At 32.0% G+C, this 288,358-nt stretch overlaps 2 protein-coding genes across 16 annotated transcripts; one reads left to right on the top strand and one right to left on the bottom strand.

Annotated features, from left to right (window-relative positions):
• Nucleotides 1-77,369: 77,369 nt before the first annotated feature.
• Nucleotides 77,370-244,132, bottom strand: LOC127734058 (protein unc-13 homolog B-like). 15 transcript variants are annotated; one of them, XM_052243657.1, is made up of 40 exons: nucleotides 243,956-244,128; nucleotides 226,148-226,177; nucleotides 211,902-212,001; nucleotides 203,631-203,748; nucleotides 201,644-201,767; nucleotides 197,483-197,565; nucleotides 181,401-181,449; nucleotides 176,421-177,000; nucleotides 169,198-169,269; nucleotides 159,376-159,541; nucleotides 136,588-136,664; nucleotides 135,664-135,754; nucleotides 130,138-130,215; nucleotides 127,394-127,613; nucleotides 126,808-126,837; nucleotides 125,489-125,609; nucleotides 124,951-125,057; nucleotides 123,025-123,166; nucleotides 122,049-122,090; nucleotides 121,609-121,736; nucleotides 117,459-117,574; nucleotides 116,719-116,781; nucleotides 116,080-116,177; nucleotides 114,584-114,734; nucleotides 114,232-114,300; nucleotides 113,906-113,995; nucleotides 109,161-109,426; nucleotides 105,015-105,100; nucleotides 104,457-104,583; nucleotides 103,853-103,949; nucleotides 103,475-103,618; nucleotides 101,946-102,023; nucleotides 100,941-101,018; nucleotides 91,988-92,238; nucleotides 91,574-91,628; nucleotides 89,470-89,541; nucleotides 87,566-87,667; nucleotides 83,918-84,239; nucleotides 83,101-83,260; nucleotides 77,370-82,403 (listed from the first exon to the last, which is right to left on the bottom strand). In XM_052243657.1, exons 1-40 carry the CDS (start codon nucleotides 244,104-244,106, stop codon nucleotides 82,115-82,117), a joined length of 5,223 nt encoding a protein of 1,740 aa, XP_052099617.1. In that variant the 5' UTR covers nucleotides 244,107-244,128; the 3' UTR covers nucleotides 77,370-82,114. The 15 variants fall into 15 exon arrangements, 13 of the variants coding, with proteins under 13 accessions (XP_052099617.1, XP_052099616.1, XP_052099618.1 ...); XM_052243656.1 differs by lacking the exon at nucleotides 121,609-121,736 and adding an exon at nucleotides 121,360-121,487; XM_052243658.1 differs by lacking the exon at nucleotides 124,951-125,057 and adding an exon at nucleotides 123,947-124,053.
• A 25,152-nt stretch (nucleotides 244,133-269,284) lies between these two features.
• On the top strand, nucleotides 269,285-270,776 carry LOC127734057 (uncharacterized). Its single transcript, XM_052243654.1, has one exon. It carries the CDS (start codon nucleotides 269,512-269,514, stop codon nucleotides 270,658-270,660), a length of 1,149 nt encoding a protein of 382 aa, XP_052099614.1. The 5' UTR covers nucleotides 269,285-269,511; the 3' UTR covers nucleotides 270,661-270,776.
• The last annotated feature ends 17,582 nt before the right edge of the window (nucleotides 270,777-288,358 follow it).

Below are 288,358 nucleotides of genomic sequence, written 5' to 3'. Positions count from 1 at the left end.
GGGATCACCGATTATTTTTTGCTGCATAAATCATTCAAGTGTATGTGGAATATCTAAAACCTTTAAAACATTAGACTTCGATGCACAATGCAGTCAAAGTTTTCGCCCCCCCCCCTTATTTCAACTACATTCAACTGTTTATATTTCACTAACAACATTTGGTGATCTTTTTAATCTTATATTAACAAGTAGCTAGTTTCATTGGAAGTAACAAATAATTTTAAAAGAAAATTTGTAGGATAGAGTTTTGTTCAATTATAATTTGAGATAAAACTATCTGATCTTTTTTTGCGATAATGTATTCTATTACATATGTACACACCGACCAATTCTATCAGCTAAATCTTGGAAAGTAGTATGCATACGCTCATTTATAGCAGGGTTTAAGAACATTTGTTATTCGACCTGTTAGTCAAATGCGTTTTGTTAAAATATACTTTTTCACTTTTTTGGTCTTTTGGAAAATGTTGTTTGTGCTGTACTTAGATCCCTCTGACAAGAAATTTGTTTTGCATGCACACGTATAAACATTGCGGTTTTTATCCAACGCAATCATAGGCTTGAACGTTGTTTTCAATTTAGACTTGTTTATATTTTTTCGTTTGGTCTTGTATTATATTTGCCTTCGGGTTTATATGATCCGTTCATCCTATTTTGACTCCTCAAAATTCAAGAGTCTATCCTAAATTGAGGTAAATTATATGGCCTTCCAAATACCGTTTCGAATCCTAACATCACTGAAGAGACATTAATTGTCGAAATCCGGATATGTTGTACAAAAAATCTTTGCAACTTTGTTTGCGGTAGACCATCTTTGCCGCAAATTTATTGTTTTCTGTTTGGTATTAAATTTATAGTTAAGATCCATTTATTACACCTTGTGATCCGTTTATTTGGCAATCGCCAATGGCAGTCAGCAGGGTTTAAGAACATTTGTTGTTCGACCTGTTAGTGAAATGCGTTTTGTTAAAATATACTTTTTCACTTTTTTGGTCTTTTGGAAAATGTTGTTTGTGCTGTATTTAGATCCCTCTAACAAGAAATTTGTTTTGCATGCACACGTATAAAAATTGCGGTTTTTATCCAACGCAATCATAGGTTTGAACGTTGTTTTCAATTTAGACTTGTTTATGTATATATATATATATATATATATATATATACAAGTCTAAATTGAAATCAACGCAATCATAGGTTTGAACGTTGTTTTCAATTTAGACTTGTTTATATATATATACAAGTCTAAATTGAAATCAACGTTCAAACCTATGATTGCGTTGGATAATTTTTGTTAATATTCAGATAGAGCTATCTATACTGTAGTTGCATGCATAATTTCACAAAAATACGTGAGATCGCCTATTTACGTATCTGTTACTTACAGGAAGCAACCAAGACTTTGAACATACTACAAAACACCAACTGGTATCGTGTCACAGTTGACAGTAAATGTATTTCCTAGAATGTTTTTGATCCATAACCAGTTTAATTTATTATTGGTTATATCAATATCGCGGCAATACTACGAGCCCGGCCTTCCTATCGGTATATCGAATGATGTCCGTAACGAGTGTCTAGACTTTGCTGAATATTTATACCATGATCTATTTTTTCATTAAACATAGTTGGTTTGGTTTGCTTTTTCTCTTTTTCTGTGTTGTTCAACATTTTGATATAAATTATAAATATATATCCTGTATGTACTAGTATAAAAGAAGCAAATTTAAAAATACACATCAATCATTCAAAGTAAATTTATTTTTAGATCTAGAACACAACAGAAATGAATTTCTTATTGGTTTGCTTGTTGCTTGGTAAGTTCTATGAAGACACTATTTCGTAAATGACGTAGGTTAGACCTATTAGAAAGATTATATTGAGCATTGTTAAAGATTGTTTCAAGTTACGAGTTATAGATGATGCCGTCAACTTCAACGAAATTATATCAAGTACTGATTCTTAACTCGAAGATTATATTTGAATTTTAAACTTTTCTTCCATTCGGACATAATAAAAGTATCGCTCAGTATAGAAATAAGGAGATGTGGTATGGTTGACGGTGAGAAAATTATCTATCCGAGTCCAACATTCTTGGTTGTAAGCAATTAAAAGTCACCAAACGGCATCCAAGAAAGGACAAAACCAATACCGTATAGTAGGCTGTAAAAGACACCAAGATGATAGAATATTAATTGGTTTAAACGAGAAAACCAACGGCTTGATTTGTTTACAAAAGACACCACTGAATTATATGTCTTACTTGGGACAGGCACATACAGGATGTGGAGGGATTAATATAACAAAAGGAGATGTGGTATGGTTGCCAAGGAGACAAATATCAACCAGAGTTCAAATGAAGTTAATGTAAACAATTATAAGAAACCGAAAAACCCATACCGCATAGTCGTCTATAAAAGACTCCGACATAAAATATGTGAAACAATTCAAACGAGAAACCTAACGACCTAATTTATAACAAAACAATTTACGAAAAACACAAATGACAGACATGAACGAACGACAACCACTAAACTAAAGGCTCCTGACTTGGAACAGGCTCATAAAGAATGTGGCGTGATAAAACATGTTTGTGAGCACTCAACCCTCCCCTAAACTGGGACAGTGGTGTAACAGCACAACATAAGAACAAACTGTAAAAGCAATTGCAATTGCCTTCACTCAAAAGATCGGTACGAGAAAAAAAGTACAAAAAGATACCGAACTCCAAGGTAAATTAAAAAAAGGGGTGATGGGTGATGTCCAAAAAAAATGACAAAATCAAACGTTATCAAACAAGAGTGCACACGCTGAAATGTCTCGCCTTCTTTACTAACCATTGATTTTATGTTGATAGTCCTAGATTCAAAGCTTTACTACAAGTTACACATAAACTTAACATGATCCAAGAAAATGAGGTCAAGGTCAGATAAACCAAACGAGAAATACATACACACCTTACAATCATTCAATAAACCAAACATAGTTGACCTATTGCTTATTGTTTCTAAGAAACAGTCTTAAACAAGAAAACTTAACATTGACCAATGAACCATAAAAATGAGATCAAGGTCAGATGAATCATGCCAGACAGACATGTACACCTTACAATCAATTTAGGCATTAAATATAGTTGACCTATTGCTTATAGTATCTAAGAAACAAACTTAACCATGAAAACTTAACATTGACCAATGAACCATGAAAATGAGGTCAAGGTCAGATGATACCTGCCAGACAGACATATACACCTAACAATCCTTCCATTTATCAAATATAGTTTATCTATTGCTTATAGTTGAAGAAAAACAGACCAAAACACAAAAACTTAACACTGAGAAATGAACCGTGAAAATGAGGTCAAGGTCAAATAAAACATGTGAGACTGACATGTACATCATAAAATATTTCCATACACCATTTATCGTTGACCTATTGCATATAGTATTAGAAAAAAAGACCAAGACTCAAAAACTTCAAGGTCAAGGTCAGATGACACCTACCAGTTGGACATGTACACCTTACAATCATTCCATATACCAAATATAGTAGAAACTACTGCTTATAGTATCTGATATATGGACTTGACCACGAAAACTTAACCTTGTCCACTGATCCATGAAATGAGGTCGAGGTCAAATGAAATTTATCTGACGGGCATGAGGACCTTGCAAGGTACGCACATACTAAATATAGTTATCCTATTACTCATAATAAGAAAGAAATTAACATTACAAAAAATGTTGACTTTTTTTTTCAAGAAGTCACTGAACCATGAAAATGAGGTCAAGGACAATGGACATATGACAGACGGAAACTTCGTAACATAAGGCATCCATATACAAAGTATGAAGCATCCAGGTCTTCTAGCTTCTAAAATATAAAGCTTTTAAGAAGTTAGCTAACGCCGCCGCCGGATCACTATCCCTATGTCGAGCTTTCTGCGACAAAAGTCGCAGGCTCGACAAAAACCAAAACGAGTGAAAAAAAACTGTGACTTGGTACACGTTTGTGTGCTTTCCACTTGGGACATGCACATACATAATGCGGAGGGATTAAACATGTGGGTGCGCGATCAACCCCCACACTAAATCTTGGACAGTGGTGTAACAGCACAACATAAGAGCAAACTAAAAAATCATTGGAAAAAGTTTGACTAATTAGATCGACACAAAGCACAAATACAACTATTTAAATAGTTCACAGATAATTACAACTAATAAATAAATCATGCTTCCAAGACTTAAATATCAATACGTATTCATCCAATGGATTTAGTGTTAAGACGTGATTAACATTATGAGAAAAACATTACCTTTTGCAATGCCAAATGTAATTATCAACAGGACGTAAAACCTTAAACATGTTTCTGGCCTTTGTTAGTCTTGTATGTTTTTAAATTTTAGTTCATTTATATGTTTTTGAGTTTAGGGTGACGTCCATTTTTCACTGAACTAGTACACAATTTTATTTAGGGGCCAGCTGAGGATCACCTTCTGGTGCGGGATTTTCTCGCTGCGTTGAAGACCCATTGGTGGCCTTCGGCTGTTGTGTGCTCTTTGGTCGGGTTGTTGTCTCTTTGACATATTCCCCATTTCCATTCTCAATTTTATTTGTAAGCACTCAAGTCTCCCCTAACCTGGGGCAGTGGTCTAACAGCACAACAAAGAACAAAGCTAAAACAATCAGTTGGAAATAGCTTGAATAGTCAGATTAATGCATAAACAACTTACAGGCAGGTTTATTAGTAAATGAAGGTTACTTTACAATCATTATTTAACATTGACAATTCTGAAGACCTCCGCATGTAGTTTAATTAACATCTTATCAAATATCCATGGCTTAAAAGATAAGCACGATTCTCATGTAATTCATTCAGAAAGTAAATTTTTGTTTAAATGTGGAATGATTTAGTGAAAAAGCAAAGAGACTTCTTTACACACTTGTTGCTTCTAAAAAACTAAAGGTAGGTGCAATATTTGTGGCAATCGAGTTATACTTTTGTGAAACATACTTTTAAGATTCCAGATAGATACCTTTTTAGAGGGTACAGAACATCTAAGGAAGTTACCGCTTTAAAAATCAGCTGAACGTTTTAATCACAAACTATTAGTAAAGAGAAATCAAGCTTCTCAATGACAAAAATTTGTGTTTGTCAAACTGCTAAAAATCCAATGAAATATTTCCTGTAAATTGTGTGGTTCAAGATTCTTGAAATTTTTATATTTTTTTCAAAAGGTCAAACTAAATGTTTGTCAAAATGTTGGGTACCCCTTAAGCAAAAATATAGTAAAAAAAAAAACACCACACACACATGCATTTGAATAATATTATATTGAACAACGTGTATTTTAAGTCTTGATTGTTTTTTTCAAAATAGGATTTGCCGCAGAATTTTCCTTACTCTTTTACTAAACTACTGACAGAATTTCATGTGTAAAAACCATCAATTTACCTGCAAGCGTAAAGATAAAAAAGAAGAAAATCAATGCTGACATAAGTTTTTATTTTCAATCTGCAATATAATCAAATCTACTGGAAAAAAACCAGGCATGATTCCTAAGTGACAAGGAGATACAAAATGGGTAAAAGTTCTGTAAACAGAGCATAGTTTCTAGTACAGGAAATTTGATTCAACTTTTGTCAAAGTATGTATTTTATCATTCTCTATCTTGAAAATTTAATTGGAGATTAATCAAATCTGCTGAGAATGGTTTATCTAATAAAAGTTTGTATTTCACAGGAATATCGTCTATTCTCGGTGAAAGATGTGTTGTTTACAAAAACGGTGAGACAATACCAAGTCTTCCGAAAGGGGCTTTTTATGACAGAACTTGTCATAGTGTTTGGGGATCTGGAAAACAGTACTGTGTTGAATGGAATTGCCCCAAAACACACTGTTCTTATCCAATAGTTCCAGAGACTGGTTGTCCTTTTTGTAAAGGTAAGTTCAGGGTGGAACAGAAATATAAGATATGAGATATGCTGTAATAATCAAGTTTACAATACCAAATACTGTCTAAAGGGGAAATTAAAAAAAACAGTTGAAAGACACAAGTTTTCACAATTTTGATATTTCCATACCTGAGCGGGACATCTTCATGCTTCGTTGCAGACTTGTGTTTATAGCAAGATTTTGTTTGCAAATATCTTAGGTGTTAATAGATTATGTAACTGTTATCAAACTAAGGTTAGAACACCCTTACGCAAGTAACTTTAGAGTGTTTTTGCTTGTTTGTAAAGCCCGTTTTAGTGTTTATAGATATAAGAAGATGTGGTATGAGTGCCAATGAGACAACTCTACATCCAAGTCAAAATTTACAAAACGTAAACCATTATAGGTCAAAGTACGGTCTTCAACACTGAGCCTTGGCTCACACCGAACAGCAAGCTTTAAAGGGCTCCAAAAATTACTAGTTTAAAACCATTCAAACGGTAAAACCAACGGTCTAATCTATATAAAAAACAAGAAACGAGAAACACTTATGAACCACATCAACAAACGACAACTACTGAACATCAGATTCCTGACTTAGGACAGGTGCAAACAATTGCAGCGGGTTTGCTTATAAAAGTTTTACACGTTTGGTTTGCAAAATTTGGTCTTGATATATATATAAAGAATATGTGGTATAATTGCCAATGAGACAACCCTCCACAATAGACCAAATGACACAGAAATTAACAACTATAGGTCACCGTAAGGCCTTCAACAATGAGCAAAGCCCATACCGCATAGACAGCTATAAAAGGCCCCGAAATAACAAATGTAAAACAATTCAAACGAGAAAACTAACGGCCTAATTTATGTACAAAATAATGAACGAAAAACAAATATGAAATACAGCAACAAACGACAACCACTGAATTACAGGTTTCTGACTTGGGACAGGCACATACAGAATGTGGCGGGGTTACACTAGTTTGAAGGCACCAACCCCGCCCCCCTAACCTGGGACAGTGGTGTAACAGAACAACATAAGAACAAACTATAAAAATCAGTTGAAAAAGGCTTAACTCAACAGATGGGTACAAATAGAAATACATCCAACAAAAACACAAAGTGGACGTGGACGGGTACTTGTACATCACAACAACAAAAAGACACTTAGCACAGATCTGTAAGTACTCGCAGTTACTGACAGCTAGTTCAAAGCCAATAACAACTTATAAAACAAATCATGCATCTAAGACTAAATTATCAATCAGTACACATCCAACATCCAATGGATTTAGTGTAAAGAGGTCATAAACAGTCAGAGGAAAACATGACCTTGTGCAATGCCAAACACAGGTATCGACAGATTGTAGAGCCATGAATGTGCATATGTATATAACAATAATATTTAGTTTGATTTTAATTTACTGATAACAAAATCAATATTAATACCAATAAAAACAATATTCAAAGATCTAATCACAGTGTTGAATTGGTAACCTTTTCGAATAAGTTTATTTAAAGGATCGATAAGTTTACCGGGATCGTTTCTAAATTTCCGAGCTCGGAAAACAACATCTCCGTAAAAATGAGGATGTGCTATCCCGTTTGAAATAAGTTTTCTACAGGTACAACCAAATCTTTATATCTATGGAAGAATTTAGTAAAGATTTTAAGTAATTTGTGGTAACGAAATCCCTGACTTAATAATTTACCAGTAATACATAGATTACGTTCATTAAAATCCAAAACTGCACAACAGACACGGTCATAGCGAACGAGTTGTGATATATAAACACCGTAAGATGGTGCCAAAGGAACATCACCATCCAAAAAAGGAAAATTATTAATAGGGAACGAAAAATCGTCCCTTTTGTCGTAAATTTTAGTCTAGAGTTTCCCGTGTAAAACTGAAATATTTAAATCTAGGAAAGGACAGTTATTACCGTTTATATTTGATTTATTTAAAGTAAGTTCCTTTGGGTAAATTGCGGCAGTATATTTAGAAAATTCTTGATTATTTAACGAAAAAATATCATCAAGATAACGGTATGTGTTGTTGAATTTATCAATTAAATGCAATTTAGACGGGTCTTTACTGAGTTTGGTCATAAACTGTGATTCATAACAGTAGAAGAACAAGTCTGCTATTAAAGGGGCGCAATTGGTGCCCATATGAATACCTACAACCTGTCGATAAACTTTATTGCCGAAACGTACATAAATATTATCAAGGAGAAAATTAACAGCTTCAATCATCTCATCACACCTCCAGTATGTATATCTAGCATATTTACCTTTCTCATTAGAGAATAAGGCTTTTAATGAGTTGCAGCAAATATATTTGCATTCAAATTTACCAAACGACCATTTGATTAAATAAGAACACTTGAGCATACCTGATGAAGGTTATTCCAGAAATACGTTTTGCACATTGAACTCAGTATCGTTGGTTTTTTATATATGTATAAAAGATGAATGGGCCATTATTTCTTGAATTTATTCCACTCTAATGTCACTATCACTATTATAAAAGATGAAGGGTAGGGCCGCTGTCAAATATTATAAAAAGATGCAGTGTCACTCTCTCCTGAATTTATTTACCAAAAAGCCACTATCAAAAAGTCTTTGAAACTAAAACATCACAGTATCGCAGCCTCAAATATATATTTTTTTATTTCATATAATTGGTATGGCGAATTATGGTAGATTTTCATTCTTAACAAACCTAAATTTTATTCACTCGGTTGCCATTCGATCTAAAATTTTACAAATATGGCTTTGAAAAAACCCCAATAAATCCATAGTTTTTGGTGGTTTTTACTTACGTTCGAAGTCTCTGTCGGTGGACTACTAGTCACGGGGGTATCATCAGCTCAGTAGTCAGTGCTTCGGTACGGATATGATTTATAACGTACTTAAAAAAAATCCCTTCAGATTGGATAAGAAATTATAAAAAAAACAAGGTTTCAACTCCCTCAAGCATAGTTTACCTTAGATGAATTTCAGTATTTTTTAGGCTCCATTTGGTCATAAAGCTCCTAACGTTTCTACATATTTATTCATCATTGGATTTCATTTGTTTAGGTTTGAGCGTTCCAGATGGAAGTAAATACAGAAGAGCACGAAATTTTTCCTGTGTTACTTTCATTTACTAGCACTGGGTCGATGTCTCTGCTGGTGGACTATAAGTCGTAGAAAGTATCATCACCTTAGAAGTCAGCGCTTCGGTGCGGACATGATTTATAACATTTTTTCTCGAAAATTCCTAATTGATAAAATAAGAAATTACAAAGAAACTAAAGTATCAATTTCCCAAGCCAAAGTGGACCTAAGATGAATTTGGCTATTCTTTTTAGTCCCCTTTTGATCATATAATTCCTAATGTTTCTACGTATTTAAACATCCCTGGCTTTCAAATATTTAGGTTAGAGCGTTTCTGATAAAGATAAATCCAGAAAAGCACTTTGGAGACACGAAATTTATCAAGTGTTACTTTCATTTGCTAGCACTAGCTCAATACCTCTGCTAATGGACTGTTAGATCTGAGGGTATCATCAGCTCAGTAGTCAGTGTTTCGGTACGGACATGATTTATAAACTTTCTTTTTTTTATTTTCCCGGTGATTAATTAAGAAAGTATCAAGAAAACAAGCCCCTACCAATGTTATCCCTGGCTTTTAATGCTTAGATTTGAGCGTTCCTGATGAAGGTAAATCAAGAAAAGAGCTTCGGATGCACGAAACTGATAAAGTGTTATTTTCATTAGACAGATTAGGCAAGTGTAGTTGATACTCCATAAGAAACATAAAGAATTATTTTGTTTCAGGTACATGCATCAGTGACGGTAAAGTTTACAGAGAAGGCGAATCATTCCCCTGCGCTGATGGATGTAATACATGTACATGCAACAGTACCACACTTGCTATGTGCTATAAGCTAAATCCACCAAAAGAATGCAAAGGCTATGACGAAGAAAAACGTAACACTTTGAGGAAAATACTTGGACAATAAATTAGTCCTTTTCATCATTTGTATTGATTTCATTTCATTTAAATGTAGCTGATATTTTTTCATTTACGATATATATCCCCGTTGCATGAACACTTGGTATTGTTTTTTGTTTTATTTTTTGTCTAAGATTCAGACATAACGTGAAATTTGAGTTATTGGTCATATAAAGTGTGTTGGGGAGTGGGTTTGCTAGACCAACAATCGTGTGCCGTAAAATGTCGGCGTACTATAAGTAAATATAATACTAATATCTTGTATCTATTCTCAAATGGTAACACTTTTAGTCTATGTTCACCATTGATACAAATACCATTTAACTTTCAAGCATCTTCGTACAACAGAATATATCATACACACACTCTCAGTTAAGCTACTTGGAGGGTGGTTGGTAAAGCAAACACAATATATAACGTACAGCCATTAACACGGTACTGTAAAACATGGCTTAATTTTCAACACGAAACTAGATGTGCAGGGTTTTCAAAGGATCCAGGTGCTATCGTGGTAAATTTCAATGTACCTGATGAAAAACTTTCACAAATAGATTTGTAAAATACACGCACTTTAGCCTGTGATGTATGTTTACACAGTTTTGGCTGCTGGATCCTAGTTATTGTCACATTAACCTAGTATGTCTGTTTGGGTTGCTCATCCAATTTTGTCAATATCACGGAACTATAAGCAACTGTTATACACATGGAGGCATAGCTACTTTTAAACCCAGGTTTAACCCACCATTTTCTTTGTAAAATGCATGTATCAAATAAACTCATCATATATACCGGGATTAAAATTTTGTACATCAGGAATATGATAGTTGTTTTCCATTCGTTCCATTGTTTGATAAAGTATAACGTTTTATTTTGTTAATTTTTGTTATACATTTGTAATTTTATTTTTTCCCTTAAATTGTATGAAAACGATAATACATGTGGTAGTGTTTATTTTAACTTGTTTCACTCAAACAAACGACCATCTTCTATTGAGGCTTGTTTAGGGGGGTATCAATATCCCATATCCCATTAAGTTTTTGTCCCAATATCCCATATCCCTATAATGTTTACTCCTAATATCCCAATAAATATTTTTTACAAATATCCCGTATCCCTAAAACTATTTTGAAATATCCCAAAAAATCATTAATTCATTCCCAAACCCATTTTTGTATACTACATTCGTAAATACAAGTTGTATGTGTTGTAGTAAGGATGTGGGTTTTTTCACAGAGAAAAGTTAATCATTCAGAATTAACCAGAGACCTTTAAATTTTAATCTACATGTCTCTGGAATAACCAATATATAATTAAGTGTTTGTAACGTCAGTGAATAAATAAAAACTTACTGTAGAGATAAGCATGTTATTTAACAGTAATTATCACTAAATCAGTAAAACATGAAGTCAGTGTCAGGTCGAGATTTTGGCTCCGGGTGCGGGATTTTCTCGCTGCGTTGAGGACCCGTTGGTGGCCTTCGGCTGTTATCTGCTCTTTGGTCGAGTTGTTGTCTCTTTGACATATTCCCCATTTCCATTCTCAATTTTATTCCTCTTTCCTCTCGTGGGAAAACGGGCATCATTGGTTGCAGATTCCTCCTCTAAATCCATCTCCACCTCTTCTTGTAATGTGACATCATTCATATCTGATCCTATACACACTTTTGTCATGCATGCATAATAGGAATCTTCAGAAATTACTATTACATCGTCTTCAGCTTGAAAGTCATCTAATAGTGAAATTTCGATAACACTCTGTACTATAAATGTTTCTGATGTTTCTGTAGTACACTCAACAAAATCAAGAGGGTGGATTTTGTCGTGAGCAAACCACATTCCCGAAACAAATTTTGCATCATGGGGCATTTTATACCAATCTGATGTGATGGCAATGTAAAAAGGACTAGATGGTAGACCTTTAAATATCACGTTTTAAAAACACATACTGTTGATCCCTTGCTATAAATTACATTTCTGGTTTCCTGGATATCAACTGTAGCACCTACAGTTTCTTGTACATCCACTTTTAATTTTGAAAAATCTAGCTCATGAACATCTGTAGGTTTCCTTAAATAACAATTCAAAGGAAGAGTCCCTGGGTGGTCTTTGGTGCTCATGTTTCTTACCGTTAACTGTAACTGTGTTGAATGGGATTGCCCCAAAACAGACTGTTCGGATCCAATTGTTCCAGAGACTGGTTGTCCTTTTTGAAATGGTAAGTACAGGATGGAACAGAAATATTAGACACGGGAAATGCTGTCATTATCTAGTTAATTGTACCAAATTACCCTGTCTAAAAGGAAAACTAAAAATAGCATTTAGATGAAATACACAAGTTTTCATAATTGCAATATTTCCATACCTGTGTGTGACATTTTTATGCTTCGTAACAGACTTCAGTTTATAGCAACTTTTTGTTTGCAAATGTCTTAGGTGTTCATATATTATGTTACTGCACTTAAGCTATGGCTACAACTCACTCAAGAAAAAAATGGTTGTGGAGTGCTTTTGCTCGTTTGTAAAGGCCTTTGAAGTTTTTATGCTGATAAAAGTTTGACATATTTGGTTTTGTAAATTTTTAGTCTCGAGCATACCTGATGAACATTATTCCAATAATACGTTTTGTACATTAAAATCAGTATCGTCAGTTTTTTTTATAAAAAAATATATAGAGTTAAAATCTCCTGAATTTATTCCGTTCCAAGGCCACTATCAAACATAATATGAGATGTTTGGTCGCTATCAAGTATCATAAAAGACGAAGGGTTACTATCTCCTGAATTTATTTTACTGCATAGCCACTATCAAAAAGTATTTCAAATTAAAATATCATAATATCACAGCCTCAAATATAAGACGTTTAGTTTCTTACGTTGTTATGAAGTACTTCATATCTTAATCATTATGGTCAAATTGAAAATGCCTTAATTGATTAAATGTGCAATTTTGATAGATTTTGTATGCAAATTTTGAGAATTGAAAAAAAGGACATTCCTAACAAAACCTAAGTGGTAAACTTTATACTTGGAATAAAAGCTACACATGTTCTTTCATTTGGGTGCCATTTGATAAAAAAAATAATTACAGACATGGATATGAAATTGTTAGATTTGCATTAAATTAAAAGTTTATTTTTACTATGTAAAAAAGCCGCAGGTATGTCCTAAATAGTTATTTGGTTAAAACATTCTATACCAGTTGTTGGCATGACACGGGTTATATTCTTCTCATATATTTTATGATGGTATAATACTGAACCTCTAACAGGAGGGATTGTGCCTGATATTCATATGATGAAGACATAATCTTTCAATCAGTTTAATTGAGGTCTGGAGCTGGCATGTCAGTAACTGCTAGTAGTCTGTTGTTATTTATGTATTATTGTCATTTTGTTTATTTGCTTTTGTTTCCTATTCTGACATCGGACTCGGACTTCTCTTAAACTGAGTTTTACTGTGCGTACTGTTGTACGTTTGTTTTTTCTACATTGGCTAGAGGTATAGAGGGAGGGTTGAGATCTCAAAAAACATGTTTAACCCCGCCGCATTTTTGCGCCTGTTCAAAGTCAGGAGCCTCTGGCCTTTGTTAGTCTTGTATCATTTTTATTTTTAGTTTCTTGTGTATAATTTGGAGTTTAGTATGACGTCCATTACCACTGAACTAGTATACATATTTGTTTAGGGGCCAGCTGAAGGACGCCTCCGGGTGCGGGAGTTTCTCGCTGCATTGAAAACCCATTGATGGCCTTCGGCTGTTGTCTGCTCTATGGTCGGGTTGTTGTCTCTTTGACACATTCCCCATTTCCATTCTCAATTTTATAATAATATGAGTTTGTTAGATTTAACAATTTGAGTATAACTGATGTCGATACTGCTGATGTTGGACTGTTTGTCCCCGAAGGGTATCATCAGCTCAATTACAAGAGCTCTGGTATGGATATGATTTATAACACACTTTAAAAAACATCCGTGTTGATTAGAAGAGAAATTATCAACTGAAGTTTCAACTCCCTCAAGCAAAAAATAAGTTAAGTTGATCTTAGATGTCTTTAGATATTCTTGTTATACCCCTTTTGGTCATTAAGCTCTACCTAATTTTTCTACGTATTTACTCAACCCTCGATTTCAAATGTTTAGGTTTTGAAACCTGTTTCTAATGCAGTTAAATCCGGAACGAAATTTATAAAGTGTTCCTTTCATATACTAGCATAAGGTCCTTTTGATCATATAGCTCCTAACAATTCTACATATCTATACATCCTAGCTTTCAATTGTGAAGGTTTGAGCTTTCCGGATTACGGCATATCCTGACTTTCAATTGTGAAGGGATTAGCGTTCCTGATGGGGGTATATCTAGAGAAGTGCATCAGACGCCCCAAATTTATTGAGTGTTAATTTCATCTACTAGCATTGGGTTGATACCTCTGCTTATGAACTGTAAGTTCCAGGGGGTATCATCAGCTCAGTAGTCAGTGCTTTAGAAGAGAGGGACAAAAGATACCAGAGGGACAGTCAAACTCATAGATCGAAAACAAACCGACAACGTTATGGCCAAAAATAAAAAGACAAACAGACAAATAATAGTACAGATGACACAACATAGAAAACTAAAGACTAAGCAACATGAACCCCACCAAAAACTGGGGGTGATCTCAGGTGCTCCGGAAGGGTAAGCAGATCCTGCTCCACATGTTGCTTATGTTATTACAAATCCGGTAAATAGTCTAACTCGGTAAGTCACATTCGTGAAAAGGGAAGGGTATTGTAGTTACGACATAAGGAACATATCCGATATCATCTGTGAAACGGTTATTCCATAACGGTCAACCAACTCGTGATGGCGTCCACCGACCGTGCGAGGGCTGTATAGCCAGTCAGGGTCGTTAAAAACTCCCATCATCAGATGGCGTCCGTAAATTTACGAAGGGATGATTTCAACTTCACCATTTGGAACTCTTGGCTTAATAGCTTCCTTGTGATCAGCAATCCTCTATCAAGGAAATCATGATAGGAAACACAAGCCCGGGAATATCGTATTAATTGGGAGATATATACTCCGTATGCAGGCGCAGCTGGAATGTTGCTACATAGAAATGGAAAGTTCACAATTGGGAAGCTGAAATCATTTCTTTTGTCGTAAAGTTTTGTTTTCAACCGACCCTCATTGTCAATTTCTAGATGTAAGTCAAGATATGAGGCATGTATCTGTAGTATCCTTTATCTCTAGTTCGATTGGATAGATTCGTTCAACATACTCACCAAATTTTGTATTATTTAGTGAGAGAACATCATCTATATAGCGGAACGTAGAGTTAAAGGATATTGCTAACTTCTTATCTTTCTTCCTAAGAAGTTCCTGTATGAAGTCAGCCTCATAATAATAAAGAAACAAGTCGGCAAGAAGAGGGGCACAATTTGTTCCCATTGGAATTCCGACAGTCTGTTGAAAAACACGTCTTCCAAACGTAACAAATATGTTGTCAATCAAGAAATCAAGCATCTTGATAATGTCAGTTTCAGAGAATTTTTTGTTTGAATCAGAGTGATTCTTTACAAAGTAGGATTTATCCCTCCCCAAGACAAGATACTTGTATCTACGTTCGCCATTCTTTTAAATGAAACAAAGTAATACCAACCCTTTCAGTTTGTCTTTTTTGTTTGGACATGATTTATTACAGAACTTTTTTTTCGAAAATTCCCGTTGATAAAATAAGAAATTATAAAAGAATCAAGGTTTCAACTCATTCAGGCATAGTAGCCCCCGATAAATTAAGCTATTCTGTTTAAGCTCCTTTTAATCATATTACTCCTTATGTTTCTACGTATTTATACATGCCTGGCTTTCAAATGTTTAGGTTTGAACGTTTCTGATAGAGATAAATCAGGAAAAGCGTTTCGGAGGCACGGAATTTATCAAGAGTTACTTTTATTTACTAGCACTTGGTCGAGGGTAGCATAAGCTCAGTAGTCAGTGTTTCGGTACGGACGTGAATTAAACCATACTTTTTCGTCGAAAATATCCCGTTGATTAATTATAAATATTCAAGAATACAAGACCCTAACATTGTTATCCCGGGCTTTCGAATGCTTAGTTAGGTTTGAGCGTTCTTAATGAAGGTAAAACCAGAAAAGAGCTTACTTAGGATGCCCGTAACTGATAAAGTGTTTCTTTCATTAAACATAGTATGCCAGTGTAGTTAAGTTGTTACTTAATAAAAAAAATATTTTGTTTCAGGTACATGTGTTAGTGGCGGTAAAGTTTTCAGAGAAGGCGAAATATTCACATGGGCAGATGGTTGTAATTCCTGTTTATGCTACATTACCACACTTATGAAGTGCTTTATGCGAGCGCCACCAGAAGTATGCAAAGGTTATTAAGAAGAAAAACGTAACACTTAGAGAATACATTTCTCTCTAATCCTTTTATCATCTGTATTGATATCATTTCATTTAAATGTATTTTGCAGCTATGTTTTCAATTACGGTATACATCACCGTTGCTTAAAAATATGATTGGTTTTTAGTTTTTTATTTTGTCAAAAAGAAGCTAAACATACCAAAAGGGACATTCAAACTCATAAGTCAAAAATAAACTGACAACGCCATGGCAAAAAACGAAATGTCCAAAAGAAAACAACAAAATACAACATAGAAAACGTAAGACTGAGCAACACGAACCCAATTAAAAACCGGGGATGATCTCAGGTGCTCCAGAAAGATAAACAGATCCTACTCCACATGTGGCACCCGTCGTGTTGCTCATGTAAGTACAAACCCGGTGATAAGTTTAATTCGATAGGTCATATTCGGGAAAGGGGGACGGGATTGTGATTACAACGATTGGAACACATTCGTCGTCATCTGTTTCAGATATTCCATAACGGTCAACCAACTCGTGATGGCGTCCGTAAAATTTTCGAAGGGATGATTTCAACTTCACCACATGGAACTCTTGGTTTAATAGCTTCCTTGTCAAAGAGATATATATAACGTGTAATTGGACTTGTTGGTAATTTATAGTGTGTGGGGGATATAATCTTGTGCCGTAAAATATCTCTGTACTTTAAGTAAACATATTACTAATATCTACTATACTGGATTGGCAATCATTTTAGGCTATTTTCCCCCCTGATACAAATACCTTCAACTTTCAAGCGTCTTTACCCAGCAGAATTTAATATACAAAACTCTTCGTAATACTACGCGGAGATTGGGTGTCATGATGAACAAGAGACGGAGGGTCTGCAAATTGAAAAAAAAAATGTCAATGTATATGCGATCAGTTAGAGTACATTTTGTGTGCCCGAAACTTAAAATCCAGTATTTTGAATGGTTGAATTATGAGTCTGAGTACGATAATCGTTCTCGGATGACCACAAGGCCGGATTCACTACCCCATAGTGCAGCTTCTCAGTGAAAAGAATGTCCTCCATAGCTGGATTGATCCAAACTCAAAAGTCGCAAATTAAAACGAAGGTAATTCAAAAATACTGTATATGTCAGGAAAGAATTGTTAGTTAAAATGAAAGAGTGCATCAGAGGTTCGTATACCAAGGCTAAGACCCAATGTAGCAGAGCATACGGGGTTGTTCTGCAGAGATGTAATACAACTTCTATTGACTGAGGGCGGATCTTAAGAGTTTTGATGAGTTTAAGACGCAACTAACTACATGGTAAAATATCTATTTCAGCAAGTTTTTTTTTATATCTGACATTAATGTACCTTTAGATAAAAAATGTTAGACTGAAAAAAGCCGAATCAACCTGTTAAGCAAGATGCCCAAAACACAATAGTTTGTGATTTTGGTACATCATAGTCTCAAAAGTTTATCTTTTTCATGAAGCCTCGAGACGGCATCGTCTATCAAATGACACCTCAAAATCTTGCTTGCATGTCAAAGTTTTACTACGTGGATGATCTAAATAATTTCCTTATTAAACTCATTAAAAACTGTTTTCTGACGGACCTTTATTCCATTAAGTCGTCATATTGTCGGCTAGCACGATATTCGTGTTGTTTTTCCATACGTATCCCAAAACGAGAAACATATAAAATAACAGCAGCTGTCTCCTTACTGTTCGTTCTGTATAGCCGATAAAACAAGAGCCAAATTTGCAAAAATGAAATTTTCAGCGCCTCCAAGTAAAGATGCGTTAGTTAGTAAAGACGTTAATTCTTTAAGTCCAATTAAAGTCAACTTTATCGTACACCTTGTGACCAAATTACCTGCCAGTTTTTTTTTTTTTATATAAATATAGTTTATTTGAAAAGTGTTCATTAAAATTGTTTTTATAAAAAAAACAAAAAAGTTAATAAGATCCCAAAATGCTAAAATTAAATGAAGTGGCAACGAATTTACTGGATGCAAGAGTAAATGAAACCATAAAATGTTTTCATGTACAAACCTCTCTTCGGTTTGCTTGGTAGTTAAATTTTGAAATGTTCCGAGTCGTCTGAATTTATCTATACGGAACGATTTCTTTTTTCTCTTCAACTTCAATGAATTCATTAAAGATGAATTGGGATAGCGCAAAATCAGTTTTAACGTAAAAAAAACTCTCATTTATTTTTGACATTGAGATGGTAAATGAAAACATTTTGTCACGTGATTAATCCTTTGGTCTTCCCGAACATCACTTTACTCAAATGAGCACGAAAATAAATAGAAACATTTGATTTCCAAAATAACGTGGATCCAAAAATTCAAAACGGGACCAAATTGGATCGTTTGGAGGTTGGTTCAAACACATTTTTCTATTTTTTTAACATTCATAAATTCTTTATTGCACTCCTCGCTGTTTTAACAAAATACTTAATGTACAGCATTCCATCAAGTATCCCTGTTACATTTATTACTGAATATCCAGGATAAATATTCAATAAAACGTATTTAAATTTTATACATAGATCATATAAAAGAAATAAATGTTACACAATGTCGTGAGATTTACGGAAAATAATTGTTTGTTCTACCGCTATCGATTCTTTGAATAATATTATCTGTTTCGATCTATTGAATGAGAGACAGCGTGGTTTACTGTTTCTGATACTTTTAGGTACTTTATACCTTTTAATTTATTTGAATACAATTTTTTTGGAAATGCCGGATATTGATAAAAAAATGGTAAATAAACTCATCATAGATACCAGGATTAAATTTTGTGTTTACGCCAGACGCGCGCTTCGTCTACAAAAAAGTTAAAAAGGCCAAATAAAGTACGAAGTTGAAGAGCATTCAGGACCAAAATTTCTAAAAGTTTTGCCAAATACAGCTAAGGTAATCTATTCCTGAGGTAGAAAAACCTTAGTAAGTTATATTTGATAATGTTTGTCGTGAAACTTAATTTAACCCAAACTTAATTACCCGTACCCTTTATATTTGTAAACATTACAATTATACTTATATTCATTTTCCTATAATTTAACAACAAAAAGAAATTAATAAACATATAAATGTTAATAACATTGTACAAAAACTGTGTTATCATCAATAAACATGTACATCGAAATATAGTATCTAAATTTTTGTCTATTATACCCCCCTTTTTTCTTGACCAAACTAATTTTATGCTTCACTAACATACATACATAACTTACATACTTACATGCATGCATACACATACACGAATACAATTACATACATACACACATACATATGCATACATTCATACATACAATTTCATAAATACACACATATACATATACAGATACATGCATCCACATACATGTGCACACATACATACATATACATACAAGTACATATACACTTACTAATACACTTATAACATTGACAACAGATACACAAATATTAGCACATTAATACATTAATTCTGCTTTTCAAGAGTTGATTTTCCAAAAAATTATTTTATTTCATTTCAAGATCACTTTTGTTAACATTCTGTTTATTTCCATATTTGCATACAAATATTAGCACATTGATACATTAATTCTGCTTTTCAAGAGGTGATTTTCCCAAAAATTATTTTATTTCATTTCAAGATCACCTTTGTTAACATTCTGTTTATTTCCATATTTCATTGATTTCCAAAAGGTTGTGTTATATGAACATGTGATGAAAACATTATTGTAGTTATCTTGTTCATTACAATATGAACAAAGGCTGTTTTCAGAAATTTTCCATTGAAACAACAGCTCCTTATTTGGTAAGATAAAGTGCATTAATTTTCACCTGAACATTTTAATTTTATTATCTTTAAGATATTCATCAGTGAATTTTATAGAGTCTTTAAATTCACTATTAGTATTTCCCGTGTATAATACCCTTTCCCATTTCAAAAATCAAATAGGTGTTTCTATTTTTATCCGACTTTGCACTATCTCATAAATGTTTTTATTATTAATGCCAAGTATGTCATCATTATCTCGAAGTATAACTTTTTCTCGGTTAATATTAACTATAGTTTTGAATAATCTCTTATTTCAAGCTTCTCCATCTCAAACCCATTTTTCTATGATTCAATATGGATTCAAAATTAAATTGGTGGAACTATATAGTAAATACGGATATATCTATAAAATAGACACAGAATGGAAACTTTTATCTTTATCATAAATAAACGTAGGTGAAAAATATGACAAAATAGGTGATATTTGGGTACCCTCACGTTAAAAGAATAGGGCATACTTCAGATCTACATATAATGGTCATTTTAAAAGTACATGTTTTCATCTTCTAACATATTGCAACTCCTCTGACATCATTTGATAGAAACCTCTATTAATTGCTAGGTAAGTTTGCCATCATGTGTTGTTACCAGCCCGTCTTAGTTACCTTTTGTTCTGTACTTCAAACAGTCGACTGTTGTCTGCTCTTTGGTCGGGTTGTTGTCTCTTTGACATATTCCCCATTTCCATTCCCAATTTTAATATCAAAACCAAATTCTCGTAGAGTATGAATCACTTAATGTTACCCTCTATATTAATCATACATTGTGTTTTTAATTAAAAAATCGACTGTATATGCATAACTTGTTGCATTGCATACAGTCTAGTCTTCATGATTTTACACACCGATTCCCTGGAAAATTTGGACATATTTTGGGGCTTCGAAAGTGACAAAAAAAACTTCGAATCGTACATGTGAGTAGGATTTTCATCTCTAGAGCAGGCTCACCTTAAATCTGTTAAATCGTGATCGAATTATGACAAGGAATAGATATATTTGCACGTTCTATGTCAACCATTACAAGATAATTATCAGGTTTAGCTAGCTATAAAATCAGGTTTAACCCACCATTTTCTTCGAAAAATGTCCTTACCAAGTCAGGAATATGACAGTTGTTTTTCACTCGTTCCGTTGGTTGATAACAATTGATTATGTCGGTTTTTATGGACTTCCCCTTTTCAAGAATTGAAAAAACCTCCAAATTTGACAAAAATTGCAGTTTTTAGCAACCTTTAGAGATTTATTAGTTGCTCCTACTTCTAGAAATAACCATATATATGTTTTAGACTCTCAAAGTTCATAGCTGTAATACAATCTTCCTTGAATTTAAGTAAAGTTGCAAAAAAATGTTTGATTGAGACTTTATAGAATACAGGTAACTCAAAATCTTTTTAATATATTAACTAACTTAACAATCCAGGTTCTTTTTGTTTATAAGTTTGGTTTTCGTTGAACCAACATCGTTACATCATAGTCATCAATGATAAATCCAGAGTTTTGTTTATTGGTGTTTATTTTCGTTGAAGTTTAGCTGAGTAAATTCAAGTCAGATTGCAGAAAATGAAATCAAAGATGATGAACTACTTTACATCCCATGAAAAACTCCACTGAAAGCAATCTTCTATCATATATCTACTCAATCTCAGTCAAAAGTTTCTTCAATCTACATTTTTGTCCTCCAAAGTAAACACAGATGACAGGCATGTTGCCTAATTCAATTTATTCTAAAACTAATTTAACAAATTAACAGTGCTCATGTAAGTACAAATCCGGTGATAAGTCTATTTCGGTAGGTCACTTTCGGGGGAAAAGGGACGGGATTATAGTTACATCAATTGGAACATATCCGTCGTTATCTGTGAAACATATATTACATAACGTTCAACTTAACCGTGATGGCGTCCGTAAAATTTACGAAGGGGTGATTTCAACCTCACTCCTAGGAACTCTTGGTTTAATAGCTTGCTTGTGCGCAGCTACCCTCTATCAAGGAAAGCATGATAGGAAATACAAGCTCTGGAATATCGTATCAACTAGGAGATATGTACTCCGTATGTAGGCGTTGCTGGAATGTTGCTACATAAAAATGGAAAGTTCACAATTGTGAAGCTGAAATCATCTCTTTTATTTGTCGTAAAGTTTTGTTTTCCACCGACACTCATTGTCAATTTCTAGATGTAAGTCAAGATATGAGCCAGACTTAACTGTATCTGGGATAGAAGCGTTCAACATAGTCACAAAATCTTGAACTATTTAGTGAGAGAACATCATCTATATAGCGAAACGTGAAGTTAAAGGATGCTGTTAACTTCTTTTCTTTCTTCCTAAGAAGCTCCGATATGAAGTCAGCCTCATATGAATAAACGAAAATGTCGACAAGAGGAGCAAAGTTCTTGTATATACGTTGGCCATTCTTTTGTTTTATAAAACAAAGCAGGACCATCTTTTTCAATTAGTCTTTTAGTTTTGAATGGGGAATACTTGTGTATAAATTTAGTAACTATTATATATGAAACTAAGGTTCATTCAGGCAAGTTGACCTAAGATGGATTTGGCTATTATTTTCAGGTCCCCTTTGGTCATATAGCTCTTCATGTGTTTCTTTTCTTGTAATCATTTGATTTAAAATGTGTGGCCTTGAGCGTTGCTGATTGCGGAAAATCCAGAAAAGCATCTTGGACGCATACAATTTATATATACATTTATTAATGTTATTTTCATTAAGTTTATCGATGTTTAGTTAACATAAAAAGCTAACCTTGTTGATGCAAGAAAAAAGGCAGAAGATACCAATGATACATTTGAAAAGTCGAAGAAAACTGACAACGCCATGTAAAAAATACGAGAGAAGTCGAAAAGACAAAGTCTACAAAACAAAACATAGAAAACTAAAGACTAGCAAAATGAACCCCAGCAAAACCGGGGGAGATCTCAGGATGTTCCGGAAGGGTAAGCATATCCTGCTCTACTTGTGTCAACCGTCATGTCAATTATGGAATAGTACAACTTCGGCGATAAGTCCCATTCCGTGATGTCACAATCAAGTAAAAATCGAGATGATTTAGTATTTACAACCGTTTAGTTATCATAAAGGTATTGTTTACCGATGTTCGTTTCTGTACCTTATGCGATTAAGGATCTGTCGAAGATGAGAAACATTTCCTACTATACTGTCAAGCTTACAATAAGTTAAGACACTTGCTATTTGAATCAGTGAACATTGACAGTAATTCTATTAACGATAGAACATTTGCCTATTTGATGACAAACCGCCAAATATCTAATTTTTTTTTTCAGTAAAAGGAAGGAACTTTTTTACAAGTAACAATTCACATTTGCTTATTGAAAATATGAACAGTAAGAGCAAAGTGACTTATAGGTCCAAAAGGCCGGGTGTAAATTAAAATCATTATTGTATTATGGAAGAAGAAGATTTATTTATTATAGTGCAACCTGAATAAACAAATGAATACATGTTTTAAAATACAAAATATTCAGCCAGCCAAATAGGCTTAGCTACACTTTCTAATAATAATAGTTTTTTCTGAATCATGAAAATGATTTTTGAAATCAAAATTTAAGTTTGTTACTAAAGTGAAGAAAAAAGTAATCGCATTTACGAACAGATAGATTTGGTAGTTTATAACACTATGTTGATTGATTTTTCAAAATTTAACAGTCAATAATAAATTTTGCCACAGTTCTTTGCATGACAAATATGTAGTTGTTCCAGCAGATAAAGCCTCCAATAATATAAAAAAATAATTGGAATGTCTCACAAAAGAGTTTGGAATAAACAGCAAAACTGGTAATCCTACATATTCTTTAACATCATTTAATAAGGATGTAATTTTACAAAATCACAAATCTGTCCTTCTTTCTTTTGGTATTAACATCAAAGAAAACGAAGAAAATCTACCGTCATTATACTGGATACCAAAACTTCACAAAACTCCTTATAAAGAACGATACATAGCCGGATCATCAAGAGGTTCAACTAAACATCTTTCTAAAGTGCTGACTACTATTCTTTCTACAGTAAAAGATGGCCTTCAAAATTATTGTGATGAGATATATTCAAACAGTGGTGTTTATCAGATGTGGAATTTTAAAAACCCTCAAGATCTAATGCTAAATCTTAGATCACAATCTCTGCAATTTTGCAGCAACATTAAAACTTTTGATTATTTTACGCTTTACACTACTATTCCCCATGCTCAATTAAAAGATCGACTTCACCATCTCATTAAACAGAGCTTTTTCTATAACAATGGGAATCGTAGATATAAATATTGTTTTGGGTTATAATAATTCTTATTTTGTGAAGAACCACACTGATTCTACCAGAAAATATACTGAAGATGATATTATCAAAATGCTGGACTTTTTGATAGACAATATATTTGTTGAGTTTGGAGGATTGATATTTCAACAGACAGTCGGTATTCCCATGGGTACTAATTGTGCACCCCTACTGGCCGATTTGTTTTTGTACTTGTATGAAGCAGAATTCATTCAAAACCTTCTAAATGACAAAAAGAAAAAGCAACATGAATTCATTAATTTTACTTTCAGATATATTGATGATGTCCTATCACTGAATAACCCATATTTCAGCCAGTACTTACATCTCATATATCCCAGTAAACTTGAAATTAAGGATACTACTGATTCTAGAAGGACTGCTTCATACCTTGATCTTTTCCTCAATATTGACACAGATGAACGACTTCACACTAAAATCTATGACAAACGGGACGATTTCAACTTCCCAATTATCAATTTCCCATTTCTCAGCAGTAACATACCCTCTGCCCAATCGTATGGTGTTTACATATCTCAGTTGATATGTTATGCTCGTGTATGTTCACACTATACGGACTTCATATACAGGAGTGTGCTCCTTACGCACAAACTGCCAACAGAGTTATGAGGAGGAAAGATTAAAAATGACACTCCGTAAATTTTATGGACACCATCACGAATTGGTTGATCTATACGATGTGTCTGTGTCTAATCTAACTAACGACATTTTTACCACGTCTTAGATTGTGATTTACCATGTACGTCGTCTGGTCTTCTATGTACCGAACGTGACATCACGAATATGACTGTTTTGCTGAGTGTAAATTCGCATTGCTATTAGACGTGACTCGGTATTTGTACATCCAACATTCATGTATTTAGTTATGATGTTTCATTTGTAATTATTGTTGGATGTTGTTTTATGTCTTATCGTTTGTGGTTTTAATTCTATTTTTATTTTCTATATGTATGTAAAAGTAAAGATATTAATCACCTAGTTCATTTATATGATTTTAGTTTAAAGCAACTATATGCACAGGATTTATTTGTCTTTACACAGTTTGATTTAGAAGAAAAACCGACATGGTTATAAAATACAAATAATTACACCATTACTTACACAATTCTATATTAATATTCTTGTAAAGGTAAGAAAATTCATCAAATAACACCATTACAAACTTAATCCCAATTTTATATTCTATTTTTAGAAATTTACCTATGATGACGTCACTTTTTGTGGCGTTGATACATTCGTGTGACGCACAGTTCATTATTCTATTGTGCTGTATTTGTGTTCTGTCGTTAATTAATTTTAGGTCTTCGTTGTTATTTTGTGGTTTACATGTTGAAATGTACTATTATATTATTTTAGTATTTCTCTGTCCTGAATGTTCTTGCATTTATTTGTACTGTATTCCTGTCACGTAATATGTCATCTTAGCGGTGTTTTTACCATGCCATATAAGCGGGAGGTTTGGCTAGCCATAAAACCAGGTTCAACTCACCATTTTTTCTTAAAATGTCCTGTACCTAGTCAGGAATATGGCAGTTGTAATCACATAGTCCGTTTCTTTGTATGTTGGCATTTGTTTTTGTGGCAGTTCATGACATATATAACTAATGACATTTTTACCACGTCTTAGATTGTGGTTTAACATCTATGTCGTCTGTCTTCTAAGTACCGAACGTGACCTATTTCCGAATATGACTGTTTTGCCGAGTGTGAACTTGCATTGCTATACAACGTGTCTCGGTACTTATACATCCAACATTCCTGTCTTTATTTATTGTGTTTGTGTTGTGGTTTCGGTTTGATATTGAGTTATGGCTTATCGTTTCTGGTTTGAAATCTGTATTTTCGGTACATTTCACATATGTCTTATTTGTCAGTATAGTCGAGTTAATTTCCATTTTCCATGGATAAAGTATTGTGTTAGTCCAAATAATTATGACGTCGTCACAGCATTTATTAGCCTTACAATACCGTCATAGTCATGATAATTTTTTGGACTAGTATTGCGAAAATAATTGTATGAATTTCAAAATTATATTATCGTTGCAAAAATACGTCACTGTTTGTGATGTCCTGTGCTGTTGTTAATGGAAGATGTTCCTTATTATTCTGCGGTTTACATGTTGTAACGACTATTATAATATTTATTTGTGCGTTTATCTGTGCTCAGTGTTCTTGCGTTTGTTTGTGCTGTATTTCTGTCATGTAGTGTTGTCATTTTAGCGATATTTTTTAACATTGCCATATAAGCGGGAGGTTTGGCTATCCATTTAACCAGGTTCAACCCACCAGTTTTTCTTAAAATGTCCTGTACCAAGTCAGGAATATGGCAGTTGTTATCAAATAGTTCGTTTCTATGTATGTTGGCGTTTATTATTGTTGCACTTCAGTGTTTCTGTTGTTCCGTTGTTTTCCTCTTATAGTTGATGTGTTTTCCTCGGTTTTAGTTTGTAACCAAGATTTGTTTTCTCTCAATCGATTTATGACTTTTGAACAGCGGTAAACTACTATTGCCTTAATTTATTCAGTGTTTCTGTTGTTCCGTTTTGTTTCCTCTTATAGTTGATGTGTTTCCCTCAGTTTTGGTTTGTGACACGGATTTGTTTCAGTTAAATCGATTTATGACTATTGAACAGCGGTATACTACTATTGCCTTTATTTATCCTAAGTACTATTTAGTACTATTTAGGAGTTCCTGTAATTTATCCATTGATTGAAGGTTAGGGAATTCATAGTCATGTAAAGTTTGAAGCTTTCGAAGGAGTTCGTTATAATTGTTGTTATATACTGAACAATTAATCATGAAGTAGAGCTCATGTTTGAAACAGATTCTTCAAATAAAAATTTAAGTTTGTAATTTCTTTTTTGCTCGGTGTTAGTTTGTAAAAAGTTTATTGGTCCACCAGTGATATCATACGTTGCATCTGCTGTCCCGATTAGATCTTCAAAACTAATGTATGTAATGACTGAAAACTTTCCTTTTCTTTCCAAACGCTTGGCGGTCATATGCCTTCTCTATTTCATAAAAAAGAATGGCAAATCTTCCTTTCCTAGAATGCGACTTCTCATCCAACTTCTACAATAGAACGAATTAAGGCTAGAGGTTGTTTATTGATGCTCAAATCTCGTAAATCGATTAGGAGGAAACACATCAAGGTAACAAACAAAAACCGAGGGAACTCCAAATGCAATGACATCGTGTGCGTAGAAAGGGTAAGCGTTTTCTACTATCCATGCATAGCCCGCTGTGCGATTTCACACTCAGTCAAAATATTCCAATCGGAAATAGAACATAAGAAACACGACGGGTGTTATACGTTCTGCTTACACTTTCTAAGCATATGAGATCGCTCTCGGTGTTTGTGTTGCTCAGTCTTTAATTTTCGATAAAATGTTTTGTAGACTGTTTTTTGGTCTTTTCGTCGTTTTTCGTTATTTGCCATGACGTTGTCAGTTTCTCTGCAACCTACGAGTTTGATATTGTCTGCCAATTATTTTGGTTCTTTTCAATTTGAATATCTTTAAATTATTTTCAAGCTCACTTATTTCCGTTTTAGCATCATCGTGTGGAAAAGGAATTCCCATTGTGTAATTAATGGTACCCCCTTTTCCCTTTCGAATGATTCAAGAAATTCGTTGTCAGATTTGTTTAATGTGATATAGTAGTATTATACTTTGCAAAAATGTAGTACATTTTGTGATATGTCTAAATATATAACAAAAATAATAGGTCAACGAGACTGCTTTCAAACTACAGGTTGTGAAAAAATGACACATTCTCTGTGAATTATACACAGACAAAGCATCATTTGGTGAATAGAAAGTAAATTAAACAATAAAAATTTTGAAACAAAATATGAGAAGATAGCTCTTATAAAATGCTTTAAGCAGAAGAAAAAAATTGTGTCACCGTAATTTTTGCCTGACATAACATGAAATAGTAAAATTTCATCTAGATTCCTTTATAAATGATACAATTTCTGAGTTACCTATTCGAATGCGCTTAGTTAACTAGAGGCTCTAAAAAGCATGGGTCGCTCACCTAGGTCAATGTACATCTTTAACAATGGACACTCTCCAACATTGTGGACTAGAATAGAATAGATGAAAACAATATCTTTTTTGCTAATCTTGTATTGCATTTTTTCTGTTTATAGTTTCTCTGTATCTTCTTTAGTTTTATGTCTAAAACACAATTTTTTTTAAAATCGTCATTGAAGAGCAGTCATTCTGATAAAGTATCTACTAATGATTTTGGCAAAATTTTAGTTACTTTTAGATGTTGTCTTGCTGATCATCTTTGCTATTTAAAGTATCATCTTTCTTAAGTTTCAAGATAACAGACAAAAAAGCAAAAAAAATATCGTCATTAAATTGCAAGCACTCAAAAAGAAGTCGACTGACGATTTCGGCATTGTTGACTTATCTGAAGATCTTGTCTTGACTCCCATACTCCCTTCAACAGATTTTGTTCCCTTTATCATATCTAAATCCTTCTATAATGTCTTTTAGTTTTTCAGTTGTATCGTAATCCGCGGCAATAGAAAATATATAAGCCTGTTAAGTTTACTGTAATGCATGACTTAGATTTCAAAACGAGCCCAGGTGTGCGGATTTTGCAAATGACCCAGGCGCTGGTGGCATATTTAAACCTACGTTCTCATAAAAATATTTTCAAATTAATTGGAAAATAAAAACGTATTAATGTTTGTCACAAACAATTAACAAAATCAACGAAAAACAATTTTAAAATAAGAATGAATGCACGAAAATTCTGAGATTTCAGTTCTAATTATTGTTTTAAAATGGAGTCAATAAACAGTTTGGGAGAAATATTCTAAATATTATATGTATACCAAGATTATCTACCATGAAAGTCCTGCAATTTTGACAATATAAATGCCACTTTAATTATAAAGGATCAGATTTAGTATTTAGTTTTGCTAGATAATTTAAAAACAATGAAAAACATACCATGTTCCGGAGTTCTGCTCTTACTTCTATATTTGATGCTAGGTTTTTTTTTATGCTTATCAAAATTAACAAAACTTTAATTTAACCTTTTCAAATGAAATTTTATTTATAATTAAATTTGATCAAAGTTTTTATTTTTTCGCTCCTCTTTAATGTTTAGCTCTGTTTTGTGTTAAATAGTTATCCATACTGGAAATTTGTGTATTGTAAGTCAACACTGGCTGTACAACCTTATCGAACATAATTTGCCTGAGAGGGAAGATTTCCCAAATGAAGCCTTTTTGTGTTTGACTGAAAACATAATAAATGTTCTTTGCTTTTTTAGTAGATATTCTTAACTTTAATTAAGAATACCATTACTTTTTACAATAGTTCATAGAAATTGTTATTTAGATACATTTTGTATTTTATGGTTATTGATAAGAAATGGAACAACACCATCAGCACTCCTTCCCTATTATAAAATGGTATTATATTGATTCATACTTAAAATAACTTGGCAGTTTTCCAAAAACCAAAACATTTATTTATACTATTTTGTAGTCAAAATATGAAAACAACACTTTAAAAATTCCATGCGTCCGAATCGCTTTTTCTGGATTCACCATCATTAGGAACGCTTAAACCCAAATACTGGAAAGACAGGGATGTGTAAATACGTATAAATGTTAAAAGCTATATAGATATAAGAAGATGTGGTATGACCAAAAAAAGACATAAAAGCATATATAGCCACATTTATCTAAAGTCAACTTTTCCTGTTTGAGCTAGAACTTTTATGTCTTAATATTTTCCTAATTTATCAACCAGTAATTTCAAGTACCGATGGACTGAATACTGAGCTTGTGACTTACAGTTCACCAGCTGTGGTATCGACCTAATGCAAGAAAATGAATTTAACTTTTTTGATAAATTTCGTGCATCCGGTTCGCTTTATGGGATTTACCTCTTACAGGAACGTTTAAACCTAAACAGTTGAAATTCAATGATGTATATGAGATTAAAGATACTACGAAAAACGTGGTTATTTCAACTTTTGAATTTTCATTTCTCAGCAGTAACACACCCTATGCTCTATAGGTCGGTGTTTACATACTTTAATTGATACGATACTATACAAACTTCATTAGAAGGGTAAGCTCCTAATGCCTAAAATTTATTCCACAAATATTTTTTAGAAGAACGACTGAAATCGAACTCAAATAAGTTTTACGCCCACCATAACGAAATGGTTGACCTATAAGATATACGTGTATCTCAACTCATAAACGATATGTTTTAGAAGTCTTCGATCTTTAGAGACCAGAATATTTGTCTTTTTTTTATTTTACCGATTTCGTTCTCTTCCCACTTGTGACATTTTGACTAAGGATTCGCATGGCGGATGATGCATGCAAACTAGGACACCAATAACTCGTCGACGCACCCGGTATCGCCCCTTTTGGAGTTCCTTAGATTGCATCAGTTTTTGTTTGCCACCTTTATTTTTCCTTTAGGTCGATTTATTAGATTTGATTTTTGGTTAACTACTGTTGCCTGTAAGTCACAATTGCGAAATTATTCTTGGATGTTCGGTAAAGTGTCCAGTTGATGAAACTGAACCCATTGAATGCTTTTCTTTTTTTATTGAAGTACAAGACACTTTCGCATGAAATTCTACAAGATATCATTATTAAAAACAAGACATGCAAGATGTCGTCATATGATGAACTACGTTTCCGTTAAACAGTGCATTAACATATACGTTCACTTTCTCCTAAGTAAGTAGCAGAATGTCAGTCAATGTTGATGAAATGAAAACAAAAAATGATCGTACAGTAGTTTCGTTGTCTTTAACTTGAATTAACGTAGATGGTAATATATGTTAATGAGACACGAATTACCGAAGGATACAAAAATCCAAACGACACTTAAAAGATTTCTAGTTTAGGTATTCTGCAACAAATACAATTACTTAATTTGAGCTGAGTTTGCCCGCACAGTTAGATCTACATAGTTTAACTTTGACCTATAATTTCCATCTGCCTTTCAGGTTGTCAATGACAGATATTTACAATGGCTTTGAACCTTTACATATAAGGTTATTACATTAACACATCATCAAATATCCCAAAGAGAAATCATCATTCGTTAAAATACTCGCAAAATCAGGTTATTTATGTATGTAAAAAAGTTAAAGTTGGTTAATTTCTGTCATTTCCCTCGAGCTTATATTTGTTCAGTTGAAATTTTTATACCTGAGTTCCTTTTACTCTGAATTATGTGACTGATGCATATATCAGAATTTAAACTGCAATTGGTTTATTTGAGTAGTCCCAATGCGTTGATTGTATATTTTAATGTGGAATTGCCATGTCAGTACACTGTTTTTGTGAATGTAAAGGGTCAGCAGATTTGTTTTCTTTTATCCACAACGTGTACGTACTTTCCTGTTTCTTGTGTGAGCATTATATTTGACCGTGGTATTTTTCCGTACATTTCCAATGTCAAAACGCCTATGTTATTACGTCAATGTAAGATTCGATTGATTATTGACGTCCGGCGTAACTCATACGGCAACTTGAAATTGGTCTACAGACATTATTTCTTTCCATGTAAGAACATTTGTCTTTCCCTTGCCATAGTATATGTTGTCAAACTACATTTATATTTTCCCTTTTCTAACCACTGGTTTTGTTTATTACGTAATATGGTCATTTTTTTTATTGTTACACAATTTTATTTTGAACTTGATAAATTGCCATTCATTTAGTCATCGTATATTTCTTAAAAATTAGTTATATTGTCAATTTATTTTGGAATATATTTTAAAATATTGTTTTTACTAACTTAGTTATGTAAATTACAAAATTTATTATAAGAAGATTTACTTATAAGATTAATTATTTTAATTACACCAATGCCGGGGTGCAGGATACTTGACGGAGTGTACCGTCGGGGATTAAAACTAAAATATTTTGATACCGTCAAATACGTCCCGATTATGTATGTTGGTTCTATGTGGAAATTTGCTGGATCAATTTGCTTTTGTTATATCACTAAATGTACCCTTAATGAATGTAATCCATTATCGACATGGCCACAAGATTTATAAGATGGTTTGCTTATCCTCCGGAGCTTATATGGTGCTAAAACAGTAGATTTAGTGTTTTCAGATTAATATTTTCTTTTTTGCGAGGTATTTTCCAGTTGATTAGGATTTTATAGCTCTTTTACTGCAATTTAACAACGAATTTTCTTTAACTCTGCTGTTCGGAAATTTTGCTTTCGTTTGGATTGTAACAATATTTTATACTTTTTAAAAGTTATTTCACCTTAATGACGAAATTCTTGGATGGATTATACAAAACCCATTAAAAATGTATAATTGTTGTGCAATTTTTGTTCGATGTCAATATCGGACCCAATGATGGCGTTAAGGGGATACTCTCCCCCTTCCTGATAAAAAAAAATCAATGTTTGCATAAAATTGTCAAAAAAAGTGTTTCGCTTCGCTACACTTGGCGGTATTTTCACAATTTCTGACAATAATGTTCTGTTGTTTTTTTTTACCCTGCACACGCCATTGATTGTCAAACTAAAAACGAGGGAAACACATCAATTTATCTATCAATATTTATAATATAATATAATTTTAGGTTAAACTATTATCACCAGATATATGTATTCAATATATTTTACTCCATGTTTTTAACATTTTATGTTATTTGTGGATTCAGTGTTATATGTTTTACAATCCTATCATATTCATATTTCGTTGTTATCAAATAGTCCTTTTTTATGTTTGTTGGCGTTTGTTTTTGTTGCAGTTCAGTGTTTCTGTTGTTCCGTTGTTTTCCTCTTATAGTTGATGTGTTTCCCTCGTTTTTAGTTTGTAACCCGGATTTGTTTTTTTCTTAATCGATTCATGACTTTTGAAAAGCGGTATAATACTGTTGCCTTTATTCATATTCATATTTTACTTGACGATTGACGGCAAATGGTTTTGCTCTGGATATTCAGAATCAGACTATAGCTTTGAACGCTATGTTTGGCTATAAGTACTGAATATTTAAATCACGACATAAGTATTTAAATTGGTACAAAAGAAAGTGAATGCAATACTATATTAATATTTAAATAATATATTCAAATGACATGAGCTGTGCATGAACACAAAGCGCGTCAATAATAACCATATATAATACTACTAAACACTTTCTGAAGTTAGTCACTGGTCAATATACATCAGGAAGGGCGGATGATGAGAGCTACTGGTACTTGTAGGAATATTCATTCTTTATTCATGTTAAAATGGTTCACTTAAAGCAAAGATAAATTAGCATTTTCAAATATAGTATTCACTTTGGCTCGAAAGCCGCATTTTTGGTATATTAGTAAGTTTCAGAGTATAGCTCCGTTGCATGCGAATTTCATTTTTGCATATTGTTCATATTTATCGGAACAAATTGTAAATTTGGTTTACAATTTTGTATTTACATTTACTTAGTAACGTTTATATTTGGACGACATATCTATATGCAGAAAATGGCCCACAATTAACACCACTCTTATTTAGTCTTTGTAGTTTGGTGACTATATCTTTACCTAGTTGGCGATAGATTTGGTGTCCCATTTTTCCTGCGACACTATTATTGATTAAAGCAAAACCACCAACTAATGAAGTAGAAATGAAAACAAAAACTGATTTTATGTTTTGCAGATATTTATTTGGAAATGCATGCTTGCATCGAGTTGCATTCATCGTAGTACTCAAGAAAAGTTTTCAAAGTGTCATCAATATTACAACCTTTCTCACAATACATGAATTCTTTTAAATTGACGTTTTCGATCTTATTGTTATAACTTCTGAATTATTGAAAATGTAGACACTTTAAGCTATGAGCGGAGGTAACTAATTTCTTTTATATACAGTGTATTGTAAATTTATCTATCGTGCTATGCCGCAATTGAATGAGTGCAATGATCAAGTTCTTGCTCTTCATTTTGATTAAAAGTAACAATCAATTAATCGATCAATCAAACCTTCTGAACAAGTATATATCCGATATAACACAGGAATTATACACAACTTGAAAGTAAAACAAGCGCGATTTCCTATCCATTGATTGATAATTTTGGAAATAGCATGATGCAAACTTCATCTTTGTTAAGCAGGAAAAAGTAAAATAACAAAAATACTGAACTCCAAGAAAAATGCAAAACGGAAAATCTCTTATCAAATGGCAAAATCAAAAGCTCAAACACATCAAACAAATGGACAAAAAAACTGTTATATTCCTGACTTGTTACAGGGATTTCCTTATGTAGAAAATGGTGGATTAAACCTGGTTTTATAGCTAGCTAAACCTCTCACTTGTATGACAGTCGCATAGAATCCCTTATCCTTACACGCTACATTAACCGACACGTTATGGAAAATGACTTTTCAAATAGGTTTATATATACTTCGTTTTACTAAATAACCTTTTCTCCAGTTTTTGCATGAAAAAGTATCATTAAATGCAATCTTTCTCTAGTTATAAAAATAAGAAGATGTTGTATGATTGCCAATGAAACAACTCTCCACCAGAGACCAACAAACGTATCAGTTAATAACTATAGGTCACATAAAGCCTTCAATAATGAGCAAAACCTATACCGCTTAGTCAGCTATAAAAGGCCCCGACATGAGAAATGCATTGAACCATTCAAACGAGAAAACTAAAGGCCTTTACTTACAAAACAATGAACGAAAATCAAATATGATATACAGCAATAAACGACAACCACTGAATCAATTTCTTTTTTTTTGTAAGTTTGTCTCATTACCGCAACTTGATTGCGTTACTTCTCAATATCTGCATAATTTTTTACTCCATGAGGATAAAACTAGATTTTCCATCGTTAAAAGGTATATTCTAACACTGTTTTGATATTGATGAATTGATATACAGCGACATTATTTTATATCAGATATTTCCCTGCATGAGAGAAATAGAAAAAAGGAACTTTTTGATATATATTTTTAATTTTTTTTTTATCTTATTTAACATCTTGATGTTTTCGTAAGCTTTGGTATTGTAGTCTCCAAAGGTAGAGACAAAAGAGAGGCAAAATGCTCAAAAGGGATATTCAAACTGAAAAATCGAAAACAAGCTGACTGGCAAAAAACGAAAAACGACGAAAAGACAAACAACAGTACACAAAACTCCACATTGAAACTAAAGACTGAGCAATACATCAAGACGATATCTAACTATATTATAGCAAGTCTGAACGACTTATTTGTGAGAGCTGATGTCTCCTCTAATAAAAGCTCTTCAACTACAGGATGGTGCAAGTCGTGTGGTAACAGACGATGTCTGACTTGCCAACAAATACTGAACACTCAAACATTTACTTGCTACTCCACTGGGTCCTTATACACTATAAATTGCATTGTAACTTGCAAAACCCAGAATGTTGTATACCTTCTTCAGTGTCGATGTGGCATGCAGTATGTTGGCGAGACAGAACAGCCATTCCACAAATGCATGAATGGCCATTGAAGTGACTACACCTGCAAGCCCGACCTCTCGTAAGTCCTCATTTGAGATCACCTGGGCACGCCCAAGCTGATCTCAAAAACCTTACCATCACTATCATAAACCACAACAAGAGTTGGTCAAGGGCCGACAAAATTGCTCGGGAAAGTTTTTTGATAAGGAAGTTAAGGACATTTTCCCCAGAGGGCATTAATGAAAAAACATAGAATGAGTCCCTACCATAATTTGTTTCCAGTAACTCAGGCTTCAGGACAGGACTCTTACAGTTTTAAGGAATTTATTCATCCTTCCAAACATCAATATTGAAAAAATCTACCAGCGTATTGATTCGGGATAATTTTATAAATGTTCTAAAATTTCCTTTTAACAAAAAAAATAATTTGATGTAATCAAACAACGTGTGACAGATTTCTGGAATGGGTATTGAAATTCATTAACTCAACTAACTGTCTTTCATATTACTATTATCTTTCAGATACAACTCGATTCATCTTTTGTTTCGGATATTCTTTGATAGAAAATTTTACAAAAAATCAAAATTGCTAAAACAAATTATTACTTCATCGCAGCCCTACAAGCTGCTGCAACAGATTGTATGAGTTATGACTTTTGAAATTATCTAAAAGTTATTTGGCACATTATCAGTCATCAAACTCCCTGGAGAGTAACATGAACTATAAAAGTCTTTGTTATACGTAAAGCTCAAAAAAAAAAACATTCAACAGAAACAATTTTGAGAACGTAAGTATTTTCTGTATGTCTGGTATATACATTTTATGTTATTGACTAAATAGAACAAGCGATTAGGGACGCATTCAAAACAACTGAATGGGATCTTTATACTTGTATCTAAATTTCTTTACCTTTCAAATAACTGTTGTCAGGACAGTGAGTCATATTTTACGGTAGGTATATTTCCTAAAGTATTTCCTCCGAATCAACAACGGGTTTCAGTGTAAAGCAGAATATGATAACCCTCATCCGACTTTTCTTATATATCCATTAAGAAAGAGAGCACGCATCCACACAGAAACATTATGATGACTACTATAACTATTATAGTGTTATTTGTCAATCAACCATTCAATTTGTTTTCAGATTTAAATTAAAGCTGAAATAACAGAAATGAAGATCCTATTGGTTTGCTTTTTTTTCCTTGGTAAGTTTAATGATAATACTATTTGCGTTAAAATCGTAAATGAAACAGCTCATTTTAAGAAGATGTCAATTTTTATGATTATTTCGACCTATATGATATAAATAATGTTGTCAACATAATAACCTCAAGTACTGATATACTTAATGGTTATAATAAGATTTTGAAACTGATCGTTTATTTGAGGATATCATCAGTTCAGAAGTCAGTGCTTCGGTACTTACATGATTCATAACATTACATTTATAAAATTCCCCGATGATAAATTAAGAAAGTATAAATAAACTAAAGTTGACCTTAGATAAATTTGGTTATTCGTTTTATGTCCCTTTTGTTCATACACCTCTTAACTTTTCTACGCTTTTATACATCATGGCTTTCAAGTGTTTAGGTTTGAGCGTTCCTGATGCAGGTAAATCCAGAAAAGTGCTTTGGAGGACGTTATTTATTAAGATTAATTTTCAGAAAAAGAGGACAAAAGTAACAGAATATTTACATCCCCGAAAGTCAATGTAAGATCTTAACTGTTGGAAATAAAACAAAACAATAAAGTTAAAGACAGGATTTTTTTCCATCAACCATCATAATTCTAAGGTAGAGAAGCTTTCACCACGGCAGTATTACCGTTAATGAACTAAGGGAAAGTCAATATTGACGGGAGAAATTTTACTTTTTTTGAAGTGATAGAACTATATAAACAATATTAGATTTCCACTTTCATTTAAATAATTTGTTACTGACGTAATAATCCAATTGAATCATGAACAGTTTAAAAAGGATAATCTTTAGTTACTGTTATAAATGATCGATGGTAATCCTTAGATACTGTTATAACTGATCGATCTTAATCCTTAGTTATTGTTATAACTGATCGATCGTAATCTTTAGTTACTGTTATAAATAAACTCATCATAGATACCAGGATTGAAATTTTGTATTTGCACCAGACGCGCGTTTCGTCTACAAAAGATTCATCAGTGACGCTCGAATCAAAAAAAGTTAAAAAGGCCAAATAAAGTATGAAGTTGAAGAGCACTGAGGACCAAAAATTCCTAAAAGTTTTGCCAAATACAGCTAAGGTAATCTATTCTTGAGGCAAAATAACTGATCGATTTTAATCCTTAGTTACTGAAATAACTGTTCGATCTTAATCCTTAGTTACTGTTATAATTGGTCGATCTTAATCCTTAGTTACTGTTATAACTGATCAATCTTAATCCTTAGTTACTGGTATAACTGATCAATCTTAATCCTTAGTTACTTGTATAACTGATCAATCTTAATCCTTAGTTGCTGTTATAACTGATCAATCTTAATCCTTATTTACCGGTATAACTGATCGATCTTAACCCATATCAGAACAAAAGACAATACTTTCACAATGTACAACTACATAAACAATTTACTGGCTATGGAAAACGGGCAAAAGAAAGAAGCTTAATCACCAAAACACAAATGAAAAAAGTTCGAATTCTGCTTTTTCTTTGATAGCATAGCACATTCCGGAATTTACAAGCAGGATGTCGTGTTAAAGAAAAAACATAATTAGGAATGTACACTACAATAACTACTAGTACTAAGACAGAGCTTAAATCTAAGTATCGCAATTATTATTTAACTTTCAAACAATTTAACAGTAAGAGCTTGAGATCAAACAATTTCCTGAGATTAGTTGTTTTAAAATAAAAGTTTGTACTTCACAGGATTATCATCTATTCTGGGTGACAAATGTGTTGTGTACAAAGAAGATGAGGCAGTACCAAGTCTTCCTACTGGTGCTAGATATGGCAGAACGTGTCGTAATATTATTGGTAAAACAGAGAAGTACTGTGCTGAATGGGATTGCCCCAAAACAGACTGTTCTGCTCCAATTGTTCCAGAAACTGGTTGTCCTTTTTGTAATGGTGGGTAGAGAGAGAAATATAATTGTTAAACAAATTATCTATATGTTTGGTTTATGCTTTTATAATAAAGTTTACAATACCAAAATACGGTTTGAACGAGACGGAAAAGAGCATTTCCACTTGTATAGAAAAGCAAGTTTTTTTTAACAATTTTAACATTTGCATACTTGCATATGACATTTGTTTTAAATTCTTTGTTGTTATAGTTTATTAAAGTCATTAGTTTTTCATTGTCCCTTTAATATCTATCTTTCACCTCTTTTATTTATTTTTGTTGGTGTTGCTAACTCATGAAACACTTAATGTACAAAAACAAAGTACTCCCTCTACTTGATGGAATGTTTCGGAAGGCCCTTTGTTTTTATGGTCTTTAAAGTTTAACATTGTTGGTTTTCAAAACTTTGATATTGAACGTAATGGAAGGTTATTCCTGAAGCTTGTCATTTGGGCATTAAAATCGGTATCAAACATTTTTGCTTTGATTTTTGTTTTTATAAAAGAGGTAGGGCCAATTTATCCTGAATTTAGTTCTCTCCAGGACCACTATAAAACGTCTTTAAAATTGAAATTCACAGGAAACACTGCCCCAATTGAGTAATTTTAGTTTTCAACTTTTTGTGGCGTATTTCAGGACATATAATTATAATGTTCAAATGAAGAATGTATGAATTGTTTTCGTATTCAATTTTGATATATTTTGGCAAAGTTTGAGTATTTATCCATGAGTAAAAATAAAAATGCTATTTCTGAAGTAAAAGCAATGTACATGTAATTTTCTTTCGTTAAATAATCATTAACTCATATAGAAGTAACGGTTGTGTTTTTCGATACAAGATTTTACAAAAATAAATTGGTTTCAAAAACAAAAATTTGCAATAAGGCCAAAGATGTGTTTTTCTTTATTTTTGCCTCCGAATGTTGGTCAGTTCATTATGACCTGATGAAAGAAAATACCTGCAGAAAAATTATTTCAATTATGCTTTAAAAAAAGAATTTGAATTTTAAGGGGCATAACTAAAGTCATTTGTACGTCTTAAATAGTGATTTGGTTCAAAAGTTAATAAAAATTAAAAAAAAACTCATGCATATAGTGTGTTGCATATAATAATTTGACAAGATGATTTTGATGGTAAAATGACAGCAAAATGGACGCATATGTAGCCTGTTTACTATGGGTGTAAATTATAAATTCTCTTGTGTGGTTTTTTCTGGCTGTGGGGTTTTGGAAATTTTACTTGATGCAAAACAAATGAAAAAAAATAGCCTTATATTTCGAAAGTGTCTTCACAAGAATGGTTAGCGCACAATAACATTAATTCATTTCATGGTTAGATATATAAAATTTTCGAAAAAGTCGTAACGTATATTAAGTCGAACCTTGATAGCATTTTGCATTAGCAGATGTAATTTATAGAGAACGTTTCTAGTTTCTAATTCAGTAGTGTAAGAAATGGTGTTCTTGCATAATAATTAGCGTGTTTTCTTCCTTGGCACTTAGCGCATTGGGATCTTATGAAAATCATTTCATGATCATGCAGTTTGATACATAAAGCAAAATATTAGATTCTGCTTTCTTGTCTCAATAAGCTCAAAATAGATAACCAGGCTAAAAATCGGTACGCATGACGCGCGTTTTGTCTACAAAAAACTCATCAGAGACACTCGAATAAAAAAAGGTTAAAAGGCCATTTAAATAAGTACAAATGGTTTACTTTTATAAATTTTGACTTGGATGGAGAGTTGTCTCATTGGCACTCATACCACATCTTCTTATATCTACAAAGTTGAAGAGCAATATTTCAGAAAATTGTTTTTTATCCAAAGCACAAAATACGTTCTTGTGGTTTGCTTTACCATTGAAAATCAAGCTAATAAGTACCGCGTCTAGAACCGAGAAGAAACTCAGATGCTTCGCAAAAGAAGGCATATCAACTTCCACTAATGGAACAAAAGAACGGATATGGGTTAGTCTACATAAGAAAATCTCATTATTACAGGGAAATAACAAAATATCACAGAATCAGTTTGTATAACTGTTCTCAGATCTCTTATTGTTCCCATTTTGGTAGGATTTGAGAACATGATTTGTAGCTAACAAAATTTAGAATGGAAAAGGGGAATGTGTCAAATGACAACAACCCAACCAAAGAGCAGATACCATATAAGATCATATAAGAATCAATTTTGAAATTTACAATTTGATTATATCTGATTAGGATAGTTGGACACATTTTACCGCCAGTGTTCTTCCATTGTTACTACATGAGACAAACATAGTTATGTATTACTTTTTGTTTCAGGTACATGTGTCTATAGCGGTAGAGTGTTCAGAAAAGACGAATATTTCACATGCGACGATGGATGTAATAGCTGTGCGTGCAACTTTAACACAGGTGTGTATTGCGCAACTAATGACCCACCAGAAGTATGCAAAGACTATGTGAAATAAAAATGAAACACTTTGAGATCTTTGTTGTGCTTTTATCGATATTACTAAAGCTTTTGATACAGTTTGGAGAAATAACCTGTGGCAAAAATTACTATTAAATGATACAAATGGTAAAATGTATAGTGTAATTTTTTACATGTATAGTGGGATTAAATCTTCTATTTTATTTAATGGTGAAACTACCGAATACTTTCCATGTAATATTGTTGTTTTAGACAGGGAGAAAACTTATCTTCTTTTCTTTTTTTCTTTGTATCTGAATGACTTGGAAGAAGTTTTTCATAGAAACACAGTGACAAATGAAATAAAGATCAAATTGATATTTACTTGAAACTTCATGCAGATGATACTGTTTTGTTTTCTGAAACTGCACAAGATCTTCAACAGCAACTAAAAATACTTGATGAATACTGAAGGTTATCAACGAAAACAAAAATTGTTATTTTTAGTAATGGTAGATTGTCAAACAATCTAAATGTTACACTTGATGGTAATGATTTAGAAATTGTCAAGTATATATATTATTTTTTCCCAAAACGGGTTGTTTCACAAGTGCTAAAAATCAACTCATTAGTAAAGCCATCAAAGCTATGTATGAAGTTCGAAAAAGGGTCGTTTTCATAACCTGACAGTTAAATATCAATACGATCTTTTTGATAAAATCGTTAGATCAATGTTGCTACACGGCTGTGAAATTTGGGGATTTAGTATTATTGATGCAATAGAAAGAGTAGAAGAGCTTTTCTTAAACCTTGCTACCTAAAATGTTTTGAAATTTGGTATATTATTTTTTTTTTTTTAAATATTAGGTATTGAAAAATTTGTGTAAATTAATGAAAATTATCAATAGAGAAGTATGTTTTCCAGGTTAATCAGCAATCTCTCATCTTTTTTATGCTCGTTTTGTACAAACTTGTCATAAGCAAATCTGTATGTTATTATATTTAAAAATATCTTTCTTTGTACAATTACACATGTAACTTGGTTTTAAAAGAAATAAAGAATCTTGAGAAATTAACTCGAAGAATAAATATCTCATTAATCCTGTGCATTTTTTATTCAAATGTAGCAGTATTTATTATTGTGTACATGAAACTGTAATTGTTGGTCATATTAAGCATATTAAGTGTATTGGTGATGAGGGGGTGGAAGGAAAAAAAAGGGGGGGGGGGGGGTAACTGGCGCCTTACAAGATTGAAATGCACCTAATTCTCATTTTAGTGCATTCAAATTTTATGACGACAAACTCGACCTCGACTTAACGACTTAACGAGGTTAACCATCACGAATTGGTTGATCCATACGATGAGTCGTTGTGTCTTAACTAACTAAGGACATGTTTTCCACGTCTTAGATTATGGTTTACCATTGACTTTGTCTGTTCTTTTAAGTACCGAACGTGACCTATTCCCGAATATGACTGTTATACTGAGTGTTAATTCACATTGCTATAAGACGTGTTTGGGTATTTGTTTATCAAGCGTTCATGTATTTAGTTACGAAGTTTTATTTGTAAATCTGATCGGATATTGTTTTGTGTCTTATCGTTTGTAGTTGTGATTCTATCTTTTCTTTTCTATTCGTATGTAAAAGTAAAGATAATTAATCACCCAGTTCATTTGTATGATTTTAGTTTAAAGCAACTATGTGCACAGGATTTATTTGTTTTACACAGTTTGATTTTGGAGAAAGGCCGACAAAGTTAGTTTACTAACACAATTCTATATCAATATTCTTGTAATTGTTATAAAATACATCAAATAACATAATTAGAAACCTAATCTTGATTTATATCCAATTTTTAGAAACTTACCTGTGACGTTACTTTTTGTGGCGTTGATCCATTCGTGTTACAGACACACACTTCGTAATTCTTTTAAGCTGTGTTTGTGTACTGTTCTAAATTATTTTAGTTATTCGTTGTTATTCTGTAGTTAACATGTCGAAATGTACTATTATATTATTTATTTATGTACTTCTCTGTCTTTGGTTTTTTTGCATTTATTTGTACTCTGTTCCCGTCATGTAATGTTGTCATTTTAGCGGTATATTCAACATTGCCATAAAGCGCAGAAGTTTGGCTAGCCACAAAACCAGGTTCAACCCACCATTTTTTCTTAAAATGTCCTGTACCAAGTCAGGAATATGGCAGTTGTTATTTAATAGTTCGTTTCTGTGAATGTTGCATAGTTGTTTGTTTTTTGTTGCACTTCTGTATTCTGTTATTTCGGGGTTTTTTTCCTCTTATAGTTGGTGAGTTTCCCTCGGTTTTAGTCTGTAACCCGGATTTGTTTTCTCTCAATCGATTTATGACTTTTGAACAGCGGTATACTGCTGTTTCCTTTATTATTCGACTGTAAGTTCCTTTGAATAAATTTCGGCAGTAAATTTAAAAAAAAATATAGTCTCTTTATATCAAAGACGTTGATAACAAAATCAGACTAGATGAAAATTTTATTAATTTTATATAGAACCGGATTTTGAAAACTGAAACTGCTTGAACATGGAACAATCCTGCTCTTCTTTCTTTGAAAACTTTCGAGACTTTCAAAGTTTTATTTGATGTCGAAAAAACAGACTACATAAACCCAAATTCCAGTTAGCTTTTCAAATCGGCTTAATCTCAGTATACATTTGCACATAGAAAGGTCATGCAAACAACACAATTTAACATATAACTTTGCATGGTCAGATAATATAGATGTCAAGTTAAACTTTAAAGAATATCTTAAAGCTTAGGGCAGGGATTCGTCTGTCCCATTCTTTTCATAATTTGTATAAATGACTCTGCATCACCACAAATAATGAACCATAGCCTCGGCTTTTTTTAAAATATTGAGTTGCTTTATTCATCTGATTAAATCATATTTGACGAGGGATTTCACGAATCAACCAAAGAATTTAAAAAGGAAAAGTCCGGTACATTTAACACTCATAAGGAGATTTCATTCGGTACACGACCATGAAAGACGGAATAAAGTGAGCTTGAAAAAAAAATTAAAAAAATCTTCAAATTGAATAGAATAGGCTTATTAATGCCAAGGAAGTGAAACAGAACAGAAAACTTTACAAACACTTAATACACAGCAGATAACTTCACTACAACGTTCTTATATCACACGTGAGTACATAAAATTTTAATAAACTAACACCGGTCAAACTACATTACAAATTTTGGCCATGAACAGTTCAACAGTTTCATACCTATACTCTGGAAGGCGAGGTTGTGTTTCGTGTTGGGAAGAAGACAACCTTGGATAAAAATAATATTGACTAATGAGGTTACGCAAACATAATAATTATGCTGTAACTTGTTATACAAAAGCGTTTAAATTAAAAAATGGTTACCTCAATTATACAGCTGACATTTTCCGTTTAGCATCCAGAAATAAATGGTATTCCGTTTTATTGTCATTCCAATAAGGAACTTATCGCTATACTTCGTCCGAATCCCAGCGAGTGGTAAAATTAGGCAGCAGTAGTTTATCGATGTTAAATCTTATAGGTCAATTAAAAAGATACTAATCTTGATTTTGATATGATCTACTTGTAATATGGTAAGCGACATAAAATTAGAACAGTAAGAGAACAGTTATAAATACTGATTCTGTGATATTTTGTTTATTCCCTGTAATAATGAGATTTTCTTTTGTAGACTAACCCATATCCGTTATTTTGTTCCATTACTGGAAGTTGATATGGCTTCTCTTGCGGATCATCTGAGTTTGCTCTCGGTTTTAGGCGCGAATCTTGCTGATAAATCTCTATTTTTGTGCAGTGTTTTGTGGACTGCTGCTTATCTACTCATCTCTTTTCTTTTGGCTATGATATTGTCTTCAATCAATGATTTTTGATCGCTTGGTATATTTTCTCTATTTTATATAATTAGCAAACAATCATCGGAAATTTTATGATAATCCGCGAATATACTTATTAGGTTGATTTTCAATGGTAGATCAAACCACTAGAACGTATTTTTTGGTCTTTTAAACCTTTTAGGTTTGAGCGTTTCTGATGAATCCTTTGTAGACGAAACGCGCGTCTGGTGTACCAAACGTGTAGCCTGGTATCTGTGTTTAGTTTATTGATTCTTAAGAAAACAGAATCTAATATTTTGTTTTATTTATCAAACTGCATGATCATAAAATAATTTTCCAAAGATCCCAATGGGTCAAGTTCCGAGGAGGAAAACAGACTAATTATTATTCCAGAATACCATTTGTTACACTACCGAACTAAAAACTAGAATCTTTCATTATAAGTCACATCTGCTAGTGCAAAATGCTATCAAGATCAGACTAAATATACGTAACAACTGTTTTGAAACTTTTATAGATCTAACCATGAAATGAATAAATGTTATTGTGCGCTAAACATTTTTGTGAAGATACTTTCCATTCATAATTCTTTTTAAATTTTGAACCAAATCACTATTTGAGACGTACAAATGACTTAAGTTATTATACCCCTTAACATTCAAATTTCTTTTTTTTTAAAGTATAATTGAAATGACTTTTCTGTAGGTGTTTTCTTTCATCAGGTCATAGGTCATCATATCAAACGGACCGACAATCGGAGGTAAAACAAAGAAAACACAATTCTTTGGCCTTATTAATTTTTGTAAAATCTAGTATCGGAAGACACACCAGTTTCTTATATATGAGTTAATTATTAAATGAAAGAAAATACATGTACATTGCATTTACTTCAGAAATACAATTTTGTTTTTTTGTTTTGCATGTCCTTTTATTCATAGATAAATACTCAAACTTTGCCAAAATATATCGAAATTGAATATTAAAGCAATTTATGCTTTCTTCATTTGAACATTATAATAATATGTTGTGAAATACGCCATAACATGGTAAGAACTAAAAAATACACATTTGTGGGGCTGTGTTTCCTGTGAATTTCAGTTTTCAATACATTTTATAGTGGTCCTGGAGAGAATTTTAATGTCCAAATAACAAACTTCAGGAAGAATCTTCCTTTACGTCCAATATAAAAAGTTTTCAAAACCAACAATGTTAAACTTTAAAGACCATAAAAACAAAGGGTCTTAAGAAACATTCCTCCAAGTAGAGGGGGTTCTTAATTTTAGTACATTTAGTTTGTTCATGAATTTAAAAACAAATGTTATATGCAAGTATGTAAATGTTAAAATTGTTTAAAAAAAAACTTGCTTTTCTATAGACGTGTAAGTGCGCTTTTCAGTATCCTTCAAACAACACCGTATTGTAAACTTTATTATAAAAGCATACACCAGGCATATACATACTTTGTCTAACAATTATATTTCACTCTCTACCTACCCTTACCAAATGGACAACCAGTTTCTGGAACAATTGGATCAGGACGATCTGTTTTTTGGCAATCCTATTCAAAACAGTAATTATTTCAGTCTCTAATGACTAGTAGTTTTTGTACATTCGTAATTACTTTTACTTTTACATGACATCCTGCTGTTACTTAGTTTCGGAAAGTACTACAAAAAAAGCAACAACAAAAAACGAACTCCAAGGAACATTTAAAACGGGAATTCCCTTTACAAATGGCAAAATCAAAAGCTCAAACATATCAAACGAATGGACTATGCTATTAAAGAATAAAGCAGAATTCGAACGTTTTTCATTTGTTTTGGTGATTAAGCTGCTTTTCTTTTGCCGGTTTTCCATAGCCAGTAAATTGTTTATGTAGTTGTACATTATAAAAGTGTTGTATCTTGTTCAAATAAGGATTTAGATCGATTAGTTATAATGATAACTAAAGATTATCAGTTTTTTAAACTGTTCATGATTCAATCGGATTATTAGATCAGTAACAAATTATTTTAATGCATGTGGAAATGTAATGTTGTTGATATCTAATTTGGGTTAGTTCTGTCCACTTCAAAAAAGTAAAATTTCTCCGCCAAAAATTGACTTTCCCTTGGTTCATTAACGGTAATACTGCCGTGGTGAAAGCTTCTCTATCTTATGAAAATTGATGGAAAAAATCTTCTCTTCACCTTGATTGTGTTTTTTTAATTTCCAACAGTTAAGATCTTACAATGACTTTCGGGGATGTAAATATTCTGTTACTTGTGTCCTCTTTTTCCGAAAATTAGTCTTAATAAAATTACGTCCTCCAAAGCACTTTTCTGGATTTACCTGCATCAGGAACGCTCAAACATTAACACTTGAAAGCCCCGGATGTATAAATATGTAGAAAAGTTAAGAGGTGTATGAACAAAAGTGACATAGAAAGAAGAACCAAATTTATCTAAGGTCAACATTAGTTTCTTTATACTTTTTTCATTTATCATCGGGGAATTTTATAAATGTAATGTTATGAATCATGTCAGTCCAGAAGCACTGACTACTGAACTGATGATATCCTCAAATAAACGATCAGTTTCAAAATCTTATTATAACCAGTAAGTATATCAGTACTTGAGGTTATTATGTTGACAACATTATTTATATCATATAGGTCGAAACAATCATAAAAAATTGACATCTTCTTAAAATGAGCTGTTTCATTTACGATTTTAACGCAAATAGTATTATCATTAAACTTACCAAGGAAAAAAAAGCAAACCAATAGGATCATCATTTCTGTTATTTCAGCTTTAATTTAAATCTGAAAACAAAATTGAATGGTTAATTGACAAATAACACTACAATAGTTATAGTAGTCATCATAATGTTTCTGTGTGGATACTTGCTCCTTTTCTAAATGGATATATAAGAACAGTCGGATGAGGGTTATCATATTCTGCTTCACACTGAAACCCGTTGTTTGACTCAGAGGAAACACAATAGGAAATATATCTACCGTAAAATATGACTCACTGTCCTGACAACAGATATTTGAAAGGTAAAGAAATTTAGATACAAGTACAGAGATCCCATTCAGTTGCTTTGAATATGTCCCTAATCGCTTGTTCTATTTAGTAAATAACAGAAAATGTACACACCAGACATACAGAAAATACTCACGTTCTGAGAATTGTATCTGTGGAATGTTTTTTTGTGGAGAGTTACATGTATTGTAGACTTTTATAGTACATGTTACTCTCCAGGGCGTCTGGTGACTGTTAATATGTTTATTACTTGCAGTCAATTTAAAAAGTCCCAATTCATATATCTGTTGCAGCAGCTTATAGGCCTGCGATGAAGTAATCATTTTTACTGGCAGTTTTGAATGTTTGTAAAAGTTTACACCAAAGATTATCACGAAGAAAACATGAATCGAGTTGTATCTGAAAATCAGTAGTAATATGAAAGATATTTAGTTGAGTCAAATGTCTTAATGAAAATAAATATTTAGGGGAAATTGGCTCTATTTCTTTCATGAACAAAACGTATACAGAGACGACTTTATTCAAAACTAATGAAAATTTGCTCACTTTATTGAAAATCTATACTTTCTTTGCTATTCAATGTGTTCGGCTATTTTACAATCCAAAATGGCGGAAGACTCCTATACCACCTTATATAAGATTTTGTTCCCTTTGCCGCATCTAAATCCTTCTATAATGTCTTTTAGTTTCTTAATTATATCGTAATCCGCGGCAATAAAAAATATATAATCCTGTTAAGATGACTGTAATTTATGACTTTTTATAAAAATCAACGAAAAAACTATTTCCAAATAAGAACGAATACAGGAAACTTCTGTGATTTCAGGTTTAACTATTGTTTTTAAACGGAGTTGATAAATATTTTGAAAAAATATTCTAAATATAATATATATACCAATATTATCTACCATGAAAGTCCGGCATTTTTGACAATATCAATGCCTCTTTAATTATGAAGGATCTGGATTTTAGTATTTAGTTTTGCTAAATAAGTTAAAAACAATGAAAAACATAAAATGTTCCGGAAGTATTCTTCTTAGTTCTGCTCTTACTTCTATATTTGATGCTGGTTTTTTATGCTTATCAAAATCTACAAAACATTAATGTAACCTTTTCAAATGAAGTTTTATTTATAATAGATAATGATCAAATTTTTATTTCTTCGCCTCCTCTTAATTTTTAGCTGTGTATTGTGATGAATAGTAAACACAACATAGAAAACAAAAGACTGAGCAACACGAACCTCATCAAAAACGAGGGTGATCTCAGGTGCTTCGGAAGGGTAAGCAGATCCTGCTCCACATGTGGCACCCGTCAGACATAAGAATATCATTACATTTAACGATAGTTCATAGAGATTGATATTAAGATACATTTTTTATTAGATGGTTTTTTATAAGAAATGGAACAACATCATTAGCACGCCTTTCCTATTATAATTTGGTATAATATTTATTCATACTTAGAACAAGACAGTTCGTCACCAGCTCGGAAACATTTGGCTCCAAGTTTAATAGACAGTTTGGCACCGTAGGAGACATATTTAATAGACATGATTAATAGACAGTTTGGGAACGCAGGAGACAGGAGACATTTCGGGACCAAGACAAATCAGTACCTCGTTTTCCTACCTTATTCTGTTGCTTTATAATAAATACCATACCTTAACTTTTTTTAACAAAAATATTTTTTAAATAAAAATGAAGAAATTATTTACCATAAAATTCCCAAATCATATTTGATAATATATAGAAGAAAAAACAATACTTGCTATACGGTGACCTATAGTTATTAATTTCTGTGTCATTTGGTCTCTTGCAGAGAGTTGTCTCATTGGCTATCATACCTCATCTTCTTTTTTTATTGATTGAATTTGAATAAACTTTTTTCAACTTAAAAAACCAGGATACAAATCCAATGAGTGGAAATTGACAGGCCTATCAGACGGTGCCTCATGTGTAGAGTCTGATGAGACTTTGGCATTGACGAAAACTAGAACCTAAGTCCTGTGACATGACTAGATTCAGTTGTTCTCGACTCATATTTTTAAAAGGTATTTCAAAAGATATAAATCAAATTCTGTTCTATTGTTTTAATTCACTTTGTTCCTTGAATCAACTTAAAATGCAAAAAACGTTATTATTAAGATTTTTGATGGACAAGTTACAATTTCATTCGGACAAGTAAGTTTTGGTATGTACTTGTCCTACTGGACAAGTTGGAAAAAAAGTTATTGTAGAGGCCTGAAATCCCCCTTTTTTAATGAATAAAAACTCACATTTTGAAAATGTTTATTATAAAATTCCTAAAAATCTAAAAGGGAGCTCACGTCAGTAGATATAATCAATTCACCAGAGTTTCATGCAAATTGGTGAGTTAGTGAACAACATGCTTTAAACAGACAGATCAGGGCAGACAGACGGACAAAGGCGTACCATAATATTTCTCATGAACAGGCGTATGAAAACTGCAGGGTACCATTCCAGGCCAACACCCTCTGAAGGAAACACTATAAGGGAGCTTCCTTTCCATTTTTATGGGGGAAAAGGGGGGGGGGGGGGGCTAGGATGAAAAATTTTGTCCTGCAATTTTTTTTTAGTTCGAGATGTAATCTGTCCTGCCTTTTTATTTTTCACTCTTTTTTGTCCTGCCTTTTTTTCTATTAGTTTATCCACTTGTTTTTACATAAATTGTCATCCTGCCTTTTTTTTTAATAGTCTCATCCTGCCTTTTTTTCAAATTTCATCCTAGACCCCCCCCCCTAAAAATCAAATGGTAGCTCCCTAAGTTAGCAGACAAATTATTTTATTTTTACATTGACAAACCTGTATAACCTTGAAGCAGTATTAAGTTCATGTATTATCCCACATATTATAACATGTACATTGAACTAAAACAAATTGTGGTCATTGTCAAAATTATAATTTACAGTTTACTTTTCCAATGCCTTTAATTTAAGATTAGGGCATTTTTGGAATAGAGTTTTGTAGTCGGAGATTACTCTAACCTCCAACGACTGTTTTGCGACACCAGCTAGGGCAGTGGGACTTCAGCTGGTCCCATATCAGATAGATGATAATTGCCCGTCCAAAGTGGATGTGCTGCTTCGTTGCTTCTGGAGTCGACTGGATCCATATAAATCAAGCCTCAATTTATTCATTTTTCTCTTCATTTAAGTAAGTTTGATCAACCTGCCACCCGTTATCTTCTCATATTTGGACAGTTTTCACATTGACCCATCCAGTGGCGGATCCAGAAATTTTCATAAGAGGGGACCCACTGACTGCCTAAGAGGGGGCCTGCTCCAGTCATGCTTCAGTGATTCCCTATATAATCCACCAAATTTATCCCACAAAAGGGGGGCCTGGGCCCCCTGGCCCCCCCTGGCCCCCCCTAAATCCGCCTCTGCCATCAATACTGACATTTTAGAGGGTATGAATGCCCTTTACCGTCAGGCGTCTAACGGTCATTTTCGGCTACCGTTAGCGTCAAATATGTTAACATTTTACCGTGATTTGTCAACATATCCTTATCATGATTCATCAGAGGTCTCAAATAATAATCGTTACCGTTATTTTTGGCAAAAAATTAACGTGATTCGTCAAAATCTGTCAGTTTTTTTATCGTCTTGAAGAAAGTCTTAATTTTATCGTCATGCACCAAAAATTACCGTTAACGTCATTTGGCAAGATTTTTTACCTTTAATCGTCATGAAGGTGTACCCCCATTACCACCCTCATTTTAACTTTCACTTTATAAGAATGTCACATGACCAACATTATGGGAACTGATTTATGCAATTGACCCTTATTCAATAGGAAAACAATCCATATAAATCAAGCCTCAATTAGTTCATTTTTCTCTTCATTTAAGTAAGTTTAATCGACCTGCCACCCGCTATTTTCTCACACTTGGACAGTTTTCACATTGACACATCAATACTGGTATTTTTACTTTAACTTAAAAAGATTGTGGCATCAGGGGTGAAACTTAACTTTGTAAGGCCAGTAGCCAGCTGGGTTACTAGACTTTAAAATCAGTTAGCCCAGACAAAAAGTTAGTAGCCCAATTTATTTCACTATGAGTATCACTGGTGAAGCCCGCATGCGGGCTGAACTTGCTAGGGGGGTTTGGGGGCATGCCCCCCCCCCCCCCCCCCCCAAGAAAATTTTGAAATTTTAGACTCAAAACCCTGCATTCTGAGCATACCTGGAGGTTATTTAGATGCTTGGGAAAATGTAAATTTTGTCTTATTTTTGTTGTTGACGTCAATCAAATTTAATAAAAAAAAAAATCTTTTACAAAATGGGAATCTTCATACCCTGTGTACCAGTTTTTTTTTTAATATCTTTTTAAGACAACTAAAGAATTCTCTGTCCTTAAATACATGTAGATGATCGATGAAATATTTAATTTTATTTCTTTAATAATCTAATTTATTAAATATCTTGATCGATTTATTTTGTGTAATTACGTACATTTGTAAACAAATGACCCCCATTTTTTCTCAAAAGACTTGTACACGTATTTCAAAAGCATTGTCATAAAATTGATATCTCCTCTGATTTTCTCTTTTTTGTAAACTGTTCGGTAAGTAGGAAACTAAAATCATTTTGAACTAATGTTATTTATTTGTGGTCGACAATATTCTTTTTGACCTTCATTCTCTGGACACCACGTGGGCTTTGAAAAGGGAACTACAAAAGGTACTGTTTTCCAGATTCTTATATATAATATAACATTATATATTATACGTTCTTTTATTTGACTGATATTATTTCATAACATGCTATTGTCATCTTCTCTGAATTTCTTCGCTTTCTTGAAGCCAAAACCGAACAGGGTATTTGATCGCTTCATATTGTAAATGACCATCGGAACGTCTCTCTTGTTATTCTTGCAAACATACAATACTTTCCGGACTTTAAATAGACGACCAATCAGTGACCTGAATTAACGTGAACTATATTTAGTCAAAGGTAAACTCTGATTTTACATCCTTGTTTATCGCAACCGCGACTTTGCGACAATACGACTCTCTACACTTGCCTGTATACATTTTAAAAAGATTTTTTTTCTTTTTGAATTTATATTTTTTGTCAGTGAAGTAGCCGGCACTTGGAGCAACGGTAAACAGCGGATTTCCGTCTGTCGGGTACTTTGTTTTCAATTCGCCACCTGGGCTACCACAACTGAATAAAAAGATCGCCCAGGTCAATTTCTGGTCGCCATGGGCGACCGTTAAGTTTTTTCCCTGGACATGACCAACAGAAAAAGTAACTTTCAATGCATTATGAGAGCTGATTTATGAAAATGACCCTTATTCAATAGGAAAACATAATCTAACACCTCGTTCATTTAGGATGCAAATAAGCTGAATGGCTGAGTGTGTTCAATTTGAAAATAAAAGAGTTAAAATGCAGGAATCGCAAAAACAGATGTTGGACATCAGAGTAATCTCGGCCTATGAGTATGAGTTTTAGGCAATTAGTAGGGGGGAGGGTTCAAGGGAAGCAAATGCTCTTTAAATTATGCATGTTTCAAAAATTGGGGAAAAATTACACAGAGCGTTGAGTCATTTTTTTCAGACTTAATTTAAATAATGACTAATGTAGACTTACCTTCTAATTCTATAAAAAAAAATCACAACTACTGAACAGGAACAATCATGGTACTTTTTAGTCTATGAAACTACACTATGACATCTGATCTTCAAAACCTACAAACAGACACAGAAATATCATCAAATAGTGAAATATAAGATTGATTGCACCTTGTATGGATAGTTCCGACACGTGTTACATGGGGAGCCCGTTTGTTTACAAATAATAATGTCACGTGATCACGCACTGACCGTCACAAATTTTTATCCTCCGCCAGTATTCGTATTACACAATATTACTGAACTTGCACAATTCACAAATGCATAACCTATTTATCTTGCGGACATGCAATGGGAATGTGCACGGTTATCAAAAACTACAAAAATATTGCATGTACAGTTAATGAAGAAGTTATTTCATCAAATAGATATTTAGATAAGATTTTCACTCATGACACAAATCGACTGGGTGTCATCGCCATCGGGGATAATTGATAAATGGGATTAAATTGACCGCCAAGAAGGTGCAGAGAACCACCTCTGGAGAACCTTAACATTAATAAGTAATACTCACCAAAATTTCTCTATAATTAACGCTATTTTCTGTTGGAAAATTTCAGAAAGATGCTGATAAACTTATTTGGTGACACAGATTATATTCTTGTTTTGGCGCGAAATATATTCTTACTCTTAATGCTTGACGTAACAAAATTTGTATATAATTATATTTTACTAAAGCTCAGCGTAAATATGCAGAAGCATGACAATACATTAATGATAAAATGTGTAAATATTTCTGTAAAAGAATATAATTTTACTTTCCCAGTATACTTCACTTAGAATTACATTTGAGCGCAAGAAAGTCTCCTTGTGAATAGGCCCGGGGTCGAAGTTCAACATATCAACGGAAATTTTTGCGTGTGCTTGCGTTGCTTTACATCGAGGCTACAGCTTTTCAACCAATCGGGGAATGTTTACCTAGGGCATACATCTATTTTTACTGCAGGTTTTGACATGTTTAAATCGGGATTATAGAAAAATGGAATGTTGTTGGTAAATACAAAACAGAAAATGATGAACACTTTTAGCAAAAGATAAATTGGATGGGGGGTCTGTGAATTCACATTATTTGTACAACTCTCCTTACTCTTGGGAAGCGTGTGCTTTACATCGAGGCTTGCGTTGCTTTACATCGAGGCTTACATTGACGCCATAGTAGTTCAACCAATCGGGGAATGTTTATTTGGGGCATACATCTATTTTTACTGCAGGTTTTGGCATATTTTAATCGAAATTAGAGAAAAATGGAATGATGTAAGGAGATATAAAACAGAAAATGATAAATATTTTTAGCAAAAGATGAATTGGATCGGGGTTCTGTGTATTCACATTATTTGTACAACTCTCCTTACTGATGGCAAAAAATGGAATTTCCGTGACCTAAATGGTTCGCGAAAATTAATATTTTTATATATATATAGTAATTAGTCGGCAGTTTTTCCGAAAATCATAACATTTATTAATACTATTTTGTAGTAAAAAAAAACCAACATTTTATAAAGTTCATGCGTCCGAGGCGCATTTCTGGATTTACCATCACTAGGAAAGCTTAAGCCCAAATACTGGAAAGAAAGGGATGTGTAAATACGTATAAATGTTAGGAGCTATATGACCAAATAAAGGACGCGAAAAGCATATATAGCTACATTCATCTAGATCAATTTTTCCTGATGGAGCTGGAACCTTAGTGTCTGAATAATTTCCTAATTTATCAACCGGTAATTTCAAAATAGTGTGTAAAAATCATGTCAGTACCGATGGAACGAATACTGAGTTGGTGACTTACAGTTCACCAGGTGTCGTATCGACCCAGTGCGAGTAAATGAATAAATATTTTTTTTATAAATTTGGTTCGTCCGAATCGTTGTTTGAGATTTACCTCCATCAGGAACGTTCACACCAAATCAATTGAAATTCAATGATGAATAAACACGTGGGAGCTTTACGAGCTATGATTTCCTGTCACTCAAAAAAAAAACACATTTCAGTGAGTCGTTTCATCTTGTATTCCAAGTGAACTTGATATTAAAGATACTACCGAAACCAGAAAGTCTGCTTTATATCTTTATCTTTATTTAGATATTGACACAGATGGACGATTTCAAACTGGAACCTACGACAAACGTGATGATTTCAACTTTCAAATGTCGACTTCCCATTTCTCAGTAGTAACACAACCTATGCTCCATTGTTTGGTGGTTACATACATTAATGTATACGTTACGCTCGTGCATGTTCATACTATACAAACTTCATTAATTTAGAAGGATATACTCCAAACGCAAAAACTGATCCCGCAGATTTATGTAGAAGAACAACTTAAAATTTCTATCAAAACTTGTGATTTTTCAACCTTGTATACGACCATTCCTCATGTAAAGTTGAAAAACCGTCTAAAAGAAATAATCCACAATGCTTTTCAACATAAAAATGGTAGCATACGCTATAGATTTATTACTTTGGGATACCATAAGGCATATTTTGTTATTAGTGAACAAAAGGGTAAAACATGCTACACAGAGGAAAAAGTGATCAGTATGCTGGAGTTTCTTATTGACAACATATTTGTTGAATTTGGAGGTAGACTTTTTCAACAAACTGTTGGTATTCCTATGGGAACGAACTATGCGCCTCTCCTAGCCGACCTCTTCTTATTTTCATATGAATCGGAGTTCCTTCAGACACTTGTCCAAAACAAGAAGATTAAAGAAGCCAGGTTATTTAATTTCACTTTCAGATATATTGATGGTGTTCTTTCCATTAACAATCCGAACTTTTCTGATTGGGTTCCATTAATGTATCCCCCAGAACTAGAAATTAAAGAAACTACAGACATGGTTTCCTCCGCTAATTTTTAGACTTATAACTCGAATTAGACATACACATTCATCTCAGTACCAGAATCTATGACAAACGAGACGATTTTAATTTTGAAATTATCAATTTCCCCCACTTTAGTAGCAATATACCAACTTCACCTGCATATGGGATATACATTTCCATACTTATTCTGTATTGAAGAGCTTGCAGCACCTACTCAGACTTTGTAAAACGTCACCAGTGTCTGAGCAGAAAGTTAATGAACCAGGGGTATGTAAAAGAACGGTTCGTCCTTTTTCTAAAAAAGGTTCATCGGAAGGTACCAAGACCTTGTTGATAAATATTCCGTATCAACTTCACAAATAATACACGATGGTCTTGGAGTATAGATTCTGCGTACTGACGTTGTTTATCATCTTAATAACTGATAGTATTCTTTTACTTTTCTTTATTAATATTACTTTTACTGTTAATTCTGTTTTTTGTGATATCTATTTGACGTGACTCTGTACTTATGTATTCCGTCATACTTGAACGACAAATTATTTTATTTTATTAATATTACTTTTACTGTTAAGTCTGTTTTTTGTGATATCCATTTGACGTGACTCTGTACTTATGTATCCCGTCATACTTTGAACGACAAAATTATTATTATTTTTTTTTTTCTATGATAATTGATTTATTGGTCTAAAGCTGTTACAATAACCTTATTGCTACAGCTTTCACAAACAAGGTACCCTGATATATTAATATCTTTAAGAACAGGGTGTCTTAAAGATAAGTTTTACTTTATAATTGTTAGCTAATTACAAATACAAATATATTATAATATAAACTTATATAATTGCAAATCATTTAAATTTGCATTTACGTATATTTTATTCCGGATTTGACCTTTACTTTTCCATCCTTTTACAATCTACCTGACACATATTTTACTCGTTTACAAAATTATTTTATATCTACCTGTGTGACGTCTACGCCAGTACTTAAAACCTTCCATCCTTTATGGGTGGATTTTAATTTGATTTTTGGTGTTTTAACGCCACTTTTAATCACCGCTTTTGGGCTATTTCGTGGCGGCCAGTTTTTATTGGTGGAGGAAGCCGGAGCGCCCGGAGAAAACCACCGACCTTCGATAGGAAAACTGACAATCCTAGTCAATTAAGATTGGAGTCGAGTGCACCCACACGAGCGGGGTTCGAACTCACAACCTCAGTGTTGACTGGCTAGTGATTACAGTAGTAACTACTTAGACCACTCGGCCACCGAGGCCCCTTGGGTGGATTTTACATAGATAAATAAAATCGTATAATAAAAAAGCAAAATGAGGATGTTAAACTTGATGTATGCCTTTTTGTGCTTCTTTGTTACATTTGTTTGTTTTTTATAGTGATTAAGATGATAACACGATGTTGACTGCTGTACCCCTATTTTTGACATTTTTACCTATTGTGTCTGTTTGTTTTGTTCACGTATCGTTGTCAATATAATAGAATTTGATGCGACTGTCATACAAGTGAGAGGTTTAGCTAGCTATAAAACCAGGTTCAATCCACCTTTTTCTACATAAGAAAATGCCTGTAGAATCTACCAAGTCAGGAATATGACAGTTGTTATCCACTCGTTTGATGTGTTTTAGCTTTTGATTTTGCCATTTGATTAGGGACTTTCCTTTTAGAATTTTCCTCGGAGTTCAGTATTTTGGTGATTTTACTTTTTAAATCGAACTGAAATACGTTTCAAGGTCACCATCACGAAATGGTTGACCTATACGATATATGTGTGTCTCAACTTACAAACGACATGTTTAATTACCGATTGCGTTCTCTTCCCAATTGTGACATGTTGACTGTCGATTCGCATGGCGGATGATGCATACATAGAAGGAAACGATTAACCCGTCGACGCACCCAAAATCGCTCCTTTTTCAGTTCATGAGATTCGTCATCAAATATCCCAAAGAGAAATGCTTAATACAAACATTTAGCAAAATAACGCTGGTGTACACGAGTTCAACATAATTAAAAACTAAGAAGTTCTTTTACATCCTCGGATTTTGTCTCAGACCCTGTCGACACACTCTTTCTCGGTCTTTTAAGAGTGCATGCAATCTTACAGTTTGTATCTTCTTAATTGATTAATGAGATTTGAACATCGATAAACTACTGTTGTCTGAATTTACTACAAGATGGAAGTCGCGCAAAGCCTCGCGATAAGTCAATATTTTGTGTCATACAATAAATAAAGGCAACAGTAGTATACCGCTGTTCGAAACTCATAAATCGATAGAGATAAAAACAAATCCGGGTTACAAACTAAAACTGAGGGAAACGCATCAAATATAAGAGGAGAACAACGACACAACAAAAACACAACATTAAAATGTAACACACACAGAAACGAACTATAATATAACAATGGCCATTTTCCTGACTTGGTACAGGTCATTTTAAGAAAAAAATGGTGGGTTGAACCTGGTTTTGTGGCATGCCAAACCTCCCGCTTAAAATCGAATACCACATATCTCTGGCTGCTAAACGGAAAATGACAGTTGCATAGTTAAGGTAACCATTGTGTTATCTAAACGCTTCTGCATAATCAGTTACTGCATAATTATAATGTTTACATAACCCCATTACTCAATAATATTTTTATTCTAGGTTTTCTTCTTCCTAACAAGAAACACAACCTCGTCTTCAAGAGTAAAAACTTGAAATTGTTAAGCAGGTACATGCTAAAAATTTGAAATGCAGTTTGATTGGCGCTAGTTTGTAAAAAGTGTATGGACTCACGTGTGATGTTAGAACGTGCTGTTGAGGTCATCTGTAAATACTATTGGATTTTCAAAGCCTATTATGTAATGCCCGTAAATTTTCCTTTCCTTTTTCAGTTCATTTGGTTTTGGCGTAAATATGTCCTTTTTCAATTTGAAGATCTTTTAATTGTTTTTTTCAAGCTCACTTATTGCTGTCTAATCATCGTCAGACTGAATTCCCATTATGAGTGTTAATTGTACCGAACTTTTCCTCTCTGACCTCTTCGAGTTATTCATGAAATTCCTCGTCAAATTCGTTTAAATCAAATAAATACAGCAATTGAATCTATAAAAGCCTTGGCTACAGTTCATTATATTGGGTGATGCAGCGTCTTCAGACCTATATTATTCAGGTCATTTATAAAAATTTGGAAAAGAATTCGACTAATGAAGCCTTTGCCCTAATATTTAAGATTTATTTTGCATGCTTTTTCCCTAAAATATGACTGAAACTATGCTTTTTAACTTTTATTTGACATCTAAATTGTCTTACCATGCATTATATGTTAAAAATTATGTTGTTTTCATGACTTTTGTATATGTGTGTATGTATATTGATATTTAGTGGATTTGAAAAGCTCTGTTTGAATTCCTCGAAATTGTTCAAAGAGAAGAACAGGATTGATCCGTTTGAAAGCAGTTTAAGTTTCCAAAATCCAGTTCTATATAAAATTAACTAAATTTTCGTCTTCTTCGTTTTTTGAACAACGTCTTTCATTTAAAAAGACTCTTTTGTTTTGTTGTTTTCTCTATGTTGAGAGTTTGAATACTGTAAATTGAGAAATGATTGCGAGGTTTTTCTTAATACGACTAATACGACTGGGTGAGTATCGCATTAATAAGAACTCACGTTCAGGTATCCAATACATATATCTGTATGAAGCTTTTCTTGAAATCGAAATAATTAATCTCCCATTGTTGTTCAGTCTTGACAAATCGCATTAATAAATGCACGCTATGATTTCTGAATGTATAGTAGTTAACTTGCATAAGTGTTTTTAATCTCCACAATTTATACGAAATATATCAAAATACTAGTAACCGTATGTTACCGATTTCACTGCGAACGAATGACCTTTATCAAGTATGCTCGCGAGTACACTTTTGCCAGTAAAACCAAAAACAAAAGACGTTTGTGAGCATAATAAGCAAAAGAACCTAAAAAAATCATATTTGCACCAACTTAAGTTAAAAACAATTGCATAATTCAAAAATATGAAATGAAAAGTCTAAATGTATTATTAAACTTATTCCAAACTGGCTCTTGGCGGAGAGTACCATAAAGGACTAAAAGTAATTAAATAGTTCGTCTTTATTTTTAAATAATCTAAAGTAGAACATTTAAACATATTTTAAAACAAGTGCATTCTTCGTACCTTTCCATTAATGAGATAACATACTAACGTTTAAGTACTCATAAACTTTAAAACGCAGACATATTTATGTGCCTTTCTTGAAGTCTGGAATCTTGTCAGTGTGAGCCTTTAGTTATAGAACTTTGTGTTTTTCGAAGTGAAGAACTTGCTATTTATGTGAGATCTAGGTAGTATTTCTCAACTTTATTCTCAACTTATCTAAAATCGTGGCAATTCAAATGTTGACATTTGATATACACATTTGTCTCTCGTTGAACATCGTATGTTGACCGGTAGATGTCTTTCGACTTCATGTTTTATGTGGCCTTCTAACATTTTTTTCTGGCTTCATAAATGAGTCTTTTGTTGACAAAATTCGCGTCTGGCATACAGAATTACAAGTCTGGTTTCTTTGGTGAGTTTTTTTAAAAGATTTTTGAGTTATTCAATTGTTGTCTCATTGGCTTTTCTCGTCATCTTCTTAATTTGTATTCACAACTGATTGCTAGTTCCGGTAATACACTAAGCATATTCATGAAATGAAATGGATACAAGCCTTCAAATAATTGCTGAAAAATTCTAAAAAGAAATAGTTAAATTGTGCTGCTTATATAATAATAAGAAGATATTGTATGATTGCCAATGAGACCACGCTCCACCAGAGTTCAAATGAAGTAGAAGTTACACAACTTTCCCATTATATGTTCCGACACAGTATTTAAGTGTAATCTCAAGCCATAAGTCTGTAGTCCAGTGGTTGTCATTTTTTGCTCTCTGTCATACTAGTAATTGTTTTAGTTTAATGCACTTTTTAACTAAGTCATGAAAATACCTTTAGTTGTCCTTTCTGAGTTGTTTCAATTGCTGCCACTGATAGACCGTCTACATTTTATCATACTGTTTGGAGTATTGTCATCATTGGAGGCCGTAGAGTGGCATGTAGTTTTTCTTTATATGTTGAATATTTGTCTCCTTTACAATCATGCAACACCTACTTATTTTTATATTACGACCATTTTACCCTGAATTTGTTTTACTAAGAGGGTCAAAATTGGAAATCGAAAATTTGGTTAACATAATGAAACTCGGATAATCGAAATGTTATTCTACGCTTTACCATGCTGTTTGCAGTTTTCATACACTATATAGATATAGGAAGATGTGGTATGAGTGCCAATGAGACAACTCTCCATCCAAGTAACAATTTATAAAAGTAAACCATTATAGGTCAAGGTACGGCCTTCAACACGGAGCATTGGCTCACACCGAACAGCAAGCTATAAAGGGCCCCAAAAAATTACTAGTGTACAACCATTCAAACGGGAAAACCAACGGTCTAATCTATATAAAAACGAGAAACGAGAAAAACGTATGAACTACATAAACAGACGACAACTACTGTACATCAGATTCCTGACTTAGGACAGGTGCAAACATTTGCAGCGGGATTAAACGTTTTAATGGTACCAAACCTTCTCCCTTTTCTGAAACAATAGTATAACATCACAACATAGAAAGACACACTATAAAATATCAATTGGAAGTCTTAACTCAATCAAAAAACGTAAATTAACACACAATGAACGAATAAACTTGATCTGTGATACCTGAATGCAAATACATAGCCAATAAAAATTATAAGGGATAAATAATTAAGGTCAAAAGTAAATAAACAGGTTTAAACAAAGTTAAAGTATGCTACCACTGTGAAATGTTAAACAATTTTTAGAAAATCATCACTTTTGGAAAAAAAACCTGCGTCATATTATACACAGGTAAATGAAAATACTTTTGTTGTTAAGTATACTTCTTCTTCTGTGTGTATAAAATCTTCCGTTTAGGAATACCAAGAAATTTCTTTAATATCAATAAAACGAATCTAACACTTGGTACATATGGGGTGAATATCAACAATAAAACTATGCAATTAGTGCTAGATAACACTTCCTGTACAGGTGCAAGAACAGTATTTAAGGAGAAATGAAATAATTTTGATGTTCATAGTACGAAGAAGTGAAAATTTGTAGTAATTCCAAATAATCAAAGCTGGTATATACACAAGATCCATGTTAACATTAAATAACAAAAAAGCATTACAAATAGTATCAACAGGTCATATTAACAAGAAAGTACGATTTGTGAGTACTCGCAGTTACTGACAGCTAATTAAAAGCCAAAACAATTAATAATAAAAAATCATGCATCAGAGACTGAAATCAACTAAAACACATCCCAGGGATCTAGTATTTTAACGTCATGAACAGTCAAAGAAGACATGACTTGTGCAATGCCAAAAAAAATGTATCGACAGGTAGTAGGATAGTTAGGAGTGACTTTTTTTTAGATTAAAATGAACGTGTGTGTGTCTCTATACATCCCGTTTGAAAAGAAAATACAAATTTAGTTATGTTTTAATTTGCTAATGACAAAATCGATATTAGTGCCAATGTAAACTATATTCAGAGATCTAATTACGACATTGGTACGATAACCCTTACTAATAAGTTTGTTTAAAGGTTCGATGAGTTTACGAGAATCACATAGTAATTTGCGCGCTTTAAGTACAATATTACCATAAAATTTAGGATGTGAAATACCATTGTTAATAAGTTTTCTACATGTACAGCCAAATTTACTAATCAAATCTTTGTATCTATGAAAGAATTTAGTAAAAGTTTTTTAAGTAATTTATGGTAACGAAATCCCTGACTTAATAATCTACTAGTGATGCATTGATTACGTTCGTTAAAATCTATGACATCACTACACACACGGGCATACCGAACGAGTTGGCATATATAAACACCGTATGATGCAGCCAAAGGCACATCGCCGTCTAAAAAAGTAAAATTAACAATAGGGAATGAAAAATCGTCTCTTTTGTCGTAAATTTTAGTATGGAGTTTCCCTTCATAAATGAAATGTCTTACTCTAGAAAAGGACAACTGCTGCTGTTTATGTTAGATTTAGTTAGAGTAAGTTCTTTTGGGTAAATTTCGGTAGTATTTTTTAGAGAACTCTGGGTTATTTAACGAAAAAATATCATCCAGATAACGGTAGGTATTGTTGAATGTATCACCCAAATGTAACAATGACGTGTCTTTACTGAGTTTGGTCATAAACTGAGATTCATAGCAATACGGGAATAAATCTGATATTAAAAGGGCGCAGTTAGTGCCCATAGGAATACCTACTACCTGACGATACACTTTATCGTCGAGAGACCATTTTATTAAATATGAAAACTTTTTCTTTATTAGATTGTTTGGAAGTGTAGTGTAGAGAGTAGAAAAATCATAACTGTCAACAGAATTAAAAGGACCATCAAAAGCATGTATTTTATCTAAAACCTCTAAAGAATTTTTAACACTCCAAAAATAATTAATACTATTATTTTCATAAGCTTTATTACAAAAGTTAATAACCAGTTATTTGATAGTAGTAAGGGAGGTAGTAAGAAGCACTGATAGATTAGTAGTAGTATTGTTGACGTTTTGCAGGTCCTGAAGCAAATACAAAGTATATGTAACTAAAAAGAAATATACATAGGCTTAGCCCTGATCGGATTTTATTATGGTTTGGAATATTCCGCATAAATAAATATTTTGGATTGAATTCTCATTTTGGTAATATTAGTTATATTGCGATTTATAGTCTTCTTTGGGCATTTTTTACTGCATGTTTGAAAAAATTCAATCTGTCATATGAAATTGAATTTCGAAATCATAAATTCGGTAATTGTACTAAAACTCCGTACTTGATCTTATACAGTTTTGGATGGCCGGTTTTGAGCCATTTTGGTTATTTTTCTACTTTTGTTCACGAGCGTTACTACAGAAACACGTGTTGTGTACAAGAAATTAGAATCACACGTGTTTGTTTTATTAAACATTGAAGGATTTTTTGATATGACCCCGGTGTGAAATTAAGTAGGATAAATTATTCATAGCTTAATTAATTATAGTATTCAAACATTCCACATGTTGAAATTTTTATTGGTTATCATTCTGATGAATAATAACAGAAAGTAATTTACAAGAAAATATGGACATTATATTTGAGCTTTGTTATATAAGGACAGTTATTACATGGCTTAGTTAGTAATTATCAATGTATATTAATAAGGTTCTGTTCTATTATATTATAAGACTATTAAATAAGTTGAAATGGTTACCCTGCTGAAGTCTCAGCTGTAGTCAAATACCTTCACTTCCAAGAAATGTTATTTCTTTTATTCTGATATTGAAAAAAATGAATGATACGGTTGTTTGAATTTGTTCTTATCAATTTCAACGAACGATCCTTATGCAGGTCTTTTTCTCCCATTTTTTGCAGAATAGAAAGTTTTATGTTGTTGGTAGATTTTTATAGTCTTTTAGTAATTAATTTACAATTTAACTAGATTAGGGCGATTAAAAACCTGACATGTGGTATCCATTTTATATATAGCTTAAAACCATATGTTAACATTTAGATGTCTTTTGGGTTTTTTTGTGTCGTTTGGTTGCTGTCTCAGAGATTAAACACCAAATAAAAAGTTACAAACATGTTGTTATCTTTTTATAGACAACATAGTTAAACTTATTGATATTTCAACATATAGTCGGTATTCAAACTGTATTTTATTGTGCACCCCCGAACCAGTAAACCATGATCTCGTATTCAGATAAGGCAGTGTTTATGCAGATCTATTAAAAAATCAGGAAGATAAACATCCGATCATTTCAATTGATTTCACTATCTGTAATTGTTATTTAGGTGTCTACTTATATCCGTATATCTAGTTAAAGTTCTCCTTCAAATACCTTTTTTTTTTCTCTAGAAATTGACACTGTAACAAGACTCAAAATTAAGATTTATGAGGAGGAATGAAGGAAGTGATCAGTTAATAGAGTTCGTAATTACATGGCCATTATACCGTTTCTTGGCTGAAAGAGTGAGATTAGACTCTCATAGATCCACCACGTCCACTATCGATTATCCTTAACTTTAGGTGATATATGAGGGTCTGATTAGGTTTACAGAATAGAGAATAATGGGTAAAATGTGCAGAATAAATGGCAAAAAAAAATAAGGAAATAGAGAAAAATAGGGCACAAAAAATGAGGTTTGATAATAATGGGGTGTTATAATAGAAAGAATACTGAATAATGGGCAAAACATGTAAAGAATAAAGAAAAATGACCTAAAAAATAAAGAATACAGAAATGAAGGACCCCCCATCCAGACTCTCATATATCTGGGAATGCTTACCCTGTCGATGCACCTGGTCTTTTTCAGTTCGTTTAGAATTGATGTAATTCCGACTGTAGCAAGTACTATATATGTGTCAGTTTGAATCGGTTTGTTATAACTGAAATAGATTGCTATTCAACACCATACAAACTTTATACACAATGGTGATATGCAAAGAAATGATTTAATGTATGAACGTTTCCCTTGGTCTCTAATCAGTTTTAACCTGTTTTGGACGTTGAAACAAGATTTCCACAAAAAAATATTAAAAAAATAAAATTTTCCTTTCCTTTATGATTTATCTTTTCTAATTTGGTTTGCTATGCATATATTTGTAGTGCATCGTGTTTGTAGTAACATCTTTGAAAATAAGTGAAATTATTTCAAGGTATTTTTCTATCATCAATTAATCAAAATTCCAACTTAATTGTATCGAATAAAGAACTTATAGTGAATAGCGAAAAATATTATTTCTAGTAACAAGTTTCAAAATACAGATATATTTACTGGATAGTTTTTAGAAAATATGATTCCATTTGTATGAGTTTGATAAAAATGCGGCGTTTCACATAGTTTTATGGTAATGCCGTCAACAAAACAATCAATACGACGAGGAGCCCTTTGGTTCTTGTTTTTTTTTATGCTTGACAAAATTAACGTGTTGACAAGGGTTTAATACTGATGCTCTTATGCTCTTGCTATTCAATTGTTGCAGCCTGCATAATTTAAAATAAGGATGAATTCATCAATTAACATATTTTTTTCTATTTAGATTTGTTGCAACGTGGTTTTTTTCTCCACTATTTGTAAAATAGCTATTTGAAATTTGTTACTTCGATTGATGATAACAAGTCAGTAGGCATGATTTATTATCAAATGATAAGGACTTTGATCTTTATTTCATCGAAGGTTACCGTAATAATATGGAAATTGCTGTGCTCGAAAAACCTTGTGGTTTCAAAATAATTTTAACCAATTAAGTGAATGAATTAAACAAATAATAGACTTTTCCACAATTATCACACACATAGTTAGTAAAGCTTAGACCTTTTTAAGGACTCTTGGAATTCGAATGGTTAAACAGCCCACTCTGGCTGAGGTTTTCATCTAAAAAAAGGTCATTCACTTTTATAAAGTTACACTTTTGAGTCTAGTCGAGTACGGAAGTGATCACAAAATGTGATATTTCTGCATCCTGCAAATTCTAAATAAAACACAATAACATTTCCGCGTTGAAGTAACTTAAAATAATGTCAACGAACTTTTGTTGTTTACTCTCATCCGTATTTGTTTCCTGTTATAATGGAATATAAAACTGTCCTTCATGGGTCTTTCACCCCTCACGGCTCCTACGCCATGCCAATGCAGTAGATTATGCTTATAACATGAATCTTTGTTTAAAAAGCGTCTTTACGTTTGTTGTTGTTCAATGAACTTTATCTTTAACCTATTTACCACTTGAATAACACATTTTCTTAATTTTAGATATGCTGAGCATGTTACGTTTGATCATTACGAGGTTTGACACAAAAATGTTCAAAGGTGGCATTGTACTCTACTCTTACTAAAATATGTGGCCCTTAAACCACCTTCGGCTATTTGTTCAGACCTTACACAGATTTTTATGTGTAAATAATTTGATAGAACGGATTGATTTCTCTCGAATTGCATCAACAACATGTATAATTCATAAGTGACACTACACTTCCACCAGATAATATAATATGAGTGAAAGTGCTAGCATACCAACAGCTGGTACTTAGCACCAATCATATATATATCCGTCAATACTTTAGAGAAAGACACCACGGTGTCCAAAATGTAGAATCGTAGTAATGAAATTGTTTTTGTTTTCTTGTGTGTGGTTGTTGCAGCTTGGATTTTTCAGTAATGTTTTAGCTATTCAACTCGTGCTTGTAAACTTATTGTATGATGAGTGTATCACATTATACGTTACACTAATAGGCCTCTCGTATGTACCCACTGTCTAGATAATATTTACACCCCTACCTAAAAGTATGATTATGAACAAAAGAATTTACTCACATTTAACAATGTGCTTGAAAGGCCAAAAAATAAAATTTGGTGTTTATTTTCAATGTTGAGACTTTTGATCCAATAGACCTATTATATATTTGTATATAAAGGTACAAAAATGTATATATAGGGAAAAAATCAGATACAAGTGCGTGGGATATTAGAAATCAAAATCTACACTTATACTGATATGCTTTTCTTTACATATTTCATGTCTTTAAATTCAAAATTATGTTTTCGTAATTTTTCCTATATAATTAATATTTGGGACAAAGGTTAAATGTAATTATCCTTGTTGTTCATGAATGTTTCCTGTTAAGGTTACAAAAAAAAACCCCGACATTCCGTGTTCGACGAATTATTTTAAGCTAACGTTCAATGAACTTTAGTTTATAAGTTTATAAAGATTCCGAAACTGAAACTTTACTTCGGCTTGTATGTGAATTTGTTTTTATTCTTGATGCCATTTTTTTGTGGTTTGAACATAGTTGTATATCCGTGGATATTTGATTTCGTGGTTTTGCCAAAGTCTACACACAATCCAATATAAAATGTATATTTGGTTGAACATTAAAATTTGTGGTTTACCTACAGCCACGAATTCCACGAAAATTGGTATTCCACGAATAATAATGAACCCACAGTATATAGGGTTAGAAAATCACAAAATTGCCCCCCCCCCCTTCCTAAATATTTTTTGTTTAAATCAGTACTATGGAAATATTTTGCCATTTCTTTATACCGTTGTCTGTCTTGCTATAGAAAATAGTCGTTGTCTATCTTGCTGTAGAAAATGCTGTAGACTGCATGGATGAAGTGAATTTTTCAAAATCAATCTGAATACACTTTCACTATACGACCGTGACTTGAAAAGTGGATAAGTACCTAAATCGTATAAATAGAGAGAGAGAGAGAGAGAGAGAGAGAGAGAGAGAGAGAGAGAGAGAGAGAGAGAGAGAGAGAGAGAGAGAGAGGGGGTTGTAGAGAGGAAGGGAGGTCGTCCCCTTTGTGATATAGTTTGATATAACTTCCTGCTCTCTTATATCCTAAGCCCTAGGACGACAATGCTGACTTTTAATTTTCTATATAAGTCCAGATGGATATATTTCTCTGCATTTCTAGACAATTGGGATTATTTACAGAGAATATACCTCCTTAATATGTACCATTTAGATCAATTAACTACTATAAAGCTTTATTTTGAGATTTACAAATTATTCAAATACAAAATATATCCGGTATGTAACAAGAAAATAAAAATAACTTTTGAAACATTTTCATTGTTACTTCTATATAATGATAAAACTGCTCCTTGATCTCCTAGAATGTCTAGAATATCTCACTACATTCAGTTCTCTTCTAAATTTCTGACTCATGATAAGATACAGCCAAAAGTTAAAGAAACATCCAAACGAAACAATAAGATATAAGTACTGGAGGGCGTATGCTGTAAAGTGCTTTACGATCCGAAGCTCGAGGCAAATGGAAACTAACACACTTGGAAATTCTGACAGGATAAAAATCACGGTAACATAGATTATAATGAATGTCGAGCGACGGTTTCTACGTCTGACCATCTTACTGTCTGTCCACAGAGTTTTTCTCAGACAAGTCAGTTTGGTTGTGATGTATAACATTGTCATAATTTGTATCACTATAGAAATAAATAAAAGTCCTGATCTAAAATAATGCGAAAAATCGAAGAATATTCTTACCGTTAACGGGTCTATAATTAATACTTTACAACATTCACCATTAGAAGTTGGATTAAAAGTAAAGAAAAACGCGTAAGGCATTTCTAAGCCCAAACAAAATGTCAAGACAATAATAGTTACAATAACGGCACATTTCTTGTTTAAGTTGGACTTACTGAACACAGGAAATAACATAACAAGTGTTTTCTGTATTCCCAGTAATGTTGTTATCACAATAGCGGTGGAGTGAAATCCAGAACTCAAGATATTCCTCGCCCAATATGCTAAGGCGCAAAATGGATATTTCTCAAACGATGCAGATATCATGCTATATTCACTAAAAGCTGTTCCGTTGTAATATTTAAAGATCGCCCCAATATGTTCGGGCACAAACCAGAAAAAGACGGAAAGTGTGTCACTTAGAGCTAATACGGATAACAATATAGAAACCGGTGACAGTAGATGCCGCCGAAGAAATATCCGGATAATGATAATATTTTGGATTACCAACACATAAGCTAACCCTGCTCCAACATGTGGTAACCATGCCGATCTAGAAAACATGAACGGTAAAATGTTGTCTTCAAAATGACATATACTATAATTCTCTGTGAATAAAGTTTCATTTTGACTGTTTCTTAAATCTGTCACATTCATAGTGATTTTATTGTTTTTTCCAAAATAAATCTTGCTGTTATCCAAGTACCATGATAAATCTTTCTGTTATTACACCAACTCAATAATGAACTAGAAAGACATACAATGGTCATTAATGAAAACGTCAAAGTTATTCAAAGTCCTGTCAATACTTAGTATCCAATGAAGTTCTAACTGTTAATCTGTGTCAAATTATTGATATTCATACAATCACCATATATATTACTAATTGTAAAATATAATGACCGTTCATGTCTCTTAACACTGATTATATATTACAAGGAAATCCCCTATTGAGATTTAATACATAGGACATTAGAAGTCAGCTGCAGTTCACGTGTATACATGTAGTTAAATAAATGACCTTTAAGTCATAGCTTTCGTTTAGACGTAAGCTAGCTTCTATTTTAAAAGAAAAAAATGCTCATTTATTTTTTTCTTCAAATTGCTTGCAGTGACTTTTGATTTAAATTCGTTTTATAATAATAATATAAAAAAAAACAACAACAAACCTTACATATTCAACAAGTTTAACTTTTCCTAAAAGGTAATGAGTACTTTACAGTATCATGAATCAACGCCAGCTTTTGTTTTGATTTTGATTTTGCGATAGTTTTCATTTATTTTTAGCAGAATTTTTTTAATTTTTTTAACATTCTGATACTTATATTTGTTTCAGTTTCATTATTATTAGTAATATGATACAAAATACGACCAAAAAGAGGTTATAAACGGATCTCAATCACTAGGCTGACACGCGATACCGTTAGTTCTGACTGATTAATTTATGATTACTCTCTCTGATGAATAATATATGTTATGTATGTCAGGTACTCTTAAATTGTTCTCGAGCCTCACTGCATTATCACATAAGGAACACAGCAGAGTAACCCATAAATTGATGTTTTAAATTTACCATGATCCGAGGGTTACACATACAATTTCGACGTTATATACTTAGGCGTTGATTGTTTTGTTTTGTTTTGTTTTGTTGTTATTGTTTCTCTTTAAATTTCCGTTATATACCCATACTTTCTAAATTGTATAATGTGATCGTTTACCAAATTATTTTTAACAAAAAAATATCTAATAATTACGTATCACTTAGAATCGAGTAAACGCATCACTGAACATAGCAATCATCTTTGTGTATTATACATGTTATACGTAATGACTGATGCTATAATATTAACTACCTACACATTATGCATTAACATTAATTTGAGTAAAACGAATATTACGTGTTATATAAATTAAAGCAAAGAAAATACGTAATAATCAATGTAACTATCAGTGCTTATCAAACAATATCATGTGATCATATAGCAACACATTCATCGATCGGGTTTCGAATACCCATACTATCAGACCATCCGTATACAATTTCTTCTCCTCTTTCTAACGTGTTCTCAATTTTATAATTAATTAACCACACCAATAAGCAACCAACAGTGATACGAAGCATTAAATTACACGTATTATGATATTTTAATACTTGATACAGCAAACTTAACTAGCAATTTACAAGCATTAACAACCAACTGTACCAACAACGACCAACCAACTGTACCAATCGTCAACAACCAACTGTACCAAACATCAACAATCAATGGAATCAATCATCAAGAACCATGTGTACCAGCCATCATTAAACAACTGTACTAACCGTCAACAACCAACTGTACCAACCATCAACAATCAATTGTATCAATCATCAAAAACAAAGTGTACCAGCCATCATTAAACAACTGTACTAACCGTCAACAACCAACTGTACCAACCATCAACAATCAATTGTATCAATCACCAAGAACCAAGTGTACCAGCCATTATTAAACAACTGTACTAACCGTCAACAACCAACTGTACCAACCATCAACAATCAGTTGTATCAATCATCAAAAACAAAGTGTACCAGCCATCATTAAACAACTGTACTAACCGTCAACAACCAACTGTACCAACCATCAACAATCAATTGTATCAATCACCAAGAACCAAGTGTACCAGCCATTATAAAACAACTGTACTAACCGTCAACAACCAATAGTACCAACCATCAACAATCAATTGTATCAATCATCAAAAACAAAGTGTACCAGCCATCATTAAACAACTGTACTAACCGTCAACAACCAACTGTACCAACCATCAACAATCAATTGTATCAATCACCAAGAACCAAGTGTACCAGCCATTATAAAACAACTGTACTAACCGTCAACAACCAATAGTACCAACCATCAACAATCAATTGTATCAATCATCAAAAACAAAGTGTACCAGCCATCATTAAACAACTGTACTAACCGTCAACAACCAACTGTACTAACCGTCAACAACCAACTGTACCAACCATCAACAATCAATTGTATCAATCACCAAGAACCAAGTGTACCAGCCATTATTAAACAATTGTACTAACCGTCAACAACCAATTGTGCCAACCATCAACAATCAATTATCAAAAACAAAGTGTACCAGCCATCATTAAACAACTGTACTAACCGTCAACAACCAACTGTAACAACTATCAACAATCAATTGTTTCAATCATCAAGAACAAAGAGTACCAGCCATCAATAACCAACTGTACTAAACATCAACCAACCTAACAAACCATCAACAACCAGCTGTATCAACCATCAACAATCAACTGTACCGACCATCAACAACCAACACAACAACCATAATCAACCAATTTTATCAGCCATCAATACGCAACTTTATAAACCATCAACAACAACTGCTCCAGCCATCAATAACCAGCTGTACCAACCATCATCAATTAAGTGTACCAGTCATCAATAACCAACTACAATAACCATCAAAAACTAACTGTACAAACCACTAACAACCAACTGTACCAAATATCAACAACCAACTTTACAAACCATCAAAAATCAACTGTGCCAACCATGAAGAACCAACTGTACCAAACAAACTATATAAACCGTCAATAACCAACTGTACAAACCATCAACAATCAACTTTAACAGCTATTAATAATCAACTGTGTCAACCATCAACAACCAACTTCAACAACCATAAACAACCAATTTTACAAATCATCAACAAACAAATGTGTCAATCATCAACAAAAAATTGTGTCAAACATCCAACCTCGTATTAACCATCAACAATCAACTGTACCAACCATCAACAATTATCTGAACTATTCATCAACCATCAACTGTGTCAACCACCAACAATTTACTTAACCAACCATCAACAAACAACTGTTGTACCAACCAACAACCAACTGTAAGAACTATCAACAATCAACCGTACCAACCATCAACAATCAACCGTACCAACCATCAACAACCAACTTTCCGGGTGCGGGAATTTCTCGCTGCATTGAAGACCTGTTGGTGACCTTCTGCTGTTGTCTGTTCTATGGTCGGGTTGTTGTCTCTTTGACACATTCCCCATTTTCATTCTCAATTTTATTACTATCCATCAACAACCCAGTGTATCAACAATCAACAACATACTATACCAACCATAAAAAAACAAATGAACCAACCATCAAAATCATCTGTGTCAATCATCAACAGCAGACGATATCAATAACAAACAAGTTAACATACAAAATAGACTAACAGCAAATACGTACAAGGAAACAGCAAATAATCTTTATGACAATAGCCACAGAATAAATCTTTTCTTGGGTACCCAAAGGAACAAAGAAATAAGATTACAGAAATTAGCTATATAAGCTATAAACAGACAATGTATTTAGGAGTATGATCAATGATCCTTCAAAATCATAAGTGGTAACATTTAACTAACAGCTATCAGTACAATTAATAGTAGAATACACATTTGACCCTTTCATCCTTCCTTTTAAGTCGTGTATGTTACTAACACTAGTTACTACTAGCTAAGGTACTGATAGCTGTTGGTTGAATGTTGAACTTATGAATTTAAAGGATCTGTGATCATACTCTTAAATAAATTGTCTGTTTAATAGCTTGTGTGCTTATGTGGATCACATCTATCTAACTTAACTTGAAAATATACCACAGACAAAATAAAGTCAGCTTCATACCTTGATAGACATCTAGAAATTGGTAAACAGAGGGTCGGATGAGAACTTAACATTACGACAAAAGAGATGATTTCAGTTCTCTTAGTATGAACTTTCCATTCCAATGTAGCAAAATTCCTTGGTAGAGGATTGCAGTTTACCAGGAATCTATTTTAAAAATCAAGAGTTCTAAATCGTTGAAGTCATCCATTTTGGAAGTTTTTTGGATGGCATCATGATTTGGTTGGTAATTTTGAGTAAGATGTGTAACGGATGACAACAGATATGTTCCACTTTTCAAAGCTATAATCTTGTCGTCACTTCCTCCACATTGACATCACAGAAAGCTTAACTTGCAATGAACAATCCACCAGGTGCCATCAGTGGAGCAGAAATAGGGTTTGCTCAACCTTTGGGAACACTGGAATTCTTCCCAGTTTTTTATTACAAGGAGTTCATGTTGCTTTAATTTTCAGTCTTGTATTTTTTTCTTTTTTAATTTTCCGTTTTTGTCTACCAGTAAGTCTTGTCCTTGGAATTGTGTTTTCATTTCTAACTTTAACAATCAGAAAAGCTTAAGGTCTAGAGAAGTTATATGACCAATTTGGTGATATCTTAGGCTTAGATGTGAAGTAGGAATTGTGACTTCCAAGGCACCGGAGTTTCCCCCAAATGATTGACATGGTCTGAGTTGCTCTATCTTTTGTTTCTATGTAGTGTTTTGTGAACTGTTGTTGGTTTTTCCGCTGTTTCTTTTTGGCCATAGTATCTTCTCCTTCTTTAACATAAGTTACATTGTACAATGTAGTAAAATATTTGAATGTCATTATCAATACTTACATTATTTTATTTTTAATAGTTTAATACATTACTTAATAACATGTATTGCATCGGTTATTAACAGCTTTGGTCCTACATCCTCTTGATACTTAATAGTAATATATTATGGCATAATACTGCTTAGGATGTCATTGGATTAAATCCATTGCAGGTGTACTGATTGAAATTTATTCTTGAAAGACATACCAGTAGTATATATATTAGTTGAAAATGGGCTTTGATATACATTTCCCAACTTATTCGGTATTCAAGAGCTTGCAGCTCCTACTAGGCTTTGTAAAACGTCACGTGTCTGAGCAGAAAGTTGATGAACCAGGGGTATGTCAAAGAACGTCTCGTTCTTTTTCTAAAAAAGTTCATCGGAAGGTACCAAGACCTTGTTGATAAATATTCCGTATCAACTTCACAAATAATATATGATGGTCTTGAAGTATAGATTCTGCGTACTGACGCTGTTTATCGTCTTAATAACGTGTTAAAGTATTCTTTTATTTGTCTTTATTAATATTACTTTTACTGTTTAGTCTGTTTTTGGTGATATACATTTGAGGTGGCTCTGTACTCATGCATCCCGTCATTGTGTTGTTTGTATTATTTTTCATTTTTACTTGTGTACTTTGTATGTGTGACTTTTTATGTTTCTTTGATACATATGACGTGTCTCTGTACTTTAAACATCCTGCCATTGTGTTACTGTTCTATTATAATTTTTGCATACTTTGAACGAAAAATTATTTCAAATCTCTACCTGTGTGGTGTTTACATTCTGACGTCAAACACATGATTCTACGCCAGAGTTAATGTTAAAATCACGATTCGGTCCCTGCTTCTTTGTTAAATATTTGTTTGTTTTTGTTGTGATTAAGATTGTGACACGGTGTTGACTGCTGTACCCTTATTTTGACGTTTTTACCTATTGTGTCTGTTTGTTTTATTCAGGCATCGTTGTCAATATACTGGAATTTGATGCGACTGTCATACAAGTGAGAAGTTTAGCTAGCTATAAAACCAGGTTCAATCCACCATTTTCTACATAAGGAAATGCCTGTACCAAGTCAGGAATATGACAGTTGTTGTCCATTCGTTTGATGTGTTTGTGCTTTTGATTTTGCCATTTGATTAGGAACTTTCCGTTTTGAATTTTCCTCGGAGTTCAGTATTTTTGTGATTTAACTTTTTGAACTAGCTACCAGTAATTGCAAGTATTCTTATATCAGTACTTGTTGTGCTTAGTACTGATCTGATAATTTAAACCATTTTCAAATAATTTTTAGTTTTGAACTATTGCAGTACTAATACATCACTGTTATAGATTAGGGGGTGAGTTAATCACTATAAAACATGTCTTTCAGAACAAAGCCTTAAGCCTGTGGTCCAGAGTTTGTTGTTGCCATAATTGATTTTCTTTTAGCTTAAATCAATTCTGTTTTGATTTTTTTCACATTTTGTTTCCTAGTGACCTTTTAAAGCTTACTATATGATAAGTTTTTTGTTGATTGTTAAAAGCAGTACAGTGACCTGTAGTTGATTACATCCTTGTCATTTGGTCATTGGTCAATCACACCACATCTTCATATCTTTATACTTAAAAATATAAACTAAGTTAAAGAAAGGCTGAAGATAACAAAGAGATATTTAAACTCATTAGTCAAAAACGCCATGACAAAAAACAAAAAACGATCAAAAGACAAACTCGAAAACACCATGACAAAAAACAAAAAATGACCAAAAGACAAACAACAGTCTACAAAACACATCATAGAAAACTAAAGACTGAGCAACACAAGTAAACTTGCCTTTGTTTAACTATTCCAAGCAAGTTATTCTGATTCTTGTAATAATATTCAGTTCACAATATGGGTCATGTTAATGATATCAAATTTGCAGGGAAAATATATACACAAAAGACTTGAATAAAAGATTATGAATATTTATTGTTTTATAATATACATAACAAAAGAAGATAAAAAATTTAACAATTGGATTTCATGCTACCACAACCATTAATCCGGGAATTCTCAATGAGATTAATCTCTCTCTACAGAATTTTCTTGTCAACAAAATCTGACAAAATAGAAAAAAATATCTATGTATAACAGAAAAAAACACATATATGTATATAATTAACTAAAACAAAAAAAATATTTCCACAACTGAACATAAATTTTGACTTGTTACACTACCTCTGTTAGTAAGTTATACTAAAAATATTGTGTCTAAATAAATTTATCTTCAATAAATATGCAATATCACACCATCCAACCAACATGAGTTTTCAAGTCAAAACTAACATCACATGATCAACTGACATTGTTTGTTCACTGTTCACATGATTACCAATATGATTTTACAGTTGTTGTTTACCCCTAATGTAACAGATCATCTGGTTGTATAGTTCATGTCTATTACAATACATCAATGAATTTTACTGTCAAAAAGTGACCCGTTTTAAAGTAGTAGGTTTGATAAGGCCCCAATATGGCTCCTAGTACAAACATTTCAAATAAGGATTTAATGACCATTATCGTAATGAAGCTAAAACAATGACTAGATAGGATACAGATCCCTTTGATGAAAATTTACAAATCTGCATTCTTTTCATGACATCACAAACAAAACAAATTTTTATTTTCCTCAAAGTTCAATCTAATCAAGTCAATTTCCTTTGGTTTTTATGATCAGAAACATACAGCAAATGTCAACAAAAAGTATCTTTAGACATTATGCTTGTTATAACTAATTACATATCTGACTGGAGAATTTCTTTTGCCCAACCCTGCACTCTGTTTCCTAGACCGACATGTGGTTGATATCCAGATGATTTTGTCAATTGTCACAAAAGTCAAGTATATTTAGACTGCATTGTCAACTTTTATGAGAAAAGTTTGAAAAAAAATATTTCTATTTTATTTTCTTTCATGTATATTTATCGACTTGAAACACTTTTTATTTGAATACAATGGACTTAATATTCAGTCCCTTACCAAACTTATTCCTAATAAAGGTCAGATTTGAATCTATGGAAAAAGCTATTGTTGAAATATTGTTTTGATCATGACTAGTTTTTGATACTATCAAACTGTATTTGCACTGATTTTAAGATATGTACCAAAAATCGATTTAAAGTTCAAAATAGTAGGATAGCAGGTTACAATTAAAAAGTAAAATTTATTAAGCAATTGTTTATGTCAATATGATTTCTTACCTCTCTATATATAACAAGACATGTTGACCATATTTGTCAATGTTTTCTAATGAAAATGAATCAGTTATGTTGTACAGTGTGATTATACATCACCAGGACACATAAACAATCTATTTTATGGATATTTTATAACTAAGGCAGTTATTCCCTCTAAAAGCATTCTAATAGAATTTTTACAAATACTTTTATTTGAATTAAATGGTGAAAAAACCTCTGTTCAACTAACAAAATAGGTTAAACTATACAAATTAAAATGCCAGACAGTCTGAGCCAAGGTTTATCTATATGTGTATCTGTAATCAAGATGGAGTCCTGTTGATGTATTAATTATGCATATTAACTTATACTCTATAAATAAATATATAAATCTACATTATTAACTTTGGCCACTGATGATACTTATATTGCAGTTTAATAATAAGTTAATTCAATAAACAAAATAAATGTATATCTTTATTCTAATAAATATAAACCTTTACAGAATTGTATTTTAAAGAAAAAAAGGGGGGAACATTTGAATAATTAATATTTTAGGAAAGTATGCAGCTTATGTTTTTGACACAAAATATGTTTCAAAACCTCAATGGTGCTACACTGGACTATTTTTTCTGCCTCTAAAACATCAATTATTATTATGAACTATTTCCATGTAATTTTTACATTGTTCTGCCAATTACTTCAAAAGGTTTGATTTTAATCAGTTTTAATATTTGTAAATAAGCAGTCTTCACAAAAACATAAACTGCATACAGTTTTTTGGAGCAAATTCAAATTAATTCAAAGCATTCTAGGTTTCGAAAATATATAGCTTTGAAAAGTTTGTCATTGTACTTTTAATGGAGAGTTAAAAGAAATTGGTATAGTTATTACCTCAGGCATTGATATTTATCCAGCAATAGATCTATAGAAACTAAGATATTTTGATTGTAAAACAACTATATATTGCACGTTTATGACACGGTTACCCTTTCACTATATAAATAATGTATGTAATCCTTTGTTTAGTATAAATTTGATGTACTACGGGTAAATTATCAACTATATTACTCTAAAACTGTTCAGAGATCAGCTTGTAAAACAAATACAGTAAAACATCTGAACAACTTGAATATACAATCTTTTGTGTGCTTACAAACTTCATAAAATTGAATAATATTTGTAAGTTTGACAAATCATCCATTACATTACAATTATATCCCGAATACTAAACAAAGAATTCATATTTCATAATCTATGGGAATAAAATATAACAAAAAAAGCAACATAAGTATATTTATGGATTTCAGAAATTGATTAAAGCCGCAATATACATGATTCTTTAATTTTACAGAATATGATTACATTAAACAGATTAATAACTTATTTCATTAGACAATTATTCATAAAAATACTTTTAAATTGTGATTCTGTAATGATTTGTCAATAACCTTTTTTGGACCTCATAACAGTACAGAGTAAATGATGTACTAAGACAACCTAGTTTTTAGTCCCAAATTTACATCTTTAAGCAAGCAAAAAATAAACAAAATAAAAAATATGTTCTTTTCTAAATAGTGTGCTTGCAATAAGCCAATTAAAATTTCTAGTTGAATGTTAATTGCATAATAATGATAATTTGGAAATCAGATTCATCTACATGTGAACTGTTTTCATTGTAATCTCTGCACATTCTAAGTACTGTAAATTGAAACCCCGTAAGTTTATATGTAAAAAACAGCTGTAAACTCAGAAATAAATTAATAGGAATGTACATCTATAGTGGAATTTGATTTTCTATGGAATCTATATTACAGAAATCAACATCAGTATATATACAACATAACTTTACAAATAAATAATAGTAACAACCTTTTTATAGAAAGACTTAGAGACATACCCGCTCGTACAACTAAATGCTTTAATGAAGATATTTTTCAACCTATGGTTTTCAAATAAATGTAATAAGAAATCAACAAAATTTTGATTTATAATCATTTTTTTTTCTCACTATATAGAAACATTTTCATATCACAGTTTAAAAATCCCCAGTTAGTTCAAAATTATTATTTTTTTAATTTTCTTTTACATAGTCCATGACAGACAAATATAATTAACTCATTGTAGCAGTGTTGCCTTGGACAATATTTAGTTCAATGATGATTTGTAAATAAATATACCACATGAAAACTAAGTATATGTAAGGTTCTTTTTGTTTAAAATAAAAGATAGATGTTTCATCATATTTTCAAACAAAATACAGCATTGTTGGATTTCTTAACAATTCTTTTTTTTAACTTTAAAAATAAGAATGGCAATCCATATCTTTTTCAAATTTAATTTAGAAAAAAAATTTGGAAAAAAAAGTAATTTTTTCTTCTAAATCAGAATGGAAAAAAAAATAACCACTAGTGTATCAAAATATTTCACTTTGATAAGGTAAATTTATTTAAATAACTGATTTGGTTACAAAATAATTTGCAAAATATTAACATAATTAATTTACTTGTAAATGCAATAATAAACTAATCTAGTCGCAAAACTTTCTTGTTAATTCTATGATTAAATAACTTATATAAATGATTTACTAGAATAAACTAAATCATAAACAGAGAGATAACAATTTTACATTTTCTTGTAAACATAAGACTTTCCTTAGAAATATAGTTGAATTGTTAATTCTGTGCTTACTGACAACAAAAAGCAATTTTACATAATTCTTCCCGTAACTATAATGATAATTGAAGTGTAAATGGCAACTTAAAATTACTTACTTTTGAACTTTATAAATAGAAATTGAACACTTTTCATTTGTTACAGCAAAGAAAACTTACTTAACTAAACAGTTTTGAGGGGATACTTCATCTAATGAGGGACATTTTAGCTGACAAAATAATAGGATGAAAAATCAAACAAAAATTAAAGCTTGAGGAACCAATATCACATTTGACATTGCACTACAACTTGTTTAAAACCTAGAAACTTAACAGTAGAAATGTATAAAAAATTCTATACATATATATATATTACACAACTTTGAAAGTTTTGAGCATTTTACAAAATTGTGTGAAAGCATTTGCAAAGACGCATGTTAAAAATAAACTTGAATGAAAACAAGAAGTAATATTATATAAGTTCTATCTTTTTAGTTTGATGTATAAACTTTATTATATCTAAGAATGAATGAAAGTTTGATTGTAAATAATGATTTCTGAAAACTGGAAGCAGATTTTAACATGGACCATGTTCTTCACAAATGCTTAACACAACTAGAATTACACAACTGGATCCACTTTCTGGTACCCTCTCACAACATCACCTGTCTTCACTAACTCCTGTACTGATATTTTAACCTCCAGCAAGCACTTTTATAAACAACCTCAGCTGAACCAGTATACTTTCTAAGTAGTGTTCAAACTATTACCAGTCTGGGACCAGAATAGGATCTATATATAGACATGATGTATGACTTGGATCATCACTTAGATACCTCCTCTGCATGCCTTACTTCCGATTTTAATTTCACAAATTCTTTGGCAACTTCATCATTCGTTCTCTGAGATAAAATACGCAAAATAGTCCATCCTGTCTCGTCTAAATGAATTCTGGGACATAAGGAGCACCAACAAGCACAGCTTCCTTGTTCTATAATGTTTTTTAACTGCATGACTGCTACACCAATGAGTCGATCTTCTCGTGCAAAACAATAGTCTTTAACACAAATATGGAGTTCATATGCATCTGGTTCGTCTTCATTTCCAAGGATGCTGGAAAATATTTCAAATGTATTCTTAATAATAAATATGAAAGAATCTTACATATAGATATCAAAATCTGGTAAAAGAGTTAAATATCATTATCCAATAATGCATGAATTTGTCCTTATTACTCTTACATTTGATTTGATTTTAAAATGTATCAAAACGATTCGTTATGTAATAATTTAAGTGACTTATAAATCCCAATATATAGGAAACTATATACTGACAAATAATAGTGTGTAGAGTTGGCTTTGGAATATAAAGTAAGGAAATTGTTTATTATAGTGATGTGTGTAAATCATCAGAAATACATTTATATACACAATATAATCTGACAAAACAAAAGTACACCCATAGACCAATAAGTCACCTTTTACTTTCAATTCATTTAAATGTTTTCATATATCATGTTAATATCAATTTAAATTCCAGAGAAAGATAATCATAATTTAAGAATGAGAGTTGGTAAAAGTTCAGATCTGGTTCTTCTAAAGTATTTGAAAATGTAAAAAAAAATGTGAACTAAAGTAAACTGTTTGTTTTCTACAGAAGTGTTGCTGCTAAATATTTAGCTACTTTCTTTGGATGGTTTCCTGTATTTGTTCTTATCATTTGTAATGCTGTCTTTTTTTTTTGGGGAACCATTTTGAAATGAAAATTCTAAATATATAGATTCTGCCATATCACCCAGTTGTGTACTTACAATTGAAATGTTTCATTAAACTTTGGTGACCAGTTGTTGCTTTTTGATTTTGTGGAATGTTTTCTACGTTTGTCACTCAAGTGAGGACCTATAATGATGACCTCAACAAAAGGTCGAAACATTGATGATGTCTGCCATTTAAGGTCATTGGCTGCCACAACTGTAAAAGACAAAGCAATAATAATTGGTACATTTTTTCATAGATAATTGCATCTAATTAACCATACTTCTATCTTAACTGATACTGGTTTAATTTTTTCTCATCTAATTGTAACATTATGTTTCTTATTTCTAGAGTAGGTAACAACATAAAAACTTTAATAAACACTATAGACAAACCAAGATTTAGTTTTAAATTTAATTGTTACTTTATGTTTCGTGGGTCTAAACAGGTGCCACATGTAGAGCACCATCTGCTACCCTTCTGCAGCATCTGAGATCAACCCTGGTTTTTTGGTGGGGTTCATGTTGCTCAGCCATTATTTTCTATGTTCTGTTTTGTAGACTGTTGATGGTCTTTTGGTCAATTTTCGTTTTTTGCCATGGCATTGTAAGTTTTGTTTTCGACTTATGACTTTGACTATCCCTACAGTATCTTCCACATCTCCTTTTTCCAAAATCACACACACCTTTGACTGTAACTTTATGTTCCCCAGTTCCAGGGTGAGTTACCTACCTTTGACTGTAACTTTATGTTCCCCAGTTCCAGGGTGAGTTACCTACCTTTGACTGTAACTTTATGTTCCCCAGTTCCAGGTTGAGTTACCTACCTTTGACTGTAACTTTATGTTCCCCAGTTCAAGGGTGAGTTACCTACCTTTGACTGTAACTTTATGTTCCCCAGTTCCAGGGTGAGTAATGAGATCTACTTGGATTGACACTTCACCAACAGGATCCCTATTGCCGAGTTCGTCCTGTGATGTTTGTGTACTGACAAATGTTTTTATCAAAGTATCGGTAGTTTGAGTATATAATGACAGAGCATATCTGAGTGACTGTAATTCAGGTGACTTGTCCAGGAACGTCTTCTTTAGACCCTGTCCTCCAGCATGGAAGAATTGCTTGATTGTATCCAAGGCCATGTCCAACACGGCACATTGTTTAGGACTTAAATTCTTCTCTGCCTCTTTTGACATATCCTACATTATATAGAACATTCACATTGTAAAAAATAATAAAAGTCACATTAAATGAATTTCTAATTTAAAGACAACCAGACAAGCAAAAATATTTATTCACATTAAATGAAATTCAAATTTAGACAATCAGAAAAGCAAAAATATTTGTTCAAATTAAATTCAATTCAAATTTAAAGACAACCAGAAAAGCAAAAATACCTTTACACATTAAATGTAATTCAAATTTAAAGACAACCAGATAATCTTTAACTGTTTCAAAACAAATAAATCGGCTTTGATTCATCTCAATTAGTTTCTTTAAGTCACTGTAGTATTTAAACCAGCCATGTAGAATTATTTAAATCATTCAAATTTTAAAACTTCCTTTAAACTTATGTAATATATCTTTAGTGTCAACTCAAAGTTCTCATTTCCCAGCATTCTTAAAACATTGACAGATTTGTCTGAAAATTTCAGGGCAGATAGATCTTGACCTGATAATCAGTTTTACTCTTGTCAGATTTACTCTAAATGCTTTGGTTTCAGAGATATAAGCCAAAATCTACATTTTACCCCTATGTAAACCTTTTAAAAATGCTTATTATCTATTTTTTTTTACATACATTTAAAATATAAATTATCTGAACAGAGCTACAGCTTTGACTTTTTTTTGCATATTTTCCATAATATTATTTTATTTATCTAATTAAATCTACAGCTTTTCACTTGAGAAACAATTTTGCTGTAAACATCATTATTTAATCAGAACATGCACTACAGAAGCATTTCAAGCTGTCATGCATAATTTTAAAAATAACCATAGCATGCAAAAATCATTTCTTAATGTACATGTACATATGGCAGTGAAAAAAAAGTAGAAAGTTGAAAGTCCTACTAGAAACTATAAGACAATCTAGTCAAAGAAACACATGGACATTCCCTTTTAAAGTAGTTTTATAATAACTCTTGAAGAGATTTACCAAATGGGAATCAGCAATGTGATAATGCAAATGAAGTCTGGAAGGCATAAGGATTGGCAATACCTGAGTGAACATTTTATATGGACTAATGAGTAAGCACTTTTTACACACAATAATTTAAATTCAACTTCTAATCTAATCAAAAATAAATTCCAACCTACTCTTTGTAAAGTACATGATTTGCTAAAGGAAACCCTAAAAGTGATTCTGATAAAAAAATAAAAAATAAATAGTAGGTGTACAATAGCATTATGGTGAAGAGCGTGAGAAAGTTTGATTATCATCAGGGGTTTAGGAGAAGCTGATACAAATGCCTACTATAGTGTGCAGATATGACGACTTCAAGGTCATCTCTACGTCAATCAAATTAAAACCTATCTCGCATTGCTTCTATTTTCAGAAACCATTCAGTTTTAAATTAGATTGTCCCTACGTAAGCCCAAAATATTATTTCGAAGAAGAAATCAAATAGGAAAGTGCAAAAGTAAGATTCTTTGAAAGTTTCACAAAGTTCTGTAACTAACTGTTCAGCAGCGTTACAAAATTCAAAAAAGTTAACTGTATGAGTGGTCAGTTACATTTTGAAGGTAAAAGAAAAGGTATGAAAAGTTCACTTTGGCCTCTTCCATTGGAAAATCAAAAAGTATTAAAATTCTATCCAATAATAATGATCTGAGATATTCACAAGGCATTACTATGTAATATATTAGTATCTATATTCTTGAATTGGATTTAGGGTTTCAAACTTCTTACAATTTATACTGCAAAAACTTCCAAATTAGCCTCATTTTGAGATCTTGTCATTCTAATCTAGAACGGAGCCAAAATCAGGTTGTCAGATGAACCATGCCAGATGGACATGTACACCATAAACCAAATAAAGTTGGCTTATTGCAATAGTACCTGTGAAGGGGACCTAACCATGAAAACTTAAAGTTGATAAATGTTCCATGAAAAGGAGGTCAAGTTCAGATGAAGCCTGCCATATGGTGATGTACACCTTGCAATCATTCCATATACCTACTAGAATACTGTGAGCAGATCACACAAATTAATACTACCACTCCATATAACCACTTGAAAAGAATTATCATTATATATGGAACATAAAAGTCCATATTTTTGTTTGAGAAATCAGAAATAATTCTGATCAAAGAGTAAAATAGAATGTGCACAAGGGCATTATGTCATGTAGAATCTGCAAAAGTTAAGATTGAAATCCATCAACTGGTTTAGGAGGAGTTGTAGATGGGGTATGAAATTGAAAAGTCCATGTTTTTGTATGGGAAACTCCAGAAATCATTCTGATCAAAGAAAAATAGAAGCACAAGTACATATGTAATAAAGATTTTGTGAAAGTTTTGTTATAATTCATTTTTTAGTTAAGAAGAAATTGGTCTTTATTTTTAGGTAAACAGCCTAATAATTCTGGGTCTGTATGGTGATAACATAAGAGTATACAGGTTTAATGTGCATTGTCACATACTTCTCCCATGAAAAAAAAAATCATTTTTAAATAAAAAAAAAAAAATGTAAAAAATTCGCACAGGTTTAACCAACGATTAGAATTTCTGTATTATTAATATTTTGTCATAATGACTCACTATGCCTTAACAGTGACCTACTTTATAAAAATACACGTCTGATTTCAGCTGATCTAAGGCGATCATCAAAGTACACATGCAAGCAGATTCATATGATATTAAATCTTGAAGTACTAGATATGAACTATAATTCTAATCTAACTTTATGTGTCATGAAAAAAAGAAGTATTCAAACATTAAATATATGTATTGGTGACTTTTTTTTTTACCGGAGGAAACATTATGTTAAGACATATAGATATGAATCAAGAAAGCACTTGGATGGTAAAACAAAGGAATCTCTGACATTGTCCATTCTTTATATCAGTTAGACAAACTAACAATGGTTTGTTTCTATATATGTGTAAAAGTTTAGAAATCAGGTTATGGATAATTAAAATGTATAATCTGGGCATTTTTCAGGCCATTTCATTTTGCCATTATTAAAGATAATACACAATTTCAAATGATGAACTTCCCATTTAAGGATCTTATGTGTTTTTATGTTGTGCAGTGGTATGGTATTATATTGTACTATAAAAGTAATATTATTTGTGAAAAACATAAATGTTATGTTTTTTATATATATATTGAAATATTTTCTTCTACAAGTGTGAAAACTACAATTACATGGTGCACATTTTTTCGATTCTGTTTAATCTTAAAAAAATAAATAAAAAAATAACTGACTGTAATCAACTTAAAAACAAAATAAATTCATAAAACAAATGACAATTACATGAAATCAAAGGGAGACAACAATTGATACAACACAAGGTTTCACCTGGATCATAGGCACATTCATGGGCATTTGGCTGACATGGTTTAGGAAAAGGCGAGAGACATCTTCAATCTTAGCCTGTGCTGTCCCAGGCAAGGGTATAAGCTGAAAGAGCATAGCCATAATTCATACCTCAGTCCATTTCCAACATATCATGACAAATACACAAGTTATATAAAATAAAATATATTTCGACATGCTTTGGTCTTCTCCCATGATAAAAAATTTGTCATAGAGAGAGTTGTTTCATTCATTCTGTTGTAGAAAATGTATTCATGCAAGAAATTTCAATCTTATATACATTTTTAAGAACAATTCTCCATAAATCAAAAAGCAGGTGAAAGGTCAAGGTAAAAGGGATACACAAACTGTCTAAAGACTACAACCAACATTTGGTAAAATAACTGAAAAATAAAAAAATCCATAAAAATGACAATATTGTATCTCAGCCATCATAGTGATAAAAGCTAACAACGTAAACAAGAAAGGTGGCTCCTTGACTTACACCACCAAAGATAAAGCGTCTAGGTTTATCAAAACCACCTTTGGCTGTTAATGTTAAGTACTGAAATGGTACAGGTATAAATATATCATTAAACTATATTGTAAAGAAAAGAGGTGGCATTCTGGCTCCCTGGTTACCAACTGTCTAGGTTCATCAAAAGAACTTTAGTTATTAATCATAATTTTTGAAATAATACAAATACACATAAATCAAAATTTTAATTTGTCGGGAAGCTGTTCAGTACATACAGGACGGAATCTGCAAATATCACTATGCTTTTTGGACTGAAAAATTTTCATCCATATATAAAAAAATATTATGATATAGTCCTTTAGAGAAAAACCAGTCACCATTTATATGAATATAAGCAAAGATATATAAATAAATGCTGAAAACCATATCCAGTCATATGTAACATGTCTTAAATCTGTCATTCTAAAATACAGTTTAATTCATTGCTGTACTAAAGTGTGGTTAAATGTACAATAATACTTAAGTTAAATTTCCAATTAGTAAAATAAAATATTTCTATATGTCATTGTAAAGTAACTATTAAGGATGTTAGCATATATATTTCCACTATAGCACACTGTTTCATTAGTACATTAAAATAACAGATTTTTGTCCTGGTTATATATTCTATAAAGCATGGTTTTAAACAACCTTCAAAACAGAGGCTTCCTCCTTCATCAGTCTTTTATTTTAATCATAACTATGTCTTATATAAAAGATTTTTATGAGCCGTATTTTAGAAATAACTATCATTACATGTAAGAAGGCTGACTTAGTAAACCGAAGATGTTTGACAAGGGAGGAGCTCTATTTTGGAGATTTTAAACTTTACAATCGTGTCAATACCCTAAGATCTTTGTCTTTGTTGTCGTCTTTAGTCTTCAAAAATACATAACATATAATTTCACAGTACTCAAAATAAACTGCAATGTCATATATGCTACTGCAATGTAAAATTAACACTAAATTGATATACTTATCAGGCATTTTAAATACTTTATAAGAAACAGTGTGTCATTGACATTATAATAAGTACCATTGGATAAAAAGTGGACAGCACTACCATAACAATTTAAATTCAAATAGACCAATAGATAAATAGCTCTTATTTGATATGAGCTCCTAACAGCTGGAACACATGAAGTTCATCTTCTATTATTCAAATCATTACCTAGCTGTTGAAAATCAGTATCCTGATTCTTCCAGAAGACAATGCAGCAAACTGCTTGATGAGGAACAGCAATAAAAAAAAATTCAATTCTACTTGAGTCTTGCAATATTGTTTCAAGTACAATACCCCATATTTTATAGTAATTCAAATCCCATCTTCAACTATAATTCAATGTTAAATCATTAAAACATCACTGTAAACATAAAATATGTTAATTACCTGTCTTGGATCAGAGAGGGGAGGAAGCACAACTATTTTCTCCATTGTATACACTACTATTCTCCATAGCTCCTGAAAGTTGAAAATTTAAACTATCAATGAAATACAATATGTTTTAATTATGTCATATATCTTTAATATATAGAGTTCTTAATGGCGCATGATGTAGGCATATCAATTACAAGAATGTGTCCATAGTACATGAATGCCCCACTCGCACTATCATTTTCTATGTTCAGTGGACCCTGAAATTGGGGTCAAAACTCTAATTTGGCATTAAAATTAGAAAGATCATATCATAGGGAACATGTGTACTAAGTTTCAAGTTGATTGGACTTCAACTTCATCAAAAACTACCTTGACCAAAAACTTTAACCTGAAGCAGCACTGACAGTCGGACGGACAAACGAACGCACAGACCAAAAAACATAATGCCCATAAATGGGGCATAAAAATATAAATTTCTGAAATACTAATGAAAATTGGCCTATTGGGTTAAGTTGATCTCATACACAGATCTGATAAAGACTTGATATGAAGCAGCAATCTAGTTTTGAATATAATAGGATAATATATAGAAGTTGTATTTGTAACACTTCTTAACAGTAAACTTATATACAAAGGGAGTTAACAGTTGTTGTTCTAAATTGACTATCATGCATTTCTTTTTTCTGTATGCTCATTCAATCATCTCCAATAAAAAGCTTCATATATGGTTTGCAGCATATTTTAATATATTTTGCCGCACTTAATTGTTATATATTGTAATAAATGGAGAATGTGTCCATGCCCCTGCTTGCATATAACATCATAATGTAATTAACAAGGGTAACACTAAATGCCCCTTTCACTGCGGCAGGGGCATAAACATTTTATTTTCCTTCCCACAAACTAAAGCCAATAAGGAAGTAACTTTTTCACCCTTTTAAGAAAAATATGCATTGGCTGATTCCATTTTTTTTATTTAAGCAAAACTTTTATTATTTGTTTTGATATATATAATTTAATATACAGTTGAATGGATCATATAGTTTTAAGCTTTGATGAGCAATCTTTTCAAAATATTCTTTTCTTATGTACCTAAGTAAACTAATGACACTACAACTAATCTTTTTAATGTTTCCTATATAATTTTCCTCAACATTTTGCACCAATAATATCCTTAAACGTAGCTTATTAACCATCTTAGTGTTCCCATAACCCACATTTCCTTACTAAATGACACTTAGTCTATGACCTGTTGTGCGACCTAACAAAAGATAATGGTCAGGAATTTGGGCAAGTTTATTATCTTCTGTTATTTTCCCCTAGCAGTAGTTGACGTCTCTTCATAATGAAATGTATAAAGCAGTAATTTCCCCCTGTATAAATCATTGATGGCAATTAACAATTTAATTAACAAATAAACAATAAACTAGGATATTCTAAGTATGCAGTAATTTCTGCCTGTATGGTAATTAAACATTTAACATTTTACAGTATATTGTAAATAAGATTACAATAATATATATAACCTGGGGGTACCCAAATTGCACCTATTTTGACAGTTTTTTCACCAACATTTATTTTTGATCCAGACAAAAGTTTCCATTCTGTGTTTATTTTGTAGATATATCCTTATTTACTATAGAGTCCAACCAATTGAACCATATTGAATCATAGAAAAATGGGTTTGAACCGACCTCCAAACGACCCATGATTCTGTAATGAGGAGTACCCAAATTCCATCCATGCTTAAATTCACATCTGTAAAAATCGAATAACTGATGTTTTGTCTTATTTCTACAAATATTTAGAATAATTTGACAATAGCCCATGCTTACTATTCATTTTTTAAGAAATTGATGCCTGTAACATATTTTAATTGCTTATTTTTTTGTTGATGTTGCAGGGCGACGTTTCAGTAGATTTTACTTTTTGGAGCAAATACTTCATCTGTTGATATTTACTGTGATCATTTTGTGTATACCTAAATATATTTAGCTATTAAAGTTGAAAGGCGTGCATAATGTCAGATAATAAAAATAAAAAATTGTTAATTCTCTAATAAAACTTGAAATTCAGCCTAAATTGTTGATGGTTACAGTCCCCTTTAATACTATACCTTGAGTAATCTTTTCAGCACAGTCTTTTCACACACTCTGGCAAACAGTTGTAAGCTGAAGCAAACATTGTAGTGATAAGTAAAACTTTCATTCCAAATAATCCAATAGAAAATAGTTAGTATCTTGCAAAATCAAAATAAATTAGTTCTAGAAATTTATGATGCAGTTTCAAACTGAAAAAAAAATCCATGGTTAGTAGTTTTCTATGTTAGTCTTTTTTAATTATTTTCTCACGCAGAGTATAGCAAGGCTGACACAAAAGCAAGTTCATGATATCTTTACCTAGCTACTTTTAAAACACTATCCATCACAAATACATGCCATCCATTAAGGATTGTAGAACTGACTGGGATATTTTTAAATATTTAAATGACTGTATGAATTACACAGCCCTTTTCCTCTGTAAAACCTACCTGCTATCTAAAACATCCATTAAGGGTCGTAGCACCGTGTAACTTTCTTGTTGAATGTTATTTCTCTGACTGGGTTGAGCAAGGGAGACCTGTCCAGCACCCTTTACTTTGGCCAATAAAGCACCAAGTTCCTGCATGCTCTGTTGAATTTGTGATTCCAAACTTTTGGCGAAGGTTGTTGCTAAATTATCTAACACAGTATTAAGTTTCTGCTGAAGTTCATTTAAAATCTGTGCTGCTGATTCATCTAACTGTGAACAGAAAACAGAGAAAATCGTTATTTTAAATTGCTCCATAACTGGGAAACTATTTGAACTCCTGCTCAATTTCAGCATTCTAGATGCAAAAGCCTGCTAATCAAAACTGTTAATGAAGCTGTTCTTTTGAGTATGAAAGTAACTGAAGTTTCAGCAAATGGACCACAATCCAGTATTTGAGGTTAAGGTAATACCCTCTAACTTAACACCTGGACTTAAAACAATTAACCTATAAGTTAGCATAATTTTTTCAGTGCAGATTATGGGTGTTCCCCATTTTCATGACATTGCTGGGTCCACCATTAATCAAAGTGCTGGATAGCACCTGTGGAAAGTTTGCAACGGTAGATGTGTAATATTTCAAATAGGTTGTAAATGTGTAGATTGGGTGTTTAACTTTTTTTCTGACTTTAAAAAAAAATTACTTAATACAAGAAATAATTGTAACATGATGCTGTTACGAAGTCTTCCAAACAAAACTCCCATAATTAGTCATTCCCAGGAAGCGGGTGGGAGTGACCCCAGGGGATTCGCCTTTAATTTCATTTGATTTGTTTTATTGTCCCATACAAGAATATATATGGTTTCGAGGTGGGGATCTTGACCGTTTAAAAGTTCTCAAAACAGGATGGGGTGGGGGTGACACCCAGGGACTCCCCCTATATTTCATTTGATATGTTTTATTGTCCCATACAAGAATATATATGGTTTAGGGGTGGGGATCTCGACCATTTACAAGTTTTCAAAAAGAAGGGGGGTGGGGTAACCCTTGTGGACTTCCTCTATATTTCATTTGATTTGTTTTATTGTCCCATACAAGAATATATATGGTTTATGGGTGGTGATCTCAATTGTTTACAAGTTCTTAAACAGGAAGGGGGTGGGAGTGACCCCAGGGGACTCTCCTTTTATTTCATTTGATTGTTTTATTGTCCCGTATAAGAATATATATGGTTTCTGGGTGGGGATCTTTACCGTTTACAAGTTCTCAAAACAGGATGGGGTGGGGGTGACACCCAGGGACTCCCCCTATATTTCATTTGACTTGTTTTATTGTCCCATACAAGAATATATATGGTTTAGGGGTGGGGATCTCAAATGTTTACAAGTTTTCAAAAAGAAGTGGGGTGGGGTGACCCCCTGTGGACTTCCTCTATATTTCATTTGATTTGTTTTATTGTCCCATACAATAATATATATGATATGTAGAGACAACAACATCTGGGTTACCGCAAGGTGATAGTTTTATTGAGTCGACATGTTTCGCCGCTAATGCGGCGTCATCAGGACAATATTACAGAGTTTACATGTTCATAAAGTGTATATAATGCGGTTGTATTAATTATGACGTACATGAATAAAAATGAAAGTGAAAATGTAAAAATAGTGTTCATAATGTAGCAAGAATAAAAGTTAAAAATAGAAATAAAAACAAATGTTTATCTTGACTGGTATGTTCCGTAGTCACTGTGAATGAGGTTTATATTGTTTGTACTATGGTATCCTGTAGTAAAACTGTAGTTCACATTGTATGGTTTTGATGATAAATCACGGTATTTTTCCAGTCCGACGTAATCTGAGTATTTCTTTAACAGGGCGGATGTTTCTTCTAAATCCTTCTCCTTCGTTGGCGGTGCGGTGAAGGGGGTGTCTTGTTCATCATCGTCTGATGATAGGTAGAGGTCGTGTACTAAAAAGCTGGAAGGGTGGGTGGTCTTCTTCTGTTGTTTTTCTGTCATTCTTCTCGTGGCTTCATCCCCAACGATTAAGTTGAATTTGGGGGTCCTGGTGCGGGCTTCTGGTGGTGGTGTCCATTTTTTAACTTTTTCTGCCATTTCGCGTGGGGTTTTCTGTTGTACGATTAAATCGTCTGCATATTCCATTTCATGTTTTAATTTGAGATGCCGTACAGCTATGTCCTTTCTTAGAAATTTTGATTGGCACCATCGGCAGCGGTATTCCGTTATAGTGGCTCCGTGATAAATGTTGTAGTGTCTTCGCATCGATTGTAATGTCTTGAATTTTTTGCTGCATTTTGTGCACAATATTGTGATGGGGTCTGTTGGTCTATTCCTCGGCGTAATTTTGGTATTTGCCATTTGGTTAGACCCTGAGATTTAATCCCCAGGGCGTCTGCGTGTTCATGTATTGGATGAATGCTTCTTCAGTCCTGAGACGTGTATTGATGTTAGCGACGGTTGTGCAGATACCGGCGACTGTTACGTCGTCGATACTGTGGTTTGCGGTTGCGAAGTGCTTCGAGACGGGTTTATACTGGTTATTGTTGCGGATGTCTTGTTTGTGGCCATAAAATCTTTCAATAAGGGTGTTTCCTGTTTGTCCGATGTACTGTTTTTCACATCTGCGGCATTGGATAATATAAATTACATTGGATGAGTTGCAGTTGATTGATTCTCTGATCTGATATTGAATTTTATTGGAGTGGCTGGTGATGTTGCGGGTGGTTAACATCAATCGGCAAATGTGGCAATTTCTTTTACAAGGGCCACTTCCGGGGTCCCTTGTACAGCGTTTTAAGTCACTTCTTACTAGTAGTTGGCGTAAATTGGGGGTTCTCCGAGGTGTGAGGATCATTTTGGCTTGGCTAATCCTGTAAGTTTCTGGAGATCGTTCTAGGATGTCTTTCCGTTGGTTTATGATTTGTTGGATATGCGGGTTGTGCGGGTTGTGGCAAGTGGTGAAGGTTATGGTTTTCTCCGATGTTTTTTCTTTAACAATGAGTAAATTTCGTCGATCCTTCTGTCTGGCGGTTTTTATAGCTTGGTTAAGGAGGTTAATAGGGTATCCCCTTTTTCGGAAATTATTTTTCATGATTTCAGCGTGTTGTTCAAAGTCTCTCAAGGTACTGCAAATTCGTCTGATGCGGATGGCTTGGCTGTATGGAATGCTTCGTTTTTGGCTTTGCGGGTGGCAAGAGTTGTAATGTAGGTATAGGTGTGCGTCTGTGGGTTTGGTATATAGACTGGTTCTGAGGTTGCCCTGGTTATCTTTTCTAATAATGGTGTCTAGAAAATGAATTTCCGTGTCACTGATTTCAAAGGTGAATTTGATTGTCTTATGGTACGAATTCAGGCTAATTTTGAAGGCATCAAGGGCCTCGCAAGAGTGTGGCCAAATCATGAATATATCGTCAATATAACGTAACCATACTAGCGGCTTGTGCGGTTGTGATTCTAGGAATTTCTGTTCGAGGTTGTCCATAAAAATGATGGCGTATTCTGGGGCCATTTTTGTTCCCATACTGGTACCGTTGGTCTGTAGATAGAACTCGTTGTTGAATTCAAAGCAATTTTTGGTGAGTATGAAATGAATAAATCGAAGAATGATCCAGGTTGGTATTTCCTTTTCCGCTCGGGTCTCGAGCTTTTCTTTGGTGGCAAGTATTCCTTCTCTATGCGGTATGGACGTATACAAAGATTTCACATCGGCGGTCACTAATATACTATTTTGTGGGATTGGGGTTATTTTATTTATTTCATTCAGGAATTGTGTGGTATCTTTCAGATATGATTTCACGTTCTGTGCTAGCGGTTTTAAAATATTGTCTACTACTTCTGACATATTTGCGGTGGGTGCGTTTACTGCAGAGACTATGGGTCTTCCGGGATTCCCTGGTTTATGTATCTTTGGAAGTAGGTAAAAGATTGGGGTTCTCCAATTCTTTGGGATAATGTATTTGGCTAAGTTGGTGCTAATTTTATTATGTATAGAGTTAACAAAATTTGTGATTTCTTTTGTGATCTTTGGGTTCAAATCTTCATTTAATATAGTGTAAGTATCGCGGTCTTCTAATTGTCTGTGGGCCTCTTGTATATATTCGTGTAGGTTTAAAATAACTACGGCTCCTCCTTTGTCTGCGGGTTTGATAATGATGTTCGGGTTTTCTCGTAGTTCTGTAATGGCGGTTCTTTCTTCTCGGCTGATGTTGTGGTATCGTCGTTTTGGTGTGCTGAGATCGTTAACTATTTCCTCGGTTATAACATTTAAATAGGTGTCTAGTTGTTTATTTTGGCTGGCTTTTGGTACCCAACCTGATGGAGGTTTGTACGGGTCAACTGGTGTTGTTGCGGATCTTTCTTCTCCTTGAAAATGATGTTTAAGGCGTATCGTGCGGTTGAATAGTAGCGTGTCGCGAATTAGGCTGATCTTATGTTGCGGTGCTGGGATGGGACTAAATCCGAGACCTTTGGCTAGAAGGGTAAGTTGCGGTTCTGTGAGTTTGTGGTTCGATAAGTTAACGACGGCGTTGTGGGGTATATTGGCTATGTTCTGTAGTTTCTTGTATCTATTCCGTTTAATGAACTTGCGGTTTCTGTGGGGCATTTTTCTACTTTCTAACAGGGGTTTTCATATCGTTATCTACTGAGACTCTTGTTTTCTGCATAAGTTGTTGGATGTGGTCCATTTCTTCTTCTGAGGTTAGTTCAGTGAGGTTGGTTTCCGTTTCCATAATGTGTTCTTTGATTGTATTGCATCTTTCAGCCCAATATTCCGTTAAAAGGTTAACTAAATCTTGACCAAATTTAATTTGTGCTCCTTCCCATTTAATGAGAAAGCGGGGGTTGGTATCTGGGACCTGCGGTTTAATGTTGCACCGTAAAGTTTTCGGTACAGTGTCTTTTTCCTTACATCTGGTGAGGTATTGTAGGTGGTTCTGGCTGCGGATGAATTTAATGTTCAATTTCCGTAAGGTTCTAAAGTGGGCTAAGTTTTTTTCTTGGATGGTTATCGTAGTAGGAGCGGGTGCGGTTGCGGGTGCGGTTGTATTATCCTCCATATCTTCGTCGCGGGTTTTCCTTTTCTTCGAGGTATGGGCGGTTTCTTCAGTGAGGTTGGTGGTAGAATGGAACTGGTCGGTAGACATGAGGCTAACGGTTGTAACTACAACGCAGGACGGCTAAGGTGGATCGTGTGCGGATGCAGGGGTTCACAGAAAAATAAATAATTTGTGACGAGTGAACCAACACCTTCTAACGGAAAAGCTGGTAGAGTAACCAAGATGGATACCGAAGTATGCTGCGGTTGTCTTAAAACCTCATGGAAATATAATATGTAGAGACAACAACATCTGGGTTACCGCAAGGTGATAGTTTTATTGAGTCGACATGTTTCGCCGCTAATGCGGCGTCATCAGGACAATATTACAGAGTTTACATGTTCATAAAGTGTATATAATGCGGTTGTTTTAATTATGACGTACATGAATAAAAATGAAAGTGAAAATGTAAAAATAGTGTTCATAATGTAGCAAGAATAAAAGTTAAAAATAGAAATAAAAACAAATGTTTATCTTGACTGGTATGTTCCGTAGTCACTGTGAATGAGGTTTATATTGTTTGTACTATGGTATCCTGTAGTAAAACTGTAGTTCACATTGTATGGTTTTGATGATAAATCACGGTATTTTTCCAGTCCGACGTAATCTGAGTATTTCTTTAACAGGGCGGATGTTTCTTCTAAATCCTTCTACTTCGTTGGCGGTGCGGTGAAGGGGGTGTCTTGTTCATCATCGTCTGATGATAGGTAGAGGTCGTGTACTAAAAAGCTGGAAGGGTGGGTGGTCTTCTTCTGTTGTTTTTCTGTCATTCTTCTCGTGGCTTCATCCCCAACGATTAAGTTGAATTTGGGGGTCCTGGTGCGGGCTTCTGGTGGTGGTGTCCATTTTTTAACTTTTTCTGCCATTATTAGAAAAGATAACCAGGGCAACCTCAGAACCAGTCTATATACCAAACCCACAGACGCACACCTATACCTACATTACAACTCTTGCCACCCGCAAAGCCAAAAACGAAGCATTCCATACAGCCAAGCCATCCGCATCAGACGAATTTGCAGTACCTTGAGAGACTTTGAACAACACGCTGAAATCATGAAAAATAATTTCCGAAAAAGGGGATACCCTATTAACCTCCTTAACCAAGCTATAAAAACCGCCAGACAGAAGGATCGACGAAATTTACTCATTGTTAAAGAAAAAACATCGGAGAAAACCATAACCTTCACCACTTGCCACAACCCGCACAACCCGCATATCCAACAAATCATAAACCAACGGAAAGACATCCTAGAACGATCTCCAGAAACTTACAGGATTAGCCAAGCCAAAATGATCCTCACACCTCGGAGAACCCCCAATTTACGCCAACTACTAGTAAGAAGTGACTTAAAACGCTGTACAAGGGACCCCGGAAGTGGCCCTTGTAAAAGAAATTGCCACATTTGCCGATTGATGTTAACCACCCGCAACATCACCAGCCACTCCAATAAAATTCAATATCAGATCAGAGAATCAATCAACTGCAACTCATCCAATGTAATTTATATTATCCAATGCCGCAGATGTGAAAAACAGTACATCGGACAAACAGGAAACACCCTTATTGAAAGATTTTATGGCCACAAACAAGACATCCGCAACAATAACCAGTATAAACCCGTCTCGAAGCACTTCGCAACCGCAAACCACAGTATCGACGACGTAACAGTCGCCGGTATCTGCACAACCGTCGCTAACATCAATACACGTCTCAGGACTGAAGAAGCATTCATCCAATACATGAACACGCAGACGCCCTGGGGATTAAATCTCAGGGTCTAACCAAATGGCAAATACCAAAATTACGCCGAGGAATAGACCAACAGACCCCATCACAATATTGTGCACAAAATGCAGCAAAAAATTCAAGACATTACAATCGATGCGAAGACACTACAACATTTATCACGGAGCCACTATAACGGAATACCGCTGCCGATGGTGCCAATCAAAATTTCTAAGAAAGGACATAGCTGTACGGCATCTCAAATTAAAACATGAAATGGAATATGCAGACGATTTAATCGTACAACAGAAAACCCCACGCGAAATGGCAGAAAAAGTTAAAAAATGGACACCACCACCAGAAGCCCGCACCAGGACCCCCAAATTCAACTTAATCGTTGGGGATGAAGCCACGAGAAGAATGACAGAAAAACAACAGAAGAAGACCACCCACCCTTCCAGCTTTTTAGTACACGACCTCTACCTATCATCAGACGATGATGAACAAGACACCCCCTTCACCGCACCGCCAACGAAGGAGAAGGATTTAGAAGAAACATCCGCCCTGTTAAAGAAATACTCAGATTACGTCGGACTGGAAAAATACCGTGATTTATCATCAAAACCATACAATGTGAACTACAGTTTTACTACAGGATACCATAGTACAAACAATATAAACCTCATTCACAGTGACTACGGAACATACCAGTCAAGATAAACATTTGTTTTTATTTCTATTTTTAACTTTTATTCTTGCTACATTATGAACACTATTTTTACATTTTCACTTTCATTTTTATTCATGTACGTCATAATTAATACAACCGCATTATATACACTTTATGAACATGTAAACTCTGTAATATTGTCCTGATGACGCCGCATTAGCGGCGAAACATGTCGACTCAATAAAACTATCACCTTGCGGTAACCCAGATGTTGTTGTCTCTACATATTATATTTCCATGAGGTTTTAAGACAACCGCAGCATACTTCGGTATCCATCTTGGTTACTCTACCAGCTTTTCCGTTAGAAGGTGTTGGTTCACTCGTCACAAATAATATATATGGTTTAGGGGTGGGGATCTCAACCGTTTACTAGTTATCAAACAGAAGGGGTAGGGACTGATCCAGAGGGACTCCCGCTATATTTCATTTGATTTGTTTTATGATCCTGTGATCATTACTGAAAACCGTGTGTGTCTATCACTTACTGTTTTCACGTTATAGTCATTTGAAAATTTTAAAAAATAAATCCCATAGGGTTCTATAGTAAATCCCTCCCTTCTGTTGGCCCCTCAAAATACCACTCAAGAAGAAAAATGATAAGAACTGAGCAAAACAATAAGTCTCCAAACTTTGTTTGGGAGACTTAATAGCAAGTAGTATAATTACGAATTTTGTTATAGTCCGATTTTCTGATGTCGATTATGTAATAGGCCGAGTTTATTATAGTCTGAGTTTGTTGTGGGCCGAGATGAGATACCGGGATACTTTCAATACACTCGGGCTTTTACGTCTTTAATTAACATTATAAAAATAGTAGTAAGCGTTGAAAAATGTTCATTCATGAAATATTTTAAACACAGTATTTATTTTCTCTTCAACCGGAGGACGGGAGGAAACCCCTAAAACCGGGATTATAGTTCTCCCGTTGATATGGATCTCATGCATGTCTGGGGAATACCGATAAAAGCATAACATAGAAACTGCTGTCTCGTGTAGATGTGTATTGATTTTACTTTACGCGCAGCGAAGATCCGCGAAGTAGTGTTTGTGATAGCCATTTTCAAAATGAAGTTGAATTATTTGAATTATCGATGAACATTCAGTACATTTTAATTCAAACTGTAAGCTTATCAAAATAGAAGTAACTCAAAATTTCTAGAGCATCTTCCTAGAATTAGTTGTCAAACACCAGTACTACATTATCTAGGAGTAGAACACACATCCTAAAGTAAGATAGTCTGTCACTTCCGGTTTGAGGCCAATGCCTTAGGAAAGTTTTTGCTATAACAAGCTATAGCAAACTTTCCAAAAATGATAACAATGTCCAAATAATCAAAACTTTTCAAACTTAAATATATCAGTACGAGTTTGAGCAGGTAAATGATCAGTAAAGAATTCTTACCTTTTCTCCTCCCATAGATTCAAACACTTTTTCTAACTGTACCCTCAACTGTTGAATATTGTTCATTAAAGTACAAGCCTGAAATAAATTGTACATACAATATTTAATAATTGTTTACTATACATTCAATCATTTTCACTTGATTATACAGCAAATAAATATTTGTCTGAATCTAATAAAACTTTACACCTATACATTTCTATGTCATTTGGTTTCTTGTGAAGAGTTATCTCATTGACAATCATACCACATCTTCTTATTTTCATATACACCTAAACTCAAAATATCATGTACAATAATTTTGACCCTTCAGTTTCAAAATGTTTTATAAAAGGTTATATCAGGTTATACAAAATTTCTCAATCATCAAGTTCACCTTGTTCCAAAAATGTCCTTTACAACCAACATAATCATTAATCAGTTGAATAAAGTAAAAGGGCTTAAATGTAGGTCATAATATAAACCATAAGATCCATTTAAATATCTCAATGTGGTATATTATAGCTGACAGATCCATTTAAATATCTCAATGTGGTATATTATAGCTGACATATCCATTGAAATATCTCAATGTGGGATATCATAGCTGACAGATCCATTTAAATATCTCAATGTGGTATATTATAGCTGACAGATCCATTTAAATATCTCAATGTGGTATATTATAGCTGACAGATCCATTGAAATATCTCAATGTGGGATATTATAGCTGACAGATCCATTAAAATATCTCAATGTGGGATGTTATAGCTGACAGATCCATTGAAATATCTCAATGTAGGTCATTAGATAAACAGTAAGATATATTAAAGTATCTCCTTACAAGTTTGTGGGTTAAAATGCACTGGAGAAATAAACTGAGATGTTTCATTTAACTCAAGCCCATCCATAAGATTGTATGTATAATAGAACTAGTCTTGTATGTTAAACTCTACCCAAGTAACTGTAGGGAGAAATGTAGGTCAGAGTGACCTAATCCTAGTATAGTCTAAAATCCAAACTTACTTCTTTCTGTCTGTGTGTATACTTGTCAAAATCTCTACTAACGATGTCTGCATAGGCTAGGAGTACTTTATTTACAGTCTGAAAAATATATCATATCAAAATTATTATATTCCATTCAAAACAATCTGTCTAGAGATATCTCTCATTCAGTATATACCTATATGAAGTTATTTTCTTTCAAACAACAGGTCAGTCTTTTGAAGAAACAACCCAGACGATACAGAGTTTCAATGAAATGTGCTTCATGAAATAATGACCTGTGTAAGGTCATCATTTTCCCTGATCAAAATGCAAACAGCAGATAACTAAATCATTTAATACATTTGGTAATTATCATGTGTTGTTGCCAATTGGGATTTTACTTACAATTTTCCATCTTTAATAGGTTTCAGGCAGAAACAATCCTTTCCTTTGTATATTAGACTGAAATACCTTATAATATTTTATCCTGATTCTCAATTATGAAAGAAATAAAAGAAGAATGTGTCTGAGGACTTGAATGCCCATGCTCAAGCTTTGCAGCAAAAATGGGACGGATGGACGGAAAGACGGACGGTCAAGGGTAACACTAAATGCTCCCGCCACCTACAGCGGGGACATAAAATTGTATTGCCAAACAAAAGAAATAAAACAATCATTCTGCATAGTTTGTTAAAAATTGTTGGCAAAAAATCTGCTTTTCCACGGTGAAAATGAAATGGAACAAGAAAAAAACAACAAAGCATCCCTTTTTATAAAGTTAAAACAATAAATTACTTAAAATAGTGACTTGTATTTTTCATACACCATAACGATTCATTTGTTCCATGCTTTGTGCAAATAGTCATATTTAATTGTAACTGGACTGTGATTTTTAAAAAAGTTTATATCTAGATTAATTAGTCAGTTTTATTTCACATTATAAATGAGCTGCAGCAAGGCGTCAGTAAAATAGAATATAATCATGCAAATCTTTGCAGAAAATGATATTTTTAAACAGTATATAAGTCAGATAATGCTTATTTTAAGGTTTTTCTTGTTGTATAACACACCTTGAGGTGTCAGGATTGCCCAAAGAAAGACCTCCCTATGGCTGGTCTTTCATTTGATCAATTCTGTCACTCTTGGGAGTATTATACAACAAGAAAAACCTTAAAATATACATTATCAATAACTTCAGAATTATAACTTTTATAACTTATTGCTTGTTTTTTTAACTGAATAAAACAATCAAAAGTCAAACTGGATTATTCTAAAAGAATGTCTGAAAGCCAATATTGAATGCATTTTAAGGAAAAAATTAAAAGTTGCGTAAAAAGAAAAGAAATGTCCTTTAAATTCAACATTCGTTTTTGAGTTTCAATGAAATATTCCATGGTTAAAATGACAAATTTTGTTGACTGAAAACTTATGGAAATGCATGTAATACCTAATGGACAGAGACAAAGTACTGGTTGTTGGGAAGTATAGCCTAAAGGTGACTTGCCTTTAAAAACAAAGAATGACAACTGAACATTTTTTTCCATTTCCAATCTTGACTAATTACTTACATTGGCAAATCTCTGCATGTAAATTTTAACAATATCTGGATCAGGACATTCTAATTTTTTGATGACATCTGAACACTGATTCAACTGTGTGAATACATCTACAACTGACGAGGAAAATAATGCATGCTCTGCACTCTTCTGGAACTGTAATAGAAATATCCAAAAAACATTCAATAATATAGTTACAATAAATCAGTAAATATACAAACAAAAAGTGAATCTAACATAAATAACAATTTAGTGTTCAGCAGACCTCAAAAGTGGATATTTGAAAATGTAAACTTTAAATTGACGTTAGCAAGTTTTAAAATACATAACAGTTATTCCTTATCAAACGTAAATGCTAAACCTTGTCTGTTAAATTGAGAGCATACATACATCATCTTTCTTGTCTCTATCATAAGCACCATGTAAATATTCCATGGAGACATCGTCATTTTCATTTAACCACTGTAGCACAAATGGAACAAACCACCTAAAAATGAAATATTTATTTCACTTAACAGAGATAATGTCTATAGGCAAACATTTATTTCATAGTCATGGTAACATATTTTTATTCAGGGTTAGGGTTAGGGTTAGGGTTCAAATTTCGAATGTTTCAAGGCATACAATTTATGAAAGATGCATACCTGTTAACTGACCCGAATTTTGAGGGTTTGACCCGTGAATTAACCAGATCATCTGAGAATAATCCAGGATTTCATAATCAGACCTGAAGGATATTCAGGGATTTCCACAGTAAACAGAAGCAAATCAGTGACATATTTATCATACACCTGCTTTTACAGGGTGTGGTCATGGGAAAACGGTACAGGGATGTTTGATCATGGGTTTATCCTTCAAAATAGGGTCAATCAATAACATGTATCATACAACATTTTTGAATATGCAGGGTCTGTTCTGTTATAAACGCCTGCCATTGACTTTGGATTGAAGTGGACGTGGTCATAGAAATACAAAATCTGGTAGCTATACTCACTTAGGATATTCAGGGATATCTCCTTTAAACTGAGGCACATCATTAACATATTTATTATACAACTGTTTAACTTGGAAGTGGAGATTCATGTATTCTGAACTTTTACATGTTCTTTCTTTTTCATGAACTGAAATACAAAATTAAAATACAAATAACTGCAAACCTACATATTTTCAATGATAGTTTTGGGAAAGGCAATGTTATTCTTAAATTTAGTGTATACATAAATGTAGCCTCTAGTTATTCATAGCATAATTGTCAATGTAAGCCTTTCCATTCATTTTCAAATACATGTAAAAGAATGGATTTGTTAGATATGAGAAATACAAATCCTTTTACAAATTCACTATCACGAATATAGTTGATAGGTAGTATTTAAATTTAGTTTGGGCCGTTATATAGGAATAAACCTATAATTTCTGTCAGGTGCTCGATTAGGAAGTAAAACAAACCATACAGTATCTTAAATAAGGAAAAATATGTCTGGGAAAGCTGGGAAAATTGCCAATTGGTTGGAATTACAAAGTATCATACAATTTTCTATCTATAATAACTTACCTTGTAATGCATAGCATGCATCTTGTGCAAATAAAGTCCACATGTTAGAGGCACTGACTTGTCCAACATTTAGTTCTGATGGAAATCTATAATAACACAAATTATCATATAATTTAGTTATTTAAATTCTTGTAGTTTCAATAATTCATTCTTTCAGGATCCCAAACAGAATGAAAAAGTTGTGGACTATAACTGTTTACATCTTTGGAAAAAATAAGAAAGTATGCATTACTTGAATATGTCCGGAATGCATCATATCAGTAACAAGAGAATAAAATGTCACATACAAAAATAGGATTGTAGGAAAGTATACTACTGTAAAAATGTTAACTAAAAGGGATTGTTAAGTTAATGTTAGAACTAAATACATGTATGGGTAATTATAATATTCATGAGGGAAAACTAAACGAAACAAAACTTAAAATGCTACAAACAGAGCAAAATAAATATTACCAAAGAAAAGATTCAAAATAAAAGTAAATAACACAATATATAACCAAAAAGATAAATAAACAAACAATATAATACATAAAACAAACATGCAATAAAAAGAAGTAAAATCACAATTTATTAAACCAAAAACTAAAAAAAAAAATATTTGAAAACTAAAAAGAATGTTTGAGGGAAAAGAAATAAACAGGGAGAGGATTGGTGTTTTGTTGGATAATAAAAAACAATTGTTACTGATTTCTGAAGGACACATTTCTAGAATAATTTTCACCAAGGTGAGAAGTTTAGACACCTTCAATAAACTGTTGACACTGAGATATGTCTCAACTTTATATTTTTCTTTATAGTTTTATGCAAATGTTGAGAAATTAAAAGGGCAATACTTTAACATGTAAACAATGCAGAGCGTTTGAAGTCAACGAACCATGACTTAAGGTGCAGGTCAAAATAACCTCCCTGGAAACAGTAAATACCAATACAACTGTACACCAAATGCCATTCACTTGTCAAAAGTGGTTCCCTTTCAACTGACATAAACACAAATTATTACATTTAAACTAAGCAAAAGTTTGGAAATCCATTAACTATTACTGAGGGGAGGGGCCAAATAATTTCAATTTCAATGAGATGAGATGTGTCAATACTTATCCAACTGCATACCAAATATCATTTAACTACCACTATTGGTAACTTTTAAACTGACCTAATCACTAACTTCATTTTTAATGCCCGTGGAAAAACCACACCTAAATCTCACTTTTTTCAACTATCTTAGATCTACTTTTTGCCTTAGATAATTGCAACCCTTTGTTTTACTGCAATTTCAGAATTTATATAAACAAAGTGCATCATTTACTTAAAGCCAGGAAAAAAGCAAGGAATACTGTACAAGTTGTTCAACTTAGGGACTGATGAATTAAGTTAATAAACTGTTATCACAGAGATATGTCTCGTTTTTTGGTTATTTCGATAATGCAAATGTTGAAATTAAAATAGCAACACTTTTACATGTAAAGTTTTGCAAATATTCAAAGTCAATGAATCATGACTGAAAGTACATGGTTAAACAATCTCCATGGAAATGAGATGTGCCAATGCTAATACAACTGCATACCAAATACCATTGACTTATCATAAGTAGTTCCCTTTAAACAAACCTAAACACAAACTAATACATGTAAACTAAGCAAAATTTCAAATTCAATAAACCATAACTGAGGGGACGGGGTCAGATAATCTCCATTGTAATGAGATGTACCAATGCTAATACAACTGCATACCAAATATCATTGACCTACCACTAGTGGTTCCCCATAAACCGACCTAATCACAAACTAATACATGAAAACTAAGCAAAAGTTTCAAAGTCAATAGACCATGACTGAGGGGCCAAATAATCGCCATGGAAATGAGATATGCCAATGTTTATACAACTGCATACCAATTATCATTAACTTACCACTAGTGGTTCCCCATTAACTGACCTAATCACAAACTAATACATGAAAACTAAGCAAAAATTTCAAGTCAATAGACCATAACTGATGGGGCGGGGCCAAATAATCTCCATGGTAATGAGATGTGCCAATACTAATACAACTGCATACAAATATCTTTAATTTACCACTAGTGGTTCATCATAAACTAGACCTAATCACAAACTAATACATTGTTGACGCCACTGCCGCCGACAGCATACCTATGTCTCGCTTTTTGACTCCGTCAAGCGAGACAAAAACTTATTTATCATCATTGACATCAATATCATTATCCTAAGCATTTGAGCTTACAGAGGACAAAACAAGTAAATGAAACAAATTTCTCTTTTACTGTATACTGTAAATTCAGAAATTATTGCAAGGTTTTTATTATTGCAAATAATCTGACTGGGTGAGTATCAAAATAATACGAACTTGCATTTTGATATCCTATACATATAACTGTATACAGATTTTCCTGAAATCGCAATAATCAATTTCACATATTTGCCCTTTCTACAAAAATTGTAATAATAAATTCACACAATAATTTATGAACCTACAGTATAATCTTTTAACTTCATATGCTAACATATAATCTTTGAGAGCTATTACAGCACTATAACGTGGTAATTCACCGTTTCAGAATCTAAATGACTATGGGGATTTCATTTTGGTACCCGAAACGAAAATAACTTCACATCATTGGTTGAATATTTGTTGAATATCCATTGTTTAGGACGTTTTTAACAAATCACAATGTTGAGGTGTATGTTTTTGAAAATATAACTAAAATGAATTAGATTCTGAGATGGCGATTTAATCATAAGTTTGTCTTATTATTGGAAGTCATCACAGCTGTATAATCTGTACTATAAGTTTACATTATGAGTACAATATAATGTGGACAACAGCTGAATGAACATAGACTTACGGCCCTCCAGCCTTGATCAAATCGCCTTCAAGTTTTGGATCTATGATGACCTGCCTATTAATCAAACCATCATCATGATCATATGTTTTCATGTTTTTACAAATTTATCAAAATTTGATATATTTTGTTCTATTGAGACCGACATCATCATAAAACAGTAGTAAAATTAATTGACAAAGTCTCAGGAATCTTATTTTCTATTATTAGTTCTTCACAGTCCTACTAAACAAATGCCAATCCCAACCCCCTTTTGATACAGTCCTGCTAAACAAATGCCCATCCCAACCCCCTTTTGATACAGTCCTGCTAAACAAATGCCAATCCCAACCCCCTTTTGATACAGTCCTGCTAAACAAATGCCAATCCCAACCCCCTTTTGATACAGTCCTGCTAAACAAATGCCAATCCCAACCCCCTTTTGATACAGTCCTGCTAAACAAATGCCAATCCCAACCCCCTTTTGATACAGTCCTGCTAAACAAATGCCAATCCCAACCCCCTTTTGATAGGTATCAATAAAACTTTGAACCATACTAAGTTAGTCACTGAAAATGAACAAAACAATCTTTCATGAACATCATATTCATTACTGCAATAGTTGATACTAGAAAACTAGAGGAACTGTTAGCAAAGCTCACAAAATGATAACCTTGCCCTTATATAAACCAGTTGAAGTCGATGATTTCCTTAGGAATAATTAAAGAATAATTGAGATAAAAAAATAGTAAAGATTCTGAGAAACTGATAAATTGTAAAATTGTTCTTGTCCTGAATGAAATATCTGGTATTAGACATTGAAAAACTAACAATCGATAGAAAGATGTCCTTGTTCATTTAAGATCAGTCATTCTAACTGCCAGTCAGGATAAAAATAAAAATAAAACCAATTATCAACATAAATCTGCCACATCTGATTAAAAACATGAGGGGCGGAAGGAGGGGGTGTAGTCCTGAGTTCCTGAAATAAATTAAGCATTCATTCCCAGATCCCGAATATTAATCATTAATTTCCGAGTCCCGATATGGGTAAATCCCAAATTTGCGATAAAATAAAGGCCCTATCCTGAATCCCCCCCCCCAATAATGCAAAATTATATCTTTCCTGTACATATTGAAGCACAATATCAACAGCAAATATCAAGATAAGACTTTAAAGAATTCAATGTGTTTTCTTTCGACATTTATAAAGATATAGCTTTAATTAGCAGTAACATTCTTGTTTCTTGGACTAATACAGCGAATTACTGATTTAAGACATTTTCTATGGTTATAACAGTGACTTACTGATTTAAGACAGGTGTGTAACATTTTCTATCTTCCTCTATCACAGACACAATTAAAGCAATTAATTTCCTCCAGAATTCTAAACTATGAGCACTGGGACCTTCTTGGTCTATATTTACACTTTCTGAGGGATTCCCCTCTTGAAATTCTCGCTGATACAATTCATAACAATTGTCAAATAAGAACTGGTATGTTGACTTTATACATGCTATAACACAGTCTTTAACTACAGTACTGGCCCGTGGAGGACTTGGTAATTCTTGAACCTGGAAAAATTAATTTAATAAACTGTTTTTAATATTTGATATCAATCCTCTCTGAAAAAAAAAAAATATATCTTTATTATTCTACCACATGCAAAATAAATAAATGATTAAAATAAAGTGCAAATGAAATTACACAAAGTGTGGAATTCAAACTAAAATTGTATAGGTCTAAAACAGGGTTAATGCAAAAAAAAAAAAAAAATCACAATTTCACTTTGACCTTTTTTCGTCAGGTTACACTGCCATACCAATAAATTTCTTTGAAAAGCTTTCAGACTTATGTTTTACTTAATTTGAATTTACTGGATACAAATAACAACAGAAGACATATATTAAAAATAATGTGAATGATTAGAAAACATGCAAAAAACACGAGCTTGAAATAAAATCTTGGTATGTGACATCTGAATATGAGATACTTTTGTTTGTATTTACATATGGTCAGAAAAGTTGAAAAACCAATTTCAATTTTTAGGTTTGTAATTTTGTATCTAATTTTTTTACCAGTAATTTTTATAATAGAATGTATGGTAAATATTGGAAAATATTATAAGGTTAAAAGAAAAAGAGAGAATGTAAGAAAGCTAGGGCACTTTAAATGTATTATTTTTTTAGAAAGACATTATTGTGCAGAAAACTGACTTGACTGTGATTTGTTATAAGCTATTAAAGATGATGGAAGATATGTTGAAAATAGTTATTTTGATTCAAGGATATCAAATTCCATGGTAAAAAGTATATTAATAAAACATTGCTTCTTTTTTCCTGAAGTAACAGAAAAGGTGAATATTTTCAAATCTAACAAAAGTCATTCTTAACAACATCATGTACACCTCTCTGCAGGGTTAAAGTTTACATGTGTATTTGCAGCTACCTGTTGTAGGATTTACAAGTATCAACCTAAATTTGATAATCATCAAGTAAATATCTACCAAACCATTCTATTCAAAAGCTTCAGAGAACAGACTGTTTTTATTATTTTAATTCTGATAGAATGTAAACAATCGAATCTGGTGATTTTCTTTGTGCAATAACTTAGTTTAGTTTAACATTAAACGGACAGACTAAAAGAATTGACAATATTACTATCAAGAATTGAAGTCATGAAAAAATAAAATTTGAAAACAAAGCAGAAAAGCTGCAGTCAACATCTCAACTTAAAAAAAAATCTTATAAATAAAATAATATGTCTGTAAATCAATGGCAGAACAGATGAGGTGAGAACAATAGAAAAGTCACTCTTCTTTGAAAAATTTGAAAAATGCCTGTGACGATGAAAGTTATTTCTATGCATTAATCGTACATCTTAAAGACATTATTTGTTTAACTGTGTAATTAGAAATATACATGCAAATATACTATGTTTTATGTTCCTTATTTATCAATATAATTGAATTAGAAGCTTGTGAAAAAGAAATTTAGAAAATGTTAATCTTTGCTGCATATTGATAAAAAAAATTAGAAAAATCAGGAACATACAAATTCTAAAGCGCTTGCTGGTAGCAATTTTCCAAGTTTTCCATAAAGTCCTTAGCTTGTAACAATTTCCAAACAAAAATCCTATTTTTCACATCTGAGTTTTGTGAGTAAAACGGTCTGCTCTTGTCACATGAACTTGCAATACAGGAATATTGTCTTTTCTTAATTATAACAATTTGAAAGTTGTGCCTGTGCAGGTTAAAAAATTAAAGATAAATATTTTTACAAAGTGGGTTATACATTAAAAGATTCTTACTATTTTTTGTACAATTTTAAGAAAGTGTCGTCTGAATTTCTGTTCATGTATTTGAGGTCTTCTCTATCTATTCACATTCTATATTTACATCGGGATAAGGTCTGTGTGAATTTGCTTAGTAACTTAATTTCAAAAGTGTTAATCTTTATTGCATATCAATCGATTCCTTTGGAATTTTTCCCTGAACTTCTATAGCTACATACATATACAGATAATCAGCATGTTCCAGAGAGGTATACAGCCATTTAAAAAAAAATAATTGAAGTTGGTACTCCAGGAACTTATTGGCATAGCAACATTTTAACCAACATAACTCATAACTGTTGTACTCGTCGTTTGCTATTTTTGGAGGGAAATGATAACATTATATGGAAATTTTGTTTTTTATTACTACAATTTACCAGAACATTTTCTTGTGAATTTATAATTAATAGTATCCAGGCTCCTTATTTAAACGGAACAAAGGTTGAAAGATCAAGTTTTCAGTGTTTACAGGGGAGGTAATATTTTGGCACTAGATTTCCCACTGCGAATAAAACAATATAATCTTTAAAGACCAGCTGTCACAACCATAACCACAACTATATAAAACCATTCAATTCTCAGTAAAAGATACAGTAGAGAGTGTATATGCTAAGAAATAAGACTGTATATGCCAACACTGTATATGCAAACACTGTATATGCTAAGAAAATTGATGCTGTATGTTAAGTTTGTGGGGAAAGCAATACATTCTTTCTACATTGTTTAAAACATCCAACAAAGACAAACACACAAAATTCCTCAAAGTTTTGACAATTGAACCCACTAAGTTTGAATACAAAGTAAAGTGAAGATCCATGTACATATAAAGCAGACTGTATATGTTAGTAAAGTGTCTATTTAGTCCTACTAATAACTTACAGTAGTGTTAACCTGTACATAGATATAGTCTTATAATCAATATTCTCATATATAATATATATACACAGAGGCTGTGGCCAGAGATATGATAGTCTTACATGTTATACAACTTAATACAACTCAATTACATGTAATATTTACCCAGGGTAGTGTACATGGGAAGTCTTATAAATACAACTTTTGATTACATTCTCACAAATAAAGTATAATCAGAGGCTGTTGCATGCGAGATGATTTTGTCTTACAAGTAAAATATCTTTAAATCACTATTTCACATTTAATATTTACACCAAAAAAAAAATAACTGAAAATTTAGCAAGATCAGACACCCTTATATCAGAATTAGCTTTTCCTGGGTATAATTTACTTAATATTAATTTGCAATCTTAAAAATACATATAAAAGTTCTTTCAGTTCATGCAGCAAAACATTGATACATGTTTGTTTATGTCTTGGCTTACCGTATAGCGGGTTATTTTCGCAGATATAAAATTTCGCGATTAAGGGGCAACAAAGTATACGAAAAATTTTGGCGTTTTTTTTTTTGGTGGATTCTTAAATCCCCATTAAATATTTTGGTGGATACTGAAATTGTTGCAGTTAAAAGATTGTAAAACTTGACAAACAAGTGTCTATTGTTATGGTAAAACGATTTGTTTTTACCTGAATGACGTCTTATTTATTGATTATATTTTGATACAGTTAATAAATAGAATACCGATGACTTAAATATTTGTTACATGTATTCAAACGTCTTGTAAATTTTACGGTTGATTAGTTACGAAATTAACCAGACTTTTGATGTACTTACTAATTAGATTACAAAATTATCATGAGTAAATATTTTGACACTAATAAATAAGGGTAATTATCTGATAAGAGTACCTTACACTCTTATTCTAATTGACACTTATTAATAAGGGTATACACACCTAAGAGTCATTTTATAAAATACATGTATGTACAATGCCCTTTGGCATTTATGTTGTTAAAACTAACATATACTGCTATTTACTTGCCGACCTAAAAAAATATATTGTTCACAAAACGCTTTAGCTATTAGAAAGTACCCAACGTATGGATAAATTTTTCGCGGAATTTATTTTCTCGATTTTCGTTTATCCGCCAAAATAAGCAAAATAAACACCCCGCAAAAATAACCCGCTATACGGTATATGGTATGTGTTTTTGAAAAAAATGTTTTGTCTTTCCTAGTCTTCAACAAATCTCTGAAAAAGCTTGAAAAAATGTCCTAACCCTTTGTCTTATGCACCCAATCCTTCATTTAATTTACTCAAACACAAATTCCTACAGTTGAAACATGAAATGCTATTACAAGATGCAATCCAATGTCCTATCACCAATTGCAGCAGTCATATTTACATCATACATGTAATATCACATAATCTATACTGAAGTTCCAATGTAGGAATTATTCATTGTTCAACAAACCCTCAGTTGGTATTTTTATCAAACAAGCCTTTATAAATTCTGTTATTCAAATATTACATGAAAACATCAAAGACAAGCTGCATTGTTGACATCAGAATATTTCTACAAACTTTTGGTAGCATTTAAATAAAATCATATTTTCTTAAGTATTTGGATAAACTTTAAACTTTAAAAAGTTGATTGGCACTGGAAAGTACAAAATAACATTACATTACAAATTAATGTGACCTTTTATATAAAACTAAATCAAATCAAACCACGAAGTTTTATTTGAGTACAAAATATTCATAAGATAAGAATTGATATACGAATAATCAGTTAACCTTTTCCAAAATCACTCCATGTTTTTTTAGAAAATGTTAATGATTGCTCAGGTGTTATATCCTTACCTTCATTCTAAAGAAGGTTATACTAGTGAGCAAATCTACAGTAGATTTTAAATCTTGTAGTCTAGCCTGATCTGACGCTGGGAAATTGTTCTGAAAAATATTAGTATAAAATCTCAAATCTACATTTACTTTTAATTCTTTTCATCTATTCTGATCTCATGGTTAAAAACTTTAAAAATATAAATGAAAACATTTTATTACATTTAAATTCTAGTTTTCTTCAGTTCTGTATTTTATTTATCAAATCATCAATTTTAGGAAAACCAAGTGTGAACATAAATCTGCTTTGACAGCAATTAAACTAATATTTCCTGAATGTAACTCACCCTGTACATAGATAAATCTATCCTGAGAGAATTGTGCAACTGGTCCAACAACTTCACAAACTTTTCTTTCTGTAAAAATGGAAAATGAAAGAAAGATTTAAAATTAAATAAATAGTATTTGCATTTTAACTTTCCTACCATTTTATTTTCACAATAGGTGTTTTGTTTTCAATTTCTAATTTCTCTTGATACAAAATTAACTTCTATGGGGAAAAAGTTTTAATTGTGTATCTTAAAGATGACCTACTGTCAGAAAAAATGATTTAAAAACCATAAATGTTTGATATTATCTTCAGAGGTAAAAAGTGTTAAGACATTATATTTTTTGTTTTACAATGCATGTTTTCCCTACCCCAAAGTTTGAAGCAGCAAATCTGTCACTTGCTGACACAGCAGTAGAGGCTGTAGTGTGTGCATAGAAGGCGTTGATATTGGCAAGTAATGTACTCATAACAGCAGGCACGCCAGGACACATGTACTTTGTGGAAAGACAGGAAAAATGGCTGAAATATATAAAAGGATATACATTTAACAGAAGGCATGCCAATAAACATGTGCTTCCTTGAAAGACAGGAAAAATGCCTGAAATATATAAAAGGATGTACTGGTAACAGCAGGCATGCCATGCCACATGTGGCTACATATGGAAAGACAGGAAAAATGGCTGAAGAATGAAATAGAATGTACACCAGAGATATATAAGAATACATTCTTTTTAGTGCAGACAGGAAAAACGGCTGAAAAAATTCCTTATTTCAAAGTTCAATATATGGATTCTCACACATACATTATTAACAGTTTCCATACACTTTGTTTACCTTTAAAAGGCTTGTATAGTCCGCGGTTTTATTCTCCAAAATTGACCCTGACAGCAGGGGTGCGGACTATAGAGTACAATAAGCAAGAAATAAGAGAGAAAATTTCAATTTCGCGATGTGGTTTGTTTACGATCCGCCATGTTTGTTATTGACATTGTAGAGGGCGCTCTTATCATTTTTCAAACCAATAATTTTACCCAATCCATATTAATAAGTTATTTTTATTCAATATCAAATTAATACTGATAAATTTAAAAATTAAATGCTTCATTACAAAATTCTCGTTTCTTTTCAATGCATTGCTAAATATAAACTGGTATCTACTTGAATGAAATCTTACAAAACAGTAAAAAAAGACAACCGTAAACCAGCTTACGATGTGTAAACTACAAAACTTAATCGGTTATTATTCGTTCCGTTTTGGTGTTTCCTATTGACAAATATGTTTTGTATTAGATTAAGACCCTTCAAATATTAATGTGATAGATATATTAAACACTGTTTTACATAAGGAGGGAACTGTTTTACATAAGGAGGGAACTGTTTTACTTTCAAAGTCGTATTATAGTGATATCTATTATGTACGGATTTCGACTCTCACCGGGTTTTTTCATCTTTTACACATGCTTTTCTAACTTCCGGTTTAAACATACACAAGTTTCTAAATTGTTTTTTGTGTGATTTAGACTTATTTTAACCAGCGTGAAGTGTTTTAGAACCATTTACAAGCAGTTTCAGCTTCTGTTTGGTGATGGAAAATAGGTTTTTCCAAGAAAATACCGCAAACGACCACACACGATTTAAAATTACCGGAGTTTCATTAAACCTTTTCTAACAGTTACAAAAAGTTTTTTTACCTGAAATTTCGTGGGGAGAAGGGGGTGCAGACTATGTACCAGTGCGAACTATACAAGCCCGATTACGGTAAATAAGAAAAGTGCAGATATAAATCTATTTTGGTAATTAGATCTTACAATTTGTACCTTACATCATAATCTTAATACTTATAGATAGGATTAAATCTACTCACGTCATTGCTTGGTATATAGATTCTATTCCATATCTCATTGCAAATTCATCTACAATTTCTTGTGCTGGTTCATCAAAGTAAACCTTCCAAGCTTCATCCTACAATTTAATAACATTCTAATAAGACACATTATATGATGATAATGATGGGAGACTGTTTAAAGTCCTGTGGCATTTGAATAAGAACCCTGCTTTGTACTAGACTGAAGTAGTAAGAATTTTATTGTGCGAGTCCACAAGGTAACAGTCTGCAGAAAGTTATGTTTTCCTATCTGAACCCATTCAGATCTGAACTGAATACTTTTTGCTCCTACTTCTTAGTGCTGCTTGCTTAGCAGAGAAGCAGCAATTACCAATTGGTTTGGGGAAAGAAACCATAATCTCTCCCATTCAAGACAAGAACCTTACCAGGAGACCATCTAAGTGATTCTTACAAAAGAAATATGTACAGTTTATAATTCATAGTGGAAATTTAAGAAAGCTCCAGTAGGCCGATTTAACTTTTTAATTTCTTAATATTAGTGTTTTTAACAGACATTTTTTAAATTGCTACAATATAAAAGACATTTGTTAGTATTCTAAATTCTAAATAATGATATTTTATGCCTTGCAGATCAGATCCATGTAGATATATACTGACCCCCTTGGCATCTGGAAGTTTGACCACACCTCCTGACTGCTCACAAAGATAATGGAACAGATTCTGGAATAAAAAAATACATTAAATATAACTTACTGCTCACATTTGAATGTAGATACATTTTTCTTTAAACTAAATATTTCAAAGAGGAACAAAAATTTATAGGTTGTTAAAATTTTTTTTTTGTTGTTGATCATACAGATAACCTAAATAACTTTTCTACAAAGATAATTCATTTTAGTTTCTATTCTTTTTCTTGAACTCTTTTCAGTGTTTAAATTAAATTTCTGAAAGGCAATCACCTATCGAACTGATGTCAACTCTTACAAGTGCAATTTTCCTACCTACCCTGTATAAACTCTAACCTTATAAAGGTCATAGGTCAAGGTCAGACGACAAGGATTGGCTAACACTTCTCAAAATGAACAACCATAATATAAATTGTACCATCCTTAGTGAAAGTGGAGGTAAGGTATTGAGTTTTTATTTTCAAATTAATAATACCACAACCACAAAAGTAAAACATATGTCATGTCTTCAACAATTCACAGACGAAATAAAAAAGACTGCTGACAGTATGAAGACAAGAGATGTTTTGTTGTTGAGTTGCTGTCACATTGAAGTTGACCCACAACTTTCTTTAACTTTGTCTGGTAGAGAGCACACCTTCCTCCTTAAATATCTACAATACTGTGCACACAAATAGTTTCTACACCAAGTGTACACATGTGTCAGCTTACCTCATGAAGACATGTATACTGTACATGGTAGGGAGCAACTTTCTCCTCTCCTTTAATTTCTACACTAATGTGTAAACGTATAGCACCAGAGACAGCTGATTTGTCAGTTCTTTTTTCTGTAATGTCAAATTTGGTTACAGAAAAAAATATTACATGGCACATCATACTTGTAAACACATCTGAAGATATATTTTTTTTTCACATCAAAATGCAAACATTTCTACAATTTTCAAGAATTTAAAATTTTTGTATGTTTTTGTATATACAGATATATTCAGATAGTTTTCAATAATAATATATACAACTTACACTCTGTTAAAACATAAGATATTTAAACAGCATGAACAGTGCACCTTACTTGTATATCATTGGCTTAGAGATGTTGGTTTTCTATCCAGTTTAAACCAACAATGGATACATCACACCAATCTGATAATGTAGTTTTTCAATAAGATAATATCTTATGCACTGCATGGTATTGAAGTTTTGTTTGATTTTTAATAAAACCACAGCTCTTGTTTAAGGTTTCAAAAAGGATATGGTCTATTACCTCATGAAAAAATCCCTTAATACACTCCACAGGACAACATCAAAAGAACAAGACTTTTATTGCAGTTTTTCATCTCACAAGTTATGGTGAGGACTTTTACACAAGAGTCAAAAACCTGCACCAAGTTTGATATGGCCACTTTTATTTCTATTTCAATATATTTTTATTCTCTCAAAGAAAATTTCAATTGAAAATGATTTTAACAACTTGCTTTGCTAAATTGAATGAATGTGGGCAAAATTTGATGAATATTGTGAATTTATAAACTGCAGGTTAAAAGAATGGTTTCTTCTGAAGAAAATTCTTTCCTTTGTTCTTTTTTAAATAGTTCCTATTTAAATTCAGAAATTAAAATTCAATTCATTATACATATTACTATGATCTGAACAAGAATGTGTCCATAGTACACGGATGCCCCACTCCCACTATCATTTTCTATGTTCAGTGGACCGTGAAATTGGGGTCAAAACTCTAATTTGGCATTAAAATTAGAAAGATCATATCATAGGGAACATGTGTACTAAGTTTCAAGTTGATTGGACTTCAACTTCATCAAAAACTACCTTGACCAAAAACTTTAACCTGAAGCCGGACAGACGGACGAACAGACAAAAAAACATAATGCCCCTCTACTATCGTAGGTAGGACATAAAAATATGTTATATAGAGCATCAATAAAATAATTTTCATACATTTATATGACAACAATTTCTGAAAATAAGTTGAATTAATACATATCATGTAGTATGATTTGTTGGCCATTTAGTAAAACATCCATTTTAAAGTTTTCTAATAAAATAAATGATTAAATCAGTAATCAATCAGGAATCTATCTTTAAATAAAATCATGCTAATAAGGCAATACCAAATAAATTGTATGTTTCTCAAACCTCTTTATAAAGTTAGAATTCTAATAAAAAATTATCAAAGTTGCTAAAACTTTTTACAGTTTAAGAGTAAAAAGTACAGCTTAAATAAGAAGTCAAATATGAAAATCAGTTTAGAAATAATTAATTTTATCCAAAATATTTGTTTCATCTTATGAATGAACATAAATAGAAATCACATAACCATTTTTTTAATTTTGAGTAACAAACAATTTATTTCATTCTGCCTATGTTTGTAAGTCTATAAATAGAATAGAAACTAACGATTATTATCAAAGCTGAAACAAAAAATTGACAAAGTTGAATAGATCAGATGTATGATAAATTTTGTGACCGACAGTCATCACAATGCATTTACATGCAAATTAAAAAAAGAAAGATCTATTGAAATAATATTTATTTACTTTGTTAACTAAACGTGATACAAATTCTACGACAAAATAATGTGACATTTAATCAGTTATATATGTGACATGCATACTTCTGTCATTTGACTTCAATCATACATTTCATTTAACTTTCTTTTTATAAACAGTAATCAAAGCTGGTACGAGGACCTTCTAAATTCTTACAAGTCGGTATGCTTCTGAAAACCAAATTTTTTGTTGTACTAGTCTCAAATCTTCCATTTATTTAAAGGTATCCTGACTTTTAATATCATTTCTTATCAGGAATGCTTTTCATCCTGTCAGTAGTTCAACAGAAATTGTATTAATGTACCACTTATGAAAACCCCTTATTGTTAGTATAAAGGGAAGTATACACAAGTCATGCTTTGTTAGATAAAATATACTAGTTTCAAACAGGTGAGTTCAGGTATGAGAGCACACTTTATACAGTCAGGACAATAATTTAAAGGCACCATATCTCATATAACTTTTTTCAGAATCTCAATTTATATATTTTGTTTTTCTTAAAAGCACTAATGAATTATTCATAACATATTTATATCTTACTCCTTTGCTCTGACATTTAAAATCTACAAAACAATTGTCAAACTATACTTTTGTTCAGACTTTAAGAGAAGGGTAATAAAATGCTTCGCTGAGTGCAGCCTGATACGACCGCAGAGGTCGAACCCTGAACAGTTGGGGCAAATTTGGACACAATATTCAAGCTTGATACTGTCTGAATTTGGATTGTGATCAAATTTTTGACATAATATAGGTTTCTGACACAAAAATAAATGTGGTCAAAGATCTTACAAATCTATTGCGCAATACTGTGCAATTGAAGATTTCTTCTTGAAACTTTTCAAAAATTCGAAATTTGAAAAATTTTGAAAAAAAAAATATGAATCCTTCAAAAAAATTGTAAACAAAAAATCCCCCCCCCCCCCCCCCCCAACTTATTGAAACCCCCCTTGGAGCAATAACCCCAAAACTCAATCACAGTCTTTCCTTTGTAGTATGGAACCTTGTACATGTAGTATAATTTCAGAGAGATCCATACACTTAAACACAAGTTATCGTCTAGAAACTAGAAAAATGCTTCTTTTTGGCCCTTTTTTGGCCCCTTATTCCTACATGTTTGGGACAATTAACCCCAAACTCAATCCCAGCCTTCCCTTTGTTATATGGAACCTTGTGGTACAATGTCTGAGTGATCCATACACTTACACACAAGTTATTGTCCGGAAACTAGAAAAATGCTTGTTTTTGGCCCCTTTTTGGCCCTTCATTCCTAAACTGTTTGCCCAATAACCCTTAAAATACATCCCAACCTTCTACTTGTAGTATTTAACATTGTGGTACAATTTCAGAGCAATTGAAATACTTATACACAAGTTATTGTCCTGAAATTAGATAAATGCTTGTTTTGGGCCCCTAATTCCTAAACGGTTGGGACCATCATCCCTAAAATCACTCCCAACCTTCCTTTTGTGGTATTGAACCTTCTAAAAAAATTTCATAGAGATCTATTCACTTAAACAAAAGTTATTATCCGGAAGCAAATGTATCTTTGGATGACGAAGACATCATACCATTATACGATCCCAAAAAATTTTTTGCGGTCGTATAAAAACCTCACATATATATTTGATATTCTAAATACTTGTTTTCACTTTGAATTTCTGTTTTCAAATTGAATAGGTAGACTTTTCGCCAAAGGTTTCTGTTCTAGAGATTTTTTACAATTGAAATCCTTTCTTTATCACTTAAAAAAGTATTGAGAATTTAGAATTTGAAACCTTAAATCTTTGTTTTTTATATATATAAAATAATTTCTGAGATGAAGGGCACAATAGAATCACAAAATGCACAACCAATTAAATAAATTAGAGAGTCACAGCAACATATAAGTTGGTATTATTTTGAAAATAACAAGTTAATGAAAAAGTATTAAAGTATGCATATAAACATATACATGAATTGAATATAGATATAGATTCTGGGAAAAAAAGAAAAAAACTGCAGAATTTGACAGACGACACACGCTTGAGCATTGTGCAGGGCTGACTGACCTAAATTATACCATACATCCATTTCCCCACTCAAAGTAGTCACGTCAATTATTGTTTGACCCAAAAAATCATCCGATTCTCTCGTAAATTTTTGTCTCAGCTTTGATTTGATGTCATCGTCCTCATCCCTGGAAAGATATAAAAATATGTTCAATCTTAACACAGAGGCTTGCCTCCCTTTACATTTTACCCATGATACTATTTCTCATTATAAACTGTCATAATTTACCAACTTCTAGTCAAACTCACCCAAATTATACCAAACATCCATTTCACCGCTCAATGTACGAACTTCTATTATTGTTTGACCAAGAAAATCATCTGATTCTCTGGTCAATTTCTGACGTAACTTGGATTTCAAATCATTATCTTCATCCCTATAATTTATAATATTGTAGTCTTGTCAATATGAATGTAAAATATCTATCAATGTCTAAACTTGTTTTCTGTTGTTAGTTTTTAAAGTAAGTCCATTGTTTAAATACTTCAAGTTTTGAAAGTCAATCTACTGTCTTGTAAGACTAGAATGTATAGTCCAGTGTTAATTATATCCTAAAAAACTTATTCTGTTTTTAGTTTTTTTTTCATCTCTTTTTTTTCAATAATTAAAATAAAGTTCTAAACATCATTACTTTCATGTCAGGCAAACAAAAACTTTATAAAATAAACTACACTGTCTCTATACATACCAAACTCTAACTTTTATTCTGTCTGAGGAATTATGGCACTCACTGGAAAGAACAAATAACAAGAAAATTTAGTATTTTAAGAATTACCTGACCATGACAGGTGTTTGTTTATTATTAGTATAGATTAATGTAAGGATCTATTAATAAATACTGTTTCCTCCTCCCCTCTTAAGCTCTATAAGTAGTCATTCTGCCTTCTGTTACAAAAATTCACATGGAACAGTCTTGTATCAATAAAATACTCTTACAATATTACTGCATAATTCAAAATTCTGAATTTCTATGTTAATCTATAGACTGACATAGCAATGTTTTATTAATGCTATTTCTTAATATCACTAAAAATGTATACCTGTTTTACCCGAAGGGTGTCACCAGCCTAGTAGAAGGCACCACTTTTGTACTGACATGGAATAATATTGATGTGGTCATTCTCTATAAATTTACTCTTCATAAAATTTCAAAATCATTTGAATCACAAAGATTTTTCTACCAACAGACATATTGGCCGTGGCCTGATTTGGCACAACTTTTTGATTTTCAATGCTCTTCTATTTTATATTTGATTTGGTTATTCAACTCTTCTGATTGGAGGACTTCTGATGAGTCTTGTGTAGATGAAACGCTTGTATAGCATACAAAGTTATAAGCTTGGTATCTTTATAATGAGTTTGTTGGGTCAATGCCACTGGTTGTGCATGTTTATTCCCCAAGGGTATCACCTGCCTTATACTCAGCATGTTTGTACAGACATAAAATACCATAGATACAGTCATTTACTGTTTATATAAAAATATCTCTACCCTGGGCATAGATAGCCTTGCCAGATTTGGTTTTTCAACTATTTTTAATCAAGCACCACTAACGAGTTTCATGTCTAGTATCTTTGATGGATTTCTGATTATTTTAAAAAAAAAAAAAATTCTTGAGTAACGGCTTACAAAAGAAAACTTAAATAAAACTCAAATATACATACAAATAAAATTTTTCATTCCAGATCGGGTTCAGGTCCTGTGGTACTGTTTTCGTACGTTTCTTCACTTTGCCAACTTGAACTGTGACATAGGGATCACTTGTACCTGTTTTATCTTTACCAATCAGACCTTGGGCACATTTTACTGAAATAAATAGGAATAGGAAATTCAAATGAAAGTATATTAAATTTATGTTTATTACAAATCCAGAAATTTTTAACTTGTTATTATTTCTTTAATTTTACAGCAGACATCCTATAATTTATTGACCATTTTGCATTACCTCATCTAACTATGAGTAACATACAATTAATATTACCAGAGAAAACAAAACCTGAATATCATAAAAAATATATTAATAACAAACTTCTAATAACAATGAGTAAAGCAATTAAAATTTCATATTTCACTGAAAATAAAGTAAACGAGTTCAAATACATGCAAAAAGAATAAACAAAATCAAATACTATTTTATAAATATTTAAATATCTGAATAAAGAACATACAACTGTACTTTTTTGCACATATTTGTGTTTTGTATAAATATCACTTTATTGATATGATTTTTTATTATATTCAAATCTGTTTCCAAACCTAACCATGATCTCAGGATAACCATATTAGATGAAGAAAAGCACCTGCCATTTAAATAAACTAATTTTTAAAGCCATTATTTTAAGAATAAAGCAAAAAGCTGTTTAGTAAATATTTAAACACAGACTGAAAGTTATGGATGAAAAATATCTTTTTTTTCACTTTAAAAAGTAAAATCTCTGATAATTAAAAAAAAAAAAAAAAAAGTCAAAATAAATAGTTCTCAATCATTGAAAATGTCAAAATACTGTGAAAACTTTCAGTCAGTAACAACTATTTGTAATATCTGCCAAAAGCCAAGCCACCAAACCACAACCACCACAAATCTACCTGTAATGGCCACTTTGGCCGACCATTTTGATGTGCCATCTAACACACATTGTTTTGCTAGTTTTATATGTTCCTTGAATATTTTAGTATCAACATTATAATATTCTCTGAAACAAAGAGCCCAGACAGCATATTAATGACACAACAATAGTACAACACAATACTAAATGTTACTTGTAAATAAGTCCATATAGAATTATCTAGCTGATATTCATTCTATATGACCTTAGATATACAGGCATGCAAAAATAACTATGCTATTTGTTAAAGATATATTAGTATTTTTCTAACATTTAATCATGTTCTACCAAATTTTAGCATTTCAACTTATTATTGATTCTAAATATCAGCTGCATGTCAACTAAATAATTCTGATCTTTTTTTAAAACACCAGTTCTTCAGTTAACTCATTTCTAGACATGTCCTTAATCCTTACTAGGCCCAGTAATAAATTCACCAAAAGATAAATCTTCCCCTGATATTTCTTTCAGACAGTTTTCTCTCTCAAATGATATGATGTGAGCAGTCAAATATTTAAAAATATTAAATATTTGTAACAAATAGGTAAGAAATACATCTCTCATGGTTATGATTGCATGCCATAGGTAGAAATCAGATGTATACACCAAAAGTTTATTATAAATCCTAGACTTTGAATTATATTGTTCATGCACAATGACTACCTATCATTTCTACAACCAAAATTATTCAAATTCAATGTCTTAATAGCATCTAAATAAAGAAACAGTCATTAAAATAGGACAACTTTTTTGGAACACAAATCGATTTTCTTTTTTTCTTTTTAAAAATGTTTTACAAAAAATTAACTCCAAAATAAGTGACAGGTTGTTTATATTAAACCTTTGGAGTACACATTGTATTAGGTACATATTAGTTATATACACCAGTTATTAGTATTGCTACAGAGTTACACATCAAGTCGTGCTACACATTTACAAACCAATCATTTTAGTCGTGCAATACAGTGTCGTGCACAGACTTACCCGTGATGGCAATTTTTGCAGACCATTTTGAAGTTCCATCAAGTACACTTTGTTTTACTGCCTTCATGTGACCTGTATGGGATTTTTTGTCAACTCCAAAAACTTGCCTATTGAAAGTGGGCACAATATCAATGTCCATAAATACACAATAAAAAACATGAGCATTTCTCTGTATATGGGTCTAGAATACACTTTTATTCCCCGATAAGACTTTGTTATGATATAATGACTATCATGTACAAGGAATAATTTTTTTAAACAGTCCTTTACCTATTCATTTCATAAAACTATCACTTAACCAATTATCAAAATATAATGCTACAATTCTCTCAAAAAATCTTGTTTTACATGTTTAATAAAAAAAAAAAAAACACCAGAAAACAACAATTGAAATTGTAATCAAGAAAAGACTTGTATAAATTTGTATATGAGTACTATGCATTGAACCAGTGATTTCCTCACAATGCTATTTTAGAGTTGATTTTTTAACATGATCTAAATTGTAATAACATACTATAACTAAGTTAGTATTACATACCTAATTAATTCAAATATTTCCGGTTTAACTCTCTCCCGTATTTTCATACGATCTTTCATTGCACTAATTATGTTTTGTGTTTTATCTTCAGCACCATGTTTAGAACTTTTCTCAGCAGCTCCTGTAAAAATAATTGTCCAAGCTAATATTATATTTGAAAAAATGACAAATCGATAAAATATACACACTGCGTCATGCAAATCCTCGGAAAAATGTTGTATATTCAATCATTTACACTTCTTATATACAAAACATCTTTGGATGACTTCTTTAAAAATAAATCTTCCATATTTTTATAACTAGTTTAAAATGGTCTTTAAAGCGGCTCCAGTAAAATTTGTACATTTTGAAATCTCAACTCGATAACATCAAAAATGATTAAATTTCTTTAGTTAAAAGTATATTTTGTGAATTAGACACTACAAAATCAATTGCAAATAAAACATTTGAAGTCTTTATCATTGTAACTATAAATTACTGAACTATGGGAACATTCTGCTGAACTGATCAGAGAGGTACATACAACAAGACCTTACATAGTTTCTCCATAAAATGAAATATATTTTATTCCACTGAGGGGGTGTTTGACAGTCTTTCACTTTCTAAGGTGTTAGATAAATCAAAAGTCATTATAAATACAATTATCCTGTTAACAACTGACGAAGTCGTATATCATTTTGGTAAAATCATAAACTTTGAAAATTTTCTTTTATCAGCAATCGGTAATGACCTTTATTAATGAGATTATTGTAAGTTCTACCTTGTTTCAGACACGGAAAGTGTACAAATGTCTAATTATAATAGAATAATATATATCACATCCTATCAGAAACAGGAAGATCAATAATTAAACATTGATCAAATTCAAATACCGCCATTAAAGTACTAAAAAGGTTCTACATTAAAAATACAGGAAGTATTTGAAATTCCAAAAGCAAATGAAAAGCTGTTCTTTTCAAAGTACAAACACTTCCACATAGAAACTACAGCAAATAATTTAAAGTTGTAAAAACCAATGAAAAGATTTATTTCTAATTTCCTAGTTAGAAAGCATATATTTTTATTCGTATAGATAACAACCAACTTTTCTCTCATGATTTTTTTATACCAGAAAAAAAAGTGACAACTATATTCCTTTCAAGAGAAAACTTATGTAAGTTAAATTTTAGTGTAAGTTAGTTAAAGAAGAGCTTGCTAATTGGTAGATAATATTGTTTGTTAGTAAAATCATTCAGAAGACTTATTATTTGGCAGAAAAAAAGTTTTTACCAGAGATGCAAGATATTAGCTGGATTGCACTAAAGGGAAGGACTAGTTACCTATAACTTCCAAATTTTCGTCTATGGGTTCTATGTCAACATAAAAATAAAACACTGGATATAAAACCAGTATTTCTCTGCATTGGATCCACTTGTTATCACTTTGTTACTGTTTTACACTTAAATTCATTCTTATTTCAATTCACAAATTTTATCATATTTGATTTGGTCTTTCAATTTTTTAATTTGAGTGTCACTGATGATTCTTGTATAGACAAAATGCAAATTTGGCATACACAATTATTAGTGTGGTATCTTTGAAGAGCTTTGTTTTGTCTCCTGTCACCATGACCAACTTCAATTCCAAACTAAATTTAAGTTCAACTTTATAAAATTAGGAAATGTGGTATGATTGCCAATGAGATAACTATCCATTATAAAGAAAATGAACAGTAATAAATTTATTAATTTTCATATTTGAACTACCAAATAACATATTACAAACTATGGAAATATTTACATTTCATTGTTTAAATTTTGTTTTCCCTATTGTAAGTATACAGTATTAAATATGAATGTGTTTTCTGGTTATATTCAGACGTTGAGGACTACTCTGTGCTTGTTGGGGCTGCTATTTTATACTTACTCTGTAAACAGTCAGCATTTAATAAATCTTTACATTTCTCATGACATTTGACCCCACATTCTGTACACCTGACCCCCTGTCGTACCATTCCCCACAGTAACCCCTCACATTCGAAACAGTAGGTTGGAGAGGTTGCTGTCCACACTACAAAGTGATGAGGTGTTGTACTAGAGATTGGGTAGATTAAGGCTTGTAATGTCTTCTTGTATACATGCATTTTCTGAAATGAGAAAGATGTGATATCCCACATAATTCATAGCATAAATTGTAGTCTGTTACCATAAAATAGTTTGCAATTTACAAAGTATTGGATTTAGTGCAACTTCATTTCATAGCCAAAGTGTTGTTTAAAGATAAGCATGATGTTCTGGTCAAAGTAAAAAATTTGCTATACAATGAATGGAAGCCTAACTGAATGAAATTCAAATATTTCATCCAAAAATATTAATTGCATTCTAAATCTTAAGTGTAATATTCTATTCAGGATAAATTTCTCAATATCAGTATCACACACATTTATAGTGTATTGAAAAAGAAAATTTTCCATTAAATATGACAAACTTCAAAATTCTAATAAATATCAAATTTTAAAATACAAATTAATAACTAATTACTAAATCAATGCACAATGTGCTCACTGTCAATGATTATCTGAGCAATTCCCAAAAGAAGAAGTAAAACAAATTTACAAGCATACTTTATGAGGTCATTAATATTATTTACAGAAAGGGAACAAAAAAATCAAATATCAGAGCCAAAACCATGCTCAAATTCTGCAGGATTATTATAAGAAAAAATAATTTCAAATACAATTTTATGGGAAATAGAAATTTCAACTTCAAATATGTCATAAATTTTCAGATGAAAAATTCCTAATTACAAAGTTCTGCAATGCTTCAATTCGTATGCAGTTATTACAAAATATAATGATGCATCATTGCAATTAAATCATATTTCATAAAGTCAAATAAACTTCATTAATATAAAATAGTCATCATTTTCCCATTAAAATTTCTATGACACTGATACAACAATTAGCGTCAACCTTAATAAATTGTCCATGTTTAAAGTCACTGCATGGAAATTACTAAAAAAAATTCATTATCTTGTCAAACTTCCTAATAAATGTAAATTTTTAAAAAAATTCTGGGCATAAATAGAAAATACTATTTAAAAAGATTTGATACATGGAATGTACTTTTCTCCTGGTTAAATATGATTTTCACATTTTATACATAAAAATTCCCCTGTACATGAGACAGTATCCCATAATATGATATTCTGTTGTGCATAAAACTACATCCCATAATAAGAAAGTAATACTGACCAACCTGCATCTAAAATCTTATGTAACTAAAAACTGAGAATAAGAATGCCTGTATGACAAGACTCTAAGTGTGAATCACACATTTCAAGGCTCTCAAGAAGACAACAGAATAATCACACATGGTGACCTCGGTATAAACAATATTTATTTGAACACATCCTTTTTATCTTATACTTTATGTTGCTACTTTTCATGTCTGTAGCTAATTGTGCTTAGTTATCAGTTAAAACTCACACTACAGCTGATTGAGTACATTACATTTGCACACGTTAGGGGACTAATATTCATTCAGATTGGGCACAAGATTTTATATTGTTTTAGCAAATTCATTTAACAGGTACCACAGGTAAAATATGTGTATAATTGAGTACACATGTAGATAATCTTAACTTTCAAACATACAAAATGGAAATTATGTTCAATATTTTCACATTTCGGGTCACAAGTCAATTTAATCTTGATTATTTGATCAATTACATTATTACTGCACACTGCAATCAATATGGAAAAGAGCCACTTGACTAGAATCATTTATCATTTGTTTAGCACGTACATCCATGCATGTTGTGTTTCTTGACACTATCGTACATTTATATCTAACTTAAAGAGGGCTTGACACACCATCAGCTATACACAGCATTTGATTGTCTTTACTTTGAATAATTGGATAAGATATTATTTTGATTAAACAATATAGTAATAAAGGACTGTGTACCTGTATGATGTTGACAAACTACCTACACTAGTCCACAGTATGAGACGGAATGAAAGTAAGTCAAAAACCAAGTTATCATACTGTTAAATTCTAATTAACACCTGGGTTTCGATTGACCAATACAAATGTAGTTTAAGCTGAGGTCTAGCATCTGTTAATTACAATGTATACATGTGACTTGAAACTGATAAAATCAAATGGAGAAATTAAGGAGATCAGTATAATGCAAATAAAACAGATATTTTAGTATTTTAAAACTTTGAATAAAAAGAATATCTCCTGTTAAGGGCTATTCCATTAAAATGTATGTGGAAGGGTAGGAAGGGAAGTTTAATTATTGAATGTGGGTCATGGGTCTTTTTTCAATATGCGTCTATTACCATTATGCAAAATTATCTAAATAATGGTTCTTGGTTGTAGGGATATTTTGAAAGTCCCTTCCTACCCTCCCACATACATTTTAATGGAATAGCCCTAACAGATAAAAGTAACAGAAATCATCATTATTGTAACAGGATTGCTTCCCTTGCATAGCAGATACTGAGTCAGCCGTAAGCTGTTGAGCTAGGGAAGTTCTTGTAACACAGAGGTCCCAGGTTTGAGTACAGGAGGACAGAAGGAGACAGTGTGATTTTCTAATAAGAATTATGTTCTCAGATTACGTTGAATTAGTTTACATTCTGTTGTGGTTGTAGCACCTACCAACTCATCATCTTTGAGTGACTGTCGAGCTACCATGGCAGACGGAACACCAGCATTTCTCTTGGAGGCTGCCATTGTCTGAAATCACAAATTACAATTAAATTAATTTATTTCAGATTGGTTATTTTTAAATTATAAAATATACATTTTGTTATAATGCATAAATAAAAATGCCATATCAAAGAAGATGTCAAATTGAACACATGGATAATTTTACTGACCACGTCTTTAAGAGTAAAATGTAATTCATGAAATAATTTTGTTCAATTAAATTTTTACAATCCAACAAACTAAAAACCAAATGTAAAGTTATAAACATACAATATTTCAACCTTATTTATTAGTTCTGATGCAGATAAATAAACAATTATACACAATTTTCCAATTTGTTTATCATAGGCTTACTTTTTGCAACTTGCATTATTTTACACCAAAAATTCCACACATAACATTCATAAGGCCATTAAATTATCAGTATAAATTCTCATTAGTTTAACCACATCTATAATTTGTTTCATTTATATGAATTCCTAACATTCTAGAGCATAAAGGACCCAAACTACCAGCAATGCAATTTAGTCTGAACTTTTCTTGTTTTAAAAGACTGTGCATTCCAAAAGGACTCTTTAAAAGAAACAGAAAATATGTTAAACAATGACACAAACCTTAATCATTTCTTCGTGTCACAAAAAAGTTTGGTGTAGAGTTAAGAGAACCGTCAACCTTTACCATAATTTTTTGTCATACAAATTAAGAGATAAACTATACTTCAACAAAAAGTTGTGCAACTGTAAGCAAATGAACAATTAAAATTTATCTTATGCAATAAAACTATATTTGATTGCATGCATGTACAAATAAAAATATCACATATGTGTGTATGTATGTGTTGCATGCTTCCACATACAATGTACAATTCCATTTCATTTCTTATGAAAAAATTATGCACACTTATAAGTGTATTTTTCCATACATGTCCTTATTAAAAAATCCTCTATAAATTTAAGTATTAAATGGAATATTGTGAATGTGTTTCTGTCCAGCTTCTTATTATGACATTTAAAGATTATTTTTTTGGTATTTAAATACTAAAGACCAATGCCTTTTGAAGTAAGTTGTAGGTTAATTCTACAGACCATAAATAATACAGACATTAAACAGACTCTGACCTACACAAACTACATATATATACATACAATATACAGGAAATTACTAAGTTATCTGATCATTTAAATTTTTAATTTCCCAGACCACTAAAATATAACAGCCAAAAGAATACATGATTGTATTTCTTAATTGAAATCATTATTTATGTTATGAATATTTACAACAAACTTTTAGATATCTTTACAAAAAGTAATTTGGCCCACTTAAAGTCTAATACACTTCCAATATTGTTGTATAAATGTAAAATTTTGATTAATTGATTGATGTTTGCTTTACGCCACAAAAGCGCAAAAAGTATTAATTTAAGAGTAAAACAAAAATAAAGTTGTTGCTAACTATTAACATGATTAATCCAGACATGCTTTCAGTAAATTTCCTATGCTCAACTTTGATTGGCTACCTTGAGGTTGATTGATTCCCTCAGCCAAACAATAAATTACATTTATAAGCTTGATTTTCCTTTTAAAGCTATTAAGAGTATATGTATATAAACACACTGAGCTTTCCAAACAATGTTAGGGATGTTAATCCAAAAAGTACTTAGAATTAATTAAATTTTGTATGACCAATTAGTAGAATAAGCAACAATATATTTCTTAATAAAATTATGACCTAAAGACTTTTATAAATCAATATGCTACATGCACGATTAATTTCATTTCATTTGGTTACGCTGAAATAACTTTGCTTTCTTGGTTTAAATGCATTTTTATAAACTGTGCACCACAACAACAAAAATTACAAATCTAATTCATATAAAAACAAGAGTGCACACGCTAAAATGTCTCGCCTGCTGTACAGACCATTGATTTTATGTTGAAAGTCTTAAAGACAAAGGTCTAAAAGTATCACATAAACTTAACATTTTTAAAGATCAATGATAACGAGGTCAAGGTAAGATAAATCCTGTCTGACAGACATGTACACCATACACCAAATACAGTTGACCTATTGCTTATGGTAATTGAAAAACAGACCAAAACACAAAAACCTAACATTGACCAATGAACCATGAAAATGAGGTCAAGGTCAGATGATACCAGCTAGACAGACATACATACCTTATGATAATTCAATACACCAAATAAAGTTGACCTATTGCTTATAATACTTGAAAAACAGACCAAAAGTCCAAAACATAAAAACTTTACATTGACTAATGAACCATGAAAATGACATCAAGGTCAAATAAAACCTGCCAGACTGACATGTACCTCTTACAATCATTCCATACACCTCATAGTGTTGACCTACTGCTTATAGTATCTGAGAAACGGATCTAACCATGATCACTGATACATGAAATGAGGTTGAGGTCAGGTGAATCCTGTCTGAAGGACATGTAGACAATGCAAGGAACCAATATACCAAATATAGTTATCCTATTACTCATAATAAGTGAGAAATTCACCTGACAAAAAAAAATTTTTTCAAGCAGTCGCTGATTCATGAAAATGAGGTCAAGGATAATGGACATATGACACACAGAAATTTCGTAACATAAGGTATCAGCATACAAGGTTTTAAGCATCCAAGTCTTCTATCTTCTGAAATATAAAGCTTTATACAAATCGTTTACATTGCCGCCGCTGCCAGATAGTAATACCTGTCTTGCAAACTGTAACCTTTGTCACAGGCGAGACAAAAAATCCACATTTTTTTGTTTTTCTTAATAAAATGTAGATGAAAGAAAACTTTTATATATTGTGTCTTTAAAAAATTTAAACAAATAAAGTATTATTATGAAGAAAATAGTGAAAAAAGTGATTTCAAGTGAAATGTGTAAAAAGTAAAATAGTGATTTTGAAAAAAATATCTAGCTAATATGTTAAGAAATGCAAACATGTTTATGTAAAAACGAACTACACTACACAACTATTATACCTTCACCACCTGTTGAAATACATAGTCAATTTTATGTTAGTACAATACACAACTCACTTAGAACAGCAAAAACACACTAATTTCCATAGTAATTATTTCTAACCATATTCAATTCTTAAATAAAGTCATATTGATATATTTCAATCCATTCAATCAGTGACTAAGACTTTAAAATGAATACAGATTTGGGTATTAATCTTTGGAAACAATTTTAATTTTGGTCTGAAAAAAACTAATATCTCATGTGTACATAACATGTCATTTCACTAATTAGGAAATTATCTATATCAGTCAAGAAAGAGCAATTTTGAACAGTAACCTTGTCAAGGACCTTTAAATTAGAATATCAAGTGAATTAGTCAAGAACATTAAATTTTTTAACAGCAATTTTCAATATTTTGAGAAGAAAGCAATCGGAAATGAAATATCAATCAAAGAATTTTTAAAACTAAGTTGAGAATTTTAAATTAAAAAAATATATAAACATTGAAGATATTAACTTCAGAAAAAAAAGTGATCAAAAAAGGTTAGTTACCATAAAGTTTTAGGGAGACTTGAAGATTACGTTTGGAAATCTACCTTAACCAAGAAGATATTAAATGTTGCTCATTTAGTCATGAATACATTATTTAAACAATGCTTTGAATAAAGCTTAAACTGAAAGAAGATTACTGATTAAATTTTGAAAAACAAATATTTTATGTTGGTCAAAAACATTGATTTATCAATATATGATTCAAAGCAAGTCAAAAACATAAATTTTGTTACATGTATTCTGGCTTAAAATAATAACCATGGATTAGTACAAAAAAATTCAGTCAAAAATGTAAACTTTGGACAGTTAACTTCTCACAGAGTTTGACATGAAAGTCTACCCCTCTTATTTTAGAATAGCCACATTGATGAGAAAAATTGCAAGTCTTTCAAAGGACAATTTTAAATTCAGTAAATGATAAAACCACAAAATACAAAACAAATCTAATACAAATGAATGCTAATCAAATGCATGTTAAAAGTTGATGTCAAACTCTGTAAAGGGAAATATTAATTTCAAAATAGGAACAGTAACTCTTGAACAATAATTTTACCCTAGAACGATCTAAAAAGCACAAAGTTCCCTCTGTTATCTGAAGAAAATTAAATTATGCTTTTTTCAATTTTTATAATTTAGTGTTTAATTCTACATAGGTAATAATAAATAAAAATGTAATTTTGCCTAAAGGATATAAGTCTATGGCAAAAAATAAGTCATCTGACCATGTCATTTTGATTGTATTCTAATTAGTAGCGAGATAATATTGAATTAATAATTATCAAATCAAAAATGAGAAGATTGAGCTACATCAAGCAAACTATACTACCATGCAGTCTTATGTTATGGCACATTCTTTACATTGTTGTCCCACACCCCTGGGAAGGGCATATACCACATGGTTTCATTAAAAGTTATAGCACACCCCTAGGAAGGAACTAGGACCTATACCACATGATTTCCTTAAAAGTTAACTGTACATCTAAGGAAGTCTTATTTTTAATCACCCTCTAGATCTCTTTAATAGAAATTTTTTTGGGATATAAATTCAAATTGCCATGCTGTGCTCACTGTTATTTTGATTAAAACATACATCCTCGAATAATGGATCCACCCCTGCTAATCAGCCTTATAGCAGAAGTTTTTTCATTGATTAACAGTATAAATGTGCCATAACTTTTGACTTAATCTACATCTATTTCTACTTTCAACTAGGTCAAGGGGTCAATTATTCCTTATCCATGTAAAATACCCATGCACATTCACATAACTTAATTTTGTCCCTACGACTGATGACTGGAATTTAAAAAAAAAATTAAAAAAATTCAACAGTAATTTTAGTAATTCCTACCAAATAGTTATTATTAATTTTCATGATCATGACAATGTGTCCATTATACAAGTATTAAAGACCACATCCTCAAAATACCAACAAAAACAAAAGCTTCTGAGTTGAAAAAATGTGATCGTTAAATATACCCAAATATTTCAAAACTCTATTGAACTGCAGAGGAATCTATACTTCAACTGTATTTTTTTTAAATGGGAGAGAAAATAGAAAAAAGGTTGTCCAGATATTCAACCATAAAATACAAGTCACGGGTCTCCAAAATTTTGTGGCACTAATTTAACTAAACCTTTGAGAAGGATCAGAAACATTTCCCGCCTTATCCCATAAAGATTCATCCAAAAACCCAAATTTCCTTTAATGTAAACAACCATACACAAAGTTATGTTAAATTTTGTTAATTTGTTTAATACACATAAAAACAAACTGTTACAAATGAGTGTTACAACAGATAGAGGTCACATGGGTACTTACAAGGTCACTGACACATTTTTTACTCCTTGGTTTGATTTCAGGCATGCTGTCTATGATATTATAAAACTCATAGTTACTGGGTCTAAAATAAACAATGTAAACACTGTAGTAGGATACTTACAAGGTCACTAACTAGGACACCAGATTTCTTACTTCTCGGTTTGATTTCAGGCATACTGTCTATGTTCTTGTAAAATTCGTTGTTATTCGGTCTAAAATAAAGAGGTATACAAAACTGTTTTACTTGAGATTAACAAAAAGAAATGTATGGTTGTCTTTGTTTTCTATTGGCTAGAATATATCACATGATGATATCACTGGCATTCAAACAAGTGTGTGCATTTACTAACAATCATTTTTTCACAGAGTAAAACTTAAACCCTATAAGCCTGCATTAAATTCTCGAGATTAAATTCCAAAATGTAATGCATTTAATTCTGGTAACAAGGTCTGTGTCCAGGCCAAACACTTCTTCAATCTTCCTACATCTAATCTTGCAAAATACAATGACTTGTCTGATTGATCAAAATTTAGTCAGACCATAATTTTGATAAAATGTGTTGTACGAGTGAAATCTAGAATAATTGCTTGTTTTTTGTAAATCTGGTCTAAATCTATAATATATCTGGTATTTATAGCACATGTTCAGCAGGAATCAATGCAAATCTATTGTTATTGAAGCAGATTTACACAATTTGGGGAATTTTATCGCCACTTTTATTTCAGGCTTATATAAAATGCTAGAAGCTAAAGAAATCAACACTTTCTCTGAATTTTAGAGAACCCACAGATGTTTACCAGACACATAGGAACTGTCAAATGCTCTGGTTTGCCAGCAGATGTCTTGTGCTGATTTATTGGTAAGGACTGTCAGACTGAAAGCATTAGGAACAGACAAAATCAGCATCATTTGACTTAAGTGTTATACTCACTCACTAAAGACTTGACTCAATGATGAATGCATGGTCCCTTTCTCAAAGGACATGGTGCTATAAGACCTTGTTTGGCTTATTTTAACTCAATATACTTATATTTTATGACATACCCTCCATTTACATGTGGCCAAGGCCTCTCTCTTAGATGCCCTTCATCACTGTTAATGTCACCCTCCATGGAACTCGTCTGAAAAAAAACAACAAATCTTGAATAAAGTGACAATTCAAATATCTTTCTACTTTCTGTGACTTGTTTTTGATCAGTAATCAACCATATTTGTCTGCAAAGAAAATGAGAATATGTGCTCATAGGACAACCATGCTCGCTCCCACTGGACAGACAGACTAACGGACAGACAGAGGTACAGAGAGAAAAACAAAACAAAACCCTATTACTGTATGTTACATGATATGATTCAATTACATCATTTCTTATTTAATGAATTTTTTTTTTATCATTAACAAAGTATTATACAGTCTACTGAAAACTAGAGTTGGCTGCCATCAGAAAAGTATTGTATGGTTTTATTTAGTTGATCTTTAAAAAAGCATTAAAAAAAAATACATTGAATAAAAGATGCTAATCATTTTTTAAACCCAGAGTTCTAAAGATTTTAGAAACAAAAAATTGCCGAGACATTCATGTATTTCCAAGGATTGGTATCAGAAGACAGGAACTTCATAGGGAACAATTACAAACTAATTGGTTTTCTTAAAAGCACTAAACAGTCTTCTGTCATGGTCAGTAACTGATTTAATAATAAACAAATTATCCTGTCTCTTAAAATCATTTCAGGCTGATCTGAATTGCCAAAGAATTGGGAAAATAATATCCTGATTTTTTTAAACATTATACCCCATATTTTTTAATTCAAAAGACTTTTTTCAAAGATTTTTCTGCAATTATGTTAATTTAATACAAGGGCATTTCCAGGCATGGTGCAACTAAAATAGAATTCCAGATTTTTCCAGTTTTCAAGGTAGCATTATAAGGAACTCTGAAAAGCAAGTTATTCCCTGTTTTAGCAGGACAAGTTTGTACTGAAGTGGAGTTGTATTCATATTATTGTGGTAAAACTCTTTAATGTTTTTATAGATTATATTAAATACCCAATGTATTCCTAACACATAAAAGCATCATATGGTAGTTATAATTAAAATGTCTGGAGACTTATCATGTCTCATGTCAGGCCAAATAATCATATCAATATCATTTCTATAACAGTATTTGTAACTATGGTCACAGCTTTAAGAATGTCTGCTTTCAAGACAACAACATCAAGACATAACTTAACAAGAGGTTGAATCTTGAAGAATTTTGATATCTTTTTTATGTGTCATTCTATCTTTTATTAAGAATACAAAGAAACCAAATGAACAAAAGTTTATCTCTGAAGGAAATGATGGAACTGTATTCCACGGAAATTTTCAAATTCAAAAGTCAAAAGTCTCTTGCAAAAACCAGAAAACCCTTGCAAACGTCATGACAACTTTAGAAATAAAAATTTGTAAGGGCTGTGTCTTGCTTGTGATTGCTACTGTCAGTGTAAAAGTGTTATGTTGACTTAAAAAGTAAGACCATTTTTATCAGCACTTATTTTCGAAAGTGTCAAAGACATTGCTGATATAAACCTATGATATAAGTTTCATAAAATTCTGGCAAGAAATGAGAGCTCTAACAATGTAATTTTCCATATAATCAATATTTCCAAGGGACATAACTCTTTTAAAAATAATTGATCGGCACTGATTTTCGAACTCGTACAAGACATTGCTAATATAAACCTATGATATAAGTTTCATTAAAATCTGGCAAGAATTGTACACATGAGAGCGCTAACGATACAATTTTCCATATAATTAATGTTTCCAAGAGGCATAACTCTTTTAAAAATAATTGATCAACACTGATTTTCTATCTCGTCCAAGACAATGCTGATATAAACCTATGTTATAAGTTTCATAAAAATCTGGCAAGAACTGTACACCTGAGAGCGCTAACAAGACCAGACAGACGGAAGCCCGGTATTTCCATGTCCCCTGCAACGCATTTCACGGGGGACAATTATGATAATGACAACAAAAAATATAATTTGTATCTAAGTACTCAAAGATCAGCTATCAATATTAAATAATGACAATCAAATAGATTTCAATTCCAAACTTACCTGAACACCCATATTGCATTGACTGCATATGAGTAAATCTTATATTCTAGAAAGACTATAAAGAAAGATTCCAAAGCCTAAGGACAAAATGATGAACCTAAAGTTGCAGATGTGTTATACATACAGTGTATGATAACACAGAATCAGAATACTCAGAACAGAAGACTCTGTTAGGAAATGTGAGACTCCTTTAATGGAGAAGTTCATCAAAATAAGTAACATGAAAATGAACAGCATTCTGGATTTCAGATGTCAATATGAAAGTCTAATGTTTCTCATTATAAGTTCAATAGAAATCTTCAAAATGAAAATTCTGCAGATAAATCTAATATTTAACTAAACTTTGTTTTATAATTTGAAGAAAACAACTGGCAAGACATAATGTTTTACTCAAACATGTTAAATTCATTAACCATCTTCATCTTTTACTCATGGTAAATGAGAACTTTAAAAAAAATATTAACATTCATTCATGTTTTGGTAGTCATTGAAGCATACAAATAAGGTCATAACAAGGAGTATATCCAAACTGGATTAATTTTAAAATGTGAAATATTTAGTATTACTTCCATTCTGAAACTAACCTGACTAAGGAGGGTTCACATGCATGGCTAAGTGGTTAGTTAATGTAGCTTTATATTAACATTACAATGTTAACCAACTGAAGACCTTTTATAGCCATACATGCACTTACTTCATTTCTTTATATACCAGAAACTTAACTGATTTTCAATCTTTTTTCAAATTTATTGTTCAATAACATATGACATATGCCAGACAGGAACTTCTGACAATAATCCATCTAGATACAAAGTATGTAGCTTTATACAATCAAAGCAATACAGCACAATTGTTTACATACTTATGTCTAACAAGGCGAGCAGAAAATTATGTAACTTTAACAGAAAAAAACATTCAATTATTTATAAGAAAATTACTAACTGACTCTGAATATGGATCTGTGAATTCAACAACTCTGTGAAATCATGCAGATGATGATGACAACCAGCAATACAAATACATTTACAGTAAATGCTAGTTAATAAATAAAACAATGTGATATGGTTGCCAATGAGACAATAACCAACCAAAATACCAATGGTTGAGGATGTGAACAACTACAGGTCACTCATAGTACTTCTTTCATCCAAGAGCAAGGCCAAGATAAACAATATGTGATACAATTCAAATGACAAAACTAATGACCCGATTTCAGTAAATAAGATTTTGCTTCTTCAAGCTTTTATAAATTAGACTTTTTTTAAAACAAAATAACATTTGACAGTTTAACCATCATTTTCATATGTATTCAATTTATAGATTGATTGATTGATTGTTGGTGTTTTAACGCCACTTTTCAGCACCACTTTTGGGCTGTTTCATGGCGGCCAGTTTTTATTGGTGGAGGAAGCTGGAGTGCCCGGAGAAAACCACCGACCTTTCGATAGGAAAACTGACAATCCTAGTCAATTAAGATTGGAGTCGAGTGCACCCGTACGAGCGGGATTCGAACTAACAACCTCAGTGTTGATTGGCTAGTGATTACAGTAGTAGAACTACTTAGATCACTTGGCCACCGAGGCCCCCTTCAATTTATAGAAACAAAATTTCAGATATACTGTGGATTCATTTATTTTCTTGGGTACTAATTTTTGTGGATGGAGGAAAACTCATATTTCTTCGTGAATATTTGATTTTGTTTGTATACAAGCCTCCAGAAAATATTGACTTCCTTGAGCCTTTAAATTCCTAGTTTACATGTACCCACAAAATCCTTGACAATTGCTATCCCTTGAATAATAATGTATCCACAGAAATGCTTCAATCTTTAAATAAAAAACTTAATAAAAGTGGAAACGTTTGAACTTGACTTACCATTATGTTCAGTGATTCCAGTAAATTAATTTACGGTGTAAAGCCTTCCAGGTAACAAGATTAAATCATTTCAAAACAAAGGATTCAGATGAATAAAACAAACATTATCAGACATGAGGGAAAAATAAACATGAAACGCAGCTAAATAAAATGTTTAGATTTCAAGGCAACAATATGTTTCATTTCGATAATTAAACAGCCATCAAATGGTTTAGATAACATTACAAAAGAATTAAGTCCATACAAAAAACCAGGAAGCTATTCATTCCAAAAGCTGACAACAATAATTAAAGTATAAACCATAATTTAATTTCTCTATTAACAGAATGATCTATAGAATTTAAGAACAAAAATAAAAAAATTATGTTTTGACCTTTCTATAATTTTTATCAAATCCAGCAATTTCCCAAAGGAAATTTGTCCACTAGTTCAATAATGTGTCCACTAGTCCAGTAATTTCTAGGTGGAAATGTTTCTACTAGACCAGTAATTTCCAGTTGAAATTTATCAATTAATACAGTAATTTCCTATTGAAAATGTGTCCACTAGTCTAGTAATTTCCAAGAGGAATGATGTTAACTTAAGTCATATAATTTCCAAGTGGAATGTATCCACTAGTCCAGTAATTTCCAAGAGGAATGATGTTAACTAGTCCAGTACTTTCCAAGTGGAAATGAGTCCAGTAGACTACATTGTAGCTATTTTACCGAGTTAAGTTTAATGAAAAAATATCCATTGTACAAGAAATATTTAATCATTTCATCTTAACCTTCATCTCTAACTGTAAAAACACCATTCCTCTACATACAAACACGATACAAGTACATGTACACAGCCTATCCTTCTGTTTAATCAGCCACAACCCATTATGGTTATGCGTGTACTAATTCTGTCGTTATACATTATAATTTTACTTTCTGGAATTCTAGCTATTTAGCAAAGTATAAATTTATGAGGTTTTACATAATAATTGTCAAACTATTTGCATAATAAAAGCCAATCATTTGTACTTATAACCAAATATATGAATTATTTATAGGAAATAAAGACTGTGTAGAAATGCAACACTGATCTAAACAAACTATGTTTTTTGAAAGAACACTATAAAATGCATGTGTTTGAAATTCATTTTTCTTGCAGTAAAAAAACAACAAAAACACATTTAAACAAGAGGCTGTCAGAGTGACAGCAAACTGGATTTTCCTGCAGAGGTGGAACCCTGAACAGTTGAGCAAGTATGGACACAACATTTAAGCTTAAAACAGCTCTGAATTTGGATTGTGATTGAATATTTGATACAGCATAGGTTTGTTTGAAAAATTTGAAATTGGACATTCACCTATTATGGTCCAATATCCAAAATCTAAGTACATTGTTAGAATCAGCTTATCAAAGAATGTGACAATATGATGGGCTTAAAATATATATATATATTTATATATATATATATTTATATTTATATTTATGATTATGTATTCTCAAAATGTTTATTAAATTGAATAAAATAAATACAGGGGAATATCTATTAAGAAAATCATGACCTTGGGAAAGGTTGTTTTAATTGACCACGTCGTTGCATATAACTTTAAAAACATGTTTACATGCAGACCAGATGGTGACATGTTGTAATAACAATTAGTTAAAAGACTGGACATACGTGTATTCTACAACTATCAATTTCCAGCTTGGTCAAAACATGTCAATTAAAGTCAGCTTGATAGATATTCATCTGTTTATCTTTAGGATAAAAACTATTATTGTCAAAGTAATAGAAATTTTGATAAACTGTTATATTCAAATGAAATTGTATATAAACTATTGCTTGTACTGTTAAAAGAGAGACCGTCCTTTATGGACACTGGTCCAGACCGGCTTGAATAAATTGTTGTTCCAAATAACATTGTGTTGTGTTACACAGTGGTTATTTTTGGTTAACCGTGACCAGGATGCTAAGGTAAAGTGGCTATTTTTGATACTCTTTATTTTTAATTTCTTCTCGAAATGGCGGGACAAGAATTTAATGTAGGGTTAGTTTTTCAAAATTTAGTAACAAAAGTACAAAGTCTTACTCAAAGGGTATTTAAAAAGGGCAATAATTCGATTGAAATCTTTGATGGTTCAAAATCGGAAAAAAATAGGAATAAAAGTTTACAAGATGTAAGCACACTTTTTCGTGCTCAAAAAGTTAACTTGGATTAACTCATCAAAAGAAATGTTTTGTTGAAATAATGTTGATTTTAGAAGCGAAAATGTAGATATTTATTTTTTTATGATTCAATGGTGAAGGGTTTTCTTTATTGAAATGTTTTATGTAATCATTTATAAGGGTGAAGGACTTTAACAGGTATTTGATATTATAAGTCACTATAAAAGACACATTTTAATAATAATGACAAAACGTTTTTATATGCTGTCTATTAAAAGACAGAAAAGATATTATTTAAAACACTTGAATATTATTATTTTAGAATTTATTCACAATAAGTAAAAAAAATCTTAAGATGCTTGTTATATTTAGAGTATTTAACTTCGTGAATAATGATAAGATATCTCGATTTGGAATATATATGAGTTGTTTTCTGAATATACAATCCGAAATTATAGAATATACGCGCCTGTATACACTAGTATAAGAAAGTTTCATTTAAGAACCTTTTGGCGACGAAGTAAAGGGTATTTCTGCGATGTTATAACCATATGGTTGTTTAAATATGGTTGACGCAGTTGGGTAAGTGCGTAAGCACATTTGTTTAGAGAAAACCAACCCTTATTGTGGTATTTTTCAAGAATGGCGGACCTATCTTCAGAAAATAGCGCATAAATGATAAAAATTTATACAATTATATTGTTCACTCTTCATTACACTTAGGGTTTTAAGTTTTAAAGTATTTCACGGTAAATGAAATATAGGATAATATATTTTTTGAAGGAAGATTTGAAAATCATGTATAATCAATACTGCGTAAATGAAATGCACGACTAGTATAAAAAATAGATAAAAAATATAAGGTTTTTTTTAATGAAAATGTTTTTATAATAAAGCATTGGTAAGGTTTGTAAACACGGATTACAATCTTAATAAGACAAATAATTTAGGACTTAAATATATGGAAATAAGTATCATATGATTAATCGTTATAAACAATAACGCGATACATCTTCTAACGAATATAGTATAACTTTTATTCCTGTTAAAAAAAAAACGAGAACAGAGGGTCATAAGGTCATCTATAATAACTTCCGGTTAAAGTGAGATGACAAATGATACTAGTTCTGATAAAGTAGCCATAACATGCCTGTTGATGAAAAAAGTATAATTTTTATATGTATATGAAATATTTTTGTAAATAATATACTTTCGTTTTAATTAATCATATCTATTCTAATTGTCGCTTCAGATGAACCACTGAAATTTTTTTTGATTGTTTCGGATTCGTATTAATATCAGTAATCTCTTAATCACAGCTTTGTTTATGAAAAAGGAAGGAAAGTGTTGGTTGAATGTCAACCCTATTTAAAACCTTTTCAGTGTCTTTTAGAGCGAAGTATATATTAAAAGGTTTTTTTTTTTGGGGATAACATTTTACACAGTAGAAAAAATTAATTACATAAGTAAGTAAAAGAAAATTTACTTTAATATAGAAACCATTTCGTATTTTTTTTTCGAGTTTTTACAATTCTAGTTAACTAAATAACATTTTGATAAGTCCATTTGCCAAACTAAAGCAGTAAGAACTTATTGAGGACGACTTTGAACTATCAAATTTAGTAAATGCATTAATTTATTTTGTTGCTATCGTTATAGGCATATTGTTATATTTTTTTTGAAAATATAGTCAAAAATTAATTAAGGTTTTTAGCCAATTGAGAAGTAATAATTAAAGAGTTCAAATAGTCACAAGATACCTTGGTGGCGATCAAGTGGTGTCAACTAATGTTGAGGGCGATGGTACTGCCTCCAGAGATGTTAAAATAGCTTCTGCACCACCCATTGGAACCATCCACTAAGAACCATTATCCAGTACTCAACTTGTCAAACAATGAGTAGTAGCAATCAAGTTAACTGGCCACAAGAATGATGATTAGACAAGAACACTGGATATTGGCTTTGATTTTTGGACACAACGCAGACGTTTAGATGTAAATAAAACTATACGATCACATAACTTTATATTGGTAGAAGGAATCATTCTACAACATCACAGGTAGATTTGCCTGAATTGTTCCAGCCAGTGATAACTGAGCAACCTAGTCAGGGACCCTGAATCAACAGGGTAGGTAAGCTAGGTCAGTTTGGAGTAATATCAAAGACAGATGGTGGATCACATTGAGGTCGGAGTTATCAACGACAGTCGGAGTAGTTGCACTTGGAGGTCGGAGTTATCAACGACAGTCGGAGTAGTTGCACTTGGAGGTCGGATTTATCAACGACAGTCGGAGTAGTTAACGTTGCACTTGGAGATCGGAGTTATCAACGACAGTCGGAGTAGTTGCAGTACTTTTGAATGATGGGAATTGGCAGACAAACAAACGGATTGTTGGAGTTGACAACGACAATCGGAGGAGCAGTCCATCGGAGTCAGGGTTATGAAGACGGTCCGCAGTTGATGGTTGCGCCTTTTTCTAGAATTACGAAGAGTGTAGTGATAGAACTGTTACAACTTAGTTATTCACACAAGAATTGTATGAACTATGCATTGCTGGATATTTAGATGTTGTTGAACTGTTGAAATGATTTTGTTTATTAATGTTGTTTTTTTTTGTGGAATTTGTAAGCATTCATATTGTCACCGATTTTAACTAAAATATAAAATTATATTTCTTAAGAAAGGGAGGAATGTGACAATATGATGGGCTTAAAATATATATATATATTTATATATATATATATATTTATATTTATATTTATGATTATGTATTCTCAAAATGTTTATTAAATTGAATAAAATAAATACAGGGGAATATCTATTAAGAAAATCATGACCTTGGGAAAGGTTGTTTTAATTGACCACGTCGTTGCATATAACTTTAAAAACATGTTTACATGCAGACCAGATGGTGACATGTTGTAATAACAATTAGTTAAAAGACTGGACATACGTGTATTCTACAACTATCAATTTCCAGCTTGGTCAAAACATGTCAATTAAAGTCAGCTTGATAGATATTCATCTGTTTATCTTTAGGATAAAAACTATTATTGTCAAAGTAATAGAAATTTTGATAAACTGTTATATTCAAATGAAATTGTATATAAACTATTGCTTGTACTGTTAAAAGAGAGACCGTCCTTTATGGACACTGGTCCAGACCGGCTTGAATAAATTGTTGTTCCAAATAACATTGTGTTGTGTTACAAGAACCCCAAATTTCTATTTTTTATGAAATACTTATTAATTGAAACAATTTCTGTTCAAAGGGAAATAACTCAACCACACAACAACTGTGACATCTACCTTCAAAACACACATTACTTAAAAAAAAATAGTTATAAATTTTGACAACTTCTGACTAACTTATTGAACAGATACAATCATTGATAGACTATCTATACAACTCAGCTATACATAAACTTATTAATTTCTGTTCAAAGGGAAATAACTCAATCACATAAGAAGTAAATTTCTGGTTTCTAAAAGGGTCCAAAATTCAAGAACGAGAAAAGCTAAAGTCGTGAAAATTGAACTTTACCTTTTTTTAGTCACAGGAAACAACATATCAAAATTTGAAAAAATTTCATCAAAGCGTTTTCATGTAAATGAACGGACACTGTTTGGCAGCTGCCCGCCCACTGTACATCCCCAAATCAATAACCGATTTTTTCCTTCGAAAATCCGGTTAAAAACCCTTTCTTCAATTAGTCATTTTCACGGTCAAAGCTTTAGTAGTTACATCATTAAATTCAGATGAATTTTCTGTAAAACAATGTGTCTCAAATTACCACTCAGTATGTTGTTTGTTAATTAAAAATGAAATGGTAATGTAAATTTAAAAAGTAATTACAAAATTCTTCCATTCTATCAATTATTGCTTCTAAGTTTAATACAAATTTGAAAAATATAATTTTCTATCAAAATAACAAAGTGAAATGTTTACTAAATTTTAATCAAAATTTAGTAATGAACAAAAATTCTCATCAATTCGTTCAAAGTTATCACAGAGCTCTCACTTGTCTATCATATAATCATACAGGAAGTCCTTGCATAATCCAATACATACAATTTCCCCCCTTATGCTGCAAAGCAAAAAAGATTTTTTACAATGATTTGATGGGATCATAGACTTTTATCTTCAATTCAGCTATCTTTCATTTCTATATTTCTGGAAAATCACTAGGAATTCTACATTTTATTTTTATTTATATTTTCTGTTGTGTTTAGTTCTATTATTCTGAAACCACTTTAACATTATCAAAATATGAAGATATAAACAGGAAAGTAAATCTTGGGAGACTGAAGCCTACAAGTAAACAACAATAATGAAGATTTCACAAGACCAACAACTCTAGCTTACTCATCCTACAATTTTTTATTTCATTTATTTAAAAACATTAATAATCACTCAAAACTCACTTTTTTTTACCTTAAAAGTACTGTATGTGCAAAATTTACAATAGTCACCAAAAATATTTTCTTGCTAAGAGTTTCAATATAAAAATAAAGAAAAAACAAATTCTATCTATACTTGGCACAAAAGAGGACAGAAATGTTAAGCAAATCTAGTATACCTATTTGACAAATGACTTTCCTTTTTAAGAATATAAATGAGTATTTGATATATCTATGCTCTAGTTTGTGCTGATGAAATGGCTAAAATGACTAAAGCACTTTTGTTATAGGGATCGATTTCCATTTATAATTCATAAATAGAATGATATGACACTGTTTACTGCAAATGGATTTTCAATATTATGGTTTAAATACAAGTAAAACCTCTTTTTTTAAATGTTGAAATTTTGATTATCTATGCCAATATAAACAATAGATACTAAAAGAAACTTATAGTCAAATATAAATGTTTACTAACCACAAAACAAATTTACTTAAGTATAAATATATGCATGTCCTAGATTCTTTCTTGAAACACTATGATACAGTTTGCTTGAATGAACTGTCAAGGATTTAGGTTACCTAGTTAAGACATCAATCTTTGAAGAACCATCACAGCTAAAGTTTGAAAACTTTCAATCATCAAACATAGTCGATAAACAAGTGAGAAAAAAATGCTCTAAGTGTTTTGATATTGCCACCAGTAGAACATAACAAGATTCTACCTTATTCTTTTTGTCCACAACAATAGACTGGAACCATCTATAGAAGACCATGTGTGCACATAAACAGGTGTAGAAAGCTTTAAATCTGCTCTGGCAAACAGTCAATAAATCGACGGTACCATCACCCCATTGTATTAAAGCCAGTATTGGTAATGGTTACTACCAAATATACTAACATACAAATTGAGAACCTTTAATGAGCAATATAAAAATAAGAAGATGTGGTATGATTGCCAATGAGACATCCCCCCATGTAATGTGGACAAACTTTGAGTGACCTGATAGAATAGTGCTTTCTGTTTGCTTTAAGGTATGATTCTTTTCTCTTACCATTTTAGAAATTAACCATTTGTCTTACAGAAAGCTTTTTAAAGTAACTATGACCTTGACCTTTAGAAATAGTGACCTCAAAAACAATAAAGATCTTCCTCTCATTATATGAGACCATATATTCAAGTAATGTGTAGTATTTAATTAAGCATCACCACTTTTCTGTCTGCACAAATTGGGGTCTACATTAAGTAACCATGAACTACAGACCTTAGAGGTAGTTGCCTCAGAATCAAAAGGAATTTATATCTCGTATATGTGACCATAGATCATAGTAAGATTGCTTATTCCATAGTATTCTTCAAAGCACTTGCATCTCCAATTAACTGGTGTTTCCTCTAAACCAGAAATGTTGTAAATGGGTAAAGTAATTATAAAGCTAGAAAACAAAAACCCTCGGGCAGATATCAAGATCTTAGGATAATAACAGGATCAATATGGAAAAATGCACATATTAATCTATTTGCCATTTATTCTATTCATGTAAACAATAACTGTAGATTTCATATATCAAACTTTTTTAAAGCGCATAGCAGAAAAACACTTAAGTCTACAATTAGTGCAAAGACTTTCATAAAAATAATATGAAGAAAAAAAAAATACTGGACATAATATTACAAACATAAGTCTATTTTGGAATTTTCAAAAGGTATTTTATGAAAATATGCATCTTATTACTTACATAATCAAACAAATTGAAGCTAGTAATTGTGGTCCTAAAGAAGAAAACTGCTACCTTATCAATAACTAATCAAAATAAAACTTCCAACTACCTGTGATTTTAAATATTCATCACTATTTTCATCTTCAATTAGCGATATATCTGATACTTCTACATCACATTCCTCCTCGAGTTCAGGAAAATTATCATCCTCCCCGAATAAATAACTTAATCCCAGATCATCGTCACTATCAACTTCCTGTGCCTCAGCTTCTGAAAGAGCTTCCTGGGCCTCAGCCTCTGAAACAGCCTCCTGCTGTTCACGGAGAGATAATTCGGTTGTCCACAAAGGTTTAACATAAGCCGAGGAGGTATCAGATTCCCACCTCTCGTTTTCTTTGTTATCGGAGACTAGCTCCTCAATCACTTCTTCGCTAGGTTCTTCACAGTAATTACTAACAGTTGTCAAGAAAGACAATTTGCTGAAGAATTTTCCCATTTTGTCAAAATCAAATGGTGTCCTATTCAAATCCGATAACGTGTTCTGTCAATATTAATTTCAAGTGACATTTGACCATTAAATATCTCCGGCAAATGTTCAAGACATCTTTTGTTATAGTTGTCAGTGTCCATATCAGATTCTATTTTCTACCCCGTCATTTCAAATTGATCCTGTACACATATATATATTGTCAATGATGAAATAATATATCTGAATTCTGTAGATGATTGAGTGACTGAATTTTCATATAAGACCAATTAAATATGTCAGAATTAAAGACTTGGATATATATGATGGAGAGTTGTGTTAATTTTATGCCACAGTTTATAGTATTAGGAACATTGATTATATATTTTGTAGTTATAAGAGTGGTATAATTACTATGTTATTTTCTCTTTAACTTGTCTATAGTTTATTGTATATACCACCAATACACGCACGCTGCAGCTTATCCAAATATCGGTTATTGACATTTTAACAGGCTTTTAATCCTAATTGGAATTTTTTTTTTAGAAATATTGGAATAACTAATTAAAATCTATTCTTTTAAAATTTATATTATTCAAGCAATGAAAAAAAAAATATAATATATTCTAAACTTCTTCATTATCATTGTGTAATATCCAGGACAGGTCTTTTCAAAAGTCCAAATTAAAACAGATTTTCTTATCCATCTAATTTCCTAATACAATGTAGCTGCATGCTAAAGGAATAACTTTCACATCTTTGTTATTTGGTTCTTATTGTAAGTTGTCTCATTGACCTCCTCATTTCAATACACTACTTATCCTTCAAAATGAACTCTTAACCTTGCATCATTTTCTCTTGATCATTTGGCAAAAGGTAAATTACCTTGGACTCTGATGAGTTTTGTGCGTAAATAAATTTTTTAATTAATTAATCAGGATGACTCTGTTCTATTTAAGGAACAGTACTGTAGTTGAAGAGTTGCCACATAGTTGCAAATGCAGTTTTACTGGCAATGTGTATCGGAGACAGTAAAACAGATGTTTGTGACCGTCAAATCCCAATAGACAGTGGCAACTCTTCCAACCACAGTACTGTTACTACCTTTCTAATGCATAACAAGAAGAAACAGTCCATAAAGCTTGTAAAAGTTTATAAATTTAAAATAAAATAAAATTCCACAAAACTTTGAGGACTAATTTTGGCAAAATAAAGACGTCCTACAAATAAAAGTTGAAACAGAAGGTTATTTCATTTCGTGTATGATTAAGGTTTTGAATATCTTATAACAACAGAATTTTGAGGTACTTTTTAGTTCGATATGGCGACTGCGGACATGTCAATTCTGGATTTGAGGGATGAACCCTTTAAAGTCTTAATTTTATCCACTCATCTTGAAGAGAGTAAATTAAAGATAATACAAGTGATACAACAATAGGCCCGTCCTGCTTTTTAATCAATTAGATCTTTCTCTAAGATGTCACTGACATATTATTATTTCTTATGCAGAATCTTGAAATAAATTTGGAAAATTAATGACATGGCACAGATGTTTTAACATTTACTGGATAGAATTATCTAGAAACAATTTGGCATCTTATAGTACATTATTTTTATATGCTTCAAAATGTTATTTTCGCAATTAGAATTTAACATGAAACACTTTGGTTAAAAAGACTATAAATGGAATATTTAATGTCATTTATGAAGTAGATCTAAATACGTCTTTTTTTTAGTCAGCAGACCTAATGTGTCCCAGAAATAAAGTTTGGATAGGTAAAGGTACTTCTCTTCTTATCATTATCATTAAAAGGAGATGTGGGGTAAATATCAATAAGATACACAACCTGATGACACACAAAATCAAAACTGAGGCATGAACTTGAATTGATAAGTCCTTGAAAAAAAAACACAATCTGCCATCAAATTTAATTTGTAGTGCCTTAAACATGAAACAATTTACTTTTGTAATAGCCTTAAATATGTTAAAAATGTCAAAGGCTATCCTGACATCATGTCAGGGCCTTTGATAGCCAACTATAAGGTATGGGGTTTTCTCATTGTTGAAGGCCGTACCGTTGTCTATAATTGCTTACATACACTTCATTTGAACTTTGATGGATAGTTGTCTCATTGGGAATCATTTCACATCTCCTTATTTTTATATAAGAAGATTCGTGAGTTCCTGAATTTGACAGCTCCATCCTATATAGGAGAAACATCCACCTTTAAAAAATACATGATATAAGCTACATTTTGGAAATAACTAAAAATTCTATTGTTTTTAATTTTGGCCCTGGCTTTCCCCCTATCCCTACTTTAAAGCCAATAGTTGAACCTGCACTAGCAAGAAAAGTTATAAATATTAGCACGATTAATACATGTAATAAGAAAAATATTAATGCCTTCAACTAAAAGAACTGTTGATGACTTTTTATTTGTTAACAAAATAGAATACTATTAGTATTATTATGAGTTTATCTCTTACACACGGGAAATCAAATTGCAGTATAATTTCCTGCTAAAGAGAATATGATTCCGGTAGGAAATAATGTCTTTATCTCTTTATTTGATTTGAAAAATTCTGTTTATAGGTGACCTGTATTGCAAGGATATATTTAATACTACATAAAAATCAGTCTTTTTACGGTTATTATTTGTCCAGCTTGTTTTCTGTGTTAAGGAGTTCAAGACAATATGTAAATCTGAGGTTAAGAACTTTACTTCAGGACTGACCTCAGCTTTGTGCAGGTTGATCAAATGAAGTTTGCAAATCTGAGGTTAAGAACTTTACTTCAGGACTGACCTCAGCTTTGTGCAGGTTGATCAAATGAAGTTTGCAAATATGAGGTTAAGAACTTTACTTCAGGACTGAATTGAGTTTTGTACAGGTTGACCAAATGAAGTTTGCAAAACAATCACATATTTCCTTTGACCTTAAATGAATTCATGTTGTGATGCTTTAATAAATCATGGGGAATTAGGGTGAAACTAAAAAATTATGGAAAAATGTTTTACTAACAATGGCAAACAAACTGGTGTAGACAAAACATAGGGAAAGGTAAAATAGACAATTTTAAAATGATTTAAACTTCCAACTTTGTAAACAAATCTGATAACAAATATTTTGGAAACAGGATTGATCGATTGATTGTTGGTGTTTTTATTGGTTGAGGAAGCCGGAGTGCCAGGAGAAAACCACAGACTATCGACAGGATTGGCAGCAGGAAGATCAGAGGTAGTTCCAGAGTTTATATATAGAATAATGATTGGTTTGATGGCTAAGACAGGAATTATCACAGGTATTACCTTACAGACAGACGGAACTATCACAGGTATTAAAGACAGATGGAACTATCACAGGTATTACAGACAGACAGACAAGACCAGCTAAAATGCTTGAAATGGTTTTTATGTGGACCTTTAAAAGCAGGGATATAGATTAGACCGTTGGTTTTTCCGTTTGAATGGTTTTACACTAGTAATTTTTTGGGGCCCTTTATAGCTTGCTGTTCGGTGTGAGCCAATGCTCCGTGTTGAAGGCCGTACCTTGACCTATAATGGTTTACTTTTATAAATTGTAACTTGGATGGAGAGTTGTCTCATTGGCACTCATACCACATCTTCCTATATCTATGGAAAATATCTGGGTATATGTAAATGAACCAGCAACCCATCAACACTTCAAATTTCCATTGACAATGTCTAATATTTTTGGATTAAATTAAATTATTATCAAGACACATGTAACTATTAATCTGATAAACTTATACATATTATAGCATACTCTAAAATGAACACAACTCTCCTTAAACTTTTATATAAAACCTGTTTTGTGCTTTCTTAACAGTTATATAACTTTGACTGAAATGACAAAATCTTATACTCATCAAACTGTAGCAATCCAAGATGTACTTTGTACACATAAGAAATTCTACATAAAAATCCACTGTGATTTTATCCCTAAAAAGTCCAAATAAGAAATCCGTTAAACCAGCCTAGTCATCTATTCGAACATATATCAGTACAACGATATTGATCTATACATGTATGAATCATGTGCAACAGGTGGCACCACTCAATAGGGAAAAATTAATAATAATAATCTTTATATCAAGGTCTATTTCCCATTGAGACTTGTCATTCTGATTTTCAAAATGTCAGTTGTGCAATACCCATTTGTAAATATCATAGAAATCCAGAGTATTAATTGAAGGATATTTAGGGGATAATTACTGATGCAACTTAAAAGAATTCTAATTCAAGCAAATATACAGACAACAATGATCTTCTCATCAACAGAAAAGCATATTGCAGTTCTAGGAGATATTCTTGTCTTTTGGTCTCTGGTTGATAGCGGTCGCATTGGCAATAATACCACATCTCCTTATTTTTCATATACTTTCATAGTGATACACATATTTTTTTCAATCATAGTGTATTGTTTTGTATGTATGTCATGCTGCCCACCAAGGGCCCTTAACTGGAACAATTAAAATATTCTTATTCTTATATTTCTGTCTGCCATTTTTGTTTTTTATTTAATGTTATTAGCTTAAATCAGGCTATTGGCTTTCTCTTTTGAATTGTTTCCCATTTTGTTATCATGGGCATATTGAAACTTCCTTTATGGTGTGGGTTTTGCTCATCATTGAATGCCATGTCGTTTAAATCTTTGTGATTTGGTCTTTGATTGTTAGCTGTCTAATTTGCAATTATACCACATCTCCTCATTTTTATACTAATTCTTTCGAGCTTTCTAGGATACTGGTTGTATTTTTCTGTATGACTATACTGTGTCTATATATATATGGTTTTTTCCCGTAATCCTCCCCAATTATCTGACTTTATTAAGTGCTAACTTCTAGATCATGTTGATATTATATGAATATAATAGCTAAATGCCTCATAATTTCTTATTCTTTTCTTCAGGAAATATGTATTAAATCAACAAAGTTCTCTCTTACTCTTGATTTTTATCTGAAAACATAAAACTTAAATACTGCTAATTACAGCTCCCTTCTTTAATGAAATACTGTCATTAAGTTCAAAACTTTTAATGCTTGTTAATCAAAGGGATATTTATCTTCACTACATCATGACAAAGAAAATTATAAAGGTCTTTTTCCCTACTGATCTTATTCATCTATTTCAGATATAACCATGTTTTTTATAATCTCCTATTATCAAATATTGAAATCAACTTATTAACAACGATAATTCAAATTCGTTATAAATAATTATCCAAATTATTGTTTCAGATGACAATGCTCAATTTCATAGCAATAATCTTAAATGGACCATAAATGTCAAAACATTGATGAAGTCATGTTAATGCTTGTCATCATTTCTGTTCAATTGGACGACTGTTTCTATTTTCCTTAGATTATTCCTTGGTTAATGTGACCATGGGATGATTATTCCTGTTTCTGGTTTTTAATGGAGTGACTGTTTCTGGTGTCCATAGCTTATTCATTGTTTTATGTGACTCTGGGATGATTATTCCTGGTTTCTGGTTTTTAATTGGACGACTGTTTCTATTTTCCTTAGCTTATTCCTTGGTTAATGTGACCACAGGATGTTTATTCCTGGTTTCTAGTTTTTAATGGAATGACTGTTTCTAGTTTCTTTAGCTTGTTCCTGGTTCAAGTGACAATGGGATGATTATACCTGGTTTCTGGTTTTTCATTGGACGACTGGTTCTAGTTTCCTTAGCTTATTCCTTGGTTAATGTGACCACAGGATGATTATTCCTGGTTTCTGGTTTTCAATTGGAAGACTGTTTCTAGTTTCCTAAGCATTCCTTGTTTTATGTGACCATGGGATGATTATTCCTGGTTTCTAATTTTTAATGGAATGACTGTTTCTAGTTTCTTTAGCTTGTTCCTGGTTTTATGTGACCATGGGATGTTTATTCCTGGTTTCTGGTTTTTAATGGAATGACTGGTTCTTGTTTCTTTAGCTTGTTCTTGGTTTTAAGTGACCATGGGATGATTATTCCTCATTTCTACTTTTTAATGGAATGACTGGATCTTGTTTCATATCCTTACTAAGGTCTCAATTTTTCTATATTCGATTGATCTTTATTAAGACTCTATATTTTATTTTTTTCTATTAACTGCTGGTCTCAAGTTAGATTCATGATTCTAATGTCTAATATTCACCACTGATTTAAGTGAAATTCATGGTATCATGCTCTCACTACAGTTTTTGCATAAATCATGTAGATAGGAAATTTGGTAATTGTTCACACAATAGTTACTTCTCCAATGCTTAACAACTATATAGTCTATATCTCATGTCTTCATTCTGTTTATATCTGCAGTATTTCAATATACAGTATGAGCTGACTAACAATATTCCAACAAATAAACTGTTGACACAGAGATATGTCTGGCATGTCGGCATAAAATTCGAGAGAAAAAAAATCTGATGGACAGCAACATTTCTAATTAATTCAAAGTCGCTGGACCATGAACTTATGGACAGGGCCTCGAAATAGTCGACAAACTGAGTAGTTCCTAAAAACTTAACTCAAGTAGAAAACATAACAATTGTTGACGCCTACAACGGAGAAGCCATGGTTGGAAAAGCAACACCTATGTTTCGCCATCTGTGACTTTTGTTGCAGGCAAGACAAAAAACCAGCCACATTTTTTTAGGGCAAATTCAATCCTGGAGAGTAAGCTGCACTTTACTTGTACTTATTTCTAACAATATAGACTACATCAGTACATGCGTATTAAAATAAATTCAAAACATCTTAGATAGAAAAAAATGTGCTTCAGTTCTATTACTGAGACTTTATTAACCTATCTATAAATTAGGCACCCAACAGCCTTCTACTGACTTCCAAGGTTGAACAGACACATAAACACTGCTTACAAAGAGCCAAAATAAAATTATACTAAATCTTTCCCACGGAACTTGGAGATGATCAAAATAATTTGAATGAAAAAAAGACGGAATCTAATTGTCTCTTAATAGATTTTCTGTTGACTCTGAAGGTAGACAAATGACAAAACACAGTTTGTGACTGAGAAATCAATCAGGCTAATAACTCTATGTATTATTTCTTATATCTGATGACTTGAGATTGACTTTGTGACACTGACATGTGATGAGCTACTAAGGAGACTTGAGGTTGAAATGGTTTATTACAAATCTTCCATTGTCAAACATCTGACATTTTTCTAATTTTAGGAAAACTGCAAAGAGTTAATATTGTTTAATCCAGTCATTAATAAATCAGAGTTAACCAGCCTATACTTATACTCATATTCTAATAAAGTCTTTGTAGTTAATTTATAGTAAGAATGGCAATAATTTCCTCCACGCTGCAACAAACTAGGCATGAAAATATCACATGGTTAATAAACAAGAATATTTTGGTTTGTATGTTGAAACAAAAATATAATTGAATATGGCTTATAATAAACTACATGTATAGTTAAATTGCAATAGCAAATGACACAATTTTACAAAACATAATTTGAGACTTTTGATTATATACTCTGCACACTGACTGAATTCAAACCATTAATTTTCTACATACTTAACATGTATGATACAGTATTTTAACCTAAAGACCCATCTCAAAATATCAATCTCGATAACCAATCACATGACTGCTTTAAAATTTCTCATCACCTAACAGAAAGTTTATCTTTAGAACCATTCAACAACTACTGAACTTCAGAATTACTATCAAAATGTTAAAACATATGAACCACTTTTTAATTGTGAAACCTAATGGACCTTCTCTAAAAATGTCAAACTTCAGAATCACTTAAAAAATAAAAAATATTGTCTATTGCTTTTTATTTTACATTAGCTGGAGAAACAACCCTCTGATTAATAGTCCATGTCCATCTCTTGGTCTCACAATGTCTCAGAATAGGTATAAACTCATATAACAAAGGTACATGTATATAACTTGAATATATAAAGTAATTAATGTGAGATTACAACTGCAGATGTCACAACAGATAGAACAACCATATATCAATACTGTTACAACATCTGTTATCATAACTTATAATAAAATACACTTGGATTTATAGATTTTATAAAGTGATGATCAAATGAATTCAGGTAGTGCTGTATTTAATGTCTGAAATTAAATCAAAGAGCTTGATAGCTCTTGGGGGAAAGATGGCATTGTTTTATTTAATTTCAGTAGTTTTGTCATACACATATTTAACTCTGCATCTGTTCCTAACCAAGGTTCTGTATTTTTATGTATGGACAAGAGCAGACACTGAAATGTGTTGGCTACTTTACTGATCATGATTGAATTACTGTTGGAAGTCTTTAAGATAAAGGTTTACTACAAGTATCACTATAGTTAGCATTATCAATGAACTATGTATATGAGGTCAAGGTAGGATGAAATCTGGCACACAGACATGCACACCATACAAATATTCCATACACCAAATATAATTAACTTATGCTTACAGTATCTGAGAAGCAGACCTAACCACAATAAATGGGGAATGTGTCCATGGGACACAGATGATGCCCAGTGTTCTCCCCAGGGCCTTTTAGTATCATGGTAATGTGATGCTATAATCTTAAATGTGATGCTATCTGAAGTGGTTTTCTTATAGATTATGTTATGGATGTGATGCTATATTTTTTAGAAACAAGATGGTATTTCAATTTCCCCTGTTTACCAGGATGCTAAATGAAATATCTGGGGAGAACACTGGATGCCCCTGCTTGCATATAATGTTATAAAGGGACAGAACTCAAGAACAGTTAAAGTGACACTACCCAAATTTGTACTTGATCTGAGTTTTGTGGTAATAAGCATTGTGTATAAGTTCCATAACATTTGGTTGAGGCAAACATAAGAAAATGCCTGTACCAAGTCAGGAATATGACAGTTGTTATCCATTCGTTTGATGTGTTTGTTTTTTTGATTTTGCCATTTGATTGGGGACTTTCCTTTATGAATTTTCCTCGGAGTTCAGTATTTTTTTGATTTTACTTTTTAGGTTACGAGAACAAAAACAAAAATTCAGCAATTTTTCCATTTGTTAAGGGCATAGCTCTAGAACAGTAAAAGTGAGGCCACCAAAATTCAAAACTGATCTGTGTTTTGTATTAATAAACATTGCACATAAGTTTCATAACATTTGTTTGAGGCAATCTAAAGCTAGAGAACAGAAACGAAAAATTCAGCATATTTTTCCATTTGTAAAGGGGCATAACTCTAGAATGGTAACAGTGAAGCTACCCAAATTCAAACTTGATCTGTGTTTTGTGGTAATTAGCATTGTGTATAAGTTTCATAACATTTGGTTGAGGCAAACTAAAGTTAGAGAACGGAAACCAATTTTGGGACATACAGACAGACAAGGGTAAAACTTAATGCCCCCTCTGCTACATCAGGGGCATAAAAACTTCATGTTGACAAATGAAATCTGAAAATGAGGTCAAGGTAAGATGAACCCTGCACATTATCAAATTTCAAATTCAGTTTAAACACTTATTTCACATATATTTTTGAAAGTTCACATTTGCACTAAATTGATATGACCACGGCTTCACGGAAAACTATATTTACCAACATCAATCTGATACTGGACAGACAGACAGATTGACAAAGACTAGAAAACATAATCCCCTCTACTGTTGTTTAAAGGGCATACAAATCATGTCATAACGAAGTCTTTAGTAATATTGAGCTTTCAAATACCAAAGACTAAGCAGGTTTAACCATTTGAAGTCATACGAGACTATGAAAAACAAACCAATATGAATTTTTAGACATTTTCAGTATAACACAGAAAGCATTAACCTAATCACAATGACTGATCATGCTGATATCAGTCAATGAAAACAATTTAGATGACTGTCAGAAGTTGTATACCATATTATATTATCAAGCATATATAAAGTGTGATTTTTTTCCCCAATTCCATTGGGTCTCATATCGTGAATTTTTTTCTTCAATTCCATTGGGTCTCATATCAAGAAGATGAATATTGCTGCTTTGACATTTTATTATGAAGAAAACAATTTTTTTACTCCAGCACACAATTTGGTATAATTTGTCTATGGCATTATAAGGAATTATCAGGTGTCTTTGTTTAATACAAGTCAAAGACTTACCTCTTGAAGTTTTTCTCGGACACGGTTCACTGCATCTATCCATTTAGACCTTGCTGGTGAGGAATAATCAGGATTCATTTGTGTTTCATACAAGTCCTGTCCATCACTGACTTCTTGTGTACTCCCTCGGCTGATGTTGGTTGATGATCTTGTACTGTTAACAGGACTAAAAGTAGATAGAAAACAGTTTACAGACTTTAAATATACAGAAATTGTTAACTGGACTAAAACAGACAATTGTTTATAGAAATAAAGACAGTTAACAGTACTAATAAAAGTGATTGTGATCACTGAGTGTAAAGATTGTTTTCATTTCGCAATGTGAACTTAAAATCAAACATTGCATTTTATATAGCAATGGACGGCACTATTTTGAATTGGAGTTTATTTTCCATTGTCCATACATTGCTATTGTAGTTGAACTTAAGTTTTAGATCAGATAAATTCATATACCATGCAAGATAGATGTTAAGCACATACACATTTGTCATTTTGTAACTTGAATATCTGAGTATATACCATTAATTATTGTTTGAACTGGACATTGACAGGACCTAAAGGTTGCACTTCTGTAAATTCAGACAATGCAATTTCCCATAGGAACTCCCTTTGCGGCTAAAGATAGGCAACTTTTACTATGATTATAATGAAGTTTCATAAAAAATTATATCCTAGAATGGAAAGTTGATATGCACTACTTTTCTATTCAAAGGTCAAAACATAGGGCTGTGCGGCATATTTTCAACATTTATATGCCGGAACTTGTAAGAGTTTAAACTTATACTAAAATTCTGTACTACCCCTACCTTTATTTTTGGTCTGCCTCAGAATTCATTTTTCACCGGTACCTTATGTTTTTATACTGGTAACTTTCCCAAGTTATTTCTCTATGAGATGAAACATAGAGATCATATCTGGGAACCAGTACATAAACAAATTAAAATATCTATTAATATTATATATCTCCCCAAAAGAGGCGTGGCTTGTGAAACAGCTGTATTTACAAAGTGCAACCGCAACCTAAAAAAAGTTGACCTAACTGAACTGTGTTGTTTGTGCTTTCAAAGGTAGAGATAATGCCTGGAAAATATAGCTATCAAGCCCACAATTTTTACCCCAAAAATTAGACAGAGAACTGTACTTTTCCTCAATTTAAGATTGCCAATAGATCTGTTTGAATTAAATCATAAATAGTTAAGCCCATGAAATGAAGTATTCCAGAATCCTTGAAAATGAATATCAATGTTAATACATGAATCCCTAGTATCTTCAGACTAACAGTTCTAAATATTATGAATGGCTACCTATAACAATGGAAATATTCAACATTTTCTACCTATTTTATAACTCATCAATACACCAATATTGTTTTTCTATCTGTAATATTCATTGTTTACAAATCATAACTCAGAAAAATTTGATGTAATAGTAAATCAGGCAGATCATAACTTTTATCATTTATCTTACGGTAATAAAAACACTAATGAGTAAAACATAAGTGTAATCACAGCAGTAACCTGATAATTCAAGCTTATTTACACAGATTGTATACAAATATTTACTGGACACTTGATATCATTTGACTTCTATTAGAACTGAAGAAATGGTCTTCTTTAATCAAGTTTTAGTAAAACACAGTCATTAAAGGGACCCATTGTTTAGTATAATACCTTCATCCAATATGCTGAAATTAAATGCTTTTCTACATCAATGACAAATCATTGATCACATCGATTCCATAAATAACAACAATGAATTTACTCTGGGATTTACACTAATTGTTCACTTTCTATCAAACAAATAAATAATGGATTTTTTCAAAATCAAATGGAATTCCTTAGATTACCTAATTACTCTAACTGAATTTTATTCTCGAACCACCTGATTTTTAAACAAGCATTCAAAATTGCACACAAAGAAACTTTCTCCAAATACTCAATAAAGCCTTAATTTAAACCAAGACATGGTTGTTTTTTTTTGTTTGAATTATTTCACATTTTTTCATGTCTCAGACCTTTCATAGCTGACTTTACGGTATGTGTAAGTTTTGTTCATTATTTAAGGCCGTACGGTGACCTATAGTTGCTTTAATCCACTTCATTTGGACTCTGTTGGATAGATATCTCACTGGCAATCATACCACATCTCCTTATCATATATACTGTCAATCCTCAATTTATTCTAAGGTACACTGTAAGATGGAATTTAGTCTGGTCACCATCTGGTATTTTTATTTCCTGAAGGCATACTGAATATTTACGTAGGAAAACAACCTAGAAGGAATTGAGATTGAGGCTCTTTTAGATCAAGGGTCTTCTGAAGACAGAACAATTGTTTGTAAAACATGTAACTAAATACTCTTAAATGCCTACAAAGCTCACATACATTTATGCTCCTTTTGTTCCATCTTATTATTCAAAGAATTCATTTTGACCTTGCAGAAACACTTTCCAACATTATGCCCTCTTTTTGGAAAAAAATTATCAAACTTCATTAGTATCATTCAAGGCATTTCAAAATTTCTGAATCAGACATGACATTGTGTACATATATGTGTGTATGTAAAGTCGAAATATGTGTGTGACCATGAACTTGCAAACATTCAACCGTATATGTGACACACCCTGTGGTGGTGGGACACCATAACACCAATGGTGTATCAATAATATCCTTTAAGGATTACAAAAGTTCTAAACAGGACACATCTTTTCTTTTATTTTCATTGAATTTCAAAATTGAACAGTCACAGAATTATGTTTGAAGGTGAATGGGACGAAAAGACCATCAATAGCATATTTTTACCAGTTAGATAATTATTGGTAATTTTTCTTCATTCATTTTAGGTTTTTCTTGATTTATTATATTTGTTTTTTTTCTATTTGAGGTAAGAGGCTTGATAATAGCAATTATTCCAATTCAGTATTTAAATATAAAAATAATCAATTGATTTATTCATTTATCCTCCCTTTGTGACAATGATCCAATGGGATGAACATTCAACTACTCCTCATTATATCTTCTAGAATTATAACTCCTACCAGGATAACCCAATGATAAACCCAAACAAACATTAAAGTAAATGTTCTACAGTTGAATACTTCAATCAATTTTAAATGTATTAGGATTACTTATCTATATCATATTAACACAGAAGTTAATTTCACTTCTAATAAAAATTAATGCTAATGATGAATTTAAATGTTAAATCATTTTTTATGTACACATAATACAGATAAAATATAACCATGGTAACAATAGATCATCAGTTAAAGTTAATTTATACACGTTGTGAAATATAACTTTTTAGAGTTGAGGTAAAAAGTCTTAAAATTATGCCTAACATACAAGTATGATAAACAGCTGCGCCATGAGCGCATGATACGCCTGTCGCTTTTTCAAAGAATAAAGTTCAATAACTTCTCAATGTCATATCAAAACGTAATGAAAAACTAAAGGGAGGTTATCTTAAAAGATATAAACCAGTCACCAAAGTTTCAAGAAAACTGCTCAAAGCACTTTAAAGATATTGCCGAAAACTGGAAAATCACTCCTTTTTTATGAATAAAATCCCATAACTCCGAAACGTAAAATCTAGAATTTATAAAAATCAAAAAGGAACTTACGTCAAAAGATATAAACAATTCACCAAAGTTTCATGAAAACTGCTGAAAGCATGTTTGAGTTATTGTCCGAAAACTGGAAAATCCCCCTTTTTTAAAGAATAAAACCCCATAACTCGGAAACGTTAAATCTAAAATTTATCAAAAACAAAAGGGAGCTCACGTCAATAGATATAAACAATTCACTAAAGTTTCATGCAAATTGGTTAAAGCATTTTTAAGTTATTGTCCGATATGTTGATGACGGACAACAGTATACCATTATACACATGTACGTTCCGTAAATGGGCGTATAAAAATAAGATGTGGTATGATTGCCAATGAGACAACTATCCACCAAAGTTCAAATGCTTTGCAAAACAACCAATTCAACAGGAAATACCTTAAAACTTAAGTATTTTTATTCATTTACCAGTACATAAATTACTGTAAAGACATAGAACACTTTCCAACATTATGCCCTCTTTTTGGAAAAAAAATATCAATCTGGCTAATCTTCTGGACATAAAATATTCGTCTAATAGTTTTTCCAATTCAATGGATGCTAAGCATTTATGATTTTCTAAAATGTCAAAGTAATGGAATTCTGGTCTCTTTGTGTAGCCAACTTCTCTGTGATCTGGTGGTATAATGTTCGCCCTGAATGCAGGAGGCTGTGTTGTTTATCTTGACAAAATGGTTCGCTCATTTCAGTTGCATTTCATAATCAATCTTCTCAATGGTTTTGAATAGTAACCTTCTTTCAAATTTGAAGATGATTTAACCAAAAAGAATATGCTACCGATAGTGACAACAAAGTTATGTTGGACAGGACGAAAACATTACACTATCACAGCTTGATTCCTGAGGAATAAGTGACTACAGATCTTCAAATTTTCACATTCAATTACATAACCAGAAACCAGAAATTAAGTACAATTAATGTTGTGTTAACCAATAGAAAAAAAATTGTAAACATACAATAAGCAAGAGTTCCAATAACAGAGTCTACGATTCTTATCACTAGAGGTGTTTTATTTCTAACAACATGTCTTAAAATGAACACATGAAGAATTATCTACATTTATCCTGGACTAACTACCATGTAATTCCCTGCTCACCAGAACTAACAATACTTAAAGTCAATTACTTAACCACTTACGATTTATGTAATTGTTTTCTCCATAAATAAGAAATGTTATCCTCACACACAGAATTGATATACAATGATATGGTATCACAGTCCATGTAGAATAAACCTTATAAGGCTACTTCAATCAAAGGCTGAAGAAAGGTAATTATTAGTATGTTTGGTTGTAGGTGGACAGTGTCAAACAACGTAATTCAGAAAGGAAATAGTAATCATATCTGACACCTTTATACTTAATATATATTTCAACAAAACGCAATCATGTGGATGTACAAGAGAAAGCACAATTGTGTGGATGTTCAAGAGAAAGCACAATCCTGTGGATGTACAAGAGAAAGTACAATCGTGTGGATGTACAAGAGAAAGCACAATCCTGTGGGTGTACAAGAGAAAGTACAATTGTGTGGATGTACAAGAGAAAGTACAATCCTGTGGATGTACAAGAGAAAGCACAATCCTGAAGATGTACAAGAGAAAGCACAATCCTGTGGATGTACAAGAGAAAGTACAATCCTGTGGATGTACAAGAGAAAGTACAATCCTGTGGATGTACAAGAGAAAGCAATCCTGTGGATGTACAAGAGAAAGCACAATCGTGTGGATGTACAAGAGAAAGTACAATCATGTGGATGTACCAGAGAAAGCACAATCATGTGGATGTACAAGAGAAAGCACAATCCTGTGGAAGTACAAGAGAAAGCACAACCATGTGGATGTAAAAGAGAAAGTACAATTGTGTGGATGTACAAGAGAGAGCACACTCATGTGGATGTACAAGAGAAAGCACAATCGTGTGGATGTACAAGAGAAAGCACAATCGTGTGGATGTACCAGAAAAAGCACCATTGTGTGGATGCACGAGAGAAAGCACCATCGTGTGGATGTACAAGAGAAAGCACAATAGCATGGATGTACGAGAGAAAGGACAATAGCCTGGATGTATGAGAATAAGCACAATTGGTTGGATGTACAAGAGAAAGCACAATCGTGAGGATGTACAAGAAAAAGCACAATCGTGTGGATGTACGAGAGAAATCACAATCATGTGGATGTACGAGAGAAAGAACAATCGTGTGGATGTACAAGAGAAAGCACCATCGCATGGATGTACGAGAGAAAGGACAATCACGTGGCTGTACGAGAGAAAGCACAATCGTGTGGATGTACAAGAACAAAACATAGTTATGTACATGGGAAAACACAGTCATGTGGATGTACAAGGGAAAACATAATCATGTGAATGTACAAGAACAAAACATAATCATGTGAATGTACAAGGGAAAACAGTCATGCGGATGTACAAGTAGAAAACACAATCATGTGGATGTACAAGGGAAAACATAATCATGTGGATGTATAAGAACAACACACAATCATGTGGATGTACAAGGGAAAACACAGTCATGTGGATGTACAAGGGAAAACACAGTCATGTGGATGTACAAGAGAAAACACAATTATTTTGTGAACAGATTGTGATAACAAAACCCTGATAAAATGCACACCACTAGTACTTGTTAAAACATTTGCAAAATGAAAAGCCTAAGACTTTCTACCTTCAAAACTGTAGAAGATGTATGAATAAGATATGGTTCTGACACAGGCTACTCAAACAATAGTTTCCCTTCAGTATGTAACACATAAATGTTGGACACAAAACCCTATCTAATATTACTTAAAAGTACTAAATAAGTCTATTTATTTTAAAGACCAACCCAATGTTTTCATGTTAAAATATCAATAATTTAAATTTTGCTCCACTTTTATTTCAAATGCAGATTTTTTTACAAATCTTTTAGATACAAAAAGAATTATATTTCAAATGTTTTCAACCATGTTTTATATTGTTATTTAAAGATCAATGAAATCCATTACAACACAGGTGTGTAGAAGTTATCAGATCAATATACTTCAAATATATCTCACAAAGGTATCACTAATCATAAAAGGAACAACAACAGATGTTGATGTATCTAATCTTACATTGTTTGCACATTTCAAATATCTAAATATCATCTAGAAAAAAAACCTTTTGAAATAGCTTGTATCAAATATTGACATTTAAAAAATATGATAATAAAATATAGTTTTACTTTGCAATTAGGTATTAAATTTCCCAAAAAAAAAACACGCAAAAAACAATTGTTTACATTAGTCATGTTATTATATTTCAATTTTTGTAAATATATTGATAATTTTGTTAAATATCTATAATGAATCATTGCTCAAAATTGGCTTACATGGATAATATAAGAAAAATAACTTTAAAATAACTTTGAACATAAGAGGTTTCACAGTTCAGAAGAAAACTAGACCCCATTTGATGACAAAATTTGAGATTGTCACCAAGAACTCATGAATGTATTTGAACCATGCACCTTGGTATGTGATTTTGACTATCTGATTACCTTTAAACCAAATAATGATTTCAATGTACAAAGCATGTGTCTGGAATAACCTATATCAGGTAAAATCATAACCATAGGTTTGGAAAGCCAGAGATAATCAACACTTGAAAGCAAAAAATAAAAACAAACAACCAGAAATTATCTCAGATCAGCTTATAATGATTGACACAACTATTGATTGTCACAATTGTCTTATTGGCAGGTTAATAATGCACAAGTAACTCAACTTGAGTTCTCAGACATGATACATGTAATACATACCCTGTGACTTACCCTTCTGTCCTTATGAACCCCTCCCCACCCCCTATGATGAATAAATTCATTCATGTTTTAATTGATGTTCCTAGACCCATTACCTCTCTAATTCCTCAAGTTCCTATAAGTCCTTCCCTAACCCCCTATGTTATATAATATATATTCTCTAATACCACGACTTAACTTTTCAGACATTATACATACATAATTCTGTGTATTATAATTACACAATGTTTATTAATGATTAGACATCTGTCATTTCAATATTTAAGTGGTTGTGAAGGATATGCCTCTGTCCTTCTCAATCAATATTTTTAATCAACTATATATAGACCTATATGGACTGTCCACTTGTGAAATGGCAGGTTATTGTTGTGGATAATTAATTAAATGTTGTGGAAACAAACATAACATGCGGTTTTCCACTGTTCAACAATAGCTAATAAACTGATGAAATAAAAATGTAATTTTTTATTTAGTCCTTGTACTGTTATTAATAGCGGTATCCCCCACTCACATTATTTGGTCCTTATTAAGGCATTATGATGAGTGCTATGTTTGGATTATAAGACTCTGAATATAGTAATGTATCACTCAGTTATTAGTGACAATATGAGTCTTATTCACAATGAGGGTCTTGTTGGGTTAGATTTATGGTCTCCACTAGCAGTGACAATTAAAAAGAGCACCGTATCATTTGCTGATATTTTGTTTTAAGAATCTTTTTATCATTCAAACTGTACAGGTTATATGTTTGGAAGCTACCAATGAAGTTGTCAGAGCCAATCCTCATAAGAGATCAGATAAATGTTGACCTTATTTGATGTAGCTTGGCCATGGTAATTAACTCTTATCAACTTTAAAAGGCTGTGATGGCATTCTGTATTGAGCTGGGAAGGCTACAGATATAAAACAATTATGACACTTGTAGTTCATAAAAATACAATTTAATACAGTTAATTCAATACATACTTAATTTCTAGACGGCTTCTTTTCTTAAATTTTATGCTTATTGAAATCAATTATCATACATGTTTAATTTCATGGTATTCTTATTTCTAGTGGTGACAACATGAAACTAGAAGTTCTAATGAGACTCAGTGTCTCACCTTATTATTGTTAAGTATGTTCAGAACGACTAATCCTTAACACAATATAGTCTGTTTTAATTTTGAATGCAGTTAACCCTTAAAAATATTTGAATCAGCTCTTGCTTTGATATAGGGGCTTTTTTGTGCCCAGGTGGTGCAAATTACTTATCAATCAATCTTTACTTTATTTGTCATAATTATAACACACTCTGCTGCATGTATTGCAGCCATGTTAAAAAAAATCCACTGCAAAACAAGATGTCATTGTGATGCAATTTTATGTCTTCATAATTTAGCTGTTAAAACCCTAACATGATGTACTATTTCTATTGGCTTACCTTGTTACAGCATCATTTGATTTGAACCCCCAAATATTTCCACTAAACATTTCCAAAAGTTGATATAGATGTCTACTTTAACATTATAATTATCTTAAAGTGATAATTAACATGGATAATTGTGGAACGATTTACATGAAATAACCTGTTATTGGAAATAAACATCTATCAACATAATTACAGGAAAATAGATACTGGTAGTGCCGAAGCTGAGGGTATATCAAATTATTTACAATGTTAGTACACAATCATAAACCCAAAACCTTTTAATACATAAAAGTTGACATTAAATTTGCATAAAAATAGCTGAGTTAAGATTTAAGTCCCTAAGCAAATAAATAAGAGCTTAGTACATTCAAATTTCTCTATTCTTATCCAAGTATTATTCCTTCTGATGTCATATTACTGGCTGTCTTAGGTAACACAGACCACACAACAACAAAAGTATTACCTTTAATCCAGCATTGAACTATAGCATGTCTAAGGTCACACAGACAAAACAACAACAAAATACTTAACTTTAACCCTATGAACTATAGCATGTCTGAGGTCACACAGACACAACAACAACAAAATACTCAACTTTAATCCTATGAACTATAGCATGTCTGAAGTCACACAGACACAACAACAACAAAATACTCAACTTTAACCCTATGAACTATAGCATGTCTGAGGTCACACAGACACAACAACAAAATACTTGCCTATAACCCAGTATACTTGACATGAAAACTGATGCATGTATCCTTTGTACTATAACTGATATCAGTAGTTCTGTTCAATAAGTGGACTCACTACCAAGTCTAGGACCCTGCAGTCTCAGAAGACAATACACTATTAACCATAATAAAGTCCCCACTATAATACTTTCTACTATGACTGAAATTACAAAACTCTGGTCAATGACTTGTGGCTCCCTACTCAGTGTATGAACACAGACAACACAACAATGACCAAAGACAACAACAAAGTACTTACCTATAGTCCTGTGTACTATGACGACTGATGTTAGTAGTGTTAGTTAATGAATCATGGCTGTGCATTGGGCTCCTAGTAAATATACAGCAATTCAGTGAAAATATGCCATAAAAACATTAGTATTTCTACAAAAAGTGGTTTAGAAAATTCATGTGTTGTTCGTTATTGAATGTGTTTATTTATATATGTATGGTGTTTTTTCGGAGGATGCCAATGTTTATTGTTGATGTGGTCTGTTGTATTGTGCTGTATTTTTGTCATTTCTTGTTATCCTTTTTTGCATTATTTGACAAAAAATAAATGGGGAATGTGTCCATGGGACACAGATGATGCCCCCGCTTGCATATAATGTTATAAAGAGATATAACTCAAGAACTGTAAAAGTGACGCTACCCAAATTTGTACTTGATCTGAGTTTTGTGGTAATATTAGCATTGTGTATACGTTTCATAACATTTGGTTGAGGCAAAGTAAAGTAAGAGAACTGAAACGAAAAATTCAAATAATTCAGCAATTTTTCCATTTGTAGAGGGGCATAACTCTAGAACAGCAAAAGCGACACCACCAAAATTCGAACTTGATCTGTATTTTGTGGTAATAAGAATTGTGTATAAGTTTCATAACATTTAGTTGAGGCAAACTAAAGTAAGAGAATGGAAACGAAAAAATTCAGCAATTTTTCCATTTGTAGAGGGGCATAACTCTAGAACAGCAAAAGTGACGCCACCAAAATTCAAAACTGATCTGCATTTTGTGTTAATAAGCATTGTGTATAAGTTTCATAACATTTGGTTGAGGCAAACTGAAGTTAGAGAACAGAAACAAAAAATTTAGCAATTTTTCCATTTGTAAAGAGACATAACTCTAGAACGGTAAAAGTGATGCCACCAAAATTCAAAATTAATCTGTGTTATGTGGTAATAAGCATTGTGTATAAGTTTCATAACATTTGGTTGAGGCAAATTAAAGTTAGAGAACAGAAACCAATTTAGGGACGTACGTACGTACAGACGTACAGACGGACAAGGGTAAAACTTAATGCCCCCTCTGCTACGGTTGGGGCATAAAAATTAAAACATGATATCTGCATTTTTGAAATTTTCAATATGGAGAAACCTTGTACATTTTGTACTGATTTTCTTTCAATTTTACCTTAACTGTAGAGGCTGCAAAATATGACTTTCACTATGCATACAGAATAAACCCCTACAGTAACTGTACTTCATGTTTGTGAGATTTCTAATTACACTGACTGTTTATTCAATCTTTATTCTGTATGTCTCAAAGCATAAAAACTAAATTACATTCAATATAAACCTAGCATTATACTTCTTGTATTGTTCAATAAAAATAAAATATTCAAATTTCAATAAACAAATTGCAAATAAATGCAACATGTCATTATGTCCAATGTCAAATAATTATACCCAATTGAAATTGAAAGTCAAGACATAATCAATGGATGTAAGAGACCCATTCTTATTTAAATCAAGACAAAAGTTCAAATGATCTGGTATTCACAGCAGATTATTGCTATATGTACATTGAGCAATACAATTGTCCTAAAAAATATAGTATGCAAATTAAAGTTTTGTTCTATGAGGCAAACTTTGAATAAGAATGAAGAGAAGCTAACATTAGCCTTTAATTTCATTTTTCAGTGTATAGATGATATCTTCTAACTGTTATTTCTAAAGTTTTGTGACTATATAATCTCATCTATCCTACTGAGCTTGAAATAAAGGATACAAAAGATACAATGGGAACTATTTCATATCATGACCTAAGGAAAAGTTTGTCCACACATAAACTGGTTTAACCCCACTAGCATATTGATTTTCCCAATTGTTATGATTGTTTAAATTTCACTCACTAATATTTTTTCAGCAATAAGCAGTGATAAGTTTAAAATAATACTGACATACATTTCATTTTATTCCAATAAGAACTGTGCGTGTGACGGTTTGCAACTAAGGTTGATTTTCCATATAATTTTTCATTTAAAAAATAACTCCCCCCCCCCAAAAAAAAATATTTCTTCAACTTTGTTTTTAAAGAAACTTTAATATAAATTGTTTCAATGACAATATTGACACCCTAGTATTTCTATGTCCTGGCATTGTGGGAGTTGGGGACAAAGAGAGACAATTTCTACCATTATGAACTTTCATTTTTTTTATAGCAACATTCCATTATGTAAATTAGAACAGATATTAGATTCCTATTTTTCCTTTTGTAAAGGAGCATAACTCTATAACGGTTGAAGTGACACCACCAAAATTCAAACTTGATCTGTATTTTGTGGCAATAAGCATTGTGTATAAGTTTAATAACATTTGGTTGAGGCAAACTAAAGTTAGAGAACAGAAACAAAAAATTCAGCAATTTTTTCATTTGTGAAGGGGCATAACTCTAGAATGGTAAAAGTGACGCCACCAAAATTCAAACTTGACCTGTGGTTTGTGGTGATAAGCATTGTGTATAAGTTTCATACCATTTGGTTGAGGCAAACTAAAGTTAGAGAATGGAAACCAATTTTGGGACGTACGAACGTACATTCCTACGTACCGACAGACGGACAAGGGTAAAACTTATACCCCCTCCAATAACGTCAGGGGCATAAAAATAGGTCAATTACAACAAAACTAAGATATGATATGCAACTTCTCATTAAACAACTATCAAGTATATCAAGTTCATATCAACAAAGATGACTGAAATCAGACAGCATTTTGCAAGTCAAATGACCTTAATTATATCAAAACTAGGTTAATCCATACCTGCCAACCTCTGAAACCTTCAAAGAGGGAGATCTCCCTCTCAGCTATGACAGCTGAGGGGGAGATTTTGCGCAAATGACATTTTCAAGTGAAAGATATGACGTGTTTATTTATTCATCTACGAAACACATATAAGAGTTAATAGATTGTTTCTTTAAATATGGTTATATCCTACAGAAGGTGTGTTGTTTGTTTCTTTCCTATTTCATCATCTTTGACTTTTGAATCCAATCAGGACAACTTTTCACCCCAGATACCTCTGTATGATACAGAGTGCAATCATGTTGCCTCAGATGGTGCAATAAGTGTGTACACTTATATATTCCACTGAATTTTGTTCAATACATATCTTATAAATTTCAATAAAAAACATTGAATAGAAGTAGAGATCTTCTAAGATATTTTTAAATATAATTATTTTTTTTGTCTAAAGGCATACAAAATCTTTTAATTGCCATCCTTTTATGATTCTTTGTTTAATTTGTATTTAGTTTAAATTGTTTTATCAATTCACATTATTTTAAGAAGGGTAACTCAAAACAGGATTAAACAGGGGAAGTAACCCGAAATTTCTTTGAAGTATAACACAAAGCTTTAAGCAAAAGTTGTTAATGATCGTTAATAAGTACTATGTTTGACACCCAAGCTGTCAAGTTAAGCCATTTAGTTTCACATGGTCTGTGATTTACAGGTAAAAACAACCCTCATCAGAGACACAAAAACGTAATTATTGTTGACTTGTCATTCAAGGTTGAAATATCCAAAAGCGGGAGATTCTATACTCCCGCGCGGGAGGGTACCGGCAAGCAGGAGATTTCCCAAATTTCACCATTTGAGCGGAAGTCTCACGCTCAAAACGGGAGGGTTGGCAGGTATGGGTTAATCAGAACAAAATTCAAATATGATCTGTACATCACTATTTTTCTATAAGGCCATTGAGAATGGAATGTTAGTCTCAACTAACACAAGAAAATATTAAAGGGTCAGCAGGCAGGAAAAACTTTTATTTCATTTTTTTTGTGTGCAGAAAATCAAAAGAGGCACATGCAGTTTCACTCTACAGAGAATTTTTTCCTAAACCACTGACAGGAAATTCTTGAAGAAACTTGTTTGACATTATCAGTCTGGGGAATAAGTGAAATAAGTGATTTTTAAATCACTCGGTTTTAAAGTAGCAAATTAGAAATTCTGTTATTTTGAAGTTTTACCAAAATTTTAAACACACAGGTTTCAATTATGTCTAATTATTAGTAAAATTTTTAAAAAATGGACCTTTTTCTTCTTTAAGTAGCAAGGTATTTAAGCCTTTGAAACAATCATTCATCTGTAAATTCTAAATTTCTTGTAAAAAAATGCTATAATAAAGGCTTTACATGATGATCTAATACTTTCTTAACACCTTTTTCCCAGCAGTGCGAGAATTCAAAGTTTCAGCTTACAGATCATGTAATAAAATTTGACTGTTAGCGACCAAAATTTGACTGTTTGTGGGTGTTGAAAATAATGGGGAGTAATTAATAAAATAATACTCAAAGAAGTGATTTTTTGGGAAGAAAATAGAGGTATGATACTTAAACAAGTGATTTTCATGTCGTTATCCATGATTCAGTACAGGGTCATCACTTGCCATGACCAGTCATCCCATAAAAACAGATGCTTGTTCGGATAATTTTAGCATCATAATTGGTTCCAGGACCATTGATATTAATTTAATACATTTTTTTTGTATATTTAAAGCTACAATAAAATCAAATCACTTAGACTAGTGATTATTTGTACTACTTAATGTGGATCATTGGTATATATTTCCTATATATATAGAATTTCTTATACTATGCCAGAATGTAGATTTTTCCGTGCTTTTTTCAAAAATATAATAAAACGTATGGGTCACCATGCTATTTTTCAAGCTAGAAGTCGTGCAAATTGAGATTGTTTATGAAAAAACACTTTATTGTGAATAAAAAGATATCTATGAGATGGAATTTTGAAATAAAATATAAGAAAAAGAAAATTTTTTAAAGCAATAATCGGACAATCAAAGTGTCATTGATAATTTTCATAAGAGAGTCTTGCTCTTTTTTTTTCATTTATTAAAAAAAGAATCAACCTGGAGGGTAAAAACTGGCCTGGTATGGTTAAGGGAAACCAACAATCCTTTTTCATGGCCTAATAAAGCACTTATTAGATAAACAACAAAAGCTGAAAAAGGAGAAGATACCTGATTTGTGAAATTTATAGAGAATATAATATTATATTTTTATTTTAGATACCACACTCCCAGATTTACCTGAGACACCAATATAAGCTCTAGGGATTACCTGAGACACCAATATAAGCTCTAGGGATTACCTGAGACACCAATATAAGCTCTAGGGATTACCTGAGACACCAATATAAGCTCTAGGGATTATATTGGTTGAAGGTTGATATAGTGAGTGATATTGAAAAAGCCATTTATAATATTCACTTTATCATATACTTAATACAAACACTTTTCTGTAGGGTTTGATAAAGCCTGTGCATCACAAAATGATTTAAAAAAAAACCATCTTCAATTTTACCTGTTTCATCCCCCTCTTTTAATAAAGGCTTCTCGTTTCAGTGCGAACTTAAGAAAGAAATTTAAAACTAAACTATATCACGTATATACACAATAAGAATGTTTGTGGCCAAGTTTGGCCTCATGATCATTTGGCCCTGATTTCATTAGAGGAAAATATTTTTGAAAATGTTTATGGACACACAACAGATTCAAAGTGATGAGATTAGTTGAAAATGGTCCTTACAACTGGATATAAGGACAAATGAAATTGCTGGTTAGGAGTTTAAATTGAGTTATCTACCTTACATCAATGACTAGACATTTGTACAAAATGAGCAAGTATAATTACAAAATAAATTTCTCTTTAAAGTCAAGGCAGGTAAATAGTTCATAGCACTTAAACTCAAAAAACATCAACTAGTGATGATTATATTTAATTTGTTTCGTGTTTCATAAATAAAATTGGAAAATTATCTGTATTATGTATGTCTTGACAGCTGTCAAATATACTCTAGGGCTAAAAACTGTTTGTGTTCATAGGACATTTTTCATACTAGAAAAAAATCTTGTGCATAATTTTTTGTTAGGATGCTCAATTTGGAATCAAATTCATTTTCTGAATTGTTTTGTTTTCCCTCAATCAAATTTGATGGGACTAGTAATAATTTTCAAAAATCTATTCAAAATCTGCTTTCAATGTAGCATTTTTGGGGGAAATCAAATCAAAACTTTTTTACACATATCATTTCCTGAAATTTTCATTTTCAGGTAACATTTTTTGCACTTTTATTTTAATTTAGCAATATTACCAATTCTAAAGGCAACAATCCAGTTATCACTTAAATATTGTTTGACTTCTTTGCGAAGGATCACAATTAGTGTTTACTCAGCTTTTTCTACAGATGCATTCAGGCTGTCCAGCAATATAGGACATGAAGGCAATTCTGAAGCCCCACCATCCATTTAAGTTTCAAAACTGATACTGTTAAAATATGTTCATGACCCATCCACCCATAGAAGTGTTTATGTAAGTGCCTTCATAGACCCCCCTCCCTGCATAACTTTTTCTGAAACAGATGTTAGAATGTTCAATTATGTTGGTGAAACTGTGTATCCCATGGTGGCATATAACTACAAAGGCTCTGATGATGATTCATCAGCTAACTTGTATACAACAGAAATCACCTTGTATGTGACATTTTTCCCACTGAAATGTAGAGTATAATTGTATGATAAACAGAACTCACCATTCAAAGTCTAAAAAATTAACCTTTTCCATTTCATAATCCAAAATCGGTTTTTTACCTTTTCTACACTTAAGGAAAAGACAGGCCAGAATTCCACACATTTTTATAGACATTGGACTATGTATTGTTTTAATGACATGGGATAATGGCCTTGTATCAATTGACTATGATAAAATTACAATAATTCATATTACTGTATATACAATGACTGCAGGTGATAAAATTGGAAACATTTAACACGAATATTGATGATTTATAATATGGTCTTTTCAAACAAAAGTCATCAGTACTAAATGCCAAGTAATCATTGTTTGACAAGAATTAAATATGCCATATTTTCTCCACAATCTTACAACATTCCAATACGTACGTGTCTTCTAATTTCTCCACAGCCTTACATATTTGCATATTTTTTTCATTAATTTTGCAGGAAAATATGATTTCACTAGAAAATGCACTCTATAGGTTAGAGATTGAGGTGTCTTGTTAGAATATTGGTCCTGGTGCTTTCAAAGCATCAACTATTACAAGTTTTTGTGGATAGATGTCTCATTGGCAATCATATCACTTCTTTAATATTTCTATATTGGCAATAAAGGTTTATATAGATAAAATATTGAACAGATTGAAGTAACAATAAAATAGAATTACCCTTCACTGATGTAAGAATGATGTTGTTTCATCCTTCCCGGTGGACGACTGTTGTATGATAGAGGTTCAGAATCTGTATCACTTCGTATATGTTGAAAAGAGCCTTCCTGGTAGTAGTCAGTTCTTTGTTTAAAATCTTCATTTTTATAATCATCACGTTTATAATCCTCATGTTTATATTCGTCATGCTTATAATGTTCATAGTCCTGACTGTCCTGGCGATAATTCCGTACAGAATCTGACTCTTCCTGCTCCACAGATAATTCCTGATCAAAGGAGTCTTGTTCAAATGTATTTTCTCGTTCGTATTCGTCCCTATCTGGAGATCCATACCTGTCAAATGATTCACCCCGTTCAAATGATCCGTTATGATCAAACGATTCTACACGATCGAACGATTCACCCCTTTCAAATGAGTGTTGATACGGATCATACTCAGTATAATAATCTTGTCCATGAAGGTGAGACATATCAGATGGCATCGGAGCATTCCTGATCTGTCGTGCGGGTATGTTGTGTGCATTGAGCTGTTGGGGGTAACTCATTTCACTTGTATAATCACTATCTTCTGATTGGCCAGCTGAAATAAAAAAATCATATGAAACGTCACAAAAACCTGTTTTCCCTTTTTTGATGACCCTTTTTATTTGTAATTGAATATTTTAATCATGAAGATGCATGGTCTTCCTACTACTAAGGAATAACTCCATTTGATACTGGATTTGAAATAGCACTGTTTCCTTAAAATTGTACCACATTTAGAATACATTCTTTTATGAAATCTACCCATATACCATCATGGTAAGAAATACTTATTAGGCCATGGGGAGATGACTGCTAGCTTGTAATATTTTTAATGACAAAATGTTTCTCAACCCTGCAAAGTTAAACTAGAGGCTCTAAAGAGCCTGTGTCGCTCACCTTGGTCTATGTGCATATTAAACAAAGGACACAGATGGATTCATGACAAAATTGTGTTTTGGTGATGGTGATGTGTTTTGGTGATGGTGATGTGTTTGTAGATCTTACTTTACTGAACATTCTTGCTCCTTACTATTATCTCTATCTATAATGAACTTGGCCCGGTAGATACAGTGGAAAATACTTTGTAAAAATTTACAAAAATTTACAAAATTTATGAAAATTGTAAAAAATTGACTATAAAGGGCAATAACTCCTTAAGGGGTCAATTGACAATTTTGGTCATGTTGCCTTATTTGTAGATCTAACTTTGCTGTACATTATTGCTGTTTACAGTTTATCTCTATCTATAATAATATTCAAGATAATAACCAAAAGCTGCAAAATTTTCTTAAAATTACCAATTCAGGGGCAGCAACCCAACAATGTGTTGCCTGATTGGTCTGAAAATTTCAGGGCAGATAGATCTTGACCTAATGAACAATTTTACCCCCATGTCAGATTTGCTCTAAATGCTTTGGTTTCAGAGATATGAGCCAAAAACTGCATTTTACCCTATGTACTATTTTTTAGCCATGTCGGCCATCTTGGTTCGCGGGCGGGGTCATCGGACACATTTTTTAAACTAGATACCCTAATGATGATTGTGGACAAGTTTGGTTAAATTTGTCTTAGTAGTTTCAGAGGAGAAGATTTTTGTAAAAAATTACAAAAATTTACGAAAAATGGTTAAAAATTGACTATAAAGGGCAATAACTCCTTAAGGGGTCAACTGACAATTTTGGTCAAGTTGACTTATTTGTAGATCTTACTTTGCTGAACATTATTGCTGTTTACAGTTTATCTCTATCTTTAATAATATTCAAGATGATAACCAAAAACGGCAAAATTTTCTTAAATTTACCAATTCAGGGGCAGCAACCCAACAACAGGTTGTCCGATTCATCTGAAAATTTCAGGGCAGATAGATCTTGACCTAATAAACAATTTTACCCATGTCAGATTTGCTCTAAATGCTTTGGTTTCAGAGATATAAGCCAAAATCTACATTTTACCCCTATGTTCTATTTTTAGCCATGGCGGCCATCTTGGTTGGTTGGCCGGGTCACTGGACACATTTTTTAAACTAGATACCCCAATGATGATTGTGGCCAAGTTTGGTCAAATTTGGCCCAGTAGTTTCAGAGGAGAAGATTTTTGTAAAAGTTTACGGACGACGGACGCAGGACGACGGACGACGGACGCAAAGTGATGAGAAAAGCTAACTTGACCTTTCAGGTCAGGTGAGCTAAAAATAAGAATCCTTAAATATAAAGAGTGCTCTCTCTAATGAATCTTAAAATGAACATATATTAGCATCAATTAATTTTTTTCATTTTTATTTTATTAAATGGCATAATTTTTTAAACATATATATGTAAACATAATTTCCAAACTTTTGATCAGACGGCTGATATATTGGTCAAATGGCCGATTTTTGGCCACGATCATGAAAAAATCTCAAGATAGGTTAAGGCGATGGATAAGACCAGGGTCTGCATAAATTAGTGTATAGTAGGTCAAGGTCATTACACACCCATATTCATGTTAAGGTTTACAACAGTTTACCAATCAAGAGTGGTGTTTTAATATTGAGATTTGTTATTGTATATTTCATGAGATTTGTTATTGTATATTTCATGAGATCTATTATTGTATATTTCATGAAATTTGTTATTGTATATTTCATGAGATTGAATACTGTATATTTTAAGAGATTAAATACTGTATATTTTATGACATTTGATACTGTATATTTCATGAGATTTGATACTGTATATACATTTTATGACATTTGATACTGTATATTTTATGACATTTGATACTGTATATTTCATGAGATTTGATACTGTATATTTTATGACATTTGATACTGTATATTCTATGACATTTGATACTGTATATTTCATGAAATTTGTTACTGTATATTTTATAACATATGATACTGTATATTTTATGACATTTAATACTGTATATTTTATGACATTGATACTGTATATTTTACTGTATATTTTATGACATTGATACTGTATATTTTACTGTATATTTTATGACATTTGATACTGTATATTTCATGAGATTTGATACTGTACATACATTTTATGACATTTGATACTGTATATTTCATGAGATTTGATACTGTACATACATTTTATGACATTTGATACTGTATATTTTATGACATTTGATATTGTATATTTCATGAGATTTGATATTGTATATCTTATGACATTGATACTGTTTATTCTATGACATTTGCTACTGTATATTTTATGACATTTGATACTGTATATTCTATGACATATGATACTGTATATTCGATGACATTTGATACTGTATATTCTATGACATTTGATACTGTATATTTCATGAAATTTGATACTGTATATTTTATGACATTTGATACTGTATATGTATATTTTATGACATTTGATACTGTATTTTCGATGACATTTGATACTGTATATTTTATGACATTTGATCCTGTATATTTCATGAAATTTGATACTGTATATTTTATGACATTTGATACTGTATATTTTATGACATTTGATACTGTATACTTTATGAGATTTGATACTGTATATTCTATGACATTTGATCCTGTATATTTTATGAAATTTGATACTGTATATTTTATGATATTTGATACTGTATATTCTATGACATTTGATACTGTATATTCTATGACATTTGATCCTGTATATTTCATGAAATTTGATACTGTATTTTTTATGACATTGATGCTGTATATTTTATGACATTAGATACTGTATACTTTATGACATTTGATACTGTATATTTTATGACATTAGATACTGTATATTTTTTATGAGATTTGATAATGTATACTCTATTACATTAGATACTGTATATTTTATGACATTTGATACTGTATATTTTATGACATTTGATACTGTATACTTTATGACATTTGATACTGTATATTTTATGACATTTGATACTGTATACTTTATGAGATTTGATACTGTATATTTTATGACATTTGATACTGTATATTTTATGACATTTGATACTGTATACTTTATGAGATTTGGAACCCCTTTAATTGAGATGAACTATTTCTTATCACTGGCAACCTTTCATAATATTACAACTGTCTTCTCCTAATAATGATTGTATATGTTTCTTAAGCTTTTTAAACCATCATTCAATGTATATCAATCTATCATCAGGGAATACTAAAGCCATTTTGTTTAACTTTTATTTTTTCAGCATTACCACATTTTGTACCAGGAAGTTTCAACAAATTATTGATTTCTACTGATATACTCAAATTAATGAAATCAAAACAGGAAACATATGACATAATTGGGTCGTAACTATAAATAATGCATTAATTTACAATCATAGTAACATCCTGGATTAATTTGATGGCACAATTAAAGATAGACAACAAAGGATTTTAGGAGAAAAGGAGAACAGTGCATGTTGTTCCTGGTACAACTAATGTCAATTAATCAAATTACAATCTAATTGCTTAGCTTTATAGATGACTTCTACATATGTATATAATTGAAAGAAATACAACAAGTCCTTTTATCAACAAACAGGAACATACAAAGTAGCAACCAATGAAAAAAGGTTCTATACAGGTACATACTAAAGGGAGCCAGTGTAGTTTAGAAACCAAACATTCTACAGTGCTCTTTTGTTATTGGGTTGTTTATGTGATATGTTGCGTAATTTCCTAGTTAAATTTATCAAATTGTTATATCTCACAAGGTGGCCTTATCAAAGCTGAAAATCTGTTGGTTTTTTCCTACCCTCTCTCAATTTGGGGCCTCCTGCCAAACACTTTTTGTAAATGCTAGATCTGCCACGAGATCCCCACAAAGTAGGTAAATGAGACAACAGTATTGTTCCATGAAAATGGCATCTGACTGAGGAAGAATAATGGAGATATACTTTAAATTAAAGATAAATAAGTTTAAAGAGAGGATGAATGATCTAAAATCAACAAAAGACAAGTACAACCCCAGGATATGTTACACCTACATTGTATGGAGGATGAATGTTGATGTCTTTGTCGTTGTAATTCAATCATCTGTAACATAAAAAAAAACACAAAATTAACAATCAGCAAATTATCTTTCTAATTGAGCTATTGCAAATTTCAATCTCTGAAAATCTGTATTGTAAATCTTTTATTTTGTAGGTAGAAGTTTTAATGTTTTAAAGTCTTCATTTGTTCATTATTAGTATGAGAGCGTGTCTATTGTTGAAAACCATAGGTTGACCTTCAGATTTTGTTTTCGGTTTCTGACAGTTTTATTTGAATATGCTATATAGATACTTTAACCATGCTGCTTGTTTTTTTTAACAAGCTCACTGGAGTGAACGAGTGTAAATTATCCTGTTCAAATATAGTCCAATCCTGTAGCAGAACTTTTAAGAAAATCGGCAGGTACTACTAAAGAACAACATATAGTTATATCTTCTATTTGACGGAAATTAAGATTAATATCCCAACATGCTAGCTCAATTAAGTAACAGTTTGCAGGTTCTAACACATATTATGACTCAATACTTTGAACTTAATCAGATGTGTATTGTAACATGTCCATTTATTAACGAAAGAGATATATAGTCTTTTTTTAAATCAAAGAAAACTGAAGAAATCTTTAAAAATAATAATATGTTACATTATGTGTTCATAGGAACATGAAAACTTACAAATTTATATATACATTAAACAGTTCACGTAATAGGGAACATGTGCATTTAATTTCAATTTGATGTGATCATAAACTACCTTAAACCAAATGTTTAACCTAACTTAAATCAAAACTTTTACATATCACATTTCCACATTCAGTGAATTGTGAAATCTGGATGAAAACCCTTATTTGGCATATATACAATATATATTAATTAGTTCACTTCATAATGATCAAAAACTAACCCAATCCAAAACCTTAACCTACTTTAAAACAAAACTCTAACCTAAAACGGGACGGCCATACAGACAGAAAAACAAAATTCTTAAGGGTTCCACGGGACCCAGTGTCTCGCCTACTTTTGCCGTTAGTCGCAGGCTCAACAAAAATGGGGAAAAAATTATTAAAAACTTTCCTCTAGATACTATCTTTTGATTGTAAGAAGCTTCTGTCCAAGTTTGGTAAAAATCCAGGATGGCTTATGAATCTTATAAATGTTTTAAAAACTCTAACTGCAGACTGTATGTAACATGATGTAATGTTAACTGGAAGAAAAACTAAGTCTATTTATAAGTACAGTCGATTCCGGTTATTTGCATAGCCTATTTGTCAGACAAAATTATGCAATTAAGCGGAGTATGCTTATATCCGAAATGCCAAATTACGGAGTCAAATAACATCGATAGTACAGATCAGTAAAGGAAATCCCTGAAGAAAGATGAACGTCCATAATCCACTTACAACATATTGAATGCTTATTTATTCTAATAAAAGTTATGTGTCTAGTGTTATACATGTTATTTTATTTTGTATTCTTTCAATAAAGTTTATAAACACATTTTGATTTAGTTTATTTGCGTGCCGACTTTTCCTTTACCTGAGATACGAAAATAAAACTAATTGTTCTAAAAATAGATTTGTTTCTATGACCCGGATGTACAATGTACATTGTTACGCTTTGATTAAATTAACTGTTTAACAATACTACACAGTTTATGATCATTTTAAACAATAAATGTGTACTAAACTGCCTTTGATATGCAGTATTTACCGCTTGCACAGTGATGTAACACTGTTTCTTTAACCTCGTTAGTTTCGTATATGCAAAGCAGTTTAAAACAGGTAATGGGGCCCTGTACGGGTTATTTGCAGTACACGAGTGTTGAAAGAGAGAAAATATAATAATTAGAAGTTGATTTTCTTTTCAAAAAATATTTAAAATTATAGATTGATGTATAAAATTCTTCAACCATATATAAATGCCCTGTAATATTTAACATAAGTGTAGATCACCCCAAGCCGAATTACGAGAGTACACATTGGATAATGATCGATAATTAACAGGGGTTATTGTTTTTAAAATTCACCCCACATGTAATCTATGAACAATGTTTGAAATCCAATCAATAATTAACACCTTTTGAGATAGATTGGACGTGTTTTTACAACAATCACCTGTTTGACATTTTTTTTACCTCGAGGCTTAAAATAGAACATGGGAAACTTTACCTGTGTACACATCGAGGCTTATTTTATAATCATATAAACACGAAAGAAACTGTTTTAAAACTTTATTTAGATAACACAGAAGTAAATATGAAATAATAACGAAAATTATGATGCATTCAAGAAAAATATACTTACCAAATTGCCGTTTCCGGTCAAAAATCTCGTCAGTTTTAACTAAGCATATCTAGCTGGCGAATATTTTCTATGCAATTAACCGAAAGGCCACTTGTAAGGCTATGCATATAACCGGACAATTTAACATTAGATGAATGGGAAATGGTTTTGTGCAGGAGAAAAGTATGCAATTAACCGAATTATGCTATTAAGCGGTATGCAATTAAGTGGAATCGACTGTAATATACGGAAAAACAGGAAATAATTTTTTACAAAATTTCCTTTTAGATACTATTTTTTTTATCATAAACAAGCTTCTGTCCAAATTTGGTACAAATCCAGGATAGTTAAAGAAAGTAATTAAAACTATTAAAACTTTAACCACCGAGTGAATGTAATGTAAACTGGCAGAAAAACTAAGTCTATTTATAAGTAAAAAAAGGATAAACAGGACTTTTCTTTTACAAAATTTACTTCTGGATACTATATTATTCTGACACAAAATGAATGTGGTCTAAGAACTTAAAAAATTTTAATTTACCTATTCAAACCATATATGATTATTATTTGCTTTTATATATAAATCAGAAATAACCAATTTAAAATGGAAAATTTTAAAGAAAAAAAAAATCCCTGCCCCAAATTTTTTGAACCTCCTTATGATTCATCACCCCCAAACTCAATCCCAGCCTTCCCTTTGTGGTATGGTACCTTGCAGTACAATTTCAGAGAGATCCATACACTTGAACACAAGTTATTGTCTGGAAACTAGAAAAATGCTTGTTTTTAAGTGCCTTTTTGGCCCTAAATTCCTAAACGTTTAGGGCAATTACCCCCAAACACAAACCCAGCTTTCCCTTTGTGATATAGAACCTTGTAGTACAATTTCAGAAAGATCCATACACTTACACACAAGTTATTGTCCTGAAACTAGAAAAATGCTTGTTTTTTACCCTTTTTGGTCCTTAATTCCTAAAATTTTGAGGCAATTACCCCCAAAATCAATCCCAGCCTTTCCTTTGTGGTATGGTACCTTGCAGTACAATTTCAGAGAGATCCGTACACTTGAACACAAGTTATTGTCTGGAAACTAGAAAAATGCTTGTTTTTAGGCCCCTTTTTGGCCCTAAATTCCTAAACGTTTAGGGCAATTACCCCCAAACGCAAACCCAGCTTTCCCTTTGTGATATGGAACCTTGTAGTACAATTTCAGAAATATCCATACACTTACACACAAATTATTATCATGAAACTAGTAAAAATGATTTTTTTTTTTTGCCCCTAATTCCTAAAATTTTGAGGCAATTACCTTGAAAATCAATCCCAACATTCCCTTTGTGATATGGAACCTTATGGTACAATGTCAGAGAGATCCATACACTAACACACAAGTTATGTCTGGAAGTTACAAAAATGCTTATTTTTGGCCCCTAATTCCTTAACTGTTAGTACCATAACCCCCAAAATCAATCCCAACCTTCCTTTTGTGGAATTGAACCTTATGGTAAAATTTCATAGAGATCCATTCACTTAAACTAAAGTTAGAGTGCGAAAACCAATGTGTCTTCGGACGACGACGCCAACGTCATACCAATATACGACAGCAAAAAAATTTTGCGGTCGTATAAAAACTTTAACCACTGAGTGAATGTAATGTTGACTGGCAGAAAAAACTAAGTCCATTTATAAGTAAAATACGGATAAACAGGATTTTTTTTTTTTAAATTTACTTCTGGATACTATCTTATGATCATAAACAATCTTCTGTCCAAGTTTGGTAGAAATCCAGGATAGTTTAAGAAAGTTATTAAAATTTCAAAAAATTTAGCCACAGAGTGAATATTTGTGGATGCCGCCGCTGCCGACAGAATGTAGGATTGCTATGTCTAGCTTTTCCGACAAAAGTCGCAGGCTCGACAATAAAGCCCAATACTCTTGTAGGTGGGGCTTAAAAATCGATCATAATGTCATAAAATTGAAAATAGAAAATTTTCTTGGAGTCTTTAGAAGTGATTTAAAAGTAAATGTTTTTTTTTATTTGAACAAGCAATTTACATTAATTGATTTTCAGTCAAAATTAACTCTAACAGAAAACTGTGCATGTAACAGAATTAGTTGTTTCCATATATTTAAATGCATCTGGAAACAGTTTGACATCAGTGTGTAAAAACCTATTAAATATGGACAACTCAATGCATCATTTGTCATACAGAGATATTTTATGTTTCTGATATATATATGTTACTTTTAACAATAAAATAGTTTTTTCTTTCAGCATGAAATCTGAGTAAAACAAATTCCTAAAGTGACAATATACATCTTCTGGGATTTCATTAATGATTTTATTGATAAAAAAAATGTCTGTTGTAGGACAGCAAAAACAGAACGAGTCTCAATAGTACAAATAAGAGAAAATACAGACAACTTTTCCTAGGCAATAAGTCATTTGGGAGATGTTGATTTTAATAGATAGTTTAGTTCAAGAGAATGCAGGATTCTTTTTTTTTATACAGTTAAGTTTTTTCATAGACTTAAGACGGTAATGAAAACATTCTGAATAATGTATCAATTGATAAATGTTATCTTATAAGTATACATGCAAGATTGAAGGTAGTTTAACAGGTTTCTATTGAGATTTTCTTATTTGTAAAGGTGTTCACAATAATAACTTATTTCTATATACTATCTCTTAAATAAGCACTTTAGTTTGGTGACAATCTTAATCCTTCAACATTAGTACTTATATTTATTGATGATAATAATTTTTCAATAACTCTAATAGGAGTTATCTGACAATTTGGGTCAAAATTGACAAACTCAACATTTCTGCCTTGTCAGATTTTTTCAATCTATGACTGGTTTCAGGATACTAGACAATACTTGCATATATGTATTTTACGTTCTTCTTTAGCCTTTACAGACATATTTAATACAAGATAACCCGAGAATGATTGTGGCCATGTTTGGTCCAATTAGCTTAGTAGTAACAATGGAGAAGACTTTTGCAAAAGTTAAAGGATATTGGATGCAAAGTGATGAGAATAACTCTTAGCTTAAAAGGGGGAGAAGATTGTGAGGGGCAATGAAAAACCATATGTCAGAGATTAACATATACTCTATTACACCACAAAATAAAATGCTCCTCTGGGGCGCAGCTTGATACGACCGCAGAGGTCGAACCCTGAACAGTTGGGGCAAGTATGGACACAACATTCAAGCTTGATACAGCACTGAATTTGGATTGTAATTAAATATTTGACACAGCATGGGTTTCTGACACAGAATGAATGTGGTCTAAGAACTTAAAAATTTTCAATTTACCTATTCAAACCATATCATTATTATTTGCTTTTATATATAAATCAGAAATAACCAATTAAAAAGGAAAAAATTTTAAAGAAAAAAAAGGAGAAAAAAAATTCCTCCCCCCCCCCCCCCCCAAATTTTTTGAACCCCCTTATGATTCATCACCCCCAAACTCAGCCTTCCCTTTGTGGTATGGTACCTTGCAGTACAATTTCAGAGAGATCCATACACTTGAACACAAGTTATTGTCTGGAAACTAGAAAAATGCTTGTTTTTTGGCCCCTTTTTGGCCCCAAATTCCTAAACGTTTAGGGCAATTACCCCCAAACTCAAACCCAGCTTTCCCTTTGTGATATGGAACCTTGTAGTACAATTTCATAAAGATCCATACACTTACACACAAGTTATGGTCATGAAACTAGAAAATGCTTGTTTTTTGCCCCTTTTTGGCCCCTAATTCCTAAAATTTTGAGGCAATTACCCCCAAAATCAATCCCAGCATTCAATTTGTGAAATGGAACCTTGTGGTACAATGTCAGAGAGATCCATACACTTACACACAAGTTATTGTCATGAAACTAGAAAAATGCTTGTTTTCTGCCCCTTTTTGGCCCCTTATTCCTAAAATTTGGAGGCAATTACCCCCAAAATCAATCCCAGCATTCCCTTTGTGATATGGAACCTTGTGGTACAATGTCAGAGAGATCCATACACTAACACACAAGTTATTTCTGGAAGTTACAAAAATTCTTATTTTTGGCCCCTAATTCCTTAACTGTTGGTACCATAACCCCCAAAATCAATCCCCACCTTCCTTTTCTGGTATTGAACCTTATGGTAAAATTTCATAGAGATCCATTCACTTAAACTAAAGTTAGAGTGCGAAAACCAATGTGTCTTCGGACAACGACGACGACGACGCCAATGTCATACCAATATAAGACCACAAAATTTTTTTGCGGTCGTCTAAAAATAAAGGAGAACTAAAGATTGACTCCAACACCACCAACAAAATAAAGTAGAACTAAGGATTGACTCCAACACCACCAAAAAATAAAGGAGAACTAAAGATAGACTCCAATACCACCAAAAAACAAAGGAGAACTAAAGATAGACTCCAATACCATCAAAAAATAAAGGAGAACTAAAGATAGACTCCAAAACCACCAAAAAATAAAGGAGAACTAAAGATTGACTCCAACACCATCAACAAAATAAAATACTTTGCTGAGCGCAGCCTGATACGACCACAGAGGTCGAATCCTGAACAGTTGGGGCAAATTTGGACACAATATTCAAGCTTGATACTGTCTGAATTTGGATTGTGATCAAATTTTTGACATAATATAGGTTTCTGACACAAAATAAATGTGGTCAAAGATCTTATAAATCCATTGCGCAATACTGTGCAATTGAAGATTTCTTCTTGAAACTTTTTCAAAAATATGAATCCCTTAAAAAAAATTGGGGAAAAAATTCCCCCCCCCCCCCCCCCCAACTTTTTGAAACCCCCCTTGGAGCAATAACCCCAAAACTCAATCCAAGTCTTTCCTTTGTAGTATGGAACCTTGTAGGACAATTTCAGAGAGATCCATACACTTACACACAAGTTATTGTCTGGAAACTAGAAAAATGCTTGTTTTTTGGCCCCTAATTCCTACATGTTTGGGGCAACTAACCCCAAACTCAATCCCAGCCTTCCCTTTGTTATATGGAACCTTGTGGTATAATGTCAGAGAAATCCATACACTTACACACAAGTTATTGTCTGGGAACTAGAAAAATGCTTCTTTTTGGCCCTTAATTCCTATACTGTTGGCCCCCATAACCCCTAAAATGAATCCCAACCTTCTACTTGTGGTATTAAACATTGTGGTACAATTTCAGAGCAATCGAAATACTTATACACAAGTTATTATCCCGAAACTAGAAAAATGCTTGTTTTGGGCCCCTTATTCCTAAACAGTTGGGACCATCATCCCCAAAATCAATCCCAACCTTCCTTTTGTAGTATTGAACCTTCTTAAAAAATTTCATGGAGATCCATTAACTTAAACTAAAGTTATTGTCCGGAAACCAATGCGTCTTCGGATGACATCGACGACATCATACCATTATACGATCCCAAAAAATTTTTTGTGATCGTATAATAAAGGAGAACTAAAGATTGACTCCAACACCACCAAAAAATAAAGGAGAACTAAAGATTGACTCCAACACAACCAAAAGATAAAGGAGAACTAAAGATTGACTCCAACACAACCAAAAAATAAAGGAGAACTAAAGATTGACTCCAACACCACCAAAAAATAAAGGAGAACTAAAGATTGACTCCAACACCACCAAAAAATAAAGGAGAACTAAAGATTGACTCCAACACCACCAAAAAACAAAGGAGAACTAAAGATTGACTCCAACACCACCAAAAAATAAAGGAGAACTAAAGATTGACTCCAACACCACCAAAAAATAAAGGAGAACTAAAGATTGACTCCAACACCACCAAAAAATAAAGGAGAACTAAAGATTGACTCCAACACCACCAAAAAATAAAGGAGAACTAAAGATTGACTCCAAAACCACCAAATAACAAAGGATAACTAAAGATTGACTCCAACACCACCAAAAAATAAAGGAGAACTAAAGATTGACTCCAACACCACCAAAAAATAAAGGAGAACTAAAGATTGACTCCAACACCACCAAAAAATAAAGGAGAACTAAAGATTGACTCTAACACAACCAAAAAATAAAGGAGAACTAAAGATTGACTCCAACACAACCAAACAATAAAGGAGAACTAAAGATTGACTCCAACACAACCAAAAAAAAAGGAAAACTGAAGATTGACTCCAAAACAACCAAAAAAATAAAGGAGAACTAAAGATTGACTCCAAAACAACCAAAAAAATAAAGGAAAACTAAAGATTGACTCCAATACAACCATAAAAAACAAAAGGAAAACTAAAGATTGACTCCAACACAACCAAAAAATAAAGGAGAACTAAAGATTGACTCCAACACAACCAAAAAATAAAGGAGAACTAAAGATTGACTCCAACACAACCAAAAAATAAAGGAGAACTAAAGATTGACTCCAACACCACCAACAAAATAAAGTAGAACTAAGGATTGACTCCAACACCACCAAAAAATAAAGGAGAACTAAAGATAGACTCCAATACCACCAAAAAACAAAGGAGAACTAAAGATAGACTCCAATACCATCAAAAAATAAAGGAGAACTAAAGATAGACTCCAAAACCACCAAAAAATAAAGGAGAACTAAAGATTGACTCCAACACCATCAACAAAATAAAATACTTTGCTGAGCGCAGCCTGATACGACCACAGAGGTCGAATCCTGAACAGTTGGGGCAAATTTGGACACAATATTCAAGCTTGATACTGTCTGAATTTGGATTGTGATCAAATTTTTGACATAATATAGGTTTCTGACACAAAATAAATGTGGTCAAAGATCTTATAAATCCATTGCGCAATACTGTGCAATTGAAGATTTCTTCTTGAAACTTTTTCAAAAATATGAATCCCTTAAAAAAATTGGGGGAAAAATTCCCCCCCCCCCCCCCCCAACTTTTTGAAACCCCCCTTGGAGCAATAACCCCAAAACTCAATCCAAGTCTTTCCTTTGTAGTATGGAACCTTGTAGGACAATTTCAGAGAGATCCATACACTTACACACAAGTTATTGTCTGGAAACTAGAAAAATGCTTGTTTTTTGGCCCCTAATTCCTACATGTTTGGGGCAACTAACCCCAAACTCAATCCCAGCCTTCCCTTTGTTATATGGAACCTTGTGGTATAATGTCAGAGAAATCCATACACTTACACACAAGTTATTGTCTGGAAACTAGAAAAATGCTTCTTTTTGGCCCTTAATTCCTATACTGTTGGCCCCCATAACCCCTAAAATGAATCCCAACCTTCTACTTGTGGTATTAAACATTGTGGTACAATTTCAGAGCAATCGAAATACTTATACACAAGTTATTATCCCGAAACTAGAAAAATGCTTGTTTTGGGCCCCTTATTCCTAAACAGTTGGGACCATCATCCCCAAAATCAATCCCAACCTTCCTTTTGTAGTATTGAACCTTCTTAAAAAATTTCATGGAGATCCATTAACTTAAACTAAAGTTATTGTCCGGAAACCAATGCGTCTTCGGATGACATCGACGACATCATACCATTATACGATCCCAAAAATTTTTTTGTGATCGTATAATAAAGGAGAACTAAAGATTGACTCCAACACCACCAAAAAATAAAGGAGAACTAAAGATTGACTCCAACACAACCAAAAGATAAAGGAGAACTAAAGATTGACTCCAACACAACCAAAAAATAAAGGAGAACTAAAGATTGACTCCAACACCACCAAAAAATAAAGGAGAACTAAAGATTGACTCCAACACCACCAAAAAATAAAGGAGAACTAAAGATTGACTCCAACACCACCAAAAAACAAAGGAGAACTAAAGATTGACTCCAACACCACCAAAAAATAAAGGAGAACTAAAGATTGACTCCAACACCACCAAAAAATAAAGGAGAACTAAAGATTGACTCCAACACCACCAAAAAATAAAGGAGAACTAAAGATTGACTCCAACACCACCAAAAAATAAAGGAGAACTAAAGATTGACTCCAAAACCACCAAATAACAAAGGATAACTAAAGATTGACTCCAACACCACCAAAAAATAAAGGAGAACTAAAGATTGACTCCAACACCACCAAAAAATAAAGGAGAACTAAAGATTGACTCCAACACCACCAAAAAATAAAGGAGAACTAAAGATTGACTCTAACACAACCAAAAAATAAAGGAGAACTAAAGATTGACTCCAACACAACCAAACAATAAAGGAGAACTAAAGATTGACTCCAACACAACCAAAAAAAAAGGAAAACTGAAGATTGACTCCAAAACAACCAAAAAAATAAAGGAGAACTAAAGATTGACTCCAAAACAACCAAAAAAATAAAGGAAAACTAAAGATTGACTCCAATACAACCAAAAAAAACAAAAGGAAAACTAAAGATTGACTCCAACACAACCAAAAAATAAAGGAGAACTAAAGATTGACTCCAACACAACCAAAAAATAAAGGAGAACTAAAGATTGACTCCAACACAACCAAAAAAATAAAGGAGAACTAAAGATTGACTCCAACACCACAAAAAAAAAAGGATAACTGAAGATTGACTCTAAAACAACCAAAAAAATAAAGGAAAACTAAAGATTGACTCCAATACAACAAAAAAAAACAAAAGGAAAACTAAAGATTGACTCCAACACAACCAAAAAATGAAGGAGAACTAAAGATTGACTCCAACACAACCAAAAAAACTAAGGAAAACTAAAGATTGACTACAACACAACCAAAAAATAAAGATTGACTCCAACGCAACCAAAAAACATAAATTGACTCTAACGCAACCAAAAAACAAAGATTGACTCCAACACAACCAAAAAACAAAGGAGAACTAAAGATTGAATCCAACACAACAAAAAGCAAAGGAGAACTAAATATTGAATCCAACACCACCAAAAAACAAAGGAGAACTAAAGATTGACTCCAATACAACCAAAAAATAAAGGAGAACTAAAGATCGACTCCAACACCACCAACAAAATAAAGGAGAACTAAAGATTAAATCCAACACAACCAAAAAACAAAGGAGAACTAAAGATTGACTCCAACACAACCAAAAAACTAAGGAGAACTAAAGATTGACTCCAACACCACCATTAAACAAAGGATGAAATCAGGAGCTATGGAAGGGTAAGTAGTTCCTGCTCTACTCATTTGATCTTAAATATTGCACCTGGTAAGTAAAAGATTGTCATCTTTAATATTGCACCTGGTAAGTAAAAGATTGTCATCTTAAATATTGCACCTGGTCAGTAAAAGATTGTCATCTTAAATATTGCACCTGGTAGGTAAAAGATTGTCATCTTAAATATTGCACCCGGTCAGTAAAAGATTGTCATTTTTAATATTGCACCTGGTAAGTAAAAGATTGTCATCTTTAATATTGCACCTGGTAGGTAAAAGATTGTCATTTTTAATATTGCACCTGGTAGGTAAAAGATTGTCATCTTAAATATTGCACCTGGTCAATAAAAGATTGTCATTTTTAATAATGCACCTGGTAGGTAAAAGATTGTCATCTTAAATATTGCACCTGGTCAGTAAAAGATTGTCATCTTTAATATTGCACCTGGTAAGTAAAAGATTGTCATCTTTAATATTGCGTCATCTTAAATATTGCACATGGTAAGTAAAAGATTGTCATCTTAAATATTGCACATGATAGGTAAAAGATTGTCATCTTAAATATTGCACATGGTAAGTAAAAGATTAAGTGATAAGTATTATATAACATGCTATTTCAAATAAATCCATATGAGACGGTCCTCAATTTGAAAATTATCAAGACTGGGTCATTTAAACTGCCTAATATTTTGTATATGAAGAAAACCAAGTTCACCTAATTAGTCAGTGAAGAATGACAGTTCAGCCAATAACATACAACCTACTATTGGAGATAGAATATTAATGAACTTCTTTAAACCATACACAACCTGACCTGACATTATCCTTGTAAAAAACAATCTACAATCTGTTGACACAGTTGTCTTTCCGAATATGTTTTAAACAGACTAATTATAATCCTCAGCGGAAACTTTGTCGATAATTACCGCAACAGAAACCACTTAAAGGAATGAGAAGTGCCAGGATAATAGTTTGTCATTTTTTTGTAATTTATCAATACTTGACTATTTCCTTTCGGGAAAAGATTTATAAAAGATGATATTTATATCTATTTGCAGGAATCGATTCTCCAAAAGGCCACAGAGATAATCTCTCCAAGTCAGTTTTCTACATGACTAGAAACGGCAGAAAACGACAAGATATGTCTCTGCATCGTGACATTAAACATCCATAGATAAACTTTATCTTATTCTATACAAAATCAATACCAACACAGCTTCTATGGGTACAAAATATTCCAAGTTATGATTTACCTTTCTACTTTTGTATTGTCTGGGAAATCTGATGAATATTTAACTGTTTCAATGCAACAGAGTAGAATTTAGACCATTCAATCCTGCCAAGCCTGCATTATAATGCCAATTGTGCCATTTATATTTCTAACTTAATTCACACTGTTATTGTATATTGATGCTGTAGATTAAAGGATACTGTCTTGAATATACAACAAAAGCTGTCAGAAGTTTACTTAATGATTTAATAATGCTTCAAATATTTCTTTTTCAATCACATATTGGGAAACTGCAGATTTTTCATAAAACATCATTTATGAAAGCTTTCTGTCGATCTTCAACAAAAGATGTCAAGAGCTGTAGACATCAATGGCAGTTATATTTATAATAATGTACTCAAGCTGCTTAAAATTTCCAACTTGTCTAGATTTTATGTAAAAATGGAAGTTAATAAAGTCATGCAGTAGACAAATTTTGTGGTACACAACATTTTCTCTCATTCAAAGGAAGATTCAACTATACCATGTATCAACTTGTTTCCCATACACCATAGCTTTTGAAATAAGTTCTGCTACAAGGCAGGTTTAATTTATATTATACTTCATGTCAAAATGCAAAATTGTGATTGGTTAATACAAGGGAGACAATTTACTCTATCCCATGGCAAATACTCTATTACCCTTCACGGAGACGCTTGATCAATTGTGCGCTCTATTAAATACGGATGGTTGTTATGTACAAGACGTTATAGTTTGTTAAATTTGATAGACAGTAATAACAGAACATTCAGTATAATAAATTAAATAACACATAGCTGAGAGGGTGACAGAGCAGATTGTTACCCCTTGAAAAGACATGGTCAACCTTGGCTTCGCCGAGGTTTACAATGTTTTCTCAGGGTAACAATCTGCTCTATTAACCTCTCAACTATGTGTTATTTATATAACATTGCACATCAAATTGAATTATGTTCATGAATGTATCAATATCATGATAGGATGCAAATATCATACATTGGATATGTATAAAAGGAAGATGTGGCCTACAATTCATGGTTCAGTGATCATAGTTAAACATTTGGTTTATTGTAATTTGATGTGAAGAGCAATGCTATCAAAGTAGAACTTCTTCTCATCATATCTCCACAAATGTACTGTGTTCCCCAAGCTTCATGAATTTTTTTTCTCCACAAATGTACAGTGTTCCCCAAGCTTCAGGATTTTTTTCCTCCACAAATGTACAGTGTTCTCCAAGCTTCAAGAATTTTATCTCCACAAATGTAGTGTTCCCCAAGCTTCAGGATTTTTTTTCTCCACAAATGTACAGTGTTCCCAAAGCTACAAGAATTTTTTTTATCACTAATAACTATGCCATTTCTATCAACAGCTTCACTGATTCACTCCTAACCTCCTATATGACTTAAACTCAAAACACTGATTTGTGCATTACTTTTAATAAACTGCTTCGCTGAGCGCAGCTAGATACGCCCGCAGAGGTCCAACCCTGAACAGTTCGGGCAAAAATGGACACAATATTCAAGCTTGATTCAGGTATGAATTTGGATTGTAATTAAATATTTGACATATTATAGGTTTCTGAATAAATGTAGTCAAAGAACTTGAAATTGGTTATATGAATTGAATTTATATTCAATTAAATATTTCTTGCTGTTGTGCAATACTTAGTATATTTGTTGTCAGACTATAAACAAATAAAGTTCAATTTATTCTCAATGTCATATCAGAAATTTATGAAAATAAAAAGGGAGCTTACATCAATAGATATAAACAATTCACCAAAGTTTCATGAGAATTGGTGACAGCATTTTTGAGTTATTGTCAGAAAACTGGAAAATCACCCCTTTTTTTAATGAATAAAACCCCATAACTCAGAAATGTAAAATGTAAAATTTATAAAAATCTAAAGGGAGCTTACATCAATACATACAAACAATTCACCAAAGTTTCATAAGAATTGCTGAAAGCATTTTTGATTTTTTGTCCGAAAACTGGAAAATCCCCCCTTTTTTTATGAATAAAACCCTGTAACTCGAAAACGTAAAATCTAAAATTTATAAAAATCAAAAGGGAGCTCATGTCAATAGATATAAACAATTCACCACAATTTCTTGCAAGTTGGTGAAAGCATTCTTGACTTATTGTCCGAAAACTGGAAAATCTCCCTTTTTTTAATGAATAAAACCCCATAACTCGGAAACTTAAAATCTAAATTTTATAAAAAACGAAAGGAGCTCACGTCAATAGATATAAACAATTCACCAAAGTTTTATGCAAATTGGTGAAAGCATTTTTGAGTTAATGTCCGACATGTTGACGACGGACAGACGGACGTACAGACGGACGGACAGACGGACGGACGGACGGACAACGGTATACCATAATACGTCCCGTAAACGGGCGTATAAAAATTAACATGATGAAACTGTTGCTTGTGAATTCTTTTATAAGAAAAATTGTAACTGAATATTGAAAATTTTAACCAATACCAGATTAAAAACATTTTCTATCTGCATATCTCATACAAACACCATCTATCAAGCTGTTAGTATTGATTTGTTAATAAAAGTTTTTATACTAATACAATTCTATGCTAATTCGTCATTTATGTCAAAATAATTGTTTAGTTTCCTGTGCCTAGAAACTTGTCAGGATGACTTTTAAAGGGCAGTGTTATATCAAAGTTTTTCTTTTCTGATTTCATTTTAACTGGTTAATTTGAAATAGATTAATGCCATGGGAAGGATGAGATAGTATCCTACTCTGAATCATCAGACCTTTCCATCTAAACCTACAAGACACATATAGAAACCGCATTGACAATTACATACAGGAATATTATCCCCCTGAAAGAATCTGTGACTGCAATGCTCATTGAAATAATGTCTTTTTTAGATAAGACACAAGACAGCAAAAAGAAATTTGTGACTCCCTATAAATTATAAATTTTAGCATTAACATACATACCATTTTTCAAGAAAACTCATAATCCTTTGGTCTCTGGTTGATAGCTGTCTCATTGGCAATCATACCACATTTCCTTATTTTTTTATTTGTTATATAGGACAGGTTTTGAAAGATGGTAATTGTCAGCTATTCAATATTTTTTGTAACATTTCCATGCATTCTATGGGTTGTTGTCTCTTTGACACATTATCTACAGGATATTCAATTTGATTAAAATTTGAATCAGAAAGTATGAGATTTAAAGTTATAATTTTTTCAATATTCCTATGCAGTTCAGCAAGGTCTGGTTGCTTGTAAAAATTCATCATAAATATTGATAAAATTGAAGATTTACTTACCTGTTACATTTAATGTTTTTATTTTTACTCACTTCTTCAACTCAAACTGATAAATCTATTTATTTACTGCTTCTGGTAAAGCTAAACTTTTTAACTCCCCTCTAGCTTAATTTGAATATTTTTACTCACCTCTTGAGCTAAAATAGAGTTGAAATATTCCAGTTTATTTTGTAATTCTGCTGCCTCTGATTCTGGTAGATCTGCAACAAAATCTGTATCAATAAAAATAGTATCTAAGTATCTGTGGACAGTGGACAGAATAATATGTATTAATATAAATAGTATCCAGTACCTTTGGACAGTGGACATAAAACTTGTATTAATAAATGGGATAGAAATCAACCTTAGGCAAATGAATATCAATATCTGTTCACTATTTCGGGGGTGGAAAAAATCTCTATGCAAAGTCTGTAACTGTTTAAAAATTGAGTTGATATAAGAACCCTACAAAACAGACCAACATTCATCTATTATTTCATATTTGAATGTTCCAAAATTGATCAAAGTCTTATACATGTACATGTATATGTGCAATTGCATAAGGTCGATTTCTACCCAATGCAGCTTAAATAGTATCTCAGTATCTGTGTACAGTGGCGAGACAATGTGTATTATAAAATAGTCTCAGTACCTGTGTACAGTGCACAGAATTTTTTATTAATAAATAGTATCTCAGTAACTGTAGTGCACAGAAAACTGGTATAAATCAATTGTATCTCAGGACCTGAGTACATTCGACAAGAAATTTGTAGTAATAATAAGTATCTCAGTACCTGTGAACAGTGGACAGAAAATCTGCATTGATAGAAAACAATAATGTTTTATAAATAAGATGTGGTAAAAGTGCCAATGAGACAACTCTCCATACAAGTCACAATGTGTAATAAGTAAACAATTATTGGTTAAAGTACGGCCTTCAACACAGAGCCTTGGCTCACACCGAACAGCAAGCTATAAAGGGTCCCAAAATGACTAGTGTAAAACAATTCAAACAGGAAAACCAACGGTCTAATCTATATAAAAAACGAGAAACGAGAAACACTTATGAACCACATCAACCACTGAACAACAGGCTCCTGACTAGACTGTTAATTGGTAAATCAATATTTCATCTCCAAAACTATACAAGGATATAACACCAGCTGTATGAACTATAACCTTTTGCTGAGAAATGGACCTGGATAGATGTCTCATTGGCAATCACACCACAACTCCTTATTTCTGTACTAATTACATTCTGTGACATTGTTCATGTTTAACTTGAGACTGAAGATTTACTTTGTTTAGTTGACACTAATGACAAACATTGAATTTTTTAAATGGAAGCTTAAAACTTTATTTTATCCCATTTGCATATGGGTATCATATTCCTTATTTTCTTCATCAATGGGAGCTTTCCTGTTTGGTCCAAAGTGATCAAACTGATAAATTCAAATCCAATGCTATGTATCATATATGCTGCTTTTTTCTATTAGGAAAAACTCCATTAAATGTTATTATGCCCCAAGTCCTATTTCTTCACCAAGATGAAGTCAATATTTGAAGGCTTGTACAAATACTGTAAATAAACAAATCAAGCAATAAAGCAGAATGTGTTAGTACTTGGTAAATTAAACATTTCTAAACCAAGTATTTACTCTTTTATAATTACTATTGTATGAGATTCTCATTAATTAATATTTGTTTGAACATAAAACTTATGATTTGAGAAAAAGTAGGGCAAAAAATTAAAGTGAATGATCTATTCCAAAACTTGCCTGAAGCTGAATTAGAAATATTTTAATTCCTTCACTAAATAAATGAAGAATTTTTGCTGTGACCCCTGCTTAATAAATCTGCTTTCTGTTATCATAGAAATTCTACACAAATTAAGTATGGTTTGGGCACTTGTCATAAGTGAAACTTGCTGAATTGAAAATTTACAATCAGTTAACAGAAAGTGTTGTCTATAATGTGTTTAAGTCCCTATTGTGAGAATCAGTACCCAATGTCCCTTAGCTAACACATTGTTCTAATATGAAAAAGAAAGGCAAAAGGTACTGAAGGGATATTTGAACTCATAAGTCGAAAAACGAACTGACAATGCCATGGCAAAATAAGAAAAAAAAAGACAGCAGATCCTGCTCCACTATACTGCATCCTTCATGCTGATGATGCAAGTACAAACTTGGTGATAAATCTATTTTGATATGTCACATTCAAGGAAAAGAGGACGAGATTGTGTTTTACGACAATTTGAACATATCTGTCGTAATCTGTGAAACAGAAATTCCATAATGGTCAACCAACTTGAGATGAAATTATCAGAGGGATGATTTAAACTTTACCACTTAGAACTTTTGGTTAAATAGCGTCCTATTACTGAAGTATTGAGATGGTATTGGGAATGGTTTGGAAAATACTACATATATAAGAGACTAGCATCCTTACACCCATACTCATTATTGAGCATCCATTTGAACACAGCATGGCAGCAAAGTTTCATAGGAATATATGACTGAATATTGTTATTGTATTCTTTCATAGATCTTCTTGTCGTACACTGTAACCCTCACCTCAAGGATTTATATTCTTCATCAAGGAAAACACTTTAAAATCAAACCTTAAAGATTCAAATCTTGAGAAAAGATATATACTGCATTAGTAATATCAATAAAACTCTGAATATAAGCACTCTTATATAATGTTTACAGCATGTTCCTGAATGTCAAAGTTCTTGTTGAATTAACAATAATGTACAAAAAATTCTGTCATTTCTATATATATATATGCATTCTGAAAATGCATCTATAGCTTATGTTTATAATTCCCTTTATGAATACATTTAACAAATCGTATCAGAAAATCGTGTTAAGATCAAACATAACTGGTCATAAAATTATTCAGTTTGTATCTGAAAATTATGTTTAGTTCAAACATTAAGATGTCGTTTTATAAGATTTACCAAAACAAATATGTTTTAAATGGCTGATTTCATTAAATTCTCTTTTACAAACCCATGGATTTAAATAAACAAATGTGTTCACTTATTTTCCTTTTCACACTACTTATGCAGAATATTGACATTGGCTAAAAGTACGTCAGTTCTTTAAATTGACTAACGATCAAGAATCTTGGATTAATCAAATTTGCTAAGACCAAAAAATTGCTGAACTAAAAATCAATCTTCACACAGATTATTTATCAATCTCTTGGTTTAATATTTGTATTTCAATTTTTGTCTCTTAATTTTTAAATTGCCTTCAACAACCTATAAACAGAAACTACATCTATAACATGCCCAAATTCAAGTATAGAACGTCATATGTGGTGACAATTAAAGCAATTTTTATTTGTATGACCTAAAGCTGTCAAAACTGTCATATGAGTTACCATACAATACACAACAAATGTTACTCCGATCATAACAGCAGTGACGATTTAAAATACTGTTAGAAACTTCAGCCTCAGGACATTTTCTGTAGTTTATATTAAATCTGACCTCAAATTGATATTTACATTAGTAAGCCATCAAATGATATATAAAAATGTCACATTTGTAGATTTATAACTCATCAATTTTAGATTTTGTTGTTATAAAATCTGAAATCTTCTATTTGGAATGAAACAGACCTTTGTTACAATTCATGATCATTTCAAATTTAAAATGAAAATAAAAAAAAATTTTTTCTCTATAATTTTAATGTGAGGACTTTTATTTAATTTATTAATACAGATTTTCTTATGTTGCGCACGTCTTCAAGAAAGCAACCCTTGATCGCATTTGAACTAAAAAATATAAGAAGAATGTGTCTGAAGACACGAATGCTCCCGCTCAAGCTTGCTTTTCAAACGAAATGGGAAGGACAGTCAATAGAAACACTTAATGCCTCCTTCATCTTGCCGCGGGTGCATAAAAACATCTGGAGAGCAATATAGTTTTCAACATTAGAAAAAAATATAGCCAAAACAATTGTATTATTTTTAGTTAGCCAGTCCAAATCTTGCACAAATTATATTTAGTAATAAGACCTATAATCAATCAATGCTTTGAACACAAAAGTTGGAAGGGAAACCTAATGGAACAGGGTGCAGATATAACAATAGGATGAATTGTGTAACTACATGTGTTATAATAGGAAAATGGGTGGAGAGATATAACAATAGCAGTTTTAATATCTAACATTAAGTAGTTCAAATCTTGCATCTACCAATATATATCATAGAGTAACCGATATAGAGTACCTACTGTAAGGGAAATGGCAGGCTTGTGGAGAATGCAGACATACCAATAAGAATTGTAATATTTACCATTAGGTAATTCAAATCTTGCATCTATAAGTACACTGTGGCCTGTTGGGTATCTTGTTCCACGGACCTCACCATTGTGCATAATAATTTCACTGTCTAAAGACAACCACTGCCCATCACCTTCCTACAATAGACACTCATATTAATATACTAATGCACATATACAGATTCTTTCAAAGATTTATCATTTAAGAGATAAGAATATAATTATATATAAATAATAAAACAAATGTGTTAATAACTGTTAAAAGAGACATGTCTCACCTCTGAGACCTAATCACCAACTTTAACCATTATTAATGCTGCCCATGCTGGAAAGAGTATGCCTAAGGCTTGCTTCCACAAATTTGTCACAGATAAGACAAAAATTCCAGAGAAGACAATGACATCCCATGAGAATTTGACTACAAATACATTCACACATCGTTCCATCATTCCATTGAGCCAGACTTGTAATAAAAACATCAGTAGAATTTGGAGACAATGAAAATATAGGTCATTTAGCTATTCATTTGAAAAATCAAAATTCATGGGACATTTTATATGGTATTTATAAATGTATTCTTGAAAGGCAATTAGTGTGTTGTTTAAAGAGACATAAGAACATGCCTGATGTTAATTAACAAAATTATCAAAATTAAACTTTAATTAGGAGATAAACTGCTGAATCATTAGTGTTGTGTCATTCTACATCAATAATGCAATATAAAACACCCTCAAATCAAACAAAATCTCTCACATGACCATTGATAAAATATTATATTCCTAACTTACAATTCTATCATTTATCAAATGAGTATAATAAAGCACACCTTTTTTTGTATTCGGATATAATTTTTCAAGAAAATAATTTCATATATTAATATATTTTCAAACTACAGTTACTATGAGAAAAGAGATCGAGTCGATTATTGGGGAGGGGAGGGAGCTAGATTATTGGACATTAAAATGAATATTCTGAGAAAGTTTCATTAAGTTATGATCACAGGTTTAGAAGGAAAACTGATACAAATGTCATGCCAAAAGTTAATCCTCAAATCATTGAGGCAAAAAAATGAAATAGGTTTAAAAGCATACCAATATTATGAGATAATTGTAAAGCAATAAATAGTGTCAGATTTTTTATTAAAGTGGAGATGTCATGCCAATCATTGACCATTTTCCCCTGATCTTTATTGTACAATGCATATCACTAAATATAATATATGGAGATGTGGTATGATTACCAATGAGACAACTGATGGCAGAGACCAAATGATGTAGAAGTTAGAAGCTATAGGTCACCATACTGCCTTCAACAATGAGCAAAAACCCATTCTTAAGTCTGTAATTCCTAGATAAACACTTTTCTAAATGTCAGTGATTTACACACTAGGTAGTTTTATGGTCCAGTACCAATATTTATTATGTTTATTTTGTATGGCCTGCAATTTTAAGGTAAAGCAGAGCAATTTCCCAAAAAGCACCAAATCAAAATAACTTTCCTGACATTAAGATTAACAGTACAAAGACAGCCATTTAAATTACAAACTATATCTAAATATGTTTTCACACCTAAATGTATTTGAGAGTTATCAAATTTAATCATTTTTTCTTATTCCAGACAACACAAAAATAGGTGTAAAAAAATAAAATAAAAGTTAGCTTCACTTCAATTTTTTGTAATCCTCTGTTGCTTGTTTTGAAGGAATTAAACTCTTATGTAAATGATGTAAACATCCAAAGATTGGACAATATTTCCTTATATCTACCACTGTGACAGTATCTATATTGTTATATCTACTGGAAGTATTTCTAGTGCAATGTTACACCTTATCCCTAAATTTTCTTAAGTCTGAAGAACTAAGGTTCAGTACCAATATATAAGTAACTGTTAGAACTAAAAGTATTCACCTTGTAATTATAACAGAAAACATGCTTCTCGAAACATGTACAGTATACACTATATCTAACTAACTAAACAATGCTAACCACAATAAATACAAACCGTATTTGAGTGTCTGACTTTACCAAGTGGTAGCCAGTGTAACCCTAACAGTTTATCCCATAGCATCCCTTTGTTCCAAACTTCTATCACCAACCCAGAGTCCAGCCTCATGGTTTCACTGTAACAGAAATACTCAAATAATCATACAGTAAAATATCTAAAATATCATGGTCTCACTGTAACAGAAATGATCATACAGAGGTAAATCTAAAATCTCATGGTCTCATGATCACTGTAACAGAAATACTCAAATGATCATACAGAGGTAAATCTAAAATCTCATGGTCTCATATCACTATAACAAAAATACTCAAATGATCATACAAAGGTTAATCTAAAATCTCATGGTATCACTGTAACAGAAATACTCAAATGATCACACAGAGGTAAATCTTAAATCTCATGGTCTCATTGTAACAGAAATACTCAAATGATCATATGCATACAAAGGTTAATCTAAAATCTCATGGTCTCACTGTAATAGAAATACTCAAATGATCACACAGAAGTAAATCTAAAATTTCATGGTCTCACTGTAACAGAAATACTCAAATGATCACACACAGGTAAATCTAAAATCTCATTGTCTCACTGTAACAGAAATACTCAAATGATCACACACAGGTAAATCTAAAATCCCATGGTCTCACTAGTACTGTAACAGAAAGGATGGTACAGAGGTAAATCTAAAATTTCATGGTCTCACTGTAACAGAAATGATGATACAAAGGTAAATTTAAAATAGCATGGTCTCACTGTAACAGAAATGATGATACAAAGGTAAATCTAAAATATCATGGTCTCACTGTAACAGAAATGATGATACAAAGGTAAATCTAAAATATCATGGTCTCACTGTAACAGAAATGATGATACAAAGGTAAATCTAAAATATCATGGTCTCACTGTAACAGAAATGATGATACAAAGGTAAATCTAAAATATAATGGTCTCACTGTAACAGAAATGATGATACAAAGGTAAATCTAAAATATCATGGTCTCACTGTAACAGAAATGATGATGCAAAGGTAAATCTAAAATATCATGGTCTCACTGTAACAGAAATAATCATACAGAAGTAAATCTTAATTCTCATGGTTTCACTATAACAGAAATACCTAGAGGTAAATGTAAAATCTCATGGTTTCAGTGTAACAGAAGTAATCAAATGATGATACAGAGTTAAATTTTAAATATCATGATCTCACTGTAAAAGAAATACTCAGATGATCCTTAGCTTAGTAACTGTGGTAAATCTAAAATAAAGTAACTTCTCAGAAGTGGAAAATGTGATTTATTGTCATGCATGTACCATAAGTGTTCTTATGGAATAACAGTAATGTATTTGAGTACTTGATGATGTCCATCTTTGATTTTACTCTAATAATGCTTCAGGTGTCATGTGAAACCTTACTTTGTCACAGACAAGTTAACAAATACAATATAGTTATATTGTGTTTCTACTATAAAGTCTTAAGTAGTAAGACATTCAGCGGCTGTATGTCATGTTCAGGCAGGTGAATAATTTACTTTGCCCTAAAACATGTTATTTAAGTTAAGTCAAAAGAGAAAATGTATCTTATAAATAATAATATACTTAAGCTTGTTATGTATTGACTGTAATCATTTTGCACAAATTTCTAAGCAACCAAATATATACATAATTAAGACTCTATGAAAACATGGTTTATATCTGAATTTATCAGCAGATAACAAGAATGTGTTTCCATAGGACACCATAACTCATTTGCACTATCACATTTTTATATTCAGTAACTGTGAAGTGCAAAATCTGGATGAAAACCCTGATTTGGACCATATTCTAAAAACTTTTAAAAACATTATAAAGAACATGTGTACTAAGTTTAAGTTGATGTGACCACAACGTAATAGTAAATACTAAAACCTTAATCTGACGGACACACAGGCTAGAAAACATAATTCTAGGCGGGGCATAATAAAACATTGATCCAGCAGTAACTATGATTATATTTAGAAATGGTATCTTTTGTATTGATTTACATGTATCTGTGTGGTTATAAAGATATTTGAGATAAGTGCTATTTTCACTCATTCTTCTCTCCATCTATTGTTATTCTACTTAAGCCTTAAGGGAAAGAATTGTCTAGTGACAGAACTAGTTAACTCTACAGACATAATGTATTTTACTTTGCAGTCTGAGTATATATGTAACACTCCCAAACGTGTCCATCCCCCCAAATGTGTCCGATTCCCCCAAACGTGTCTATTTTGCCCAAATGTGTCCGTAAAATCATAAATCCCTTAAACATGTCTGATTTCACATCCCCCAAGCGTGTCCAATAATTGTTATTCGCCAAAATGTGTCCACTTTAAGACGCCTGAACGTCTCAAAACTTTTAGCGCTATTATGTCCTCAGTGACGTCAATAAAGTGTACGGCAATTCATTCTACGTTTGAAGATGTTGGGGCTTAAAAAAAGATCAAAGCCGCATTCAAAGGACATAAATGCTGAAGTTTTTTGGGCACAACTACCGGAAATTAAAAAGTAACAGAGCTGAAAGAAGAACTTCCAAAATTTATTAGTACTAATTTGATCAATTTTGCCGGTTGTTCACATTTAGCATAATTGCAAGTTTGATTTGCAACATATAAATTAACTCTTAACTGTTGATTGCTTAATGTCCAGTGACAAATATTACTTGCATATTTAGAGCAAACATAAACAAATGGCAATTAATTAGTTTTGTACAGTTAAATTTTCAAAGTATGTACTGGTATTAAGTTTTTGGGTTTGAGCATCACTAAAGAGACAGAACAAGAAGAATACATTTGCATGTATCATTAGCATCCCTGATACCAACCTTATAATTCATAACCGTTATTTCCTAAAGGTATCTTTAAAATACGTTAAAAACTGTATGCGTAAATTCCAACATTAAATGTAACTTGTAAGTAATTTTGAATATGCATCATCCTTTTAACTGTCACATTACTTTAAATCAATTGTGAAAGAGGTAATAATCGACTAGGAAAAAGTAAAATATTAACTAATTGTTGCTTGTGGCAATTATTTCATGCATATCTAATACAATAAATTGATTGATTGTTGGTTGTTAAACATCCAGTGGCAAATATTTCATGCATATTCAAAACTAGAACATATTAACAATAAATACACAAGGAAGCTCTATCTCTTCCTACACGAGGTTTCAGATTTAACATCCCCATTCTGACTGGACTTGGCTACGTAATAAAACATCCCATATAGCCAAACGGACGCCCAACTTTCGCAAGGATTTAACTGTCGGTTGTAAGAAGACCTTATTAACCATATTTCTGTTCTCCAGTCACGATTGAGGGTAGGACAATAGATGAAAGACAAAATTAAAAGTATAAGTCAATAGAAGAACAATAGCAAAATTATATATTAATATTGGTGGACATTTTATTGTTACTTGAAGGCCAAAAAAATTAACTTAATTAAATTGAGTGTTCATAAAAAGAAGCGTTTAGGCTCTGTATGGAAACGTTTGGGCGTTCTTTAAATAAATTGACAGGTTTGGGCGTTCTTTATAAAATGGACACGTTTGGGCGCTCTTTATAAAATGGACATGTTTGGGCGTTCTTTAAAAAATTGACAGGTTTGGGCGTTCTTTAAAAAAATGACACGTTTGGGCGTTCTTTATAAAATGGACATGTTTGGGCATTCTTAAAAGTGACGTGTTTTGGCGCCCTTTAGCACCTAGACATGTTTTACAGTTCAGTGACCTCATATGGACACGTTTGGGGGAATTGGACACATTTGGGGGGGGGGGGGTTGGACACGTTTCTGAGTGTTACATATTTACCACAAAAAAAAAAATGTTTTGAGCTGAGTCTAATTGTTAAAATAGCACTGAAGATCACCCCCAGTTTTTGGTGGGGTTTGTGTTGCTCAGTCTTTAGTTTTCTATGATGTGTTTTGTGTACTTTTGTTTGTCTATTGGTCTTTTTCTTTTTTAGCCACGCGTTGTCTGTTTAGTTTCGACATATGAGTTTGAATGTCCCTCTGGTATCTTTCGCCCCTCTTTTTATATATATAAAAAAATTTCTTAAAAATATGGAAATCTTGACAAATATATACTTGTTTCAAATTAATTGGAAACCAAGTATTTTCAAAAACAGTTATAACAATGATCTGAATATAAACCTATAGAAATTTATAGGCAGTGACTGCAATAATTTTAACAGAAAATCAACTGAAGCAAATATTATTTTTCATAAATTACTGTACTGAAGCAGGTGATTATAAAATCAATTCATTTTAGTGGTTACCCAAACTGTATAATACAGACCCTTTTCTTATATTAAAGACTGTGGAGGGTACATTGAACCTCTATCAGAGTTCTCAAAAATATATTTTTCCATGGTGGTCCTTGAAGAAAATCTGCTGGTCTTCAGTATTATTTCTATTGCAAAATACCAAAATTGTATCAGTCCTTTGCATAATTTTGGTGGTCAAAAACCTTTGGACCACCACTTTTTGAGAACTCTGCTTTATGTTAATGTAATTGTCATGATTGTATAGATTGCACATTTGTTTTGTTGTGTTGTTGGGTTGCTATAACATCCATATATGCTCCACATTTCCTTTCAACTATTAGTGAGAGGATTTGTTAATGAATGACCTTGATTTGATTGATATAAACATTCAAAACAAAGCAACACATTTATATTAGCCTCATTTTGAAGAACAATTCCCTCATGAAAACATCAATGAGCAATCAAGTCAAAGAGTTTTAAATAGAAAGTTGCGATAATCATCTAAATTTAACCAAAAAATCATTTAATTAAAACACTTAAAAACAAATGTTTACAATTCTTCTATTCATTATCATGCAACTTGTGCATCATCAATTTAAAACAGAACACTATAACTGATTGAAAATGATAATTGACTACCATTAATGAATTACGATTTTATATTAGCCATTTTTCACACAATTGTTACCATCATTAATCAACCAATACCATGGTAGAAGTTTCTCCATTTACAGCACAAAATCACACCAGATGATCAATTTTTCATTCAGTCTTTATTGCATTGTTTTTATTGCAGAGAAAGGTGTCCCCCAGGACGCCATAATGACTGAACACTAAAAGTAGATTTCCTACTTAGTACACAATAGCATGTATATAATTTTCTACAACACATTGTGATGAATATCTGTATTTGTGTTCTAGTCAAAACAAATTGGTGAAAATTCTCAGCTACAGTATACATATACATGTACGTGGGCTGTATAGGTCTCATTTAAATAGAAACAAATTTTCCAGGGAAAAAAGAGATTACTCAATAAATGGGGAATGTGTCCATGGGACACAGATGATGCCCCCGCTTGCATATCATGTAAAGTTATAAAGGGACATAACTGAAGGTCGGTAAAAGTGATGCTACCCAAATTTGTACTTGATCTGAGTTTTGTGGTAATAAGTATTGTGAATAAGTTTCATAAAATTTGGTTGAGGCAAACTTAAGTTAGAGAACGGAAATGAAAAATTCAGCAATTTTTCCATTTGTAAAGGGGCATAACTCTAGAACAGTTAAAGTGACGCCACCAAGATTCAAACTTATCTTTGTTTTGTGGTAATGAGCATTGTGTATAAATTTCATAATATTTGGTTGAGGCTAACTTAAGTTAGAGAATGGAAACTAAAAATTCAGCAATTTTTCCATTTGTAAAGGGGCATAACTCTAGAAAGGTTAAAGTGATGCCACCAAATTTCAAACTTGATCTGTGTTTTGTGTATAAGTTTCATAACATTTGGTTGAGGCAAACTAAAGTTAGAGAACGGAAACCAACTTTGGGACATACATACGTACGTACAGACGGACAAGTGTAAAACTTAATGCCCCCTCCGCTACGGAGGGGGCATAAAAACTGTTGCTTTCAAAAGCATATCATTACTTAAGGTACAATTGAAACTTAACAAATGGATCTGCCTAGCTTGCTGTGCTCAATATCAAATTTACATTGGATGCATTCAAAACTTGATAAAGCCTTAGTAAAAGTGTTTAATTGGGCGTATTACATTTGCGTGGATTTGGGGATTAACGGTACCTGTAAATCTACCATGCTAGTAAACACAACTCACTGTGAAGCTATAATATATTTAACTGAGCAAATATCCATACAATTTGTTGGTGTCGTTTGGATGATAAGTACGTTTATGATGGAACCAGAACTAGAACTATCGCTAACAAATAAAGGGAAGAAATCCTTACTGTTTGATGGACTTACTCACAAAATTGACAATACTTTAAAGTCAAAAGACATTTCATGGAGGTGTGTGGCATTTTAGCATTATGTGATGACCAAAGTTGTGAATTCAAACCTACCATTGTGCAAATTGATTTGAGATAGCCATGCACAATGCTTTTTAACTTCATATTTACCTGTAAACTACTATTTTGAATCAGTGCAAACCTAATGATATTTCTCGCGGAAAGGTAATGCACCTGTTTAATCTATTCTTCAGCTTGAGTATTGTTAACAGTTGTCATATAACCTTATACCTGTACAGCCTCAATGTTACCATTCTTATGTACATGCTACTATACACATTGTACTTCATTCAATGAAGCTGAGGACAATCTTTGTTTTTATTGTTTAATTATCAGCCAATAAATGGTGAGACTAACTTCCCTATAATACTTATATGGTTAAATAAAACATTCAGATAGTGCTATAAACATTGTATTGTTACCATGGAAATTATCAGATCATTTTGAGGAGGACATGTTGACTTTTATTAGCTTGATACCTCTGGTGTCTGATTTGTATTGTGACAAAATAATGAGAACTATCAATTTAATACAGACAATATAATGGACAATACTTTCACCTGTTAATTAGAAAGATGGTATATGAACAAACAGTATATTTTATAATATTTATGACATTATGTGATCTAGTTGTTTGACACATCGTTTAAATCCTAAACCTCTGAATCTGAAAATTTCCTTGAAGTGAATTTTCTCTTCTCTTCTAGTGTCTTTTTTTTGTATGTAAGTATGTAATGAGAAGTTAAAAAATTATAATTCAAAATGGAACATTTCTACTTGGTTTAAACCTACGTTTGGCCTATCTGTTTTTCTTTTCTGAGTGGGCTTCAAGAAGGGGTGTTTGTGTGTAGGCAGAAGAGGGTTGGTTATATGCAATTCAAAGTGATTGTCTATGTACTCAACGCACTGATTCTATTTTTTCTGTGTGCTATATTTTTCTCCCATTAACTTTAAAACTTTTTTGTAAAACAAAATTCTTATTCAAAAGTATTTTCAGTCTCAGAAAATAAAATATAAGCCATTTAATATCACAATATTATATTGGTGATATTTATCTAAAACATTCTAGAAAATACATAATTTTTTCATTAATTAAATTTTTATAAATTTATAAATTATTAAGAATCGAAGGTTCTAACTCCCTCAGGCAAAACAGAACTTAGAGTTTGATGGATTTCATTATTAATTTTAGGTTTTGGTCATTATAGCTCTTCATGTGTTTTGGTACTTATACATCCTTGCCTTTTAGCATTCCTGATGAAGGTAAATCCAGAAAAGCCTGTCAAAGCATAAAATAATAAAGTGTTATTATCATTTTTTATGAGATATAATAAACCAGAACATCTTAAATCAGTTCAACTAATTTGAAAATAAATGCAATGTGACTTCGTGCAAATGTTACCAAAGTTACTGAATAAACAACCTCACCCATGAATTATATGTATAGACATAGTGATTATAGAATTTAAATTGATAGTACGCAGGTGCTTTCTTAATATAGTGATAAAAACAAAGTACTTTCAGTAAATATCCTCTTATTTACAGAACTGATAAATCAATAATTCTTTCTTGGAAAAGACTACTATTAAGTTTAATGGATTCAAGAAAGAAAAACATCTGCTTTAAATGATATTAGATTTACCAAGTTTGATTTATTACCAATTAAAAAAATTCTCAAAAATTAGAAAATTACTGGATATACAGCTATAACTCATCCAATACCAGTGATACTAGTGTTTAGTGGCATCTATAGTCACAATGAAACAGACCAAAAGCTGGTGATTTTTAGTGACAATTCCTCTGATTTAAAATGTCTCATGAATGTATATTTCTACAGAATGCACTGCAAAGACTTTCACCAAGAATCACTTGCAATCACTATAAAAGATCAATAATATAAGAGTAGAGTAAATAAAAATAATGATCTTGTTCTGACTAATCTATACATATAAAGTTACTTACAACATGAAATCCTGCTCCCAGCATGGGTTGTTTCCCTTTACTTGAATTGTGGTTGACTTGACATTTTGTAATTTTAAGGTTACATATGTGTTGAAACGCTCTAAAAATAATGGAAAAAAAAAAAAAACATATTACTAAATGATTATTTTCAACATATATATCTATATACAACATCCTCTTTCATCCTTGACATTAAATATATTTTGCAATGAACCTAAAGCAGAACTTGTCCTTTAGGAGTTAAATGTCATCATTTCAAATTGGCTCCCGACACTTTTGACATCAAAGCTTTATCTCCATCTGCATCAGCTTCATTCTTTTCAAACAAGGCATGCTCAAGTTATCATTTGGAAATCATTTGTTTTGGACACACAGACGGATGAGCGTACACTTTGATAACTACATGAATAATGCCCCCCAAAATGAAAACATATTATAGTCCATTTTTTAAAGTTTTCAGTTTGTCTGTAATATGTAAATGGTACATGAAAATTTCTTAATTTTAGAAATACTGATATTGTTCAAATACCAATAATTGGCATTAACTGGACTTTTGTGAGTTTTCTTCACATATGCAGGGAGGGAATTCTTATTTTGAACAATACTTTCAAAATCCATTACTGTATTGAGCCTAATATTGAGTGTAAATTTAGAGATATCATTTCAGAACACAATGAAAATAAGAAGTCATAACCATAGTTACACAATGGTTCAGTTTCCTTCATCTTGACATCTTAACAACAGAAATATTAAGTAACTAATTAGCTTAATTAATGTTTAGGGAAAAGAACATGTATTTCAGTTACAATCATTTTCAAAAAGAATGTCCAATTCACAACTGTATACTGTAAACAAACTAATTTTCGCAAGCAATTTATTTTTGTGACTTTGGCGAGTAGAAAAATAACGTGAATATAAATCGTTGCGAATATATATATATATGTAAAACTTGGATCTTTTCTTATTAAATTACATCAAGTAAATAAGAAAATCGAAAAATTCAATAGCTGCAAAGTGGACTAGAAAGTGTTAAACGCGAAATGAAGTATCCGTGAAAATAAGTTGGTTTACAGTATCTAAATATACTAAGGATAACCCTTCCTACATATCTTGATACCTTTATTGTACTCTGCTTTACTTATACTCAAGTTATAGGGCTCCTACATTCATTAATCATTTCTTAAATGAAGTTGTCCTCAAAGCAATTTATCTTGAATTTTCACTATCAAATTATTTACATTTCCTCAATTTAAAAGCAGACAAAAGGAGAACAGATAAAATTTGATCTCATTGTATTTCAACATTTTGTTCAATACAATTTGTCACACATTTCAACTCACCAAGAACTCACAAATTAAGTAAAAAAACCTGAATCTTTCATCCATTATTATCTATTATCTCCAAGCCGATATTTATACAATAGGGGATAATTTGACCAAAATTGGAAAATTAGAAAAATGGCTGTCCCTGCTGTGCGACATAAACTCTTAATGAAATATAGCAAAACTATTCATCACCCGAGATTCCATTTAATGCAATCAATTTTTGTTGATCTAGATTGCCTAGCTGTTATAGATAGAGAAATTAAATTTTTCTCTGTATTTGGTAGTAACAGAAACTTTACTAGGAGCTAGATGATCTGAGAGTTTTCATGAACAGATGTATATGACATCTTATGATTAACTATGAATATAAAACCTACATTCCTTCACGAATTTATAGGTATTGTATAATCATATTGTTTAAACTCAAATCTATCTCAAAAAAGGTTTTGCAAGCTGAAATTCCAGTGGACATAAGGTGCATGCATTATATTGTAATATTAACGATGGACCAAAAAATAAATCTAGCCTTTAATGGCACCTTAATTATGAGTGAATATAAATTAGTCACACATTGTGAGTGCTACACTATACCAGGTTTACAGACTATAAGGTTAACTCATACAAGTTTAAACACCAGGCTTTCAACATGTTCAATATGACCGTAAATCTAGTTTCTAATGTATGTTCTATTAGGCATGTACTATAAGGTTGAGTGGAGTGGGGTGGAGTGGAGTGTTGGAGTGCTGGAGTGTTGGAGTGGAGTCATGGAGTGAAAACAAGGAGTTAGGAAATGGAGTGTATTTGAGTTGTTGGGTCAATAGTTTTAAAATTAAACCAATTTATGAAATATGCTTTTTATAGCTTTCAAAATCATAGAACGAATCTGGATATTTGGTCTCAACAACGTCCAACTGCATTCATGTACATTGTACCAATATAATTTACCATGGATGCGTCATAGGTATGATTTAAGGTTATATCTCCAAACATACAATCTAGGTCGCACACACATTTAAAGATGTCCTGAAATGTGTAAGATGCACCTCGAGGGCGTTATCAAAATTTGATGGTTAATGTCAAATAATAGATTTCTATGATTTAGGAGGGGTCTTTCAGCAATTTTACCTTAGTTAACAACATTCTGGTGTAAATAATTTTACTTGCAAAGGGGCTAAACCTGCCACAATGTGAAAATTAACATAAGCACTATGGGCACTTTAATAAAAGTTTTGTGAGCTCGTCCAAAATTTTAGTAGCATAGGCTACTGTGCCTTTGCTAATCTTTTTCCCTGCTTAGTATCGTATTAAATACATTTTGTCAATGTTCAAGTTTATTATTTCCATAAAATTGGAAGAACAATAATAAACACAATATTGAAGTTTCAGATGTCATACATAATTATATGTAGATTATTACAAAAAACATATTTTGTGAATTAATTTGTAAAACTTAAGGGTGTTGCTATTGCAACAATTGAAAGTGTATATAGCCAATTGAATGCAGACGCTTTCATTCACTGATATTAGAAACAATGATGGGTTTTTATTTCTTCAGATAATTATTTGCCCTTCAAGGTCAATTGATTGATGCATTTTAATTGTTTGTGAAGAGACATTAAATAATAATTAAGATAAACAAAGTCCAGAAAAAAAGGCCATTAGAAATACCCTAGAAATTAGAATAGTAAAATAATTACTAGATATACAACATTATCACACCTCCAACTTAGCTGTCATAAAATGCTACCGAAAACATTGTCCAACTTTGTTGAATAATCAAATATGACAAATGAAATAATATAAAAATCATCGTGTTCTGCAATTTAAAAAAAAATGAAGAAAAAAAAAACAATTCGTTTGAGATTTTTATTTGAATTCGTTAACAATTTCATTTGATATGAAGTGTGATTCGTTCAATATTTCACCAAAATCCTTTACTCCACTCCACTCCATTTCCTAACTCCCATGTTTTCACTCCATGACTCCACTCCAACACTACAATATTCCAACACTCCAACACTCCACTACTCTACTCCACTCCACCACTCCACTCCACTCCACTCCACTCCACTCCACTCCACTCAACGTTTTAGTACATGCCGTTCTATTAGAATCATTTCGAACAATGAAGGACCATATGCATACATTGTAGCTTCTCAATGGCAAAAGTGAAAATCATTAATATGTATTTGGTCACTAGTAACAACTTCTTAAAGAATGAAAATCATTGGTACATGAAGAACAGTTCTCACTTACTGCACAGAAACAACTTAAAACGCCTTTTTCCAATCAATCAAAGAGCGCAACTCCAGAGAAGCAAAAATAAAATTGCCAATATTAAACTTGACCTTTGGTTTTATTTTGTCATCAGTACGTAACAACATATAAAATTTGAAAAGCATTGGTTCAACAATTTACTTTATTTCAAGAAATCGACATAAATCGGTCATTTTTCCATTCAATGATGGACCATAACTTACAATGGCAAAAGTGAAAATCATCAATATCAAACTTGACTTCCATTTTCTAATCAGTAACAACAAATTAAAGGAGATGGGTCCAGTAAGGGCTAATTTTGGCCTAAAATTCGAAATACATGTGATGATAAATTTTTGACATTTTTTAAACTTGCGTCTCTACTTCAGTTGATTCAATTAGTTTATGTAAAAGATTTGAACTGATTTGGTCATTAAAGATGCTCAAATTAAATCTTAAATATAAAAAATCTATCAAATATGCCACAAAACGTCACTTTTCAGATGGTTTTTGTCTAAAATGGAAGTGGCCGCATTCGTGATCAGTTTCCACCTTTATATATATGTTATGTATTATCATCAAATACAACATATAAAAAAATATTAAGACTGAACACAAGTGCAGCCACTTCCATTTTAGACAAAAACCGTCTTAGAAAAAATTAGCGCAAATGCTAAAATTATGAAGACTTCAGTAATTTTGCATGAATTAATGATGCTAGTACCTGATGCATGTGCCTTGTATTGTAAAAAACAGCCCATATTTATGTAACAGAAGTATTCTACTTTCCAATAAATAGCTAAAAGTTTATATTTTTAACGAAATTTTAAAATGCTATATTTTGGGGCCAAAAAGAAGTCTTATCGGGCCTACTCCTTTAAATAAAATTGGTCAAACGATTCAAAATCATTTCAATTTCCATATAAACTGAAATTCCTCCAGAATTGTTAACAGCTGATTTTCGACTCAATCCCAACTTGCTGATGAAAACCTATCATCAATCTACATCTGAATAAATTAACTCTTATATTGCTAAAAGGAGTAGATATCAGGCTTAGTGTTAATTTGATTTTGAGCCCAAACTGTCATTAGCAAGTTACAGTTAAAACATTCATTTTTAAATTATCATTGTAATAAAAATACTCTATAAATATAGATTAGAAAAAATCCAATGGTCTTCATTATAATAAATTTCATGGATTTCCAAGGTTGAAGGAAATAAAAAAAGAGCAAAATATGTAAATCAGGACTGAACTTTCAAATGCAAAATAATACATTGATAATCTAAATCTAATTACAAAATGAGGATTGATTCATGTTAACAAAAGTTCAATAAACTTAAAGCAATTCCAGCTGAAATCATACGTCCCGTAAACGGGCGTATAAAAACTCACACATTTTTGTTTTATACTACAGGTATATTCTGAAACCAGTGAGCAATTCTATTACAACATCAAGATCTTAAAACTAAGGAAACTCTTATTTTTTATCAAAATACTGGAAATCATATGAATTGTCTGGAATAGTGATAGATGACAATGCAAGCGTTTACTCAACAGCGTAATTCAATAACAGATAAAACATATCCACTGAGTTCTTCATGATTTTTCTTGTTTACTTTTCATTAATACTTCAGATGTATTGTATTGTCCCCACTATTTCATCAATACCTTTGACATGTCCTCCAATAACCAAACTTATACCAAAGGAGAACTGGTGGGACAATGATACAATTAGCCTCATTCAATATCACTATGTACCATCAAAGTAAATGAATAATTTATTTGAAAAGAAGTAGTTGTTTTAGAGGAAACTGTAGGAATTTGATATCATGATCTATTAATGCTATTTTGCTCATATTATACTTTTTAATTTCATGGTAATGACCTTATTCACTCAGGACATGATGATAAACATTTCAAATTGTTCACAAAATTGTATGTATCTGAAATGTCACAGCTATCCTCTAACAAAGTCTGGCAATATAATACAATGCTAACTGTTGTTATGTAATACACATATATAATTAGCTTTGACTAATAAAATAAGCTACTGGGATAAGAAGCAATCAGTCTGGAGTATTATTATAGGTATTATTTTTGTCTTTCCATGGAAAGAAAAGGTCAGTTTGGACCTCTAGAAATAAATAAGTTTTTAAGAGCATTTTATTTTAAAATGAGTTCTTATTTGCTCATTCAGGTTTATTAAAAGTTACTATGTCTAATATTTGATCTGATCTATTTCTTATATATGTAATCTTTAATTACTTAGATGGTCTTAATCCCCAAATCTCCATTGTTAGCTTAGTTTGATTATTAACACTGATATAGAAGTAAAATTCAGCAAGTATTTAAAGTAGGTCATAGTGACTCTATTGATAGGATTTAGCTGGCATCAATTAATACATGCAGTTGCATTAAAATTAAAAATCTAGTTAAAAAATTGTGAGTCACTTTGAATATATGGTGACTCATGAACAATAGAAAAGTAACTCTTATGTGATTAAGGCAGAAAGGTAATTTTTAAATTACAATTAAAGGTGATTCGTCAAACATTGATCAATACATGTGCATAACCTTCTTTATTAATAGCTGGGGTATCTTCTTTTAACAGTTTTTTGAATAATTTTTATCTGTAAATAACCAGCAGTATGTGTACATCAGAACAAGTCTTTGCATTGTGCTTTTATTGATTATCACAAGGCTTTTGATTCATTTAAATAGAATAGCTCTGTAGCATAAACTATTACTGAGTCGTATTGATGGAAATATGTTCTATATCCAAGCCATGTACATCATGTATAAGAATACAAAATTGTCAAAATACTTTCTTAGCAATCAGACTACTGTAAATTTACTCATGCAAAAAATTGTCTCTTGAACTTTAATTACTATTTTCAAAAGACTTGGTGCAGTTTGTAACTAACTTTTAACTAGGCATATATATAATGGTTTAAATCCGTAATCTGAAGGTTCACATTATAAGAAACTTTTTTCACCTCTCTTTATTTTGGCATATATTGACTTAAAAAACTTCAAAAAGCAATCATGTTCCCTTGAAATTTGACTAAAACATGTTTTGGGATGGGAATAAAAATTAGGAATGGTTTAGCAGCAAGAAACTCTTTCATTAACATGTTCAATGGGACTGATATATTTGACTGAAGTTATAAACAACTGTCTGGCCTGAATGAGTAAGATGGATTGTGATAATTAGACAAAGCCTCTTGTTTCACATTTCAATCTATCACACCATCTTTTTATTTATGTTCTTCCATTTTGTGACACAATAACTTTGTATGACATTCAGTTGTTGAGACATTTTCTTTGAATTTTCCATTGAGCTGAAACATTCTTAAATCCTAACTGCTTTCCAAATGTCTGATTTATCATACTACTGCATATGTTTCCAAATGTCTGATTTATCATACTACATGTACTGCATATGTTTCCAAATGTCTGATTTATCATACTACATGTACTGCATATGTTTCCAAATGTCTGATTTATCATACTACATGTACTGCATATGTTTCCAAATGTCTGATTTATCATACTACTGCATACATGTATGAATAATTGAATCACAATAAGACTAGACTCTTTACTATGATTACAAAAATTACTGCAGTGTCGCTGACATCAAACCTAATAATCCTTGATCTTCTCCTCCATGTAATTACTTTTCCTATGTCAAATCCCTTATAAGATAGATGGACTAAAAGAAGATTTACCGACCGTGCGAGGGATGTACATCCAGTCATGGTCGTTAAACACTTCCAGTTAGAAGATTCAAAATCTAGGTCAGTCAGGAATTCTAGGTCAAGGGATCATTGATCATGATCAATTTATAAAAGAAAAAGATAGATTGTATAGAAAAGAAAACATTACTACAATAAAGTCATTATTTGTGTTGATATGACACTGGAATCATATTTTTCTATATCTTTAAATGTATAACTAGCACACAATAATTCAATTACATTTTTGTAAAATGAATGTATACTTAGGGACTTTCCTTCCGTTTAGAATTTTCCTCAGAATTCGGTATTTTTGTTATTTTACTTTTTGGTCTAAGTCAACATCCAATACCTTTGAGCATTTGTTGTGGAAATAAACCTTCTAAACATGCTACAATTGTAAATCTGTTTTTTTGTTGTTGCTAAACACACTGAGTGAGCAAATTAAATCAGTGTACAGCTCAAAGGATATTCCATATAAAGCACATGTATACACATGTTACATGTAGTAGGAGCGATGATTGTCCTGCTATTTATCATAATATTACACATGTACATATGATTATGTTACAAAATCAGAATTTTCCAAAGGAAATCTACACAACTGCCACCTCACATTTCCTAGGAAAATCCATCTCAAATGTTAGGAGCAATGTAATGTTTCCTGCTAAGTCCTAAATAGAGTAATTACTCAAATTTCTGGCAGAAAAAATATAATTTTTTTTTCAGTTTGATTTTAAATTATTTAGATGGGTAAATCTAAGCAATCATTGATTTTTAAGATATAATTTCTGTAATAAGATTACATTATAAAGACCCCATCATAAACAAAATTGGAAAAATCTTGATGTTGAACATTCTTTATATTGATAATAGTTTTGTCTCCTGAAACTGTATAGACTTCCCCTTTAAAAGACCTTGCCAGATGGACAATATACTCACACACCTCAGGCCATTTATGAGCTTGCCAGATGCTTTGGACATTTATACACTTCAGGCCATTTACGAGCTTGCCAGATGCTTTGGACCCTTGTACATTTCAGGCCATGTATGAGCTTGCCAGAATGATTGAACACTTAAACACATCAGGACATTTATGAGCTTGCCAGATGCTTTGGACCCTTGTACATTTCAGTCCATGTATGAGCTTGCCAGAATGTTTGAACACTTAATCACATCAGGCCATTTACGAACTTGCCAGATGCTTTGGACACTATCTGTAAGACTGAACAATCATTTTTCAAGAGATATTTATAGACACATTAAAAATGAAGTAAAGTAACTACTATAAGGTTGATGTACACATGCACAACTTTACCTGTTACTCATAGTTACTAAGAAAAATTAATCAAAAAACTAAATTTTAAAGTTGACACTTAAATGAATATTTGAACTATACAAATGAAAGTCAAGGAGTTGGGTTGGGCGCCTGCAAACATGTTTAACCCCGCCAAATTATGTATGTGCCTCTCCCAAGTCAGGAACCAGTAGTTGTCCTTTGTTGCTGTATATCATATTTGTTTTTCGTTCATTGTTTAGTACATAAATCAGAATGTTAGCTATAGTTTTCTTGTTTGAATAGTTTTACATTTGTCATTTCGGGGCCTTTTATAGCAGACTATGCTATACGGGCTTTGCTCATTGTTGAAAGCTGTACAGTGACCTATAGTTATTAACTTCTATGTCATTTGAACTCTGGTGGAGAGTTTACTCATTGGCAATCATATCACACCTCCTTATTGTTGAATTTATCTTGGAAGTTCAATATTTTTGTTAATACTTTTTTATATATACATTGTGTACATGTATATTAAGCTTTAAACAATTGGTTTACTTATCTAAATTCGACTCAATTTTGTCATGCAAGGCCTTTTAATAGCTTTCTATATGGTATAGGTTTTGCTCATTGTTGAAGGCTATTCATCAGTGACCTATATTTGTTAACAGTCTAATCATTTGGTCTCTGGTGGATAGTTGCATCTTTTGCAATCATACCTCATATCCTTATTTTTAAATTACATAGTTACATGTATCATGGTTATTGCATATCCTGAACTATAATAAATTATTATCACGTCAGTGACATTTTATACTAGGAGATTTTGCTTAATAAATTGAATCTCAAAAGGAAACCTTTACACAAAAGCATGTTATTGAAAAACTAATCACCTGAATGCTGCTTTGGGAAAATAAATTATTCTGACTTGTCAAATGATGTTCAACTAAAACGTTAGTTCAAAATATGCCACAATGATTTTATATGGAACGACACTAAAGGAAATCACTTAAGAGCTCTCCAAGTATTGAATCAGATTAACAAATTCTATTTCATCCGCTGTCTTTAGAAAATTTAAACAACTTTTTACAGCATAAAATCAGTTTTGTTTTCGTCATTCAATTTATCAGAAATGCACGAATCTTTAAATGATTTTTGTTTCTCTTCAAATTTTTCCAAAACATGAACCAATGGCAAAAAATTGCTTTCACAACAGGCATGGCAAAACAAATAAAACAAAATAAATTAGGTTTGAATAAAAGAAGAATGTGTCCGAGGACACAAATGCCCCCACTCAAGCTTTGCAATTTCCCAAGTTAAAAAAGGGCATAACTCTAGAACCGTAAATGACTCACTGCCCTAATTCGTAACAAAAATAGGACGGATGGATGGATGAAAAGACATCAGATACTATGATAGTCAAGGGTAGTTCTTATAAAAATTTGTTTTCCAATTCTCCTTCTGTTATTTAGCTTGGATCTAATGGTGAAATTACAATGTTTATATTTTGAAATGCTATTATATATCTTAAAGGTTAACATCTGAATAGAAATGTGTTAAAAATGGTATTTAAATTCCATATATATATGCATGTACATTTAAACTGAACACTAGCTTAGCGAAGGACCTTTAAGCACAGACAATGACTGAAGATTCCGATGTTTGCTTTAAATTCAAATCAATTTCTATAGAAATGAATATAATGCTTATTAATGCTTATTTTTAAATCCTAACCAAATGAATTCCATCAAAGTATTTTGATTTATAATTTATGGCTAATGCCGATGGCAATTGTTTTTATCAGTCATAAATGAAATACATTATAACGTCAAAGAAGCTTAATATATTTACAAATATCACAATAAGATTGAACCATAGCTTGATAGGTCCCTCTGGACTACCAATACCACAAAACACGTGAGATCTAAATAAGCACTATTCCAGTGTATCAAAGGTTGTTATACAGCTAAATAGCAGTGAAACTGTGATGCGTCTTTAGCTAACAATTTTCATCTGTTAGCAGGTAACAAAAATTCAATACTAATTATTCCAGCATTGTTAATTTCCTGTTATTTTTGTAAACAGGAAGAAAAGACAACACTAGTTGAACTTGAGGCTCCTAGAAGCCTGAATCTATCACCCCCTCCCCCCCCAAAAAAAAATTCTTAGAAACCAGAAATTTTGAACCAATATTTTTTTTGACAATCATGCCGTCTTTCGACTACTATCTTAATAGACTAAGAATTCCAGTTTTCCTGCTTAAGGCCCTTGTTCTATCCAGATACTCTGGCTTCCTCAACCAATAAAAGTTGGCCGCTGTTATATATATAGCAAAGTGTGCTGAAAGTGGAGTTAGACAACAACTATTAGTTGCCACTGTTATATAGCAAAGTGTGCTGAAAGTGGAGTTAGATACCAACTATTAATCAATCAGTCTATTGTGAACCCAAAAACAGAGCACCTGAGATCACCCCCAGTTTTTGGTGGGGTTTGTGTTGCTCAGTATTTAGTTTTCTATGTTGTTCGTCTTTTGGTCATTTATTTTTTTTGCCACAGCGTTATCAGTTTATTTTTGACTTGAGTTTTGAATGTCCCTTTGGTATCTTTCACCTCTTTGATCAGATCTTTAAATAATTTCTGATCTTTCAAGTGATAAAAAGTTCAGGGCCATATACTTAAATGGAACCTTAGAACATTAAATTGAGAAATGGTGGTACAGGTTACAAATGGCTTAACTGCAATCCCCCATTAATAAAAATTATTCCATTTACTTTTTGTAACAGAAAAGTTTAGGACAGGCAGATAAACATGCAGTCAGGTTAAGGATGTATTCTTCTGATGTGTCAGTCTCGTTGAAATCTCGTTCAGGAATTATTTCCAAAGCGTGTGATACAAGTGGATAATATCAATGAATTAAAAAAAAATATAATCAAACTAAAAGCTGTGAAAAAATTGTGTACTTACAATAAGTAGATTTTGAGTAATAAAATTTTCAAATTTTATAACCAATCCGGTCAGTGTCATCAGCCAAAATGTTGAATAATGGGTGAGGGGTACAAAGAAATGATTTTACCAAAAATATGTACATCCCATATCAGTTTTTTCTTTTCAAAAAAATAGAGAGAAAAATCCCAAATTTACAAAATCAATTTGACACAAATAAGCAACAAAATTTTATGAAACTTTCTAATATCAACACCAAACTATATTTTTTTAAGTTAAATTTATTCAGATTGGTCCACTTCATCTTAAGTGAAAGTATGAAAAAAAGTTTAATTGTGAAACTGTGATTTTTTTTTCATGATAATAGCCCAAAAATGGGTAAAAATTGATGAAAAATGGGAAAATCATCAAAAATAGGGTATTTTCAAATGGCTGTAGCAAAAAAAGAAGTGCACCACCATATGATTTTTTCTTCATCAATTACTTTCTTACAGCATGTACAACCATATAAACCCAAAAATCAGGTTAAAAAAAAAAGTTTAATTCTAGAAATTTTTGGCTCCTCAGAGGTGTGTACATGTACATCCTTAAAGAACTGCTTAAAAAACTTTGAAGACTGTCTAACCTTCTCTCCTCCCTTCCATTTTATGTACACAGCAGACCTGACACTGGTCCAGTCCATGGAATCAACAAAATCTACTTTGTGTATAATCATGATAGTATTATCTCTCTGCTAAAACCAATTAAATATTTGATACAAGTCTATTTTACTGCCTGGTATTGATTATGCAGAAATTATTTTCTGAGTATAAAATTGATTTTTGTTTATTCTTCTGATCTGTCAAAAATCAATCTTGTATGTTGAGTTATTAACTTAATCTTTTACTTTCTTCAAAGAACACACTGCACATGCCGGTTTAGGGGGTATGTCAATGCAAGATCCTAGAAATTAAGAGCAAACATTTTCTGTTGATTTTTTTCTTACTACAATTACAAACTGACCACTTGATGTACTTTGGTTCATGGTTTGCAGGGAAAAAAGTTACTGGTTCATGCATGTAGGATTTAGAATTTACATGCATTTATTGAACAACGGCTGCAGAATTTAATTTTCTTACATGTCTATATACAAAATATGGTTTTAGAGTACCTAAGTTATACCATATTCGTAATTAGATTACAATGTTTAATGACTTTAAGGACATAAAATGCACTTAAATTTGAAAACACCAAAATATACTTGAATTGTTTGTATATATCCATTTACATGTAAATGAGTATAAATATTGCATATTTGTTTCTTCATTAAAATCCAGACACAGGATTGTTTTGAATAAATTGAAAGTAAAAATTTGTTTAACCCTGCATCATTGCTTGTGTTTCTGCCCCAAACAAGGAGAGCAGTTCAGTGATTTTCATTGGTTGCTGTCTAAGTGTCTGATCACAATTGTTTTACCTTTTAATTTTATTAGCTTAAATGAGGCTGTTAGTTTTCTCTCATATTTTCTCATTTCAGATTTTTTGTTGTTAGGGGGTTTTACTGTTTACTATATGGTTTTGCTCATTGTTGATGAGCTGTATATCCTTTTCCTTTGGTCTTAGGTGGATAGTTGTTTTGTTGGTAATTAATCATACCACATTCTCCTTATTTATCCTCATATTTTGATCTTCAGTTCCACTGTGTTATTACAATGGATTTGGTTCAATAAGGAATATCACATAAAAATAAAATTTAGCATACCGGTTAAGTACAGTCTCTAAATTATTGCTTTGCTGATGTAATCTGAATATAATTTGTTGACATGCACATATTTACACAATGTAAATAAGGTGGAAAGCATGTAATAAAGAAATAATCTGCATCAAAACCGAGTCAATTTCATTAAAACTAGTCAATATTTCATAATCACTATCCTAAATGAAAAATAAGTTTATTTTGTCATCAAAACAAACATTTTGTACTTTAGATCTGTTCTGAGAAATGGATGAAACCAGAACTCAAATCTATTCTTTATACTATCATTAATTTCATAAACGTAAAATTGTTCAACTACTACCAGTACACAAAAGTCCATAGCACATTATTATAACATTACAAAGGGATGATCTTCTCAGTAAAATCTTAAATTATATGTACAAAGACCAGTGGTTTATGTTGTATATTTGTTCACTATGCAGGGGTATCCACAAAACAACAACTCAGTCATTTACTAAACAGTCCCATTATCTTTATCCACTTCCCTTCATGTCCATTGCATTTCTGTCTTTCAATTGCTGATGTCACCTGGGCCTTTGATCTAGTGACCTCAATATTATCATTTCAAGTTTGGTATTAATTGGCCATTCATATACATTGTACATGTATGGTTCAAACATACATAACATTTAAAACCAGAATTTTGCCCAAATTTCAGTCTATCAAAAGCGGATGACCGTAACCTTTGACCCTAAAAACCAATAAGATGTGTGTCCATCCTGTAGGCCATTAACAAACAGTTTGGTAAAAGTTGAACATATATGGTTCAAAAGATAACAAACAAACATTTTGCCACATTGTTACTCCCCCTTACTCCCCGACAGTCAACCGGATACATTGTATTATACATGTAAGCCAAGTTCAACTTGATCTCAACATAGATCATCCTATCGTACAGTGATTTATCCAACATTAACTGATGTTACAAATGAATAACTGTAGGTGTCTTACCTGATGGTCCTATCAGTCTGGCCTTTTTCACTGAAAAATACAAAAAAAGGTTAAGCAATACTCCAAATTTTATTAAACTTGTACATTTACAAAAAAATGTATAAACAAAAGTAATTAATCCAGTTTAGATATTCTTAACACATTTCTTGGATGAATACACTTGTAATCCATGGCCAGTTGAGATGTTCTAAACACATTTTCCTGTTATTTTGTCAGGTTAACATGGTTAAGATGTTCTAAACATATTTTGCTGTTGTTTTGTTATGTTAGGATGTTCTAAACACATTTTCCTGTTATTATGTCCTGCTTAGATGTTCTAAACACATTTTTCTGATGCACTATATATATACACTTTGAATCCAGTTTAGATGTTCTACCCAAATTTTCCAGTTTTTTTGACCGGTTTAGATGTTCTAGATACATTTTCCTGTTATATTGACCAGTTTAGATGTTCTAGATACATTTTCCTGTTATTTTGACCAGTTTAGATGTTCTAGATACATTTTCCTGTTATTTTGACCAGTTTAGATGTTCTAGATACATTTTCCTGTTATATTGACCAGTTTAGATGTTCTAGATACATTTTCCTGTTATATTGACCAGTTTAGATGTTCTACATACATTTTCCTGTCATTTTGACCAGTTTAGATGTTCTACATACATTTTCCTGTTATATTGACCAGTTTAGATGTTCTAGATACATTTTCCTGTCATTTTGACCAGTTTAGATGTTCTAGATACATTTTCCTGTCATTTTGACCAGTTTAGATGTTCTAGATACATTTTCCTGTTATATTGACCAGTTTAGATGTTCTAGATACATTTTCCTGTTATATTGACCAGTTTAGATGTTCTAGATACATTTTCCTGTTATTTTGACCAGTTTAGATGTTCTATACACATTTTTCTGTTATTTTAGCATGTTAAGTGTACAAAACAATGCATGATTTTACTGGTAGCACAGAAAGAACGGTAGATGTTCTTAATATATTGTTTACATTTCATGTTACAGCCCATTCCATTTTGTCCTGTTTGATATTCTTATACATTTTCCTATTATATTTTCAAAATACATCATATATACATGTATGTATGCTTCTATATGACTATATCTTATAAGTACCATTTATACAGGTCTATGTACATTTTTTTTACATGTTTATCAATGCGTTATATACATTGTCCATCTAGATATAATAAATAAACTGTTGGATCTATTAGATGATACACATCATAATTACCATAGATGTTCAAAGTAAATATAAAATCAGTAGTTATGAGAGTATGAATATTGAATAACATTAACAAATGTAGCAAATAATTCAGACTTAAGGGTAAAATTGTATATAGGAACACAAGCTTACTTTAGCCAAGTTAAGGTACAGGTTACTGGTAATATATACATTCAGACAGCACATTAATGAATGCATGCTTGTTATGCTTGTACACACGGTCCATTTCTTGTTCAATCACTCTTGAGTCTTTAAATATTTTTTGACATTCAAACTCTTGGAGTACATGTATTTATTGTATGACTTATTATTTTATTTTTTTTCAAATGCTTTTCAATTTAGATGAACATATATATTCTATTAACTTTACATGTACATGTATGAATACATTTCACATATATATACATGTAGAAATAATCAAGACAATTTACATATATACATTCCATTAAAGTAGATAAAAATGATGTTGATATTGTTTGTTTTCATTTTGTTATGCTGTCACATGCTATGAAATGAAAAAGATTTGAATATTAGAGTAAATACAATGTATAATGTACATTGTACACATGTCTAGGTATAATTAAAAATGTATAGAAAGTACATGTATACATGTACATTGTTGATAAAATGTAAACATTCACTATATGTAGGCTAGCTAATTTGTACTTTTCAAAATAACTTTTGTCACAGGTGTAAGGGCCATTTCAAAGAATTTGACTTCAAAGGACTTTACTTACTGACTAATGGTATTAAATTGCAAAATTCAACCATAGATAGATCGTATTTATAGAAAATTTTGTTTGTTAAAAGAAATAGATAGCTGCACGCAAGTTTACAATTAATAGTTAAAACGACAGAAAGTTTTAATGACAGAGATGCCCATGTTATTTCAATTCAAGTGTAGACCTCTGTGTAAGCTCCATTGTGGAAATGAATAAAACTTCGTAAAATTACGATTCTAAAATTAATTAGATATAGGATGTCACATACACTAGCTGCTGGTCTCTCAATGATAAACATCGTCATATAGAAATTAGTAGTTTGTGCCAAGAAAACAAAGCCTTTGGGAACATAAATAATTGATCATTTTATGAAATATTGTAATGGTCAGCTGTTTGGGACATAGAACTGTTATTGATTGTCCTTGAAAACAAAGTTCTATTAACTCATATGGACAATCGTGACAATATTATTAAAATACCAGGGTACTTTTTCTTTTAACTTTACGTCATTATAAATGTAAATGTACAATGTATCTGGTCAAGAAACTTTCACACTAATTACTGCTGCATGTTTAATGTACATGTACATTTACTGTTTAACAAGTAAAAAATTATTTTGTTTCTTAGCTTACAAAAATAAAGATATTGTACAAGGTACAAGGTATTATAACCAAAGTATACAGCTGTATACATGGTTTATGAAATGCAAATGTAAAATACAAATTCATAAAACATTAAAAGCTAAAATAAAGCCTCAGAAATTGAACAGAAATTGTTATCTTAAACATGGTGTTAAACGTTTGAAAAATAAATGAATGATAAATAGCCCTTTAAGTGATACATTGTAGTTCAGGTTAGTAATAATCAAGGTTTTTCTCATACACACAGTACTTCTGAGGCGTCTAAAATTTGAGGACCCAAAGCTTTTCCACTTGTCTCTCATATTATACATCTCATGATGTAAGAGCAACCCAGTGGAGATGTGTTATGAATAAAAAAATGTGTAACTGCTGTTCACTAATTAAATGCTGGTGAAATATTAACCAATGGCTAACAAAGCATGACAGGCCAGACTTCTGTGATGTAATTGACTTGGAAATGTATATTTAAATGTACAAAGAAATGTATATGAAGGTCATAATTTTTGTGAACAGGCCATCCTTTTGAGATCTACAAAGCTATATATAGTTTATAAGAAATGGTGCTTACATGTAATTTTGTGTTTTGTGATATTCCTTACAGATATTGAACTAAGTACTAAAATGTTTATGTGCATGTATGTGATGATGCAGTAATTAAATTGAGTGTTTGTTGTTGGTTGCTGTCTGTCATATATATTTTTAGTTTTTGTACATTAATTATAATCAGGCCTTTGGTTTTTCTAATTCAAACTGTTTTACATTTTGTCACATGTATTTTCTAGTTTAATATACAGTATGAGTTTAGCTCATTGCTGAAGGCTGTATGGTGACATAAAGTTGCTCTCATCTACTTTATCTGGTCTCTGGTAGATAGTTGTCTCATTGCCATTTGTAATCATACCACATCTTATTCTAATATTAATTATTACAGGTTGTGTTAATTTTCATATCATAAGTTGTGACTATTACAGACAACTACGTATATTAACATGTATCAGAGCTCCAGATAAGAATTCACAAATTGGGGTTTTTACCCATCATTTTTTTATGTAATTGGGTGATAGAGTTTTTTAATTGCATTATCAATTCCGATTCACCCCTCAAGCAAATATCAAATTGGGTTTTTCACCACCAAGCTCCTTAATGTATTGGGTTTTTTCATCAACACAATATTGAATATTTAGGCATGTTATAATCACATTATATCAACCCAAGATGTTTTTCCATCTTTAATATGTTTCTTTCTTTGTATATGTGCTAGCTGTTTTGTTTGGTTTATTCACTGACGAGCAATTGTACGTTTGATTTGTGTCCCGTTTTAAACGTTCTGCCAGTTTTGTATTTTCTCGCAACTTATATAAACTGCAGCTGGTATCAATAGTTGGACAGTAACTAATTACCTTTCTAGATCCCATATGATATCCTACAGTTTATTTGGGGTAGGTGTGGCTTAGTGTTAAGATTTTTATGTAATTTATGTGAAATTCAGGTGCTGTAAGAAAGTTTTGCCAGTCCTTTCACCTATTTGCCAGATCTACTTTTTAATAAAAATAATAAGTAGTTCCCAGATTTAAGATATACCCCAAAACCTTGACCAGGTTTAAAGGATGGCTTAATTACGGACACCACATTCAACTTCAATTTACAAATAATTCTGCAACATTAAATAAATAAATAACACTTGCCAATAAGACAGCTACCTTAAGCATACAGAACAATTATACCAAAATAAAGAAAGTGTCAAGCTGCATTGACGTAAAAAAACGGATATGTGTATTCATTCATCAACTAAAAATGAAAAAATAATATATAAACTAAAACTATACCTGAATGTTTTTGTTTAATTTAATTAACATAAATCTGGGTTAAGTTGTCCCTTATTAGAACTTTTGGTTTCCGATGCTTTCCAACTACATATCATGTCATAATTAATTTGGCCTTTCACTTTTTCCTAATGATTTCGTTCTTGAAGAAACCCCGTGTTTATCGTTCTTGCAATGTTCTCGTTAAGGTACGCAAACACGCCCGTGCGTTCGACGGACGCTTCATAAAACACTAGATGAGTCTTGTTATCATCATAACTTGTCCTCAGCTATCAAAAAGAAGCTGAAAACATGCTTCTATTCAATATTTTTACCGGACATTTACTTTCGTTTTAATTCATTGTATGTTACGATAAGTCCCGAGCAATTCGAAAAAAATATGAAAACATGACAAACGCTAATTGGATAAACGCCGAGAAGATCGAAATGTTTTCATAAACACGTGTACCTTTTGAGCAACGGAAAATTCCAACAGGGACCCATTTCAGCTACTTGATGCAGGGCTCTATTTTTAGAACGAAAGGAAATTTCCAATTATAAATATTATAAAAATAGATTTACGCGACGATTGTAATTAGATAAGGGTAAATAACACAAACGATAGCGAATAAAAGCGTTAAAAACTCATGGTTTTGGCATATAATTGGGTTTTCCTTTGAATTAATTGGGTTATTGAACCCTGCAATGGGCAATTGCATTGGGTTTTTAATCATTTGTATTGCGTGATCACGCAAATACGCAGCTTATCTGGAGCTCTGATGTATATGTGCTGCTTTGAAAGATTGTACAATGTACATGTACACATGCAACTGTCGCCAAAGTACATGTACAAAAAATGGATATACATTGACATTGTAGGAACCATATATATACATGTGTATCTGTTTACTCCTATTGTCCAATTCTTGGTTTCAATCAGCCATCTCCAAAATTTTAGTCATTGTCTTTAAAAAATCAAAATCAAGAAAAATCCTTAGGTCAAAAATATTTTGGATAAACAGGTTGGGAACTAATAGATTGAATACTCATTGAAATGCTATAACCCATTTTGGTTCCAATTTTCAGCACTTACATTGTATGGAGGGGTATGTCTCACTTTAAAATTTTAAAACAGCAATAAGGGTTGTGAAAAGTTATCAATTTGTTTTAAGTTGTAAGTTTGGTTTCGGAAAGCAGTGTTCAGTAAAATGCAGCTGCATGTACATTGTACATGTAGTTATACATTGTAAGTGCTGCTGCTTTGAAAGATTGTACACATACACATGCAACTGTTGCCAAAGTACATGTACAAAAAATGGACATTGACAGTTCATGTTGCATGTAATAATACAAATATCAAAATTCAAGAGAATGTAAAAAAAACATTAATATGACCCTACAAGCCTGACAATTGTATGTTACTGATAAACTAGCTTCAGGAAATCATGGTATTCTAATTATTAGTTGAAATTATGTTTTGAACAATGTTGAATTACATTGTATCTTTTAGAAACTGTGAGTACTCTTGGATACAAAATGTAGGAGTTTTTGTGTCTTTAGTCATGAACCTTGCTATTGTTTTTGTACCTGCCCAAAGCCTGTAGCCTGAAAGTGGTTGTCATTTACTGCTGTTTGTCATGGTTTTTTTCTATCTTTTTATATATTTGAATTTGTGTACTTTCTCGTAAATTTTCTCTTTCTATGTCAAAATGCTTATAGCAAATAACTTATGCTGTACATGTAGTTCAGTGGTTGTCGTTGGTTTGTGTCTGTCATATTTGTTTTTCATTAATTGTTTTGTTACAAATTAGGCAGTTTGTATTCTCGGTTGAGTTTCACAATTCATGTCTAGGCCTTTTATAGCAGACCACCCATTATGGGTTTTTCTCATTGTTGAAGGCCATAGGTTGCCTGTAATTGCTTACATGTACATTCACTTCATTTGAATTCTGGTGGATAGTTGTCTCATTGGCAATCATACCACATCTCCTTTATTTTTATCATGTTATTAAGTCACTGTAAAAAACCATTGTTCTATGACGTCGTTAACACAGATTGAATAATTATTCTATTTAATACTTTACAAAATCTGAGATTGAAAAAGAATGGACTTCCCATGATGGAAATGACAATATCCATGCGAACTGAATAGTAGTACGTAGTGCAAACTTTAAATTTGTCAGCTTTTGGGGTAGCTGAGGAACCATAGCTCTTATGTCCTTATGATATTTTTTGACAATTTGCAGACAATAGACCACAAATTGTCAAAAAATATCACAAGGACCTTAGTCTTAGAGCTACGGTTCCGCAGGTACTTATTCAGTTATTGGGGTTTCAATCTAGCAATTTATATAATTACACTCAACATTGTTAAAGGTCGCTGCTGTTAATTGAAATTTTCTTTTGGATTTATGCACTAAAATCCAAAATTAGGAATATTTTTTTAACAATTATTCATCTATTTGTGATTAATAATTAAAAATACTGATGATTTATAGGACCATTTAGGATACATTGATTTTTCTTTTTTCGCAAAGGCTTTAGACATTAAAAAATGAACCTCTCCCTTTTTCGAAAAATACAGTTCGTGTTGACATTTTACATAGGTTCACATAAATGTGAAATCGAATATTGCAGTTTATTATTTATGAAATGAATGAAAATTATATATTTTGTGAATCTCGGCAAGCTGTTTTAGCGTTCATCTTTACTTACCACACACACAGAATAACGACATTATGTCATCTCCCTCCATATTAATACAGTTTTGTCCTGAAAAACTCTTAAATCCATTTCATTTTGACAAAATACGTTAATATGTGATTATCCATACTCGCATCTGTCATCGACAGTGACAGTATCCGCCATCTTGTTTACGTGACGTCACATATCAATCATAAATATTCATTATTTATTGATTTTTGGCGGGAACGGCAATATAAACATAAATATCCCAGATTATCATTTATTGGATCATTTATAGAAATCTAGTTAATAAAAAATCACAAAATTCAAAACTTATTTCTTTAATCTTTTGATCACTTTCATTTCAACAATTCCCGGCGAATAAACTGAAAGAAGAGCTAGACCAGAGACAGTTATATATCACTCATTCTCAATTTAGGGTCGCAATTCTATGTACCGCAGTGTAAAAGACATATTCAACCACAGACTTGTACATTTCTATATATAGTCGGATAGGGGATACCGGTGCGGAGATAGAAATAATTGTTTTCCACATGTAACTCTCACAATTTAAACAAAATCCAGCTTTATGAACGTCAAAAACAGTATTTACGTTACTGCCCACGGCAAGGTATCAAATTATTAAAATCTCAGTCTCGTGTTATTTGAGTTATTTGTGCACAAAAAATTCTGCAGTTATTTGAAGAATTATCATACTTTTCAACTGATACTTGTAAAATGCATACACATAACACATTTTAAAAATCAGATTGCAACGAACTCTAAATTTCCGGTGTCACCAAGTCCAAACTATTTGAATTAATGTGTTTCTTAAACGACGTTAGCACTGCATTAAATGTAGTTATAGTAAACAAAACCTATTTGTTTTATTCCTTAGACACATTGTTTTAGCTGACAAATATCAAATATAGCAAAATTGTTCTGTTCACATTGATTTTGCATTTTTTCCATACCAAGGATCATGGTTATAAAAACAGGGGATATTTACGTGTTGCACGACACAACAATAACACATAACTCAAATGTCAACAGCTCTTAGTTATTGGAGAGGTGGAAGTATATGTACAATTTTGACATCTGTACTGTCTTCTACATAAACAGTTAGTATTAACAACGAATTACTATCTAGCCAAACATATTTACGTTACGGATATTTACGATACAAAATATACCTTTGGAACGGACCCAGGTACTGATCATCATTTTAGCACTTTTCAAAAACAGCGTCTATGACGTCATTGTTTAACACGTTGTTTACAAGATTTCATGGCGTTACATATCCATACATTACAGTAGAGAGATAAAAGCAAATAGAAGAGCAAGGTAACTATGACGATGTTTGATATATATTTTTTCTTACGTTTTGAAATAAACTGATGAAGTAGCAGTTTAATTGTATTCCATGCTTAGTTCTTGTCTTTTTCAAATACACTTTTTGTACTGATCATTTACACAAGTTAATTGAATGGGGAAAGTATTTACGTTACGATTGGGTAACGTAAATATTTTACTAACTATAACTGAATTATAGAGTGAATACAATAAAAAAAAAGTTGTCTTTGTGATTTTAAAGTTGGTTTATAGATATATGATGCTAGTTTCAGTGGTTAAAATTCATAGAAATGAATATTTTTCTACTGTAGCTGCATTAAAAAGATGCGTAGTAATGCTAGAATTGTCGTGGAATTTCACCATTAATTAAGCAATCAAATCAATAAAACGTGCTAAAAATGCATCTCAACATTTATATTATGCTATATAAAGATAACAAAATGAACAAAAAACAATACATACAAGTTTACCAATTACTACAACTAATCTGCCTTTGGGTCTAATTGTAACGTAGATATCAAAATTTTATTATTGCTTAAAGGTAAATTTTTTATTACATTATTATAACATACATTATGTTTACCTACCTAGACTTCTTACTATTCCTATCTTCATTCAAAACAAAGTGTTTGTTAATATAGTTCATATTTTGATATCACTAAATTAACATAAAACTGGAACATTATAGTTCAGTTTGATGCAACATGTACTCCTTTTTCAGGTATACATGGCTAAGTCACGAAGTCAAATCCAAAAAGAGTACAGAGAGAGAAAGAAATTGAAAGAGGGAAAGAATTATTTAAAGAAAGAATCAGCCAGGGTGATTAAATACTATGTTCCAGCAGCTGAATTGCCAACTAAGGAAAGAAAAAAAAGAAACGAAAGAGCAAAAGTCCATAACCAAACACATAGACGCAAAAGAAATGCAGCAGCAATGGTTTTTGAATGAATCTGTTACAGAAAGCAGTGGTTATGAAAGTATAGGTAGCCCATTGGTGGTAAAGTTGCCACTTGTTGGAAGGAGGAAAGGAGGAAAAAAGAAAAATACAAGAGCTTTAGCTAGAGCCCATGGTGCAATGAAGCGTTTGAAAGTAGAAAAGGAAAAGCTTCTGAAAAAATTAAAAGCAAAGTCCAGATGTAACACAATTGTGTTCCATACGTTAATCATCAGGAAGTAACTAAATACAGCAAATCCGAAACGATTACATGTAACCTTTAGACACTTAATAACAATCTGTACGAATATTATAGACCTATACCCTGCAGCCAATAAATGACCATGTCTACTGTGAAATAACATGTATCCGTCAGGGGTTAATTGCATAGTTTGACAATTAACCACAGACTAGTATTACTCCACAACCAGACTACTACGCAACCTGCCAACAGCTATGGGTCATTGTGTAACGATGGATGACCCCACTGAACTATATAAGATCCAGCTTTGGACTCGAACGATATAGATTCGTACAGATAGATTCCGACAGGAGATTCCGCCAAGGTCTCCCCCCTTGTGGGTAGGCTGGAATTAATTCACTAACCATCCGAATTACTCAGTCAGGACCGAACAGTTATACCACTATACGATCAGGTGTCCGTGTGACGATATGAACATTCGAACAATTCAACTTTAAAGACAGTTGTGAACAATCGAACATTTGAACTTTAGAAACAGTCTTAACTTTGTAATTACATAATAAAAACTATTTATCCACTTACTGACTTCGTTACACAGACAACTGAAAAGGCTCAGCACTAAGATTAATTCCGGAACTAGAAGGCCATCTGAACCTTGTACACCTAACAGCAAAACTGAATTAGAACTGAGAGAATTAAATTTGACACCCAGAAGAAGAGAGAGGGTAAAGCGAAAGTTAATGTTGAAGAATGTGGTGTTGCACGAAATTTCAGAAGCAAGAGCTTCAACTTCGTCCATGTATGAGAGACAGTCCATAGCTAGACTAGTGTCTGGAAAGTTGTCAAAGAAATACAGACTCAATCTTGCTATAAGTAAAGGAACTGGTATATGTAGAAAGACTTTGACAAAAGTGTCCACAAAGCGGGTAAGACCAGACAGACGTATTTGTGCAGTCAAACAGCTTGCTTTAGATGTTGAAGATTTCATGAGCAGAGAAGATAATAGTCGCATGCAACCAGGAAAAGGGGATGCAATTAAGATTTCGAAGGGAGAAAAGAAGCAAACAATTATTCTAACAAATTATCTTGCTGATCTACATAAGAAATTTTCTGCAGAAAACCCTCAAGTGAAAATTTCGTTAGCAACCTTTTGTCGTTTACGTCCACGCCATATCTTAACAGCAAAGTTCATATCCCGAACATCCTGCCTATGTATTAAACATCAGAATATGGCCCTCAAGTGTCAGACCCTTAAGAAATACAACATTTTCGTAAGAGAAAATCCTGAACACTTAATAGGTCAAAGTCTTGAAATAGAGCGTTCTATGGACCAGCTGCTAGAAAATCGAGTGGCTTATCGAGTATGGAAACAAGTCGCTGTTGAAGATAAAAAGAAAATGAAGATTATAGAAAATACAGTAGAGAAGAATGAATTTATAGAGATGATGAAAGTTGAAATGAATCAGTTTGCAAGTCACGTTGACAGAGTACGGTGTCAATATAGAGAAATCAAAACACTTAAAGATAGCCTTAAAGAGAAAGAAATTTTAGTCCAAATGGACTTTGCAGTGAACTATTCGTGTAAGTCTCTTGCAGAGGTACAGAGTGCCTATTGGAACCAGACCCCAGTCACCATACACCCAGTAGTTGTATATTTCCATGGCCAATCAAAATTAGAACACAAAAGCATCGCAATAATTTCTGATGAACTTTCTCATTGTACCAGTACAGTGTGCACATTTCTTGATTCTTTAGTTCCAGTCTTGAAGGAAATCTGTCCAAATGTCGAGTTTGTCCACTACTGGACGGATAGTCCATCAAGCCAATACCGCAATAAAACCATTTTTGACCTCGTTGCAAATCATTCATCAGTTTATGGAATTCAGGCCCGTTGGAATTATTTTGAGGCTGGGCATGGCAAGGGACCTTGCGACGGTCTTGGTGGAACAATCAAAAGAATGGCTGACGAAGCAGTGAAGAGAGGAGCAGTTGTTATTCAAGATCCAAAAGAATTTTTTGATTGGTCTATAACTTCAAACATGAAAGAAGTGAAGTTTTTGTTTGTAAAAAAAGAAGATTGCAAGAAGAAGCTCGACCAACTAAATAAACTAAAGCTGAAGCCAATTAAAGGAACAATGAAGTTTCATGCTGTAGCCTATGACTTACAGACGGCCGAACTTTGCACCAGAGAAACATCATGCTACTGTGACACATGCTTGAAAGGGAAATTCTGTGAATCCTGGCATAGACAGACATATGAAGGTAACACATATCATATCAGTCACACAGAAGAAACAGTCACACAAAACGAATTGCAAGAAAGTAATGAGATCCAAAATGAAGATTATCATGAACTAATAATAGTAGAAGTGTCAGTGGATGACTTTATTGCATGTGTTTATGAAGGTCAGTGGTACATCGGGAAAATTTTAGATATGGACGACGAAGATGTACAGGTTACCTTTCTCGAAAGAGCGAAAGCTATGTTTAGATGGCCAACTTCACCTGACACGATATGGTGCAAAAAATCAGACGTCTTCTATAAACTTGATCATCTAGAGCCTTCCGGCAAGAGCAAACGCTTTTGGAAAATAAGCCCAGAGGACAGAACTAGAATTGAGAACAACTTTGAAGCTCATGAAATGAACACAAATAAATAAAACATATTTGTTGAATTGTTTAACATGTTTGATGCATAATCTTTGCATTTTGATATTTACGTTACCAATTAAAAATTTGAAATTTTTGTCTCTTATTTGATGGTAGACAAATGTCTGAGTTGATAAATTCGTTGTACATTCATTAAAAAAACTTTCAATGTTTAAAGTCAGAATTTCGGATTAAAATTTTATAAGTTAGATTATTGATATTTACGTTACCTTTACACAGGTCTATGAAAAGTTTAAAATATCTACCATGCCAACATTTCTTTGGGAAAACCTTTTTCATATTTCATTGCAATTATTCAAAAAAAGCTATCAGCCATAAATTGTTTGCTTACAATGCATTGAACAGAGATAAAATAAATAAATCAAAGAAAGTGATTTTATAGAGTAAAAGGAACAGCTACAGTTTAAAAACGGACCCAGTTTTGATTTGGCTGATTCGGTCATATGAATTTCGGACCATGGTAATCAGAAGTGAATTTGAAAGTCAAAACTGTTGTTCTATTTAGACAACTCAATATTTTGAAGTATATTGATGAGCATTGGCTTTATTTAATATGTTTAAAACAGTCAGTTGCAGATCACGTAAATATTTTGTCAAAAATTGGACATTAAAGGCGCCAAAACTAAGAGCTGGTAAATTTTTTATCCATGTTTGTGAGTAGAAAAGAATAGCAGTTTTGATTAACAGGTTTATTTAGGTATAATGTATGAAAGGTTTTAATGTAATTTTGTAACCTTTATTATAATTGATTTAAGCATATGCCTTAGCCACCGTAACTTGAGAATGAGTGTAATATACGATCATATACACATATATATATGTCTCTCAGTGGCTAGACTGAGGACACATTAACGGGGGTCTCATTGGGGGTGTCTGATCCCGGATCCCGCTTACTGTTTTGTCAGATTCCCGTATCCCGTTTACACTATGTACGTAAGCAATTCTCATTTTTTTGTAATTTCCCGTATCCCGCTAGACTTCATTTCCCGTTTTCACGCCACAATAATTTGACTTTCACGTGTCACGCTTACAAAAAATCGGCAATCCCGCGTCACGCTTAGACCCCAATGAGACCCACATTAACTCTGAGCTGAGACTAACCTGAGACTAGTAATGGACTTCTGGTTATAGTAGTCTCAGCTCTGGGGCATACAAGGACTCACTCGTTATCGGATTTACTTTTTCAAACTTATATCATTCAGTGTAATTTTTAAAGGTTTCTATTGTGTTTGTATACATCTGTTTCACCTAATTCTACTAGATTTGTGGCAAAACGTGTTCTGTTTTCTTTCAAAAATGATTTCAACTTTGCTTTTTCTAGTTCTGTTAAGTCAGATTGTGACAAATCAAATTCTAGGTCAGATTCCGAGACCTTACTTGGCATATGGTGTGTTTACTGATGAAACAGATCGGGAGAGCTTTCATCAAAGTTCTGTATGAGCTCAGTATTGACTTGTTCTACTTTTGCAATTTTCTTGTGTGCCCTTAACCTTACATTTTTGTCAGTTGGGTTAAGTAAACTAATGTATTCTTTACCGTTTTTAACAGTTACCAATGACTTTGCTGCTAGTATGTTTAGATGCTCTATATTTGGAAGTGGCTCTAAAAGTACAGTTGAACCTGGTTTTTGGTGTGATACAGATACACTTATTAAAAACGGTTTGAGAAAATTTTGGTATTATTACTGCCTTAAGTGTTCTTACTAAACCTTCACTTATACTAAGTTTACTTATTGTCTAAATTTCTAAAGTATTGTTGTCAAAATTTAATTTTGCTTTGTTGTTTTTCAAAAAACAACACCTAGTATTAAAGAGTGGTGTAATTGTGGTAAAACATGCACTATAGTTTTGAATTTTCTATCTCCTATTGTACTGAATTAGAATGTCTAATTTACCAGTATCTACACATACCCAACATTTTTTAATTTGGTAACTATAACTAAAACTTTAACATGTTCGCCATTAACAGCTATTACACTTCTAAAAAAAATTAAAACCTAAAAGTCTGCCGGCATGGCTAGCTAGTTAGCAGTGAATTGAATAATACTGTCAATGGGACTATCCTTCGATGTCAAGTAACTTGGAACTGATAATACATTTTACTGAGTACTGGAATTGAGTACGGACTTTAAGATAATGAGTACTAATGAGTTCACTTATTGATGAGTACTAACTTGTACGATTACATACTTGTGCAATATAAAGTGATATGAACTAAAATCTCAAATCATTAAACTTAATTTGAATGATAAAAAACTTGTCTTAATTAACGCATGAATACTACATGTACTATGAGCAAAACTAGTTTTTTAAACCTTTAAACAAAATGCTTAAGATTAATGTTAATTTTGATTGGACAAACCTGAAACAGTCTCCAAATTCGAATCTAAAAAGTTATTTCTAATAAGCGTCACTTTTACATGCGCTCTTTGGAAATAAAGACATAAAACCGTATTTCAAGTTTTATTAAATATTGTTTCAGGTAAGCAAAGTTAATTTTATTTTGTTAAATATAAAATTCTCCAAATTATTTAGGAATGTTAGACATCAGCGTAAACTAAATACACATTATCGCTATTTAACATTCTATAAAAGTTGTATTGTGAATGAATTATGAAAGCTTTTCAGATGTTCCTTATGTATAGAATAAGAGAAGTGGTATTATTGCCAACGAGACAACTATCCACCCGAGTCCAAAATTACGGTGGATGTAAGGAACCACAGATGACCGTACGACCATCAATAATGAGAAAAACCCATGCATACCGTATTGCCAGATGTAAAAGGTGCGACACAAAGGTGTGAAATATTTCAAACGAGAAAACCAACGGCCTGACTTATAATAAAACAATAAACGAAAAAACAAATATGACAGACAGAAACCTACGAAAACCACTGTATTGCAGGCGCGAGACATGAGGCATGAGGCAGGCACATACAGAATGGGGTGGGGTTAACCGGACACGTTATAATATGTGGATTTATCAGTCAAGTAAAGAGGTTGTTTAGAGTGGGTAATACGAAATTAGAAAGTCTATATTTTGAATAATACCCTTTTCGTGAGGACCAATGTGATTTATTTAAAAAGCTACAAGAAAGATAATTCAGGCAAGAAATGCTTATATATGATATTCCTTCTAGCCAAGCTTAAATCTATACACTCCTATAAAGAGTTAATTGATAGTTTCGATCTTATTGGCATTTTAGTAGATATTGAATTATTAATCATTGTTGCTGTTTGGTTTTTTTTTTTGGTATCTAAAATAACTTATAAGAAAATATATGCTGAAATGCAAAATTGGTTCAAAAATGTCCGGCGTCATTTAAGGGTAATAACTCCAATGAAATCAGAGGATGCAATTTATGGTCTAGGTCGTCTTTCATTTTTGTATACACGCTGTCGTGGTGATGATTTTCATTTTGTACTATTTTTTGTCTCTATATATAATATATCATGTAACCATTCAAGATTATAAGCAATAGTATAAATATGATATACAGTAACAACCACTCATCAGAATTACAGTCTGCCGACATTGGGACAGTTACCGACAGAATGTGACAGGGTTAAACATGTTTGCAGTAGCCCAACCCTCCCCTAACCAGGGATAGCGGTGCAACAGCACAACAAAAGAACAAATTATAAAAATCATTTGAAGAGGGCTTGATTCATCAAAATGATACAAAACAGAATACACAACCAATAAGATTACTAAACACACAAAGTACAAATCTGAGAGTTTCTGAAAGCTATTTTCAAGCAATAAAAAAAATTATGTATTAGAGACAAACTTGATATTAATCAGTAAACATCAAAGGGATTTATAGTGTAAAGACGTCATAAACATGCAGTCTAGGAAAACACGACCTTGTGCAATGCCAAAATATAAGTATCGGTAGGATGTAGAACCGTTTATAACTGTATATCAATACATATTTATCTATGTTTTTTAAAATTTGTTGATAATTAAGAAAATCAATATTAGAATAGATGAAAATACTATTCCAAGATCTAATTGCAATGTTAAACTGATAACCTCTGAAAATAAGTTTATTAAGCAAGTTTATTTAAAGGATCGATAAGCTTACAATAGATTTTATCTAAATTTGCGGGCCCGAAAAAAAACATCACCATAAATTTTAGGATGTTATATCCCGTTATTTATAAGTTTGCTACAGGTACAACCAAACTTCCAAACTAAATCTTTGTATCTATACGAGACTATTTGGTAAAGGTTTTAAGTAATTTTAAGTGTGGTAATAACGAGATCCTTGACTTAATAATTTACCATGCAGTGATACACATATTACGTTAATTTAAATCTATAACGTAACTTTAGGCACTGGCATAGCGAACGAGTTGGGATATATAAACACCGTAGGAACATCACCGTCCAGTCTTGCAAAGGAAAATTAACACCAGGGAACGACAACTCGTCTCTTTTGTCGTACATTTTAGTCTATAGTTCCCGATGAGCTAGATTATCTATTAGTATATAGTTTCCGGTGTGAAACTAGATTATCTATTAGTATATAATTACATTACATGTATGTTTGACGAGAATCCGTTAGTTTGATTGGCTAACAACAATCGCGCGTCATTCAAAAGTGAACCTTCATATCAAAATGAAATGTTACAATTTCGTGATGACACGTGCTTCCACAAAAAAGTGTACAGGTAATAAATAAAAGAAAAACTTGATAAAAAAAAATGTTCATGGTCTTATTAGCATAAAAATGTAATCATAAGAAATGAATGCTTCTTTTTGTAATTTTATTGGGGTGTAAAAGTGTTGATCGTGCACACATTTTTAGAATGAAGCGCGAAAGCTTCATACAAAATGTGCTTCGGTCAACACTTTTACACCCCAATAAAATTACAAAAAAGAAGCATTCATTTCTTAAATAGTTTCCGGTGTGAAACTAAATTATCTAAGGACAGTTATTACTGTTTATATAAGCTGTATTTCAAGTAAGTTCCTTTGGATAAATTTCGGCAGTATATTCAGAGGATTCTCAAGTATATTTGACCTACGGTCATAATGACAGATAATCGGTACCAAATATAAGATGACACAGAACAATCAATATCATAAATATAAGATGTTTAAAAATCATTTGAATTGTTCTCTTGTGTATATCAAACTCGGAAAGGTAGAACAGGAAATTTGATATCGTTTATAAGTTAAGGTCCACCTAACAATAAACAATTTACATGGTAAATCTTCTTTTTTTCATGTTAATATTACATTATAACGTTTTCTCCTCAGTTTTCAATATTTTTTTATATTCACTAGTATGTTTTTTGTGTTGAATTTGTTTACAATAAGACCTGACAAACGCGTATGGAAAAACAGATTTTTTTAAGAATTTTGAACAACTTGCTGCTATTGAAAACTGGATAAAAAGGTATACAATGAAAAGGGAGACAAAGCTGTTGGTCACCTCAGTTGGATCAAACAAATGTTTTGGTCACCAATACAAATCATTCATTTGGTCAATAAAATGTTTTTAACCTTGAACATATGCATTTATACTAAATAGACAAAAAATCACTATTTGTTTACCTGTGATATATTCCTGCAAATCGCATGGTATTACTAACTGATCTTTGTCCAAAATACGTATTACATTGCAACTTTTGTTTCGACGTGAAACTCTCATGAATGGACAAATTTCCACGAAAATAGTATTTCGAAACAGTTCTGTTAAACACATTATCAAACTATACTATTTCCTTAAACAAACATGTACAACTAATGCATTTATTTACCACATAAGGCACTATATATATATACGGGTAATATTACACAAGAAAATTACCACATTTGTATTTAGAATGATCCTATATTCAAATTGAACAGCAGTCTTTAAAATGTTATTATTAATAATTCTTAAAATAAACATGGTCTGTTCTTAATCTGATTTAAAGTTTCTTAAATGTTTGTATTTTCTTCAAATTACATTTTATTATCCAGGTAAAAATCTAAACAAATAAGTAAACCCATTATCTCATCTGTAATACAAGGGAAAATGAATCTAACATGAGACAGATTTCATTAGAACCCTTTGCCATGTGAACTGAAAGTGAATCGTTATTACATTGCCTCACGCATCAACAGAAACAATTTTTTTTTACAACTTAATGAATGTTTTAGATTAGATTCGTCCACAATGTAGGTCTTTAAAACCCTTGAACCCAAAATGAAGTATAATCTTGTTTTCGGTAAAAGTTTTCATTTTTAAGAAAACAGGTATTACAGCAAAAGTGTATTAACTACAGGCATTATACAATAAGGAGATATGGTATGATCGCCAATGAGACAATTTTCCATCAAAGACCAAATGATGTTTATGTTGGATTACTGGCATTGCTATATTTAAGATCTCCCGATTACCATTTAAGTATAAGCTGCTTTCTCCAAAAGATATTTTGTCACCAAATGCCTTATTCAATAGAACATCATCATATACGTTACATATTCATTTTGCTCCTACGACAAAATGCCGGGGACATATTGTTTAACCCTGTCCGTCCTATACAGGGTATATGATTTATACAGTTAATTCCTCGGGACTACAGTTGTCAAGCTAGAACTTCTATATTATGTACCTGGTGTTAGTACATATACTAAAGGTGTGCATATTGTCAGGATTTTGGTTTTTCTTTGAAAACAAATGACAGGTGGCTGAACTTTCGCATTTTGGTAATGTAAGATGTACGGTACATGTTTGGTAATGTAAGATGCACGGTACATGTTTGGTAATGTAAGATGCACGGTACATGTTTGGTAATGTAAGATGTACGGTACATGTTTGGTAATGTAAGATGTACGGTACATGTTTGGTAATGTAAGATGCACGGTACATGTTTGGTAATGTAAGATGCACGGTACATGTTTGGTAATGTAAGATGCACGGTACACGTTTGGTAATGTAAGATGCACGGTACACGTTTGGTAATGTAAGATGCACGGTACACGTTTGGTAATGTAAGATGCACGGTACACGTTTGGTAATGTAAGAAGCACGGTACATGTTTGGTAATGTAAGATGCACGGTACATGTTTGGTAATGTAAGATGCACGGTACATGTTTGGTAATGTAAGATGCACGGTACATGCATGTTTGGTAATGTAAGATGCACGGTACATGCATGTTTGGTAATGTAAGATGCACGGTACATGTTTGGTAATGTAAGATGCACGGTACATGCATGTTTGGTAATGTAAGATGCACGGTACATGCATGTTTGGTAATGTAAGATGCACGGTACATGTTTTTCCAGCATACTCATCCTACAGTTTTCAAGCTTGATCTTTTATATAGCGCTGAGTTATTTTACATATAAAGAGGGTGCATATTCTCAAGGTTTTTGTATTGGCAGATTTTAAACCATTTTTGAGAACGAAAATGTCTCTTCCAAACATATAATCCAATTATCCGGGGAAAGGTTCTTTCGCGAAACCTATATGTTAAAAGGCCGCCAGTAGTGGATTGAATATCAATTTAGTTAAAATGTCGTTTGAGAGAGCTGGAGTGATCTGCATTAAAAGCATATTGTGTGACATTAATTCAACTGGAAACTTCGAGTTACCTATCAAAGAATATAATTAATCGTGTGGGCAACTATCTGTCAAAGAAAAATTAAATCAAATTGTATAATAATGTTTATAAACGTGTCAATTTAACAGTTTCCATTCAAGTATTTAATATACCAACTCCAGTGCATTGTTTCATTATTCCCGAAAGGGCGCAACACCTCTGCGTAAAGATAATGTTCTGCATGTATACAGTAACGTCACGCGTTTTATGTCAAATTTTAAGCGTATCGATCAACTTGAAAACAATTTATCTAACAATCAAGGATGGTGACATATATTGTTTTATGCATGTATGGATTCAGTATACAATATACAAGCCTATATACTATGTTGGTTGTTAGTGCTTCTTCGTATATAAGAACATAGCCATCCATTGACAACTCTAAAATAAATAAGTTAAAAAAAGGCATTTTCCCTATATATCCCATGTAAAACTGACATTTACATATCAAAATTACAGAAAAACATTAATGATGACCCCCATTTTTTATTTCATAATATTCCGATGTTACTAAAATCAAAGAACAAGTGTGCCAAAAGTTTTAGTCATCGGGTGATATGCCATTTGGTATCGTGTTACCTTAAATTAAAGTAAAGGCACATTTACCTTGTGGATTAAAAAGCATCTTACGATTTCAGTACATCACATGTTTTAAAATGAATTAGAATTTAAATGAACATAATATTTTCATTATTAAAATTATTTTACAACAATGATACATATAAATATATATCATAAAATAGGTCCAACTTTTTATGAGTTATTATTACAAAGACCGAAATTTATATGACTCCACCTGCAAGAATTTAACAAAAAGTGAAATATTTACGAAGATGTCATTTATAAAGCTAAAAAGTCAAGGAAATGTCCTCCAAATAAATTCCTTTTGCTTGATAAACTTATTTATAAAGTTATGATTATACTGTTGACTGCATAGTATTTTCAGAGATCAGCATAACTTCGCTAATTTAGTTTAAAGCAATGCTAAATATGCCTGCATTGAAATTCTGTACACTTTGTTATAGTTTTTGCAAAATATTGTGTTTTTAAAATGCACTGTTTATGACGCTGTTGTATGAAATCTTAAATGAAGTACAGCAGTATTGATATACCTGTCCAAAGTCTGGAACCTCGTCATAGGTTGTTTTATGTCATGTCTTATTTTAATCGTTATTTGAATAATTTGATGTTAATGGTAGATCATTTGATAGTTTGTTACATTTATTTACAACGTTTGCAGATGTAGGAGGATTTACTCGAGCTGGACACATTTTATAGACCATTGTCTGTTGATAAAGACTGTATGTTGCCCTCTAGATGTGGTTTGCCTAGATTTGTCGTTTGGTTGTTACACCTCTCATTGATGTATATCCTACATCTTATGCTGCTCAAGAAAAAAAAAAGAAACCATATGCAACATGGTATTATATGTCTCTTTAGACTCGAGTCAAAAACGTTCAGAATAGATCCACAGTATCACTGCTTCGTGTACTTTCGGGTTTAAACAATGTTATGACTTACTTGTAAACAAATGATCAAATTAAAAATGCTTAAAGATAGCCTTATACTACAATTTTGATATTTTGTGCCAATTAACAGTATTTATCCAAATAGTTTAGAAGGACAATCTTAACCAATACCAACTATTATAAACTATGATTTAATTAATATTCGATACAAAATTCACTACTTTTGATAAAAGATGCTTTCGATAGAAAATTTTACACAACACGTAAAAGAAGTTGGACCAATCTTAGTTAAAAATTTGTATCATTTTCACGCAAAGGGTTAAAATCTGCAAGATGTCAAAACTTCACTGATTTAGGAATATAAAGCCTCTATTTGATAAACTTTAACATTGATGAACGTTTTATATATTTCCTTAAAATCAAAATGCTATTCAGCGCTTTATGTTACTGTATTTTTGTTGTTTTTGCTTCTTCATCAAATCATACATTGAAAGACATCTTTACACTTAGTGTATGCATTGTATCTGAAATACAACATAAACAAATACTTCAAGTAGAAAATTGATTCTGTTTAAAAATGTTTTTCTTTCGCTTAATTTGGTGACATGTCCAGAAATAAGACTCAAAATTGCTACCATTAAAAAAAAACATTTGCTTAAAAAATTGAAAGACTTTAAGTAAAGGCTCTAGTACGGTCTCATTTGAAACATTTTGTTTTGAACAATCGTTTCGTTGTTGTGTCAAAATTATCTTCTACAGAAATGTATACGTATAGCTTCACGTGAACATTGGTGTACAGTGAAAATTTGTTTAAATGATCAGCTCTGAATAAATGATTTTAAGGATTATATATATATATATAAGTTTTGAAATGTTTAGGTATATCATTTAGAGTTTTAAATATTTAAAAGCGGTAGTTTATAAATATATATCTGAAATTGATGAAGTCAACATTTGATATATCATTTTATCTTACCTCCTATACATTTCTAGGAGTATGATTGGTTAAAAGCGACCGCGTGGAGACCGTGTATATTTCATATGGGGTTAGTAGGCGTGGTTTATTTCAATACACGGCTAGTAGTGAAGTTACGTCCCTTTATAAAAACAACACGGTGTTGAGGAAAAATCTGAAAGGTTTTAACAGACGAAGAAATTGATGATGAACTATTGAAATAAATTCATAAAAACACATTAAAAGTTTTGTATAGACCAATGGAAGTAGGTTCTTAATATTGAAGACTTGATCACTTTGATAGGCCACTAGTCTAAATATCACATACAGGACGCATATATTAAATATATTGAAAATATGTCGACGGGTGTACGCATTCCGCAATTGAATTAACATAGCAGAATTATAATGGTTAACGAGTTTGTATGAACAATATTGACAAGAAATACGAAGTCAGCTTCAGCGTTAAGACCAGAGTGATAAGTTAATTAAGATAGTCGAGATGTCCATATAACATCCGTGTCTCGACAAGCCAAGCTGTAATTGATTTTAGATACTGAAGTAACTATTAATTTGTACCATAAGTGGTCATTGAGAATCTGTAAATATCGACCTTGAAAGTGAAATTGTATATTGTTTACGATAAAAGAATTGAAAAGAAGAACATTTCTAAAGTATGATATTGAAAATGTTCTTCCCTAATGTATAAAAAATACCCACAAGAATGGAAGAGTTGGTTCACTTAGTCATAAATTTGGCCCTAAAAACCTGATTTTTTGTAACTGCGATGATGTTGTGAAAATTACATGAAAACATATGTTAAAATGTCTAATTGTTTCAGTTATAAAAGATTTTTCACCAATTACGTCATTAGTGAAGTATATGTGACGTCATCAATGTAGGTGAATTTGTGACCGCCTGATTTTTGGCGTAATTTGGTGAAATTTATGTCAGTTTTCTGAAAAAGTTACCAGTGGAGCCACCCCTCGCCCACAAATATTTCTGCTGAATTTTTTTAAATATACCATATTCTTTACTTTCAACCAAAATTTCAATAGGCGAGGGGGTGGCGCCACATACGAAATCCGGCATGAAATAAGGTCGAAAAAGATGACAAATTTCTAGAAAAATGGACTAAAATGAAATCTTTACCTATTTCAGGCTAATACATTTTAAGGCTGTGAAGCAATTATACATTTTTTCTTATTATACTTTCAAAAATAATACATTTAGCAATACATGAGGGTAGAAATGCCCTTTATCGTCTAGCGTCAAACGCCCGTTTTTCGCTACCGTTAGCGTCAAATGAGCTTTAATTTTTTATCGTCATTGGTCAAATCTCATTTTGTAGCTACCGGTAAATGTTTATCGTTAACGTTATTTTAACAAATATATTACCATCATTCGTCATGTTGGGTACCCCATTTGTACCCTCATACATGCACAGTAAATTTACTCGAACAATTGAAGTTTTAAATATGCACCTATACAGGGCCGTTTATTGGGGTTACTGGATCTACTCAATGAAACGCTCTGTTACGAGACAACGCATCATGGTATTTCAATAAACTACAGCAGATTCTGTATATATATAATTTTATTTAGGTATACAAAAAGAAGATGTGGTATGATTGCCAATGAGAAAACTCTCCACAAGAGACCAAATGACAAATTAACAACTATAGGTCACCGTACGGCCTTTAACAATGAGCAAAGCCCATACCGCACAGTCAGCTATAAAAGGCCCCGAAATGACAATGTAAAACAATTCAAACGAGAAAACTAACGGCCTAATTTATGTACAAAAAATGAACGAAAAACAAATATGTAACACATAAACAAACGACAACCACTGAATTACAGGCTCCTGACTTGGGACAGGCACATACATACATAATGTGGCGGGGTTAAACATGTTAGCGGGATCCCAACCCTCCCCCTTACCTGGGATAGTGGTGTAACAGTACAACATAAGAACGAACTATAAAAATCAGTTGAAAGAGGCTTAACTCATCAGATGGATAAAAATACAATTACTACAATTACAAGTGGACGTGGCCGGGTACTTGTACATCCAAACAACAAAAAGACACTAAGTACAGATCTGAGAGTACTCGCAGTTACTGACAGCTAGTTCAAAGCCACTAACAACTAATAAAAAAATCATGCATCTAAGACTAAATTATCAATCCGTACACATCCAACATCAAATGGATTTAGTGTAAAGACGTCATAAACAGTCAGAGAAAAACATGACCTTGTGCAATGCCAAGATACAGGTATCGACAGTTTGAAGATCCATGAATGTGTATTTGTATATAACAATAATATTTAGTTTGCTTTTAATTTACTGATAACAAAATCAATATCAGTACCAATAAAAACAATATTTAATGATCTAATTACAGTGTTGTATTGGTAACCTTTTAGAATAAGTTAATTTAAAGGATCGAAAAGTTTACCAGGATCGTTTCTAAATTGCCGGGCACGGTAAACAATATTGCCGTAAAAATGAGGATGTGCAATCCCGTTTGAAATAAGTTTTCTACAGGTACAACCAAACTTCAAAATTAAATCTTTATATCTGTGGAAGAATTTAGTAAAGGTTTTAAGTAATTTGTGGTAACGAAATCCCTGGCTTAATAATTTACCAGTAATACATAGAATACGTTCGTTAAAATCAAAAACATCACAACAGACACGGGCATAGCGAACGAGTTGTGAAATATAAACACCGTAAGATGGTGCCAAAGGAACATCACCATCCAAAAAGGGGAAAATTAACAATAGGGAACGAAAAATCGTCCCTTTTGTCGTAAATTTTAGTGTGGAGTTTCCCGTGTAAAACCGAGGAAAGGACAGTTGTTACCGTTTAAATTTGATTTATTTAAAGTAAGTTCCTTTGGGTAAGTTCCGGCAGTATGTTGAGAAAATTCTTGATTATTTAACGAAAAAATATCTTCAAGATAACGGTAAGTGTTGTTGAATTTATCAATTAAATGCAATTTAGACGGGTCTTTACTGAGTTTGGTCATAAACTGTGATTCATAACAGTACAAAAACAAGTCTGCTATTATAGGGGCACAATTAGTGCCCATAGGAATACCTACAACCTGTCAATAAACTTTGCTGCCGAAACGTACATAAATATTATCAAGGAGAAAATTAACAGCTTCAATCATCTCATCACACCTCCAGTAAGTATATCTAGCATATTTACCTTTCTCATTAGAGAAAAAGGCTTTAAATTAGTTGCAGCAAATATTTTTGTATTCAGATTTACCAAACGACCATTTAATTAAATAGTCAAATTTTTGTTTGATAAGATTGTGTGGAAGTGTAGTGTAAAGAGTAGAAAAGTCAAAACTGCCAACAGAATCAAAAGGACCATCAAAAGCACGTAATTTATCTAAAACATCCAAAGAATTTTTTGCACTCCAAAAATAGTTAATTCCACTATTTTCATATATTTTATTACAATAGTTTATGATAAGCTCTTTAATAGTAGTTAAGGAACTTGTTAAAAGCACTGAAAGATTAGTTGTAGAACACTAATAGAGGCCGAGATGAAACGATATTTTACTGGTTTTTTTGTGTAGTTTAGGTAACCAATACATAGTAGGGACCTTCAAATGTTCAGAAGAAGCCTCAAGCTGTGATGTGGTTATGATATATTTGTTAACTATATGACTCTCTGTGGGGTGCAAGGACTTGAATGTAGATGAATTTAAAATTTCATTCTTTAGAACGTCCGTGTAGTATTTACGGCATACCACCACCACATTGTTGGCTGCTTTGTCGGCCGGTACAAACACAAACCGCTTTGAAAGTTCTTGAAGTTTATTTCTTATTCTGGAATAGGCGTTTTATGTACTCTATTATTTACTTCTAAAATATTTTCAAAATGTGATATTCTATTATCTACCACATTCATGCATTTATTTAAATAAGAATCAAGAGATTTTTTATCAGATTTTTCCCGTTTACACCAATTTTTACAAAACGAGGAAAGAACATCTTTGGTGACCTGACGACACTGTTTCCAATCTATTTAACATAACCCGAATAATTCATTCCCTCCCCGTAATCAATCTCTCCTACATGCGCGACTTGTTATGTGCTCAGCAAAATATAACGACTGAATTATTCGGGTAAGTGCCTGAATATTTACTTTAATACTCCTTTCTTTGATATGTGCTGCTATAAATAAGATTGAAACCAACAGAAAAGTGAATTGTTGAAATAAGATAGTATTTTTTTTTACATTTATAAACGTGATTTAATTCGAAAGTTCTAAATGATAGTCTTTAAAAAAATCAATGCCCGCTTATCTAAATGTTAAAAGAGTAATAGCTTATATTCTTTCGAGCGCATTTTCCACTTTTAAAATACTTTTCGAAGATCTCGTGAAAATCACTTTGCATGAACAGTTTAATTTTTTTTTTGCCAAATAAGTTTACATACATGAAATATATGAAAACAGATGGGAGTGTTGTCAAAGGAAGTCTTGCCAACGTGAAGTTGAAAGACATTGAAAACCTTCGTTTAACAAATATCCATACAATGATACATTTATAGTTTTTCTAAATCGATAAAAGTAGACTAAGTGCATTACTGTTTGGATAATAATGCTTTTTATACTTATTTTCATTATTAAAATGATGTGCGTTGATGTAAGCAGTGAAAATGTTTGGACCCGGTTAAAATTACATTTATTATATCAGAAAAAGATAAGAACGCACCAGTTGGTCAATAACATATAATAAATCAAAGGACAGACAACTTCATAGCCAGAAGGGAAACCAAGATAAATAGTCCAAAAATCACCATATAGAAAATTAAAGTTTGAAAATGCAAAACAAACTAATATATCCTGACAAAAAGTCAGAATATATACTCAAGCTATACAACCCGCAGTTTACTGAGGTTGAAAGAAAGTTTTGGAAAAAAATACCGAAAGATTGGAACATATAGAAAAAAGAGTATAACAAAAATACCGAACTCCAAGTTTAATTCAAGGAGTAGTCAATAAAAAATGACAAAATTGAACGTTGGACTTTATCAGCCAACGGAACAAATAGAAAACAAGTGATATGGTATGGTAAGCATAATCTTTTCCACAGGTGGCATTTGTCATGTGGTATAAACCAAGAATAGATATGTACGTAAATCGTGTCTCCTGATAAATCACAAACTTGGAAAGAAGTGCACAAAAATTGCTCCAAAGGAGTTGAAGAAGAACGACTGAAATCGACACTACTGAAGTTTTACGGTCACAATCACGAATTGGTGTGTCTCAACTCACTAGTGACACGTTTTCAAGGTTTAAGATCTTTAGAAACCAGATTAAGAGTCTGATCTGATTTTACCCATTGTGTCTTATTCCCTCACTATAGTGACATTTGCCTGAAGGTGAACTCCAATTGTGGGTAATACATGCATATCAGGAGAAGCTTACTGCGTTGACGCATATAGTCTCGCTTCTTTTTGGAGCTCATGCGATTCTCTCAGTTTTTGTTTGTTACCTTGAATTGAATCGATTTAAGAGATTTGAACATCTGTAAACTATTGTTGCCTAAAGTTAATTATATGGCATTATCTACATAGAAGATTCCCTTAACGATTCATATAATATCTTATCGCACAATGTACCATAAGAGAGATCCGTCCTATGATGTAAGACTGTGGACTTAACATTTAAGCAATCGATACATCGCAAGGAATGGATTATAGAATACATCATTCACATCAATGGTTTATCAATGATATTGCTTTATTGATTAACATCATTATATAATCACTCATCCTGTCTGCTATAATATACATTTTAATTTTTTTGAATTAAAGGTTTATTTTTGGCATTCAAAATATAGTGAATTATAGAAACTCAACATTAAAATTTCATACATTCACATGGAAAAGGCGACCATATTGTCAATCGATAAATTGCCAAAATGAATTTACTAATAGACAAGTTTTTTCAGAACAATTGTCCAATGTCTTGCTTCTTTTGCATCTGAAATAACAAACGGTACCAATTTTTCTGCACCAGATGCGTATTTCGACAATCAATATCTCTTCAGTGATGCTCGAGGCCAAAATATTTGAAAATTCAAAGCTTATTAAAAAGATGAAGAGCTATAAACCAAAAAGGACAAAAAAGTATAGCTAAAGCCGGACAAGGAATCGGAGCTTTGCATGAAAAATATCAAGCACCAGAACAAACCCCAAAATGTTTAGAAAAACGATCCAATTAATACTTGCATATTAATGTTTTGTTGGTTAAATCATGTTATCAACGTAACCAAACTTAAAAAAGGCACCCCAAAAACAACACAAAATATATCTATAAAGGTCAACTTGAAGTCCTCGTCATTTGATATATTGAATAGATATTGATTACATTTCCAGGACATCTGAGTTTTTTTTTTTAATTTCTTTCTGTATACCACCATTCCCCATGTGGAATTGAAAAATCGTCCAAAAGAAATAATCCACAGTGCTTTTCAATATAAAAATGGTAGCATGCACTATGAATTTATTACTTTGAGATACCATACGGCATATTTTGTTAATAGTGAACAAAATGGTAAAACATGATACACAGAGGAACAAGAGATCAGTATGCTGGAGTTCTTATTGACAACATATTTGTTTAATTTGGAGGTAGAATTTTCAACAAATTGTCAGCATTGTCTATGGGAACGAACTGTGCGCCTCATCTTGCCGACCTCTTCTTATTTTCATATGAGTCGGAGTTCCTTCAGACACTTGTCAAAACAAGAAGATCAAAGAAGCCAGATCATTTAATTTCACATTCAGATATATTGATGATGTTCTTTCCATTCACAATCCAAACATTTCTGATTGGGTTCAATTAATATATCCTCCGGAACTAGAAATTAAAGAAACAACAGACACGGCTTCTTCCGTCTCATTTTAAGACTTATACCTCGAATTTGACATAAGCGGTCATCTCAGTATCATAATCTATGACAAACGAGACGATTTTAATTTTGAAATTATCAATTTCCCCCACCTTAGTGCAATATACCAACTTCATCTGCATATGGGATAAACATTTTGCAATTAACTCATTCGGTATTCAAGATGCTACTCAGACTTTATAAAACCTCATCAATGTCTGAGCAGAAAGTTGATGAGCAATGGTTATTTCAAGGAACGTCTGGTCCTTTTTCTAAAAAAGTTCATCGGAAGATACCAAGACAAAGTTATTACAAATGGCTGATATTTTTGTTCGAGCATATTGTTTTTCTTTAATTGTTTAACATTTCTTACCGATATAACATGTTACTTTTATTATTCTACCCTTAGTTTATTTATTTTGTATTTACATTGTGTCATAGGTCAAATTTATTTGTTCAGTGTATGTTCAATGGTGTTAATATGTCCTTTGATTGAGTTAAGCTATTTCAGTTGATATTTTATAGTGTGTCTTTCTATGTTGTGATGTTACACTATTGTTTCAGAAAAAGGGTGAAGGTTTGGTACCATTAAAACGTTTAAACCCGCTGCATTTGTTTGCACCTGTCCTAACTCAGGAATCTGATGTTCAGTAGTTGTCGTTTGTTGATGTGGTTCATAAGTGTTTCTCGTTTCTCGTTTTTTATATAGATTAGACCGTTGGTTTTCCCGTTTGAATGGTTTTACACTATTAATTTTTTGGGGTCCTTTATAGCTTACTGTTCGGTGTGAGCCAAGGCTCCGTGTTGAAGACCGTACTGTGACCTATAATGGTTTACTTTTATAAATTTTGACTTGGATGGAGAGTTGTCTCATTGGCACTCATACCACATCTTCTTATATCTACTTGTTGATAAATATTCAACTTCACAAATTATACATGATGGTCTTGAAGTATAGATTCTGACGTTGTTTATCATCTTAATTATGTGTTATAGAATTCTTTTATTTGTCTTTGTAAATTATTAACCTTGACTGTTTAGTCCATTTTTCGTAATATCCTTTTGGCGTGGCTCGGTAGTTATACATCCCGCCATTGTGTTATTGTGCTATGGTCATTTTTTGTATTCTTGTCTTTCATTTTTGCTTGTGTGATTTGTTTATATACCATTTTGTTTTTCTTTGTTGAAAATACTTGCTTGTTTTTATAGTGATTAAAATTAAAACACAATGTTGGCTGCTGTACCCCTATTTTTGACATTTTTACCTATTATGTCTGTATGTTTTGTTCACACATTGTTGTCAATATAATGGAATTTTATGCGACTGTCATACAAGTGAAAGGTTTAGCTAGCTGCTATAAAACCAGGTTTAATCCACCATTTTCTACAAAAGGAAATGCCTGTACCAAGTCATGAATATGACAGTTGTTTCCCATTCGTTTGATGTGTTGAGCTTTTGATTTTGCCATTTGATAAGGGACTTTCCGTTTTGAATTTTCAGTGGAGTTCGGTATTTTTGTTATTTTAATTTTTTTTATATCGTTATCGTCTATGATTGTCACATAAATTTTCTCTTCTTGCGTAATAGTAACGACGACCGTCTGGTGTATAGACCGTAACAGTAAGTTTTTGTAAGACACTCTAAGTCACTTATGTTGTCACACTTCAATCTAACTATATGATGTAAGTTTTTTGAGGATGAATCTAGTATAAATTGTAGGAATAAGTCTTCTTTTTCAAGTCTATCAATTATACTCTCACTGTAGTTGTTTTTTATGTACTGTTCTATTATGAGCAGATGATTTCTTTGTGACCGGTAAATTTTGATTTGTCATGTTGAAGCGTATATGTTCTAGTCACTAGTTTTGCTTTAACTTCAGCCTTTTTTATACATCTAAAACTGTGTTTGAGACCATTTTCCAAATTTGATGAGGTTTTCCTAACGGGTTGTGCTTTATGTCAAAAAATTTCATTGTTGATTTTTCTGATTTTTCTGAATTCCATTTCCTTTCCCAAAATTTTCCAATTGCATGTTTAGCTGTTGTTTTCCATTTCATTTCTGTAGGAGCTGTTTCAATCAATTTCTCAGCTTTAGGTCGTATTACTTTCGACGTGAATCGGTATTTATGCATCCTGCTATCGATGTTTTTACTCTGGGCGTTCCTGGTGCAGATGGGTCCTGGGGTGCAATTCGAACGCAATAGGTTTTTGCTGTGTTGTTTCCATTTGTTTACCCTTTGTATGTATATTTATTAATTGCTTTGTGGTTTATCGAGATAATGTATACTATATACGGTATATACTATCAACTACAAAAATATTTTTAACAACTGTAAGTTTTTTGTTGGCGTCTTTGTTAGATTTATTTGTTTTTTTGTTTGAATATTTTAGTCAGTTGTGTTGTATGTTTGTGATGTCTGTTTACACAGTTTTGGCTGCTGGATCCCAATTATTGTCACATTAACCTATTATGTCTGATCGGGTTGCTCAGCCAATTTTGTCATTATATTGTAACTATACAACTGTCATACAGCTTTTTGAATTTACCTTGGAGTTCGGTATTTTTGTTATACATTTTTGTCCCCCGCGCGACGCGTTGTTGGGGATATAAATATATATACCAGTCGTCCGTCCGTCCATCCACCCGTCTGTCCGTCTGTCTTGTTAGCGCTCTCACGTGTACAATGATTGCCAGATTTTTATAAAACTTATATTATAGGTTTATATCAGCATTGTCTCAGACAAGTTCGAAAATCGGTACCGATGAACAATTTTTAAAAGAGTTATGCCCCTTGGAAATATTAATTATATGGAAAATTGCATTGTAAGCGCTCTCACATGTACAATTTTTGCCAGATTTTTATCGAAGGTTTATATCAGTAATGTATTACAATTTGGACAGTTTCGAAAATCTGTGGTGATCAAATACTTTTAAAATAGTAATGCCCCCTTGGAAATATTAATCATATCGGAAATTGCATTGTATTTACTCTAAACCCTTCATTTCTCTAGGATATTTATAAAAATTTTAAAGTACAAAGAGATGTTTTTTTAAGTTATTGACCTTGGACAGATAACATATGTGCAACGCGAGGGAAATTGGAACTCTATTCTTTTATTACTTATTCCTGTAACTGAATAATTACTTTTTTGTGTTATATTTCTATTGACTATTGTTTATCTTTATCTTTCGGCAACAATGGTCAACTCATGTTGCAATTTCAAAATATAAATATATTGCATAAACTGTGAGTTATTACATTTTTCATTTATATAAATGTTGGGACGGAATTGATACGAATATTCTTATGAACGAAAAGCATCTGAACCAATTATGCTAATAGTAAAATGAATTCACTATAACGTAATGTTCTCTATCATTTCGGAATAATACTCATTGATAACTACATGTATATTGTGATAATAGATGGTGTAATACAACGTAGAACATTTCTGTGAATTTGGAAATCGACCTCTTTGATTGCAAACTATTTTTTTCACTTTTCTAAAATAGCATGCATTTGTAAAACATTACATGAATGCAAATACACAAGCTGTATCACTACAATAGGTAGAGGATATATGAATACCGTTACATGCTAAACATGGCGATATGCATTCAGCTCACGAAGGTTTTATTTGAAACTTAATCATTTTATATATCTTCTGTGTTAATTGCAGTCCAAAGAAATGTTTTCATGTGATCAATAAGATAATACCGAGTGTATTCAAACTTCAAAGGGAGACAATTGTTGCATAACTGTGACCAAAGTTAATGTTTCAATTCAAACGCCTCATTGTATGAAACATTATATACAATTTTACAACTTTTCACTAAATGGAACCAAAGGATAGCAATAGTCATAACTTATTGCAGGTCCATGCACACTAGCGAATCATATAACATTTTATTTGAAAAACATGTAGTCTCAAAATAACGATCTTTCCATGTGATCTTACTTCTCTGGACATTTACTGTACTTTTAACAGAATTTTTTTGTTTAACTATGTGAATCCAATTTTGTGGAATAGATTGTTTCAATTTTTGAAATTCAGCAATTTAAGTTTATCTTACACTTTAATTTGTTAAAGATATATTTTCTGATAATGATATAGTGTCATCTAGAATGTCATTTAAGTATATTATACCACTCTTAATCCAGTTATCAAAGATAAAAAAACCAACCCATCTCATGATAAACGAAACAAAAAGCCAATCCATCTCATGATAAACGAATAAAAAAGCCAATCCATCTCATGATAAACGAAACAAAAAGCCAACCCATCACATGATAAACGAAACAAAAAGCCAACCCATCTCACGATAAACGAAACAAAAAGCCAACCCATCTCATGATAAACGAAACAAAAAGCCAATCCATCTCATGATAAACGAAACAAAAAACCAACCCATCTCATGATAAACGAAACAAAAAGCCAACCCATCTCATGATAAACGAAACAAAAAGCCAACTCATCTCATGATAAACGAAACAAAAAGCCAACCCATCTCATGATAAACGAAACAAAAAGCCAACCCATCTCATGATAAACGAAACAAAAAGCCAACCCCTCTCATGATAAACGAAACAAAAAAAACAACCCATCTCATGATAAACGAAACAAAAAACCAATCCATCTCATGATAAACGAAACAAAAAACCAACCCATCTCATGATAAACGAAACAAAAACAAACAACCCATCTCATGATAAACGAAACAAAACACCAACCCATCTCATGATAAACGAAACAAAAAACCAACCCATCTCATGATAAACGAAACAAAAAAAAAACAACCCATCTCATGATAAACGAAACAAAAAACCAATCCATCTCATGATAAACGAAACAAAAAACCAACCCATCTCATGATAAACGAAACAAAAAACCAACCCATCTCATGATAAACGAAACAAAAACAAACAACCCAGCTCATGATAAACGAAACAAAAAGCCAATCCATCTCATGATAAACGAAACAAAAAGCCAACCCATCTAATGATAAACGGAACAAAAAGCCAACCCATCTCACGATCAACGAAACAAAAAGCCAACCCATCTCATGATAAACGAAACAAAAAGCCAACCCATCTTATGATAAACGAAACAAAAAGCCAACCCATCTCATGATAAACGAAACAAAAAGCCAACCCATCTCATGATAAACGAAACAAAAAACCAACCCATCTCATGATAAACGAATGAAATAAACTATCCGATGTAATTGATTTGTAGAAACAAGAGAAACACATCCAAAGTAAAAAGTAAAATCACAAAAATACTGAACTCCGAGGAAAATTCAGAAAGGAAAGTCCCTAATCAAATGTCAAAATCAAAAGCTCAAACACATCAAACGAATGGATAAAAACTGTCATATTCCTGACTAGGTACAGGCATTTTCTTATGTAGAAAATGCTGGATACATTATTCACTTCAGCTGCAATGTGAATAATAGTTTCAATTGATTTAATGTATTTTTTAACTTAAGTTTAAAATATATTTCAGCATTATGATGTTTAACAAAGATAACATTTTAAAGGCTTATTGATATGTTATAATCATTATATATTTATTTCAATATCAATTGTTCGTTTACCAGTCCAAATGCGGGGGAGAACATAAATCAAGCAAACATCAATATCAGTACATATATCTCTGTCGGATTCTCTTTTTAAATCAATTACAGTTTGATTTTATCCAATTATTCCATTGTGCCAAGTGATTTATAATGCATAGAACAATAATGAAAGACATTTAATTTGTTTCGTATATTTTATATTACTCAAATGACTAGACATGATTCTGGGGATTGCTCCTATGAAAGCTTCAATAAGATTTTAAACTAAACCACTGCAATAAATAAATATATTTTTCAACGATTTCTACAAATTGTAAGTAGCCAAAACAGTTCTACCTAAAATGGAGGGATTTACTCTACCATTTGAAGTAGACCTTCAACCATCTGTTTCGTTTCTGTTATTGACGGATATATAAAAAGAAGATGTGAAATGATTGCCAAATGAGACAACTCTCCACAAGAGACCAAATGGCACAGAAATTAAAAACTATAGGATATGTACATTAAGGCGAAAGTGGTTAACCGATGTTCAAATCTCGTAACTCGATTGGGAATAGACGAATCAAGGTAATACCCAGAACATGGGGGAATCCCATAAACTCAAAAAGGAGAAAAACCGGGTTAGTCGACAGGATAAGCGTCTCCAGGCTGGACCTCGAATTCACACTCGGCAATCGCCACATACAAAAGGCGTTGTTAACATTTAATAGTGTATTATTGATAACATACTGATCATGTAAAAAAGAGACTGACAACACCAAAGAAACAATCAACTTGTATTCTTTTTACAGTTTGTAGCACAAATCAGGTCAACCAGACCACATGTTAACATCTTGATTACATTTGAGCAATAAAATGCAGATAGAAGAATGTAAATAACTTGAATGAAAATAACACTTACAAATTTTTTACTGCGTCATTAGGAACACATGAAGCCAAAGTCAAAGAAGTATAAGACCCGAAACTTGTGAAGAGCTATATGACCAACAAGGGACATAAACATAATAGCCAAATCCTTCTAAGATTAACTTTGCCTGTGGGTTGGAACCTTAGTTTCATTATAAGTTCAAAATTTATCAACGGAGAATTTAAGATAAGTATGTTATAAATTATGTCAGTACCAAAACAATGATCACTGAGCCGATTATACCATCGAATACTAATAGCAGAACAGAAGCGAATCAACCTAGTCCTTGAAAACGAAAATGACGCATACCAATTTTTTTTATGCGTCTGAATTGGTTAGGAAGTGTTATTCATTTACTACTTATTTTCTATACGTCAACACGAAGGTACAGGGGACAGGGTTAGCATTTGTTTGCTTGTTTTAATCGCTTTTTCCTTTAGATACATGATCAATGACTACGCAATCTCAAATGTTTTCACATTATATCTGTCATTTATTGCCTCACCACTATCGAAAAAGTAAAGTAAATCAAAGTTGTTTACAAGAATATGAAAATGCACTGTAAATCTTTATTTTAATGTTGTTGTTATTTTATTACCGCTTAATTACAGAAAGGTTTGTTATCAAAGGAAATTAAGATAAATACAAATTGAAAGGAAAAACACTTCCGGAACTAATATGGAACATGGGTAGTTCCGTTTTATGTTATACGAAATGTATTTTTTTGACGTCCTTTTCAAACCTTGTGATCAAAAGGATAACAAAAACTTACTTCATACCTAATATGTTTGGTGCGCTTTAAAACCTTTCAGACTATAAAAATAACATTCGCAGAGGAAATAGAAAAACAATCTTCCTCCGAAGAACGAATTTTTATTCTTTTGTTTTGCAAACGAACAAAATATGTTTTCACATTTTCTGCTTCATATTTAAATGTTAATTTCCTGTTTACGAAAAAGTCCATTAACAAATGTAAGTTCTTTTCAGCTGCTAGAGTTATAATTTGTTTGATGGCTTTTATAGCAGTGTAAAACTCATTATTTAAAAAAGTACGAAAAGTAAATATGTACTTTGCGCCTTTATTTGATGACAAAATTAAAATTCGAATGAGAGTCGCCATTCTATTTTTTGAAATTCATCCAAGTTAAATTACTTGAGAATATTTCACTTTACAACTTTACAAAACTGTATTTTTTTTTAATTTTAAGGTTATCATCACAGTAAACTCGGTTCCGTAGCAAGTTTTGCGTCCTTGTACAATTATTTTGGGTTCATTGATGCTCAACGGGGTTTCAACATATGGTTTGATTGACACTTAGCCGACTTGTGTTTGTACTCTTAAAGTAAACGTAACTAGAAGTATTGTTTTATTTCCCTCTCAGATATATAGATGATAGTCATTCACTCCATTATGATTTTTTTCAGGAGGTACTCAAATCTTCTAAGGCGATATAGATAATGCAACTGAGACAAGAGACTGATACCGATTGAACTTGAGTTCTAGATCGGTTATTAACGGGATGATTTCAGTTTTCTTGTTGTCATCTTCCATTTCTTGAGTATTAAGTACCATATAGATTAGTTATAACGTTCACTCATTTCAGTTGATAAGATATGATAGAGCTTGTTCTGACGATTCTATAACCAGGGATGTAAGAATTATCAACTGAAACGTTATGAGAGATGCTTAATTAAGACAGTAATTGCTTGATTTTTACTGTGTTTGAGTTCTTAAACTTACCAAAGACCTGTCTCACATGTGCGTAAATGTCCATCATTCATTATGAAACAAATAAAATCATATTTGAATGTTTTAGCCAAAAACGTAGCTTGCCACTGAAAGGCGACAATACAAAATTAAGGAATATAGATGAACTAAGAAGATATTTAAAATCAGAAATATTAAGGGAAGATCATTTGATATTCTGGGTTAGGGGCCAGGAGGATTTTTCCGGATTGATAACTCATTTTCATTTGCTGCTACGCATGCTTATTTTATTCTCACTATTGTACACATTTGTTTCCTGCATGTTGTGTTGCAGAATATATTTTTTTCTGTCTTATGCGAAAGTATCTTAGTTTCAGTTCTTACCAGGGCAAGTTATTCATTTTCAAAATCCTCCTGCCTCTCCTCCCCTCCCCCACCCCCTCCCCCCGAAAAAATCATATGAACGTACCCTTAGTCATTGTCAGGGAAAAACAGATTCTCTCCTAAAACAATCCAAAATAAAACATGACATCCTTTCTTCGATTGGGACTTATTTCATGTGAGTTTAAAGAAGCTTAATTGAAAGAAAAGGAGGAATTACATTGAAAAGTTTTTAAATTATTTAATAGAAAAAATGACAATCCTAGTAGCATGCATACAATAAGATAGTAAATGTGAATATATTATTCCTATATGATGTAAAGCAATATATTATGCTGACAAATAAGTTTTTGACGTTTTAATATGATGCCGACCATCAGACTGTAAATAGTACTGTATTTTTCACAACAAGAAATTTACAGGCCAACTACTGACGTCAGTAAATAATAATAATAATAATAAAAAAACGAAAGTGCCGTTACAAAAACAGACTTGTAATGAACCAACGCAAAAAGGAAACTAACAACCATTGATCTCTTAAAATTGTATAAAACCCCTGTTAGGATTTTGCGCATATACAAGCGCAACAGTATGACGCCGTCGACAGTTTTTGAGGTTGTTATTCTCGCGAACTGGAAACGTTTATAAGAGTTGCTTTCCTTTGATCAGATGAAGTAGTTGACAATCGATTTGAAAGGTCAATAATGTGACATGTAACGTAAGGCATTATGCGATATGCCGTAATTATTTATTGTGTAAAGTAAAACATTAAATATTATTTGATGTAACGCAATCTTCCATAGATTGAACGCATAAGTAGTGGTACTAAATACTCATAATTATTTATGCGACATGTGTAATACATAAGCGTATGTATATGTTTTATTATAACGTATAGTATATATTTCGATAGGTCCCAGTCAGAGGGCTGAGTAGTATGAAGTTAGTAGTATGTAGGAAGGAGATAACAACGTGCTGGTAAAATCATTAAACAGCATGATATAAGCAACATTAGTATATGACAACGTAAACCTTGTGAGACGTCAATAGGGCAGTCGTAACCTACACGTTATGTTGGGCCAGTTTTGATGACCGGAAGTATTATTTTTCCACAGCATTTCAGTTAACAGAATGAACAGTTTAATTTGAACATTTATCAGTATATATATAATTGTAAATTTGTACTATATTAAATTGTTAATTGTTACAGCACTCGTCTATCCGTGACAAAAGCAACAAAATTTTATAAAACTTTCTAACACCAACCTATAGTTTTTTTTAAGTTAAATTTATTCAGATTGGTCCACTTCATCTTTAGTGAAAGTATGAAAACAAGTTAAATTGTGAAACTGTGATTTTTTCATGATAATAGCCCAAAAAGGGGTAAAAATTTATGAAAAATGGGAAAATCATTAAAAATGGGGTACTTTCAAATGGCCGTAGCAAAAAAAGAAGAGCATCATCATATTATTTTTTCTTCATCAATTACTTTCACACTATCATATAAACCAAAAAATCAGGTTAAGAAAAAAAGTTTAATTCTAGAAATTTTTGGCTCCTCAGAAGTGTACATCCTTAAGCTGAGGCTCTAGCAACGACACGGCGTATTTCTAGAAATGCAATCAAACTATAAATGCCTAAAAGAGACTAAAAAAGAAGTTGTGTTATTTCACATAATTTAATTATTTATCGTAAAATGAGAAGGAGGAACAGTCTTAACCAAAATTATATCGACAACAAAGTTTTGACTTGTCTTTTAGATATACATTAACCGAATTATATTTCCTTTGGTGCGGAAAACGTGTAAAATTTGCAATATTGAACATACCCATAACATATTTGGAAAAATCGTATAGTGTAGTTAACTGTATAAATTCTTTGCACATCTTATAGAAAAGTTGTCAAAACTTTCAATGCAGAATACGCATATTTACTTAAATCGTATGTTACAAGTATTTCAGCAGTTCACAAAGTATACTTTGTAAAGTATAAGTATAGTAGTCACAATATACAAACAAATTATACTTTTACATCACTGTTCAAATATGAAAATCAAATTCTTCATTTCTATAAAAAAAAAGGAGGAACAAGTTCTTTTCTATTAAACACAAAAATAAAGACAACACTAGTATACCGCTGTTCGAAACTCATAAATCGATAGAGATAAAAACAAATCCGGGTTACAAACTAAAACTTAGGGAAACGCATCAAATATAAGAGGAGAACAACGACACAACAAAAACACAACATTAAAATGTAACACACACAGAAACGAACTATAATATAACAATGGCCATTTTCCTGACTTGGTACAGGACATTTTAAGAAAAAAATGGTTGGTTGAACCTGGTTTTGTGGCATGCCAAACCTCCCGCTTTTATGGCAACGTCAAACACAACACCAAAACGACAACATCACATGACAGGACCACAATACAAATAAATGGGAGAACATATAGGACAAAGAAACACACGAATAAAAGCTAACAAAAGGTACTAGGCTTAAAATTCAATACGTCAGACGTGCGTCTCGTCCACACAATAAACGCTTTAATTAACTAAATCAAAATTTTCATATAGATATTCTTACATCGCACTACTTTCAGCACGCCACTTTTATATGCTGTCTGTGCTGAAAACTAACTACCAATAGGGATAGCTAGCTATAAAACAGCCTTAACCCAACATTTTCTTCGTGAAAACATCGCCAATTTGAGGTGACGTCTTTTTGGACGCATGAAATTTATAACGTGTTTTTTTTTTTATAGCACTGGGTCGATATCTCTGCTGATAGACTATCAGTCCCCGATGGTATCATCAGCTCATTTGTCAGTACAAAAGTAATGACATGATTTCTAACAAACTGTTCTAAAATTTTGAAATTATAAAGAAACTAAGGTTTCAACTCCATCAAGCAAATTTGACCTTAGTTGGATTTGTTTATTTTTTAGGTCCTTTTTGGTCATATAGCTCTTCAACTGTTTCGGTTCTTATACATCTTTGTTTTTCAAATATTCGGCATTGAGCATTCCTGATGAAGGTATATCAAGAAAATCGCTTCGGACGCATGAAATTGATAACGTGTTGTATTTGACGATGCTTTCATAATTTTGTCAAATGTATTCTCCATTTTCAATTCTTGTTCCTTTTTTTCAAAATATTCTTTTTCCGGTACGTTGACCCTTCATTTTTTTCTTATTTTGTTCAATAAAAAAGAGAATGAATATTCTATTGTATTCCCATGGAGAAAGCATTGGTTATTTTTTGCAATACTGGATTTTTTAAAAGATTTTTTACCATAAAAAAAAGGCGTTTAGTTTGTGGACTGTTGTTTCTCTTTTGGTAGTTTTTCGTTTTTGCCATGGCGTTGTCGGTTCGTTTTGACTTATGTGTTTGAATGTCCGTTTTGTTTCTTCCGTCTCTCGTGTTTCATTTTGTGTGTCCGAAGCGCATTTCTGAATTTACTTTCATAACCAAAACATTTGAAAACCAAGGATCTATAAGACCAAAAACCCACAGATAGCTATACTACCAAAAGGGACCTAAAACATCAACGTAACCCAACACACAAAAACATCTAGAGGTGAACATGACGTCTTCAAAATTATTAAACATGTAGAACAGAACTATTTCCAGGACACCTGCGTTTTAATATGCGGAGGATTCCAACAATTAGTGACTGTTATATGGACATGATTTTATTTTATCAATTTGCAACATGTTTACATTTATTAAAATTTCAGTGTAGCAAGCGCCTTATGCAATTATCTTGATAACAAATAAATATACGATTTTAAGTAATAGCATGTATATTTCAAATAACATATTTTAACAGATACGTTTTTAAAAATGTATGATTACGATTGAGATCAGCATGGTTACCGGCGTAAACAAACAGTTAATTTTGTCTCCTTTTATATGAGAAGAGTCACTTTTCTATTGTTCTTGCGACAACGGTTTTTTCCACTGGAATCATTTAATTTAACTTGTTAAAATACGGGTAATTATAAACACGATAATGTAGTCGACAATTTTTTTCAAATCGTACCAATATTGAAAGGCGAACAGGAATATCAGAGTTGTTTGCATAGAAACGAACAGATATATGTACGCAATTTTACTGCAGTTCTAGACCCCATACCTTCCCACCTTCATTGAAACTGTTTTCATACGGTTCATGTAATATATCTGTCTAAACTCTAAAATCATGAAAATGGTAATTAAGAAGTTGAGCTTAAATCAGCTTCCTTTGTCTTCTGAAACTCCTGAGTAATAATGCATTATACAAAAATTTGTATAGTGTCCTTTTAAACACAAGTGAAGAAAACTTATGGCTATGCACTATAGATTCTAAAAGATCTAATATCTACTGAATGTATGGTAGTTTTAAAAACTTATCATCTAAGTTTCACCTAATCAACTGTTTGAAGAAGTGTACTGTTCTAGCCACTTTTATTAAAAACAAAGATATATAATTGCCGACCGTGCGAGACCCTCATGGGTAGACCTGACATTTAAACACACCCCTAGTAGTAGTAGTATATATAATTGATAGATTCATTTATTGTTATGATATAAATGACAATCACAATCAAGAAGTGCATTTTCTATATATAGTGTCCTGGTGTAGAATAGCTATTTGTTATATCATATTGAGATTTGTTTATAAACAAATGGTCTATTGTACTATTCAATATTGTTGGTAATTCTTGTAATGTTTATATGAATTATTTTAAAGATATGAATTCCCTTTTATTTATTGTGTCCATGTAGGAAGAATAGACTTCTGTTAATCAAATCAGGAAGTTAAATATCCAACGTCAGTGCTCCCTAGATACAGTCATAATAAAGCCAAGGAACACAAAACTATGAGGTATGTACACAAATAGACAATATGCTGTTTTGTGGTCACTAGAAAGTAATATAAGATGAAAATCTGAATTAAGCCGAAACTATTGTCAAAAGTAGTTGCCTTAATATGGCATGTCAAAGGTTGTCACATGAAATGTATAATATAAACAAAATATGTTAACTTTGTTTATGCAATTGAAAAAGGTAACGATAATTTGTTTTTTCCAAATTAACTAATGATTTGGTTTTTTTTAACAGATGGCAAGTGGCAAAATAAATTGTGAATTTTGTAATACCTCGACTGACATTAAATGGAAATGTGATGATTGCAACCTATCACTTTGCGAAATGTGCAATAATAAACTTCACACAAAAATTCCAGCATTGTTTGAACACAATGTTAAGGAAATAAAAGATGAAAGAAATAAAGAAGGTGGAAATACTCAAAAATTAGATTTAAAGTTGGTAAAGTGTTTGCAACATACTGAAAAAAATTGATTTGCTTATTGCACAAGCTGCAATAAATCTCTGTGTCATGATTGCCTAGTGAAGCCAAACCAATACGAAAAGTTAAATGTAGTATTTTCCAAAAGAATGGAGGAGTTAATAAAAATCAAAGGTAAAATTGAAGAAGATTTACCATTTTTCAGTGAAAATATTGCTTAATTAAAAGAAGTGAAAGCAGAACGACAGGAAAAATACTATGAAATCAAACGACAAATTCTATATAAAGAAGAGGAAATGAAAGATGTAATAGCTAGCAAAGCAAATTCGTTAATTAAAGAGCTTGATGACTGGTGGATACCACAGAGTGAACAAATTTCAAAAGTGGAAGAAACAATGAATGATGCTGAAAAAGATCTTATGCACAGGAAAGCCATAATTGAAGAGGTTTTTAAATCTGAGGACACGACATCCATTTTCTCAGCAGTAGACAAAGTGGTAAAAGAGCTACCGATAAAAATGGTTGCTGAAATAAAGAATCCAGAATCCTTAAGGTTTTCAACAGAAAAATCGACACAAAACCTGCATGTAGGGTTATTAATGAAAATACTAGAACCAAAAGTTGTTGGTACATACACATGTGATGCTACTAACAAACTCGCGACCGTCAATACAGATCTTTATGTTGGGTTTGATGAACCGCGTAGGACTTTAAAACTCTTTGTGTTTACCAAAAATAAATGCTACACAGTAAAGAGTGCATATACTGGTAACCAAATTAGTGACATAACAGTAACACCAAAGGAGTCAATTCTATTTACAGAATTAGGAACATCTTCAATTATTTACAAATACGAAGAAAACTCAGGAAAAACTAAATTCTTAGATATCAGTCCAATGCGAGTCCAAGCAATACATGCAAATCCGAGTGGCGACAAATTATTTGTCGGATTCATGAATTTTATTGGTCCTTTTTTACCACCTTCAAAAGAAAGTCATAGAGGAGTAATGCTACTCAATGAGAATGGAAATACAATACAAACTTTTGAACTAAAAAATGATAAATTCAATGTTCCAAATGTTATTACAACGAATATTAACGGAGACATCTGTGTAATTGACTCAACAGGAACAAACTGGGAAGGACGAGTTATTGTTCTTGAATCATTGGGGAAGTTCAAATGGATGTACAAAGGTCATAACGGGATAAATACTGAACATACATTCTCACCGCGTGATATAGTTGCTATATCAACGGGAGATATTTTCGTGTCTGACGAGAAATCTAGCGCCGTTCATGTATTATCCATGGATGGTATATTTATTACAACTATTGGCGAGCAGGACGGTATCCAGAATCCAGTGGGTCTGTCAATTGACAATGAAAAACGAATGTTGATTGGATGTTCCAATAAACTACATGTTGTAGACATTCTAAATAATTAGACAAAGAAGGCATACATGGTCTTTCTTTTTTCAAAAGACCACACGATTTGAATGCATCTGATGTGTGTTTTTAGAGTAAAGTTTACTAGTTTGATAATAAAACGTTATGAACGCTTTTTTTATTTTAACTGCAGGACAAAAAACAACAATAACAATTAAAAAAAAAATAAAATACAATTAATATCAACAAAACATACATAGGACTATATCAATTAAATCATATCACTTCAGGTCGGAATGAATGTCGGGACCTACAAACAACCAGAAGATGTATAGAATTATTTTTATAACAGTGCACAACTCATAAGTTTATTGAATTAGCTTTTCTTTTCTGTATTGAAATGCGGTTCACAAATACTTAGGAAATTACACAAGACCATGTTTGTCTACACTGTTCAAGATGCTGATGATTAAATCTACCCTGATGTAAAGCTGTTGATGTGAGACAAGTATTTACAATCGACAATTGAGCGTCTATTGTCTAGAGTTGAGACCTTTAAACAAGGGATCATCTCAAGAGTATTAGAGTATTATAATATTCCATGTTGATCAAAAGTGTAAATGCCTTACTTGCAAATAAACTCATCATAGATACCAGGATTAAAATTTTGTTCGCCAGACGTGCATTTTGTCTACAAAAGACTCATCAGTGACGCCCGAATAAAAAAAGTTAAATAGACCAAATAAAGTACGAAGTTAAAGAGCATTGGGGACCCAAAATTCAGAAAGGTTTTGCCAAATACAGCTAATGTCATCTATTCCTGGGGTAGAAAATCCTTAGTTTTTCCAAAAATTTCAAAGTTTCATTACCAATCAAATTATGATTATGACCAAATCAATGATAACTCATGTCAAAACAGAACTTTTGTTCAACATGGAATATTATAATAGCTCTAATTTATAAGTTGCTTTTTAAACATTGTTTCCAAAAAATATAAAAACTTTGTAAGTGAAGTCTTTCCACCTTTTCTATCATTATTGTTAATTGATAAGTTGATTGATAGAATGTTTGCATAAAACAAATTACAACTTCTTCATAAGGTTAGTTGGTAGATATGTTAGTTAATTGATTGATTGAAACTTTGCATAATGTCATATTGGACGAATTTCGCATCCCTTAATCAATTGATTTGCTTGGATCGTTTGATTGATTTAATGATTTATAATTGATTGATTGATTGACAGTGTCATCGAGGTAGCGCAGGGATCCCCTTAAGTTACTGATTTTTCGGTCAGTACAATATGTTTATTTGTATCTTAACCATGGTATTTATATGCAAAAAGGTTCCTTGTATATTCTTTGATAAATTTAAATGGGAACATGCAAAGATTTACATCCCTTTCTAAAAATATCTTTGAATCTTCCTCTATCCAATTTTTATAGGGATCCTCGGAATCAATGTCTTATTTATTTGTTGTTTTCAAATAAAATCAGATCTGGATATTAACCTCTCTGTTTTTACGTTTCTATATTTTTTAAATTTAAATTTCCATTGCTTTTTTTTCAAGAAAGTCGTCCCTGTATATTTTATGGAAGAAGTGGTAACCATCCTGTTTTTTTTTCGAAAAAAAGGGGGGCTTTAACCTGTGTCTCTGAGTAAAGAATGTTCGTTAAATATTCGTCACTGGAAGTTACACAAACAATCAATCAATGGATTAGTCACTTTGAAATATGCGTTTCTTAACATTATGCAAGCTCACAATTAATTATTCAATAAATCATTCCATTAATCAATCAACCAATAACTGTGACCAATCAACCAATCAATCAACCAACACACCCAATGACCAACCAACGTATTGATAGAAAGAACTGCCACTTGATATTATGCAAACAGTGTATAAACCAACCAACCAAGCAATCAACCAACCAAAATCATGTTAAACTTAGAAAATATGGAATGACTTTCATCATCAATTGTTTGATAAAGCAGCTCTTTGCAAAAAACAATTATTAAATATTTTATTGGGAGCAATGATATATAAGCTATTAAAGCTACCGAGTAAATCAAATTTGAAATTCATACTTTTGAGATGATCCCTTATTCAAATGTTTGAACTCTACACTCTCAATTGTCAATTGTATAGATTGTAATAAAGCATGCTTTCATACAACGACGTCTTTTATGTTTTGTGTGGGATTTAAATTTTTTTTTTTGCATCTTGTTTAATATTTGATATGTTTTCAGTTAAATTTGTAAAAAAGGAGTTTTAATGGTTTTTTTCAACATTAAGTAAGAAAGATAAATTGTGTTTGCATGTGTTTATGTATGTCCAAGACATGATATAGAAATGATATCGATTACATCGTACTTATATCGGTAGTTACTTAACCCCTATTAAACCTGTAAATGTAAAGTGTAGAGACGCGAATGCGGCGATAGTCGTTACCTATAGATTTGATTTCATGAATAAGTCAGTGTGATTTATCTATTTAAGATATCGATATCGTATGATATCAACGATATCGATATTTACAATTATCCTCAGCCGTTTTTTTCTTCAAATGAATTTACATTTTAATAATCTTCTGAAGTTGTCGATATCAGCGATATCGATTCGACAATTCATATTCCAAATGTTTATCTGATACAGTTGTTCCTGATTTATCTGTTTTAGCTGTCGATTTCGATAAGAAAGGAGTACGTTCGGTAAGGGCTCTATTTGGCCCCGATTGTAAATCTCAATTTTTTAAGATAAAAAATGTTTTAAGTTGATAAGAAAGTTAAATAGAACTTTTTTTGGTAAACGTTTTGTTTAGGCGTTGCTCTTTACATCGCAAATAGGCCAAAAGTAGAGATTTTTGTCAAATTTGACAAAATTGTCCGGATTTCAACCATATTTAGGTCTAGAAAGCATAGAGCGTAGGCTTCGACAAACTAAATATTCAAATCAGATATGTAAAATGTAATAACAAACATTATGTAAAATATTTTTTGTCGACGCATGCGCTTTATGTTCCTTGTCCTAGAAATTAATGTAAAATCCGTTTCTGTTGAATTTTCGTAGAACATCAAAATGAGTGCTATTTGTAACGTCAAAAAAAAAGGACGCAAGTACGTAACGTTTCAACAAAAAGACATAGTATCTATATATTCATTGTATTATATATGGTTCGCTGTGATATTAGTCAATTAATTTGAAATTGTAGATAAAAAGGGGACCATTTTAGGGCTTAATCGAATCTACTCCTTTGTTTTTTTAAGGGTACAGTATTCTGGAAAGTCACAATATGGTTGCCTTGTATGAATACACAGAAAAAATAAATTGATAAACATTCAGCCATCATATCAATATTAATGAATATTCGGTCTCAACTTAATGAGCTTGAAGTCATCACCGATATTTATTCGATAAAGAGTCGAAATTACCGATATTGACGATATCGACAGCAGGTCTTGTCATAAGCATCGTCATCAGAATAGACATCTGATTATGTCATGAATCTATGATAATGTGTCGACATTGTCTTTATCGAAAAATATGTAAGAAAATTCCGAACTCCAATGCAAATTCAGAAAGGGGAAGTCCTTAAGAACTAACAAAATCAAACACTAACAATCAGCGGAACAAGTGAAAAACAACTGCCATGTTTCTGACTTGGTGCATTTCCCGAAGAAAATGGTGGGTTATAGCTGGTTTTATAGGTAGCTAAACCTCCCACTTGTATGACAGTTGAAGATTCTCACTATGATTGCGGTTGTGTATCAATGCCAATTCTCTTGGTATGAGACATAGGGGGCAATTAGCTGCTTGATATATACAGAGAGACTATTGTTGTACAATTGTTGTACATTTGTATATTAGAAAACTCTAATTTTTTACACACAAATTTACAAAAAGGCCGAATTGTGTCCTTTTGGTATCTTTCGCCTCTGTTTTAAGATCCATGAAAAGGCGTTTTATAAAAATTCTGTACAAAAAGCAAAACATTACATGAGATAAACTTTTTTGAAAAAGTCAAATTTATAACATTTGAATTGTTTCATATTTTTCATGTCGGGGTCTTTCACAGCCGATTATTTCTCATTGTTGAAGGTTGCCTATAATTAATAACATCCTCCTCATTTGAACTTTGGTGGATAGTTGTCTCATTGCCAATCATACCACATCTCCTTTTTTCTATATTGTACAATAGTTCTTGGAGTCAGTAGCATAAACATTTATCAAACGAATTTTCGTTTACGATTATTCCATTTATTCTCTTGAATTAATGTCAGCATAAACGTTGATAACATCATGACATAAGTACTGACATTTGTATAATTGTGTCATTTGGAAACATGTATATGGGTAATTAGTTGACTTAACCATATCATGAATAAGGCTAATTTATTTATTTATCCTTTATTCTTTTTGTCATGGTCTTGTTCTTCTTTCTTCAATTTTTTCTTTTTGATTGTCACGCCTTTAAATATTTTCACTTTTCTTATTTAAACCGTGTTGAATCATGTAAAAAAAAGACATGCTGAGAAATCCTGTACCATTTGAAACCAAATATGGCTAGATAATCTTTGACAGCTGTTTGACTTTTGTGTAGTTGCTTACGTTTACGCCATTTGGACTCTGGTGGATAGTTGTCTCATTTGCATTTATACCACATGTCTTATCTTATATATAGAAGCATCTATGCAGGTACTTGTAAACTCCTAGTTTCAATAAGTGTGCTCTCCTTGTGGTGAAGTTGCTGAGGATTATTGTGAGATTGGTAAAACTCTTAATTTAAAAAAGTCTAATTACATAACAAAAGGAACTATCGATCTTGGATAATATTATTTGACGACCCTTTTCAGGAGAAATAGAGCAACCTTCATGAATTATGTTTGATGTTAGAAAATTAAACGAGATCGGATGTGGGGGAGTATAAACTCAATTAGACTGTTTTTTCCCACCTGATTATAATCTCCTTTTATTCAGAAAGGAATGTGCATTGGCTGTAATACATCTTCTTTTGAAAATCTATTTACATTTACTTTATTATTCAGTATAGTTAATTATCACCACCTTAATTGATAGTTCCCATATAGATATATACTCAGTTCCCACACGAACAAGATTAATTACATAATATAAGCTGCAGATTGATTTCTTATTGTATAACCAGTGCATACATCATTGATAATAGTACACTCTTCCTTTTAAAACCGGTATGTAGAAAACATAACCGTGCATCAATTTATTGACATAAATTGCAAAAAAACTACTAATTTATCGAGATGAGAAATAACTTCAATTATAAATCTGTAACGGGAAATACAGGGAACGTAAAAGTTTTTGGTATTTTGGTATGGTGTCCTTTTCAGTAAAATGACCTTTTATCTTGCAACTGCTTCTTAATCAATGGTTCAAGACGTGGGTTCGGAAAGACTTATCCCTAGTTAACTGCTAGGGATTAAATTTTTTTTCTATAAGTGACTTTCTACCCAAGGAATAGATTATCGTAGCTATATTTAGCAAAACCTTTTGGGAATTTTGGTCATTGATCTTCAACACTGTATTTAATTTGGCTTTTTTACTTTTTTGATTCGAGTGTTACTGATGAAACGCGCGTCTGCCGTACAAAATAATAAGCCTAGTTTCTTTGATGAGTTTTCTAGCTCAAGAACACTGTGTCCGTCGTTGATGTTTTTTTTCGATAGTCAAATTGTTTTAAAACTTCCAGTCAATGCTATTTTCTAAGTAAATATGGTAAAGCTGGGATATATTTGCCTCGTCAAGAGATATTTGACCGCAAACAAAAATCTTCAAAGATACCCGGCTTCTAATTTGGTACGCCAGACGCGCGTTGAATTGACATGTTTATCTATATTTCAGAAAAAAAATATTTCATCATATTAATTTATTTTGTCAGATTTGTAGTTTTATGAACATTCTCATCATGAGCACTTCAGACTGAACTCTTTTCTCCTATTCAATGACCATATACAAGGTACTATACTGCCGGGGATAATAATCTATAACACAAAATTCTTTTTTAGGATACTAAAGAAGATACTTATAGGGTTATCAACACCCATGAGTCGAAGGAAGATTGACACTTTGTTGACATGAGTGATCATTGATAATTACATTATTATAAATCAACTGTTAACTATTAATCTTTTTTTAAAATACTAAAGATTTTCTACCCCTGGAATAGATCACTTTAGCTATATTTGCTTATACCTGTAGGATAATGGGGTCCTCAATGTTCATAAACTTTTACTTTATTTGACTTTTTTAACATTCGAGGGTCATTGATGGATCTTTTGTAGACGAAAGGCGCGTCTGTCTTACACAATTGTAAGCCTGGTACCAATGACGAGTTCATTAATTACTTAAAAATCAACAAAAATACTTAAGTACATGTATACAAATTTTATCTTTGACCACACCAGACAGTGGGCAAACGTGAAGAGCTATGATTTGGTTAAACAAAAAACCATTTAAGTTGAAGTAAAATAGACAACGCCATGGCAAAAAGAGAAAAGACATGAACAACAACAGTCACAAACACTAATATTTCACAGCAACAACATAGTGAGCAACACAAAATCTACACCAAATACCGTGGTTTTACTAAGTTATGAGCCTGGTATCTTTGATGAGTTTTTACAACCACTGGGTCGATGCCACCGCTACTTCTTTAACCCATGGTCCCCGAAAAAGAAAAAAGCACTTTAGTTAGTTTTACAGTTTTGTGGATCTTATAATTTTAGATAGCAAAATACTCGACTGATCTGTTAATTTATCACAAGATAAGATAGGTCAATTTACAGTAATGTGTGATCATATTTGCAGAAACAGTACATGATGGTCAATAAAATCAATGTAGATCCCAAAATAAAGAGCTGTTATTTACGAGGAGCATCATATAAGTCTTCTTCAAAGAAACTGGGATATCATCTATTCTAAGAGTGAGCAAATAATTGATTACTATATACTGTTCTCTTATGATGTAGACTTAAAGAACCTGGATCTCCTTGTTAAGTATCGACTTGTCTGTTATATATATAGAAGTATAATACCGATTCCAGTGCATGTGAACCTTCATTAGCACGAGATCAAAAGCTATGGTATCCAAAAAAATGTAAACCTCAAAGATAAGTACAGAAAAATCATCTCGATAACAGCACTTCAAAGCATTTATGGTTATATTGATTTTCAATAAATTACACTGATTTATTAATAAACAAAGTCCAAACTATTGAAAAACAAAAAATCTTCACCAAAAAAATGCGCGGTATGAATTACGTTTAACATTTCTCCTGAAAAGAATCTAAGCATACGAAATTTTTTTGTATAGTACGCGTTGCTGAACAAATTTCACAAGGACCGTTGGAGGGACCTAGCGTTAGAACTAAACCGTATTTTGATAAATAGCAATTCTTTGTAACCACCAACCAAGTTGCGGCACTCATAGTCTCAGATTTTCTTAATATTTTGTTTGTTGGTAGCCATAAATAAACATATAATAAGAAATATGATGACAAAAAATGTAAGTCCTCGTTGTCATGGCAACGGGTCTACTTGGATTTTCGTTCAAAATTGCATATTTTGACGTAGAAAAATGGCCATCTTCAAGCAGTTGATGAATATTGTAACATTTGTTCATTGAATATAGCATTTGATTAGTAAGATAAAAGATAAAATGAATTGCAATAAAAAGGGGATTATGTGGCAACACTGATTAGACTTTTGTGTGTAAATTAGTTTAAAGTCTACAATTGACAAATAAAAAGAAAATAAACTTTTTCAAAACTAAATGTATTTCATAAAATCATGCTAATATCGAAGTGTTGGACAGTAGTAATATAATACCCTCAATGATTCCAAAAGACGTTGTATCAACCCAGTGGGAGTAAATCAAAATCATACAGAGCAGTTTAATTTGAGAATAAGAAAACAATGATTACATTAAAAATAAAGTGCCAATGCATCGAATCAATTTTTTTTTAATAAATTGGGAATTTTGTATGTTAGTTTTATATAAATGTAACTGTCATCATAAATTATATTTGATTGTAATCATTTATGAAAACCTATATTAACATTGTGCAATATAACGTTAACTCTCAAACACATCTTACACTATGTTGTTTAAAAGTAAACAAAATGTCACTTAGAGACAGTGTATATTCCTGCATTCGATGAAAGAGAGACAGAAGATGCCAAAGGGATAGCCAATTTTATAAGTCGAAAACAAACTAATTATGCAATATCAAAACGACCGAAAACAGTCAAAAGACAAACAACAGTCTACAAAATATAACAAAAAACCTAGATTGACCTCAGGTGATCCGGATAAGATGAGATATGGTAGGATCCATTATCTGGCCCACGACATTGCATTTATGGTAAAATTATCCTTTCTGAAATTTAGTAATGGTACTGCCACCTGAATAATTCGGACACGTTAGTGCAGAAAACATTTATGACATCAGTATGGTGTTACAAACTCAACATCATCATATTTGACTAAATAAGGTATGAGACACAACTTTCCCTAAAACCTTATTTCATATGAACCAGAACCTTTGTAAATTTAATTAGGTATGAGCTACAATCTTTCCGAAAAAACAGAATAGATATGAGCCACAAAAAAATTAAAACAACACTCTATAAATTTCATGCATCCGACATGCTTTTCTGGATTTACCTTCTTCAGAAATGCTAAAAGCCGAATATTTGAAAGACAAGGATGTATAAGAAACGAACCCAGTTAAAATGCTATATGACCAAAAAAAGATTTGAAAATAATAGCCAAATCCATCTAAAGTCCACTTTGCCTGATAGAGTTGAAATGTTAGTTTCTTTAAAATTTTTAAATTCATAAACGAACAATTTGAAAAATTAAATTGTTATAAATCATGTCAGTACCGAAGGCTGAATACTGAGCTGATGATCACATCGGGGTAATGTAGTCTACCATCAGCGGTCTCATACGCAGTGCTGTAAAAAAGTCCACAACACTTTATAAATTTCATGCATTCGAAACGTTCTTCTGGATTTACCTTTATCGGGAACGCTCAAAGCCGAATAAATGAAAACCAATGATGTATAAGAACCGAAACATTTGAGGAGCTATTTGGAAAAGACCAATAGATATTAGCCAAATCTATCTTAGGTCAACTTTGCCTAAGCGAGTTGAAACCTTAGTTATTTTAATCATTTCTAAATATATACATCATGTATGACCGAAGTACTGATTTATAAGCTGATGACTACCATTCCAAAACCAAAGTAGATATTAGCCACAGCCTTTCCAAAACCGAAGTAGATATTAGCCATAGTCTTTCCAAAACCAAAGTAGATATTAGCCACAGCCTTTCAAAACCAAAGTAGATATTAGCCACAGCTATTCCAAAACCAACGTAGATATTAGCTTTGCTAAAACACACATGTACGAAAATATCTAATAAATATAATTAAAACATATATGATTTAATACTTGTGAACCATTGAACGATATTAGTCTATAGATTCATAACATCAATTGTTTTTGATTTTAAATTAAAGGGGCAAAAATAGATCGTTTTTCATTTGACAGACTGCCCCGTCAATATAAGTCCCCAAAAGTGTGTTCTAAAGTAGTTGTAATAATTAGGATAATAATGTAAACATATACAACATGGGCAATCAAAACAAACCATAAACTGACAGCAACATGACGAAAAGAAATTCAATAGACAAACAAAACCTACCCAGAAAGGTATAGATTGAGCTCACAGTTACAAACAAACACCAGAATTGAGCTGAAATGTTTAGGAAGTTCACGCACAATTAATTCCACGCGTAGAAAAATCTTTAAAATACGTCATTGATTAAAGAAAAGTCATAAAACACTTTGTGATGTAAAAGAAACTGGAAAAAGAACAAAAACCATTAAATCAGATGGCAGTTAATGGGCACATTAACAAGTGACATGTTTATTTTATTCGTTTAAAATATGTACTCTATAATACTAAATAGGTTTAAAACTTGTATATTAAAAGTGTGAGAAAACATTAACTTAATAGTACCCATCATTAATAACAATAAAAAAATAAAATCCATTTGTTGATTAATGTCGATATTATATAACTAATTCATTGATAATATTGTGCAACATTAAACGATTCAACTGAAAGTAATATCATGCATTACCCTCCACTATTTTCCCAGAATATAATTGTTTTATGTGCGCTGTAACACATATTGTTTTTATATGTGATTTGTTTTCTTTAATTTTTCATTTTTATAACACAAATTGTGAATTTTTCTCTCGATATCAATCTATGTGTAATTAATATATCTTTAAAAGCGTTTAAGCATTTCTACCAAAGAGGAATCAGTTTTTGAAACTTAATACTAATTGAGACAGATAGACAACCTTGACTAAGAGTATTTAATTCACATTACATTTTTCAGGAATTTTTGTACTTCATAATCAAATAAAAAATAAAATCACTATCATGAATAATCAACAATTTTTTTATATCCCTTTTGTTAAATAGTTCCTAAAGTTTCTACGTATTTAGAGATCATTGGCTTTTAAAGGTTTCGGTTCGACCTTTCTTGCTTAAGGTAAATCAAGGAAAGCACTTCGAACGCACGCAAATTGAAAAAGGTGTTATTCATTTACTCATATGGCAAAATCAAAGGTACTTTTTTTTAAATCATTTGCATCACGTGACTTTGTCCCTTTTGATCAAATTACTTCCCTTAGCTTAAGATTGAAAATATAATTTATTATAGATTTGCGGATAATCCAGTCCTTTTCCGTCATGTATCTAAAACTAATGTATCTTTAAAAACTTCCTTTGGCGGATATTTACAAAAATGCTGTGTAATTCTAAGGAAAAATGCTTAAAATTTGACTTTTTACGAAATGGGAAGGTTGAAATCATCATGTTTTTAAAAGAATTTGGCCGAAAACTTAAGAAAGCAGGTAATTAAAAGTTATTTAACTTTAAAATTCAACCTACAAGGTGTTTCCCTATATGCGAACAAATCATGAACAATATCTTCTTGCATGTGTATTTCTGTTTTGAATCTTGCTATTTTACGATTTTACGTCATTTTATTTGATCTTATATAGCAATTACACAATGGTTACGCTTCCGATTTTTAAACTAAAAAGGCCGAAAGATTTCATAGTAGACAATGTCCATTTGTACACGGACAGAAGCCTAAAAACATGTACAATTCACCTATATGCGAACAAATTGTTCATTCGACATAGGTATTTGCATATTGGCATTTTTATTAAAAGGGCTTATATAATCCTATTGTAAAGCGGGTGCTTCGACAAGGTAAGCGTTTCCTGCTATGCATGCATCACCACCATACGAATTCACACTCAGTCAAAATGTCACAATCGGAATAGGACTACAGATAAGACGAGTATACTAGTATCCAAAGATCGTGAAAACATGTCACTATATGTTTGATAATAGTCGTAAAAATGGTAAATAGATCTGTTCATATCAATCTGAGTTTTTGTTCTGTGAAGATTTAGTGTTGATGGGAGATTTTCAGGAGTTTCTGTATGAATTCGGAGCTTTATATATGATCTGAACAATTATATTTGCTGATAACCAAAAGTTGACTTTGAAATAGCTTTGCATTTTTTTATGTCCGCGGTTTTTCACAATTTACGTACATAACACACTCCTTTTAATCAAATAAAACTAACGCTCTTTATCCTCATCGGCATCCAATAAAACGAACAAAGAAAGATAGGATAAAATGAGTATTATCTAGATTTATTTGCTTCAACATGTCACTTCTTGACACATTACCTTCAATCTGCGTTGATGACGAACTGTGTCGTTTACAATCGTTTATTTACCATTTTCAATAAAAAAAATTATCAATGCCATGTTTTATTTTACTCAACAAATAAGGCAATGCTAAAGAAGCTAATCAAAATTACACTGGTTGTTTATGTTAAACTTTGATCATCTTGATTTTTATATATTGTCCGCGCTTCTTCAGCTATCAGCTATTAAGACTATGTGGTGTCCCTTAGGTGTTCTTCGGATTTAATCCAACAACTCATTTTACTTTGTGTAAATGTTTTAGGGTTCTTGTATGACTTGTAATTATCATCTTTAATTCGTATTACAAAAGCATTGCTTATATTTCTGACAAGCGAAATAGTCGGGAGAAAAATTAAATGGTATATCCTATAATTTTTTCTATTTGTTAAAATTGGAAATGCAAACGACGTTTTAACAAACGTAGAAGGAGGAACTGTAGTTCACAAGTTGATATCATTTGCCGTAAAATTTTAAATTCAAATTTAACAAAAAAAAGTTATCATGTGATATCATTGCAGCAAAAAGAGGATATAAATCATGATGTCTGATGGTAAATGGTAAATGTAAATATAAATAACAATACAGGATAGGTTCATCATGGTTCCGAAAATCAAAGAAATACAAAGCAGTAAGAAATTTAATACACATTAGCAGTAAGAAAAAAAATGTTATATACATTTTTCAAAAATAAATCTGCAATTTCAACATGGTTATTATCAAAATGACAATTTAGATCAGTTGTCATCCCTCTTTGTAGTTAATGAGCTGATATTTAATACGAAGAAAATCAGTAGTGTCTGTATAAGTTTAATTTTGGTAAACTTATTCTTAATTTGATTACAATCATTGGACAGTTTCCAGATTGGTGATGGCTTTAGATGTCACGTGGTTATCATTATTATGCCATGGAATTGAAAAAAGAGAGGCGCTAGATATTAAAAAGATTTTCAAATTCCATGACAAAACCAAATGAAAAACGACGTAATGTTAAGTAAGCAACAGTCTACAAAACACAACATACAAAACTATAGATTGAGCAACACGAATCCCATTAAATACCGGGGGTGATTTCAGGTGCTTTGGAAAGGATCTAAGTGATGAATGATTTTCCACAAATTCCATATAAGACATTTTTCCATTTGATGTATTTTGTGCTATTTGTGGGCCTATTCTGACAGCTTATTTGAATAGTCATTGTCTATAACTTTTAATAAGTTATGAATGTTATTTGACGATCGGAAATTACAAGTGCTATACAAAGGTCTTGTATTGCTTCGATTATCGTAACATTAAATGCATTTAATGAATAATGAAGATCAGTTTTTGAAGGATTGTATAGCTGGAAATATTTTAAACAAATTCTAAGTTGAAGGTTTTCGAAGACTGTCTGTATTGGTAAAAATGTCAACAGATTTAAGTAACTAAAAACATTTTGTTAATTCCCTGGTACACTCATTTTTCAAACTTAATTAAAGTCAATAGATATAGATAAAAATAAACCATTCCAACCAAAACACTCAAAGGAAAATACTCTTCTTATTAAACCTGGTGCATTCATTTATCTGTTAAGGCAATAAAAAAGTATGAAAAAGAATACCGAACTCCAAGATAAATTCAAAAAGGGGGAGTCCATAAAAACCTGACAAAATCAAACGTTAGACTATATCAACCAACGAAACTAATGAAAAACGACTGTCATATTCCAGACTTGGTACAGGCATTTTCCGATGAAAATGGTTGGTTTAACCTTCCACTTGTATGACAGTTGTTTATAGTTCCATTCTATTGACTAAATTTGGTGAGCTGACTAGAAAATTCAATCAATGAGATCCTAGATCATTTCATCATTCCTAATCAGTTTTGTTTTTTCTGTTGTTTATTTTAAACATTTTACCGTGAACCTTCCTTAAAAGGTCAATACATTTTTATTTAGGCATTTAAAGCTGCAAATTCGATGATCTTTTATATAGAAATTAATCAAAATGAATATTTGTTTGTAATTTAGTAAAAGAATGAATTGAAATACAGATTATATACCTGCATCCTAGGTAGCACCTATCATTTCATTTTTGTATTTCTCCTTGTTTACATGACTTTGCTGACCTACTGAGCTGTATTAAGCTAAGTATCAAATACAATGGGAATATTGATTGGTAAAAACAGATTAACCTTAATCCCTGGTCAATCATGTATTGGAAAACAAGCCAAAGTAATTTCAGAGATTTCGCATAGTAGACTAAAATGTAATATATATATATGGATTTCTCAAGAAGACAAAATTGACAATTTACATATAGCTGCTTACAAAACCTTCTTTAAAACGGAAACAAATATTAAGCAAGTGAATTAAAGAATATATTGACAATAAGTTAATAAAAAAGCAATCCAACGATGCCAGAAGCTCTAAAAGAAGTCTTGTGGTCTTCAACAACAGAGTAAGACAAGTGTCTATACAAAATATCTATGCTGTATATAAATCTAATAGAGACCCTATTAACTGTTTCCGCCCCGAGAGTATCACCAGCCCAGTAGTCAGCACTTCTGTGTTAACATGATTTATCATTGATATGGTCATATGTATAGATGAACAGTTTAGAAAACTTTGAATTGTTTGAAAACTCAGGATTTTCTACTCCCTGGAATAGATTAACTTAGCTGTATTTGGCAGAACCTTTCGGAATTTTTGGATCTTCAATGCTCTTCAACTCCGTACTTAATTTAGCTTTTCAACTTTTTTCATTCAAGCGTCACTGATGAAATGACAAGAACTTTATTATACCGGCATAATAAAAAACAAGGCACTAACAAGGTTCTTGATTTGAGATAGAGACAAGGATTCATCCTTGAAGTTAATGATACTACAAAGAAATGAACAGCTGCTACATAACTGGATTATTTTTTCGAAATTGCTCAATATATCCAATTTGATACTTTGAATGTACAACTCACACTTTTTACACGTGAACGACGTATATTATTAGTTTTAATTTTAAACGATCACAAGGTCGTGTGCTATATTTCTGATGATACATAACGTTTTACATAACATCATTATACAAACGACTACGATCTCAATAAATATATTTGTCAAATTCATTCGTTTAATTTGTTTGTATCGCGGAAAGGTCATTGATCTTACAAATTAATTATATTAAAAGCAAGATATGCAAATGTCTAGAATAGAATAACGTAAACAAATAGTACAATATTCTAACAAACAATCGCCGACGATTGTTTTTTATTAACCTTGCCATTCTTCAATGCCAATTATAGAAATGCATGACAATTTTGCATTCTAGTATTTCACTGTACATTCAACAGGATATTAATGTCAAAAGAATCATCTTTCCTTTTTCGGGTTGATTTTCATTGTTTTTAGTTAATTAATTTGAATGAAAGGAGACAATAAATGACTTTTTATATATTCCGTGCGTCCTAAACGCTTTTCTTGATTTATCTTCATCTAAAGCGTTAACGCAATCGGTAAAAGTACAGAGCAGACGTCTATATTTGTATCTAAAGATCTCAGACCGCAAAAACGTGTCGGTAATGAGTTGAGATACCGACAAATCATATCTGTCAACCAAGCCAAAAGCTTTGTTAAACTTGTGTGTTTCGATTGAATGATAGATTGAGGATCATTGTATTGTGTTTTATTCATACTGTAATATCTTATTCATAACAATTCTTCTTTCTATTATTAAAAGTTAGAACTACATGTATCTATGTTATAATAAGCGGACTGTCTATGATATAATGACAGAAAATAGATATTTTACCGACAATGTTTTAAATATTCACCATCCAGGGGACAATAACTCGTGGACAAGTTCAGCCGAAAGTAACAAAAAAGGTAAGGAAAACAAAACAAGAGGCATACTGACATAAAACAAAAAATTGGTCAAGATTCACTTAATACCAGAAAAGATGTTCCAGAATAGTTTTTATATCCAGGTACGCATGCAACACAAGATGTAAAGCCCATTGGTTACAGTCGGTATCGGGTCATTCTGCGCAAAACAACTGGAAGCCATAAAAATATGCCAGATAATAGTTACAAAACGCCAACGTTATAACGATTGACAGTAAACAAATGATTATATAAAAAGGCAAAATGTTAACAAATCCCAATACATATTTAACTTAAAAAAAGTAAGTAATAACTGTTAGAGGAAAAAAAGAAGAATCATATCGACAAACAGATAAGCATGAATTAACTTTTTATCTCTGACAAATATGATTTATGTTCAGTTTTAGCTATCTTTTAATGCAATGATGACTGTTTTGTCTTTGCTTTACCATTTACTATGAGTGATAAATATAAGCTTATTGATTTGAATGAGCTATTTTTATGGAATAATGGTGTGTTTAGCATTGACTATACGAAAATAGAAGCAAAGGTTGAAGACATAGTGCATGACCCGAAGGGAAGTGCATTTTGTCTTCAACCGATTCTTCTATTACGCGTAGGCAATTAACGTGACATACTACTAATTGACGGAATGAACACATGTTGTTAACAACAACTGTATTGACTAGCAGCTAGCAGGCAGTTGAACGAATTTTCCCTAAACAATTTATTTAAGCTCTATGCCAAAATAAAAACTTATTATTATCACAGAACCTTCGTTCAGAAAGTATTATAATAACAAACAACAACAATAATAATGATAATAGCAAGAATTAGGATTATAATAATTATGAATAATAAGTAATTTCCAATCATGGAAAGTTTATATCGTAATGAATTCACTCTTCATAATAGGACATACTCTCAAAAAAAACTCTCAAATACGTAAATTACTAGTTACAGAGTAAAAAAAACCCGAATATCAATAGGACAATACAGGTTCAAGTATTTGACTTTAGACGATTTTTTCTTCTTTATTTAAGGGTTAATATAATAGAAATATGATTTGCTTGGGATAAGAAACAGCGTACAAAAATAAAAATGATACAATTTTAATGATTTCAAATGATTTACTGAAAAGATATTGCATAAAGCCGCGCCACATTTTCTTTAAATCGAATTTTCCATAAATTTGATGATTTCTTTTCAAATAAACTATATCAATATAAAAAAGAAGATGTGGTATGATTGCCAATGAGACAACTCTCCACAAGAGACCAAATGACACAGAAATTAACAACTGTAGGTCACCGTACGGCCTTCAACAAAGAGCAAAGCCCATACTGCACAGTCAGCTATAAAAGGCCCCGAAATGACAATGTAAAACTATTCAAACGAGAACACTAACTGCCTAATTTATGTACAAAAAATGAACGAAAAACAAATATGTTATACAGCAACAACGACAACCACTGAATTACAGGCTCCTGACTTGTTTAGCTATAAGAGATTGTAGGGGTCGGTATTTTGTCAAGCGTGTGGTCAATTTAAATGGCAAATTGTATCTTAATTTTGCATTCATGTGAATACACTTTTCAAAAAGTAAAATCGAAAATCCAGTTTTAGATGATGCTATATATATATTTAGATTTTCAGAAAGTCTGATTTGACTCGGGCATACACAACAACATTTTTAACCAACTTAAATTGTTTTTACATTCAAACGATGTTTCCTTGAAGTAAAATAACAGAACAAAAAGAAAGACAAATCATTCAAGGTTTCTGTTTGAGTTTTCATAGCAATAACTTAAGTTTGAGTAGAGTCTAGAAAAATACGACATATGAAAATTAATGTGGGACCTCCAACTCAAAAGTTTTCAAGACAAGTTTACGTATGATTAGAAAGACACGTAGATCATGTTAACCCCAAAACCATATGTAAGTAATTAGCAGTGCATCAGGTAGTAGATAAAACTCATCTGAGGTACCAGGCTAATACTTGTGTACGCCAGACGGGCGTTTTTCTCTACAAAATACTCATCAGTGACACTCGAATAAAAAAAAT

The sequence above is a fragment of the Mytilus californianus genome, unplaced genomic scaffold (assembly GCF_021869535.1).
Source record: "Mytilus californianus isolate M0D057914Y unplaced genomic scaffold, xbMytCali1.0.p SCAF_3, whole genome shotgun sequence".
NCBI lineage: Eukaryota > Metazoa > Mollusca > Bivalvia > Mytilida > Mytilidae > Mytilus > Mytilus californianus.
Note: the sequence above shows the minus strand (reverse complement) of the source record. Positions and strands in the feature narration are given on the sequence as shown.

Coding starts and splice junctions, on each gene's coding strand:
- LOC127734058 (XM_052243657.1), bottom strand. CDS start 244,106: ATGTGTTTAACAGAACTGTTTCGAAATACTATTTTCGTGGAAATTTGT. Junction 226,178..243,955: donor TTTGCAGGAATATATCACAG/GTAAACAAATAG, acceptor TGTATTTTTCAG/TGAAAAAGGCCAGACTGATA. Junction 84,240..87,565: donor TGAATGTGCCTATGATCCAG/GTGAAACCTTGT, acceptor TATATAATGTAG/GATATGTCAAAAGAGGCAGA.
- LOC127734057 (XM_052243654.1), top strand. CDS start 269,512: ATGAAAGATGTAATAGCTAGCAAAGCAAATTCGTTAATTAAAGAGCTT.